Raw genomic sequence first — 288,358 nt, 5'->3', positions numbered from 1 at the left:
GCGATATGTAGTGAGTTTTAGTATATTCGTAGAGTCATCATTTAAAGCTGTTTATTGAAACTTCGTTAGATTACTTTCTCGGGATAGTTTATCTTCAAGAATCTGCCAGTTCAATTCTTTCAACATCTCTGTGACACTCTCCCGTGGGCAAATAAACCTGTGACCATTCGTGCTGCTCTTCCCCGCATAAATTCAATATCCCCTGGCAGTCCTATTCGGCACCAGTCCCACATATTCGAGCAGTGTTCCAGGATGGTTTGCACGAGCAATTTCTTTGTAGACTTGTTGCATTTCCCTAGTATTCTACCAATAAAACGAAGTCCACTATCTGCTTTACTCGTGACTGGCCCTATAGGTCGCTGTATTTCATGTCCCTCCTATGTCTCACACACAGGTATCTGTATGAGTTTACCCACGGCCGTCTCACGAGGTACATTCGCAAAGTGGCTCACATGCATTGAACTCATGTTTTGTAGTTAGGCATAATCGATCCCGAGATATCAGTAGCGCACATGTTAGCTGACCATTCTAATTGGTTCGTAATAGAATGTCAGTTGCAGGTATTCTGTCCTGGATCTTATGGGCGCTGAACAGCGAGGTCATCACCGCGTAATTTGTGCATGTGGTAGCATAGTGCCTTGGCTGTGCAAGAGAAGTATATTCTGTAGCATTTATGTGTGAGTGATGTAGTGAACGGTAAGTGGACATTTGTGTTTGTGTTTCTATCGTGCACAGAAGGTAGGTATCAGATATATTATATAATGGTAAGACAGAGATTTAGGAACCAGGTTTTAAATTGTAAGACATTTCCAGGGGCAGATGTGGACTCTGACCACAATCTATTGGTTATGAACTGTAGATTAAAACTGAAGAAACTGCAAAAAGGTGGGAATTTAAGGAGATATGGCCTGGATAAACTGACTAAACCAGAGGTTTTACAGAGTTTCAGGGAGAGCACAAGGGAACAATTGACAGGGATAGGGGAAAGAAATACAGTAGAAGAAGAATGGGTAGCTCTGAGGGATGAAGTAATGAAGGCAGCAGAGGATCAACTAGGTAAGAAGACGAGGGCTAGTAGAAATCCTTGGGTAACAGAAGAGATACTGAATTTAATTGATGAAAGGAGAAAACACAAAAATGCAGTAAATGAAGCAGACAAAAAGGAATACAAACGTCTCAAAAAAGAGATCGACAGGAAGTGCAAAATGGCTAAGCAGGGATGGCTAGAGGACAAATGTAAGGATGTAGAGGCTTATCTTACTAGGGGTAAGATAGATACTGCCTGTAGGAAAATTAAAGATACCTTTGGAGAAAAAAGAACCACTTGTAAGAATATCAAGAGCTCAGATGGAAACCCAGTTCTAAGCAAAGAAGGGAAAGTAGAGAGGTGGAAGGAGTATATAGAGGGTCTATACAAGGGCGATGTACTTGAGGACAATATTATGGAAATGGAAGGGAATGTACATGAAGATGAAATGGGAGACACAATACTGCGCAAAGAGTTTGACAGAGCCCTGAAAGACCTGAGTCGAAACAAGGCCACGGGAGAAGACAACATTCCATTAGAACTACTGACGGCCTTGGGAGAGCCAGTCCTGACAAAACTCTACCATCTGGTGAGTAAGATGTATGAGACAGGCGAAATACACTCGGACTTCAAGAAGAATATAATAATTCCAATCCCAAAGAAAGCGGGTGTTGACAGATGAGCAAATTACCGAACTATCAGTTTAATATGTCACAGCTGCGAAATACTAACACGAATTCTTTACAGACGAATGGAAAAACTGGTAGAAGCCGACCTCGGGGAAGATCAGTTTGGATTCCGTAGAAATGTTGAAACACGTGAGGCAATACTGACCTTACGACGTATCTTAGAAGAAAGATTAAGGAAAGGCAAACCTACATTTCAGCATTTGTATATTTAGAGAAAGCTTTTGACAGTGTTGACTGGAATACTCTCTTTCAAATTCTAAAGGTGGCAGGGGTAAAATACAGGGAGCGAAAGGCTATTCACAATTTGTACAGAAAGCAGATGGCAGTTATAAGACTCGTGGGGCATGAAAGGGAAGCAGTGGTTGGGAAGGGAGTGAGACAGGGTTGTAGCCTATCCCCGATGTTATTCAATCTGCATATTGAGCAAGCAGTAAAGGAAACAAAAGAAAAATTCGGAGTAGGTATTAAAATCGATGGAGAAGAAATAAAAACTTTGAGGTTCGCCGATGACATTGTAATTCTGTCAGAGACAGCAAAGGACTTGGAAGAGCAGTTGAAAGGGATGGACAGTGTCTTGAAAGGAGGATATAAGATGAACATCAACAAAAGCAAAACGAAGATAATGGAATGTAGTCAAATTAAGTCGGGTGGTGCTGAGGGAATCAGATTAGGAAATGAGACACTTAAAGTAGCAAAGGAGTTTTGCTATTTGGGGAGCAAAATAACTGATGATGGTCGAAGTAGAGAGGATATAAAATGTAGACTGGCAATGGCAACGAAAGCGTTTCTGAAGAAGGAAATTTGTTAACACCGAGTATAGATTTAAGTGTCAGGAAGTCGTTTCTGAAAGTATTTGTATGGAGTGTAGCCATGTATGGAAATGAAATATGGACGATAAATAGTTTGGACAAGAAGAGAATACAAGCTTTCAAAATATTGTGCTACAGAAGAATGCTGAAGATTAGATGGGCAGATCACATAAGTAATGAGGAGGTATTGAATAGAATTCAGGAGAAGATCAGCTTGTGGCACAACTTGACTAGAAGAAGGGATCGGTTGTTAGGACATGTTCTGAGACATCGAGGGATCACCAATTTAGTGTTGGAGGGCAGCGTGGAGGGTAAAAATCGTAGAGGGAGACCAAGAGATGAGTACACTAAGCAGATTCAGAAGGATGTAGGTTGCACTAAGTACTGGGAGATGAAGAAGCTTGCACAGGATAGGGTAGCATGGAGAGCTGCCTCAAAACAGTCTCAGGACTGAAGACCGCAACAACAACAACATCGTGCACAGTGAGAATCGATGCAAACAAGGTGTTAGAAGTTTTACACCAGATTGAACTATTGTCTCCATCACTTGAAGTACATGAAAAGAGACACTGCAATCACTAACTTCTGTTTGATCAAGAAATTTGAAGATCCCACTATCACTGAAATCCTGTAGAATTAAAAACCGGTACAAATACCTTCCCAGGACATTATGTATGTCGAACCAATTTATGAGCCTGTTACTGACTATGTTCGTTTCAGTTATGTCAGGAAAGTATTCGAAGAAAAAAATAAAGGCTGATCATTGAAAAGAATTTCGCATCACTTCCATCACTTCAGAAGGGTCGATGACAGAAATATCTATCTCATTGTAAGAGATATTATGAACGACAAGGGATAACGTTCAGTCTATTTTCCAAGAGGCAGTGGTTAACTATACGGCTGTGCAAGATGTCGATATAATGCCGTGGGACGACAGACCGCTTGGACTGGTGGATTTCAAAGCTGGATCTACTTGCATGTGCAATTTTAAGGCAGTTCACAAGATTGTAAGACGCAAAGTTACGCAGTATGTAACGTAGAAACATGCTCAAGAGCAAGATGAGATAGAGAATTCTGCGACTTCATTTAGTACTGAATTCACGAACACTATCGTTGCTAATTATTTAGCAGCTGAAATTCTAAATACCGACCAATCTGGATTTATTTATGACATTTACAGAGATAGTACACTGTCTAGCATGAGTGAACAAGACACGATTGGCGGGATGCAATTAGCGTCTGGAATATCACATTTGTATACAGTTCAGCCAGTTATTTCCATGGAAGGTAGACTTCTTTCTCCACTACACACTGTCGTCCGTGCACCAAGTTGTTCATTTGATACCCTTGTGCAAAAGAAAATAAACCTACCTTCAAAGTACATACAACGCGTAAAAATCAGGCGAAGTGGACAAACATATTCTTGACCAATGACGGGAAACTTACTCTCCCACAACGCTGGAACAAAATGTTGTCTGGTTCTGGATTAATTTTCGCTCCATCAAAATGATCTACTCGTAACTGCAGATAAACACATACAGGTAACAACCATTCCACTTGGAGTAACATCCCTTGTTCTACCTTCGGATGCATAATTTTTTCGTCAGTGGTGAAAAAGTTCGCTAAACGTCACTATGATTGAGTTTTACTCGACAACATTGATACTGAACTCCACAGTCGTAATGCTGTTATCAGCCTCCATGCACTCATCCATAATCAGTTCAGTGCCCCCCATATTCAACAACATGATTAAGCATACTTCGAAGAAAGCTTTTATTTCCAGTTCAGCTTTTGATGCTCCTACAATGTTATCTAGAATACGGAAGATTCAAGTTGCACAGCACCCAAATGCATCATTTATCCATTGTGCTTATTAAAGTTTACATCTGTGTTTAACAGATTTCTACACCAGCATCCACAAACATGCTAAACAATAGGTGTGTACAGGTCACTAACATGCGCGTTATACGCGCAAATAAAGTTGACCACCAGCTGTAGCGAACCGTATGTATTCGGTACTGAGTAACGAATACTTTGGCTGACTCGAAGTACCGAATCGTTACTCATAAATACATTTCGTTACTCGTTACCGTACTCCGCGTTCGGCTCGTATCGCTCAGTTCTGCGCGGCCTTTTGCGGAAGATTTAAGGACGTACGCCCGTCGGCGCAATAGTTACTATTTAGAGAATTGGGCAAATTTAGTTTCAGTGATATTGTTTTTGGAATTGGAATATTCTTGTTAATATTTATTGTGAGGCGATTAATTTGTAGAGACATTCTTGACGAATTTGACGTGCGTGGGTCTATGATTTAGATGGTTACTGTTATAAAATATTTTTGATCTTACTTCTTGGTCTGTGTTTGCAGATTAATCCTCGATGATCTGCAGGTCCACCGTCTTTAACGCAAACACAATTTTTTTTAAAAAAATTTACCAGCGAATGTTTCAGTTTAATGGTTACTATTTGTTTTTTGGTCTCGTTATAACTGGGGTCCTACTTTGAAATAAAGCTCAATACATTTTTTTAGTTTATTTAGTTGATTGAATCATTGACATTATTTTCATTTCGCTGATCAGCTATTTTAAATACATACGTTGTATCTTGCATTTGTAAGAAATTGTTTTTAGCTTCCACATTAAATAATTTAAAACTTACTATTTATTTAATATCATAACTAAACCCACTTCAAACGTATTCAGGTATAATAAATACATCATAGTACCAAGATCATGGGCCGTAATAATAAAGTGAAGCAAATGCTTTTCCTTCAAATTTCGAAGCTAAAGCTTCGGAATTTATGAATAAAATGTGAAGCAAGATCTTTTTCTTGTGAGAACAAAAAGAACAATGAAAGCTTTTGCTTTCCCCTTGAGCTCTTGCATCGGTATTAGATGAACTGCAAGAATAAAGAGAAGCTCTGACTTCATTATGGAAGCAATTGCTTGTAAAACTTGAAGGCTGGTCAGTAACAGGCTCATGTTTGCAGAGTGCCGATATGGCTCAAATAGCAGCACGTTTACGCCGCGAAAAATCCTACAGACCACGTCGATGTCCACCTGGAGAGCATTATAAAACTCTGTATCGTTTCAACGAAGAAAATGTTAAGTGGATTGCAAAGCATTTTCTGACAGAGGCAGGGGAAAGAAGAGGTGGAGCACTATCGTCGGAACAGAAGATGAAGATTTTCCTTTGGTACGTAGCTGATCCAGGATTTCAGTCTAGACTAGCAGAAGAAATTGGAATTCATCAAACTACAGTGAGTAAAACAGTGAGTAGTGTTTCTAAAAAGATAATGGAAAAAGCTGATTTGTGGATCAAGTTTCCGTCATCAACACATGATATTACTGTGGCTAAAAATTAGTGGCTACAAAAATGTAAATTTCCAAGCGCTATTGGTGTAATTGACTGTACACATGTGCGAATTCCAAAACGTATGCAATTTGGCGACGAATATATCAACAGATAGGGTTTTGCTAGTATAAATGTGCAGGCTACATGCAATGTGAAAGAACAGTTCACTAGTGTTGAGGCTAGCTGGCCCGGGTCATTACATGACAATCGAATATGGAGAAATTCAAGTGTCTGGAAAGTGCTGAGTGAATGTAAGAACTCTGTTCTTTTGGGTGATGAAGGGTATGGCCTAGAGCCGTGGCTGATGACCCCCTTTCGTAATCCAACTGAGGACAGTCACAAGTCTTTCAATAACCTTTTAAAAAAAGATAGAGTTGTGATAGAGCGTTGCTTTGGTCAGTTGAAGAGGCGGTTTCCTGTTTTGCAGTATATGTGTAGAGCTGCCTTACCAATTGTTCCAACAATAATAGGTTGCTGCTTTATGCTGCATAATGTTGCGAAACATCTACAAGATGAAGACTTTAAAGACAAGGCACAGGATTTACATGAAGATGACGATAATGAGGAGGAGGAGCCTTTAACTGAAGCGGATATTCTTCGGGGAGGACGTCAAAGAAGACAAGAAATTGCAGCTCTAATACAAAATGCAGGATTTTGAATTTTTTATTTATGAAAAGATACAAAACTACTGATCGTCTACAACAAAAGGAATAACACAGTCTACAGAACGGTATATACATTAAAACTATTTTCATTTTCCTCCTGTTGCAAATTGTTTACATTATTCATCTTTATATTAAGAAAGTTCATTAACATAGCTTCTTTTTCCATTTGCAGTCGAGTGAGCTTCAGTTGCTCCAGCAGCACCAGCCTATGTAATTCTGTGCTACTGAGCATCTTCGTCCGTCTGTTTCTGGCAATGCTCCTTTCTTCAAAGGTGGTGGCCTGGCATATCGACTTGCTCTAGGCGAAGAGGATGGTGGGCCAGCACGAGGTGTAACATCTGTGCCTAGAAACACATATGTATGGCAGAGATGTATACAAGGGTAGAACTTAATGCGTGTTTGCATTTTTATGAAGATTTACTTTACAAAGATAACAGTGGAAACTTTCCTTCGCAAAAGGGTTACGAAATATTGGTGGCCCAAGTTAACTCTAGCCATGACACGTAATGAAACTGAATAGCAAACATATCATATTACTGCTAGCGCCACTAATAATAGTTATAGTAGTAGTAGCACTTACGATACAGTAATAAGAAAATTTCGCTACTCTCGCGAAAAACAAATTTCCACTAGTATCTTTATAAGTAGCAATAATTAATTTTGTTTGACTAACAAAAGCAGAACTCAATCTTACCAGATGACTTCGAGTGCTCTACTGGCTCTACTGGCGATAGTGTAGATATGGACGGTGCAACCCATAGTGTCACTGCTCCTGAAAGTTAACGATTTGGGGGAAAAAAAACTCATTTTAACATTTACTGACTGTGTGTAATTTTTTAACCGAATGAAAATAAATAAATATTAACATCACAAGAGCTTATAATTTATCTTACCTGGTATCTGGTTCATTGAAGGATTCCCATCTCCTTGTAGCAAGCTGTAAAACTTTTTCTCCCAAACATTTAAAACAATCGGTTTATTTCCTGTTCTGTTCTTATCCGTTATCCTTTTTAGTCTCGTTTTCACGTTACTAACTTTCTTTAGCAACTGTTTTCTGTCAGTTTTAATGCCGATATTAGTTTCAAATGAATAACATTTAGGATAGCTTCTTCTTTCTTTCTTTTTGCTTCTGGAAGTTGTGACTTCTCTAATAAGTCAGGATGATTTTCTAAAGCTGTGACTAAAAACAACATCATACTTTCTGCACTTACAGAGCTTTCATTTGAATCGGACGAGGACATCTTCAGTCGATCAGTGACAGTACTCAGTGCAAAAAAAATGAAGAGAAATGCAGTCGCACGGCAAAGGAAACAGTGATGAAGCCTGCTTTTGCTCAACAATGGTTCACTGACAATGGTTACGAAGCAGGCGGCTAGGAGCTTTCGCTACTGTGTTAGAAGTAAAAGGTAGAGAGGAAAAGCAAAAGGTTATTCTTACAGTCAGAAGCTAATGCTTCTGCTCTTACCTTTTGCTTCCAAGTGAATACTCTTACTTCTAATTTTTGCTCCAAGCTTGTGCTTCAGTTTTATTCATATGGCCCCATGTATTCGGTACTGAGTAACGTTTACTTCGGCGACACGAAGTACCGAATCGTTGCTCATAATTTCGTTACTCGTTACCGTGCCGTGCTTTGCGCTCGGTTCTACTCGGCCGTTTTCGGATGATATGTTCGCGCATCGGTGCAGTAGATGCTATTTCGCTTTGTTGTACAAGCTTTGTTGAGTAAATTTAGCTTCATTTGAAATATTGTTTTTGGAATAGTCTCTGTTAATATTTATTGTGAGGTGAGTAATTTATATACGCATTATTGACGAATTTTAAATGATTTAGATGTTTATTATTTGTTACTTCATTTCAGAGGCGGATGTGGCTGTAGTGTGGGTCAAGGTTATTTAAAAGGGAGGTTGGCCCCGAAGCTAAATCGCCTGTGATTGGCTGCCGCAGTGACGTCACTGTAGGAGCAAAGAGAGGCAGCGGCTAGCGCAGCAAGCGACTCTTACTAAGAACAAGCAATTACTTATAACAGCGATAAGTTCTCAGGAAATTATTTAAAACAGTTGATTTACCTGTTTAGATGTTTGCAGTGGAAGAAGAGTGCCACTGTCTTGATTTCTGCTTCTGTGCTGCTGCTGCTTTCTGCATTTTATGCTTCGTATTGAGGAACCGCATACGAATGAAAAGTCGTGTTCTGACATACAGTTTTATAACTTGTGAAGAAAATTCCGGATATTTAGTTTGGACAGCAGTGCATATTGTTTTCACTATATTTTTTTCCTTGGAAATAGTATCCAATCCATTAAATTCACTAAAAATTAGTTCAAACTGAGACACCTTATGTAGCCACTCATCTGTTGGAACTGTAAGCCCAACGCGAGATAGAAATTCAATCCAACCATAATTTTCATTTATTGGAGGACTTAAAATATCAGCAGGCGGCGTTCCCAGTGTCTTGTCACAGTTCTTTGCACGATATGCAATGTAGCCAGCCAGGTAACGGAATCCTTCTGCAGAGCAGTCACATCCCTCTTTGACAGCAGATTCTTCTGGTGCAGGTTGAAGAGGAAAGTTAATATCTCGTAGCTCTTTTTCACCATCTATCATTTGCAGTGCTTCGCTCATGTGAGGTAAAATTCCTGTGAACAGATGTGACATCAAAAATCCGTCACACTCATCTGCCTCTACTGATGTGTCACTGGACAGAGGAATGTCATGACCATTGTGTCCCATCAGTAATAGCCGTAATCGATATTTTACTTCTGTTGGAGAAGGGTTCAAATGAAAATGACCAATTCCTCTGATCTGTGAGAAAAAATTTTCCAGTGCATCCTGGTTCAATCTTGCAGTTAAAATATATGTCATTTGTAGTGGCTGAAGGTCTGAAAACAGTGCAAATAATGACCAACAGTTGTCATAATGCCTTTCTGGAATGGGAGTAAGTGATTTGCATTGCCTACGCGCATTTTTTCGGCACACGTATACAGTTCTCTCAATATTCTTTCTTGAACATCCTCATGTATCCCATAACCACATGATAACGCATTCTTATTGTACCTCCGAGCATTCAGAATGTCAAATGCGTCGTTCGCTAACTGAAAAAAAATTGCTGCTTCCTATTCTTCAGGCATCATGTACTTTATGGCTTTAGCTGTGGTACTCGAGAAAAGTTGCATTGCCAAATAAACCCTTTGACGCTCTCTCCCCTTGACACTCAGATGAAGCTGTGACAGTTTAGGACACAATTTCATTTCACTCCTATCTAATGCGAGCAGTCTTTCTACAATGGATTTATTAACAACTTTCCCACATGGAAGCTTTAGTCCGTCATCCTGAAAGTGGTTCCTCATTAATTTAAACAAATGCGGAACATCTGAAAACACCCAGATTCGTTTCTTTCATACTGCGGATTGGAAAAGCAGGAATTTGTTTCTGTCACATTAAAATCTTTCCACACACATCGATTTTTTGTTCCAAGGTCGCACACTACCGCAACAACATCGTAACCAACATCTTGTACAGAGCAGATAATACTGTTTAACCGATCACATGTTATCTGCGTGTCAAAAGCATAGTAAATGGGTTGCTTCCATCTAGGAAACAAACCACGTACGATAACAAATAGCACGTTACTGTGTGGCCCTACAACACCATCTTCAACAGTATCGTAAGTAATATTGCTATCTACATTCATTTCGTCGAATGATAGCACACACACACGTTCAGTTTTTGTCAATACATATGAGTGGGCTTTCATTAGTTGCAAAACATCTGTCAGCACATCAGGAAAGCATCTGAAAGAGCGTGACGTCCATCTCTTAAGTGTTGATAGTCCTGGAAGTGGGAAACCGACCTGATTTCTTCAAAACAAATAACACTTCCTAGACAAGGTGCGAAGTGTAACCGCTTTACAAACATCTTCCCTTTGCCATTTTGCTCGTTTCTTTCCACTCAACAAGCAGTTTATCTGTGTTTTTGAAACAATTTGCCTAATATTTGAGTCACTTTCGCCTGCACTTGCTTCTTTTTACACTTTTGTTGATATTTTATTTTATCACCACAAGCTTTCACTTTGAGTTTCAAACACTTCTCACTACACCTGAGGTTTGCACACATAGCTGTCAGTCTGTGGTTCCTGTATTCCAATTCTTCTATACGTTTACAGAGTTCGCTGATCTGTTTACTATCAGTGTCACAGTCATCTGTCGCTGTTGACTGGTATATTTTTCTTTTTTTCGGAGACACAGTAGCCAGGTGCTCAATTGCATTTTTCATTGTCTTTCTTGCCTGCAACCTGTCTGCCCTATTCGGAGAAACTGTGTCATCAGGGCCTGAATTTCCACTAACACTGGGAACACTTTCTGGTATATTTACACTCTGCACTGCGTCTGGTTTAAGTGTTTTCTTCCGCGGTAGATTGAGAAGTTCTGCTCGCAAGTCACGTAGATAATCATCGGATGTGAAATGCAACAAACGAACAGTTGACGTCGCAACAATGAAGCGAGCTTTTCGGTGGCACTTCATTATCCAGGCCTTCTGCACTTTAGCGTCTTTTGGGAACGAATGATAAATTATATCCGTGCCTTTTGCCTTTCGGCTGTACGACAGACACCCTGTTACAGAACACCCGGGCATTTTAACGCAAAACTTTTACAAAGCACCGCAAGAACACCAGAAACTAAAGCAAAACAACAACACCGATAAAATAGCTCTTTTGGCGCCTCGACACAACGTGCTCCTATGCTGACGTCATGCGCAGAACGACGAAATATTCGCCGATCTGCGCAAGCCATTGGCCCCCCCCCCCCCTCCGAGTGTGGGTAGCCGCGAGTTAAGTCATGGGTGAGGGAGTGTTGACACACCACGGAATCGGAGCTGCCAACCTAGAAGCTAGGAAGTGCGTCTATACCATGTAACTGCAATGGTATAATGGATTCATGAATGCGCATTATACAGATTGTCATTTTCAAATGCGATAGTTTTACACTAATGTCGATATTATTTTAATTGTTAATGTCGCAAAACACAGCACAACAGTCCCGCGGCTCGCAAATGTAGTCATACAACTAAGATCGGTCACACTGGCGGCAATGAGAAACAGGCGACAGTCGTCACGAAATATTCCGATTGTTTCTGAAATTCCATGAGCCAATTTCGGGCCAAGCCTTCAAGATAGAATGCAGGAGCAGTACTTGGCGTTCTTATTCGTTTCCTGACTCTTGTGTCAATCAGGACGATTGTTTAACCGTTCTGTATTGTTCTTTTCAGTGCAATTTACAATGGACAAGAAAAGAAGCAAACTGTGGAACTTTTTCACCGAAGGTACCGAAGATAAGGCAAAATGTGATCTTTGCCATACCTTATATTGCGTGAAAGGAGCCCTACATAAAAAACCCTTATAAAAAACATCGATCATCATACGAGACAATAATTATAATTTAACCAAATGAACTAGAGCTCACCAGATCCCATGAAGGTCGAGAATTTTCTTCTGAAATGCAAGTACCGTCTACATCAGCATCTGAAGTCGCTTCATTAAAACCTCGACCTCGACAGCAACAAACAACTATTGCCACCTTTATCAAAAACCTCTTAAGTGTTGCAAGAGAAAAAAAATTACTGAGTTAGTTTTCAATATGCTACTCAAAGATTTGCAAACTTTTTCTGTGACTGAAAATGCTGGTTTCAAAGCTTTAACTGAGTACTTGGAGCCCGGCTATAAATTACCATCAAGGTACATACTAAGCACAACATTACTGGATGCTCAATATGTAAGAGTGAAAAATAAACTAAAAGACGAACTGGGAAATGCGTCTCACATTTCCATCACGACCGATGGTTGGACTTCTCGGGCAACGACGTCCTATCTAGCAGTTACAGTACACTACATCGTAAACTGGGAACTGAAGTCTGCATTATTAGGATGTTTTGAATGACCTGAGCAACATACAGCTGACTATATTAAAATGAAATTATGTTATTTATTATGTAAGTGGGAAGTACAAGGCAAAATATATGTGTGTGTTACAGATAATGCCGCTAACATGAAATCAGCAATTTGGTTGGCGGGCTATGAACATCTGCCTTGTGTCGCACATACACTTAATTTAATAGTGCGTTCTGGACTTAAGAGCATTGAAACCATTATACAAAAGTCTTTAAAACTGAAAATGGACGTTGCAACTAGGTGGAACAGCACACTGGTTATGCTGGAAAGGATTTCTATTCTACAAGAACTCCTTGAAGAGGTGCTTGGACTTCTTCACAATCCTGTTGAAAGTCTCCTTGAAACTGAATGGTTAGCTCTACTAGAAGTTATCAAAATTTTAAAGCCTTTTAAACAGTTTACAGAAGAAATGACCTCGCAAACGCAAGCGTCTATTTCAAAGGTGCTAACAGCCACCGATCCAATATTTAAGAGGCTTGCTTTTAAAGACGAATCTGCTTACGAGTTCGCCAAAAACTTATTAGAAACTGAATTGGAAACAAATATTCATTCAAGAACACCACTTAAAGCAGAGTTGCCCGAGTCTGTATCGGTCATTCCTTTTGGCAAAGAGGATTCAATGTGGAAAGAATTTGATGCTAACGCAACATCAAGTTCTACGACATCAGGTGTTACCAGTATAATTTCAATGAGGCAATATTTGGAAGAAAAGTTATTAAGTAGGCATGAGTGTCCTTTAAAATGGTGGCAGGCGCGAACACTTCTCTGTCCTGAGCTGTCATGCTTAGCACAAAAATATTTATCTGTCATGGCTACTTCAGTACCGTCAGAAAGAGCATTCTCGAAGTCAGGCCAAATATTGTCTGATAGGCGGAGTTCCCTGAAGCCGAAACCCATGGAAAAAAAATTATTTTTAAATTTGAACCAAAGGTTTCTGTAAGACATTTCTCTGTACATTTTCTGTCTGTTGTATAGGCTACATATTATGTTGATTATTCCACCGTTATTTTTTTGCTAGTGCATTTGCAACAAATTGTCTTTAGCTGTCACATTAAATAATTCTAGATTTAGTGGTTTTTGTTTTTATTCAGTTGTTAAACCCGCCTCCAAGTGATTCAAGTACAAAAAGATACACCAAAGTACCAAAATGCAATCGTATGAATGCGACTGGATTCCATACGAGTTATACGGTACCGTCGGTAACGAAAGTAACGAGTAACGATACGTTTGTAACGAGTATTGTTGTCTGTAGTAACAAATACATAAGGATACACATTTTCTCGTTACTTTCACAGCTCTCCAGGCGCCGTGGCTGATGTGAGCGACCTTAAATGCATTTCTCATTTACAGTCGTTCCGGCAGCCACCGCGCCAAGTGTCAACTTTGATTACCGCCATTGACCACGGTAAATGATTACCGCTGTGGGCAGCTACAATTGGTTTCAATATCGGTGAGACACTTCTCGAATGTAGTGGTTTACCGATTCCAGCTGTGACTCACTGATATTATACACATAGAATACCATGTTTCTTCATTTTGTGCAGCGCACACTTATATATTTCTGACCATTTCAAGCAAATCGCCAATATTTGTACCACTTCGAAATCCTATCAAGGTCTGAATATTTGTGCTCCTTCGTTCAGACTTCACTTCCTTGTAGATAACTGTATCATTTGTGAGAAACTCAAGAACAAAGTTACAGTATACCGAATATGTTTAGAAACATTGTTTTGTAAGTGACACTTCTCATTAAAGGATGCCGTGATACACGTCATATCTGGGTCATCTTCTCTTCCGTTTCCACACTGCGGTACAACGCTACGTGTACATCAATAACGATATAACCACAACTGTCACCTGCAATTATTACTTTATGTTTACCCATTATCATAATTAAAGATTTTTATAATAACGGTTATTGTCTCATTGACGTTTTCCTCCTGTCCTAAAAAAACAGAGGGCTGAAGAAAACTCCTAAAAAAAGAATCGCTGCAGTAAGTGGAATATCTCTGACGGGAAACGTTAATGTTTGGTTATCAGTATCTTAGGGAGGTGCCGGGGAGGTGTGGTGTAGGATTAGGAAGTTGTTAAATATTTTAAATGGATAGTCAGGGCAGAAAAGTTATTGTTTGCGATAATGGAACAGGGGTACGTATGTATGCTATTTTGTTGGGCATCGTTTTTATCGTAATATGCTTCTTCGTAAGTGACAACTGTCATCTCATGAGTTTACAAAAGTTGTACTACATCAGTAAACATTTGTTATGCGGTGGGATCCCTTATGTTTGTTTTATTTGTGTTGGAATATGTATTGTTTATGTGGCAAAATAATTGTATCAGACTTACAAGTAGTTTCTCAGTCTACATCCTCGTTTATATTTTCAGAAGCCTTTATTCCTTGTTCGTATGTAAGAACTTCAGAGGAAAACATAAAACTAGTTCTTTGTTACGAAAGTTTTATTGTATTTTGTGGGACATAACCACACCTTTTAAACAGTGGTTGGATCAGTCTTGTTGTCAAATGTATTATCAGGCTGTTACACTTCGCCTGATTTTTGCCTACTTTCTGGACATACAAGCTCTGTCTCCGCCAGTTTACAAATTTTGAAATTTTGTTGTGTTTCATTTGTAGACCTACTGTTTTGATTTCACTGTTTTCCTTTCACTGATTTCTAACTAATGGGTATGTGGAGTATGTTGTGGCTACTCTTTTGCATGTGTAGAAGAAGGGGAAGTAATGGATGCGACTCAGTTTGACCTGATTAATACCTTGCTTCTTTTCTTTGCAGTTCGTTAAATGCGGGTACGCAGGCTCGAATTTTCCTGCTCATATATTCCCATCAATGGTTGGAAGGCCAATTATCAGAGCTGTAAATAAGATTGGTGACATAGAAGTGAAGGTGAGTAAGAATTTTTGACAATATGTGATACTGACATTGTGGTGTGTAGTTAATACTACAACAATGTTTTCCCAATGACGATCAGTTATATTGAATACAACCGTGATTTCATAAACCCGGCGATACCTTAACATATGACACAGATAATTCATGTAAAACATGGACTAATCAACTTGATATTTACATTTCACTTGCAGTCATTTGTTTCTGTTAAGCACTGTCATTTTTTATAGGTCCCTCGTTATTGTTGAGAGCACTGAAACAATTTGCAATAGACATATCAACAAAAACTTGTTTGATATTGGAACATACATTCGTACATACGCATCTCGATATATTGTAAATACTACTGTAGGGTTTAGATAGTTGTGTCATTGTGAGTCACCTGCATTGTGAAAATGGTTCTTCAGATATTAATCAAAGAAAGTATTCTATTTTCTATATTTGTTTATGCAACGTTAAGGGATGCACCTTAGATATTAGCATTGATACCACACTTATGTATTAACCTATACTGTATTAGAAACCACTCTTTAATATTTATGGCAGACAAATTTTTTATGAGTAAAAGTAACTTCAACATGTGCCATACAAAGCGGAGCTAATCATCTGATGATTACAGAGGGTCAGAATCAAACTGCCTGACGTTTTATGTTTGTGGTAATAATGCAGCCTTATTTGTTCTTTAACACTGTAGGAAAAGGTAGATTTCTACTTACTGTAAAGAAGACCCAGACAGGCATGATTAAAAGACACACAGAGCTGTTGGCCGTAGCCTGTTGGCCATTCCTACATTGATGATATTCCTATGTGGATTTCCATAATTTGTTCTTTTTAACCTAAGATAACAGCATATATCAAATGATAATGTGTAGGCTAAAATCGTTTCATTGAGTAGTAGTAAGCTATTCCAAAGTTTGCATCTCAATTAGTTGTTCACGTAATGTGATGGTTTGTTTATGGACACAGATTTGTGTGGTTTGATAAACAAGTGCAAAATTTAATGAAAGAGAACAGAATCAAGCAAGTTCTGTGAAAATCATAAGAAGATGGCTATGATACCCGTAAGACACTTCAATGAATTGGCTCCAGTATGTTAAAACCATATGTAGACCTTGAGTATAAAAGTGATATTTTCTGAAGTTGGTTAGTAAATTTTGACACTAGTCTGTGGCTGCAATTGTTCACCGGCATTTGTTAATCACTGCTGATGATTTATGTAATTTTAAAAGGATTTGTTAATCAAGACTGCTTGTTTTACTTGTTGCTATAACTCTTTTAGTGCCACTTTTACAGACGGATGATAAAATGAGAAAATCTTGTGTCACATATCAAATTGTAAGCCTCCTTAGCTGTTTTTTTCTCTATTACAGGAAGATGTTTATGTCAAAGTAAGGCGCTCATCATTGCTGTAAGCTCACAAAAGCATATTGCATAAATTTGTGGGTTAATTCCTAGTAACTCATTAATTCTGTCATGCATGGGCATCTTAATACAGTTTGTGGGTTTGATTTATAGTAGTGGCGTTGATTTAACACACACATGTTGTATTGTAAACTTTGAATGTAGCATATTAATCAGAAGGAAAGTACAGGGCTCTTAACATTTGTTGCAGTATCTTGCCCTGTATTTATTATTGGTTTGCTGGAATTGGGTTATTAGTTATGTTGTTGATACATATTAACATCATAATACATTTTAAAGATGTAAATGTGTGTAAGTGATATGACCATATTGTTCAAATGTACAAAAACAAAACAAAAAAACTGTACTATAAAAGGAAATCCATGACGGGTTTGCCCCAACAAGCACAATGAAGGCCACAATCAACTCCTATTATGGAATTCTAGATTTTAAGGCATCCTCGGAATTGTGCCTTTTTGTGAAATACTAGCAGTGGGACAGAGTATGTGCCCATTCATTCATTCACATTGTGACACAGAGCCTTCAGGTACGTGAAACGTAAAGTTAGAAGAGAGAGGCATAGCAAATCCTTTGCAACACACAGATGGGAATTGGGATAAGGGAAATGCTTGTAACTATTGTTGGCTTTGACCAGTGACATAGGAAATGTGCAACAAACGTCTTAAACGTGGTAACTGGAACGTGATACCAGTAGCGATTTTGTCAAACGTGCTAAACTTAAATCAGTCTGTCACTGCAGTCTGGTGTTTTGCATTCACATTGATTGGTTTTGCCACCTAACACTTAAAATATGAAAACACGCTCCAAAAGGTGATGTCACAACAGTCATTAATGCAATATTATTTGTCAAAGCTGACGAACAATATTGAATTTCCCTCCTGACCTTGAAATTGGATACATAAGCACCTGGAATGACTAATATTGCTAAACCAAATGGCATCTGTACTTAATGATTGATTCAGTTTGAAAAAAAAAAGATAAAAAGCATTATCTGATGACTTTACTTATAGAGTTATGTAGTTTCCCCAAATAACTTAGTGTGGACACTGAAGTGGTTGTTCCAACAATGCTGCTGGCGATATCTTTGATGTTGTTTATAAAGCAAAGAACAGTTTGGAGGCAGACAACCAAATATTGAGACATGAAAATCCGTTTTAACACTAAAAGTAACAACTACACTTTGCTTATGCTGATAAATTTGCACTCATAACAGTGATACATTAGGTGCATTAAAAAAAATTGTTTTTTTGTGAATTTTATTTATATCAAAACACACTGTGCAACACAGTTAAATGGTCGCTTCCTCGAAACCCCCGTAATTGTCTCCTGTTGCAACATAGAAAAAGTTTGACATCTGTTTCAAAGATGGCTACAACCTTTTGCGGTAGTAATGCAAAAGCATGGTGCCGTGGAGCTTCACCCTGAGTCTCGGTGACACTCTACACAGCAAAGTGTCAACACATGCAGAAAAAAGGTCAGAGCTCGGAAGTTCATGTGATGTGTAAGATAGTATAATTTCACCGCCATTCTGCCACACTAAGGGAAAGCCATCATACTCTCTTGTCCACATTTCACCCCTTCTTGTGATGCTTCTGCGATGGAGGTCAGACTTGTGATGCCCAGCATTGAAAACACAGTTTTCTTATGTGTGGTGAAGGAAAACGTTTCCAGTGCACTGCCACTCAGAATTGACATGCAGAGGCCTCAGGAGGGTGTTATAAAGGACATCAGTGAAATCACCCTTTTCTGTGGGACATTGATTACTACACATGTCATGGTCGAAAATGACAGTTTGCAGTGCAGTGAGCCACAGGGTGACATTCTTGGCAACTTTTGACACTGCTTTTCTTCGTCTCTTAGCGGAGGATGCTTTCAGACTCATGATGTCTTTCAATTGTTTTAGTGTTATTAACCACAGATATAAATATTTACCGTAAGTATCCTTACTCATTGTAAACTTTAATTTCCTAATTGTAAGTTTTAACATCATCAATATTGATTGTAGTTGTCATTGACAGTTGTTGTTCATATTTGCCACCAGTTTGAAGTGCTATGTCTCTGTACATCTTTATTATGCATTTTTGATGTAGGGCTATACACATTTTTAAAAAATAATCGTTTGTCACATTGTAAGTCGTGCTGCTTTTCTTGATTAGCTATCAAATTTTCTTGTCAGTTGTCTGAAGATGTATGTTTGCAGCTCAGCATTGCTTTGCAGTAATGTGAATTATTAAAATGAGGTTGTCCACTTTCACAAATAAGATTTGGTCATTTGGATGTCACTTAGGTATGCTATCATAGAAACTGTGAAATTTGTACTTACCATTACTGCACAGCCCCATGTTGTAATTCTTTCTCAGTGATAGTAATCTGTGAATGACTCTTTGATTGAAAATCAGCCAAACCGAGAAACATTTCGTAAGTGATTGTTGAGAAATAATTTTTTTGCGGTTTATTTTGAGTTTTGTGTAATCTATATCTTGTCTAATCTTACATGCTATGATCTGTTCCTGACAGATTTTCTGAAAACAGATATTGCTTTATTTCTAATATTGTGGTCACAATATCAGCAATTTGTCTTTTGTACTGCACACACGAAATCATTCATTTACACCCATTTAATTCTTATGACAGTTTGTAATCTTTTTATTTACTGCTGCATAGGAGTTTGCTCATGTACCCGTAAGTATGTAATACTGTCATCATACCCTTGGAATGTAGATGTGTGCTTTGTTGTGCAAAATTACTTATAGGTGAATATCAAGTTAATTAATTTAACTATAACTTATAATACCACATTTGCCTTTGTAAGAGTCATTTACTGTTTCTGGCTGCCTCTTTTTTTTTTCCTCTGCTTTCCTTTTCTGATGTAGCGGGTGATCAAAAAGTCAGTATAAATTTGAAAACTTAATAAACCACGGAATAATGTAGATAGAGAGATGAAAATTGACACACATGCTTGGAATGACATGGGGTTTTATTAGAACCAAAAAAAAAAAAAAAAAGTTCGCGGCATGTTGACGTTACCTGAAGAGGCAGCTTTTAGTGAAGCTGTATTATCAGATTGGGGAATGTGCTAGTGCAGCGTTATGATCCTATCACCATAGGAAGGGGATTCAAACGGGTAAAGGTCCATTACAATTGCAGCTGCGGCGAGAATGATTTCGAAGTTCGAAGCCACGGGTTGTTTAGATGATAGACCCTGTAGTGGCCAACCGAGCACAAGACGTAATGCTGCTGAGACAGTTCAGGAAGAAATGGAGACTGTAGCGGGTTCGTCTATGCACGGGGAAGTCAGCGCTCATGCAGTTGCACGTCGCACCGGCATTCCATACACTACTGTTTTTTTGGTTTGCACTTAGGTGTACCCTCCAATGCTATCTGTACAAAATCCATCGGCATCATGAACTGTTACCTGGCGATTTAGTGAAGCAGAGGGCATTTGCGGTGTGGGCGTTTCAAAAGATGGCGGAAGATGACGATTGGTTGAGTGACTTGTTGTGGACCGACGAAGCTCATTTCATGCTCCGAGGGTCTGTCAGCGCCCACAACTGCAGAATTTGGGCTACCGAAAATCCTAGAACTGTCGTGGAAACTCCATTGCACGACGAGAAAGTCACGGTATGGGTTGGATTTACCACATCTACCGTTATCGGGCCTTTTTTCTTCGAGGAAATGTGTGGTTCTGGTTTTGTAACTGCTACCGTGACGGGTGATAGGTACGCTGGTATGTTACAGAATCGCATCATCCCCAGCCTGGCTGATAAACACCTGCTGGAACGTACGATGCTTATGCAGGATGGCACTCCACCCCATAATGCTATACGCGTGAAGGATGTCTTGCGCACGTTGTTTGGTGATGATTGTGTGCTCAGCCACCACTTTTGTCATGCTTGGCCTCCCAGGTCCTCAGACCTCAGTCCGTGCGATTATTGGCTTTGGGGTTACCTGAAGTTGCAAGTGTATCGTGATCGACCGACATCTCTAGGGATGCTGAAAGACAACATCCGACGCCAGTGCCTCACCATAACTCGGGACATGCTTTACAGTGCTGTCCACAACATTAGTCCTAGACTACAGCTATTGTTGAGGAATGATGGTGGACATATTGAGCATTTCCAGTAAAGAACATCATCTTTCCTTTGTCTTACTTTGTTAAGCTAGTTATTGCTTTCTGATCAGATGAAGTGCCATGTCGGACATTTTTTGAACTTTTGTATTTTTTTGGTTCTAATAAAACACCATGTCATTCTAAGCATGTGTGTCAATTTGTACCTCTCTATCTACATTATTCCATGATTTATTCAGTTTTCAAATTTATAGTGACTTTTTGATCACCTGGTATAATGATGTCAGATTTTAGATGTTATCTTACATTACTTTTAGTTGCCATACTTACATTTCTGGTTCCATTGGAGTAGCCTGATACAAAACAAAGGTGAACATGTACAAAACCACTGTTCGTGTGAAGAAGTTGGAATCTACCTGACTGCAGCTCCTACTCCTTGTGACATCTATTGTATTTGCCTGAAAATATATGATTGGAAGTTAACTTTGTCATCCATTTACAGCACCAGATTTGTAAATATAAACACAAAGCTTTGTCTAGGTTTCTACTTGAATTGGGGTGCTTGTTTCCAAGCACAGACATTGTTTGAAATACTGAAATATTTCATGCCCTTTTCTCAGTTTTTACTGAATTACTTCCTATTTCCTGAACCATTAGCAGAATGCAAATTTTCTGGTAATTGTAGCCACAAATGACAGCAAAGTAACTAGAGCTAGGCTCCTTGTCAGTATTTACTTCCTTGGAGCTATCTTCAGCAAAAAGAGACATGACACTGTATTTTTGCGAAAACAGGCAGTCACAATGAAAGAGCACATTCCAAGTATTCTGAAGAAGATGGTGCAGAAAGTGGAGACTACGTCCCACCTACCTCCCTACCTCGCCTGCCCATCCCCCACGCCCCCCCCCCCCCCCCCCTCCCCTGCAAACCATAAATCTCAAATTTGTTAGATATTCTGAAACACTTAAGCTGTTTCAAGCAATACTAGCATAAGAACAATGCAAACAGCTTTTGTCAAAGATTATATTAACATAACGATGCAGATGTGACACTCTTAGATTTGTACCTATAATGAACAGATGGTGTCAAAATTACAGTGAAGCGGCTGTTCCATGTGCTATCAAGACAAATGTGGAGAGTATTGGCTTGAAGCAATTACAGGGTACATGCAAGTATTTCATGCTGTGGTGTGAATTAATTTTTAGAACTCATTCTGGTTTCAATGCGCGAAATAACTGTACAGTGATCCAGAGTTGATACATCTGCTTTCCTCATAATTTTTACTGTCATGTCAATAAAATTTACTGAAATGGTGTTCATTCTGTTACTACGTATTTCCACTCCTTTCGTCACCAACAGTTGTGTGCGCTTGGTGCCTAAAGTGTTCATAGACTAATTGTCCATATGCTCATTTCCGTTCAGAGAGACATTAAAGTACTAAGTTACAAAGTGTTTTTCAGATTTTGTTACATTTATTGCTCACTAAATTGACGTTCTGTGTCCTCCCTTCCTTTTCCCATCTCAATCATTTAAGTTATTACACTCTGTGCCCTTACATTCCACCTTTCCTTTTCTCAGACCTGATTTCTCATCACTCCTATACTGTAACTTACTTTACTCCGCTTATTCCATTGGTGATATCTCATCACCCCGGTGTATCTGAGATTCGAAAGATTCTGATATATTTTTGTGCGATATGGAGAAGGTCAAGTGTGAAATGGAATACACGGCAGTAAATTTTTCTCATGCAAATGTAAACTGTTATATTAGTTTAATGACATTGTAAAACAAAAGTATGTTGACTCTGTTATATCGTGGAGTAATTGGGAAAGAGGGTTCTTATGTTTGACAGACATGAGATGCTGTTGCTTCTTAGAAGGTAGGCTTTTGCCTACTTTTATGTCTTTGCAGATGAAAACCAGTATACCATATACATAATGCAGATCATTTTAGCAAAAAAAAAAAAAAAAAAATGTAATATTTGAACAGGCTTGCAAGGTATGAGACACATCCAAGCAATTCTGAAAATAATGGGTTGGGGGTGGGTGCTTATGAAATGTGTAGATGCTATATTTCCTACTTTATCAGACAGAAATATGAAGAAATTTTATTATTCATTAGTAATAAATGCCTTATTTTGATTTTTGTTGCTTTTTGCCATATTTGATTTTTCATCTGCATGTGTCAGTAACTGTACTATTGTCACATATGTAAAAACTACATCACATCTATATTGTAGAAAGTAAGATGAAGTATGCTATTATACACACTCTGCATGGGCATTCCAGTTTTTGTAGTACAGTATTACTGAATAGCTCTGGAGATGGGGTTGTATACTGCATATCAATTTAGAAAACTGTGCTGTGCATGTAGTTTGAACATATATTTTCTGACTAAAGTCTTAATTTTTCATCTTAGTAATCACTGAGAGCATGTATTCTCTCTCCTGTATTGTACATTTGCTTCATTTTGCCTAATAATTGATGTTATTTAATGAACAGGACTTAATGGTCGGAGATGAAGCAAGCAAACTCCGATCCATGCTGGAAGTAAATTATCCAATGGAAAATGGAATTGTAAGGTATGTTTTTAAACTGTATGACTTGTTCAACTTTGGGATTTTTGTTGTACAAGAACATCAAGAATAAAGGACATATAATTCCGCTGGAACCTGGAGCATTCTGTGAGTGGTTGTTACGCTAACATAGCATTTGAAAAACAGGGTTTGTCAGCTTTTGTCCTTTGTATTGTTGCACTCCTTTGTGACCAAACAAAAGGAAGGTTTTTCCTCAATTGTCATTCAAAAATGGTTTACAGAATAATATATATAACTTGAATGTATAAATGTGGTAGTCTAAGCCACATTTCCAGTGTGTTTGCAAAGGAAACTTTACGGTCAGTATGTATCACCAGTTTTCAGTTATAATTAAGCTGCATAAGTTTCTAAAATCATTCAAAAAGTAATGGTACCGTAACAAACGGTGGTAAGATAGGTGCTAGGAATTGGTTGGAGAGGCAGGACAGCAGATAGTCCGGGGAACAAATTGGGTTGAAGATGTAATTATGACTTTAATGAAAAGAAAATGGGAATGGATAAAACACATATGCAAATAATTTGATGGTTAATGAGCCAAGGAATTTTTTTCTGTGGATACCAAGAACTAAGAAGAGGTACAAAAGAAAACCACATGGAAGATGCGTATAGTTGAAGACCATAAGGCGTGAAATTTGTAGAGGGCATCTTTATCCAGCAGTGGATGTCAAATACTTGAGTGTTAATGGAAGTGTCTAAAGAAAACATAGTAAGATCATGATGATCCCACCTGGTCATCTACATGTATACTTCACCGATCACTGTACTGTATGTGGCAGAGGAAACATCACAGATTGAGAAAGGAAAAAATGGTAGCCTATATGGTTCTGTATGTGCCCTAATCTCTCTCATCTTATCCTCGTGATCCATATGCTAGAACGTGACAGTTGCAGAAGAATGGTCGCAAAGGCTTTAGAGAGAGGTTCTCTAAATTTACCCACCAATTCACGGAAGTCATCACCATTTTTCAAAGGATTCATATTTTAGTTCCCTAACCATTTCTCTTACACTTTATTAGGAGCTAAAGCAACCAATGTATGTAAACACCTCTTAGAGGAGTCAGACATTTTAACTACATTTTGACAGTACATATATTCCAATGAAATTGGTTGCCAATAAACTATTCAGATTCTAATAACAATGCCCATAATGCATGACAAATACACTGAGGTGGCAAAAGTCAGGGGATATCTCCTAATATTGTATCGGACATCCTTTTGCCCGATGTAGTGCAGCAACTCAATGTGGTGTGGACCGAACAAGTTGTTGAAAGTCCCCTGCACTATAGTGGCCCATAATTGCGTAAGTGTTGCCCGTCCATGATTTTGTGCATGAATTGATCTCTCACTTATGTCCCGTAAATATTTGATGGAACTCGTGTTGGGAAATCTGGGTGGCCAAATCATTCACTCGAATAGTCCAGCATTTTCTTAAAATCAGTTACGAACAATTGTGGTCCAGTACAAGGCACATTGTCTTCCATAAAAATTCCATCATTGAATGGCTGCAAATGGTGTCCAAGGAGCTGAACATAACAATTTCCAGTCAATGATGGTTCAGTTGGACCAGAGGACGCAGTCCATTCTGTGTAAACGCAGCTCACACCATTATGGAGCCACCACCAGCTTGCACATTGTGCTGTTAACAAACTGTTCCCCGTCATTGTGGTTCTCATTTGACGGTGGTCCACATTTTGCTGGACTGTCCCAAAATAGCCACCCTGTGCCGGACTTCTAATCTCCCTCGTGTTACGAGCTGATGCCTCACCAGCTGACTTAGTTTTATATGTTTTATTCGTGAAGGGGGCTTTTACCACTCCCTTTAAGGGATGGCCACTTAACCTTATCGGCGCATTGAGGAGTTGACAGAACACTCTGTTGCCTCCTCTGCCCAGACTGGACTGTGGCTGTCTGGGTTTGGTGTTCCAGCCTGGTGGTCACCCTACCTATTCTTTTGCTCTTCTTCCCCCCCCTTGTGTGGTTTGTTAAACTCGTTCATCTTTCGTCTCTCTGTACTTATCTTGCCTTGTTCCTGATGCTAGTTTTTCCTAGGCAATTTCTGAGTGGGGTAACTCTGGCAAGTGGTGGGGGCTGGGATTGTATATCCCCTCATTGCACACTGCTATCAGGGGCTTCTGGCTGCACTCTACATGGGGCTCCTTGCCTGCCTTTGTTCTTCTGTCCCCCTTTCTTTGTTTTGTCCCTTATCTCACGTTCTTTGACCTTTCATAAATGTGGGGGTTCTTCCCCTGGGTTTTACGCAGTAGGCTGTGTCTTAAACATTAGGCTGTGACTTATCTACAGTCATGTAGACCTGTCTGTTAGAGGAAAAAGAACTGATGGCCTTGTAGTTTGGTCATATTAATGATCCAACCAACGACGGGTCCCTGGCATTATGGGGTCTGCACCACTTTTGAACCCTACCACCTGCTCTTACCAACTGAAATTGGGACTCACCTGACCAGGCCATGGTTTTCCAGTCATCTAAGGTCCAACCAATATGGTCGCGACCCCAGAGTACAGGCAATGAAGTGCTGTTAGCAAAGGCACTTGCTTTGGTAGTCTGGTGCCATAGCCCATTAATGCCAAATTTTGCCGCATTGTCCTAACAAATACATTTGTCGTATGGCCAACATTGATTTCTGTGATTATTTCATGCAGTGTTGCTTGAGTGTTAGCATTTAACAAGCTAATAATATTAAGTTGTATCTTCCTCTATGAATAGATGATGAATGCAGTTAGCCGCTAACTTTGTGTAATGTCTTGTCTGTATAGACGTGTATCTGTTGTCTTTAAGACCCTTTCACCTTCACACATAAATCTATACAGTAATGTAAGGGCCTCCCGCGTCTTGGCTGATCCGTGATACGACAGGCGAAAAGTTATACTAATGGAGGATTATTAATATTATCTCTATTTTCATTCGCTCTCTCTCTTTCTCTCCTTTATCTATCTACAGTTTTTATTGTAATATTTTATTACGTGAAATCAGCCAAATAGGATCTTTGGTGGAGTCCTTCGTCTTGGTAATCAGCGGCTGGCTTGCTGTAAAAGATCTTTACATTTATTATTACTGTTAAACACTGTATTCAGTCGGGAGAATCAATCGTGTGGACAATTTGTTCCTTTTACAAAAGATTGCGAATTCCAGATGTGTACGAAGCCTTTTTGGACGATTTAACACAGACTCAGTGATTGCAGGCTCTCTTTGACACAGCTGCAACTTCCCCACTAATTACAGGGCCAACGTGATCATCAAATGGTTCAGAAAAAAACTCATTTGTTCATTCACTCCGGAACAAAAAGTCACAAACCTTATTTATGAAGGAAACTGTGTATTAAATCCATCTCCATTACATGTCCAGATCTCCAGTGATTCCACGTCTTAATTATTTTCCGTTTACACTCTCTTTCTACTCAAACAAACCGCTAGTGGCACACAAGTTAATTCGCTCGATTTAGCGAGAAGAAAATCAGAATATGTATCTCTCAGAAATACGTCAATCCCTCAATCCCCCACTCCAGAAGCTGTCCTAGTTACCACTCTAACAACCATGGAGAATGCATATATGCATTCTGTTATTTCAAAGAATAAACGCGCTAGAAGATATTTTGGCGTCGTCTAGCTGTCGCCGCATATGTTACGAGAAAATCAGATCAGATACTTTTCCAAAGTGAATGAATGTGGATGGTTTGATTGACAATGATTAATTGGTGCGTGGTAGAGGGTATTTTCTGTGGGGACGTTACAATGCCCCTCGCAGCGAGCGAAGTTTGTGAGCCTAATTTTGATTTAACGAACACACTTCGCGAGCTATCTATTAGTGTGGGTAACCCGGAAGTGATGAGTGTCAGTCCTCCGACTGAAAAAGATTAATTATGTTTAAGACAGACGAAGAAAATAAACATTGGAAACAGAAGAAATGAAGAGACAGGTACCGCAGCTGTATTGCTTTTACGTGCATCAAGGTGTTATGTTTGCTGTGCACAACCAAGGAAGATGATCTTTCATGAGACTGTTATCAGGGTCATACCTGTAGGAGGATATAAGGAAGGATTAGGATGGTATCTTTCTAGAGCTGTGCTGACTATAGTTGGATATGAATAGGTATGAAAGAGTAAGAGTGTGTCCAGAGATAATCATTGCACCCCACAGCCTTGCTACTTCATCCTGGGGGACCACTTTCATGTATGTTTAGTGGATGACATTAGGTTCCAGCTTGAACAAATCAAAATAAATCCACTATGACTCTGCTCTTGTTGTGCTAGCATTGTCCATCAGGAAAACAGTCCTTTATTTAACATTAACCTAATTATTGATAGTAAAGTAAGGTTCTGACCAGCAGTTGAGTTCCTGTAAGGGTGCTGACTGTGGTACTTTCTCACTGTGAAAACTTTCTAGTGTCAGGCCTGGTGGTCTCGCAGGCTAGAAGTACGGAAAACATTTGCTTGCGGCTTGAAGAAGATAAATAGAAAAAAGTTTCCTAGCAGGGCACCTTTTAAGAGACTAAAAAGAAGTTACTTTGGATTTAGGATGCCATCTTCTGCGGTTGTGGTGTTTCTGTGGAAAGACAACAGAATTGTGTGCTAGATTTCCAGTTACCATAACAGAGGTAGTATTTATGACCAGAAAACAGAATTGTGGCACTAACATCAACATTCACTGCACTTCTCTAATAAAAGACTGCAGTTGTAATGTGAGAGGTATGAATCATGCTGACAGACTTTGATCTGCGTATGGGCTGGGAAGAAGATCCAGAAAGTTTTCGTAAGTGTTTATGAAATGAAATGTGTGGTGAGCTATATGGAAGATTCCACTTCTGGAGTTTAGAAGTAACATTACTTAGGGATTGATGAATCGCACGAATACAAAGCTTGTTAGTCCCAGAGCTACAAGGCAAGTTCTGTCAGAAAGCAATAAAAGGAATAAATGAGTCCCAAAAGATGTACAACTAGGAAAGAAAGGTGTACATTTTCTCACTTTTGCAGCAAATGGGGGAAGATGTGAAGTACGTAATGCAATAAAGCTACAGTCTAGACCAAATTCAAAATGTTTACTTTGTAGTGTGTCCCTCTGCTACCATAAAAATAAAGATGTTTTTGCTAAATTCCATTTACCAGCTATGCAATTACCTTCCTAATGTTCAATTCTAACACATTTTGATTTATTACTTTTAAAAAGTGATCTAATGGGAACTGTTGGTCAGTAAACCACTGGAGGTCCAGACAGTACTCAAAAGTCTCATTTTTGTAAAATGGTGACAAAAATAAAATTAGAATCTGAAAAAGTTCACTGTTGTTTTGTTACTATTTACTGATGTGATCAATAAAAAACTGGAAAATTTAGGTATTTTTGATAATTCAGAGAACAAAAATTTAAATGTCTTCTCTACATTTAATCTTATGTCACACAGTTTAAAGTACAGTATTTTACCATCAATCAAAAATACTTTCTCACCATATTGAGACACAAACTGTCATAATTTTACTTTGATACTCTGCTTCACTTTACACATTTTTTTCTTAACTTTACCCCACGAACTTCAGACTTTGACAAGACTGAATAACACAATGAGACATTTGTCTGAAGTCCAGGGCCCAGAATTGCTTTAAAAAAACTAACTACTCAAAGATTAACAATAGGCTACACAAACTCTCTGTTATTTTAGGGTAAGTCCATATTGTGAATCGAAACAAAATAGGGGAAGAAAGTAGAAATTTGCTGTTTTCCATAAAACAAAGTGAGATGCATAATTTTGAGTAATGTAATGTGGAAGAAAGAAATTGCATGAGAAATGTTCTTTATTTTTGAAAGATTGAAAAAACAATGAAAATACTAATCAAAGTATGCTATATCTAAGAGAAGTGACTATATATGCATAAATATGATTCAACAAATTACAGTAGTTCATTTAGTTTTCTCATAACAAGTGTTTATATTTATTTAGCGAACATGTCAGTCTTACTGAAAATTATGTACCCTATAATAAAAATGCTTGATATTAATGTGTACAACAGCTGCTTAGCAGACACACAAAAACCCGTGCAGCAGTTCCAGGGGATGGCATTTGATAAAACTTTGCAGGTGGTCATGCATGCATGACTGTATGACTAAACCAGCGATGGGGTTAAAATTGTACATGTAGAGAGATGCTACATGTCTCATTGAACACAAGAACAGTTACACAAAGAACAAGTCTAATATATGGAACAAACCCCGCGTGTAATCAATGGTGAACAGCAAGCAGAAATCAATCAATATAGCAAATTGTAACAAGCCCATAGCCCATGGGCACAGTAGTAGTCCTTGGAAAGTGGCCAGATTGTAGCAAATAAATACTTAGCACATATACACATGAATTCACTGGAGCTTGCTGCACTTGCCTTCTATAGCTGCATCCACACCGGCTGCACCACGCTTAGGTGTACCGCTCAAAATGGAGGATAGAGGTACGGCACAGTCGGGCACATCTGGTATGTACACAAACCGTGCCGCGCTACACAACAGGGAAGAAGTTCCACACAGTGGCATTATATCCAAGGAAATGGTTCACTTGTGTGCGGCTATGTTTGGTCAGCATTAGTCATTTTCCATTTTTATGACACGGGCACACTGCAACATTGCTGTGCACCTAGGAGCACTCTATTCAATTCTGCGTGATTCTGCCCTGGTGTGCACTGTTCTGTGTTGTTCTGCACCATGCATTTGTGTGCAGCATGAAGCTGTGCAGCGTGTCATGGCTATATGCAGTCCTGGAGACTGCAGTTTTACACCATCTTGACTCGACTCTGTTTGGTGGTAGGGGATGTCCGTTGCATAGAAAAACGCCCTTAGTGCAAGCACACAAGAATGAGTGCCACCGATGGTTTGATCTGGCAAACCTTGTCATTTTAATCAAATGGAGTCATTGACTGATACCACAGGATGTACCATATTTTATGGATGCGTGGAGTGAGCTTTGCACACAGATCACCCTCACATGTGACCATATGGCAAATGGCAAGTGATGGGTTGGTAGTAGGAATGACGCAAGTGACATATTGTCCAGGTTGAGAGGTCAGTAGTTTTGAGTTAAGGGATGGAGTTGTGGTTGTGGAAATAGTATTACTCAGTTTGGGCCAGACTGGAAGGCATAAATGTATAAATTTCTCTTTTTTTTTGCTGCAGCACACATAACAAGGATTCTTTTTCATATATTTATTCTCACTGGTGGACACAGCAGCATTTCCACTTATTCATAGAAGATCAAATACACCTTAATTGTTTTCATCATTTTAAATCATTTGTTAATAGAAATGTCTCCTAGGCTATATATATTACTGAGAGGTACCAGGATAGAGCGTATAAAGTCTGTATGTACTACATTGTTGTTGTCGTCGTCATCTTTCAAAGACTACATTTTTACCAACTGAGAGTTTCAGACATTATTTAAGATTCCCCATAACAGCTACAATCCAAACAGCATCCTTCCCGTTTTTATCAAGTCTTAAGAGTTATTTACTTACTTACCTTGCTTGACTAGTAATCTGTGTAGAAAAGAAAATTTTCATATTGTTTTTATTTATTTTAATTACTTTAATTATAATTGGTCTTTTCTCATTTTCTATCTGTCTTTCAAAATTGTTGTTGAATTTCCTGTAGTAAGTACCATACTTTATCGTAACTTAAGACAAAAGTTTTCATTGGTAATGTAAAATCAGTGAAATATTTTAAGTGAATCCCAAGAAATTGAAAACATAAAATTTGCAAAAGTAATAAATAAAGCAAGCTCTTCAATTTCTTGTATTATTTCTAATATCACTATTTTTATTCAACAGAGAATATGATCTTGTGCTGATTCATGGGGGTTTCTTCCTATAAGTTTCAAATTTTCCTTTCCAGCAACCATGTTTGTGTTGCTATGCATCAATATATTTACACTCCTTGCAGTTGTGTAGCAGTTCAACTCTGTTTTTAGCAGCATATGGTTGTGGATTAATGCATAACTCAGTAAAATTAAAGATGATAAAATAACAGCAGTGTAGAAGTCTTGAGGCTGAAAACTTAGCACAGTGAACAAAAAATGGCACTTGTTAATAGTTTGTCTCATGTTCATTTGCACTATAAACCAAAATGGTGTGGAATGAGTCATAAATTGACTCATAAATATGTCTACATGCTGATTTCTTTTTAATGCAGACATGAGTTAGTAATTCCTGCCCACCATCGGTTACACATTACAATAATAGAAATTCTTCTACAGAAAAAACAAGTTGTCTAAGAGAAACCTCTTCACTTTGAACATCTTTGATTAAGGACAGCAAGTGAGACTTGCAGAGCTGACAATATATTCTTTGATTGGCCTGTAGTGCCCAAATGATTTCAAGCAGTTACGTCTACTGCTGCTGGCGTAAAAACAAAGAAACATAACAAAATTTTAAAAAAGTTATTGGCGATATTTTGAAATCCAAATTATAGCTGTCAGTATTTTGTATTAGAATTGTAATACTCAGAGTATTTTATATGAGAAAATATTGCTTTCTACAGCTAAGAAATATGTTGTTTTACTTGGTCAATACTGAGGCTTCCAATAACTAGTTACGTAAGAAGAGCTGCAAGGCTGCAAAGTTTGTGGTTTCATAGCATCATGAAAATATTTTTCTTGTTTACAGGAACTGGGAAGATATGTGCCATGTATGGGATTATACATTTGGCGAAGAGAAAATGAACATAAACCCAAAAGAATGCAAGATTCTTCTGACTGAACCTCCAATGAACCCAACCAAGAACAGAGAAAAAATGATAGAGGTATTGCTTTGAATGATTATTTGTCCTTAAATAATAATGGTCTATTTACTTTTTAGTATGTATTTAGCTTTCATGTTTGATGTATCATGATGACTTTTTCATAAACTTCCTTACCCTTTCACCTGGTGACTTAACACCATTCTTCCTTGACATATGACGTGGGGCAGTGTTAAGATATTGGACTTGTATTCTTAAGGACAACAAACAGTTCAGATAGTATCAAATTTTAGGCTTCCAGTCATTTCCCTAAGTCACAAGTTCTCTCTCCCATGTTCCCCCAACCTAAGCTTTTGTTCTTTTGTGAACTTAGATAAAATACAATACAGTATATGCAATTCTGTAGTGCAGAAGAGCTGACCACACCATTAGCAATATGCACGAGGGCAACTAATAAATGGAGCTGGATATTATAAATAGATGTTCATATTGATAAAAACGTGTACTCGGAGCCATATGTTGTGTATAAGTTTGTACTTTTTCCTATGTTGGTATTTCGGTTGTTGGGGGTTTATGTGTTGTCATTTTTTATTTGAGTTAACATATTGTCATTTAGAGATAGTCTGGGGAACTGTATAGGCTAGAAAATAGTGCCAAGTGGAGAAAGCAGAACATTTCTGACATATTGTTCTGTTTGAGTTCAGTAAAGAGATTATAGCAGCAGAGGTAGCCGGAAACATTTTTGCCTGTATTGGGATAATACCATCGGACAGAGCATGGCAAGAAAATTGTTTACTGATTTTAAGGAGGATTGTTTTGACATTAGTGACTCTCCACATTCAGGAAGACCTTTGGGGTTTGATGAAGACTACAAATTAATCCACAATGATCCACATCACTGTACTAGAGAACTGGCAAATGTGATGAACTCTGATCATTCCACCATCATGCAACATTTGCATATACATTGGGTGTATGGGTACCGAATGCTCTAAGCCAAAATCACAGAAACCAGCAGGTTGCCCTATGTGTATCTCTGTTTGCTTGTCATCAATTACTCCTGGACAACACTGACCATTTATAGCCTGTATCATTGCTGCTGATGAGAAATGGTGTCTTTATGGTAACATAAGGAAAACAAAGAAACGATTGAGCCCAGACAAAGCAGCCACTTTCTGTACAAAGACCTGTGTGCATCCACAAGAAATGCATCTGGTATGCTGTGAATTGCTTTTCCCAACTGTAACATAACTGCTAACATTTATTGTCAACAACTGACACATGTTGCAGACACAGTCCAATAACATTGACTAGGAAGACTGTGTGAAGTGATGCTACTCCATGAACCCAGATTCTTCTAGACTGAGAAAAAACGTATTCAAGAGTTGGATTGGGAAGTCATTCCGCACTCACATTTCACTTGATCTTGCGCACTCAGTTTTTCAGATTTTTTGCTCTCTATCAAACAACCTTCAAGGAACTTCCTTTCCAGATGAAAATGCACTCCAAATGCGACTTGACGAGTTCTTTGCCTCAAAACCACGTGATTTCAACAGCTGCTGAAAAGAATAGTTACCCCAGCATTGGTAGACTGTTTTAAAATATGAAGAAAAATGTTATTTATCATAAAGCTTCTGTTCTGTGTGTGTGCCGTAGTTATTAAACCTAGGGGAAAACACTAAGGGGCATATGCAACAATCCAGTAGATTTTCTAAAATGTATGAACTGTGCTGCAGGCGTGCAATCATTGTGTGCCAACTTTTGTTAATTTTCATGCATGTATGATTTACGGCAAACAAAATTAACCATTCCATGCAACACACTGTACACATGCAGAATCAACTGTATTGCAAACGTGTAAAGCCGCCTGTTTTGTAGAATATGAGTGTATGTACCTTTTAGGCCACTTCATAGATGTGCAAATGTTCTGTGTAGCAGATAGATCAACAAGTTAGAGTCAAGTGGTTTGTGCTTGGTTCACAACACCGTACTAATCACATGCACGTGCACATAGTCTGCAATTACATTTCATGCTTTGTGTCCTCAGTGTCTGAATAAAACCATCTCTTTATCAATTGGCATGGCTTGAAAACTGAGAAGATTTTATTCAGTTCACACTTTGTTTTCAGCTGATAATAGGTAATTGATGTCAGGAAACTTAAGTTACACTGTGTGCTTCATCTACATCTACATCCATACTCCGCAAGCCACCTAACGGTGTGTGACGGATGGTACCTTGAATACCTCTATCGGTTCTCCCTTCTATTCAAGTCTCATATTGTTCGTGGAAAGAAGGATTGTTGGTATGCGTCTGTCTGGGCTCTAATCTCTCTGATTTTATCCTCATGGTCTCTTCGCGAGATATACGTAGGAGGGAGGAATATACTGCTTGACTCCTCGGTGAAGGTATGTTCTCGAAACTTCAACAAAAGCCTGTACTGAGCTACTGAGCATCTCTCGTGCAGAGTCTTCCACTGGAGTTTATCTGTCATTTCCGTAATGCGTTCGCGATTACTAAATGATCCTGTAACGAAGCGCACTGCTCTCTGTTGGATCTTCTCCATCTCTTCTATCAACCCTATCTGGTACAGATCCCACACTGCTGAGCAGTATTCAAGCAGTGGGCGAACAAGCGTACTGTAACCTACTTCCTTTGTTTTCGGATTGCATTTCTTTAGGATTCTTCCAATGAATCTCAGTCTGGCATCTGCTTTACCGACGATCAACTTTATATGATCATTCCATTTTAAATCACTCCTAATGCCTACTCCCAGATAATTTATGGAATTAACTGCTTCCAGTTGGTGACCTGCTATACTGTAGCTAAATGGTATGGGATCTTTCTTTCTATGCATTCGCAGCACATTACACTTGTCTACACTGAGATTCAATTGCCATTCCCTGCACCGTGCGTCAATTCGCTGCAGATCCTCCTGCATTTCAGTACAATTTTCCATTGTTACAACCTCTCAATATACCACAGCATCATCCACAAAAAGCCTCAGTGAACTTCAGATGTCATCCACAAGGTCATTTATGTATATTGTGAATAGCAACGGTCCTACGACACTCCCCTGTGGCACACCTGAAATCGCTCGTACTTCGGAAGACTTCTCTCCATTGAGAATGACATGCTGCATTCTGTTATCTAGGAACTCTTCAATCCAATCACACAATTGGTCTGATAGTCCATATGCTCTTACTTTGTTCATTAAACGACTGTGGGGAACTGCATCGAACGCCTTGCGGAAGTCAAGAAACACGGCATCTACCTGGGAATCCATGCCTATGGCCCTCTTGAGTCTCGTGGACGAATAGCGCGAGCTGGGTTTCACACAATCATCTTTTTCGAAACCCATGCTGATTCCTACAGAGTAGATTTCTAGTCTCCAAAAAAGTCATTATACTCGACCATAATATGTGTTCCAAAATTCTACAACTGATCGACGTTAGAGATATAGGTCTATAGTTCTGCACATCTGTTCGACGTCCCTTCTTGAAAATGGTGATGATCTGTGCCCTTTTCCAATTCTTTGGAACACTACGCTCTTCTAGAGACCTACGGTACACCGCTGCAAGAAGGGGGGCAAGTTCCTTCGCGTACTCTGTGTAAAATCGAACTGGTATCCCATCAGGTCTAGCGGCCTTCCCTCTTTTGAGCGATTTTAATTGTTTCTCTATCCCTCTGTCATCTATTTCGATAGCTACCATTTTGTCATCTGTGCGACAATCTAGAGAAGGAACTACAGTGCAGTCTTCCTCTGTGAAACAGCTTTGGAAAAAGACATTTAGTATTTCGGCCTTTAGTCTGTCATCCTCTGTTTCAATACCATTTTGGTCACAGAGTGTCAGGACATTTTGTTTTGATCCACCTACCACTTTGACACAAGACCAAAATTTCTTAGGATTTTCTGCCAAGTCAGTACATAGAACTTTACTTTCGAATTCATTGTATGCCTCTCACATAGCCCTCCTCACACTACATTTCGCTTCGCGTAATTTTTGTTTGTCTGCAATGCTTTGGCTATGTTTATGTTTATGTTTGCTGTGAAGTTCCCTTTGCTTCTGCAGCAGTTTTCTAACTCGGTTGTTGTACCACGGTGGCTCTTTTCCATCTCTTACGATCTTGCTTGGCACATACTCATCTAACACGTTGTACGATGGTTTTGAACTTTGTCCACTGGTCCTCAACACTATCTGTACTTGAGTCAAAACTTTTGTGTTAAGCCATCAGGTACTCTGAATTCAGCTTTTTGTCGCTTTTGCTAAACAGAAAAATTTTCCTACCTTTTTTAATATTTCTATTTGCAGCTGAAATCATCGATGCAGTAACCGCTTTATGATCGCTGATTTCCTGTTCCGCATTAACTGTTTCAAATAGTTCGGGTCTGTTTGTCACCAGAAGGTCTAATATGTTATTGCCACGGGTCGGTTCTCTGTCTAACTGCTCAAGGTAGTTTTCAGAAAAAGCACTTTAAAAAACTTCACTGGATTCTTTGTCCCTGCCACCCGTTATGAACGTTTGAGTCTCCCAGTCTATATCCGGCAAATTAAAATCACCACCCAGAACTATAACATGGTGGGGAAATCTACTCGAAATATTTTCCGAATTATCCTTCAGGTGCTCAGCTACAACAGCTGCTGAGCCAGGGGGCCTATAGAGACATCCAATTACCATGTCTGAGCCTGCTTTAACCATGACCTTCACCCAAATTATTTCACATTTCGGATCTCCGTAAATTTCCTTCGATACTATTGCACTTCTTATCGCTATAAACACGCCTCGCCCTTCACTGTCCAGCCTGTCTCTGCGGTATACATTCCAATACGAGTTTAGAATTTCAATGTGGCAGCATATAGCTCTAGAGTTGTTACCACAAAACTGCATGGATTGTGTTACAAATTGCTGCCTGTGCTGTCTCCCTGATATTTTCATATGAAGTATTCACTTCCAGGTGAAGAGCCTGCTCAAATGGGGTAGCATTAAATCAGGTGCTTATTTTGATGAGCCTGACTTGTTTGTCAGTTGCAAACACTTCATCCATTAGAATTTCATTACTGTTTACATCTGGTTTCAGCCAACTTTCTGTTCCTAGTACTATTTGTGGATTGTGACCGTTTATTAATGAGAGCAGTTCTGGGACCTTTCTATAGACGCTCCTGCAGTTTACTATTAGCACATTAATATTGTTTTTCTCTGTTGCATTTTGCCTACTCCTATCTTGCCACGTCTCAGGAGGCGTCTTGTCGGGCTTAGGGAGGGAATTCTTTAACCTAAAAAACCCACATGTGCACTCCACACTTACTCCACTACCCTTGCAGCCGCTTCCTGCATGTAGTTCACGCCTAACCTATTCAGGGGGACCCTACATTTCGCCACCCGATAGCGGAGGTCGAGAAATTTGCACCCCAGATCTCCGCAGAATCGTCTGAGCCTCTGGTTTAAGCCTTCTGTCAGTTTCCATCACCAGAGCAGAAAAATTGACTACATTACCTTGTGATGACTTGGCTGATGGTATTATACATTAGGCAGTATTGATTTTATGCATGTGAAAGTTTTGGCTTTGTCTTTAAAGTTTTTAAGATCCTATACAAAATATTTCATTTCAGACAGGTTAGTTGAAGGTAAATTGAACCACTCCATTTTTTTGGACATTGAATGCCAGAGAAAGTGATGAACTTCATGCTTGTTTGCATGTCTCCAAGGGAATAATTTAGTATGTCCTATGGAAGGGTACCAGGAAACAGTAGTTCAGAAGATGGAACACTTACTTATTATGCTGTCACAGGTACAACTTGGTCGCCACACAGTGTTACTAGATATTAACGAACTAGGGGAACAAATCTACTCAAAACCAGTTTTTTCATAATTTTTCATGGATGAATTGTGAAAATAAATTGTTCAGGAGATAAACTTGTGTAGCAGAGAGTAAATCATTGAAAGTCGGTGAATTTTACAATTTGTGAAAAGCAGGAGCTCCACGGAATCTACACTGTCAGTCCTCTTGCAGTTTTGGATAATATGGAAGACCTTACAAGTGGTCTTAGTAAAGGAAACAAGCATTAAAAGAAAATTTATTCTGTTCTCCATCTCAGCATAATAAAGCAATCTGATACTCAGAGCCTGGCGTATAAGAAACTTTACGAACTGCAGTAAATACGAGATGTGATTGGAAAGTTTTAAGAATGGGCTTGTAATTGTAAAATGGTGGTACTTACATCCTACTGTGATGCATCTCCTCCAAAATAGTCCCCTTGTGACTGAACACGCTGATTCCATAGGAAACAGGTTGAAGTCCACAGGGGCCAAATCAGGGAAATATGGCTGTTGTCAAAGCACAGGAATTTTGAATTTGGTCAAAAATTCAACGATGGAGAAGACATGATGAGCCAGAGCATTGTCACGATGTAGCACCCAACTCCTGACTTTCCACAATGCAGGCTTTTCTTCCGCACCATTTTGCACAAACGCTCAAGGACACATTTGTAGTATTCCTTGTTAATTGTCTGTCCTTTGGGGTAAATTCATGATGCACAATACTGGTAAAATTACAAAAAAAAAAAAAAAAAAAAGAAAATCACCAACATTGTCTTCACCTTCGACCAACTTTGCAGTGCTTTTTTCGGTCGTGGTGAACCTGGAGTTTTCCACTCCAAAGACTGCACTTTGGTTTCAGGATCATATCCATATATCCACGATTCGTCATCTGTAATTACCCTATTTAACAAATCTGGGTCATCAGTAGGCCGATTAATCAGTTCTTGGCACGCTTCACGTTGGTATTGTCTACTTGACAACACTTCTGGAATGAATTTTGCGGGCACTCGATGCATGTTCCGATCTTCAGTTAAAATTGACTGAACTGCATAGAAACTTAATTAAAGTTCATCAGCCATCTCCCTAATTGTAAGTCTACGATCAGAGCCCACTAAGTCGTGAATTTTCACAACATTTTAATTCGTTTTTGAGGTGGGAGTACAGCCGGACCGTGGTTCATCTTCAAATCATTTGCGGCCATTTTTAAATCTGTTCAACCAGACAAAACCAATTTCACTGGCTCATACAGTTATCTCCAAAAGCTGTTTTTAATAGTTCGTAAATCTCAGAAGCTGATTTCCTGGTTTTAAAACAAAATTTCACACAAACTCATTGCTCTGTTTTTACATCCATTTTCACGCAGACAGAATATGGCAACAAACCCTAACAGACCTGCACTGAACCAGCTGCCACAATGAACTGAATAAAGGAAATGCCATTTCCTGTCAGAGGACATTCGAGGACAAGGCAATGACTCACTCCCCACCCTCCGTGTACATGCCCACCAAACCAGTAAGCAGTAGCAAATCCATTCTTAAAACTTTCCAATCAAACCTTGCACATCATTATTACCAAACAAATAAACCAGTTTATCATTACACATCCCAGTTGCAGGTTGCCTGCCTAAGGCTTACAAAAATTTGTTTTTCAGTATTTCATGTAATTATTGACAGCATTTAAAAATTTAAAATACTGCCATGATCTACACATTAAGATGCATAATCTTACGTTAAAGCTTAAGCAAGTATTACAGTTAGAAACAGTGTATATGTTTCAGCTCCCTATGCACAAATTACCTGACTATATGCATTCGGTATTTCAGAATGAGAACACTAAACATCTTCCAACAACTATTTCATGTAATTTCTAACCTTTCCTAAAAGTTCTCTTGCTTTCATGCTTAACGCCAAATATCTAAGACTCATTTGTGAAGTTATTAGTCTTAGCTTTCTTATACGTGGAAGTTCAGTTCTGTAAAGAAATAAGGTTTGTTAGTGAATACCTGAATGACAGGTCTTCAACACTTCTTGTGGATGAAGTGAAGTGTTTGCAACTGACAAACAAGTCAGGCTCATCAAAATAAGCACCTGATTTAATGCTACCCTATTTGAGCAGGCTCTTCACCTGGAAGTGAATACTTCATACAAAAATATCAGGGAGACAGCACAGGCAGCAATTTGTAACGCAATTCATGCAGTTTTATGGTGACAACTCTAGAGCTATATGCTGCCACATTGAAATTCTAAACTCATATTGGAATGTATACCGCAGAGACAGGCTGGACAGTGAAGGGGGAGGCGTGTTCATAGCGATAAAAAGTACAATACTATCGAAGGAAATCGACGGAGATCTGAAATGTGAAACAATTTGGGTGAGGGTCACAGTTAAAGCAGGCTCAAACATAGTAATTGGATGTCTCCATAGGCCCCCTGGCTCAGCAGCTGTTGTGGCAGAGCACCTGAAGGAAAATTTGGAAAATATTTCGAGTAGATTTCCCGACCATGTTATAGTTCTGGGTGGAGGTTTTAATTTGCCGGATATAGACTGGGAGACTCAAATGTTTATAACGGGTGGCAAGGACAAAGAATCCAGTGAAATCTTTTTAAGTGCATTATCTGAAAAATACCTTGAGCAGTTAAACAGAGAACCGACTCATGTCGATAACATATGAGACCTTCTGGTGACAAACAGACCCAAACTATTTGAAACAGTTAACGCAGAACATGGACTTAGTGATCATAAAGTGGTTACTGCATTGATGATTTCAGCCATAAATAGAAATATTAAAAACGGCAGGAAGATTTTTCTGTTCAGCAAAAGCGACAAAAAGCAGATTTCAGAGTACTTGACGGCTCAACACAGAAGTTTTGTCTCAAGTACAGATAGTGTTGAGGATCAGTGGGCAAGAACAACCGAGTTAGAAAACTGCTGCAGAAGCAAAGGGAACTTCACAGCAAACATAAACATAAACATAGCCAAACCCCTGCAGACAAACAAAAATTACACCAAGCGAAATGTAATGTGAGGAGGGCTATGCAAGAGGCTTTCAATGAATTCGAAAGTGAAGTTCTATGTACTGACTTGGCAGAAAATCCTAAGAAATTTTGGTCTTATGTCAAAGCGGTAGGTGGATCAAAACAAAATGTCCTGATACTCTGTGACCAAAATGGTACTGAAACAGAGGATGACAGACTAAAGGCCGAAATACTAAATGTCTTTTTCCAAAGCTGTTTCACAGAGGAAGACTGCTCTGTAGTTCCTTCTCTAGATTGTCGCACAGATGACAAAATGGTAGATATCGAAATAGACGACAGAGGATAGAGAAACAATTAAAATCGCTCAAAAGAGGAAAGGCCGCTGGACCTGATAGGATACCAGTTCGATTTTACACAGAGTACACGAAGGAACCTGCCTCCCTTCTTTCAGCGGTGTACCGTAGGTCTCTAGACGAGCGTAGTGTTCCAAAGAATTGGAAAAGAGCACAGGTCATCCCCGTTTTTAAGAAGGGATGTCGAAAAGAACGGCAGAACTATAGACCTATATCTCTAACGTCGATCAGTTGTAGAATTTTGGAACACGTATTATGTTCGAGTATAATGACTGTTCTGAAGACTAGTAATCTACTCTGTAGGAATTAGCATTGGTTTTGAAAAAGAGGATCGTGTGAAACCCAGCTCGCACTACTCGTCCACGAGACTCAGAGGGCCATAGACACGGATTCCCAGGTAGATGCCGTGTTTCTTGACTTCCGCAAGGCGTTCGATACAGTTCCCCACAGTCGTTTAATGAACAAAGTAAGAGCATATGGACTATCAGACCAATTGTGTGATTGGATTGAAGAGTTCCTAGATAACAGAATGCAGCATGTCATTCTCAATGGAGAGAAGTCTTCCGAAGTAAGAGTGATTTCAGATGTGTCGCAGGGGAGTGTCGTAGGACCGTTGCTATTCACATTATAAATAAATGACCTTATGGATAACATCGGAAATTCACTGAGACTTTTTGTGGATGATGCTGTGGTATATCGAGAGGTTGTAACAATGGAAAATTGTACTGAAATGCAGGAGGATTTGCAACGAATTGACGCATGGTGCAGGGAATGGCAATTGAATCTCAATGTAGACAAGTGTAATGTGCTGCAAATACATAGAAAGAAAGATCCTTTATCATTTAGTTATAATATAGCAGGACAGTAACTGGAAGCAGCTAATTCCATAAATTATCTGGGAGTAGGCATTAGGAGTGATTTAAAATGGAATGATCACATAAAGTTGATTGTCGGTCAAGCAGATGCCAGACTGAGATTCATTGGAAGAGTCCTAAGGAAATGCAATCCGAAAACAAAGGAAGTAGGTTACAGTACACTTGTTCGCCCACTGCTTGAATACTGCTCACCAGTGTGGGATCTGTACCAGATAGGGTTGATAGAGGAGATAGAGAAGATCCAACGGAGAACAGTGCGCTTCGTTACAGGATCATTTGGTAATCGTGAAAGCGTTACGTAGATGATAGATAAACTCCAGTGGAAGACTTTACAGGAGAGACGGTCAGTAGCTAGGTACGGGCTTTTGTTGAAGTTTCGGGAACATACTTTCAGCGAGGAGTCGAGCAGTATATTACTCCCTCCTACGTATATCACGCGAAGAGACCATGAAGATAAAATCAGAGAGATTAGAGCCCACACAGAGGCATACCGACAATCTTTCTTTGCACGAACAATACGAGACTGGAATAGAAGGGAGAACCGATAGAGGTACTCAAGGTACCCTCCGCCACACACCGTCAGGTGGCTTGCGGAGTATGGATGTAGATGTAGTGGTGAAACAGCACATTCTTCTTTGCCAAATGGGGCCACATTTTCTTCAATTTGTCATCAAAACTAGTTATATCTGTGTATTATTCTCCTGTGGTTGTTTTATCTTTATTTAAAAATGATGTATGAGGTACTGCACTTACTGAAACATAGTTTTCATAACTTTTCCGGCCTTTTGAACAGTCTTATCTTTAAATCAAACAATGGAGAATCCAGGACGGAATGAAATAATACTAGAGAAGGAAATTTGCTACTCGCCTTATAGCGGAGATGCCGAGTTGCGATAGGCACAAGAAAAAGATGCACACAATCATAGCTTTCGGCCATTAAGGCCTTCATCAACAATAGACTCACATACACATGTTGGTTGTCATACCTACATAGAATGCAGCACGGGGCTGCAGCTCAGCTTGTAAGTCACGTGAATGGTTTCATAGGGAGCCCTGCCTTTGTGGGATAGGTGATATTAGTGACCGGACTGGAGTAGGTGGTGATAGGAGGATGTGTGGGACTGGTCTTGCATCTAGGTATATTACAGGGGTATGAGCCATGATGTAGGGGATTGAGAGCAGGGGTTGTGTAAGGATGGACGAGTATATTGTGTAGTTTTGGTGGATGGTGGAATACTACTGTAGGAGGTGTGGGAAGGATAGTGGGCAGGACATTTCTCATTTCTCCAGTATGGTCACTAAATCCCCTGTCCCATCAAAGGCAGGGCTACCTGTGAAACCAGTCATGATTTACAAGCTGAGCCGCAAACACTGTGCTGCATTCTGTGTAGGCATGACAACCAACAAGCTGTCTGTCCGCATGAATGGCCACTGAAAAACTGTGGCCAAGAAACAAGTGGACCACCCTGTTGCTGAACATGCTGCCAATCATGATATCCCTCACTTCAATGACTGTTTCACAGCCTGTGCCATATGGATCCTCCCCACCAACACGTTTTTTTGAATTTCGCAATTGGGAACTTCTCCTGCAATACATCCTGTGTTTCCGTAACCCTACTGGCCTCAACCTTCATTAGTCACTGTCTTCACCCATCCAGCCCCCTCCCTGTTCTCATTCCAGCACTACACAGCCGTCATTTCACTGCCACACCCAGTCTTTTTATTTCTCTCCTTTCTGCTACTCCCCCCCCCCCCTTCCCCCCCCCCCCCCCAACCTTCTCTGCTGCCTTTCATCTAAACTGCAGCACTTCAGTGTCTGCTACCCCCACCATACTATCCCCACCCCCTCCCTGCCCCAGCCTCCTCCTTACCCCCACCCAGTTGCCATTCCCATCATGCACTGGTGCTGCTGCTCGCAGTGTGGTTTCAGTTGCCTGAGACTGCAGACATGGGTACGAGTTGTGTTTGCGTGAGTGTATGTGTATGTGTATCTATTGTTGACAAAGGCCTTAACGCCCAGAAGCTATAATTGTGTGTAATTGTGTGAATCTTTTTGTGGAGCCTATCACAACTCAGCTTCTTTAAATCAGATTCACTGAACGCGTTGTTTCTCCTTGATTCGTTTCTGGAGTAGTGTGATGAAACCAGCTCTCATAGCCAGTGACAGTTCATTCCAAAAAGTCCTCTAGGCCATGCTCAGATAAGCCCAAACACAGCTGTGAAGCTGAAAATCTCGTACACTGTTTGCCCACTGTCAGTATACAATAATCACTGGGTGTGCCTTTTTTTTTTTTTTTCAGTTTAAATTCTTCATTTTTACACTTATCATTGGTGCAGTATCCCTAGGTACGCAAAACTGAATATGTTGACACTTTTTTTTTTATTATTATTATTTTTTTTTTTTTTTTTTTTTTAAATTGAGGGCGAGACCATTCGCAATAAACCAGGTGATGATAGTTTTAAGAACATTGTTAACCTATTCTTCTGTTGCTGTTTATATACTTGGATTGATTAGAATTGGAGTGTCATCTGCAAAAAGAACTAATTCTACGTCTTGTATATGGATGGAAGATCATTTACATATATGAATGGACCGCGGATTGAAATAATCAGAATAGTGTCCCTGGAGCACATTGTCCGTAATACTAGGTACAACTTTCTGCACTATTTTGGTTAGATATAACATTATCCATTGGTTGGGTAAACCATCAAACCCATAAAACTACAGGAGAATATAGTGATTCACACAATCAGCTTTGACATGATGACTTGCTTGCTGCAAGCCCATCCTGGCCAAGCTCTTAATCTGGTCTATCCACATAATGGTGGGTGTTCTCTAGGTCTTCGGTCATTGACTTTTCTTTCCATCATTGTTCTCCTCATTACCTCGTCTTCTGACAATGTGACATTCAAATGTTTGTTTCCAGTTCATGCTCATCTGTTACAGTTATCAGAGTTTCATCTGCACACTTGAAATAGGTAATTCTTCTGCCACCTTCAATGGTGTCATCATACCAGTCTTCAAGAACATCCCTCATAATGTGCTCACTGTGTGCATTGAACAATGGTGGAGAGAGAAGGAACCATAACCCCCTGCTGGCATTAGTAGGAAAGGTGCCTGAGAAGGTGTTCTTGATTACTACTGTCATTGTGTTCGAAAAGTACAGTTGCTGGATCAGGTATACCAGGTTTCTCTGTGTACCCATCTTGAGGGCACAGTCCATAGCTTTGACCATTTCACCTTGTTGAAAACTTACTTGTAATCCACGAAGCACATAAACATCTTGATGTTATGTTTCCTTGCCTTCTGTAAGGTCTACCGGATATTTAGGATCAGCTCACTGATCCTCATGCCTGGAATAAACCCAGTTTGCTCATCTGTTATTTGTGGAAGAAAGTTGTTCAGCCCCTCTTTCAGTATAGTGAGTATTATTTTACTGGCATTGGAGGTAAAGGCTATCATTTGATAGTTTGCACACTCAAGTGGGAACATTACTTGACCAGTGGTATGAAAATAGGGCACCACCAGTCTGGCCATTTTCCAGACATCCAAATTTTTTTTACGTAGACTGTGCAAGATGTCCACACCAAAGTAACCATGTTTTTTTAGGATATCAGCACTAGTTTCACACTAGCCTGGTGACCCCTGCTTCTGCAACATTTTCAGTACATATTTCACTCCTTTTCTAAGGATCACTGGTTCAGTATCTGTTCTGTTCCCTTAATATTGGATGAGAGTCCTCAGTGAACAACTTGAAGCAACATTCACTCCATACTTTGTCATTGCCTTCTGTGTCTGTGATGACATTCCCTTGGTCGTCATTAACAATCTGTTTGCTGGATGAAAACTCATGTGCCAAGTATTTCACCATGTCATATAGTTCTGAGCTGTGGTTGTAACACAGGTGGCTTTAGCTCTGTGCAAATTTTCTTAATACGGTCATTCTTGTATTTCCTGCAAGTGTGTTTAATTTCATTATTCAGTTTTTTCATTAGTCATTCTCATTGTTCTGGATATGTGACTGACAGTCAGATGTTTTGTCACCTTTCAATCAAAGCCAAAGTTTCGTTAGAGATCCAGTGTTGTCGCTTCACTGTGGTGCTCATCTTTGGGATATTGCTTACTGCGCCTGTGACCCATTTTCCTATCCTCATCCATGTTACATCACAATTTATCTGTAGGCCAGGTGGTTCAATACTTGGAATTATTACTTGGAAAATAATTGGGTCAGGTGCTGTTAGCCGTTTTGTCATTAATTTAGCCACATAGATACCGCAGAAAATACCAACTGGCACTGTTTTGTGATTTAATGCTTGTAAAATTTGGTGAGTGAATGTGTAAATGACATTATCAGTAGCGCAACTATTCTGAAATTCAAACTGTGATTTGCTGGGGATATTAGTGTTGCTCAGATGAGTTGTTGTTGTGGTCGTCAGTTCAGAGACTGGTTTGATGTAACTCTCCATGCTGCTATATCCTGTGCAAGTCTCTTCATCTCCGAATAACTACTGCAACCTACATCCTTCTGTATCTGCTTAGTGTATTCCTCTCTTGGTCTAACTCTACAATTTTTGCCCCCTCCCCTCCCCCCCCCCCCAACCCACACACACACACACACACACACACACACACACACACACACACACACACACACACACACACACACTTCCATCCAGTACTGAATTGGTGTCCCTTGATGCCTCAGAATGTGTCCTACCAACCAACCCCTTCTTCTGTCAAGTTGTGCCACAAATTCCTCTTCTCCCCAATTCTATTCAGTATACCCTCATTAGTTACATCATCCACCCATCTAATCTTCAGCATTCTTTTGTAACACCACATTTCAAAAGCTTCTATTCTCTTCTTGTCTAAACTGTTTATTGTCCATGTCTCACTTCTATACATGGCTACTCTCCATAGAAATACTCTCTGAAAAGACTTCCCGACTCTTACATCTATACTCAATGTTAACAAATTTGCCCTCTTCAGAAACGCTTTCTTTGCCATAGCCAGTCTACATTTTATATCCTCCCTACTCTGACCATCATCAGTTATTTTGCTCCCCAAATAACAAAACTCATTTACTACTTTTCAGTGTCTCATTTCCTAAAGTAATTCCCTCAGCATCACCCGACTTCATTCGACTACATTCCATTACCCTTGTTCTACTTTTGTTGATGTTCATCTTATACCGTCCTTTCAAGACACTGTCCATTCCATTCAACTGCTCTTCGAGATCCTTTGCTGTCTCTGACAGAATTGCAATATCATCGGCAAACCTAAAAGTTTTTATTTCTTCTCCATGGATTTTAATTCGTTCTCCAAATTTTCCTTTTGTTTCCCTTACTGCTTCCTCTATATAGATTGAATAACATCTGGGGTGGGCTACAACCCTGTCTCACTCCCTTCTCAACCACTACTTCCCTTTCATGCACCTCAGCTCTTATGATTGCCATTTGGTTTCTGTACAAATTGTAAATAGCCTTCCACTTCCTGTATTTTACCCCTGCCACCTTCAGAATTTGAAAAAAGTATTCCAGTCAGCATTGTCAAAAGCTTTGTCAAAGCCAACAAATGCTAAAAATGTAGGTTTGCCTTTCCTTAATTCATCTTCTAAGATAAGCCGTAGGGTCATTATGGCCTCGTGTGTTCCAACATTTCTACAGAATCCAAACTGATTTTCCCCCTAGGTGAGCTTCTACAAGTTTTTCCATTTGTCTGTAAACAATTCATGTTTGTATTTTGCAGCTGTGACTTATTAAACTGATAGTTCGGTAATTTTCACATCTGTCAACACCTGCTTGCTTTGGGATTGGAATTATTATATTCTTCTTGAAGTCTGAAGGTATTTCGCTTGTCTCTTACATCTTGCTCACCAGATGGAAGAGTTTTGTCATGGCTGGCTCTCCCAAGCTATCAGTAGTTCCAATGAAATGTTGTCTTCTCTCAGGGCCTTGTTTAGACTTATGTTTTTCAGTGCTCTGTCAAATTCGTCATGCAGTGTCATATCTCCCATTTAACCTTCATCTATGTCCTCTTCTATTTCCATTGTCCTCTAGCCATCCCTGCTTGGTGTAATCTTACCCTCCCACACATCACCATTAAATTTCTCTTAGTCTCTTCATTATTTTCAAAAGCTTCAAGAGGCATAAGAGACACAAGCAAAAAGACTTTTTACTTATCTTCATTTTCTGTTCTTGTTGTTGGCTGCAGTTCTTGCGTCTAGGGGTGCATTCTTGCAGCTGAAATTTGGACCTACTGGGTCCCAGATGACTAAATAACTTTGAAGTACTATCTGTTGCAATGATTTTCTTTTATTTTACCCCATTCTTCTATATCATACTGACTTCACAATCTCCATTTTCATACAACCATCAATTAGATTGTTGTAGACAAAATTAAAAAAAAAAAAAAAAGTGCTTTTCCATCAGATGCATGCCCTCTACTACTTACATTGTGCGGTACTCACAATATTCCAAAGAGTTTATGAAGGGAAAGAGTTAGCATACTTTCTTGACAAAAGGAGAACCATCACAAAGTTATATCATTATTTTATAAATGAATCCAGAAATAAATTCAATAATTAGCATTAGATTGTGCAGTTGATAATACGAATTTGAAGTACGCCAGGTATCTCGTAATTTCATAAATTTCTACTAGAAGAATAATTTTAGCTGTATCGATTATAACTACTTAATGTCTTTTTATGCATTTTAGCCTGAAATATAAACATCATATACAAAACCAAATTAAATTCTTTCAGGGAAACAGCCGAGAATGTTTTGAGACGTTGGTCTTCCTTTTCACGTGCTTCATTTCCTGCATTTTTATATTTTCTTCTTTCATCAATTGAATTTAATATTTGTTCTGTTACCCATGGATTTCTGCTATCTCTCATCTTTTGATCTACTTGATCCTCCCACCACTATTCATCTCTCAAAGCTACCCATTCTTCTTCTACTGTACCTCTTTCCCCTGTTCTTGTCAATTGTTCCCTAATGTTCTCTCTGAAACTCTGTACAGCCTCAGGTTCTTTCTGTTTATCCAGGTTCCACCTCCTTAAATTCCTACCTTTTTGCAGTTTCTTCAGTTTTAATCTACAGTTCGTAACCAATAAATTGTGGTCAGAGTTCACATCTGCCCCTGGAAATGTCTTAAAATTTAAAACATGGTTTCTAAATCTGTCTTACCATTATATAACCAATCTGAAACCTTCCTGTGTCTCCAGGCGTCCTCCACATATACAACCTTTGTTCATGGTTCTTAAAGAAGTGTTACCTATGATAAGTTATGCTCTGTGCAAATACATGTATTCATTTATGAATCAGGCAGCTTCCTTGTACATTCCTACCACCAGTCTATATTCACCTACTACTTTTCCTTCTCTTCCTTATCCTGCTATCGAATTCCAGTCCTAATGACTATTAAGTTTTTGTCTCCCTTAACTATCTGAATAATTTCTTTTATGACATCGTACATTTCTTCAATGTCTTCTTCATCTGCGGAGCTAGTAGACACACAAACTTGTATTATTGTGGCAAGCTGGGGCTTCATGTCTATCTTAGCTACAATAATGGGTTCGCTATACTGTTCATAGTAGCTTATCCGTAATCCTGTTTTTCTTTTCTCTTACTTGAATTTGTGTTTGATTGAAGTGCGCTTTCAAGCACTGTTTTTCACAAATGCAGTCCAAAAACATTATAATATTCTAATAAGAATTGTGGAAGGGTTTTTTTTTCATTTTTTTTTGTGCTAACAAATAGCTACATAATTCAAAATAATGAAATCAAAAGACAGATCACACAATAAAGTGTTACAAATTTGTATATGATGGTGATGCATACCAATAAAACACTTGTTATAATATGTGTAGTAGTTATCAGAGTGTTTGTTGACAAGCTTATGTCCAGTGGCATTCAGAGCTTCATTACTTTACTAACATTAAGAGAAAATAATAATAATCCCTTCACAAAAGACATTACAGCACAATTGTTGTAAACAATGTCACACATAACCAAGCATATTCAGCTCGCTCACTCTGTTACTATTTCTTGTTGCACTGGCTGTTAAGTTCTCCCTCCTGCATTTACATATAAATCAAACGCTTTGGGAAACTTCAGTTTAATGTATTTATTATTACTCTTTGAGGCATTTTGAATTACGTTTCTTTATCAAAATAATTTGATAGATCCTCATTTAAGTCATTGCAGTTACACTCCCTTCATTTCTCTTTTTATTTGTAAAATTCTACCATGATCTAAATGTATAACAATTTCAAATGTAAATAACCTGAAACAAATATAATCTCTCTCATCTACCGTATTTACTCGAATCTAAGCCGCACTTTTTTTCCGGTTTTTGTAATCCAAAAAACCGCCTGCGGCTTAGAATCGAGTGCAAAGTAAGCGGAAGTTCTGAAAAACGTTAGTAGCTGCCGCCACAACTAACTTCTGCCATCAAATATATGTAGCGCTACACAGGCATGCTTTGCAGGCACAAAGATAAACACTGGCGCCAAAACCTTTGTGTCAGTAAATAAATTTAAAAAAAGGTGGAAGACGTGCTTTTTTTCTTGGCCCCGAGCTTCGACCACTGCATTTTTATACATTAGCCAACGAAGTAAATACAAATTCCGTTTTGTTGATCTTCGAATGTAGCAGCATTTCAATGTACTATGAAAATCCGACTGGCAAGACTGTTTGGGATGTTTGTCAATATGGCCAACTCTACGTTCTGAATTTTTTCCTACCTGTGAGAAGAGGTGGTTGCTAATAGGAACTTTTATGAATTGTGAATCACATGCAGTATTCTCTTCACCATAAGAATAATACGAATATAAACATTTTGCCATGTATTCTTTCGTGTTTGCTGCTATCTCATTTAAATCCTGTCTGCCTAATAAACTACGAAACTAGAGCAAGACAATGACAAACGCGGAAGAATATACATATCATGTTTATATTCGTATTATTTTTATGCTTAATAGTGATACAGTCAGAAATGAAGCACAGAAATTGACTAGATTTTTAAATCTAAGATGACTCTAATTTCTGTGCAGAATGTAATGTACAGAAGAGGCGTATGCAAAGGTTTTCAAACGGAGAAAAATTTTCATTAAACACTTGTTCAGAACATCTTCTATCATATGCAGTCTATTATTTGGTTCTTGTTGACCATTATCAAAGAAAGCAGCAGTGTAAGTAACAACAAATACCAGTCTCTTGCCAGTGTCTCACTAATGAGACGTTTTTTCTCTCTCTCTCTCTCTCTCTCTCTCTCTCTCTCTCTTTTTCTAAATTTATAAGCGGCGGTAGCGTGCACAGAAGCAAGCCATTCCGCGAGCGGTGACAGGCCGTAAACACTCACTATCAGAATGCGACAAACAATGCATAACACAGTATAGTAATGCGTTTTCAGCTAAGAGTGACGTAAACACCTATAAGAAAGAGAACGGCACTTATCAGATCAAAGAAAAATAAGCAATGAATTCAAACCTGACGAAGCACTTGAAAAAGGAAGGGTACCCCTATAAATACGGACGGAGCGCCTGCTGCATAGCAATGGAAACCTGGTAAAGCTTAACTGCTAAGCTTACGACTCGAACCAAACTACTGTAGCTGTATCGTCATTCATTCGACCTAAATTCTGTCTGATATTACAATGGACCAACTTTGTTGCGATTTGGAGGTGCGGCCTAAAACTTTTCTCTCCCTTTGAATTTCGAGTCTCATTTTTTAGGTGTGGCTTAGATTCGAGTGCGGCTTAGATTCGAGTAAATACGGTAATTTAAAGGTTTGTAAGGATTATGTACATATAACTTGCATTCAGAGATTTTAGAATTTCCCATAGATTTTCTCACTTTTTATGAAAATAAGATTGCATATTGCTGAATTTAACATGAAAAAATGTTTTATGAAATATGTTTCAATTTTCAGGTAATGTTTGAGAAATATCAGTTTGCTGGAGCATACATAGCCATACAAGCTGTACTCACATTGTATGCACAAGGGCTTCTAAGTGGTGTTGTGGTGGATTCTGGTGATGGTGTAACACATATTTGTCCAGTTTATGAAGAATTTGCCCTACCACATCTTACAAGAAGATTAGACATTGCAGGAAGAGATATCACTAGATACTTGATAAAGGTAACTTCTTTCTCTAAATTTTGTTATTTAATTTTGAGACTTGCTTAAGTAATTGCTTTCTTGAGTTACTGTATGTAAAGTAAATGTCTTTTGTCTTTTTGTTCAGCTGTTGCTACTGCGTGGATATGCCTTCAACCATTCTGCCGATTTTGAGACCGTGAGGATAATGAAGGAGAAGCTGTGTTACATTGGCTACAACATTGAAACGGAACAAAAATTGGCCCTTGAAACAACAGTACTAGTTGAACCCTATACGGTAAGAAAGGCTCTTGCTTTTTCAACAAAAATATTGTTCTTTATATTGTTAAACTGGAGATATTACCTATCACTTAATGATGTGTTTATACATATGACATTTTGAAACAGGTTTTTAAAAGTACGGAGTCCCAGCTTTGGGGAGATTACCCACATTAAACGTCAAACCACAATGGTGGGTTGTCGTAATAAAATTGAGTACACCCAACCTTGTGGTCCTTAGTGGTTGCCAGAAGGTTTCATAGGAATGAGAGTATGTTTATTAAAAAAATTGGGTAAACTTTTAGTGGTTTTCAGATGTTTCTTCACATGCTACAGGTATAGGATCAAATCTACATCTGATTATCCCATTTTCAGCAAAGATCTCCTGTAACTTAGCAGTATAGATGCCTTCTTTAATAATGACAGTTATTTTACCTTCACCAGCACCCACTATAATGTAATTAATTTCCACCAGTTTTTTTGTTAATACTACATCAGTAATATTCTCACAAAAGTTATTCTCTGATTACTTATATTGTCAGGTGTCTCCATACTGTTCTGAACAGTTTTATTAAGAGCAACAGCTGTCTCATTCTCAGCAGTGGATACAGACACTCCATATATAACTGATACTGAATGTGCTAACAGCGAATCAGTGTGACATCTTTATATGAAAATTATACCGTTTCTGTAAAGAGTTATAATGTTTCTGGTATAAAGAAAATGTAATTAGAGTTTAATTTCTCCTTCAAGAGTGTGAGCAATAATTTTAGATTAACATAAGTTAATTTTTTAAAAATCTACTCACCAAGAGGTGGCAAGAGAACACAAGTATAAAAAAGTATTACAGTTTGCAAGCTTTTGGAGCTCCTTTTTCTGGCAAAAGGGTTTAAGAGGAGTAAGAAGGGCGAAGAAAAAGAATTGGTGAGTTTTAGGAAAACGGGTAGAGTACAGAAATATCACCCAGAATCCCAGGTCAGGCAAGACTTACCGAATGGGATGAGGAGGAGAGACTGATTTTTGGGGACTGCACCGAATGAGATTTGAGAACCTGAGAACGTATAGGTGAAAGATAGTGTAATACGTAAACAGAAGTTATTGCTAAACATCGTGCATGTGTTAATAAAAGCAGTAAGCTAAGTGCATTTTATGTGATGGAGGTGGGATGGGGACAGCGAAGAATATAAAAGTCAGAAAATGAAAGATGTAGAAAATTTAAAGGGCATGAAGAAAGGAATAGTACTGTGAATAAATGCTTAGACCGAAGAAATTAATGTAAATTAAGGTGAGGTGGATGAAGAGATCCAAGGACATTCCAAGAATTTCCTACATCCAGTATTGCACCACAACCCTTCCTCAAGACACTACAAAATGGCCCTAACCTGTCCTTTGCAGAACTCCAAGCTCTTCATTCCCTAAAAGTTAATAACTCCATCAGTATTTTCCCAGTGGGCAAGGGATCTACCACTGTGGTAATTAACCAATGGGAATATCTAAGTGAAGGTCTGTACCAGCTTTCTGACACCTCTGCATACAGCATCTGCTATCAAGTTCCCATCCCTGTGATTTAAACTGACCTGCAGTCCCTCCTTAAAACCTCGGTCCACAGAACTTCCTACCCCACCCAGACTACACACCTTTTACCTTCATGTTAAGGTCCAGTCCCCCTGGTCGTCCCGTAGTTGATGGCTTCAAAGCATCCACCAAATGTATGTTGCCTTAGTTGATCAATACCCACAACCGATAGTACAAAGACTTCTCTCCTACATTAAAGATGCCACCTCTTCTTAGATCATCAAAAATCTGTGCCTGTTGCACTCCCACCACACACCTTGCTTGTCACCATTGATACCACCTCCTTCTGTACCAACATGTCCCACGTACATTGTCTGTCTGTTGTTGAACATTTCCTCAGTCAGTACCCATCTGATTCCATACTTATGACATCTTTCCTGCTTACCTTAATCACCTTTGCACCTACCAACAACTGCTTCACCTTTGAGAGGCGCGCGCGCACACACACACAAACAGATCAAGGTGCAGCCATAGGATGGCTCCATCATGGATCACTTGGAGGGGGCTTTCATGAGATCCATAAGCCTTCAGCCCCTGGTTTGGTTTAGATACAATGAATACGGGATGGGAGGAGCTATCTGGGTGGTGGGGCTAAGGAGGAGCCAGGGAAGGGGAAGGATAAGAGGGCACGAGTGGGAGACCGTGAAGTGTTTCTTGTGGGAGCATACAGGGATGTGGTGGGGATGGTGGACGGCACCACCAACACAATATCTTCGTCCACCCCTATTCCTCCTCATACCCCATGCTTCAAGTCCATGTAATAGACCTAGATGCAAGACCTGCCCCATACATCCTCACACCACCAACTTCTTGTCTGGTCACAAGCATCACCTATCCCATCAAAGGCAGGGTTACCTGTGAAAGCAGTCATGTGATGTATAAGCTAAACTGTAACCACTGTGCTGCATTCTGTGTGGGCTTGACAACAAAGAAGCTGTCTGCCAAGAGACAGCTGGACCCTGCAGTTGCTGCGCACTGTTCTTCACTTCAGTGAATGCTTCATAGCTTGCACCATCGGGATCCTTCCTACCAACACTAGCTTTTCTGAACTGAGCAGGTGGAAACTCTCCCTGCAATATACCCAACTTTCCTGTAACATCCCTGTCCTCAATCTTCATTAGTCACTGTCTTTCATCCACATATCCCCTTCCCTGCTACCAATACATGACTGCACATCCTTCTATTCCGACACACCCACAATAATTTACTTCTCTACTCCCCCTGTCAGACCTACCAACTGTCACAGTCCAGATCATGAAGAAGTCATCATTGAATCTGAACCAGACCACGGTAGTGGAATCTTTGTCAGCAGGTAGGATTATAAAGTTGGGATAAGTTTTAGGTGGTTGATTGTGGTTCTTTCTGCAGATGTAAGGTTAGCTTGCATGTTACGGAATACGAGGAATGATGGTTAGGCAGTGATTGACGTTGAGAAATTCTGAAATGTTAATGGTATGGGGACAGTGAGGGTGTATCACAATTGAATGGAGGAGTGAACTGCCGGAGCCAGGGTTATGCATTGGTTTTGGGTTGAGTCCAATTGGTAGGGTTGGTGACGAAAAATTATTTCCCCTGTAGGGACCAGGAGAAGGAGAGAAGGTCTTCAACAAGCTCAGGAGTTGGGAGTAGAAGGAAAGGCCTTAGTTGATTATGAGGTGCAGCCAGAAAGTAAGTTTCCCAGTGGTGCTTCCTTTAAAGTAGACATATTTAACTGGGAAAATAGCATATGCACAAAAGATCTATGACGTGACAACCAAATGGCGACCGGACAGGTCCTGCCTGGTGCCAGTACTATGGCAGCAGTGCTCTGAAATGACATCTCTTATTCACCCTCCCACCGCCAACAAAATAAGGTCCTTAATGCACAAAACATAGTGCCCATTAAAATTCGTCAGAATGGGCAGAACATCATGAGCAAACAGATGGTGCATTGCTGGTGTAGGCTTTTTTCCATAGGTCATCAAAGTGTCCCTGACGAAGAGTGCAGTGGGCAACCGTCCCTCATCAATGGTCACCTGGTTGAGCTGATGCGGCAGTGCATCCTGGGGGACTGTTGCATCATGATTATGTAGCTCAGCATCCATTTTCTGCAGATATCATGATCCTTGTTGCATGAAATTGTCACTAAGCACTTACTGTTCAAGAAATTGTGTGCCAGGTAGAAGCCAAAAACCTTATGCCCAAGCACAAATTGAAATTTTTTGGAGCAGCACAAACATTTCTGCAACAGTATCATGATGACAGCAATGAGTTCCTCGATGGGATCATCACAGGTGATGAGATGTGGATTTCTTACTTGACCCTGGAAAGTGAGCAGCAGTCAATGCATTGGTGCCACAGTGGATCTCCAGTTAAGACGAAATTCAAACAGACTGTGACTGTTCAGTAAGTGACGTGCACAGTGTTCAGGGATAGGAAGGGCATTCTGCTCATTGACTTCATGCCCAGAGGTGAAACAGTGATGCTAACTGTTACTGTGAAACGATGCAGAAACAACGATGTGCTATTCAGAACAAGAGGTGTGGAATGCTTATTGCAAGTGTTGTGCTGCTCCATGACAATGCTCATTCCCATACAGCTGGGAGCTGTTTGATTATCCAGCATACAGTCTTACTTGTGCTCCCAGCAGTTCCTACCTTTCCTTGCACCTCAAGGAATTCCTCTCCTCCGGCCAGCATTTTGACGACAACAAAGAGCTAAAGACAACTGTCACATGCTGGTTCCATTCACAAGCGGCAGACTTCTGTGACACAAGAATACAAAAGTTGATCCCACGATAAGAAAAGTATGCCAATTCTTTTGGTGACTGTGTCGAAAAATAGCTCAAACATTGCTGTACCTGTTGCCAGTAAAGCTTTTCGTGTAACTATTTTTTTTTTTTTTTTTTTAAAAAGAAGAAGACCGGGAAATTTACTTTGTGGATCTGCTTCACATAATGTATGGAAGTCACAATTTTTCAGCAGTGATGCCTATAACACTTTTCATGAATTGGTGCGCACTTTTGCTAGAAGACAGCTGCCAGGCTCTTTGATCTGCATACATTGGTTCTGTTTCTACAGACAGTACTAAATTCTGAGTTCATTAATCTACTCAGACAGACTTGTGAATGTTACTCAACCACTGTAGAGGTAACTAGGAAGATACGCCAGATTTTTTGAAAATAATTTTCCCTGGATTTTCTATTATTCCTACTGCATCATTTTGGCCACTTTGGCCTTTTCTGAAACTGATTGCCTGATTGGTTTTTCACTGGTGTCTAAGGATGTTGATGTTTTCAGTAAAGGTAAAAAAATAAAATAAAAAATCTCCAAAAAATTGTCAGCATTGTTAAATTTCATATTCCAGGATCAGTTAATTAATATACTTATTAACTCTTGTTTCAGTTACCTGATGGCAGAGTTATTAAGGTTGGTGGTGAGAGATTTGAAGCACCCGAGGCTTTATTCCAGCCTCATCTAATCAATGTTGAAGGGCAAGGTAAGATGTTGCATAATAAATTTTTATTTTTGGTACATGCACAACATGATCAGCAACATGTTTATGGCAAACAAAGCCACCACAGTTGTTAAATGTGTTGATTGTACACGACGCAAGTATCTCTGCACAGAATGGTTTTTGTAGTTCTTAAGATAATGAGAAAGAATCTGGGGTAGGGCCATTCTTAAGTGCTGTTATGCATTTACAACGCATATAAGCACTCGTCAGTGACCACTGTTTAGTGCAAATGTGCCCAGAGTGATGATGATGATGATGATGATGATGATGATGATGATGATGACACCTAGATCATTAAAATAATAAAACCTTATCAACCTCATGATATACTGGGTGACCAAGAACAGGATGTGTTTGAAATGGCTAATATGATGCCACTTGTGTAGATAGTGGGGGAACCTGGGTCTAGAAGAGAGCGAAGATGCTGGAAACCATCGAGATGGTGAGACATGCATCGATTGGGAGCTCAGAGCGATCTACATGACACATACGCGAGTTAAGCCATGAGTTGGTGTGCACTGTTTTTGAGAAAAATTAACATTTCATCCATACAATACGGTTATTGTTCAGCAGCTGAAGGTAACAGATTATGAGCAATGAGAGAAACTCTCCCTTCAAAGTGCTGCTTGAAGACAATGGAAATGCGATAATCGTCGTGAGTGATAAGCTCATTGTCATTCGAGTGGGAAGGTTAACGAGCAAAATTTGTACTACTGGGGCTCTGGGAATCCACATATCAGTCACAGAATACCACTCCATGCAGCTCGTGTAAGGGTGTGGTGTGAAATTAGCAATTTTGACATCATTGGCCCCTTTTCTCTCCTCTCTCTCTCTCTCTCTCTCTCTCTCTCTCTCTCTCTCTCTCTCTCTCTCTCTCCTTTTTCTTATGTTGCTACTGTGACAGTCAACACATTGAACATTACATTCACTTGCTTAACACTCTTGCATTCTCATCTGTGATGGTAACATCTACACAAGAACAACTTTTATCTTAAACAAGATAGTGCCACCCCACAAACTTCACATCTATTTGTGGATGTAGTTCATTGCATGTTTCAGGCGGAGGGAGTCATTTTGCATTTTGGTGATTTCCCGTGGTCTCTGGCATCCCCTGATTTAAGCACTTGTGACTTATTTTTGTCAGGACACCTAAAATCCCATGTATATTCCCATAAACCCTGCACCTTGACTGATTTGTAGGAGACAAGTGGCAGCAATTGACCGTGAAATGTTGGATTGTGCTTACACTGGTTTTCAGCATAGTCTTCAAACCTGCGTTCGAGAAAGGGGATACCACCTACCAGGCATTATCTTTCATTCATAATATGTGTTTCAGATGGCATGTAATTACAAAGATGTTGTTGTAATAGTTTCACTTTTGCTTCACAAATTACATTCACTTAAACTCGTAATTCACAAGCCACCATATGGTGTGTGATGGAGAGTACTGTGTACAACTAATTGTCATTTCCTTTCCTGTTCCCCTTGCAAATAATGAGGGGAAAATGACTGACTGTATGCCTCCGCATGAGCCCTAAGTTCTCTTATCTTCGTGGTCATGCAAAATGTACATTTTCTCAATTATGTTCATCAAAAAGAACATCACCTTACCTCCAGGGATATCCATTTGAGTTCCCAAAATGTCCCCGTAATACCTAAATGTTATTAAAACCTACCAGTAACCAATTTAACAACCTGCCTCTGAATTTCTTCATTGTCTTCCTTTAATCTGACCTGGTGGGGATCTGAAACACCCGAGCAGTACTCAAGAATGGGTCACACAAGTGTTTATATGCGATCTCCTTTACAGATGGACCACAATTTCCTAAAATACTCCCAATAAACCAATGTCGACCATTCACCTTCCCTACTACTGTCCTTATAAACTCACTGCATTTCTTATTGCTTTGCAATGCTATGCACAGATATTTAAATGACATGATTTTGTCAAGCAGGACACTTCTAATACTGTATCTGAACATTACGGATTCCTTTTCCCCACTCGTCTGCATTAACTAAACATTTCTCGGCGTTGAGTTAGCTGCCATTTATCACACCTTCTAGAAATTGTGTCTGTCATCTTGTATCCTCCTATAGTCACTCAGTCACCCTTCCTGCATACATTGTCATCAGCAAACAGCTGCAGATTGCTGCCCACTCTGTTGCCAGATTATTTATGTATATAGAGGAATAATAGCAGCCCTATCACATTTCCCTGGGGCACTCCTGATGATAATCTTGTCTCTGATGAACACTCGCCATTGAGGACAACATACTGGGTTGTATTATGTAAGAAGTCTTTGAGCCACACTCATGTTTGGCGTACTACTACATATGCTTGGACCTTCACTAACAGTCTTCATTGGGGTGCCATGTCAAACTCTTTTCGTGCTAGAATATGGAACCATGCCCTTCACCCATGGTTCGCAGGATATCATTTGAGAAAACAGCAAGGTGAGTTTCACATGAGCTATGTTTCCTAACTCGTGCTACTTTGTGGATAAAAGTTTTGCATCTTAAGGAAATTTTTAATATTTGAGTAGAAAAAATGTTCAAGAGTTCTTTGGCAAACATATGTTAAGGATGGTGGTCTGTAATTTTACAAGGCCAGTCTTTTACCCTTCTTACAACAGGAGTCGTCTGCACTTTTTTCCCTGTTGCTTCAGACTTTGCACTGGGCAAGAGATTCACGATAAATGCAAACTAAGTAAGGGGCCAATGCTGTAGAGTACTCCTTGTAAAAATGAATTGGGGATATCATCCGCACCTAGTGACGATTTTCTTTTCAATGCCTAGGATGCCTATTAGTATGTCCTCCATACAAGACTATGTGCAACAGTCAAACAGTTGTACGTTTGTAAGTGTCTCCCGCATGAAAGATTTCTTAAACAAAAAAATTAAAACTTTTACTATCTCCTTTTGCGACACCAGACTGGTCAAGAGTGACCGGATAGAAGCCTTCGACCCGCTGAGCAACTTTATGTACGACCAGAATTTTCTTGGGTTCTCTGCCAGATCATATTACTAGAATATGATGGTGGTAGTTCTATGCTTCGCCCATCAACCTTTTCACAGGCGCACTATCTCTACAAACGTTTGCATATTGTCATTTGTGCATTCTCCTTTGAAGCAAGAGTGTTGCGGTGTTTGCTTCCTCTGCAGTATTCAAATTTTGCTGTTGAACCACAGTGGATCTTTTATGTCTTTAATCCACTTACTTGGCACACATGTACGATTTATAATCTTTTTAAACTTAGTCCATAATTCTTCTATGTCCTCCATACTGGAACTAAGTGATGTCTATTGCATAAGTGGGATGCTAACAGCTGCTTATCTGCTGTTCCTAGCAGAAACACTGTCCTAGCCTTCTTGATAGATTTATTAACTTTAGCAACCTTCATTGGTGTGTCATCATGATAAGTAATCCCAGTCTCTATACTTGCACCTTTGTTTGTGGTTACAAGGTTGAAAATATTTCTGTTGCTTGTAGGTTATCTAATCATCTATTAAAGACAGTTTCTGGAAAACATGTTCAAAAATACTTTGGAGGACTGCCTGTGTGTATCCGCTGCAGTAAATCTGTAGACGTCCCTGTCTATACTTGGCAGGTTAACGTGCATGATATGGGTATTTCCACACTATGGAGCTTAAGAGTTTCTTTGAATGACTCTAAGTCACAATGGAATCAGGTGGACAGTAAAGCTATCCAACAACTCCGTGATTCCACCAAGGCCTGTTATACGAGTCCCAATAGCTTCACAGTCACACTCAAATTTGACCCCAATAGAGAGAATGTTTTTGTCGACTGCAGTGAACACTCCTCCTCCGGTGGCGTCTAATCTGTCTTTCCAATCTGTGTTCCATGACTCAGTAAGTATCTCTGAGCTTTCTATTTCGTGTTTCAACCAGCTCCCTGCCCCAAAAATTGAGTGTGATAAATTCTTGGAGGGCTGTAAATTCTGGAACTTCATTACAATGCTTCAACAATTTTCTGATAAACTTTTGGTAATCAAAGTGTCATTACTCTGAACACGGTCTGGTTCTGCTATCTGCATGTCTCGTGAGTGTTCATCGCAGTACCTCAGTCTACCACCTAGCCTTAAAAAAATCTCTGTTTGCTCCAGAAGTACTCTGCTACCTGAGTAGCTGCTTCCTTCGTGTAGCGTATTCCTGATCTGTCAAGGAGAGTCCTAAAATTCTCCACCAGAGATCTGTAGCCTTTGGTTGAGAGCCTCCAATCGGCCTCAAATTAAAGGACCTAGAACAACTCTGGAAACCGTGCTGAAAATTGCAAGCTCTGCTCCACGATTCCACTAGCTACTCATATGAATTGAGCATGGTGTCAATGTGAGCCGCAGCTGCACCCTGCACGCTCAATAGCCACAGGTAAGGCTTTCACATCTCGGATTAGGTCCCCATGGCAGACCTACAGAGTGGCTTTCTTTCTGACTCTGGGCTCTGGATGCTATTTTCTTAAGGGGCTTTATAATGTGAATAATGTTGAAGCTCCTGGTAACTAGCAAGCCCCTCCCCCACCTGCCTGCTGGGACCTTGTTGAAGGAGCCATCTGCCCACTCACAAGGTGACTGGACAAGGTCAGAAGGGCAGATTCCACATTGACCCTTTGCCTTGAGCAGTGCAAACACATTACCACCCAACATTTGTGCTGTGGTGTGGGCAGATCCACCACGTTGGGTACACTGGGAGGTTCCTCGGCAGCAGAGCCCATGGGCAAAACAAGCCACACCTGAGGTGTCCCATGCAACACACCAGATCCTCCACCAAAGCTACTGTCTGAGGCAGCAGCTTGAAGACAGTGACTGTAGCCAAAAGTGCATCCAGCTGTTCACAAGCTGTGGCCAGCTCTTCCTGTGTTCAAATGCAGCGTGCACACATCCTACCTGTTCTAGCACAGCCAAAGAAGTAAATTATAGAAGCTCTGAGAGAATCCTAAATATGCTACTTGCTACCATCCTGACTTGTTACCAATGGAGGCTGACTTCTAATGAGTTGTGCTGCTGGCCATTAAAAAGAAGTGACAACTGCACGGATCTATGCTTCACAGTTACAAAAACGTGAGATTACATGTCTTGATAGGCCGGCCAGAGTGGCCGAGCGGTTAAAGGCGCTACAGTCTGGAACCGCACGACCGCTACGGTCGCAGGTTCGAATCCTGCCTCGGGCATGGATGTGTGTGATGTCCTTAGGTTAGTTAGGTTTAAGTAGTTCTAAGTTCTAGGGGACTTATGACCACAGCAGTTGAGTCCCATAGTGCTCAGAGCCATTTGAACCATTTGTCTTGATAGAAAAACACGCATGGAATTTAAGAGTTAAAGTATGAAGAAAACACATAAGATGATAAACACATAACTTGCTGGTCTACTGGTGCTTAACAGGCAAGAACTGGAACCTGACTGCTTAATGTTATTTTAAAAATGCCCAACTCCTCTGTCACTCAGTAGATGCTGTTGAAGCAAGATAACCCTTAGTGAGTAGCCCTGCAACCTCTAGTTGTATTGGACTTGCCAGGTATGCAGGGCTACGTATGGGTTGTCCAGAAAGCAACTCACTAACTGTGAACAGTGAACACCACAGATGTTGTTGTCCCCCCCCCCCCCCCCCCCCAGCCACCCACATAACAGGCAATGACATCAAACTACAAGATATGTATGATGATACAAAGTAAGGGGGGGGGGGGGGGGGGTGCTGTTGAGCACCCTGATTCCATCATCATCAGTCAGTCGGATGGATGCACATTTTGGAAGCAACATTACACATCTGGTTAGTAAGAATTCATAGATATTTCATCAAAAGCATCAGAAACTCAATAAAATAGTAACAAGTGTGGGTCGTCTCGAGAATGTTTTTTTTTACTACCAAGAGAGAACAGGCATTATTCGAAAAAGGTGCTACCATTTCATGTCGCTGAAGACTTATAAGTATTGCAGGACTTTCAAGCAATAATGTAGTAGTTGGTAAGTGACATGTATACTGTGGAAATGCCTTTTCATCAAACCAAACAGATCATTAATGGTAAACTATTGGATAATTCCTGATACCAAAAGAACTGCACAACCACCTCTCTACCAGCTCTGACAGACTAGTAATGATTTACGAAAAAAGCATTAAAAGAAGAGTGGAAAAGAAAAGTTGCAATAGATATGGAAAATATTATGAAGAGAGTAAGAAGTGAGCTGAACTGTGTTCACCTCCAGTACATTGTCACTGTGCGTACAATTAATAACAGGTTTCTTGTGTAGAGCTCCCATCCTGTGAGCTCGCCACATTGTTGTGCAAGTGATGCGCATCTTACAGGAAATGTAACCAACTTGCACATGAAAATGGAACTGTGTTGTCAGCAACACATTGCTACTCACCATAAAGATGACACATAGAGCTCCGGACAGGCACAACAAAAAGACTATTCCACATTGAGCTTTTGGCCAAAGACCTGGTTAAAATACATTCCCACTTGCTGTTCCTGAAATGCCTAAACCATGAAATCCACCCTCCCCTCCCAACAGCCTAAGCATAAAAATACTTTTCTCTGGATCCCACCCCTCCTTTCAGAATGACCTGCACCATTTCAGATTCTGCCAGTCCCTGGCCCTCACAAACCTGGTACGGCAGAATACATCTCCATGCCACATACATCCCAGAAGCACCTCTGATCCCTTGCAAGATGCTGCTACACACAATCCCTACTACATACATCACATTTCTGACATTCAATCTCCAGCACCTGGAAGGGAATTCCAGATACCACCTCCGTAAGTTATCCAACCTGCCGACATGGTACTGCTGTCTTAGGACACCACTCTCCAACCCCTATCCTACTCACAGTGTTCCTCCTTGGCAACCCCTCATAGCACCCAAACCCTGCCTAGCTGACCTTATAAACTTGTCACATCTCCCAAACTCCTTGCCAATATTCTACTAAAATACAATATTGCATTGCCTGTGTTAAAGGACACTTTTCACTCCTCACCTATTCCCTTAACAAAAACACTACGAGCTGTTGCTGTTCGGATAGTGGCCCATGTTGACATCACAGTGTGCTCTGTGTACTTACCAGCACATGAGCCTCTTGATAGTGGGGCCCTCACTCATCTTCTTGATGAACTACCCCGACCCTTTCTCCGTTTGGAGGACTTCAATGCACACAGTGCACTATGGGGCTCTTAACACCACATACCCCAAGGGTTGGGTACTTGAGGATATGCTACACACAACAGATCTTATACTGCTGAACATGGGTCAAACCACACATTTGAGCACTGCTTCAGGTTCATATGCAGCCATAGACCTCTCCTTCTGCTCGCCTGCTCTTGGGGACACTGCTCAGTGGGCAGTGGACGACGACCTTCATGGTAGTAACTATTTCCCAATCTGGATCCCTCTGTCTGATGGAGCAGATCCTGAAATAAAGCCACCAAGATGGTTATTCAAGAAGGCTAACTAGATGCTTTACAGGCAGTTAGCTGTTTTCGAGCAATGTGACGGCATCCAGTTTTGGGTGGATCACAGTACAGCTGTGATTCACCATGCAGCTGGATCATCCATCCCAAAGTCTATGGAAGTGCCTAGGAGGCGACCTGTCCCTTGGTGGAATGATGAGTGTCGTCTTGCAATTAGGAACAGGAGGGCAGCAATGCACAGATTCAATTGATGCCCTACAGATGAGAATCTTGCAAACTTTCAAATGGGGCATGCAAAGGCAAGGAGAATAATTCGGGAGAGTAAACAGAGTTCTTAGCAAGAGTTCCTGAACTCCATCAGTAGGTCCACACCTGCATGTAAAGTATGGGAAGCCATGAGGAGGATCTCAAGGCACAACTCTTGACCGCCGATAGCAGCTGTACGAATACAGAGGTCTCTTGTAACATCGACAGTGGATATAGCTTAGACAATGGCTGAATCTCATAAATCCATTACAGCCGATTCCAGCCAGGCTCCCACCTTCCGTCAATATCGGGAGGCACAGGAGAAGGCTGATATTGATTTCCGTTCCACCAACATGGAAGAGTACAACCAGCCTTTCTGTGGAAGCTGGATACTGCATTGTCAGTGTCTTGTGATATGACCCATGGAAACAACCTGATAACCTACAGTATGGACCCCAAGACCTATGACTGACACATTTAAGGATGTTTAAGGCCTTGAGACATCTCAGTTTCAGTTGGACCAATGGTCGAAGGAAGTCCTCCTTCAGCTCTTCAATAAAATTTGGATAACTGGCGACTTTCCCAACTTGTCGAAGGAATCTATTTTAATCCCAATTTTAAAACCAGCAAAGGATCGGACAGACCCTGGTAGTTACCATAGTATTAGCCTGACAAGCTGCGTAGGAAAGACACCGGAGCGTATGGTCAATTGGTGCCTAGTGTGGGTTCTGGAAACTAGGTTCCTACTCAGTCCCTCCCAGTGTGGGTTCAGGAGGTATCGCTCCACTCTCGATAACCTGATCCTGCTCGAAGCTGCAATTCAACAAGCTTTCCTTTGTAAACAACACTTTATCGGTGTTTTCTTCGATTTGGAAAAGGCCTACAACACTACCTGGAGGCATAATATTTTGTCGCAGCTCCATCAGTGGGGATTCCGTGGACGTCTACCAACCTTCATAGGGTCCTTTCTCTCGGACAGATATTTTAGATACAGGGTTGGGAATGTCTTGTCTGCCCATTTTAAGCAGGAGAATGGTGTCCCTCAAGGGAGTGTCTTAAGTGTCACGGCTTTCACCATAGCAACAAATAGTATTACAACCACAGTGCGACATCCAGTACTATGTTCCTTATTTGTGAACGACTTCTCCATCTTCTGTGCATCCTCCAGCCTCACCACGGCTACTCGACAATTGCAACTGACGAATGGTCTCGCACCACAGGTTTTAAATTCTCATTAGAGAAAACAGTTTGCGTTGCTGTCTGTTTAATTTGTCCGTTTTAAAACTGGGGGACACTGATCTCACTTTTAAAGAAAAGGTGAAGTATCTGGGTCTTATCTTTTATGAGAAGTTAACATGGTTACCACATATTAAAGAACTGAGACTGAGATATCTCAAGGCGTTAAACATCCTTAAATGTGTCAGTCATAGGTCTTGGGGAGCCGACAAATCATGTTTGCTCCAACTTTATAAGGCCTTTGTGCGACTCCAACTTGAATACGGATGCCAGATTTATGGGACAGCAAAGCCTTCATACCTTAAAATGCTGGATACAGTTCACCATGAGGGTATTAGGCTATCAACAGGAGCCTATCGCACGAGCCCTGTTGTTTGTTAGTGTGCTGTTAGTTTGTGTGCTGAGGCTGGTGAGCCTCCACTGTCTATTCGACGTCTTCTTCTCGTGGTACGCCGAGCATATAGGGCATTGTCCATTCTTAATTCGCTAGCATCCAGTTATGTTGTTCAGCCGCCACTGGAACGGCTGTTCGATCGTCAACCACAAGCGACACGGCCATTTGGGATCTGTGCAAGGGAGAGCCTTGAATTACTACAGGTGGTGAGCATTAAGGTCCAAAGTCAGGGGTTGAGTAGGGCATCCCCCTGGCAACTACCAAGGCCTAGATTTCACTTAGAATTGACTGCTTACAAGAAGCATTGTACCCCAGACCATGTTTTCAAAAATAAATTTAATGAAATTTTACATAGCCACCCAGATTTTATTACCGTCTACACGAATGGTTCTAAGCAAGGAGATGTTTTCGGTTGTTCTGTCGTGTTCCCCGACACTGTCCTCAGGATAGGGTTCCCAGAGCAGTTTTCAGTTTATTTTGTGGAATTGTTTGCTATCCTTAGGGCAATGGAGCAGATGAGACGGCGCCATGACAAAAAATTTATCATCTGCCCCGATTCTCAAAGTGCCCTTCTCACTGTTGGACAGATGTACCCAGCAGATCGGATGGTGCGTTGGTGGGAGTCCCAGTGGCTGGTAGTGAGGAACAATAAACTACATTCTATCAAGACTTAAGTGTGACCATGGATCACCTCCTCCTGCTCGCAATGGTGTGAAGAAGTAGCACTTACTCGGCTTAGAGTGAGACATTATCCACTGACACATGGCTTCCTCTTATGTTGGGAGGAGCCCCCAGTATGTCAGTGCGACATCTGTTAACTGAGTGTGTTTTATATGACTATCTGAGGGTTGAACTGGGTCTCCCACAGGATCTTCCCTGTATTTTAACCGATAATGGGGCGAGTGTCGTTCGTGCCTTAAAATTTTGTGGGGTGTCCAGAATTCTTCCCAAAATACTTGGTGTGAGATCTTAATGTATCACAGAGTGACTGGATCACATATTACTTCTAAGTCGTCATCCAGTCTCATCATCATCAAGAAAGATACAGTGTTCCTTTGGATATGCTTGCATTTTCAAAGGAACAGCCGTTATGAAATGCATTCATAGTTGCAAATATGAACAGCTGTCAGCTGTGTGTACTCCACTAAAATCCAGAGTTGAAACAATCCGGAAACACTGTTGTTAACCTTTCCACCAAAATCCTAAGCCCCCTCAGAAGTTTGTCCTATCCAAAGGCCTTACCTTCAGTCCTATGTTGGGCTTGTGAAGACCTACTCTCCTTCTGTTGATACCTGCAATGTAAACATTTCCTTGCCACCTATTCCTCCAACCAAAGCCAATCTAATCTCAACACTCAATCTTGCCTCTCCCAGTTTGTACCGTCATCCAACTATAATCATCCCCACTCTCATCTAACCACACCCTGGTCACCTTCCAGGAATTCCTTACCTCAAACTTGGCCTCATGTTGTTTTTCCAGCTCCCTTCTTAAGAACACCATCCTTTCAGCATAGCAGTGTACAGTTTCAAAACAGGCCCTGACCTTATCATCCTACTTCCAGACCAATCTGAACTGGAGCAACTGAACCATATCCTTCACCAGGGCTTTGATTATGTCATAGTACCCTGAACTGAGGGACGTCCTACCCGGAATCCTTCCCACCCTTCCTAAAGTGGTCCGTCACCCACCAAACCTACACATCATCTTAGTCCATCCGTATGCCAGTCGCACTCCCAACCTGTTGCCACAAGGATCATATCCTTGTGGAAAATCTAAATGCAAGACCTGCCCAATCCACCTAGCCAGCACTTCCTATTCCAGTCCTGTCACCGGCTTATCCTATCCCATCAGAGGGTGGGCAACCAGTGAAAGCACCTGTACTATATGCCAGGTCTGTTGCAACCACTGCACAGCTTTTTATATTGGTATGACTACCAACCAGCTGTCCATCAGTTTCCTTGGCCACCCCCAAACTGTGACCAAGAGCGAAGTGGACCAGTCTGGGGCACAGCCTGCAGCTGAACATAACATACTGGATTTCAAGGGCTGCTTCACAATCCAGGCTATCTGGATACTTCACTCCAACACCAGCTTCTTGGAACTGTGCAGATGAGAGTTACCCTTAAAACACATTTTGTGTGCCCAAAATTATCCTGTCCTCACCCTCCAGTAATGTACTGTCCCCACACCCTCCACTCTACAGTTGCCACCCCCTTGCCCTATCTCCTCCTCCCTATTCATGTCCCCTCACCCTCAGCATGCGCCCATCTCTGCCAACAAACCCACCGATTTTCCCCCGTTTCTGTTCCTCTCCTTTTCGCTCTCCTTCCCGTACCCCTCCTTCTTCTCCTCCCACCACCACAGCCTCCCAATGTTGCACCTGACACTCTTGTCTTGCTGCTAACTAGTCCCTGCATGCTTTGCCAGACAGATTTTCCAACCTGTACTTTCCATTGTTCGAACTGTGTTTTTAGTCTTGCAAGTGTGTGCACAATCTGGACAAATAAGCAGCTCGGAGTAGATATAATGCTATAGTTCAACAGAACATGTAGTCGTCCTAATGGAAAAGCCACGTGTAACACTATTATGCTGGGAATTGTGCATATGGTATAATGTTACCCCTTTTACAGTATTTGACCGTAATAAATGAATGTGGGCCCTTTCTGTTCCAAGTTCATTGATTGGTTTGTCTAGTGGTTTTGTGGTCGCCAGCCTATCTAGGCAAAGAAATGGTTAAGTCTCACAAGGGGAAGGCCTCAGACACAGCCAACCGATGCAGCTCAAATTTGGCTCCTCCCTTGTGTACAACCTAAAACGAAGGGCTCCAAGATATTTTGACTCAACACCCTCCTGTTTTTGAGAAAGTCACCCCTAAAAATTATAAAGTGCCATCAACTCAAAATAGGTGGGATTGATAAATAATTGTAAATAGAGCATTTTTCATCATTAGGTATGAGGTCCACAAATGTGTACGTTTCCAGAAATCGAGGAAAGAAACTCTTACAATTGCCCCATATGTATCCACATGGTAAACACTTTTTGCCGAGAGTGCCGATAAGGCAACGGCCGAGGTAACTGGCTGGCAAGGGGATAACCCAGGATCAAATCTCGAGGAAACCTAGCGGATGTTATTCTTCTCATTTGTATTTTTCCTTATCTCAATTGATAGGGGTAGGAACGTTATTAAGGTAAGTAAATCAATAAGGAATGATGAAAAGGTAGGCAAATAAATTTCTCAAACCTCTTGAGATAGTAAACAAGTAAAATGTTACTCCTGGTCACTTTACAATGGCTCTTCCAGTCACTGTTACGTGTCCTCACTTTTTCTCAAACAACTATATGGATGGTACTTGTCATATAAACATTAGAAACAAACATTCTCACGGCACCAAGAACATCTAATGAATGCAATCTTTCGACAGATACACTGTTCCTTCCAAAGGGAAGGTGGAAAACAAACTTTGTTTACATTTAAAAAGATGTCTTTTTCGGGAATTAATTGTGATGCGTACCATGCATATGATATCATTGCCTGAAAAAGTGGTGCTGAAAGCTCCTTATGAATTATGCTGTGAGTTGTTATTGCATCCATTCGTTTGTGCAATTCCCACTGGGTTTCCAGAAGCACACTGCAGTTCTGAAGCCTCAAAATAAAGTTTTAACCTGGCAGTACAAATAAACATGACAAGGATGGCATACAGCTGTGCAGTTTGGGGGTATTACTTTTACCGTGCACGTCGGGTGACCCTCTTCATCTGTGAACATGGTGTCATACATTAGAGTATTAGTTTGTCCACCGTAGGAATCCAATATTAGCCAAAACTTGTTACCAGCAACGTATGGTTTTAAAACACTCTCAAGAAATGTTCTGTAAATCGCATTTGCCAATTTCCCAGGTTTGGAGCAAGTAGCGTTAACATTTTTCAACGAGTCGGTTAAGCAATTGAGCTCTTCTGTAACCCGAGGATCAAATGTAACATTAGTTTCCTGTAAACACAGGAAAACCTTAGGCAACAGTTTTCCAGAGGCTGTGATGGCATATTGCGCCAAGTATGAATGTATTAGTTTTTTTACTACCAACTGCGACAAGGGTTCATTTTTTTCTCCTTTATGCGGTAACGTGCGTCGAATGTTCACCCAATATTCACGTGCTGTTTGATCGGTGTTCATCATGTAATCACGATTAAAACTGGTAACAGGTGATGCCCGAGATAATGACAGAGCAAACGTAAAACCTTTATTGGTCTTATATGGAAGCACTGCAGTTGCAGCCCACTTCTGGAGTATTCTCGTTGTTACATTCTCATTATGACAACAAGACTCGACAAATCCGTCTTACTTCCACTTATTTATCACCTGGTATGTGTAGTATCTTGTCACTCCTTTAACAATATCATTTACCCACAATTTTAGGTTGTTCTTCCTTTTCAGGGCTGATGTTGCTCCACTCTTTTGCAGTGTTTCTAGATTCCAATTTGGATGATTCCTGGCTAGCACTACCGCCTTTATTTTTACTTCAAGAGGTATAGTGCCAAAGTTCACTTGTTTAGTAACCGGTTTGCAATACTCATTGGGTATAGATGAAGCACAGGTTGCCTGCGACGTGGACATTTTCAAAGTGTTATGACCATTTTGTGATTCACTATTTGTGATTTATTCCACTGAATCACCTTCTGCTTCACCTTCATGGTATAGTTCCTCAGTACCAACAAAAGTCATTTCATTCATCAGCTAAAAAAATCACTCGACAATGGCCACTCCTATCAATCTGGAATGCTGAGAAAACTGCTGCTTCTGGTAATACGACGGTCTCGCAACGCTTTCACACACCAAAACACAGCGTCGGTAACTTCTCACTTGCCATCGTCTGTGACAGCCTCCCAACTATATATTTCTACAGTGGTCGAAGGGTGTACATCCTCCATTATTCAGATTATGCAACTGAAAAAATGAAAACCGTACAGTTTCGTCAAGATTCGATCCCATTTTATGTGCTTCCCAGCCAGTTAACTTAGCCGTTGTGCTATCCCCCCCTCCCGTTCTTGTTGATCCCTTCCTTCAGTTTTTTTATTACAGAGACCGGCTAGCTCTCTGACCGAACGCTCTGAGCTACCGTGTCGGCATTATTGGCACGCTCAGTGAAAAGCGTTTACCAAGTGGGTACATAAGCGGCAATTGCAAAAGTTTCTTTCCTGGATTTCTGGAAAAGTGTGTGTTTGCGGACCCCAGTTATCTATCGATCCCGCCAATTTTGAGTCGATTGCTCATCATGACCTTCAGGGTTGATTTTCACAAAAATGGGAGGGTGTTAGCCAAAATATCTTAGTCCTTCATTTTAGGTTGTAGACAAGCGACCTGTGAAATTTGAAATGAATCAGTTGGCCTTGTCTGAGCCCTTTCACTTCAAAGAGGAGCAGAAGAAGTAAATTTGACCTACTTTCCTGCTGTTCACTAAAATATTGTCACAAGTAAATATAAATTTGAGGATATGGTTCTAAGAAAGACACATGAATCTTCTAGCTACTACAACCCCATATATAGCTATATAGTTTTGATCTAAAAAGCCACAAATTTTTAATTTTTTTGTTACTATGTGCTAAAAAAAATTGACGAGGTGGGGGGGGGGGGGGGGACACCTCTATGTTTGCATTTTGTGTAACCAACAAATTAAATACTTAAATATTCTAATAGCATAATACACACATTGAGAAGGATGTAGGTTGCAGTAGGTACTGGGAGATGAAGAGGCTTGCACTGGATAGAGTAGCATGGAGAGCTGCATCAAACCAGTCTCAGGACTGAAAACCACAACAACAATACACACATTTAAATTTATTAAGATACTTTGTTTACATGTCTCTTAATGAATGATCCGTCAAAAGCCAAAGGTAAGCAGGGTGTGGTCACACTATATTGTTATTCGGTAATTTTACGCAACCCTACTTCAGTGTTACTGAACCACATAAGCAATTTTCTTTTCATGACTCTTTGTACTTTACTGAATTTTATTTATAAATGAAAGAATTGTATCTGAACTTCACTCAAAACGTGACTCTCTTTCACTTTACTTACTGCCACAAAGAAAAGATATTAAGAAAATTAAAATTGTTTAATTTGTCTGAAGGTATCTACTTCAGTACACAAGCAAAACTTCCCATGTTATGTAAGTTATACAGTACTTCTACATTTTACTGTAAAAGTTACTTCACAACTATTATTTTCAGACATTTATTCAAAGACAAAAATCAATGCTTGTAGATACTGAATGAAGCACTTCAAATGTTTTTATGACAGGTTTATATGGAATAATCAAACACCAGGAAAGAACTCTTTATAGGCGAATGATTACAGGGTCAACTAAATTTTATGTTTAACGCAATAATTATTCAAAAAAAGTTAATTTTCAATTAATGGTTCACACTTCTCTAATTCTAATTATACAGATCGTAACCTGTTGACTGTAGGTGATAAGTGTGGCAGATAGTGATGGTGGCTACACTACTCTTTGTACAGCGTAAAGGTTTCTTGAATATGGGCTAATTAATTCTTCTTTGTGTCATTTTAATATCCATAACATAGCCCAACTATTGTACCAAAGCTGTAACAATTTAGCAGTTGTCATTGAAGGCTGTTGTGCAAAAATTTCCGGGCAAGACAGTGCCTTCTCCGTCTGAGTGTTGCTTCTTTCACTGCTGGCTACAGACTGTGTGTTCTCGTTCCCACTCGCTGTACAGGTAGTGCACCAAAAACCCATGCTAACTTTTATACTCTAACAGGAACTTATGTACAATACAAAAGCAGTTCAGCTTTGTTTTACGTAACACACATCAAACAGGGTGCAGCACTTAAATCCGGACTAATTTCAATTTGAATTTCCTGCCCTGTCGTAGTTCAGCCGGATATCGCAATTGGTATTCTTGAAAACCATAGGCATCGGATGGAGTACAACCAAAGAGCCACGATTATCAAAAGTCTTCACGCTGGGCATTCGCCCACTGAAATAGTTCGATGTTTGGGTACCCGAGATCAACTGTTTACGAGACAGTGGCCAAAAGTAATGCTTTGAAGAAGTCTAGGAAAGGTTCCACTGACCCGCCAAGGAAACCTCATTCAAGGAAACATATGTCACGAACTGTGGCAGTCATCGAAAAGGATCGGACACTGATTTCGGATGACATGGGCAATTGTTGAGGAAATGACATCAGTATCGAATGTCAGTGAGCAAACGATATGTCGGATGGCAGAGGAGGACCTATTACAAGCCATGTAGTCCAAAACTGGTTCTCGGATAACATTGACATGTTCTGGTCAAAGGAGTTATGACCCCCGAGTAGCCCGGATTTGAACCCGCTCAACTACTATGTTTGAAGCATAGCTGGAAGAGTTACAGTAAGAGAAGGCACCCTAATGTTGCTTCTCTATGCACCGCTATTGAGGCATCATTTGTGAATATGGACAGTGCTGTTTCACAGAATGCGTGCAATCAGTTCAGGACAAGATTGAAGGCGATCATTGTGGCTGGGGGGAGGGGGTTACGTTGAACAATGTTACTCTTGAAAGATACCACTACTTATATGTAAAAGAAATTTCATTTTCATTTGTACTTTGGTTTAATAAATTTGCTTTTAAAAACAGTTTCATGTTTCTGGATTTAAGCAATGCACCCCACACACATTGTCGCCAAGTGTGTACCATTTTATACAAATGACAACTTGCACAAATATATAAAATTACACACTCAAACATTTTCATTTTGTTAATCTATGACAAAATGTTAGTTAGTAAATTATACGTTTCACTTTTTTTTTTTTTTTTTACATAATTTACAAACATACATTAACAAAGTACTCTAACATCATATATATCATACTTTTCAAATATTCTTTGCATATTGCAGAAATATTATGACAAATTTTAAATGCAAAAAGTTTTTATAAATTTAGATGACTGAATAATAGTGTTATATAGAGACTGTCGCATTTTCTTTAAGTAAAAGACAAATCCAGGAGATGAATGTACATGCATTAAGACCTACATATGCGACAGTGGACTTGACAGTCAAATCGGTTTTCTCCTCCATACCACCAACATTGGTTGCAAGTAAATTTTCACCATAGATTGAAGTTCATCACTTGAGGCTGGCTGGCAGTGCCTAATTATGTCTTGGCAATATCGAAATCACTATCTCCACTGGTAATGTAATAGGCAGTTGAAAGAAAGGGAAAAAAACTGCTACAGGGGAAGATTTAAAGCTCTCAGATCAGACTGCGCTGCTTTTGAGTAGTGATCCAGATGGTGCTCCAAGCAGTGATATGGTGGGTATTGAAGTCTGCTAGAAGGAGCCAGCAACTCCACTAAATGACCTCCAAAAATGTCACAGTGTCCCCACCTAGATAGAAGACATTACAAAAATACCGTCTCGCCAGTAACTTGGCTTCTGCTTTACTTGGGAATTTAACTGGATTTGAGGTAAATATGAGAAATTTAGATTTCTAGCCCAGGGAAGAATTGTGTACTTGTGTTTACAAGAACATGCCTTTAAATTCACTGATACTCCTGCACTGTGGTCCTATAGCCTCCACAGGGAGTATGATCTTAGTGGGAAGAGACCTAGAAGACATGGGGCAGAGCACTCCTTGCCACTTTTGTGGAATCATCTTCTGATATTGAGCTTTCATCACACTCCCCTCCTCCATGCTTAGTGGGAAGTAGTCAATGATTTGCTTTCCAGCAACCATTTCCTGACTTGGATACACCTAAGAGAGAGCAGTAGCCTTGAAAGTGTACGTCAATGTGGGCACTCAGAAAGACAAGCTGAATGTCGTACAATCCGGTAACTTTATTTGAATAAATAAAGAGCAAAAGAGCAGACACAGTTCATGTGCCAGCTAACTGCTGAGTAGTTTGTTAATGCTCTCTGAACCAGCAAATCACCACTGACAATACTGAGGGCTACCAACACTACCAGTGACAAAGTTTTCAAATTGCCCTGTCTCATTGTGGGAGCAGAATTCAGCACTGCCTATGGCACAAGACTTACAAAATGTCCTGCTCATCTTGTAACTTATTTCCACAAGTTGGTTTAGGTGTTACCTAGGAGGAGTTTCCTTCAGAAGGCACGTGGTACTACGTATGGGATCCTCTTCTTATCAAATGATGATACTGAATTGTGACGTCTTTTCAGATAGTTTTATTAAACAAGAGAATGATTTCCCTCAAGGTAATGTTGGAAGTGTGGAACTATGAACTGTACATTGGCCACAGAAAGGGGCCCTGTTCGGTACTTCTTATTTTTCAATGTTTTGCTCTTCATGTAGCTTCCAATCAACCACATGGCAGTTTCAGTTAGCAACTAAATAAAAATTTGTGTGAGTTCTTTTTAACCATTCATGAAATTTTTATTTTCCAGAAATTAGAATCAAGGGGGCTGTTTTTTAAATTTTAACTATTAAATGAGAAAGAATACTTTTGATGTAAGTTGGCCTCTGTCGAAATGGTGGGGTATGGGAAGAATCAGCAGTAGTAGTGAGGGTTCCATTGGCAGTGGCTGCATCTGATACACTAGTGCATAAATCTCTCGTTTATCTCTTCTGACGTAAATTTAAGTGGATCACACTAGCTCATATGTGTATGAAGTACTCATTTTGCATCTATTGTACTCTGAAACTGCAGTGCCAGGCTGTGTATGATGGAAATAGTGATACCCAAGTCTGAAACATAATGAGGAGTGGTTAATAGTTGCCCCCAAGAGTGCATCATCTGTGTGTGGATGAACATATCTTAGATGAGTCCTGTCAAAGGATTTTTATTTTCCCAGTGATAAGCTTATGTTGTTTGTCCTATCTTGGAGATACGAAACCACAATACCTCGAAGCACTCAGTACATTAAAACTTGTCTCAGTACTTGGGCCATAGGCAAAATTTTGCAGCTACATCTTTATAGAACTTTCGTACGGATTTGGTTTTGTGATTATGGATCTACTGTCCATTCTGCTTGAAGACCTCAATGCAGTACACCATGTAGTAATCTTGTTGGATACAGTGGCGTTTATATCCAGCCTCATCCCCATCAGTGAGGATCTCCTCTTTATGTAACATGAGTACAAAATTTATTGTATTCTTCATTCACTTGCACCTCATGTCTTCGCTAAGCCGCCTGTAGAACAGTTTCTCAGTAACTGTTCGTAGGGAATGATGCCTTTTGAGACTGATGCACACACAAAAATGGAAACTACTACTGTAGGTAAACACAAAAGCACATCACTATATAAGAGATTAAAGTATTTACCACATAAAGGTATTGAGTCTCAGGCAGGCACAATGAAAAGTCCGCTAAACATTTGAGCTTTTGGACAAAGTCATTCTTGGAGATTATAAAACACACACATTCACAAAGCACAGCTCCCCCCCCCCCCCCCTCCCCCCCAATCTCTCTCTCTCTCTCTCTCTCTCTCTCTCTCTCTCTCTCTCTCTCTCTCTGTGCCACTGTCTCTGATCACTGAGGCCCAATTACAGACTGCAGTTGTGTCAGATGTGAGCAGCAATCTTTCGTGGGTGATGTGGGGGAATGAGGGTGCCACAGAGTTTAGAGACTTGGAGGGGATGGGAGGGTGGAAAAGGAAGTGAAAGGGGAGGGAGGGGAGTCATTCCATGTGCACATGCATGAACGTTTGCTTGTGGTAACTATTTTTTTCCAGAATGAATCTTTCACTCTGCAGCATAGTGTGCACTGTTTCTTAGTCTAGTTTACAATTTTAATCAGCTAGAAAGTTTCAGAATTATTTACTGTGGATCGCTGTTAATCACATCTCAGTGTTTTGGATGTATACTAAGACCATTAGTTGTTTAGCACACATAAATGCTATTATCATCAAATTCTTCAGCATTGATGGTATATGTCATGGGTACAACAAGTTCACTTCCTCCTTCATCAGTAGCAGCTCCAATGAATGTATTGCCATGTATGAAACAAATCAGAATAGGAATCTCACATCGTAGAACTGTGTTAAAACATTTGTGTTAATACATAAGAAAGGTAACTGGACTATATATACAACTTTTCTTTTACAGGAATTGCTGAGTTGGTTTTTAATACAATCCAGGCTGCCGACATTGATATGCGCACAGAATTATACAAACACATAGTGTTATCTGGTGGGTCAACCATGTACCCAGGTTTACCAAGCAGACTGGAAAGGGAAATCAAGCAGCTGTACCTTGAACGAGTTCTTAAGAATGACATTGACAAATTATCTGTAAGTTACTTCTAATTAATTTTGTAATTGTACAACCATAAGCATAACACTAGACTATAGAAATAAATACATGAAAGTATGCACAGAACATCTGTAGAGTTGGGAAGTTGGAAAGAGGTACTGGTAGCTTTTAGCTGTGGGTTGTGCCTAGGTAGTTCGGTGTGTGCAACACTTGGTTTTAACATGTCACTGTTTGTGGTAATAGAAAGCAGAGTAATGAAAAATCTGGATAGCTTGTGCATTTGTGGACCTAGAGAAGATCTTTGGTAATGTAAGGTGGTTTAACATTCATTATCATTGGAAGATTAATACAGAAATCCACAGATGATGTAAAACAGCTACAATAAAAGTGTAAGGTCAAGAAAGAAAACTTCTTATTAAGAAGGGTTAGATATGGTGTTCCAGCTTATCACCACTATTGTTCAACTTGTTAATCAAAGAAGCAATAAAGAAATAAAGTTGAAGGGAACAAGTACCAATGCTGACTTCTGTAGATGACATGGACTTTCTAGCCATATGTAAGGAAGGCCTGCTGAAAGGAATATACATAGCACAGATTATGGCCTAAGGTTAAAGAAAACAAAGGTAAAGGTGGGGGAAGAGTTGTAGAAATCAGAACTTCAGCTAGCTTAACATTAAAATTGGAAACGACATAGTGGCAGAGGAAGTGAAAGAATTTCGTGTCTGAAGCAAGGTTACACAGAATGACTAAAGCATCAAGCATGTCGGAAGAAGTTTGGCACAGGTAAAGAAAGCTTTACTCAGTAAGAATGCTGCTGATATCAGATATTGATATAAAACTGAGAAAATAATTCCTGAAAACTATACACCTGGAGCTCAGTATTGTATTTATGGGAAATGTGGAGACAAAGAAACTGGAAGGTTTTGCATTTTGAGAACGGAAGAACTATATATGAAAAACATCTGGGAGAGAAAGGGCAAATTAGCAGGACATCTACTACGAAGTTCAAGCACCTAAAGGAGATGGAGAAGGGAAAAATAATGGGAAGTAACATGACTATAATAATCAAAATAGATTACAAACTATGTTTGGTGTTGTAGTTACATAGAGATGAAAAGATAAGCACAAGGTGGGACAAGATGGGGGACGTCTTCAAACCAGTCATAAGACTGATGATTGAGAACTTCGCTACCATGGTTTCTTTCACTGCAGAATAAGGTTTTGTAGTAATTTTGTGTTGTGCAGAATTACAGTATATCAAAAAATGAGAGATGAAGATTGATGTAAAAGCTGTAATTGCAAGAAAAAGTGTAGAATTGTGCACTGAAATCATAATAAAACTTAATCCTTTACAATTTGTTTGTTCTTCAAAATGCAACAGGGGAGAGGAGGAAAGGGGGCAGTTACTGAGAGCTGTCAGGACACTGATTTACATGTCTATCTGGCTGTCCTGATTTAGATTGTCAAGGTCCTTGAATTACTTCAGGCGTAATTTGACAAGTTTCCTGCATGATGATCACCACTCCTCCTCTTCCTTACTATGTCCAACTGGACTGATGTTTTGTGTTTAATGTCACTGTTAAAATATGTCTTCAGTTACCAGCCTACTACATATGTATAATATTAATTCATTTGTGTGGCAGTGTCTGAAAACTTGAAACTAATGTACAGATCCCATTGTTTCAGAAATTCAAAATACGCATAGAAGACCCTCCTCGGCGAAAGGACATGGTATTCATTGGTGGAGCTGTTTTAGCAGATGTTATGAAAGATCGAGATACGTTCTGGATGACCAATGAAGAATATCAGGAGAAAGGTGTTGGTGTACTAAAGAAACTAGGTGCTAGATCCAGCTAGAACGGCCAGAATTTATGGGATGTTATTGCAATTGGCATGACTTTCATTGCCTTTGAGGCATTTTATAAAAGCAAGTTGCATTTATAGTAGCAGGATTCCGGCTTGGAAGTTGTGCAAACTTTACTTGCTGGAGAGTCCATTGTGTCATTAAAAATGCACATCACAATCCAGTAAAATGTTTTATGTACTTTTTTCTGTTTAAAATGGTCATTCAGTGTCTTTACAAATCATATTGTTAAAATGCATACTTACTCTAATTCATTGCACCTTTTTTCAGAAGTATTAGTACAATGTGTGTTGGCAGAAATAGTGAGCATTAAGGCACCCAATTAATGTGGTAAGATCAAGATCACAGTAAATTAATTTTTAATTTATTAAAGTTTTCAAGAAAGAGGGACCTCAATTGAGTCCTCAGCCAAGCAAAATGTGAACTTTTAACTATTTATAGATGGAAAATAATTGTACCTCATTTATTGTTGAATATTTTAAATGTCATAGTGATGAAGTACAGCCACACTCTTCCAAAGGAGCATAAAGAATGGCCTACAGTGTTCCTAAGCAACTAAATTACAAATAGGTTGTGTATACAATTGCTGTTGTACAACATGTATATCTAGAGCAGACATTTTTAAATCTGATAAAGAACACCAGTATTTTAAAAACGACATAACGTAGAATATAAGAACCTTAAGTTTGTTTTGTAATGTGTTAAATGAGAATACTGTTATTGGAGCACGTGTGTGCGTATATATGTCTACATGAAGGACAAAAGTTTTGTTAATACAAGAGTTTGTATTCTAAAGAAGTTAGTATTTATTTAGAAATAAATTTCTTATTTTGTCATGTAACTTTAATATGTAAAATGTTTTAAAAATCTTGTATATAAATATATGTTTTGATTTTTCTTACTTTCTGTTTTTAAAACAGAAATAGAATTCCTTGAGCAATAATTAGTGGTATTGACAGGAAATTTATATGTATTAGTAAGTTGACACATTTCTCTACAGAATTTATAATTTGGAAAATTCAGTGATTAGTACTGAACTTTTAAATTTGATAGATTCATCTTGACCTCTTGACATGTTAATTTACTTAGACTTGTTCATGGAATATCATTAGCAGAACATGCCTTAATGAAAGTCTCTAAGAGTCTGTGATCTAGAGAAATACTGTCGAGTGTGTTAACATTTGCAGTTTTGGATTTAATGTATCATTAAAGCCAAATCAAAAACAGCCTGTTATGTTACCACAGGTGAATTTGAGTTTTCTGGCGTAGTATGTCATATTTCCTACATAGTGTGGTTAGCGGAGAAAAAATTTAGCTTTAAAAACATGCCTTCTGCCAAGAATAAAATGTAACAAAGGTACCAGGGAAATGTAAAATATTGAGATTGTTACAGTTTTCAACCCTGAATTTATCTTCTTTGGATATTTTCTCAGTTTCTTCTTCAAAAACGGGAAGTAACAATTGTTGTGATATTTTCTCAGGTGAACAAAGTAAATTATTTGCTAACAGTTTTCCATCAGAGACAGAGTGAATTTCAACAAAATAAGATTTGTAATATACACTTCTTGACACCTGTAATAATATTGAAATAAGTGATTAGGTAAAATGGATGTGACTATCACATTTTTATGTCTTCAAATTATTGATTTGGTATGACTTGCAGTTTTCCCTTCTTCATCAAAGGTTTTCCTCAACAACAGTAAAATGCATTAAGGACAGTTTAAGATTGATGCTCGAAAGTACCCTGTTGAAGGCAAAACTTGATATTTGTAATGTGAAGAATTAATTGATAAGATTAAGCAAAGGACTGTAATGTTTCAAATGGTTTTTTTTATATTTATAATTCACTGTGTTTACGGATTTTAGATCAGACTGCTAATTTCCATCAGTTAGGCAGCATATGGTTAGTGCATGTACTATGTGAGTGACAATACAAAGGATGTAACATTTATTTTAGATCAAAGTAAGACATGTATATTAATGGAGACGAGAATCATCTATTCACTTGCTGCTGAAATATTGATAATCATTGCAGGGTTGACTAACATTTTGACAAAAATGTGGATTCTGAAGCTTAATTTTTTAATTCTTCACCTGGGAAAATACAAAGATAAGGAACAGAAAAGGAAAATAGAATTCACCAATTATCATTTCTGTGCTATTGAGCTGTGAAATTTTAAACCAAAAATAGAGAAAAAATATTAAAGCATGCCGTTCCACGTGAACACTAATTTCATGACTGGATACATGAGATTCTATAAGAGATGTGAAGGTATTCAGCCACTGCCCACAAAGTAACATCATTTTCTAAACATTCCAGACGTTACCTAAATAATGTGCTATTGAAGTGGCAGTCTTTTGTGTATATCATGAGAGAGATTTAACAATAAAAACAATCAATTATTGATAAAATTATTTAATTAGGTAGATAAAAAATCTACTCACTAAGGGGCGACAGAACAAACACATAAAATACTGTTGTGATTGGCAAGCTTTCGGAGCCAGTGGTGGCTCTTTCAGGCATAAGGGTTAAAGGGGAAGGAAGAAGGGTGAAGGAAAAGGACTGGAGAGGTCTAGGAAAAGGGTTAGATTTTGGGAAAGTCTCCCTTCACGTGTGGTTCTGGGTGATTTCCTCATAATCTGCACCTTTTCTGAGACCTCTCCAGTCCTTTTCCTTTACCCTTTCTCCTTCCCCTTCAACCCTTCTGCCTGAAGAAGGAGCCACTGGCAGCGAAAGCTTGCCAATCACAACAGTCTTTTATGTGTGTGTTTTGCTGCCACTTTGTGAGGAGATTTTTTTGTATCCAATTAATTCCATGAGAGAGATTGAATTTTCTGTAATCTCTATGTACAGTTTCCTTGTATAAGGCAGTAATTCATTAGCTGCTTTAGTCTAGCTGTGTGCAAGTGTAAACATACATCTGTTGAAGCCTCATGTGGATTATGTCCTTTCAAATGCGTAAGTAGCACTAACATAATGGGGGATTAGGAATTGTAATGGTCATATGAGGTCAGATGTTTGTACAGCAAGTTGCAGTATTTATTGGAATACTGGGAGAGAGCAGTTTGTTTGCGATGAAATGTTACTGTTGGACAGTTGAAACGTGTAGAAATAAATGTGGAGGGTCTCATTTTTGTTTGCTAATAATGAGTCACAGGTATAGTGACAACTTGACTGTGAGGAGTAAGAGGCATCAAGCCCACAGACAACTCAATATAAAACACTGTTCCTAATGACACCATTCCTTCCATCCAGATTGAACTGTGAACAGCTCTTGAAACTCTAGGCCTCTCACAAGGAGCCCCAATTGCTTCCGTAGAATTCCTGACCCATGTACCCCCAAGTAGACAAAAATGGCCATCTCAGCTATACTGTTGTAGCTGTCTTCAGAGTCCCCACTGAACACAACCCATTCTAACTAGATGAGCTCCTTCAAGCCATGACATAACCTACCATTCTGTGTAACTCCTTGAAAGCCCAAAAACCATTCTCATCACCGTTCCACCTGGAATGCCTTTTGCCACTAGTGATGCAACCTCACTCAGTATGCACTCACATGCTCCCTCCCTCACACACACACACACACACACACACACACACACACACTTATCGATGTCATTTTTGTAATCTGAACTCACAATGAGCAACTACTGCATTTCCTGCAGCAGCTTAACTCCTTTGCCCGCTTCAGATTTGTCACATTCTTTTCCAAATATGAAGCCATCTTCCTCGACATTTACCTCTGCCTCTCTGAAGATCAAATGCAACCCCCCACCCTTCCTTTGTAAAACCAACCGATAAACAATAATAGCTCTACTTTGACAGCTGCCACCCCATCACACCATAAGCTCCCTTCCCTCTAGCGAAAGAGTCTTGACAGCTGGCAGTGCTGTTGTCAGCTCTCACTTGCAAAATGCAAAAGGCTTTTAGTGGTACCAAAGCTACATATCTTGTCGACCATGTGTTTGCCAGCTAGCAGTGTTCACCTCTTTATTCGCACAATTCTACGAGACAAATTCGAAATTCATGGAACAGTGTGCGATGTGCATAAAGGTCGATTAGGGCGACCTCGTACAGCTACAAGTGATGATTCCACAACTGTTCGCCTCAAAAATCTTCACGGCAAGCGGAACGTGAGAGTAATGTAAATGCTAGTAGTGTGCTACGATTCTGAAGAAAGGCAAGTTTAGTGTGTACATTCCAAGGCTGGTGCAACAGCTAAGTGACGATCCAGATCGAAGGTTAGAATTTTGAGAATGGGTTCAGGAGATGGGGTGAGACATGAACTGGCATTTACGGGTAGCATAATTTGGTCGGATGAAGCCCAATTCACTCAATGGAACTGTCAATAGGCACAATTTTGTGTATTGGGCTGAAGATAATCCTCACATTACAGTCGAAAAGGCTGTGAATTTGCCTGGTGTAAATGTGTGGTATGGTTTGTCTGCAAGGGTACTCACTGGGCCTTTCCGCTTTGAAGGTACTGTTACTGGAGAAACGTACCCAACAATGCTTGCTGACTCCATATTCCCTGCCATTCGTGCATTATACGGTAATTATGAGTTTTATTTCCAACAAGACGGCGCCCCGCCGCACTATCATAGGGATGTACGAGCATACCTGGATCACAATGTGCCAGGCCAGGGGATAGGACGCAGGGGACCAATCAAGTTTCCTGCACGCTCTCCAGACCTCACGCCGCTGGATTTCTTCTTATGGGGAACAGTAAAAGATGAGGTGTACAAACGTAAACCATGCAACCAGGACACACTTTGGAATGAGATTCAGGCGATGTGCGCAGAAATCTCATTGGACACTTTGGTACGATGTACGGAATCAGTGGTGACTCGTACTCAGAAATGTATTGATGCTGAAGGCCACCAGTTTGAACATTAATCACATTTGCAAAGTACATTTATTTTTCCAATTGGACTTTAAGCTTTCCATTTACAGAAATTTAACATTGTAGAACGGGAAATAAATTTTCTATGACGCTTCAAAGTGTGTGTACATTTTTTTGATGCACCCTGTATAATTGACTTATTAGCAGAGAACCGCTACCACAAAGTTATAGGTCTTCCACTGTATCTGGGCTCAAATTAAAGCACACACTGCAGAGTGAAATAAAACGTCTACACTACAAGGTGCTGGTGAGAAGACTGTCATGCAAGTAAAAACACACAAATGGAATGAGTTTGCAACCACATGCGAGTGAAGTCTACAGGTAGAACAAAGAAGGCATAAGAGAAGAAACAATAATAAATATATAAGTTATTCAACAGATATTGAGAACAGCAACACTGAAGATGATACAGAGTCACCATGGCCACAGAATGTCATTCTGATCGCCATAACTAAGGTGCTTTGACTCTCTCACAAGAAAATTAAAGATAAGGTATTCATCCATTACTACATATGTAAGTATAATGCACGAATGGCAGGGAATATGGAGTCAGCAAGCATTGTTGGGTACGTTTCTCCAGTAACAGTACCTTCAAAGTGGAAAGGCCCAGTGAGTACCCTTGCAGACAAACCATACCACACATTTACACCAGGCAAATTCACAGCCTTTTCGACTGTAATTTGAGGATTATCTTCAGCCCAATACACAAAATTGTGCCTATTGACAGTTCCATTGAGTTTGAATTGGGCTTCATCCGACCAAATTATGCTACCCATAAATGCCAGTTCATGTCTCACCCCATCTCCTGAACCCATTCTCAAAATTCTAACCTTCGATCTGGATCGTCACTTAGCTGTTGCACCAGTCTTGGAATGTACACACGAAACTTGCTTTTCTTCAGAATCGTAGCACACTACTAGCATTTACATTACTCTCACGTTCCGCTTGCCGTGAAGATTTTTGAGGCGAACAGTTGTGGAATCATCACTTGTAGCTGTACGAGGTCACCCTAATCGACCTTTATGCACATCGCACACTGTTCCATGAATTTCGAATTTGTCTCGTAGACGTGTAATTGTTAACCTTGAATGTGGTTCTGTACCATACTCGTTTCTCCACTGTCTTCGAACCACAGCTACATTCTCAAACTTCCAGTACCACTTAATTATCTGCTTCCGCACTTCAAAGCTCAAACGCATGTCCGCCTTGTTGCAGTTACTTCCTTGCCGCTGCTGCCACCTGTTGAAGAAACATAACATTACTGTCTCACAGATATTTAACCTTGTAGAACGGGAAATAAATTGTCTATGACAGTTCAAAGTGTGTATACATTTTTTTGACGCACTCTGTATATTGTTTCTGTGGTTTGTATTTGATGAAGAACTTTTGGAGTTAATGACTTTCTCTTTAAAGCCTATATTATTTTCCTTCAATGAGTCCAAAATTTTGTCCTTCCTTGTGGAAGTAGTAGCCTTATTTAACTGAATGGGATGCTGTGGCTCATTGTCCACGATGAGAGCAATACACAGACAGAAATTTGGCTGCAACTGAGTAACAAAGCAATCTATAAATATATCTGCATTCATCTCTTAGTGGTAGGTTTTTTATCGAACAAATCAACAAAACGCTCTACACCAAACCATTCATACCGCCAGCAGCTCAAAAAGAAAATAACATCTCCCTGCCAAGTTTCAGTTAATAACTGTCTTCCTGAGAATCTTTTTCATCTGAAGCTAATTTTCCTTAAAATAATGGAAAGGCCTGTCATACTGTCTGAGGACATTTTGCTTTCTGGAAATAACATAATCAACAATTCAAATGTCAGGTACTCTCTTATGTTGCAATACAAACACATACTAAGTGGAATCCAAAATTTTCGGGACTGGTGCTGCCATCTGGAAAGAAGGAGTAGTAGAAATTTGCACCGCTAGGTGGCAAGAGCTGCATATCTGATGAGTCAGTGTGCAGAGTGGCATTCAGCTGGGAGGTCGTGTTGAATGTCCACAGTGATTTCCGTAATACTCTGTGTTTGGTGTGTGGCGATTTTATGATGGATCTGCGAACAGAACAGCACATGTGTATCAAATTCTGTGCGAATCTCTGGAAAAGTGATACGGAGACCCTTGCAGTGATTCAGCAAGTGTTTGGGGGACAGAGCATGAACCGTACGCGTGTGTTTGAGTGGCATGCTCAGTTAAGGACCAGCCGTACAGACGTCGAAGATGATGCTCACACTGGAAGGTCCATTAGCCACACAACACCAGACATTGTTGCCAAACTTCAACAATTGCTTTGTGCGGATCGACGTCAAACCATTCAAGACCTTGTGGATGAGGTGGGTATTGGTTATGGGACACGTTAACAAATGTTGACTGATGAATTGGGCATGCATCATGTTGCCGCAAAATTTGTGCCAAGGATCTTGACTGCCAATCAGAAGGCACAGTGTGTTGAAGTGTGCATGGACCTTTGTCACACCGCATCTGATGATGCAACCTTCTTGTCACAGGTCACCGGCAACGAGAGCTGGATTTATGGTTATGACCCAGAGACAAAGCAACATTTGTCCCAGTGGAAGAGCCTGGGCTCTCCAAGACCCAAAAAAGCGAGACAGGTGAAGAACAAAGTGAAGAGCATGATCATTGTTTTCTTTGATACCGAGGGAATTGTGCACAAAGAATTCGTCCCACCCAACCAAACAGTGAGTTCCGCATACTATTGTGATGTTTTTTGACGGCTCTGTGAAAACATGCGGCGACGACGCAGAGACGGCAGAGAGGCGACTATAGATAGTCAACCATACAATTCTGTGCTTACATGCTGTCTAATTGTATTTTCATCCAAACAGTTATTTGCCACATGGATTGATCTACTCTTCGCCTTTCTGTATTTTTTAGCTACAGAGCTTACAGATGAATCTCCTATCTTCTCAATTGTCACTATCTTGTCTGATGCTTTAGCGATTCATACATTTACCACTGTTAGTTAGCTCATTAACTCTTATCAAATGACTGGCATTGCCCCTTTCAAAGTTAACACACAATCTGTATATGAACTTGTGTGCTTCACTTTTTGGTGGTTGCAGTCCACTACTGTGTGTTGCAAGAAGCCATTATCACAACTGAGAAGCTTTATTATTATTTTTTCAGGACTTGATAAATGCAACAGATAGTTTCCCTGTTTTCACCTAGATATATACACTGGTGTCCAAAATTAAACGGAAATGCAAGGTTGCATTTATTTTGCCACAAAGCAGTATAACTAGGTGATTGTAAAGTAGAAACAATATAAAGAATACAGAACATAATCAGCTGCAACATGTGTAACGGTAGACAGTAATGGTCTTCATTTTTTGCCCAACTTGACGGACTTCCACACATTCTGACAACTGATTAATGTGCTCAGTATGGGGTGTGACAACCTCTGGCACCAATACAGGTGAATGATGTCATATGGAGAGTGGTTCGTGGATGCTGACGTGATGCAACCTGTGTACCTAGTGCATCCCGGACATGCTCTATTGGATTTAAATCGAGAGAGCGAGCAGGCCATGCCATGCATAAATGTTCTCCATTTCCAAAAACGCTTCAACCGCCTGTGCTATATGAAGTCAAGCATTATCGTCCATCAGTACAGTCTGGGCCACAGCGCCACGCAACAAGCAAACATGAGATCCCAAGATTTGCTCACAGTACCTGACAGCAGTTAAATCTTGCTGATTGACCCTAGAGGTTTTCAAGTGGTCAACATAATCCCTGCTCACACCAAAGGGATCATCCTCAATATCAGTATCTTTCGACAATGGTTGGGTCCTGATGTGAATCCATTGAGAATCACTCTCCAGACCAAATCGGGACTCATCTGTGAAAATTCAATCATTCGACCGTCCAAGTGGCATGTTGACGGCTCCACTCCAGACATTCCCTTCTGTGAAGAGTACGTCAGAGGTGAACGGACAGCAGGTCTCCAACAATAAGGCCACTTTGCAGTACTATGGCAGTACCATCATACCCTTACGGCCAAATAACGGTCCACTCTTTCTGATATCACATACAGTTGGCCATGTCCTGATCTCCAGGTTAACAGTTTTGGTCTAGATAAACTGTTGCCTCATCTGAGAAACGGAACAGTTCACATTAAGCCACTGAACCACATCAGTTTGCAACTCCCCTGTTTCCATTCTTTCTATTGCCCTCCACAGCAGAGCATCTGTAGGCATCTTCTCTGTGCCATACTGCACTATCTGTGAATGTGTACACGGTGATTATGGATGTGGGACTGCCCTGCAAACTCCTGGCCTGCTTCATCGGTGCCCTGCCATCATTGCTGTCATGATTGTTCATTGATCAGAATGCCATCATCTACACAGAACACTATCGTAACGACATCTGTTCACAGTTTGTATGGTTATATCGTGAATTACGCACAGGAAGGGGAAATAGCAGTTTGTTGCTTTAATTTTGGACACTAATGTATGTTTGAGCGTTTGAACATGTAGATGACTGCTAGATCTCATGGACACTAATAAAGCATTGTAATTAAATAAGTTAAAATATAATTCTTTTAACACCATATTAAGGTGTTTTTTTTTCCGCCAAAAGTCGATAAATGCCCATAGTTGCCGGTATCAGTTATGTTGCCTTCTTTAAATCCGTGTATTTTTTGCGCAAATAATTTTTTTATGTGCTGTAGGGTTTATTATATGCCTCCATTGTTGTAAAATGCATATATTATTATTATGTTGTTGTTGTTGTTGTTGTCTTCAGTCCTGAGACTGGTTTGATGCAGCTCTCCATGCTACTCAATCCTGTGCAAGCTTCTTCATCTCCCAGTACGTACTGCAGCCTACATCCTTCTGAATCTGCTTAGTGTATTCATCTCTTGGTCCCACTCTACGATTGTTCCCCTCCACGCTGCCCTCCAATACTATATTAGTGATCCCTTGATGCCTTAGGACGTGTCCTACCAACCGATCCCTTCTTCTAGTCAAGTTGTGCCACAAACTTCTCTTCTCCTCAATCCTATTCAATACTTCCTCATTAGTTACGTGATCTACCCATCTAATCTTCACCATTCTTCTGTAGCATCACATTTCGAAACCTTCTATTCTCTTCTTGTCCAAACTATTTATTGTCCATGTTTCACTTCCATACATGGCTACACTCCCTACATATACTTTCAGAAACAACTTCCTGACACTTAAATCTATACTCGATGTTAACAAATTTCTCTTCTTCAGAAACTCTTACCTTGCCATTGTCAGTCTACATTTTATATCCTCTCTACTTCGACCATCATCAGTTATTTTGCTCCCCAAATAGCAAAACTCCTATACTACTTTAAGTGTCTCATTTCCTAATCTAATTCCCTCAGCATCACCCGACTTAATTTGACTACATTCCATTATCCTCGTTTTGCTTTTGTTGATGTTCATCTTAGATCGAGAGCTGCATCAAACCAGTCTCAGGACTGAAGACCACAACAACAACATCATCTTAGATCCTCCCTTCAAGACACTGTCCATTCCGTTCAACTGCTCTTCCAAGTCCTTTGCTGTCTCTGACAGAATTACAATGTCATCGGCGAACCTTAAAGTTTTTATTTCTTCTCCGTGGATTTTAATACCTACTGCGAATTTTTCTTTTGTTTCCTTTACTGCTTGCTCAATATACAGATTGAATAACATCGGGGAGAGACTACAACCCTGTCTCACTCACTTCCCAACCACTGCTTCCCTTTCATGTCCCTCGACTCTTATAACTGCCATCTGGTTTCTGTACAAATTGTAAATAGCCTTTCGCTCCCTATATTTTACCCCTGCCACCTTCAGAATTCGAAAGAGAGTATTCCAATCAACATTGTCAAAAGCTTTCTCCAAGTCTACAAATGCTACAAACGTAGGTTTGCCTTTTCTTAATCTATTTTCTAAGATAAGTCGTAGGGTCAGTATTGCCTCACGTGTTCCAACATTTCTACGGAATCCAAACTGATCTTCCCCGAGGTCGACTTCTACCAGTTTTTCCATTCGTTGTAAAGAATTCACGTTAGTATTTTGCATTTGTGACTTATTAAACTGATAGTTCGGTAATTTTCACATCTGTCAACACCTGCTTTCTTTGGGATTGGAATTATTATATTCTTCTTGAATTTTGAGGGTATTTTGCCTGTCTCATACATTTTGCTCACAAGATGGTAGAGTTTTCTCAGGACTGGCTCTCCCAAGGCTGTCAGTAGTTCTAATGGAATGTTGTCTACTCCTGGGGCCTTGTTTCGACTTAGGTCTTTCAGTGCTCTATCAAACTCTTCACGCAGTATCATATCTCCCATTTCATCTTCATCTACATCCCTCTTCCATTTCCATAATATTGTCCTCAAGTACATCGCACTTCTGTAGACCCTCTATATACTCCTTCCACCTTTCTGCTTTCCCTTCTTTGCTTAGAACTGGGCTTCCATCTGAGCTCTTGATATTCATACAAGTGGTTCTCTTTTCTCCGGGCGCCTCTTTAATTTTCGTGTAGGCAGTATCTATCTTACCCCTAGTGAGGTATGCCTCTACATCCTTACATTTGTCCTCTAGCCATCCCTGCTTAGCCGTTTTGCATTTCCTGTCGATCTCTTTTTTGAGACATTTGTATTCCTTTTCTCCTGCTTCATGTACTACATTTTTGTATTTTGTCCTTTCATAAATTAAATTCAATATATCTTCTGTCACCCAAGGATTTCTACTAGCCCTCGTCTTTTTACCTACTTGATCCTCTGCTGCCTTCACTACCTCATCCCTCAAAGCTACACATTCTTCTTCTACTGTATTTCTTTCCCCCGTTCCTGTCAATTGTTCCCTTATGCTCTCCCTGAAACTCTGTACAACCTCTGGTTTAGCCAGTTTATCCAGGTCCCATCTCCTTAAATTCCCACCTTTTTGCAGTTTCTTAAGTTTTAATCTACAGTCCTTATCCAATACATTGTGGTCAGAGTCCACATCTGCCCCTGGAAATGTCTTACAATTTAAAACCTGGTTCTTAAATCTCTTACCATTATATAATCTATCTGAAACCTATCAGTATCTCCAGGCTTCTTCCATGTATACAACCTTCTTCTTGGCCACAATAAAGCGTTCACTATGTTGTTTGTAGTAGCTTACCTGAATTCCTATTTTTTATTCATTATTAAACCTACTCCTGCATTACCCCTATTTGATTTTGTATTTATAACCCTGTATTCACCTGACCAAAAGTCTTCTTCTTCCTGCCACCAAACTTCACTAATTCCCACTATATCTAACTTTAACCTATCCATTTCCCTTTTAAATTTTCTAATCTACCTGCTCGATTAAGGGATCTGACATTCCACACTCCGATCCGTAGAACGCCAGTTTTCTTTCTCCTGATAACGACATCCTCTTGAGTAGTCCCCGCCTGGAGATCCGAATGGGGGACTATTCTACCTCCGGAATATTTTACCCAAGAGGACACCATCATCATTTAACCATACAGTAAAGCTGCATGCCCTCGGTAAAAATTATGGCTGTAGTTTCCCTTGCTTTCAGCCGTTCGCTGTACCAGCACAGCAAGGCCATGTTGGTTAGTGTTACAAGGCCAGATCAGTCAATCATCCAGACTGTTGCCCCTGCAACTACTGAAAAGGTTACTGCCCCTCTTGAGGAACCATACGTTTGTCTGGCCTCTCAACAGATACCCCTCAGTTGTGGTTGCACCTACGGCACAGCCATCTGTATCGCTGAGGCACGCAAGCCTCCCCACCAACGGCAAGGTCTATGGTTATTATAGATAGTATTTTTAATTATAGTTTTTGACTTTATTGAGAACACAAACAATAATAATAGAAATACAGTGGTATAATACAATAATAGCAATGATAATTATTTTAACATAATCGTTTAGTTAATATCATTGTTATCAGTACACGAAGTATGAAATGAAGAACACAAAAAGTACTGCATGCTACAATCATTTTATTGCTGTTAAGTTTTCCCTCTTACATCTATACATTATTCGTCTGAGCCATCTGTATAAAACTCCTGTATCGTCTGGAATTTCAAAATACTTTAGTAAGGCAGACACATCTTTCTTCTTTTCTTTGCTTACAATATTTTGTTTTGGTAAAAGGATGGGTGTTGGATGGCACAGTTTCTTTTGTCTCAGGATGTCAACTTGTACTTTGTCTCTTAGAGTATGTATCATTTACAGATACATTAACAATTTTCTTTTCTTCCATGTATGAGGTGATACTCTGGCTGTTTATTGTGGATGCTAGTTTGGATTTTAGTGCTTTCTGAGCACTGTCTCTTAGATTTTTAACAGTCCACTCTGTGTTTAGAACTTTCAGAGTACCATTACCTTCTAAAAGATCATAATATTCTTTAGTAGACAAGATACCTTTTTTTTCTGTAAGACTTCTCAATTTTATCAAACACTCGGTCTGATCAGGGAAGAAGTGACAAATAATATTGAATTTCGTGCTGTTCTTTTCCAAGAACACAATAAGCATCACCACCATACAGCTGTTTTTATTTTGGGTGCTGGAAGAATCTGAGAATGGATGTATAGTATTGGTGTCGTCTTTTTTTTTTCTTACCATCTACATGGATACTCTGCAAATCACATTTAAGTGTCTGGCATCAACAAAATATTTTTGCATTCGCAGGAGGAAGTTGGTGATTGAAATTTCATGAAAAGATTCTGCCGCAATGAAAATCGCATTTGTTTTAACAAAGTCCACTCCAAATCCTATTTCATTTCAGTGACTCTCCCTTCCCTATTTCGCAATAATACAAAATGTGATGCCCTTCTTTAAACTTTCTGAAAGTACTGTGTCAATCCTATATGGTAAGGATCCCAGACCACACAGCAATATTCTAAAAGAGGGCAGACAAGTGTAGCGCATGCAGTCTCTCTGGTAGATATGTTACATTTTCCAAGTGTGCTGCCAATAAAACGCAGTGTTTTGTTAGCCTTCCCCACAACATTTTTTACATGTTCCTTCCAATTTAAGCGGTTCGTAATTATAATTCCGAGGTATTTAGATGAATGTATAGCCCTTGGACTAGTGATTTATCATGTAACCGAAGTTTAATGGATTCCTTTTAGCATTTATGTGGATCACCTCACACTTTTCATTATTTATGGTCAATTGCCAATTTTTACACCATACAGACATCTTCCATAAATTGTTTTGCCATTGGTTTGGATCTTATTATAACTTTATGAGATGATAAACTACAGCATCATCTGCAAACAACCTAAGAGGGCTGCTCAAATTGTCTCCTAAATCGTTTATATAGATAAGGAACAGCAGAGAGCATGTGACAATACCTTGGGGAATGCCAGAATTGCTTCTGTTTTACTCAATGACTTTCCATCAGTTACTAAGAACTGTGACCCCTCTGACAGGAAATCACAAATCTAACCATATAACTGAGACGATATTCCATAAGCATGCAATTTTACTACAAGCCGCTTGTGTGGTACAGTGTCAAAAGCCATCCAGAAATATGGAATCAATTTGAAATCCCTTGTCAGTAACACTCGACACTTCATGCGATTAAAGAGTTAGTCGTGTTTCACAATGGCATTTTCTAAATCTGTATTGACTGTGTGTCAATAGACCATTCTCTTGGAGGTAATTCATAATCTATGTCAGAAAGTAAGTCCAGCAAAGCTGAAACAACTTGACTGCATCCTCTTGAAGATCCTGTCTCCACCCAGGTGTAGAAAATTATGCTTTCCCTTCTTTGCTCTTTAGTATGGATCATGATGCACAGATTGTGTAACCATATTTGTCTAGCATCGAAAACCTCACTATAGGCTGGTTTTGCTGCATGTCAAAACAAATCTATATTTGAAGAGAATTCAGGATTTCAGCCAGTCATCATAAACTTCATTACACGGTATTTCAGCTGGACCGCTGACAGTCATCCTCAGTTGAGCCATTGAAGAATGACTAAGACTTCCTCTGCTCCGCCTTTGACTAAGACTTCCTCTGCTCCGCCTTATGTACCGTGCTGATAGTATTGCCGCACAGGCATCAGTCACAGTGACAGAAGAACCACACCACCCAGCAGCAACGCTCTTGCTGTTGGAACGGCAAGGATCAGCTGTCTTGGGCATTGCCACTTGTAGCAGTTATCAGAGTACTCTGGTGTCTTCGTCTGGAGCAAATCTTGAAGCTGATGGGATTCCAAGCATTATCCAGGTAGTAGCTGCCGTGACATTTCATTAGATTTTCCGCGATGCGTATTTCAACAAATTATTTTAGAAAGGAGTCCCAATAAGATGTTGCTGTGGCCAAGATTAATGTTTTCTCATACTCCACTGAATGCCCATTGGAGATACAATGTTCTGCAACTGCAGACTTGCTGGGTTGCAGAAGGCAAGCGCAGTGTTTATGTTCTGTGCAACATTCTTCCACCATGCATGCTGTTTGTCCAATATAGGCAAGGTATTTTGTAAGTTCCCGCCTTCCGCAATAATAAATTATCCTTCACTGATCCCAGCAGGTCCGAAGTTTTGGATGGTGGGCGGAAAATCACTTTCACCTCAGAGCGATTAAGGATTCTTGCTATTTTGAAAGAAATATTTCCAACGGAGGGAAGAAAAGCTAGGGACTTTGCTGACGCGTTCTCCTCTTTTCCCACTTCCTGGTTCTTGGTTTTAGCTGAGCATGCCCTGTTAATTTGCTGGGTCAAATATCCCTTGTCTGTGAACACTGTCCTTAAATGTTCCTAGCTCTGTAGCTAAACTACCTGCATCTGACACACTATAGGCCCTGTTTACAAGGGTTTTAAGCACACACATGGTTTGGGATGGGTGATGGCAATTTGAGGAATGAAAATACAACTCAGTGTGAATGGGCATATGGTAAACAGAATGTCCCACAGAGCCATCACTCTCCTGTCTGACCAAAAAATCCAGGAATGGGAGACAAAAAGTTAAGATTATGTAAAAACTACGTTAACTTATCATCTCAGTGGGGCCACATTATGGAAGTATCATCCACATAACTCAAAAAAACCGCTGGTTTAGAAACTACTGATTCCAGTGCTCTTTCCCCCATAAATAAAAGTTAGCCAGTATGGGAGACAAGGGGCTGCCCATGGCAGTGCTGTCTGTAGAATTTGGACAATGCGACACTGTCTGTTTTTGTTAAAGGACTCAATTTTGTACCTACACCAAGTCAGTACCTCTGATGAGTTTCGTGAGCAATGTTGAAGAAGCTATATGATGCCATCCACAACGTGCAGTCGTGGGCTCTAGCCCACGGTTTCAAGTTTTTGGCCGCAAAATTGTGTGTTATGCACTTCTGTCAACGTCATCCCGTTCATCCAGAACCAGAACTTTACCTTACTGACGATCCACTCACTGTAGTGGAGACATATCAATTCTTAGCACTGGTTTTCGATGCCCGATTGACTTGGCTTCCTCACCTTCATCAGCTTAAGCAGAAGTGCTGGCAGCACCTCAATACCCTCCACTGCCAACTGGGGTGCAGATCGCCCAACGCTGCTGCAACTCTACAGACCCCTTGTTCAATCCCGCCTTGACTATGGGAGTTTGGTTTATTGTTCGGTGGTGCCCTCAGCATTGCGTTTACTTGACCCAGTGCACCACTGTGGCATTCGCTTAGCAACAGGAGGCTTTAGAACGAGACTGGTGACCAACATCCTGGTGGAGGCTGGAGTCTCTCCAGTGCAGGTTAGGCGTGCACATCTCCTGGCTAGTTATGTTGCACACATTCGTAGTTCTCCTGCACATCTGAATTACCGTCTCCTTTTCCAACCCATGGCGGTTTATCTCCCGCATTGGTGGCCCAGGTCAGGGCTACCAAAGTCCTATCTTTTACCACCTATATTTGAGGTCCATTCACATACATGTCCATGGTGTGCACCTAGGCCGCAGCTTCGCCTGGACCTTTCACATGGCCCTAAGGACTCAGTTAACTCCACGGATCTCTGCTGCCACTTCCTCTCGATTCTTGACATGTACTGAGGCCATGAAGTGGTTTACACTGATGGCTTGATGGCTGATGATCATGTCGGCTTCGTGTACGTCCACGGAGGACACATTGAACAGCATTCCTTGCCCGATGGGTGCAGTGTTTTCACTGCCGAACTGGTGGCAATATCTTGTGCTCTTGAGGACATCCGTTCATGCCCTGAGGAGTTGTTTCTTCTACATACTGATTCCTTGAGCAGCCTACAGGACATCAACCAATACTACCCTCGTCATTCTTTGCTAGCAACCATCCAGGAGTCCATCTAGGCCCTGGAATGGTCCAGTTGTTCAGTGGTGTTTGTCTGGACCCCAGGTCATGTCAGAATCCCAGGCAATGAACTTACTGAAAGGCTGGCCAAACAGGCTGTGTGGAAACCGCTTATGGAGATCGGCTTCTCTGCAACTGACTTGCGTTCAGTACTATGCCGCAAGGTTTGGCGGCTTTGGGAGACGGAATGGCATAACCTCAGTACGCAGTACAAACTGGCTAAGCTTATAGGTGACAGTGTAGTGGGTGGTGGTGGTGGTGGTGGTGGTGGTGGTGGTGGTGGTGGTGTTGGTGTCACCCATGGAAAAATTCCTGTAGTAGTTGGTGTTAGAGCTGCACCTTTTTTAGATTGAAGTCAGCTGATAGGTATACCCGCTTAAAGGAAGTTCCTGTAACTAAGGGCTCACCTTCTGAGGATGTAATGTTTCCAAGTAGAGAAGGAATTAGCGTATTTCATCAAAGTATAAGAGGTATTAGAGATGAAGTTAGTGAACTGCTTATAGATGTTGACTATGAAATTATTGGTATATCAGAGCATCACTTAAATAATTTGACAACTCGGAGGCTTCCTTTACCAGGCTACAGATTAGCTGGCTGTTTCTCAAGGAGTTCCTTGTGGGGTGGGGGAGTGGCTCTGTACGTAAAAAACAATATTCCATTTGAGTCCACAGACGTATCACGACACTGCACTGAGCAGATATTTGAATGTTGTGCAGCGCTAGTTGAATTTAGTGGAACTAAACTTCTAATTGTTGTTGTTAATATGTTCTCTAACGTCAACTTCAGAGCATTTCTGCTCGAGCTAGAGAGGGTTTTTGATTCACTTTGTAGGAATTACCAGAAACTAGTTATATGTGGTGACTTCAATATAAATTTGGTATATGATGGTGCAAGAAAAATGATGTTGGTAAATCTCCTAAATTCATATGATCTGATGCAAACTGTGTTTTTTCAAACTAGGGTGCAGGGGAACAGTAGCACAGCCATAGACAATATTTTTATTCATTCTTCATTACTAGATGGGCATTCTGTTAGTAAAAGCGTGAATGACGTTTCAGACCATGATGCACAAATTTCAACACTAAAAGGCTTTTGTACTCAAAGCAATGTCATAGTTAATTACAAACTATGTAGGAAAATTAATCCAATAGCAATAGAGAGTTTTTTAAACCTTGTCAAGGAACAAGAGTGACAGGATGTTTATAGTGCCAATAACATAGATGATAAATACAATGCTTTCCTTAAAACATTTCTCATTCTCTTCGAGATACTAGCAGTAATGGGCAGCCCGGGTGAGCATTGCTGGTGAATTAAATAAAAATTTAGTTCCTACAGGAAATCATATAACTTTCTTGGCAAGTGCCTTTCCGAGATCGATGTCTAAAATACTCCTCTGTGATACAGACAAGAGGGAGATTGAGTCAATAATTAAATCACTGAAGACTAAGGACTCTCATGGTTATGATGGAGTGTCTAGCAGAATATTAAAGTACTGTGCTGCACATGTTAGCCCTGTATATAGCCATATTTGTAATTTTTCCTTTAGGAATGGTCAGTTTCCTGAGCGATTAAAGTACTCAGTAGTAAAGCCGCTTTATAAAAAGGGAGAAAGGGATAATGTAGATAATTTTAACCAATTTCTGTGCCATCAGTGTTTGCAAAAGTTATTCAAAAGGCTATGTATGTAAGGATAATTGATCATTTTATATCACACGATTTGCTATCAAATGCACAGTTCAGCTTTAGAACTCGTTTAAAAACTGAAAATGCTGTATTCTCTTGTCTCTGTGAGGTACTGGATGAGTTGAACAAAAGGTTTCGAACGCTTGGCATATTTTTATTATTTAACTAAGGCGTTTGATTGTGTTGATTAGAAAATATTGCTCCAGAAGTTGGACCATTATGGAATAGGGGGAGTAGCTCACAATTGGTTCACCTCTTACTTTAGCAACAGGCAGCAAAAGGTCATTATTCACAATGTTGATAATGGCTGTGATGTGGGGACTGAGTGGGGTACTGTCAAGTGGGGGTTGCCCCAGGGATCAGTGTTGGGGCCAACTCCCGTTCCTTATTTATATAAATGATATGCCCTCTATTATTATGGGTAACTCTAAAATATTTATGTTTGCTGATGACACTAGCTTGGTAGTAAAGGGTGTTGGGTGCAACATTGGCTTGGTTTCAAATAGTGCAGTACATGACCTCACTTCATGGCTTGTAGAAAATAAAGAACCGCTAAATCACAGTAAGACTCAATTTTTACAGTTTCTAACACACAATTCAACAAAACAAGATGTTTTAATTTCACAGAACGGGCATATGTTAACTGAAACCGAACAGTTCAAATTTCTAGGTGTTCAGATAGATAGTAAGCTGCCGTGGAAAGCTCCAATTCTTCTCCCTATGCTCATGATTCTGTCATTGATTATGTCCACTCCATAGACTTCCTCTTTTAGATCTTTATCCACAATAATCCCTAATCTGTTTCTGGACTCTTTGTCTGCACTGCTATAGAACAACTTGTATCCTTCTGCCAATAGTTTGGCTTTGTCACCCTTCCACCTGGTCTCTTGTAAGCACAGGATATTTACCTTCCTTCTTTGCACCATGTCTACAATCTCTCAACTCTTTCCCTTCAGGACAGGGATTTTCATGTGCCTTGTGATGACTGGATGTTTGTGTTGTCCTCATCATTTCATCATCATTCCTGAAAGTGGCAAGATTACTGAGTAAAGATTGGGAATTTGTACGGGCACTGATAACTGCGCAGTTAAGTGCCCCACAAACCAATAATGATCAACATCTTCTTCATCTTTCCCTTCAATGTTTCAATGTTTAAAGTTCCAACTCTAATTTTTCACTTCATTTCTTCTTTTGCACCCTCTTTGTTTGTTGGATTCTTCACAAAACATCTCACCCGGAGATCCAATTGGGAGATTATTACTGTGGAACATTTACTGTGAGAAGTATCCATCAATAACAATAAAATATTAACATTAAATGTGTTCACCACAGCTAACCACCTCCCCATTACAGTATATATCAAGTCTGATAGCTTGTGGTTGGTATAACTTTCTTTTAATTTTTGTGGTATCTCTCGAAACAGTTCTTGCCCGCTCTCAGGTGCAAAGGTACCGTGCACACTAAACACATCCACACAATTTGGACATGGGTTTTTCTTGAACTGCAAACTGCACATCTAATGGAGAACTGTTCCATTTTAGTCTCCACATGCATAATGAATGCATTTGTTACAAGACAGTCTACAAAGTGAAAGAACAATATCATCCTCCATTTCTTGCTTTTTCTGCCTGCAGCATAGGCTGACTTCAGTCACTCAAAATTGTCCACATAGTTCATACTGAAATTGTAATCTTTCAGCACAAGGGGGGCAAGTCTTTATCCTGTCACTTCACAGTATACACATCTGATGGTGCATGACATGTAGAAATCATGTTGACTGCCCTGTTATCCTTCAATCTATCAATAATTACTTCAACCACTTCAACGTTGCTAATTCTGTAATCATATTCTCCTCTCCCAAGTTCCTTTTTCTCCTTGAATTTTGCAATTTTCTTCCTCTTGGGATTTATTGTTCCATAAGTGTGCAGACCATTGAAATTTAGGTTCTTGAACAGATTATATGATGTAAAATAATTGTCAATAATTGTCCATAAAAATAAAACGATTCATTGCATTAGGTTACTGGTTAAATTCTGAATCACTTTCCACTGGATGTGACGTGAGCTATCAATCATGACGGTTCACCCCCCCCCCCCCTCCCAAAACAGGGACCCCACCCCAAAAGGTGGAGGAGAGCAGGGCTCACAAAGGAGACTTAATTAATACTATCTATCTAAACCTGATTATATTCTAACCTCAACTCATTTCCACTCTTTTTATTACAGAGCCTAAGCATGACCATTTTCCTGTATAAATATCAAATTTCAAATTGTAGGATGATTTATCAAATAACTTCCACTTTTTGTACTCTCTCTTTATAGGTTTGCCTGTCACTTACTGTTTCAGAGATGATCTGCCTTTGAGTTTAACCACTGGTTCATCAATAGCAAGATTCTGAAGCAGTTTATAGCAGTCTTTGAATTCCCTGTTCAAATGATCTAGCAATGGATGTAGTTTGCATGATGATGTTGTTGTTGTTGTTGTTGGTGTTGTCATCATCGTTGTCGTCTTCAGTCCATAGATTGGTTTGATGCAGTTCTCCATGCTACTCTATGCCGTGCAATCCTCTTCATCTCCGAATGACTACTGCAACCTACATTCTTCTGAATCTGCTTAATGTATTCATCTCTTTGTCTCCACAGTTCCCTCCAATACTAAATTGCTGATCCCCTGATGTCTCAGAATATGTCCTACTAATCGATCCCTTCTTCTAGTCAAGTTGTCCCACAGATTCCTCTTCTCTCCAGTTCTATTCAGTACCTCCACATTAGTTATGTGATCTACCCATCTAATCTTCAGCATTCTTCTGTAGCACCACATTTCGAAAGCTTCTATTCTCTTCTTGTCTGAACGTGGCTCAACTCCATACAAATACTTTTGGAAAAAGACTTCTTGAAACTTAAATCTATACTTGATGTTAACAAATTTCTCTTCTTCAGAAAGAATTTCCTTGCCGTCACCAGTCTGTACTTCGAAGATCATCAGTTATTTTACTCCACAAATAGCAAAATTCACTTACTGCTTTAAGTGTGTCATTTCCTAATCTAATTCCCTCAGCATCACCTGATTTAATTTGACTACATTCCATTATCCTTATTTTGCTTTTGTTGACGTTCATCTTATATACTCCTTTCAATACACTGTCCATTCCATTTAGCTGCTCTTCCAGGACCCTTACTGTCTCTTACAGAATTTCAACGTTGTCAGCAAACCTCAGAGTTTTTATTTCCTCTCCATGGATTTGAATTCCTACTCCGAATTTTTCTTTTGTTACCTTTACTGCTTGATCAATATACAGACTGAATAACATCGGTGAAAGGTTACAACACTTTCTCACTCCCTTCTCAATCACTGCTTCCGTTTCATGCCCCTCGACTCCTATAACTGCCATCTGGTTTCTGTACAAATTGTAAATAGCTTTTGCTCCCTATATTTTACTCCTGCCACCTTCAGAATCTGAAAGAGAGCATTCCAGTCAACGTTCTCAAAAGCTTTTTCTAAGTCAACAAATGATAGAAATTTAGATTTGTCTTTCCTTAACCTATCTTCTAGGAGAAGTCGTAGGGTCAGTATTGCCTTGCCTGTTCCTACATTTCTATGAAATCCAAATTGATCTACCAGTTTTTCCATTCGTTTCCAAAGAATTCATGTTCCTATTTTGCAACCATGACATATTAAACTGATAGTTCAGTAGTTTTCATATGTCAACACCTGCTTCCTTTGGGACTGAAATTATTATATTCTTCTTGAAGTCTGGAGGTATTTCAACTGTCTCTTACATCTTGCTCACAAGATGGAAGAGTTTCGTCATGGCTGGCTCTCCCAACGCTACAAGTAGTGCTAATGGAATGTTGTCTACTCCCAGGGCCTTGTTAGACTTAGGTCTTCTAGCACTCTGTCAACTTCTTCACGCAGTATCATATCTCCCATTTCATCTTCATCTACATCCTGTTCCATTCCCATAATATTCCTCTCAAATACATCATCCTTGTACAGACCCTCTATATCTATATACTCCTTCCACCTTTCTGCTTTCCCTTTTTGCTTAGGATTGGTTTTCCATCAGAGCTCTTGATATTCATATAGGTTGTTCTCTATTCTCCAAAGGTCTCTTTAATTTTACTGTAGGCAGTATCTATCTTACCCCTACCTCTACATCCGTACATTTGTCCTGTAGCCATCCCTGCTTAGTCATTTTGCACTTCCTGTCGATCTCATTTTTGAGACATTTGTATTCCTTTTTGTCTGCTTCATTTACTGCATTTTTGTATTTTCTCCTTCCATCAACTAAATTCAATATATCTTCTGTTACCCAAGGATTTCTACTAGCCCTCGTCTTTTTACCTACTTGATCCTCTGCTGCCTTCACTATTTCATCTCTCAGAGCTACCCATTCTTCTTCTAATGTATTTCTTTCCACCATTCTTGTCAACTGTTCAATAATGCTCCCTCTCAAACTCTCTGCAACCTCTGATTCTTTCAGTTTATCCAGGTCCCATCTCGTTAAATTAAACCTTTTTGCAGTTTCTTCAGTTGTAATCGACAGTAAATAACCAATAAATTGTTGTCAGAGTCGACATCTGTGACTGGAAAGTCTTGCAATTCTAAACATGGTTCCTAAATCTCTGTCGTACCATTATATAATCTATCTGAAACCTTCTAGTGTCTCCAGGGCTCTTCCACATATACAACCTTCTGTCATGAGTCTCAAACCAAGAGTTAGCTATGATTAAGTTATGCTCTGTGCAAAATACTGCCAAGCAGCTTCCTCTCTCATTCTTCACCCCCCCCCCCCCCCCCCAGTCCATATTCATCTTTTCCTTCTCTTCCTTTTCCTACAATAGACACCCCATGTTTATTAAATTTTCGTCTCCCCTAACTATCTGAATAATTTCTTTTATCACAACATACATTTCTTCAATCTCTTCATCATATGCGAAGCTAGTTGGCAAATGAACTTGTACTACTATGGTAGGTGTGGGTTTTGTGTCTATCTTGGCTGCAGTAATGTTTGCTATGCTGTTCGAAGTAGCTTATCTATGTTCCTATTTTTGTATTTATTATTAAACCTACTCCTGCATTACCCTTACTTGGTTTTGTATTTATAAACCTATATTCACCTGGTCAAAAGTTTTGTTCCTCCTGCCACCAACCAAACTTCACTAATTCCCACTGTATCTAACTTTAACCTGTCCATTTACATTTTTAAATTTTCTAACCTACCCGCCCAATTAAGGATGTGACATTCCACGCTCCGATCCGTAGAACGCAAGTTTTGTTTCTCCCGATAACATTGTCCTCCTGGGTAGTCCCCACTCGGAGATCCGAATGGGGGACTATTTTACCCAAGAGGACACCATCATCATTTAACCGTACAGTAAAGTTGCATGCCCTCAGGAAAAATTATGGCTGTACTTTCCCCTTGCTTTCAACCGTTTGCAGTACCAGCACAGCAAGGCTGTTTTGGTTGATGTTACAGGGCCAGATCAGTCAGTCATCCAGACTGTTGCGCCTGGAACTACTGAAAAGGCTGCTGCCCTGCTCCTGTCCTCCATAAATTAAAGTGAAGGAAATATGCTTTGTAAGCTACATTCATTGGATAAATCGTAACTCAGGGCCAGTATACACCCAGACAATGAATGTGGATTATCTCCCAAAACCACCCTCAGATTGGCCTGCCCTCCTGTCTCCAGTTTGTCACAACCATGTCATCCGAAGTGCAGAATTCGTGATCTGGAACAGTTGGTAGGTCCAAATCCCTGGCTTGGGCATATTTTTGACCTTGAAATTTCAAACTTCTTTGTTTTCTCCTCCTGCATAAAATGTTATTTTCTCTTTTCGACTAATGCCTCGGCCCGATAAATTAAGAATAGGTATACATACTTAAAGTATAGTACGGCTGTGTTCTACGAAGCAGACTACAATAGCTCTGCCACGGAAAACAAAATGTGTAATCAGCAAGGCAACAACATTTCTCTGTGTTCACAGACAAACAGCGAACTACTCTTGTGATTCCATTGATGCAACAAAAAGAGCGGGCGTTTTTGTGGGAATTGTGGCCACTGTGTTTGGCCGGTCGCTTCCTGGAGGTTGATAAAAAGCTGCACGAGGAACAGTTTCACGCTAAATTGGTCACACAATGAACATGCCAGTTCTGGGGGTACCCAAAGTTATGTTGTACTGTTGTAGTATGTAGTTAGTCCCAAAAATCAGTCGATATTGCTCATATCAGATCGGTCTGACGGAGGAGATAGAGAAGATCCAAAGAAGAGCGGCGCGTTTCGTCACAGGGTTATTTGGTAACCGTGATAGCGTTACGGAGATGTTTAATAAACTCAAGTGGCAGACTCTGCAAGAGAGGCGCTCTGCATCGCGGTGTAGCTTGCTCGCCAGGTTTCGAGTGTGTGCGTTTCTGGATGAGGTATCGAATATATTGCTTCCCCCTACTTATACCTCCCGAGGAGATCACGAATGTTAAATTAGAGAGATTAGAGCGCGCACGGAGGCTTTCAGACACTCGTTCTTCCCGCGAACCATACGCGACTGGAACAGGAAAGGGAGGTAATGACAGTGGCACGTAAAGTGCCCTCCGCCACACACCGTTGGGTGGCTTGCGGAGTATCAATGTAGATGTAGATCAGTCGTCTGAGACTGGGTTTGGAAGATGTATCTGTGAGTATAGATGGTGTAACTTTCGAACATTAAGTTGTTCTGATAAATATAACCGTTTGCCATAATGTGATTTGCAGCCTCTCGGTGACTGTATAAACTAAGTTGACGTACGGTACTTTAAACAAGTTTTTTCACTATGAGAGCTGAAGGGCGAGCGGTTTAATTGTTACAAACCATTCAACAGCCAAGATATCATTTTTAGTTTAAGACAGTCTGTTTCAACAGACTATGCTGTCATCTCCAGGTCTTAAAATCTTTTTGTTGTAAAACATGTTCATTTTTCGCTGAAATCATGCAAAGATGTCAAGTGCATAAAAACCTTTTATAATGTGCTATTTTTATCCACTTGACGTCTTGTATGATGTAAAATTTACATGTTTTTCAACATAAGGATTTTAAGAGCTGAAAATGACTGCACAGTCTGTTGAAATGGATTGTCTTAAATAAAAAACATATTTTATGCGATCTTGGCTGTTGCATGGTTTTTTAACAATCCTTCAGTTTGTTTGGTTCAGTGTTATGTTTTCCTCTGGTCTGCACATACTTTTATATCACTGGTTTAAAGAAAAATGGAGAGTGAAAATAATTTCGTCGCAATAAACATTAACAATGCGAAAATTCTGTCGTTACCTGTATAAAATTTCAACTTAAGGCCACGTGAGTTCCTTCTAAACCGGCAGGAATTGTGCCAAGATATTCTGCAGTTTCACGTGTTAAAGGTGAGTATTATATTTGTACTCTGGCAACAGTAGAACCTTTACAGAGAAAGTGACTCGTTACGAAGCTGAGTTTTATTCCTATGTTAGCCACGATTAACATTAATTACTTAGTTTGGTTTTAGTCCGTGCTGCTCCAAACCCATATAACTCGTGCCTTTTTTTCATTTCCGAGTTCTTGTTTCAGCAAACGAATTCGGTAAGCTCAGAGCTCCCTAAAAGTGCCTCTCCCCTCCCGTTTCGCCGATGTCCAGTGCTGTCCTGTAATGTGCACCTACATCGGTCGGCATTCCTATTGGTATTGGTCCGACGTCAGTGGTTTGTGTAGTGCGCTGTTTCTTTGAAGACATGCCATAGGACTTTCTCACAATTCATATGTGTTAACAGAAGATTTGACACTGTGGACTTTGACCAAAGCGTTATTAACATACAACATTACGATAGGTGGAGACGAAGCATCTCTCCGGCCAGCGAGTATGTTTTATACAATGCGTTAAACCTCAAAATTCGAGCATCGGTGGTTCAGTGGTAGAATGCTCGCCTGCCACGCGGGCGGCCCGGGTTCGATTCCCGGCCGATGCATCATTTTGCTTTTCCCGCGATTATGCAATTATCTCTGCTTAGCAACGTAAACAGAGATCGCAGTTTGATTCGCATTGTGAAATAATTTAAAAATATAGTTGTATTACAGACAGTTACACTTTGAGCGGTGTCCATTATCGTTCATAGCCTTCTGACAAGCAATTACACAAAAGTTTCGCTTATCTGGAACCAGAATATCGGCTTTTCCGGCCGTCCTGAGCGGACGCGCTGTGGCGCTTCTGTTTGGATTTCATGACTCTGCGTAACAGTGTTGTGTAAAATTGTGATTGTGGTGATGCAGCATTTTAGTTTCCTTGTATTCGCGAACTGTTAACTGCTGACATGGCAACAATGTTTCCCAGAAAGCTTACCCTAAGATTTGGATTTGACAAAGCAACCCGTAATGTTCAGCCAAGTTCACTAGAAATTCATGACTGGATCGTTGACGTTATTGGCATTACTTCGGATCAGACGCACACTGCTTATTATGACTTGGAGCAATACTGCTTTTTTGTGAAGCTGCTTTCCCCGTTGGTGTTGGAACGGATTTTGCAGAAATTTGAAGGAAAAGCTGAATTCCGCCATCGCGATAATTCGGTGAGTACAGTTACTATTTCAAATGCTGATGTTGATTATAAACAAGTCAGAGTATTTAATTTGCCTCCTGAGGTAGAAAACTGCTACTTAAAAGACGCATTATCTAAATACGGTGACGTCAGACAAATTCGTAATGAACGATGGTCAAGCCAGCATAGATTGCAATGCTTTAGTGGCGTTCGTTCTGTCGATATGCATGTCAAACAAAACATTCCATCTCATATTTTGGTTTGTGGCTACAAAGCGCACGTTATATACAATGGACAGACTTTGACTTGTCATATATGTAATGAAAGTGGGCATCTCCGGCAGAACTGTCCAAAAAAGGTGTTTGTATTGCAGAATAATTTACAACAGCGTAAAAGGTTAACACTGGCTGATCTTGTGACTGAAAATCAGATGACGGGTGGTGAAGTTTCCAGCATTTCGGGGAATGTAGACGACAGGCCACAAAATACTCTTGAAGCATTTCCACCTTTACTCAGGAAAGACACTGTAGACAATCCGGCTGGAAAAAGTAGTATAGCCACTAACAAAAGACGTCGAACTTGTGACGGCAGTAGCACAGATGAAGAAGATATCAACCTATCGCTGAAAGCTGTAGGTGACATTCAGAAAACAGTACTGGAAACTGTTTCAGACAATATTGTCAGCATTGATTCGAACTCTGAGTCAAGTACATCAGTAGACAGATCGAATATGCTACCATCACCTGAACAGGTCGAAGTGACATCAGAGTCCCATTCTGTAGCGCTGGACGCGCCGGTAGATGGCAATGCGCTGCTCTTGGTGACACCACAACCCCGCGCTGCAGTACCCGTACGTCAATCAATGCAGACAGATTCACTCGCAGATGCAACTGAAAGCAAACATGACGAGGTAGCGAGTGATTGTCAACAACAGGCGACGTCACAGTCCAAATCCCAAGACGAAGAAGTGGAGTTTTACAACAATAACACACAAACAGTAAACGAAAGTGTTCATAGAAGTGATGGGGCATTGGAAGAGTGTTTGCAAACTGCTTCTGCGCCGCCTTTGGCAGACGAGATAGTGGCACACGACTGCCACTCAGATCCACCGACTACGGTCTCGGTGGAAAACTGTTCAGGGGGTGGGCGGAGCAGACATTCGGTGAAGGCTAGTGTCAATGCAAACCGCAAGAAAAGTAAAAAGAAAGGTTCTAATGCAAACCGTGACGGTGGTCTCCAGTCAGATTCTCAGGAAGTATCCGGCATGGAGTGGCATGAAATGATAGACTAGCGGGAAAAAGGTCACCCCCCTATGTTACAGTCATATACGATTACCACGTTAAACATTAATAGAATACAGTCGGATGTTAAAATAGCTGCTCTGAAACAGTTTCTGTATGAGTCAGCGACGGATATTGCTCTCCTACAGGAAGTGGTATTCCCACAATTAAATTTTTCCAATTACGTTGATTTTTACAATATTTCCACTGAAACGAATGTTGGCACGGCCATTTTAGTTAGAGAAGGCATCCCCGTACATGACGTTGATAAATTAGAATCGGGGCGAGGTATTGGAATAAATGTAGCAGGAGTTACTATAGTCAATTTATATGCTCCTTCTGGCACCAGTAATAGAGCTGCAAGAGCCACATTCTTTAATGAAAGCGTAATTTATTTACTGAGGAAAAACCCCCTCCAACTTATAATAGGGGGAGATTTTAATTGTGTATTGAGTCGAAAGGATCAAACCCCTAACTTCAATTACTCACCTGACTTGAGACGTCTTGTTGTTGATTTAAAATTAAAAGATGCGTGGGAAATAAAATACCCAACAATGGTGAACTTCACTCATATTGTTACGAATTCCTGTAGTAGAATTGACAGAATTTACGTATCGGAAAATTTATCAGATAAAGTACTGAAAACAGAAACTGTTCCCGTTAGTTTTTCCGATCACAGTGCGTTGCTGACCTGCGTAAATTTAACACCACAACCTACCCGAAGAGTAAGAAGCCAGTGGAATCTAAATATATCGTTATTATCAGAAGAAGACTTAGAAGATGCCCTAACCAGAGCTTGGGAAATGTGTCTCCGTTCACTGAACAACTTTCCAAGTGTGATAGAATGGTGGACCCAACGAGCGAAACCGAAGCTAAGGAAAGTTTTAATATCTTTTAGTATAGATATGGCCAGAGAAAGGAAACAGACTGTAGAATTCTACTACAGCGTGCTCAGGGACCTCTACGATCAGACAGATGCAATTCCTACAAGATTAAAAGACATCAAGAAAATAAAAGCAAAGTTAATAAGTCTGAAACGTAAGGAACTGGAGGGACTTAAAATAAAATCCAAAGCAAAGTCAGTCACTGAAGATGAGACTGCTGCATTGTACCACCTTGTCAGACACGCCAAAAATAGAAGAAGAAGTTTCATGGATGAACTTCAAATAGATGATGGTACCATAATCACCACCCAGAAGGAAATAATTAAAGAGATCTCAGCGTATTATGAACGTATGTATGCGTCAGGGGAAACAAACGAAGAAGAATACGATGACCTCTTTGGGACATATCTTCCACGAATATCGCGAGATGGTGATGAGAACATTTCTTCGGACATCACCAAGGAAGATGTATTAGAAATCGTGTGCAGCTCCCCTGCTAAAAAATCTCCAGGACCTGACGGACTGCCCATTGAATTCTATAAACGATTTTGGACCCTAATAGGAGAAAAGTTCACCGAAATTGTCAATGAAGTCTTACAAGGAAAGCCAGTGCCTGCAGAGTTCAAACAATGCAAAATCGTGTTGATCCCGAAGAACAGAGGCTGCAAAAAAATAAACAACCTACGGCCGATTTCGCTTTTAAATTCAGATTATAAAATTATAGCTCGAGTAATTAACAAGCGCTTTACACCATGCACTGCTGACATCATAGGCCAACAGCAGACTTGTGCTTTTAGAAGAACGATTTTACAAACTGCGGCTTTGTATCGCGATGTCATTGCGCTAGCGCAGGCAAGTAACATAAAATGTGGACTGCTTTTCATAGACTTCCATAAGGCATTTGATCAAATTAATCACAAATACCTGATAGAGATAATGCGCCGAATGGACTTCCTGCCAAAAACCATCGACATCATCAAGAACATGGCAATGGGTGTTACTGCACAAATCTCCGTTAACTGTCAACTGACAAAAAAAATTGAAATAAAAAGGGGTGTTACCCAAGGAAGCCCCTTATCCATGCTCCTGTTCGTTATATCGCTGGAACCTTTCTTGAGACAGCTACAGCACAGGCTGACAGGCATTACCATTCAAGGAACAAAGACCGTGGTAGGTGCTTACGCGGACGATGTAGGCGTAATCATCAGAGACCAAACAGATGTGACACAACTAGAGATGATACTTGCAAAATATTGTTCCGCATCAGGTGCGAGGGTAAATGAAAATAAAAGTAAATTTCTAAATATAAAGCGGCTTGCTAACTTACGCATTGAGTGGGCGAACCATGTTAATGAACACAAAGCTCTTGGAATGGCATTGACAACGTCCCTTATAAAAATGATAGCAATAAATTGGCGGGAGGTGGCAAGAAAAATCAAGGGAGCTTTGATTGAAAACTGTCAACGTAGCATAGACCAGTTCCAGAGAATACTGTTTATCAACACGTATATTTTATCCAAGGCCACTACATAGCACAGGTTCTCCCCATTCCATCAATGGTGGCGAAGACGATCATGTCCACTTTAGCAAAGTTCTTGTGGAAAGGGGAATTGTTTCGAGTGCCGGTGAAGACAGCAGTTTTGGATCCAAGCAATGGAGGAATGGGTCTAACCGACATCAAGTCTAAAGCGATGGCATTGTATGTCAAACGAACATGGAGCATAATGTGTAATGATCCAGGGTGCATTACAGCAAAACTATACGATATTGTCAGGCCAGAAAGTGTGGAGCCGCCGATAAATATACAAAAAATAAGTTTTAAGCTGAAACACATTAGGGAGTATTATCTTGAACTAAGTTATCTCAGCAAAAAGATTATAAACTCCAAAAACGTTACAGCAAAGGCGATTTTAGCTGAAAGGCGGAAACATGAAAGGAAAAATAACATAGAAACCAAATATGCTAGAATAGCATGGAATGTGGTCTGGAAAAACATCAGTAGTGATGTTCTTTCGTCTGACGTGAGAACAGCGTGGTACAAGGTAGTCAACAACATCATCAGCACTAATGAGCGCCTCTTTGCCGTCGGTTTAAGTGACACAAACCTCTGCAGCAAATGCAACCTCGTTGATAGTGTGCCTCATCGTTACACTTGTGGAGATCGGATTATCAACTGGAGGTGGACCAGGGAGAAAATTGCTCAAATAACAAGAACTTCAGCAAACAATGTACCGACTAACATTTTCTTCAGACCAGAGGAAAGTTACTACCCTCAGGCAAAAAATAACGCTGTGATTTGGTTAATGGGGAAATATACAAGTTATGTTTTTAACAATATTGGGAGCGATGAACATATTGAATACAAGATGTATATGGAAAATGAATTCGAGAAAATACTCAAATATCAGAATCACAATAAGAAATATGGTAACATGCTCCGAATTGTCTTCAACCGAATGGGCATAGGTTAGGAACTGGATTCCTAGTAGAGAGGGAATGGATTGGGTCACGTTCCCGACCCTAACCTCACCTGCAAGTCACACATGAAAAATAAATCAGCAGTACAGCAGATACAAGAATACGGCGAGAAACATCTGGTGTCTGATATAAAGGAAGATCATGAACTCCCTATAGATGCGTTTAGAAGGCTGGAACTGACAAAAATAACAAGGCAGTGAAATATTTTGCGATGTCGCTGTTCGGGACTTCTCTTCTGTCCATGTAATTTACCCTGGAAAAAACACATATCAAGGATTTACTGAATGATTAATTTGGGCCTGGGAAATGATGATGAGGAACCGGCTGCAGAAGAAGAAAATGTGCGTGCTGAACTGCCACCAGTTGAAGGTGACAGTGAAGGTGCTAAATTGTGCTACTACTAAAGACTCATTTTTTGAATCTGTAATTCATGACTGCAATTATCTGTCACCTTATTTATGTCATTTCATTGTAGCCTTTTTTGTTACTGTTTCTAGTGAATGAATAAAAAAAAAAAAAAAAAAAAAATTCCCGGCCGATGCAAGTATGTTGCTTTTGTTCGCAGTCACCTAACACATTAGGGACCTTCACCTACTCCTTATAGTTGGTGAGGAGAAAACATGACATTATATTGCTACTGAGTTTTGAATGCAGTACAACAGAAACAGCAAATTTGTTTTATATTTCTTGACAAAATGCAAAGCCGTTCTGGAAACAATATCAAGAGAGCTGTTGAGCAGAGGAGAATCGAAACCAACTTATTACCTTTAATAATGTGCTGTTATGTGCTTTCCCTGTAGTACCCAATTGCTTTTTAAAGACTTAATACGACGTCTTGCCATGCAATGTCAAGAATTCTGGTAAGTTGACATACCTGAACATCCTGTATTTGTTCATCTCTAATTCTCCATTATTACACACCTTATAGAGGTCGGAAAAATCATGACGTACAGCTTCATCTGGACTTTTCTTTGCTCTTCTTCGCACCACAGGATTTACACTTGTAAGTCAGTCAAGTGAGTTTTGTGGATCATAGGAAGCCATTTGATTGAATTGCTTCATTAATCTATTCCTTCCAATAAATGGAACATTCTGAAAACATCTCAATCGTAATCACTTGCAAACGTCATCTGTAACGTGACTCATAGCCCCTAACCTTTTTGAAGAATCAGAAATACATACAGAACTTTTCCTAGTACTAATATTCTGCAGGGGACTGGAACGTTCATCTTCATTCTCCGATAAACTGTATGTGGTCCCTTCATTTCTCTTAAGAAATAACTTCCTGCACTGTCTCGATAACTGTAACACATGAGTGTTTGTGCTCAACTTACGGAGGAAAAAAGTAAATCCTGTTCCAGCCTACTATGGATGAACAATGTGACAGCGTTTTATATCGGTTTCTGCGTTATTACTGGACAATGTAGCATTTCGGACTTCGTTTACAATGTGTGTGACTGGCAGCCATTGTTGGGAGGCCAGTAATATGAAGCTACAACATCATAAAATGAAACATAAAAGGAAAAGAAAAAGAAAAAAACTCTGAGTAGAAAGTGGATTTCGATCGTTCCTCCTCTGCATCGGGTGGACCTTGTTCGTTTCTTCTCAGGTACATCAAAACACAGTTTTCGAAACTCTGGTCGTTTTCATCAGAAGAAAGAACCTTACCACATTAAAGTACTTCCATTTCGCTCAATAAGATGGTATTATGGACTAAATATTAAATTTTTATGGGCTTTGTACGTTATTCCTGTGCACCCTTCATATAGACATATTTCTTATTATGCACACTTATATTTTGACAAGTACAGTGTACCAAATTAGATCTCCTGTGTGATAGGTGAACGAATAAATAAAAGCAGTAGTTGCATGCATCCTGGTATTGTTATTGATTTATCACAAAGCTTGGTGTAGGCTTATCTACTTTGATTTTACTTTTCAATTTCTTTTTAAGGCTTTCATCAGCTTATGCTTGAAAAAGTGACACAGATAGGTCCTGACAAGAAATGTTCTGGAAAATGTCGCAGACAGACTACTGTTAAAAATATACAATAACTAAACAAACACTGCCTTGTTTTACCCTTGTTTCACAATTTATTATTAATGTTATTGCACAACCTACATTCCAGGTTATACACCCATTTTCAGGTACATTACTGAGTTCCAAAGATGATGTTGTTTGTTGTTATGGTCTTCAGTCCAGAGACTGGTTTGATGCAGTTCTCTATACTACTTTATCCTGTGCAGGCTTCTTCATCTCCCAGTACCTGCTGCAACCTACATCCTTCTGATCTGCTTAGTGTATTCATCTCTTGGTCTCCTCTAAAATTTTTACCCACCATGCTGCCCTCCAATACTAAACTGGTGATCCCTTGATGCCTCAGAACATGTCCTACCAACCGATCCCTTCTTCTAGTCAAGTTGTGCCACAAACTTCTCTTCTCCTCAATCCTATTCAATACTTCCTCATTAGTTACGTGATCTACCCACCTTATCTTCAGCATTCTTCTGTAGCACCACATTTCGAAAGCTTCTATTCTCTTCTTGTCCAAACTATTTATCGTCCATGTTTCACTTCCATACATGGGTAAACTCCATACAAATACTTTCAGAAATAACTTCCTGACACGTAAATCTACACTCGATGTTAACAAATTTTTCTTCTTCAGAAACGCTTTCCTTGCCATCGCCAGTCTACATTTTATATCCTTTCTACTTCAACCATCATTAGTTATTTTGCTCCCCAAATAGCAAAACTCCTTTACTACTTTAAGTGTCTCATTTCCTAATCTAATTCCCTCAGCATCACCCGACTTAATTCGACTACATTTCATCATCGTTGTTTTGCTTTTGTTGATGTTCATCTTATATCCTCCTTTCAAGACACTATCCATTCCGTTCAATTGCTCTTCCAAGTCCTTTGCAGTCTCTGACAGAATTACAATGTCATCAACGAACCTCAAAGTTTTTATTTCTTCTCCATGGATTTTAATACCTACCCCGAATTTTTCTTTTGTTTCCTTCACTGCTTGCTCAATATACAGATTGAAGAACATTGGGGAGAGGCTACAACCCTGTCTCACTCCCTTCCCAACCACTGCTTCCCTTTCTTGCCCCTCGACTCCTATAACTGCCATCTGCTTTCTGTATAAATTGTGAGTAGCCTTTCGCTCCCTGTATTTTAACCCTGCCACCTTCAGAATTTGAAAGAGAGTATTCCAGTCAACATTGTCAAAAGCTTTCTGTAAGTCTACAAATGCTAGAAACGTAGGATTGCCTTTCCTTAATGTATCTTCTAAAATTTCGATCCGTAGAAGCCAGTTTTTCTTTCTCCTGATAACGCTGTCCTCCTGAGTAGTCCCCATGTGGAGATCCGATTTGGGTACTATTTTACCTCCGGAATATTTTACCCAAGAGGACGCCATCATCATTTAACCATACAGTAAAGCTGCATGCCCTCAGGAAAAATTATGGCTGTAGTTTCCCCTAGCTTTCAGCCGTTTGCAGTACCAGCACAACAAGGCCGTTTTGGTTAGTGTTACAAGGCTAGATCAGTCAATCATCCAGACTGTTGCCCCTGCAACTACTGAAAAGGCTGCTGTCCCCCTTCAGGAACCATATGTTTGTCTGGCCTCTCAACAGATACACCTCCGTTGTGGTTGTACCTATGGTATGGCAATCTGTATTGCTGAGGCACACAAGCCTCCCCACCAATGGCAAGGCCCATGGTTCATGGGGGGGGGGGGGGGTCGGTCCCCAAAGATAATTCATAGGTAAACATGATGACAAGGCAAAGATAATCTCAATTTCTTATCTATCGATCCATAACTTAATGTACACTTACATCAATGACCATTTTTCAACAAATTACATTCATTATTACACATTCACCACTTATACTATAACGACCAGACTGAAGTTGTGCATCAGCTAAGATATTTTTAACTACGATGGACTGGGATCCAAAGTTTTGCTTTTATCCTGGGGCTGTGATCTCATCAAAAAGACGTGTATAACTGAAATGGGTTTGCTCATTTAGAAATAGGTGTGGGGATATACACATCTGTTTTTTAATTTCTAATTGATCGAGTTTGTGCCCCTTTTGCTCTCTGTAGGACTTGTACGTCTATTTGTATTTGTGATTATTGTTCAAGCAATGTTCTGCAAAGGGTGAATCAGGCTTCTGCAATCTCCAGCTTCTGTGGTGTTCCATAACCCTGGTACAGATTGATCTCCCTGTCTGTCCAATGTAGCAAGTCTGACACTTACGGCATGTGATTTTATAAACCACAATTTTTGTGATAGCTGGTTGTTTGTCTTTTGCATTGAACAGGGAACTACCTGTTTGAAGTACACAGAAAAACACAAAGAAACCATTTCCCTTCAAGATGTTACTTATGCTATTTGACGTTTTCCCTATAAAAGGTAATCTGCACCATTTCTTTTCCTGTTTCTACAGGCGCGGCTCGTGGTTTCTATACTGGGGAAGGCTGCGGCATTTATCGATCGGAGCCAATATAAAATGGTTCAAATGCCTCTGAGCACTGTGCGACTTAACTTCTGAGGTCATCAGTCGCCTAGAACTTAGAACTACTTAGACCTAACTAACCTAAGGACATCACACACATCCATGCCCAAGGCAGGATTCGAACCTGCGACCGTAGCGGTCGCTCGGCTCCAGACTGTAGTGCCTAGAACCGCACGGCCACTCCGGCCGGCCGGAGCCAATATAGACCTCTGGTTACGTTACAGATTAGTCTGACATAAACAACTAAGAATTCAGGGGGAGGGAGGTGGGCAGATCACTCTCTATCCATAATTTTACGTACTGTGTCTTCTATAATAAGGTATTAAATATCGTTAGAAGCTAACTTCGAGTTAAAATCTTTGGTTAGTGTTTTTATACGTCATCATTACATTTTCTGACACTTTGCAGCAAATCATATGAAAAGACGCGTTTTGGAGAGATCTTTAATGCGATGAATTTGCGGCTGCTTAATATTTTTGGTGTTTTCAGTTCTAAATTTAAGGCGTTTATTGTAGTTTACCTCCAAAGCTCGAAGTTCAATGTTTTTCGCTGGAATTATGTTTTTTCACCTATGCGTGAAAATTCTTTAAGTCAGTGATACCAGTTTCAGTCCAGGCACTATCAGTACTATTTGTACGAAGACAGGTGAAACAGAAAATGCATTTTTCACTTCACAACCACACAACCACTCAGCTGCATCGTACATTGCTCTATTAAAACTGCGTTTGTATCCTTGCCTAGATTTGCACTGTTTCTGTTCTTGATTGATCGTTAGATCGGGTCTGGGTGCACCAAGTACTTTCACTTGCATCCTATGGCCGTGTTCTAAGTTTTTACGTATTAAATTGCACACTGAATTCATATTGCGCTGGTTTCACACTCGCGGTATGTCGCAGATATTAACAAGCAAGTAAAACTCACTAAAATCTTGCAAAATACACTCCGAAAAAGAAACTTGCTAATATCACACGATATCAACAAAAGCAGTCGGCATCAGCAAGCAAGGAAAGTAGTCACGGGACAAATTTCGCGCGCTTTGTTCTCTAATCACTTATGAAACTCTCGCTAGATGACAGTACTGCTGTTACGGTTAGAGAGCCTGTAGTTACGGTAGTCTAGTGCACTCTGGCGGGATATTTGCAAACTTATTCTAAATGTGGATAAAATAGCCAATGGTAGAAACAAAACAACTATGTAAAACATTATCAAAACAATAATACTAAACGTCGATTAATGACGCATCGAAGCGTAGTAGAGATGTGCAGAGACAGAGATTGGATAGCGAAGTTTCGGCCACTCTACATTGCTTTATTACATAGATAGTGGAACGTGAAAAAACGTGTAGTGGTTGGTATGACACCCTTAGGCTGCAAGCTCTGAGCCTTTGGGTCGCCCATAAAGAGCAGTACTATGTAGAAGCCACGCCCCCAAACCGCTACTACATGCAGCTTACGGACGTTCCAAGGCGCAGTTTTATGTTGTGTGAATACAATTAATGTGCCGCAATATTTATACAGTCTTGCACTGGAATACATGTGAACAAGCTATGCACATCAAAAGGGACTAATTTTGCATTTGTTGGAACCTTAACATCTATCAATTTGTTAAACTAATCTAAACTGTTCTTAATGCTATATTTCCTTTTGTAGTTCAGCATTTTCATCAAGATGATGTTGATTCTCCTGACAGTTTTGTATACTCGAGCATATTTTGCAGATACAACTGAACAGATTGGCACTTCTGGTATGTGCAGCTTCTGTAAATGCAAAATTAGTGGTAATCACTAAGGGTGAGGTCCGGACTGTATGGTGGGTTGTCCAGACTTGTGCAGTAAAGTGACCAGGGCTTGTCAGTGATTCTGACTGCCACACACAGCCTTGCATTGTCGTGGGGGATAACCACATTGTCCACATCGAGAATACCTCCACACTTCTACCTGAAGGCAGCCCACAGTAGTGACAGTGTAGGACAGACAGAGTAGAAGAGTAGCTGTCAGTATTGATGGTTGCTCCTAGTGGCATGAAATCCAGCAGGAGCGGTCCACAGCAATCCCAGAAGACTGTGGCCTGCTCAAATGCTCATTGTCATGTAAGTTTTCATAGCCTTTTGGGAACACACAACACCACTACTACATAGTTCTCAAAGCAACACTTTTTCCCCACTCATGGGCTCCATTTCCCCGTGGATTTCTATGAGCATTGATCCGTTGCTCCATCGAAAAAGGAGCACACTTATAAAACTATACCCCAACAGAACAAATAGACCTATTATAGGAAAAGCTACATATAACACTGTTTCACAGGGAATTCTGCATACAGTATACATGTCATAAACATGCTGACTTTCCACAAGTGTCATATAAAGTTTTACAGGATTTGACTGTGATATATGACTAGTGGATATGGAAATCAGACTATTAGTTCCTTTTCCTAAAAGTTTTCTAGCTTTAGAAAAAACACAGTAAAATGGAATAATACTGAATCTAGGATCTTTCTGTATTAAGTTAATTAAGTGTCTAATGTATTTACAGTCGCCAGCCTGTCTAGGCAAAGGAATGGTTAAGTTTCAGAAAAGCAGTAGTAAATTTGGCCTATTTTCCTACTGTTCCCTAACATAATTTCACAAATAGATATAATATTTCAGAATTTGGTATCTTTTAGGCACCACACCCACATACATATATAGTGCTGATTTTTAATCATTGCTGTGTGCTAAAAAAATTTTGGTCAAGGGAGACTTCTATGCTTGCATTTTGTATAAACAACAATTTACATACCTAAAAGTCCTAATAGTATAATACACACATTTGAATTTAGTAAGATACTTTGTTTATATCTATCTCTTAATAAATGATCTGTCAGAAACCAAACGTAGGGTGTGGTCACTCTGTATTGTCATTCAGGCTTTATATGCAACATTACTTCAGTGTTACTGTATCACATTAGCAATTTTACTTTTATAATTCTTTGTAATTTACTGAATTTCATTTATAACTGAAAGAACTTTATCTTCACTTTACTCAAAGCTAAACTTGCAAAATCTCAGTATTTATCCATGACAAGTTCATCTTTTTAACAAAGCTTATTTACACAATTCCTCTTTACTTATTAACACAAAGAGAGTAGAACATTAAAATCGCCAATTTCGTGTAAGTTTCTTGAAGCATGAACTGCTTAATTCTTCCATAACATAGTCCAACAATTTGTACTTATGTACTAATAATTCAGCAGTCGTCATCCAAGGCTATTGTGCCATAATTTACAGGCAAGGCATTACCTGTTGTGTCTGAATGTTGCCTCTTTCACTGATGCCTACTGACTGTCTCGTCTCGTTCCCACTCACTCTACAGGTAGTGCATCAAAAACCCAAGCGACCTTTTACACTTCCCAAAATATCTTCCATACAGTCAAAAGCACACCATCTTTAACATAACACACACCCCACACATTGTCCCTAAGCATGCACCATGTTATACAAATGACAACTTCCATAAATGTATAAAATTACGTATACTAACATTTTCATTTCATTAATCCATAACAAAATATTACTTAGCAAATTATACATTTCACATATTTATTTACATAATTTACAAACATACATTAGCAAAGTCCTGTAACGTCACATATACCACGCTTTGCATAAGTCTTTACATATCACGGTTAATTATGAAAATTTGAAAGGCAAAATTTTTATAATTAGATGACTGATTAAACAATAGTGTAATATTTGTCCCTGTTTTAATTGTGTGTCCTAACAGGTAAGCATAATTGAAATATACAAGAAAAGGTCTGTTCATCAGTTCATCTATCTTCAAGCATTGTCATCATGAAAATATTTTCTAAGTCTTAAACAAATTGTGCAGACATTATTCACTGGAATTCCATTACAAAATATATCATAAAATCGCATATTACTTAGGAAACACTTTTACATAAATTATACAAAATTTTTATGTATTATTGAAAAAGCTTTCTGCCCCCAGTATGGGTACTGTGGCAGTTCCTCTAAACCATATTGCATAAATTTCACTTTTTGGGCGCCTCTTAATAAAATTATAAGCAGTCCATTTTCCACTTTACTTAATTACACTCTGTATAACTTCGCTTGTTGGCTGCCTTTCTACCTTGTAATATTTGATACTCAAGTACCTCAGAACCTGAAACTTGACAGGTATTAGCATAGGTATAACAATATTGCATACAACATACAGATTTGCCATTATTAATAGTTGTTGGAGTTTTTACACTTACAATTTTCTTACTACGTATTTCTTTATATCAACTATGTTTCTGACACCTAGTTGTTTTCTGGATTTAGAATTTACCAGGAAATATGCATTTGGGTGTGGTATTCCTATAATTGGTGGTGGTATCCCTATAATTTCAAAAGGACCATAATAAAAGTATTTAAATTTGGATATTTCATGGTTTACCTCACTGGATTTTTTGTGAGCTTTCATGTAGTCTAATTCACCAGTATTAAATTTTGTGGATTTTAATTTTTCATTGCTCATTCTAACCAAATCTGTCCCTTTGCTGGGTGGTTATTCTAATGTTTCCCCTGTTAAACTTGTACTTTTTGAACCTAGCATAATTTCTTCAGGAGCGAAGCCAGTGGATTCATTTTGTAATAAATTCATGTTTATTTGAAATTTTGGGATAAATTTTCCCCAAGTTCTATGGTTTTGGTGACAATAAGTCCTACATAGTCTTCCTAACTCTCGCATATGGCATTCCATGGGATTACTGGATAGGTTTAGATTAGATTAGATTTACTTTCATTCCAATTGATCCGTAGTGAGGAGGTCCTCCAGGATGTGGAACATGTCAGAAAAACAACAATACATGACAAATATTTAAACTAAAACAAATAAGCTAATGTACCATTCCACAGGTCCCAAGTGGAATGATCATCATTTTTTAATGAACACTAAGAGTCATTTTACAAATACTATTGCACTGAATTTAAAATAAAAAAGTTTTTTATTTATTTATAAGGTAAGAAACATGTAATACAACTACTGTAATACTTATTTACAATGAACACATTTCTGCACTGAAATGGTGCAGAAGTTAGATTATACTTACACACACACACACACACACACACACACACACACACACACACACACACACACACACACACACACACACAAATTTTCAGTGAACACATTACTGCACTGAAATTGTGCAGAAGATATTTTGTACTTATATACAAATCAGTTGGTTTTCCTCAGAAATTCATCAATGGAGTAGAAGGAGTTGGCCACCAATAAATGCTTTAGGCTTCTCTTAAACTGAATTTCATTGGTTGTTAAGCTTTTTATGGCTGCTGGCAAGTTATTGAAAATGTGTGTTCCTGAATAATGCACACCTTTTTGTACAAGACTAAGTGACTTTAAATCCTTGTGAAGATTATTCTTATTTCTAGTATTGATTCCATGAATTGAGCTATTGGTTTGAAAAAGTGATATATTTTTAATGACAAATTTCATTAAGGAATAAATATATTGGGAAGCTGTAGTTAGTATCCCTAGTTCCCTAAACAGGCTTCTGCAGGATGTTCTTGAGTTCACACCACATATAATTCTTACTGCACGTTTTTGTGCCCGGAAAACTTTAGCTTGGCTTGATGAATTACCCCAGAAAATAATTCCATATGACATTATGGAATGAAAGTAAGCATAGTATGCCAGCTTTTTCATTTTTATATCCCCTATGTCTGACAAAATTCGCATTGCAAACAGAGATTTGTTAAGACGCTTCAGCAGTTCTGTGGTGTGCTCCTCCCAGTTGAATTTATTATCAAGCTGTAATCCCAAGAATTTAACACCGTCCACTTCTTCTATCTTCTTGTCATCATATGTTAGACATATACTCTTGGGACACCCCTTACAAGTTCTGAACTGCATGTAGTGTGTTTTTTCAAAGTTTAGTGACAAAGAATTGGCTAGGAACCAGTGATTCATGTCTACAAATATTTTATTGGCTGATCTTTCTAAGACTACACTTGATTTGCTATTTATTGCAATGTTTGTATCATCAGCAAACAAAACAAACTTGGCATCTGGTAATGTTACTGATGAAAGGTCATTGATATACACAAGAAAAAGTAAGGGCCCCAAAATGGAACCTTGTGGGACCCCACATCTAATTAGTTCCCAGTTGGATGATGCCTGATAGCTTGATACATGTCTCTTTCCTAATAACACCCTTTGTTTCCTGCCAGAGATATAAGATTTGAACCATTTTGCAGCATTTCCTGTTACACTATAATATTCTAGTTTACTTAAAAGGATATTGTGATTTACACAGTCAAATGCCTTTGACAGATCACAAAATATACCAGTTGCCTGCAATTTTTTGTCTAATGAATTAAGTACATTTTCACTGTAAGTGTAGATAGCCTTCTCAATATCAGAACCTTTTAGAAATCCAAACTGTGACTTTGACAGTATGTTATTTGAGATAAGATGGTTATAAAGACGACTGTACATTACTTTTTCGAAAATTTTTGAGAATGCTGGCAACAGTGAAATTGGACGGAAATTTGATGCTATTTCTTTATCTCCCTTCTTAAACAGTGGCTTAACTTCAGCATATTTCAGCCATTCGGGAAATATTCCACTGATAAACGACTGGTTACACAGATAGCTTAATATGTTACTTAGCTCAGAATCACATTCTTTAATTAACTTTGTTGATATTTCATCATACCCACTAGATGTTTTTGATTTTAAAGATTTTATGATGGACATTATTTCTGTTGGGGTAGTGAGGGTCAAATTCATATTATGGAAGTTACTTGAAATGTCTGGTCTAAGGTAATCCATAGCAGCATCTACCGAACCTGACAACCCCATCTTTTCAGTAACAGTTATAAAATGTTTGTTAAAAAGTTCTGCAACACTATACACATCTGTCACCAATGCATCATTTACTCTTAATGCTATTTGTTCCTCTTCATGTCTGGTTCTACCGGTCTCCTCCTTCACTATATCCCATATTGTCTTTATTTTGTTATCTGATATGACTATCTTTTCCTTGTAATATATTTGCTTTGACATCCGTATTACAGTCTTTAATATTTTGCAGTATTTCTTATAATGTGCTATAGCATCAACATTGGAAATGTTTCGGATTGACAGATACAGTTTTCTTTTTGTTTTACAAGATACCCCTATTCCTCGAGTAATCCATGGCTTCTTTGTAGACTTTGCTCTAACCTTGGTAAGTTTTGGGGGAAAGCAGTGTTCAAATAAGGTAAGCACTTTATTAGCAAAAATGTTATATTTTTCATTCATGCCATGAGCACTGTAAACATCAGTCCAGTGAATGTCTCTGAGGAGTGTCCTAAAATAATCAATTTTTGGCTTACTGATTACCCTCTTGAGCTCAGATTTAACAGATTTTATATCTTGTTCAGTATTAACATTTAACAGAAGGAACTGCATGTCATGGTCTGAGAGGCCATTGACTATTGGTTTTGTAATATAATTTTGTTCATTTGACTTTTCTATAAAGATATTATCAATGGCTGTTTGTGAGTAAGTGGTTATCCTAGTGGGGAACTTTACTGTGGGAATTAAGTTGAATGATAGTGTTACTAACTCAAATAGGTTCTTATTGGGAGAGTCTTTAAGGAAATCTACATTGAAAGGTGGTAGGCTGAAATGTGTGTCACTTGTACTCGCCTTTATTCCATACGTTATAACCAAAATTTAGCAATAAACTGTGGCCCATTGTCAGACAGTACTGTTTTTGATACTGTTCTTTCATTAAAGTACTCTAATATTTTATTGAATAGTTCCTTAGCTGTAGCTTTTTTGAGAGGCTGAAGTTTAATAAATTACAAAAAAACGTCTAAAATTATTAGTCTGTATGTGAAATTTTCAGTAGTTTTCGGTAGATGCCCATGCAGTTCTACAGACAGTGACTCTTAGTTATCTTCGGGTTTGAGGCTATGCATAAGTCCTTGGTTAGCACTGTTTGTTACTTTAGCTCTTTGACAAACATCACAAGATTTTAATTGTTCTATAACCATCTTCATTCATAATGCTAATTATTTCATTTGTACAGTTAATTATTACTTTTTGCTTCCGCAGCCAATGTATACCTATAATTACTTGGGTGCTAAGTCTACTCGCTTACTTTCTGCCTCAGCTGATTGCCGTCCCACTTCAGTGACTGGCTATGTGACGTCACTTTCAGTGTGCACTGCTATAGAAGTTACTCTTCCTATGGTTGCCCGCCACAGCTGCTTTTCAGCACACAAATTGCTCCTGGTCCTAGCTGAATGTGATTCACGCTCTGTACCTCCTGACGCAGCAGTGCTACTGCTGCCCAGCGATGCAACCGTACAGTATAGCAGTGCATCAAAGCTTCTCTGTCTGTGTGGAGAATTCTTCCTGCATTTGGGCCTACTGTATCTTGTTCCCGCATCCATCCGACCCCTAATGTTCACGGTTATTAGTTTTCCTCCTCTCTACTGGAATAATTTCGCGACCTATTATCTCTTCCGCGATTGTTAGACGAAAATCTTCCTCTACCACTGCTTGTCTTAACAGTATTAACCTGATACCAGTTATTCTGCTTGCCATTGCTGTTCCTCCTATTGTGATTTCTCGCCAGTGGTCTTCGCCAACTACTTTTTCTAAAACTGAAGAGAAAGTTCGGCCGTTATTACCCACATACCTTTGGAAATCTTCTGGTAATTTTTTTCAGAGTGCCCATACAATTTTGGAATCACTCCTATGGTTCCTTAAGTGCACCAGCTTCCTTCACCATGACTCACAAAATTCTTTCATAGTCATTTGGCCTTTACCTTCCAACATTCTAACTATTATAAATGCACGTCAAAGATGGTTTTGTATTTGCTCGGACCAATATTTGTCTAAAAACTTTCGTTTAAGTTTACCGAAGGTCTTTGCGTCATTGGTTAGGTTAATCCCCCATCGTTTAGCATCTCCTGCTAAACCAGTAATCACAATGTTTACTTTTTCCAGATTTGTAAAGTTTTCAGGAAGTAACCTTTCACAGTTCTTTATAAAGTCCACACGGGATAATCCACTGTGTTTTCGATAAGGGTCGAATTTTTCTTCGCCATCGCCGGCCGCGGTGGTCTCGCGGTTCTAGGCGCTCAGTCCGGAACCGCGTGACTGCTACGGTCGCAGGTTCGAATCCTGCCTCGGGCATGGATGTGTGTGATGTCCTTAGGTTAGTTAGGTTTAAGTAGTTCTAAGTTCTAGGGGACTGATGACCTTAGAAGTTAAGTCCCATAGTGCTCAGAGCCATTTTTTTCTTCGCCATCAAGTACCTAGTTGTATGCTGTTGTGTCTACAACGTAAGTACTATTGCTCTTGATCTTGCTCTGTCACTAACTTTCTCCTGTATACTGGAAGTATTACTGCAACACTTCTCTTCGCAACGTTCTACTTTGTTCTCCAGAGTTTTCTTAGCCTCTTGAACAGTTATTCTCATCTGAGACAACTGTTCTTCGTTTACTTTAATCATTACTTTCTTTACCTGGGAAACCTTTTCCTTAACCTTTGATTCCACCATAGGTTCGACCTGTTCTTGTATTTTCTCAATTTCAATTTCAAATATGTCATTAATGTCAACAATTTATACCTGAATTATATTAATAGTTTCATTTAATTTTTAACATCTTTCTTTATATTAGTCAGTCCCTCAGTTAGGAATCCTATTTTGTCGTATACTTTTTTTAACTTGTGCTTATTTTTAACTTGTGCTTATTTTTTCCATTTGCTCATTCAGTTTGTTTCTGACTAGTTTTAGTTCGGTTTTCGAGTTTTTAGCTTATACTTTCAGTGTTTTTAGACTGTGCTTGCATTTGTACACTAAGAATTTTGGTATTTCTGTTTTGTGCTACTAGCTGTGTATTCATACTGTGCAGCAATGTGTACAAATCTATCGACAGTTGCCCATTTTCCTCAGTACTATTTACTACTCCTTTGTCTTCATCCTCTGAATCTATTTTTTCCTTCTTAATTTGAGATCGGCTTCACAGCATAAAAGTTTCATCCCCAAGATCCACATTCTCTAACTTTTTCTAATTGCAAACTGACTCCTCTGTGACCTGCTCACTATCACTGTTAACAGGAGTATCCTCACTTTTATCTTCCTGTTTTACTTTCCTATACTGCATATACTTTTCTTTGTCATTTTCTATAATTGTTTAACCACATATACTGCTATGTAGTATAAGTGTAAAGTTATTGAACCACGTGAAGCATACCTCATAGTGACGTCTCAAAATGCAAATATTGTTGCGAATATACTGTGTATTTATGACCATTGTGGACATTCTGTGCTTAAAGATTTTGAATTCGCTGTTTTCTCTAACCGTGTGCAAGTATTAATGAAGGGTTCCACAACCATTGCTTTAACCAAACCGTTTAGTACAGTACAGCGTGCTATGACTCGTCAAACCATTGCATGACTTACTTCTCATTATCACGGAAAGTGATGGGCTGCTGCAGGAGTGTCATATGAAAATAAGGCGATTTCACTCAAACTATAATCATATAGATGGCATAATTTATGTGAAAGGCCATGAAAAACTTTTGTGGCTGCATGAAATCTTTAAGTTGGAGTCAATATGGAATCTCAAGGAATATGGGAGCCCAACTATTCAGACTCAAGCAAATGTATGGCGACAACAACAGCAGCAGCAGTTATATGTATGCACCAGTAAATGTACAAATATTTCTAAAATGGATTATCAGTAAACAAATTTAAGAGACTCTTTGTATTTATTTATTCACACCATATTCCTCCATAACCCCACTTCCAGGCTTCAGGTAAGTATATAACATACATTGCCAATACTGCTCATGAGCTTCAGAGACTTAGTCAATATAACGCCAGAAGTGACAGCAGTCGATGGCTGCTTGCAGCGAGGGATCCATGTGAGCCTCTCTGTATATTAAAAAACTCCAGTCATTTAATATGTTAACTGATGCACACTCCTCATTCAGAAAATATACTTTCTTCTTCTCCATGTTCGACCACTCTGACTTGTCAATAAATGATATCATGTATTGATTCATTCACCACGTACATGGTAAGTATTTTAGGCCACTTACAGCAGCAGATGCCGACCACTTATGGCGAAAGCTCATAAGAAATATGCCTATGGCGCATTGCCTCCCAAGTTAGAAGCATCATGGGCATAAATACAATGTCAGCAGCAGATGTACACCATAGCCAGGGAAACGTAGGAGACACAGTCATATACATGTCAAGTCGAGATATGTATGATGGTGTTGTCTATAAATAACGTGTGTTGATCAATTCCCACACCATTTCAGTATGAGTGTTGATTATTGCATTAGTACAAAAGGTCAATCCGAGTTCGATAGTGGTGATGGCGCTGGTAACTGTGCTCCTTTGTCAGATATTAATTACTTGGTTCTGAACATAACGTCACTGCTCCTACAGATGTTTTTTATGCTTGCATGTAGTGTAATGTATGTTTTTTGTTTGTTCAACGTGAAATTGATAGAGACATAGTGGGAGATGTAAATACCGAATTGGAGTTTTATCTTTCATGTACAGAGAGGACGGCGCAACGAACGGAGACAGCATCTTCGCTGCCGGGACCAGAGAGAAAATTGCTGGCCACTATACGTCGCGGGTCGACAGCCAAAGAGCAACAGAAGATCCTGAAACCGAGTTGTTGCGTCGTGCTTCTAAAAATTAAATAATTCAGAATTTGTAACGTTTGTACAACAATGACGTCATAGAAAGTTTAATCATGTTGTAAATGTTCAGTTCTGTCTTGTCAAGGCTCAGGTTCACGTCTGTATGTAGGAAGATAATAAACTAGTGGATGCTACAAAAGTTTAAATACGTGTTTCGAGAATTTATTTATGAAGAATTATGTTAAGTAATTCATTTGACAAGATTATTAATTTTTGACAGCGTTCATCGCGAGTTTGAGTCTTGAAAGTTTATTCAATGTGGCTCTAATATCTATTAAAGCAGATAACCTGCATTAATATAATTTCTAAGGAGAAACAAACGACATCTACATTGAAAAGGTTTGCGCAAACCAATTGGCCTGAGTGACGTCATGCTGCGCATACGACTCAAATTATGATGTTTTAATTACAGTTTCGTTCAAGAACCATTCAGAGACAAATTTAAAAAAAGGATTTAAATAATTTTGAAGTGTGTTTAAACTGACGTAGGTGACGAACTCTGCACATGGTCATATGTCAAAAGAAAATCATTCATACAAAACTTGCGTCGTTACACTACACAGTATATCAAATGATGAAGGCGACAAGTGGATAAAGTTACTTGTCATCGGTGGACCCTAACGTAAGTATGAGAAATTATTGTAATTAATGAACAGATATGTATGTGTGTTCCATGCATGCATGCCTATGTGTGTGTGTGTGTGTGTGTGTGTGTGCGTGTGTGTGTGTACGGGACGGCAGCCAGTCAAGGAATATTTTAGGGAATTAGTTTAAAAAAATTATTTCACTGGCCCAGTGGAATTACTTGGTTCTGAACATAACATCACTGCTCTTCAGTGATCAGACCATGTCTCCCTCATAGTCGATTTACATGAAGATGGTTATAATCTTGATTCTATAATAGGCGACTGGGATTTGTGGTTCTCAACCCAAAGTTCCTAGAGTTTTCTCCTAGAGTAATTCACGCCGTGTCTACGTGACACAAGTCGCTTGCCTTTCAAAACCGAGGCAGTTCTGCCCACTTAAAGCTGCTGACAGGAGACGCCCTGAGACCTCTGCTGAAACTGCTAGCAAATTCACGCCATTGGTTTTAGCCAATATTGTGCACGGGATACCCATCATGTGGGTGGACGCTGGAGTCTTCTGTGGTGCCGAACACAATTGCTTCTCTCTCTTGTAATCCAGACCTCCAGGAGAATAGAGGCTCTGCTTTTCACGACCGGCCATCAGCCTAAGTTAACATGAACCGCTTTCTCTTCCATTGTCCATTTTAATTAATTGTTCGACCTCCTAGACTGGCCTAAAACTGCTAACTTCCGACCCTAGGCGCGCCCTTTGTACTCTGTATATTGAAATATATCCTCTTTATTGTACTTAATTTCCTGGTTTGTCATTTAACACCAGCCCTGGATGCTCACTATCAAATCCTGACCGTTCGACCCCTGCACATTGCCGCTACGAGGCATATTTAACAACCTTCTTCCCCCTTCCCTGCCATTTTATACGTTAACATTGGTGTCAGAAGTTTCTCTCCCCATCCCCAAACCACGTACTCGTTTACAACTAGTGTCAGGAGTGGGATGTAACAATTAATTCCCCCCTCCCCGGCACATAACCTTTCACAGTGTGTGTGTGTGTGTGTGTGTGTGTGTGTGTGTAGATATGATTGTTAACACTACTTTTTTCTTTCAGGAGTATTGGCACCTTATAGCGTGGGACTTACCACACTGTGGTTTTATCTGAATATTATGTGCCTATCATCATCACCACAGTCCAGACCATCAAAGAGTGACTGCTGCCTGTGACCACATCGGCTCAGCTTGTACCGCCAAACCGGCGGTCTTTGTCTGTGACCTCAGCAGCCAAGCCCACGCCGTCAAACTCATGGGCACCATTTTCAGCGCCATCACCAACACTAAATGTGCAGTCCCATTACTCGGACCTGGAGCATCATATTGCAATCAATCATCATGATGAAGTTCAGGGTCTAGCAGCATAAGCAGCAGTCCAACAGCCCACCTTGTTAACGAACACCAGGTAAATTGTGCAGCTGCACTGAAGTACTCCATACTTGCTGCTGCTTTTGGGGATAGAATCTGTACCTCTGCAATACTGTATATACAGATTATCTTTTCACCGCTGTACATATGAAAGCCACATGGAAAAAATCCATTGTAGTATTAGTGTGAAAAAATGTATCTCTACAATACTATATACATAAATAACATTTTCACTTGTGATCTATAAATCATCTTTTTCTTTCGTTTAACCAATATACGAGGGTTGCACAGAAAGTAACGTACCACATTTTTTTCTTCAACAATTCTTTACTGAACATAATGAGAATTACACATACGAAAGAATGGTGTTTTATCCACACACCCTATTTTTTCACGTAATCTCCATCCTGTTCTCTGGCCTTCCTCCAGCTCGAAACAAGGTCATGTATGCCATGTCGGTACCAATCCTTGTCCAGGTGTCGGATCCAGTGCTTCACTGTGTGAATCACCTCCTCATCATCCTCAAAATGTCTTCCATGAGCGGAATCCTCTAATGCCCAAACAAGTGAAAGTCTGGGCTGTAGGGTGGATGGAGTCACATTGTCCAACCCTGTCGTAATGTACATCACCTATAGAAGCCTTTATGAAACTGCCCTGCACTACTGTATCTGTCGAAAGTGACGGAAATTTGGCGCTCTCACTCAGGAGACTTCAAATAATGCATACATAACGTTTCGCATTCGTTGCATTGCTTTCGGCTGAGAAAAAAATGCAGTGCGTTACTTTCTGGACAACATATGTTCATTTTAACTGACGACATTGAAATATCTCGAAAACTACACATTCGATCGAAAAAGTTATAGTTCCAATTTGTTTGTCTCAGAGGGGGCCATCCAATGCTGCCACACTCGACCCTCCATCCCACCCCATGCGTGAGCTGTTGGGGGCAATTTTGAAACCTTCAATAGGAACCCCCATTTCTTATTGCAGATTACGATTCTACAACAAAAATCAGCAAACGTTTTATCTGAAGCTTTTTCTTCATTTCGCTGCAGATGGCGCTGTAATTCGAGGAATATAATAGGTACACAATCTTAATTCACGAGATATTACTCCATGGCCCTTGAATATGCATTGGCACGTGGAAACCCACCTCCATGCTGTGACGGCAGGACAAGCCAGTACATATTTCATAATTTCTTATTGGAAACCCCATTCGCAACATTGTATTCTTCCAACATATCAAACAGGGGACTATTCGACGCGCCGCTGTGGCCCTGGCTCAAGACAAAGACTACTTTACCTTTCCAATTAGAGTAAGTGTTCGAATGTAGTTTCGCTAACTTCAATACACTTAGTGATCTGCTTTTCAAATGACCATACACAGGACAGATACATACCTGCAGGAATGTTAGAACAGGCGTTTCTGATGTGGTCGATTGTGACTTCACAGCTTGTTGACACTTGGTGGTACACCTTGTCTTTTAAATATCTCCACAGAAAGAAATCCGGTGACGTCAAATCTGGCGATCTAGCGGGCCGACTAATAGGGCCACCTCTGCCGACCCACCGACCAGTGTAAACATGGTCTAGTACCTCCTGTGCTTCAACTGCATAATGTGCTGGACAACCGGCATGCTGAAACCATTCATATTGTCGAACGTCCAGGGCAACATCCTGTGGTAGTACCAGTAGGTCCTGTTCCAAAAACGTTCGATATTTGCATCCATTCAACGTGCCGTCGATAAGCTATGGACCAATGAATTTGTTCCCCATGGCGCCACACCATATGTTAACTGACCAAGGACATTGATGATCAACTTCCGTAACCAATGGGGATTGTCTACACTCCAGTAATGCATGTTATGCTGGTTAACACTGCCATGGTTTGTGAATGTAGACTCATCGGAAAATAGTACTTCAGCAAAAAACGTGGGGAGGGGGGGGGGGGGGGTAATTTGCATCTGTTGATGTGCCCATTCACAAGACACTACCCGCTTATGGAAATCGGCACTACAAAGTTCTGATGGAGTGACAAGTGGTATGGATGATACGATGATGCAATATTGTGAAAATGCTACCTGTGGACATATCGGAATTGCAGTGTAATTGCTGGGCACTTATTTGTGGGTTGTGGTGTGCTGCTACGAGAACAGCTGTTTCATTAACTTCTCCTGAAACACGTTTGCATAGATTTCTTTTGCCGGTCTACACACTACCATCAGACATGAAGACGTTCAAAACCTTGTAAAAGAGCGAACGAGAGGAAGCCTTCTCTGGAAAACTCTTGGCAGACAAGGCAATAGCAGTCTCAACATTTCTCCTGAATTCTCTTTAAGTCAGGATCATTTCAATGTTTTCTTCTGTGGTTCATCGTCCACATGCATGTCTGTTCTCCAAATGATAGGTAGGTGTGCAGGCAATAAACACTGCGCAAATATTTTATGTTTAAAGCCACTATCTGTTCTATGTCTGCACAATATGTGAGGTCTAGTTGTGGTGTACTGACTGACATGATACATTGTTGGCCATTGATGGTGGTGTATCGAGTAATCCTCTGTTCGATATGTTGGAGGAGTAGTATGTTGTGAATGAGGTTTACAATTAGAACTTATGAAACACTGGCCTGTCCTATCCTCATAGCATGGAGGTGGGGTTCCAAGTATCATTGGATATTCAAGAGCCATTAAGTAGGATATTCAAGTGCCACTGAGTAGCATGTCATAAATTAAGACTGCGTACCCATTTCTATTCCCCTGATTACAGTGCCATCAGTGGCGAAACAAAGAAAATGCTTCAGACAAAACATATGCAGATTTTGCAGTAGAATCGTAATAATCAATAAAAGATGGGGTTTCCCATTCAAGATTTCGAAGTTGCCCCCACCACCCACACATGGGATCGAGTGTGGTATTGTGTTGGATGTCCCTCTCTGAGACAAACAAATCGGAATTATAAGTTCTCGAGAAATTTCAATGTCTTCAGTCAAAATGAACACTCCATCTCTCTCTCTCTCTCTCTCTCTCTCTCTCTCTCTCTGAGGCTTCAGTATATATATATATATATATATATATATATATATATATATATATATATATATATATATTCACGGAAGCGCCAAAAAACTGTTATAGGCATGCATATTCAAATACAGAGATATGTAAACAGACAGAATATGTCGATATGTCGCTGTGGTCGGCAATGCTTATATAAGACAACAAGTGTCTGGTGCAGTTGTTAGATTGGTTGCTACTGCTACAATGGTAGGTAATCAAGATTGAACTGAGTTTGAACGTGATGTTATAGTCGGCGCATGAGAAAAGGAACACAGCCTCTTCGAGGTAGAGATGAAGCAGGGATTTTCCCATATGAACATTTCACGAGTGTACTGTGAATATCAAGAATCTAGTCAAACATTAGATCTCTGTCATCGCTGCGGCCAGGAAATGATCCTGCAAGAATGGGACCAACGATGACTGAAGATTTGCTGGCGTAAGAGGTCGCCAGCATACCAGTAGGCAAAGAGGTTGCAAGAAGATCGATAATAGGCGCTGAATCAAGTGCGCCTATCACGAGAGAGGCCAAAGACAGACTCGCAAGCAATGTGCCACAAACACCCTCTCGTCGCCAGTATTTAGATCGCCGCTACTAATTGGAGGATCCAGTCTGTCAATAGCTCAGAGTCCTAGTCAGTCACAGTCACAGAGTCAACACTATTCTAGTTGGCATCTGTCAGTTTACAGTACTGGCTACGAAAGTGTACTGTTTATAGCAGGGCTTGTACTTCACCAGCAGTGAGGCTATGTTGACTATTACAGAAGCACTTGAGCCACAACACATGGACCAGCTTAAAGACAAGTAAGTTTCTGTTCTAGTTAATAAAGAACCCTGTCAATACATGTGTGCAATTTGTGTTGTAGAGAAAGGGTACCAGCCACCAAATAACATCCTCTTCCTTGCTTCCCATAGTACAAGGCACTACAGTGTCGACGACGACACAAAAGAAGAGAATCGTTCAATGTGACAGATTTGCAGCCCTTCCACAAATTGCTGCAGATTTCAGTGCTGGGCCATCAACAAGCGTCAGCGTGCAAACCGTTCAACGAAACATCATCAATAGGGGCTTTTGCGGCCGAAGGCCCATTCCTGTGCCCTTTCTAACTGCACAACACAAAGCTTTATGCCTCACCTGGGCCTGTCAACACCGACATTGGAATGTTGATGTCTGGAAACATGTTGCTTGCATGGACGAGTGTCGTTTCAAATTTTATCGAGGGGATAGATGTGTACGGTTATGGAGACAACCTCAAGGACCTGTGGATAGTGCATGTCAGCAGGGGACTGTTCAAGCTGGTGGAGGCTCACTAATGGCGTGTCAACAAGGTGGCTGGCTCACCCTAGTTTTTTGTAAGTGGTGAGCCAGTCACATTTCTCTGTGCTTTTCTGTTAGTTCTTCCGTGTTTTGTTTCCTCTGAGTCTTAATTTATTGATTTGATTAGCTATATTCCATCCTAACTGGTTTTGGTGCACGTGAGAGTGCATGTGAGATAGAGTGACTATGTGGTGATTTAGAGTGCAAACACGCACAGCAATTTTGCTTCATTTCCCAATTAGTCTATTTTAATAATTGTATGGGCGCTGATGACCTCGCCATTGGGCGCCCATGCGATCCTAACACACACACACACACACACACACACACACACACACACACACACACACAGTGATGATGTGGGGTGTGTGATGTTGGAGTGATACGGGACCCCTGATACATCTCGATATTATGTAAGCATCCTGTCTGATCACCTCCATCCATTCATGTCCATTACGCATTCTGTCGGACTTGGGCAGTTCTAGCAGGACAATGCGACACCCCACACGCCCAGAATTGCTACAGAGCGGCTCCAGGAACATTCTTCTGCTGGCCACCAAAGTCCCCAGACATGAACATTATTGGGCATATCTGGGATTCCTTGCAATTTGCACCGAGCGAGGTGGTGCAGTGGTTAGACACTGGACTCGCATTCGGAAGGACGACGGTTCAATCCCGCGTCCGGCCATCCTGATTTAGGTTTTCCGTGATTTCCCTAAATCACTCCAGGCAAATGCCGGGATGGTTCCTCTGAAAGGGCACGGCCGACTTCCTTCCCCATCCTTCCCTAATCCGATGAGACCGATGACCACACTGTCTGGTCTCCTTCCCCAAACCAACCAACCAACCTTGCAATTTGCTGTTCAGAAGGGATCTCACCTCCTTGTGCTCTTACGGATTTATGGACAGCCCTGTAGGATTCATGGTGTCAGTTCCCTCCAGCACTACTTCAGACATTAGTCAAGTCCATGCCACGTCGTGTTGCATCACTTCTGCGTGCTCGCAGGGGCCTTACATGATATTAAGCAGGTGTACCAATTTCTTTGCCTCTTCAGTGTATACACACTATATCCACTGCAATTGCTAGTGTACAGACCAGATTATACAAATTCTGAAAACCTCAAGATTTTATGTAAATGGGCCGTTTCTCTGAGGTCAATTCAAGCATAGCTTCACTGTACATGTAAACTATTGAAACCTTATGACCAAGCATAAGAATGTCAGAAGGATTGTGAGGTGGGGTGCTATCCATCATTTTCTTCTCTATATAATCCCTCATGATGCAAAGATAATTCCACTCATACCATGAATATTGCACTTTAGCACCAATAGATTGAAGGTTTTCATTGTCTATAATTACTCCAAAGTTACTATCAGATGCTAGGAGTACACTCATGCATTTTGAATCACTAGCCATTTCATTGTATGTGTTGGCTATGAATAGTACTCTGGTGGAAGTTATCTGAGGCTCAACAAGTTGAGGAAGCTCTGATCATGTACAGATTAGCTGAAAGACAGCAGGTGTGATAAATCTGGAAGTTCATCTGAGGGATGCTGATGTGGTAGTGCAGATGTTCGTATGTTAAACAGTTGAGTGTCCTCATCCAGCACTTCTGCGCACTGTGCTGCTGGAATAAAACGAAACATAAGTATAAATGGATATATTAATGTATTATTAATAAAATATTGTTATTAATTGATGGATAATAGTTACTTTGAAATTTTTTCTGCTTTTTGGGCGATCTCAGCTGATGGCGCTTCATAACGATCTGTTCACTGTCATGTCCAGACATCATATAATGCATATTGGATGAGAGGAAATTGGTGGAGGGGAGGCGATGCTAGCAGAGGAAGGAGAGGGGAGTGGGGTGACCTAGCCACGTGTCGCCAAGTAACCTTCGATATGACACTCACAGTTGTAATGTGACACTGACCAAAAAGTGCTGATGGGTGCCATATACATATACATCCACTGCCCGCCTACTTTCACCCTGTAGCCCCAAAGAGCAAGCTACTAGCCATAACATACATTCTTACCCGTAGAGTTCCCCAACGGTTATGAGGGTTAAGGTCCAAGGTAACACACCCTGCAGCCCTTCATCCTACTGGGCCCTCGTTTGCCAGTAATCGACGAAAAAAATATTTCGAAATTCCGCGTTAGGCTCTCCAGTTTTTTAAAATAGTATTGTTAAACTGTTGTGATAGTATAACGGTTATTGTGCAATCTTCACTTGCACAAGATTCATGGTTCGAATCTGGTCAGGTGCTTGGAAACTTTTTATTTTTAAATCTTCATCGAAATGATTTTAATCTTTATTTTTATTCTGTTAACTGGAATAAACGTAACTTTTTAAAATGTTTATTCCTTTATCAAGTCAATTTAATCAGTGTATTAACTATTTCAGCTGCTCCAATTTCTTCTTCTTACCATTCTCTTCCAACTTGAGATCTTTGTGCTTGTGAATTTCATTATTTTTTTATATGTAATAGTATTTAAACATTTGAAGTTGCCATTTTATCAGTCAAAAAAGACGAAAATATCTATTTTTGTTAACTGCTATGGGGTCAAAAACATATTTTTCGTTACAAGATACACATCTTTTTTTGATGACAGTTGTCACATAGACATTTAAGACATAAATTCTTATTGTACTATGCACAAAATAACGGCAGATGAAGATCTAAGCGAAGGAAGGGGTTATAAGTAAAACGAAATTCCATCAAAATGAGAAATAAAAATAATGAACACAATAATATGGACGAGAATACAAGATGATAAAGGGGAAGAAATTAAATCGAAACCAATAAATAACAATAATTAAATTCACATGCACAAATATTCCAAGTGGAAAGAGAATGATAGAAAGAAAAAATTTGAACAAATGAAAGAGTGAGTATGCTGATTAAAATGAAGTAACAAAGGAACAGAAAAATAAAAAGTTACATTTGAACTAGCTAATTGAATAAAAATAACGATGAAAATCATTTGAATAGAAATTTAAAAGATTCGAAGTACCTAACGGAATTCGAACCTACGACCTTAAGCATGTGAGGATCGCAAAATAGCCATTACGCTACGGCAGTAGTCTGGCACTATTGTTTCAAAACTAGAGCATCATGCGAAATTCAGAAATGCTTTTTTTTGATTACTCGCAAACGAGGGCCCACCAGGGTGAATGGGTGCAGGTGACAATACGTTGGACCGTAACCTACATCACCGTATAAATGGTTTCAAAAAGTCATCTCAACTGTTGGGGAAGTCTTCTTGCTAGTGACTGTTTATGACTGTGAATACACGTATCATAGCGACAGCTGCTACTGATTTTCGCACAAAACAAAAGCGATACAAAGTGTGCTGACGCGATTGTCGATTGTAGAAATGATAAGTGCCACTCGCGGAAGATGTGTCGACGAGAAGACGTGACAGAAAGCAACTCTCATCTGTGGACGTGCCCATGGCCACGCAGTGAATGAAGTTGCCTGATTTGTTGGCGCATCAACGCGGACTCTCCAACGTGTCTGCCACGAACAATTTCCATCTCACTAACATGCAACACGGCGCAGGAACAGCGGTCGAGAAAACATCCTGACGGGGACTGGGGGACCAGTGTCACGCCTCTCCAGTGACTATCAGTATACGCTGGACAGGAATGTCAGCTGTTAGTGAATGCTTGTCCTTCTCTGTCAGTTTTTGAACCATCATTGTGAAGGGAACTCCACACAGTGAAAAACTGGAGTAAAGGACCTCGCGAAAGTTCAGCCCACATAGCGGAACGTGAAGCTGCACGTTTTCAATTGGCCACAGAACTGGACATTAGACGATTGGAAGGTGCGGCATATTCCTACGAGCTGCGACTTGGCCTCTTTCAAATAATGTAGGCCCCTGATTGGACCGACAGCTCTATGAGGCCTTTAACCTGCAGTGTGTGAATGGTATAGTTGAGGCCAGAGGTGGTTGGTTCTGTGATAGATGTTTTTCGTACCGTGGATTGTTGCCATTCAGTCTGATTACCTCGAACACCAACTGTGATCTTTATTTCAACATTATCGATACCAAGTTTTGCAATTACTCCTATATCATTTGATTAGCGTATGGTGCACGCTTGCATATTCCTAGATGGCAACGCCTGTTTTCACAGGGCTTGGACACGTGTGTTCCTGGTTGCACGAATGCACTGTGTCGCACCCGCTACATTACCCGGTAACAGTGCCATAAAACACGCCTGGAACTGTTTGAGACAGAATGTGAAATCTTACATTCCTGCAATCTGACAGCTTTGTAGGTCCTAAATACCAATGAGTGCCTCTAGCTGGATGTGGTGTACCTGAAGAAACTCGTGGAATCCCTCCCTCGACGAAGTGAGGCGATGCCACATGGTGTTAGCTACGAGTCTATTTGGTATCACTAACTTTTTGTCTGGTGGCCTTGAAAAACTACCAGTTTCCAACAGTGATTGACTGTGTTAATGGAAGTAACGATGGTGTCGCAAAAATCGGCACAGTTTGTATTATGAACAGCGAATTAGTTATTTGTGTGTTCCGTTGACCTCATTCACAAAGAAAATGAGTAACATCAAACTTTATTTCCGTAGCTGTTACAAGTGCTTATTGAACGAATTATCTGAAGTTCTTTAACTCCCAGACATTCAGTTTCGTCGTGATGCATTAATCGTATAGAAATCACTGAAGGGAAGCTTCAGTTTGAAGGTAGAGGCATTTCTGCTGCCTGCCAGATGGTTTTGTTCCTGGAGAAAACGTTATTGCTGCATATTTTACTTTATCTTGTAACGTTGCAAGTGAAGAACGTAATAGTGTTAGGATAATGGGCACGTTACGTCATAGCTGACGTGAGACAGGTAATATTGTTAGGTTCCAGAAATTGCACCCTGAAATTTCCATTCTTTTTGTTGAGATTTTGACCGATATACATAATATGACATATAGTATTATCACTTTATGAAATGACAGTCTTCCTGTAGATCCATTTCAAAGGCTGGACGATCGTGCATTGTATCAAAAAAGGAACACAGTTAAATCAAGTACAGTAAGGGAACAGAAACACTTTGAAAAATTAACTATTGAATTAACAACGCTTGACATCAACAACAAATCAGTTGTCTTGTTTATGTATTAATCACCCAGTGCTTCTGTGGACCCTTTTTCTAATGAACTAACAGGAGTTGTAGATACACTGAAGAGCCAAAGAAAGTGACATAGGCATGCGTATTCAAATACAGAGAGGTTTAAAAAGGCAGAATACGGCGAAGTTGTTAGATCGGTTACTGCTACTACAATGACAGGTTATCATGATTTAAGTGAGTTTGAACGTGGTGTTATAGTCGGCGCACGAGCGATGGGACATACCATCTCCGACGAAGCGATGAAGTGGGGATTTTCCCGTACGACAATTTGACGAGTGTTCCGTGAATATTAAGAATCCGATAAAACATCAAATCTCCGACATCGCTGAGGCCGGAAAAATATTCTGCAAGAACGGGACCAACGACGACTGAAGAGTATGGTTCAACGTGACAGAAGTGCAGCCCTTCCGCAAATTGCTGCAGATTTCAGTGCTGGGCCATCACCAAGTCTCATCGATATGGGCTTTCGCAGCCGAGGCCCACTCGTGTATTCTTGATGACTGCACGATACAAAGCTTAACGCCTCGCCAGGGCCTTCAACACCGACATTTGATTGTTGATGACTGGAAACATGTTGCCTAGTCTGACGAGTCTCACTTCAAATTGTATCGAGCGGATGGACGTGTACAGGTATGGAGACAGTCTAGTGAATTCATGGACGCTGCATGTCAGCAGGGGACTGTTCAAGCTGGGGAGGTTCTCACTGGTGTGGGGTGTGTGCAGTTGGAGTGATATGCGACCCCTGATACGTCTAGATGTGACTGACAGGCGACACGTACGTAAGCATCCTGCCTAATCGCCTACTTCCATTCATGTCCATTGCGCATTCCGATGGACTTGGGCAATTCCAGCAGGACAGTGCGATACCCCAAAGGTCCAGAATTGCTACAGAGTGGTTCCAGGAACGCTTTCCTGACTTTAAGCACTTCCGCTGGGCACCAATTTCCCCAGACATGAACATTATTGAGCATATCTGGGATGCCGTGAAATGTGCTATTCAGAAGAGATCTCCAACCCCTCGTACTTTCATGGATTTATGGACAGTACTGCAAGATTTATGGTGTCAGTTCCCTCCAGCACTACGTCAGACATTAGTCGAGTCCATGCCACGTCGTGTTACGACACTTCTGCGTGCTCACAGGGGCTCTACACGGTATTAGGCAGGTGTACCAGTTCCTTTGGCTCTTCAGTGCAAGGTCACAATTACAAGAGCCAATAACATATAGCTCTGGCGAAATGTTTATCTTCAGTTTCAGAACTTTACTAATTACATGCCTTGACGCCATTGTGTTCTAGATGACCGACGGTTAAGCTTTACCTCATAAACTGTTCGACGCCCAGTTCAGGAATTATGCTCATATTTCTCGATAATTTGTAGCTTATTGTACCCTCGAACGCTTATCAGGCTTCTTTTTCTTCGTTGGTCTCCTCAGTAGATAGTTGTTCATTTCGATGACTGACGCAGTCTCAGTTTATCGTGCGAGCTTGCCTTCAGGAATATCAATTGTGACATCAATATTTTAGGCGTATGTGAACTGTTTTGGCATTCCTGTTGAGAAATTCCATTTGAAATGATTTCAATTCGATAAGAATTTTTATAAGAGAATAAAGTAAAGTAAAGTAATCGTCGAAACATAAATCGAACTAAATATGTGAAATGTATCGTCCAATATTTGGGAAAAAAGAAAGCTTAACAATCTGCCACAATCTTTTTTAGTACGTATATGCACCTCCATAAACACATTGCAAATTGCATTATGTGCATATCAGTTATACTGAATTTTACAATTCTTTCCGGTGTGTGGAATCCATACGATATTTCACTGACTTCCACTTGAAATATCGTGGGCTATGGGGTTGGAGCGGCACTGAAATCAATGAAGACTATCAACTTTTATTTATTATAAAGTGAATACACTGCAGTTCCTTACTTCAGCTGTAAATAAGACGCTACGCGAGGCCACAACCTAAGCACACACGTCGCTGAAGTGCGTGTTGATCAGCTTCGGCCCCATACTGGACCTGTAAAGAACCTAAGCATTAGCGTTTACAATGACTAATATGTAGCAGCTTTTCACCTTAATAAAACAATAGAAACTGGAATGGATTTTAAACGTCAGAACTGATACTCACGACCACTTTGAAGTTCGAGCACATAGTTGCCATCAATGAAGTTCTGCACCACAGAATTAAACGACTCCATTTGGAAAAATTGAGCGACAAGGCTCAATGGTGTGACAATGAGCTCATATTTGTGATGTCGGCCATTCGAATCCCCATCATGACATCCAGATTCAGCTTTTCGTCGATTTCTCTGAATCTCTTTAGATAACTGCTAGAATCTTTCCTACAGGACACATCCGATTTCCTACCATATACTTTGCAATTTAGAAAGAACTGGCAGTGGGAAGGTGATCTTGAGAATATGATTAAATAATCAACGAAATGTTAAAAGTGTAGGAGTCCGGGTGTGGAATGTCAGAAGTCTGAATGTGGTAGTGAAGCTGGAAAGTCTAAAACTACAAATGCAATGGGTCAGTCCATACGCAGTGGGGGTTAGTGAAGTGAGATGGAGAGAAAATGAGGTCTTCTGGTCAGATGAATGATGGGTAATATTAACAGCAGCGTACAATCGTATATGCCGAAACTCGAGCAGTGCCGATCCCAAGTTTGGGGCCCTATCTTGCAAGTGATGACGAAGGAGGAAGAGGTGGAGTAACAGCTCGTAAATAAACCTGGGTCCATCTGGCTCCAGATGGTAGCACCCACTAAGGGCCCCTTTCTAGGGTTATTAGGTGAAACCTGGTCAACGGTCTCAAAGACGGTCGAGGAAACTTAGATTCCCAACGGCGGAGAGAGCGGAAGAACTACCTACAAGACTCCCAATCTTGGCTGTATTTTCTTGTGGCTCTCGGGCTACTCCCAAAATAACGTTCATCAATTACGGAAGTCTGTGATGTCAACCATTTTACCCCAGGTGGACGATCCACCATAAGTCATTACGTCAGCAGACATTCGGATTTTGGGGAGTCTGCAACATTGCACGAAGACAAGTCTTGGAACCTCAGCTAAATTTCAATATAAACAACCAACGTACTTAGCAACTTTTAATGTAAACTCACTGTCGAAGACTGAAAAACTAAAACAACTGACAGATGCGCTAAAGGACCACAACATACTCATAGCAGCCATTCCAGAAACGCGATACGCGGATACAGATACCTTCGACTCTAAAGCTTTTAGGATATACAAAGGGAAAGTGGGACTGAGAGTGATGAAAAATGTGCCACATCTTGGAACAGCCTTTATAGTCGTCAAAAAATCTTGAACTCAATAGTTAACTTTGATTCCGCATTGGAGAGACTCAAGTCTTACATTCACAAGTACAAACAAAATCTACACAATCATCAATGCCCAAACACCTATGAATGAAGATAATAAAAACAAAAACTAGAAGCCTTTTGGAATCAGCTAGATAATATGATTCAGAAAATTCAGGATAAAAAACATCATCGTTCTTCTTGGAGACTTTACTGCATGGATTGGTAAAGGAAAAAATATAAGAAAACTATTGGAGATTATCTTGCCCACAAAAGAACAAACCAGAATTGCACCAGGCTAATAGAACTTTGCCAAGCACACCACCTAATTCTTAAATCTACAGCTTTTAAAGAACTATCACGAATACAAAAGACATGAACACTCCCAAACCCCAACCTAGGAGAATTTAAAAATTGATCATGTGGCAAGAAAGAAATTTTCGCGCAAAGAAATCGTGAATGTTAGGGTAGTCATGGGTGTACCTAGAATTCGGAGCACTACCTCTCTAAAATTAAGTTCAAAGTCATCCCAAGCAGGAAAGAAAGCGTAAAACAAATCAAGGATCGAGAGTACAACACCGAAAAAATATTAAAATCAGATGAATTCACAAAAGCAACAGAACCGATTCAGACCCGAAGGTGGGTGGATATCAAGGGAAACAGTACTATGGCCGAATGGATAGCACCCAATGTAAAAAGCAAAAAACACCCTAGGTGGTCATTTGAATGTGATGCCCTCATTGAAACAAGTAAACAGACGTGGCAAAATTGGCAATCACAGAAAACAGAAGAACGCAGATTAAATTTCATTAGCGTTAGAACTGTTATATAAAAGTATAAAAAGGATTAAAAAGACTCATTAAAACAAAACCCTTCTCCAAACCGATGAAGAATTTACTAAAAACAACACAAGAAGCTTTTACAGAACGTTCAAATAAAGGTTATCAAAATACGAAGTGCCCACCCATCAATTTCGAGATGTAAATGGGACCATCGCTCACAATAAAACGGAAAATTGCAAGATACTAGTAGCCAACTTTGAGAAGCACCGGCCAGGGTGGCCGAGCGGTTCTGGGCGCTTCAGTCCGGAACCGCGCGACCGCTACGGTCGCAGGTTCGAATCCTGCCGCGGGCATGGATGTGTGTGATGTCCTTAGGTTAGTTAGGTTTAATTAGTTCTAAGTTCTAGGGGACTGATGACCTTAGATGTTAAGTCCCATAGTGCTCAGAGCCATTTGAACCATTGTTTTTGAGAAGCTCCTGAACTGTGAAACCATCCCTGAAAATTTTAAATCCATCCCAAGTAACAGCGAGAAGCCAGATACAGAACCACCAACGTCTGAAGAACTACAGAAGGTAACTTTAGAACAGAAAAACAAGAAAGTGTCTGTAGAAAACGAAATAATGACCGAACTATGGAAAGAAGCTGGCAAAAATGCAATTACATCTATTCAATGTATTTTCGATAAAATCTGGAAAGAAGAAGAGAGAGCCGCAGAATGAAGAATAGCTCTCATCCACCCTAACCACAAGAAAGGCTTAAAGATAGACCATAACAATTATAGAGGAACATCACTCCTGGATATACCGTACAAGATTATTTCTAAAGTCCTTTTGAACAGTGCAGAGCCGCAACTGGACCGACACATCATGCAATACCTGGGAGGTTTCAGCACAATTACTAAACTTATAAACATTATGTCATACCGAAAATCAAGGGCAAAGACATATTTAATCTCCTTCATTGATTTAAAAAAAAGCATATGATTCGATTAACAGAGAATCTCTATTAGCAGCACTGGAAGAAATGGGTTCGGATGAGAAAACAACTAATAGCAAGAAAGAGACGCTTACAAACACATTTGCGAAAGTTAAATTCATGGGTGAACTATCAGAACCCCTCGAAATAAAAACGTGGGTACGACAGCGGAATGGACACTCATCGTTGCTGTTCAGTTGTGCGCTTGAGAAAGTAATCAGAGAATGGAAAACAAATATAAAGAGTGGTATAAGATTGGGTAGCAAAAGGAGGAGTCTTAAGGTAAATCGCATAGCTTTTGCAGATGATATGGCCCTGTTTGCCGAAACAATGGAAGAATCACAGGCCTTGAACTAAAGAAACTAGCAGCTAAAATAGGTCTTCACATCTCCTTCAAAAAAACTGAGGTCATGACAAACATCGAGAACTCACGTTAACACCTCAAGCTCCAAGAACAAAAGATTTAAATAGTGAACGAATTTGAATGTCTCTGAGAGTGGATTATTTGGAATTCTGGGAAAAGCAAAGTAATGGAATCGAGAAAAAATAAACTTGAACTGGTTTTCCAACTAACAAAAGATCCATGCAACAAATAATCCCTTTCGTGGGGGTCCAAAATTACACATTGCAAGACAGTGATAAAGCTAGAAACATTGTACGTAGCAGAAACACTAAACATGAACTTCAAAGGCCTAATGGAGAAAAGGGAGGTAAAGGGAAGAAAAATTTTACGGAAAATCACACGACCAAAATTCCAAGATAATAAGATAGTTTACATCAAAAATTAAACTCTCTACCAGAAAATCGAACAAAACTTTCACATGCAGTGCGAGAAAGGAGGATAATTTTTTATGGGCATGTTGTTGTTGTTGTTGTGGTCTTCAGTCCTGAGACTGGTTTGATGCAGCTCTCCATGCTACTCTATCCTGTGCAAGCTTCTTCATCTCCCAGTACCTACTGCAACCTACATCCTTCTGAATCTGCTTAGTGTATTGATCTCTTGGTCTCCCTCTACGATTTTTACCCTCCACGCTGCCCTCCAATGCTAAATTTGTGATCCCTTAATGCCTCAAAACATGTCCTACCAACCGATCCCTTCTTCTACTCAAGTTGTGCCACAAACTTCTCTTCTCCCCAATCCTATTCAATACCTCCTCATTGGTTATGTGATCTACCCACCTTATCTTCAGCATTCTTCTGTAGCACCACATTTCGAAAGCTTCTATTCTCTTCTTGTCCAAACGAGTTATCGTCCATGTTTCACTTCCATACATGGCTACACTCCATACAAATACTTTCAGAAACGACTTCCTGACACTTAAATCTATAGTCGATGTTAACAAATTTCTGTTCTTCAGAAACGATTTCCTTGCCACTGCCAGTCTACATTTTATATCCTCTCTACTTCGACCATCATCAGTTATTTTGCTCCCTAAACAGCAAAACTCCTTTACTACTTTAAGTGTCTCATTTCCTAATCTAATTCCCTCAGCATCACCCGATTTAATTTGACTACATTCCTTTATCCTTGTTTTGTTTTTGTTGATGTTCATCTTATATCCTCCTTTCAAGACACTGTCCATTCCGTTCAACTGCTCTTCCAAGTCCTTTGCTGTCTCTGACAGAATTACAATGTCATCGGCGAACCTCAAAGTTTTTGCTTCTTCTCCATGAATTTTAATACCTACTCCTAATTTTTCTTTTGTTTCCTTTACTGCTTGCTCAATATACAGATTGAATAACATCGGGGAGAGGCTACAACCCTGTCTCACTCCTTTCCCAACCACTGCTTCCCTTTCATGCCCCTCGACTCTTATAACTGCCATCTGATTTCTGTACAAATTGTAAATAGCCTTTCGCTCCCTGTATTTTACCCCTGCCACCTTCAGAATTTGAAAGAGAGTATTCCAGTTAACATTGTCAAAAGCTTTCTGTAAGTCTACAAGTGCTAGAAACGTAGGTTTGCCTTTTCTTAATCTTTCTTCTAAGATAAGTCGTAAGGTTAGTATTGCCTCACGTGTTACAACATTTCTACGGAATCCAAACTCATCTTCCCCGAGGTCCGCTTCTACCAGTTTTTCCATTCGTCTGTAAAGAATTCGCGTTAGTATTTTGCAGCTGTGACTTATTAAACTGATAGTTCGGTAATTTTCACATCTGTCAACAACTGCTTTCTTTGGGATTGGAATTATTATATTCTTCTTGAAGTCTGAGGGTATTTCGCCTGTCTCATACATCTTGCTCAGCAGATGGTAGAGTTTGTCATGACTGGCTCTCCCAGGGCCATCAGTAGTTCTAATGGAATGTTGTCTACTCCGGGGGCCTTGTTTCGACTCAGGTCTTTCAGCGCTCTGTCAAACTCTTCCATTTCCATAATATTGTCCTCAAGTACATCCCCCTTGTATAAACCCTCTATATACTCCTTCCACCTTTCTGCCTTCCCTTCTTTGCTTAGAACTGGGTTGCCATCTGAGCTCTTGATATTCATACAAGTGGTTCTCTTCTCTCCAAAGGTCTCTTTAATTTTCCTGTAGGCAGTATCTATCTTACCCCTAGTGAGACAAGCCTCTAAATCCTCACATTTGTCCTCTAGCCATCCCTGCTTAGCCATTTTGCACTTCCTGTCGATCTCATTTTTGAGACGTTTGTATTCCTTTTTGCCTCCTTCGTTTACTGCATTTTTATATTATCTCCTTTCATCAATTAAATTCAATATTTCTTCTGTTACCCAAGGATTTCTATTAGCCCTCGTCTTTTTACCTACTTGATCGTCTGCTGCCTTCACTACCTCATCCCTCAGAGCTACCCATTCTTCTTCTACTGTATTTCTTTCCCCCATTCCTGTCAATTGTTTCCTTATGCTCTCCCTCAAACTCTCTACAACCTCTGGTTCTTTCAGTTTATCCAGGCCCATCTCCTTAAATTCCCACCTTTTTGCAGTTTCTTCAGTTTCAATCTGCAGTTCATAACCAATAGATTGTGGCCAGAATCCACATCTGCCCCTGGAAATGTCTTACAATTTAAAACCTGGTTCCTAAATCTCGGTCTTACCATTATATAATCTATCTGATACTTTTTAGTTTCTCCAGGATTCTTCCAGGTATACAACCTTCTTTTATGATTCTTGAACCAAGTGTTAGCTATGATTAAGTTATGCTCTGTGCAAAATTCTACAAGGCGGCTTCCTCTTTCATTTCTTCCCCCCAATCCATATTCACCTACTATGTTTCCTTCTCTCCCTTTTCATACTGACGAATTCCAGTCACCCATGACTATTAAATTTTCGTCTCCCTTCACTACCTGAATAATTTCTTTTATCTCGTCATACATTTCATCAATTTCTTCATCATCTGCAGAGCTAGTTGGCATATAAACTTGTACTACTGTAGTAGGCATGGGCTTTGTGTCTATCTTGGCCACAATAATGCGTCTTCTCAGAATAAACCCAAACAGATTAAGCAAACAAATCCTTGGCTTTTTCCGTAACTGCAAAACAACCCCAGATGGTTTAAATAAACCGAGAAAGACCTAGTAGAACTAAGGAGTTCAGAAAAAAACTAATCCATCAAATACCTGAATTAGTTACTAAAGATGAAAATATTAGGTTCCAAGACGAATCTACGCAAATACCCAAACATATGATTCTAGAAGAAGAGAGGAAAAGGAGATCAGAAAGAATGAATGAACTGAGCACTGGGAAAAGAACAACACACAAAAACTGACTGACCAAATCTACCTCAGAGAGTGTGAAACGAAAGAAGAGGAAAAAGTACAGGCAGAGAGTGAGTTGCTATAAACAACTCAGTGCTAGCATCTGATGGAATTACACATTCCTGGAGACATACTGAGTTTAAAAATTTATCTTCGATAAGAACAGAAGCTGAAGTAACGAATTAAAATTTGTTCGAAGACTTGAACTTGAACCCTGGTCTCTTGCCTGAGGTAAGCACAGGATTTCTTCGTTATGTACAAAGCTGTGGTGTTATTCCAATATCGGAGAGCATCAGCAATACTGACAACTTAAGAAAGAGAAAATTAAGATGGGTAGGGGCGTGTTTGTATAAAGCGTTTATTTTGCATTTTGTTTACGACCTTCCACTAAGGAAGGGATTCTATTTGTGTTTATCTGCTCTGCATAGTAACTAACAGTTCTTGATAAAACTTTACGTAGTTTTCGTGTTAGATTTCTTAGTGTTTTCTTGATCGTTTAGAACAGAAAGCGCCCTAAAACCGTCTTTTGTTTGTTTCGCGGCCGTTAGCCACTAGTCACTTGAATCAGCAGTTGTCTTGTGACAGCCAGAGCGAGAGCACCAGCAGCAGCGAGTACTGTTTGTATAAAGCGTTTTTGTACTTATTTGCTGCGCTTAGCTTTTAAATAGTTTTTCTGGGAAAACCTAGCGTAGTTTTCGCGTCTCGTATTTCAGTGAGTGTTTCTTGATTATCAGAGTAGCTCATCAGAAGATTATCTTGGGAATTTGTCACCGTATAGAGTAGGGTAAACATAGTCATGTGTAGGGACTGTGGTTGTTGTGAGCGGACGCAAGGAGATTTGGCCACTCTTCGGGGGCAGGTGGAGGCTTTGTCTGTTAGGCTCATCGAGCTCGAGGCGCAGGCGTCGGCTCGTAGTGGCGTTGGGGCAACTGTGGTGAGACCTATGCCTACTTCGGTGGCCTTGGAATCACATGGAACCCCTGATGTCGCTGCGTCTTCCGGCAGTGAGCATCTTACCGGTCAGCCATCACTCCAGGGTGAATGGCGGACAGTGGTGGGCTCGCGCGTGCCTGGCCGAAAGGCGAAGGTGGGATCTGGCCGCGTGGCAGCTGCCTTACCCCTTTCCAACAGGTACGGGGTGCTTCCTAGTGGTGATGACATCGTTTCCGAGCCAGCACAGGATGCCTCGCCTGTTGGGCCAGTGGCCGATTCTCCGGCAAGGTCCCGACAGTCACAGAGGGCGGGCCTATCAGTTATAGGGAGCTCCAACGTTAGGCGGGTTATGGAGCCCCTCAGGAAAATAGCGGGTAGGTCGGGGAAGAATGCCAGTGTGCACTCGGTGTGCTTGCCGGGGGGTCTCGTCCGTAATGTGGAGGAGGCCCTTCCGGCAGCTATTGAACGCACTGGGTGTGACCGGCTGCAGATAGTAGCACATGTCGGAACGAATGACGCCTGCCGCTTGGGTTCTGAGGCCATCCTTGGTTCCTTCCGGCGGCTGGCTGATTTGGTGAAGACAACCAGCATCGCACGCGGAGTGCAAGCTGAGCTTAATATCTGCAGCATAGTGCCCAGAGTCGATCGCGGTCCTCTGGTTTGGAGCCGTGTGGAGGGTCTAAACCAGAGGCTCAGACGACTCTGCGACTATAATGGTTGCAAGTTCATCGACCTCCGTTATTGGGTGGAGAACTGTAGGGCCCCCCTAGACAGGTCAGGCGTGCACTACACACCGGAAGCAGCTACTAGGGTAGCAGAGTACGTGTGGCGTGCACACGGGGTTTTTTTAGGTTAGAGGGACCCCCCCTTGGGCGAAACGATAAAATACCTGACGGCTTACCAGAGAGGACATTATCATCGTTGATAAAGAACGTCCGTCCTCAGAGACCAAAAACAGGAAAAGTTAACGTAATATTGGTAAACTGCAGGAGTATCCAGGGCAAGGTTCCTGAATTAGTATCTCTTATTGAAGGAAATAGTGCGCATATAGTATTAGGAACGGAAAGTTGGTTAAAACCGGAAGTGAACAGTAACGAAATCCTAGACACAGAATGGAATATATACCGCAAGGATAGGATAAACGCCAATGGTGGAGGAGTATTTATAGCAGTAAAGAATTCAATAATATCCAGTGAAGTTATTAGCGAATGCGAATGTGAAATAATCTGGGTTAAGTTAAGTATCAAAGGTGGGTCAGATATGATAGTCGGATGCTTCTATAGACCACCTGCATCAGAAACCGTAGTAGTTGAGCGCCTCAGAGAGAACCTGCAGAACGTCGTGAAGAAGTTTCGTGATCATACTATTGTAATAGGGGGAGACTTCAATCTACCAGGTATAGAATGGGATAGTCACACAATCAGAACTGGAGCCAGGGACAGAGACTCTTGTGACATTATCCTGACTGCCTTGTCCGAGAATTACTTCGAGCAGATAGTTAGAGAACCAACTCGTGAAGCTAACGTTTTAGACCTCATAGCGACAAATAGACCGGAACTTTTCGACTCCGTGAATGTAGAAGAGGGTATCAGTGATCATAAGTCAGTGGTTGCATCAATGACTACAAGTGTAATAAGAAATGCCAAGAAAGGAAGGAAAATATATTTGCTTAACAAGAGTGATAGGGCACAAATCGCAGAATATCTGAGTGACCACCATCAAACGTTCATTTCTGAGGAAGAGGATGTGGAACAAAAATGGAAAAAATTCAGAAACATCGTCCAGTACGCCTTAGATAAGTTCGTACCGACTAAGGTCCAAAGCAAGGGGAAAGATCCACCGTGGTATAACAATCATGTACGAAAGGTACTACGGAAACAAAGAAAGCTTCATCATAGGTTTAAGAGTAGTCGAATCATAGCTGATAAGGAAAAGCTGAACGAAGCGAAAAAGAGCGTAAAGAGAGCAATGAGAGAAGCATTCAACGAATTCGAACATAAAACATTGGCAAACAATCTAAACAAGAACCCTAAAAAGTTTTGGTCATATGTAAAATCGGTAAGCGGATCTAAATCCCCTATTCAGTCACTCGTTGACCACGATGGCACCGAAACAGAGGACGATCGAAGAAAGGCAGAAATACTGAATTCAGTGTTCCGAAACTGTTTCACTGCGGAAAATCGTAACACGGTCCCTGACTTCAGCCGTCGCACGGACGCCAAAATGGAAAATATTGAAATAAACGATATCGGAATTGAAAAACAACTGCTATCACTTAGTAGCGGAAAAGCATCCGGACCAGACGAGATACCCTTAAGATTCTACAGTGATTATGCTAAAGCACTTGCCCCCTTTCTATCAGCAATTTATCGTAGATCGCTGGAAGAACGTAAAGTACCTAGCGACTGGAAGAAAGCGCAGGTCGTTCCCATTTTCAAGAAGGGTCATAAATCAGATGCGAATAATTATAGGCCTATTTCGCTTACGTCAATCTGTTGTAGAATAATGGAACATGTTTTGTGTTCTCGTATTATGACGTTCTTAGATAATACAAATCTCCTTCATCATAACCAACATGGATTCCGCAAACAGAGATCATGTGAAACTCAGCTCGCCCTATTTGCCCAAGAAATTCACAGTGCCGTAGACACTGGCGAACAGATTGATGCCGTATTCCTGGACTTCAGGAAGGCATTTGATACGGTTCCGCACTTACGTTTAGTGAAAAAAATACGAGCTTACGGAATATCGGACCAGGTTTGTGATTGGATTCAGGATTTCCTAGAAGAAAGAACACAACATGTCATTCTTAACGGTTCAAAATCTGCAGATGTAGAGGTAATTTCGGGAGTACCGCAGGGAAGCGTGATAGGACCTTTATTGTTTACAATATACATAAATGACTTAGTTGACAACATCGGTAGCTCCGTGAGGCTATTTGCAGATGACACGGTTGTCTACAAGAAAGTAGCAACATCAGAAGACTCGTACGTACTCCAGGAGGACCTGCAGAGGATTAATGCATGGTGCGACAGCTGGCAGCTTTCCCTAAACGTAGATAAATGTAATATAATGCGCATACATAGGGGCAGAAATCCATTCCAGTACGATTATGCCATAGGTGGTAAATCATTGGAAGCGGTAACGACCGTAAAATACTTAGGAGTTACTATCCGGAGCGATCTGAAGTGGAATGATCACATAAAACAAATAGTGGGAAAAGCAGGCTCCAGGTTGAGATTCATAGGAAGAATTCTAAGAAAATGTGACTCATCGACGAAAGAAGTAGCTTACAAAACGCTTGTTCGTCCGATTCTTGAGTATTGCTCATCAGTATGGGACCCTTACCAGGTTGGATTAATAGAAGAGATAGACATGATCCAGCGAAAAGCAGCGCGATTCGTCATGGGGACATTTAGTCAGCGCGAGAGCGTTACGGAGATGCTGAACAAGCTCCAGTGGCAGACACTTCAAGAAAGGCGTTACGCAATACGGAGAGGTTTATTATCGAAATTACGAGAGAGCACATTCCGGGAAGAGATGGGCAACATATTACTACCGCCCACATATATCTCGCGTAATGATCACAACGAAAAGATCCGAGAAATTAGAGCAAATACGGAGACTTACAAGCAGTCGTTCTTCCCACGCACAATTCGTGAATGGAACAGGGAAGGGGGGATCAGATAGTGGTACAATAAGTACCCTCCGCCACACACCGTAAGGTGGCTCGCGGAGTATAGATGTAGAACGTAGAACGTGAATTGAAGCTGGGTGACTGGAAAGCAATAGGAGCCATAGGAATGTAACAGAGATTTGCAGGAGAATGTAGGCTCGGTTGTAGGAACGAGGACGTTAAAGACTAATTGAATTCTACGATAGATTCGAGATATTAATATCGAACACACTGTTCAGAAACCACAACACAGGTGAATGTTCTTGGAAAATACTCAGACACATGGAAGATTTCAGCTGGATTACTTCCATGATGAGACAGCTTTCCCGTATTAGATGTTGGTCTTCAAGGTGTACCCAGGAGCAGATTTAGTCTTACGACACAACTTAGTTATGATAAAGAGTAGACTGGAATTTATGAGAATCATCCAGAAGATCCAATGACGAAAGAAGCGGAATACTGAACAAGCGAGGAATGATGAGATACGTTTGTTGTACCTTAAGGCTGCAGATATTTCGATAGTAAATGCCACAATAAGCTGTTCAGTTGTAGAGGAATTGGCATCTCTAGAAGTGGAAATCACATAACTGTTATCGACCGATAAAGGTACAAGGAAGATAATGCAAAGAAACCGCGAGTGACTGAAGAAATACTGTAATAGATCGACGAAAGAAAGGAAGAGCATAAACGCGCAGCAAATGACACGAATACAGCAATGAAGTAAACACGAAGTGCATGGATGCCAGGAAGAAGGGGATGCAAGAGAGATGGAAAGAATTTGGCATCGAAAAACTGATTCAGCATGTAGAAAGGCAAAAATACACGCAGAAGGAACTAAAAGCTAATGCCTCAGCACTGCAGGAGGAATTACACGGTGAAACGCAGCGGAGCAAGTGGACAGGTGGGAAGAGCACATAGAGGTTCCTGTGCAGAAGTGGACTTGTCTCACGACGTGACATAAGTAATGGGAGTCGATATGTAAAACATAAACACATCTTGAAACTTCCTGGCAGAATAAAACTGTGTGCCCGAACGAGACTCGAACACGGGACCTTTGCCTTTCGCGGGCAAGCGCTCTACCAACTTTTTTTTTTTTTTTTTTTTTTTTTTTTTTTTGTTCGTTATTGATCGTTGTGTTTGGTCGGTGCGGACGTCGCAAGACATCCTGTTTAAGTTCGGTGGTTGATCCTTCCACTCAGTTTTTTATTACAGAGGCCAACCGGCTCTCTGACCGAACACGCTGAGCTACCGTGCCGGCTAAAATTAAACTTTTCACTCGAGGGAAGACTTGAACCTAGGACCTCTCGTTCCGTAGCTGCTCTCGCTAACCACGGGACCACGGCGCTCCTGATACTTTACAGAAGCTCTCCTGCGAACCTTGCAGAACTAGCACTCCTGAAAGAAAGGATATTGCAGAGACATGGCTTAGCCACAGCCTGGGGGATGTTTCCAGAATGAGATTTTCACTCTGCAGCGGAGTGTGCGCTGATATGAAACTTCCTGGCAGATTAAAACTGTGTGCCCGGCCGAGACTCGAACTCGGGACCTTTGCGTTTCGCGGGCAAGCGCTCTACCAACTGAGCTACCGAAGCACGACTCACGGCCGGTACTCACAGCTTTACTTCTCCCAGTACCTCGTCTCCAACCTTCCAAACTTTACAGAAGCTCTCCTGCAAACCTTGCAGAACTAGCACTCCTGAAAGAAAGGATATCAGCGCACACTCCGCTGCAGAGTGAAAATCTCATTCTGGAAACATCCCCCACGCTGTGGCTAAGCCATGTCTCTGCAATATCCTTTCTTTCAGGAGTGCTAGTTCTGCAAGGTTCGCAGGAGAGCTTCTGTAAAGTTTGGAATGTTGGAGACGAGGTACTGGCAGAAGTAAAGCTGTGAGTACCGTGCGTGAGTCGTGCTTCGGTAGCTCAGTTGGTAGAGCGCTTGCCCGCGAAACGCAAAGGTCCCGAGTTCGAGTCTCGGTCGAGCACACAGTTTTAATCTGCCAGGAAGTTTCATATCAGCGCACACTCCGCTGCAGAGTGAAAATCTCATTCTGATAAACACGTCTTCTCTTTCACCTGTGGCCTAGGGGAGCATCATTGACTACTAATCGAAACGTTCTCTATCCCGGGTTCAAACCCGGTCGCTGCTTAAATTTCGATTAAGAATGATCAGCGACGTCGGCCGAAGACTTCCGGCATAAGAAGTCATCTTCGCTCAGCCGATGACCTTGTCAAGGAAGATGGAGTAGCAGACAGAGTTTCAGGACACTCCCTTGCCCATTTGATGGGAAAATGCCCACAAAAGGCGGAACAGTCAGCAATGATGAACGATATGAAGATTCTAGGCACTGGAAACCACTGAGTTAAAGATACATAATATATATCTGCAGGGCATGTGGGATGTAACTACAAAAATGTCACGATGATCACTCCATTGGTGAAAGATTCCAGACTAGTCCCCCATTCGGCTCTCTGTGAGGGTACTCCAAGGGCTAGGATTTCTGGACAGGCGAATATAGGGTAATATCAGCAGCAGCAGGAAACAGTGTAACGGTATTAGGATGCGATATAAGTAGAAAAGTAGGGCATGAAGCTGTTCAGTGATAGGGTTGTTCTCGTCAGTTTCGACAGCAAACCAATGTTGACAACGGTAGTTCAGATATAAATGCCGGCGTCGCTTTCGGAAAATGAGTATATGGAAGAAGTGCAATTATGAGAATATTTAACTGGTAAGTCAGTATGTAAAGGGAGACTGAAAACTAATAATCGTGGGGGACTGAAATCCGGTTGTAGGTGAAGGAATACAAGAAAAGGTTACGGGAGAATATAGGATAGGCAGTAAGCATCAGGGAGGAGAAAGACTTTTTGAGTTCTGTAATAAATTTCTGAAGGTAATAGTGAATACCTTGTTCAAGAATCACAAGAGGAGGAAGAAAACTTGGAAAAGACCCAGATACGCTGGAAGTTTCAGCTGAATTACTTCATGGTCGGACACAGATTCCCAAATCAGATATTGGATTGTAAATCATATCGAGGAGCAGATACAGACTCAGATCATAATTTAGTAACGATGAAGAATCGACTGAGGTTTAGGAGAATCGTACGGAGGAGTCTGAGTGGAAGGAAATGGTACACTAAAGTACTCATGAGTGATGAGACGGCGTTTGAAGTTCGCTAAGGATGCGGGTACTGCGATGGGGAACAGTACACTAGGCAGTTCAGTTGAAGAGGAGTGGACATCTCTAAAAATGGGCATCACAGATGTTGCAGTCAGACATAGGCACAAGAAAGGTAACTAAGATGGGACCTTGGGTAACAGAAGAACTAAGTCGATTGACTGACGAAAAATAAAACTATAAAAAAGTTCAGGGAAAGACAGGAATCCATACAATACAAAAATGGATGTACGTATTTATGTACATTCCACATACCCTCCAAAAACACTAGACCGATTTCAACCAAACTTGGCACACATATCACTTACTGTCTGGAGATAACCACTGTAGGGTTTAGGAACACCTACTTATCAAAGAAGTAAGGGTGAAAAAGGAATGTAGCCTACGACGCGCGAATATCTATTCTTTGTTCACTCACTTTTTCAGAATAAGGGCAATTTGCGACTTCCAAGAAACTTCACACACAATTTCAAATTTTTCCAAAACCTATTGTCGCTGACAACCCCCACAAAATTATGAAAGAAACAAGTTTATGGCTTGCTGCATTTTCCCTGTTCACGCTGTAAAACTGCATGACGTTTCAATTTTAGTACTTCTTTATTACTAACTCTATTCGAAACACATTTCCTTGATAGTATCTGTTGAGCGTACCTACAAAAATATATCATTGCAGGACACACTTGAGGAGATACGACGTCAAATACAAAGATGTGTAACAAACTGCCGCATCATGCATGATATTTTAATTTATTATTTTTATATAACATTGTTGGAGAACAGCGATCTTCTTTGTCATAAAATTATTTACAAACGGTCTTGATCGCAGCCGATGTCAAATTCTGACTGGTTTCAGCATTTTAATTAAGGGCCATCATCAGAATTTACACTGTAACAACAAAAGTAAAAGAGCTGCATTACATAGAGAATTCAATTATGTAAAAGTATACACTGAAAGGGTAAATCATTACCGAGCTGGATGACGACGATGGCGCCTGACCTGTTGCTTAGCCACCAGCATCTGTTACAGTGACCGAGGCGTCCACAGCGGGTCAGGCGCCATCGCCTGCGTCCAGCTGGGTAATGATTTATCGTTTCAGTGAATACTTTTACATCATTGACTTCTCTGCGTAATATAGCTCTTTTACTTTTGTTATTACAGTTCAAACTCTAATGATGGCTGTTAATTAAAAGGGTGAAATCGGTCATAAGTTAACATCGTCTGCGATCAAGACTGTTTTTAAATCATTTTATTTTAATTTACTACTTCTATCCTACTAACTCTATTCGCAACACATTCTGCCGACCGGACCCACATATGTGCTGAATGTGCTTACAAAAATACACTGACAGAAACAAATTGCAAGACCAAGGAGGAGTTGTGCGACATAAACGAAAGTTGGCAGACATATGTCTACAGATTTCGGGTCAGTAGCAAAGAAGTGGCATTAGTAGCGTCACTACGAGGATAAAATCAGGTTTAGTTCAAGTACACGTCATAACGGTCGTGAGCGTTAGTTACCTGTGATTTATGATGTAACCTGCAGATGACTACTAAGAGACTGGAGAAATGGGCACAAAGAAGTGGTCGTAAGTCATCGCCAGAAAATAAACTGTGTGTTTTGCTTATTAACCGTTCCTGTCCCCTTTTCATATCCCAGAACTGAAACTGAGGGATACCATTTTAAATTTTAACGAGTCGTGAGGTATGTGGGCACCAATTTCTACCAGACGTTTACTTACCTGCCACACTTGAGGGACTTTTCCTCTCGATCCATCAAAGCCCTTAAAAGTTTAAAGCGTGGAGCACACAGAGTTTGGGGAGGAGGTCAAGCATGTCTGTTCCAGTGTTATATAGCGTTTGTTTGGTTCTAAAAAGACTTTGATCTCCATGGGACTTAACATCTGAGGTAATCAGTCCCCGAGAACTTAGAACTACTTAAACCTAACTAACCTAAGGACAGCACACATATCCATGCCCGAGGCAGGATTCGAACCTGCGACCGTAGCGGTCGCGCGGATCCAGACTGAAGCGTCTAGAACCGCTTGGCCACTCAGGCCGGCGTTTTGTTCTAGCTTCATTATGGACGTGTGACGTTCACACCCACTAGGTCCACTGTGGGGGCATCAGACTGGCTACAGGTGCATTTAGACCCCCTGCACCAAGGTGGCGAGCCGCCACTTCTAATCTGACGGTGACTGTTTACGGTAACCTGCCTCTGTGGCCGAAGTCGGGAGTCTGCCTTTGGCAGGGCAGCGGTTCGGACGTCCTGCTTACGTCCCTGCCGCGTTAGGACGCGCGTGGTGTTGCTGTGATCTACAGCCATCACCGCACAGCTTACTTCTACCGACGAACCGTGACATATTCATGACGAAAGTCGACGCTGAAGTTCAGTTTTACGGCCGAGTGTGCGCGACTGAAAGCGTTGGAAATCGAACAGTTTTTACGAGATGACGTTCACGTCGATCATCACGAAGTAATAGGGATTCACCTCTCCACGTGCAACTGGTGGATGACGCAGCTTGTGAAAGCATTCTCTAAAAAACGATCGACCTTCAATTCAGACTTTCGGATTGACACACTGGCTCTGTGAAAGTGGAACAATCAGGTGCCAGAGGACGGTCCTAGTGTTGGAGTTGCCATTTGAGGTACTAGCAGAAATGGTAATCGTCGCATTGAGACCCTATGGCACTGTGATAAGCCATACAGCGAAAAAATGGGCACACTTTACTACTTACAAAAGTTCTGAATGGGGCATGCCAGGTGCGCATAGACCTTACTAAACACTTCCTGTCCCATTTGTACAATGACAGATGCCGTGACATCTTAAGCTACGACGGCCAGCCAAAGACCTGTTCGAGATTCGAACAAGAGGGACATCTCAGATCAAGCTGTATGCAACGTAACATTACGCGATACCGACGGGAGATGAGAAGATGTCGCCCAATGTAACGGCGCTCCAGTTGACGTATGTGGTGGCTCTACCAACTGATAATTGACTGTCGACTGAGCAGGCTCCGATGCAGCGGCGGCAGCGCACTACGAACGGGCATTTTGTACTACCAGGGCAACCTCTGTCTTTGGTTTTGCAATGCGGAGGGGAACAGCCATGCAGGAGAGATGGCCGTCGCAGATTTGTCGGTGAGAACCGACGCTTTTGTACATGATGGAAATGACACCCAGTCGCTCCAAAGCGAAGGAAGAAACGTCGACTGGCTCCATCCAATACCTCCATGAGGATGTCAACTGAAGACGAAGATCTCGACGGTGGCGACCATGCCCAGCAGGAAGATGTGATCGTCGGATCCTCTGACGTGATTTGATCAGCAGCGAATTCGAAGGAAACCTCTCACAGTGCCATGCTTCTCGATGATGGACAGCAAAGGGTTTCAGCATCTGACCCTATCTTGGATGTACTGCAAACTTCAGCTGCCCTGTTAATTCCAGGGGTGATCACTGCACAAGCCTGACTGCATGGGCCGACAATATCGAGGACATGACGTCTGCAGCAGCAGCTAAAGCAGTTGCAATTGCTTCACATCACGAGAATTAAACTGCAGTGCACATGGGAGGGGATCCATTCTTGATGGTGGGGCCTTCTTCTGTTCTTCCACCTCTCCCAACTGGCGCCAACAATACAGCCTCCCTGTGCCAGGCCTACTGGATTGGCACCATCCAACTCAATATCATCAGTTCTGAGGTCAAGATGTAGAAGTTTCGTGACTTGTTCTGCGTGTCAGATCTCGATGACGCACTCCTCCAGGAAGTGTGCCTCGACCAGTTCCTGTCCATTTACGGATACAACGTTTTTAAGGCGCCATGATGCACTGATAATGGCAGTGGTGTGACCATTCTTGTGAAGGGAGTCGTCATGACTGATTGTGTGGCCTACCTTCCGTCAGCACAAAGATTTGCTATCACATATCAGAACGTCATGATTGTGAATTTACGTGTTCTCTCTAGTACAGATTAGAGACCATACAAGATTTTAGGCAGAGGAGGTTGCACCCTCATTCGAGGGACACTACGACCATATCATCCTTGGGGGTAACTTGAATTGTGTCCAGTCGTCACAGGATCAAATACCACACTTTAGCACATGCGGAGAACTGCAACGCCTGGTGCAAGACCTTTGCCTTGTCAACACCTTGCAGAGTTCCCACAGCAACAGACAGAAGAATATGTTTTCCTGAGAGTTACAGCAGCGACGCTTGATGCTGACATATGGCTGGCATTCTACATGGATCATGATACCTACCTGCACCTCTGCATCACCTCCCTCCCACGACAGAGGTTGTGGCGGAGCAGGAGCACATGAAAGATGAATGTAGCGCTCCTTGAGGATCCAGAACGTCGCCAGAGGATGGTGGAGACCAGAAGGAACTGTGAGAGGCAGCATCTGACCTTTCCTTCCATGATCCTGTGCTGGCTTGATTGCACAAAACCTGCACTGCGGCATGTAATGACGAACTATGTTTGAGAGGCTATGTGTTCGCAACAGACACCATGGAATATCATTTTACGCCACTGCTGGAGAAATACGACTAACTGCCGCCGCCAGGATGTCAGGCTGAGGTCTGGCGACTGCAAGTAAAGATCACAATGTTTACATGACATTGTCACGATGGCACACTTGATCATGTGTGTAGTCAGGACCACATCGAGGGAGAACTGCTGACCTTGTACCACATATTCTGCGAACATCACAGATGTCGAATGGTATTGACCCCTACTCTGAATATGCTGGATGGCCAGCTCCTGATGGGCCATTAGGATATCGCCAACGCCTTGTCAGATCATTACCGGCAGTTCTATGCCACAGGAGATCAGGATGTTATGGCGATAGATGACGTCTTCTACTTGCTGTCTTCGACCCTCGATGGAAATGCAGTGGCGACCCTCGTGTACTCCATAACGGCAGAGGACGCCACCAACGCCCCCAGCAAAGGAGCGACCAACAAATCTCTGGGCCGAGACGGTCTCCCAACAGAGCTTTATGATACATTCCATGATGTTATGATGCCCCCCATGGGTTATGATACACCAGGAACTGATGAACCCTGCAGTGCAGATGCCACCTGCCTTTGTTGATGGCATCCTTATATCGATCCCCAAGCTGTCTGCTGAAAGGGGAGTTGACCATTATCGGCCTCTTATGGTGCTCAACAGCAATTTCAAGACATTTGGGAGAATTCTGGCTGCCCACATTCAGTGTCCTGCACTAAGTGTCTCCAAGATGACAGCAACATACAGATAGCACTCAGTGATTACCACAGTGTCGTCACACTGGCAGAGGCGTGTCACATGCACAGAGCTGTAGCGTCAGTGGAGATTGACCATGCTTTCAATAAGGTATGCCACAGTTATCTTGAGAAGGTGCTGCGGCAGCTGGCCTTTCCCCAGTCTTTCATACACATCATCATGCGCCTTCTTTGTAATGCGACTTCACAGGTTATGATCGATGGACATATTGCAGGCAAGTTCACTATCACCTGTTCTGTGAGGCAAGGTTGCTCCCTGTCGGTGGATATGTATGCCATTGCTGTGGAGCCACTGTTACATAGACCATGATGTCAGCCACACAGACTTACGTTGAGAGACCATACCTTTGTCTGCCACATGTACACGGATGATCCAGTGTTGTTAGTACATACCCTAGATGATGTCCAAACATTACTGGACTGAAGTGCCCATTAGTGTGCCATAGCCGGAAGCTGCTTGAACTTGGAGAAGTATGGAGCAATGATCATTGGCAGTGGCTTGCCTGAAGGGAGCTTTGCCACATTCCCACTCTGGTGTATGATCAAATGTTTGGGAGGTTATCTTTACACATGACAGTCGACGGATGGCACACCTTACCTATACTTGCCTCCTACAACACTGTAGCGACTTGCTGCGATCTTTGAACGTGGTCCAGTGGGTATCTTGGGTATGACGTTTTGTCTGTATACTAACATAAATGCAGTCATATAGATCATAGGTTTGACCATATTGTATCTTTACCGAGATGATGACAAACACTTTCTCAATTTTTGGACCTCCCTATCAGAACGATTCACTCATCTATGACACCACCTGCATTACCCCTAATACTTTGCTAATTATCTGGGTAGTGTCTTCTTGGACCCTACCCACAGTTGGACAGTTGGGGTGTGTCGGGTATGAGAAGTTAACCTTATGTGCATGTTAATTTTACGGAACGAGCGGGAAAAAGTGACAGAACCTTATGAACCCTTTCTTCCTGAAGACATGCCTGGTCCTAATGGTGGATTAAAAGGTTCCATTGATATGCTGATCGATGGTGACCACAGGTGTAGTGTCTAACATTGGTTCCACTGGAAGGGCGGCCTTCACGTTCTATTTAAGCTTAAATTTTTTTGCTGTGGATTGATTACTGTTTTACTCCCAGAAGGACGTTATTATAAGAATAAAGATGTTTTGTTTAATCTGCCTTCCTGGGAGGGAAGGGAGTGGTTCAGGGACAGGAAGGGGCATGAAGGCCAGGCCTCAGGTAGTGATCCCACCGCACCCTGCCTGTATTGGCTTGAGGCTGACAGCTCTACTTCCTCAAAAAAAGAAAAGTCTCGTTTGGTGATGACACTTGACCCAAGGGTACGTCAGTTCGATTCCCAGTGGTAGAAAAAATTTTCACTGCCAGTATTTTGCCAGCAAGAGGAGGAAAGGTGATGGCATAAAGTTCCTGACACCAGAATTTCCGTCAATGTCCTGATTTAAATACCATATCTCATCACAGTGTCTAATGAAATGCAGGCATGTGACGCTTTTGATGATGGGCTGTCCGTTGGATTGGGGTGTTAAGCTTGGCGGCCCCATTTGTGCTACTCGCAAAGAGCAGGCTAGAGCTGGCACCAGGTTTCAGCCTCTCTCTTCCCTCATCCTCATCATCATACAACACAAACATTACACAACACTACACACAACACATACATGTAGTTCAAATGGTCCAAATGGGTCTGAACACTATGGGACTTAACTTCTGAGGTCATCAGCCCCTAGAACTTATAACTACTTAACCGTAACTAACCTAAGGACATCACACACATCCATGCCCGAGGCAGGATATCGAACCTGCGACCGTAGAGGTCGCGCCGTTCCAGACTGAAATGCCTAGAACCGCTCGGCCACACCGGTCGGCTATACATGTAATAATATAGATATTGTAATAGAGCATGTTGTAAATAAAAAGAAAACAGAAAGCTAGTCACAGTGCAACAAGTGTACAAAACGTATTTCATACTCTAGATGCTGGTGCACCATACTGATCCTCTCCCAGACATTAAGTGGCTTTTCGGTAGTCGTCCACGAGCTGCGAGAACATATGGGACTTGAATAAAGAGTTGTATTTTAAAAACGAGTGCGGCAAATATTAAAGATTTTCACCACGGTGGAGTAATTCACCACCCTAGCATGTTCAGGACCATTATTGATTTTAAATTTGGCTGATGTTTAAACGTAAAGCTACAGATGTAAGCTTTGAGATACGTTTGCTATCTTTTAAATGAACACTGCTGTTTTAATTTTTTTTATTGAGGTGGATCTAAAAAGGGAGAATCCCTTGGCTGCTCCGTAGTTTTCTCTACTTGTGTCTTCAGAGTCTGCCTAGCAGATGCATTCACAGTCCATCATGCTGACCTATGTACTGTTCAGATGGCCCTGGATCAGATGAGATGATACAAAGGAAACATGTTTCCGATCTGATCTAATCCCCTTTGTGATCTATATGCTCTTTAAAATATGTATGTGGGTGAAAAGGTTCCGCAAATATAAACAAAATGCACTTCTTTTGTGGCAACTTTTTGGATAGATGGTGGTGTCCTGCTAGGTACCTGGGCACATGGGAATAAAGAGCAACCAGCAAGCGGATATAGCGCTGATGAAAGTCTGTAAGGGGTGACAGCTGAACAAAGCACCATTCCCCTAATGTCTATGAACTCGCTGTTGAGCCAGAAGATCAGGTGTGAATGGACGGGAGAGTGGTCCAAGAGGAGGCACACCAAATTGTGGCCTGAGGGGTCAACTATCCACCTGTGGGGCCCCTGGCGCCCCTCCCGCCAGCCAAATGGCCAAAGTGGTAGCCTGCTCACTTGTCCTCATATCACACGTAGCTCTTTGTACACGGGGTTTGCTCCACAGTGGGTTTACACCCAGTTGTGAAATTTGGTGAACTGTCCAGACTCCAACCTAAGCTGTTAGGTTGGATGCTTACTGTATTTCAGAGCGATGTTTCATCCCCTATTAGTCCAGTGATCAGTCAGACAGAATTTCAGCTGCACCATTTTAAACCTTTCATTGTGTCTTTCCTATTTTAACTGCTTGCTTTAGAAACCATGATTTCATTCCATGTAGCCTATACATATATGTATGTGTGTGTGTGTGTGTGTGTGTCCTAATTCAAATGTTGGATTTTTATAATTTTCTTTTAGTGACACTGATCTCCCCAAGATCGTTGTAAGGGCACTAGGGATGGTAATGTCATGCACCCAACATTGTTTGTCACTGTCATCACTACACATATATGTCATATTAACTGACTTAAAACCGCCAGACGACGAACGTTTTAAATCACTGACATGCACAGTGGAAATGAACTATAACAGATTGTGACTCTTAACTGGCAACTTGAAGTTTCAGTTGATACTAATAACAGTAACAGAAAAGCTAAAAATGTTCACTGTGACTCCTTAACCTTTCATCATGTGCAAAATAATCTCAATAGTAAGCAATGCTGGGACACAGTGAGGTGGGGGTTACTCTACCAGGGAATCCACCAGCTCATCCACAGGTGGGAAAAATGTGTCTTTTTATCTTCCTTTAGAAGGTATCAAACTAACATTATCCCCAACAATCACATCTGTGACCATTTACTAAATGAAACACCAGAGCCAGCATTAAAGATGTAGTGTAATAATTGCTAAAATCCTGCTTCCTTCCAGAGTCTGTAGTAATTTTGTTCATATTATAAGGAAAATTTTATAAGAATGTAAGCTTTCCTAACAGTTGTCATAATGTTAACAGTTCTTATGTACTGTTAGTTAGTTACGTGTTCCGTTGATCAATCGCATGGTAACCATTATGATGTGAAACATGTCAAGTGCTTAAGAAATCCACACATGAATCAAGAAACTTTTTAAGCTTAAAATTTTTGTTACCTACGCCATTCCCTTAAATGGCATAAAATGCTTAAATTGTACCTATTGATTTATTTATTCCTATTCAAGAATTCATCTATGGGATAGAAGGAGTTGTAATGGAGATACGATTTCAATTTATTTTTGAAACTATTGCTGTTGTCTGTCAGATATTTTAATTCATCTGGTAATTTATCGAAAAATTTTAAAGCAGCACATTTTACCCCTTTCTGTGCCAAAGATAGGTTAAGTAGAGTATAGTGTAAGTCTTTCTTTCCTCTGGTATTATAATCATGAATTCCACTGTTGTTTTTAAACTGGCCGATGTTGCTGAGAACAAATTTCATTAGTGAGTACATGTACTGTGAGGATGTTGTAAGAATTCCTAACGTTTTAAACAGATGCCTACGAGATGTGCAAATATGGGCAGTGAATACTTTTTACCTACGTGTTGAGTTACTCTAAGATATTATTTTGTATGACATCGGAGAGTGAAAGTATGCAGAGTATGTTAGCTTACTAATTTCTATATCCTCAAAATTGGCAATTATTCTGATTGCAAAAATTACTAAACCTGGTCACTTTAGAAGATCCTATTAAGATTTTCATCTATATGTACACACAGAAACTTAGTATGCTCTACCCTGGGTACTGACTTCTGTTGATGTGTTATATTTATTGAAGGAACTGTACTCCCTGCATCAGAAAGAAATGGATGTACTGCGTTTTTTCAAAGTTCAGAGCAAACTCATTCACAGAAAACCAATTAACAACTTTCCAAAGACATTGTTTGCATAATTTTCTATTGGAGTTTTTTTACTTTATTAATAATGATATTTGCATCATCAACAAACATTGTCTGTTTAGCTTCTTGTTTCAGATACGAAGGGACGTCATTCACATGTACCAAGAACAGAAGGGGACCTATGATCGAACCCTGTGGAACACCTAATGTAATTTCACCCAAGTTAGATGAAGTGGGAAACTTCCTTAAATCGCTAATTGCATATAAAATAAGCTTTTTGCTTCCTGTTCTGTAGATATAACTTAAACCATTTATATGCTGTTCCATTTATACCATAGAATTGTAATTTCTGCAACATAATGTCATGGTTACACAATCAAATGCTTTGGAGAAGTCACACAAAATTCCTTTCGGTGATATTTTATTATTTAAAGACTGTATTATGTGGGCAGTGAAATTGTTTATTGCTGTGTCAGAGGAACAGCATTTTTGAAATCTGAACAGTGATTTACTAAGTACCCAATTACTGTTGAGGTTGCTAACCACTCTTGAGTACATTACTTTTGTGACGATTTTTGAAAATGCTGTACGCAAGGGTACTGGATGGTGATTATTGACGTCTGTGGTGTCCCTGTTCTACAGAGAGGCTTGACAATGGCATATTTTAACCTGTCTGGGAAAATACTTTGAGTTAGTGATGCATTATGACATCTGAATCAAAATAGCAGGTGTAACTGCTCCACATTGTTTCAATATCTTGTTAGAGATGTCATTTACTCAAGAAGAACACTTATTTTTCAAAATTTAATGATTTTCCTTATTTCACAAGAGGCTTTTAAATGAAAATTAACCTGACTAAGATTTCTCAAAACTGATTTTTCCATGTACTGCTTGACTATTGTCACTAATTTTTTCACCTGCACTTAAGAAATGGTTGTTAAATAGATTAGCTACTTATGTACTGTTGGTTAAGATGGTCTCATTCTCTGTAATAGTATTACACATATCAAAGAAGTTTTGCATCATCCCAGTACCCAGAACTCCTGAAGATAGACATTGACTGTGAATATTGTATCACAGACACAGTCCTTTTGACTGTTCAGAGATGTCACTAAACCTGTCCAAAGATATAAATAACCATACAGGAGCAGTGCCTATTAGACGGAGGGGGTCCGACAGCTGATCAGTTCCAGTCACTCTACCTGGAGGGAGGTACACGGCTCATGTTGTCTGTAGTTCAACCATCCCTAGACGGTCAATACCGCGGTTCAATCGCGTCCGCATTGTTACTTTGTGACAGGAAGGGCTCTCAACAAGGGAAGTGTCCAGGTGCCTTGGAGTGAACCGAAGCGATGTTGTTCGGACATGGAGGAGATATAGAGAGACAAGGACAGTCGATAACAGCCTCGCTCAGGTCTCCCAAGGGCTACTACTGCAGTGAATGACCGCTACCTACGGATTATGGTTCGGAGGAAACCTGACAGTAATGCCATCATGTTGAATAATGCTTTTCGTGCAGCCAGACGACGTCGTGTTACGACTCAAATTGTGCGCAATAGGCTGCATGATGCGTAACTTCACTCCTGACGTCCATGGCGAGGTGCATCTTCGCAACCAGGACACCATGCTGCAAGGTACGGATGGGCCCAATGTCATGCCAAATGCATCGCTCAGGATTGGAATCACGTTCTCTTCACTGATCGCACCTGCCTTCAACTAGACAATCGTCAGAGACGTGTTTGGAGGCAATCCGGCCAGGCGGAACGCTTTAGACGCACTGTCCAGCGAGTACAGCAAACTGGAGGTTCCCTGCTGTTTTGGGGTGGCATTATGTGGGGCCGACGTACGTCACTGGTGGTCATGGAAGGCGCCGTAATGGCTGTACGATACGTGAATGCCATCCTTCGACCGATAGTGCAACCATATCGGCAGCTTATTGGAGAGACATTTGCGCCCCCATCGTGCACATCTTGTGAATGACTTTCATCAGGATAACATCTCTCGACTAGAGTCACCAGCATGTTCTCCAGACATGAACCCTATGGAACACACCTGGGATAGATTGAAAAGGACTGTTTATGGACGACGTGACCTACCAACCACTCTGAGGGATCTACGTCTAATCGGCTTTGAGGACTGGGACAATCTGGACCAACAGTGCGTTGATGAACTTGTGGATAGTATGCCATGATGAATAAAGGCATGCATCAATGCAAGAGGATGTGCTACTGGGTATTAGAGGTATTGGTGTGTACAGCAATCTGGACCACCACCTCTGAAGGTCTCGCTGTACAACATGCAATGTGTGGTTTTCATGAGCAATAAAAAGGGCGGAAATGATGTTTATGTTGATCTCTGTTCCAGTTTTCTGACCAGGTTCTGGAACTGTCGAAACTGAGGTGTTGCAAAATTTTTGTTGTTCTGTGTACTATCTACCCCAGTAGTTACTTTTCCTGTCTCCCTTCTAACAACATTCCATATTGATTTTATTTTATTGCCCAAGTTGTTTATTTCATCTCTGACATACACATTTCTTGATTTTCTGACTACTTTTCTCAGTATGTTACAACAATTTTTATAGTGTAAAATTACTTCTGGGTCTTTAACCATTCTTGCTGTCTCATACAATTTTCTTTATCTTTCTAAAGACACTTTAATATCTACAGTAATCCAAGGTTTCTTTGAAATTTGTTTGGTGTTACATCTAGCAATTTTTTTGGGTAACAGTGTTCGAAAAGGGATATAAATTTATCAAAAAATATGTTGTATTTATCATTTGCATTTGTCTTATTATGAACATCTCCCAAATTAACGTTTCTTAAACTTTCTCTGAAGTGCTCTATAGGTACCGTTTGAGCAACCGTACACTTTTATTTAATAATTTCTGAAATGTAACCCCTGCTATATTATGTAAGTTAATCAATTGTGTATCATGATCTGATAAACAATTTATCATAGGGCAAGTGTTAGTTTTACATCCTCTTGCTGTACAAATACATTATATATTAGAGTGCTACTGTCTTGGGCTACATGTGTAGCGAAATTAATCACTGATTCTAAGTTGTATGTCATTAATAACACTTCTAGTTCACTTTTCCTAGAAGAATTGCTCACAAGGTTTTCATTGAAATCTTCACAGAACAATAACTTCTCCTTTGTGTGTGACAGACAGCATGATAGGGAGTAAAACTTTTTTATGAATAGGATTATTTACTGTGCTGTCTGTCAGACATCAGCAAGCAGTTAATAGTCTGTGGTGACTACAATGTAGATTTTCTAAAGGATTCTGATAGGAAAAGTGATCTGGAATGGAGCCTACAATTAGCTCTCAGTAGTTAACTTTCCACCATGGTGGATGAATACAGCAGGTCCCTAATTGATATTGTTTTCTTTGAGGAGGTACAAAGCAAGAAAATAGCTGCTTACGCAGTAACAAATGCTCTCTCTGATTATAGTGCACAGCTAGTCACGATAAATGACGTAGTGCCATACAGTGTGGATACACCTCAGTGGAAGTCAGTTAGAATCATTAATGACTATAGGGCAAATATTTTTAAGAATAGTTTACAAGAAACAAACTAGGATCAAATTTATAAAGAACCAAATGCCAATGTAAAACTTAATCTAGTCCATGATAAATTCATGTCAGCTTTCTGCATAAGCTAATCAGAAGGGACATTAAACAGCCATGTGAAAAACCATGGGTCACTAAGGGGATTAAAGTATTTTGTGAGAGGAAAAGGGAAGTGTATCTTTTGGCAAGAAAAAGTAGAGACCCTGCAGAAATTACACACTACAAAAACTACTCAGAATTACCAAGAAAGGTTATTAAAAAATCAAGAAACATGCACATAATGTCAGAAATCAGTACATCTGACGACAGAGTTAAGGCAATGTGGTAGACAGTGAAGCAAGAGGCGGGACAACCAACCACAGAAGAGGATAACATTACTACCGAACTGAATGGAAAGGTTTTAAATGACAAGTCACAGGTAGAAAATGTATTTAATAATCATTTCTTAAACATAGTAGAAAGCATAGGGACCAACAGTTCAAGAGAAAGATCACAGAGATATGATGAAGAAGTAACTCTCATAAAATTACATCATATGAATGTACCACCAACTTCTACTTCAGAAATTAAGAGGATCGTACATTCTCTCAATAATAAAAGCTCTTCTGGGTTTGATGGTGTTTCCAATAGAGTACTAAAGATTTGTTCTCATATAATAAGTCCAGTATTGTCTGAAATATGTAATGCATCACTAACTCAAGGCATTTTTCAAGAGAGACTAAAATATGCCATTGTTAAACCCCTCTTTAAGAAAGGCGATAAGAGAGACATCAGTAACTACTGATCTATTTCACTGCTGAAATAGTATCTTACCTTAGCAACAATATTATCCTCAGCAAATAACAGTTTGGTTTTCAGAAGGGTTGCTGTACTAAAAATTTCATTTACATGTTCACACACCAGATGCTACAAGCATTAAAGAACAAAATAGCACTGGTAGGTATTTTCTATGACCTATCCAAGGCATTTGATTGTGTGGATCATAGTATACTCCCAGAAAAACCGAAGTTTTATGGAATTGATGGTGTAGCCAACAAATGGATCACGTCATATCTAACCAAAAGAATGCAGAAAGTAGTGCTTAGTAGTAATTCAACCAACAGAATCCAGGGATATAATTCTGACTGTGGAGAAATCACGTATGGGATTCCCCAAGGCTCAATCTTAGGTCCACTACTGTTTCTCATATATGCAAATAATCTACTGTCTAATGTAGAACAAGCAGAATTAGTTCTTTTTGCAGATGACACCAGTATTGTAATCACTCCCAGTACACTTACAGAAATGGAAGAAATGGTGAACAGAGTTCTCAGAAGTATCATTGACTGGTTTTCTGTGAATGGTCTCACCTTGAATTTCAGAAAGACACATCATATGCAGTTCTGCATCTCTACGGATACTGCACCATTGATAAGTATAACACATGGTGATGAAATGATACTTGGTGGAAACTTCAAAATTCTTAGGTGTCTATACTGATGAGAATTTAAATTGAAAAAACACATTCTGGAACTCCTAAAACAACTAAGTTTAACCACATTTGCCCTTAGAATCATAGCAAATTTCGGGGAGAGAGACATCAGTAAGTTGGCATATGTTTCTTATTTTCATTCAGAAATGTCATGTGGAATAATATTCTAGGGTAACTCATCTTTACGAAAGAAGGTCTTCATTGACCAAAGACATGCTGTAAGAATAATATGTGGTGCTCACCCATGATCATCTTGTAGACATCTGTTTAAGGAATTAGGCATTCTGACTACTGCTTCACAGTATATTTATTCCCTCATGAAATTTGTTGGAAATAATCCACTACAGTTCAAAAGGAACAATGAGGTACATAAGTACATACGAGAAGAAAAAATGACGTTTATTACTCAACATTAAGGTTGTCTTTAGCGCTGAAAGGGGTACACACTGCGGCAACGAAAGTTTTTGACCACCTACCCACTGGAATAAAATGTCCAACAGACAGCAAGGCAAAATTTGAAAATAAATTGAAAAAGCTTCTCCTTGACAACTCCTTCTATTCTGTAGAAGAATATCTATGTTTCTAATGTTTAAGAGGTGGTAGGTAGGAATTGCTAACTCAGTCTATATATCTTGTTTTCATTTTTGGGGAACAAATTACCTGGTGCTGTTTAGAGTACAAATAGATGTACAAATTAATTTGCAATGTAAAATGACTCGTGCCACATCATGACGATTTATCGTGCAAAATGATGTGTGGAACATGTAAGTAACTAACGAACTTGCTCCCAGTCTCCTAAAGACGACCTGTACACTGTTGCTAATATCAACACTACATTAGCTAGCTGTAGTTCACATGCACGAACTTCAAAGTGCTGATCAACACAAAATTTGCTTACTTCTACAGTTTTTGTTTATGCCCTTCTTTTCTGTAAATGGCACCTCCTCCTTTATCCATGCTAGATCTACATGTGTGAGGTACTAAATTATACCCATTTATACTGTCACTTTCCATCCCCACAATTACATGGTGTTCAGACGGATAAAGTGCATCAGTCTCATTCTTATTTTTGATATCGTATACACACATGAACAGCTCATCTGCTTTATTTTTTATTCCCCTTGATATTTTGATGAAGAAAATTGATAGTATCCTTAGCTTTATCCCTACTTACGGTACATGAGGCTTCTTTTATTCTATTTTTCTTGATTGTTGTCTGTGTGAACTTTGACTTTAACCTGTCTCCATGGTTCCATTAACTACAGGGATCATGCCTTGTATGACTGTGGTCTCCTTTACAGTATCTGCTAATAGAGAAGCTAACTAATCTTTTTCCTTCCTGTTTAGGTGCAGGCCATGTGTAGTGTATCCCCATCTACCAATAGGAACAACACTTGTGTGAGATTTTGCCAATGTTTGAAGCATCCTGTTCAGCCTATTGTTAACATGCCTTACAGTATTGTTTACACAGGGCAAATCATGGCGCTGGAAGACCTCCTAAAACCCAACATTTGTGTAACCAGTTTCTGCTCCTATTTTATCTAGGTCACTCCTAATACTATATCTTGAATTCATAGCAAGGCTGTTTCCTGCTCCCCCAACTGTAATTATTTGATCTTCCCTCTCAACGTCCCTGTATAGCTGACCTAAGTTTTCTGTCACCAGTTTAAGGCTAGCACTTGGTTTTACAAAACTTGTGACCTGGTACCCTGCACCTAATTTCTCCTGAAGCTGCTGGCCGACACCCATCCCATAAGTGCTACATAAAAGCAGAATTCATGTTTTGCTATTCTGATTTGTTCCTGACCTGTCTTTTTTTAAAGCTAATATTCTGCTTCAACCTACATCCAACTACAGTACATCAACTGTTACAGCATAGTTCTTGTATAATATTCACCATCAGTGTTCCTGGGTGTATGCTGCATACAGTGATTGGAATAAGACCTCAGGAAGAAGGCCAAAATGACGCATGAAGAGCTTCAGAAATAATGGTTTGGTAGAAATACACAAAAACTTTTGATGTCAGTCGATTGTATGGCATGGTCACTCAGACTGGATTTTGTTACTACATCTCACGTAATAAATGATGTTGTGAAAAATCTGTTGCACAATTGAGAATGCATCATCAGCAATAACAAAAAGTTTGATTATATTGGTGGTACATACCTGCTAAAGTTGGAATGTATCCCAGAGCTGCAGAAAGAAAAGTAATGTAAATATATAAAGTCAACAAATTCTATATTTAGTAAATGTAAATGTACAAAAGTAAATGAGAGAAGTGCATAACAATAGTATTGTTCTAAGGTTTTTCAGCAATAACAATCGCATGTGTGCAATAAATACATAGCTAACTTGTGAAACAAAAAAGAAAACTTTCTACTGATAGTTTAAAAAATTAATTTCAGACAGATTTCAATTAACAATGTTCTTAATATCTAATTTCTTTATCAGTCTTAAAACAAAAAGTCTTAAAATGGAAATTAGATAACATTAACAACAAATACTCATCATAGTGCCTGAGTGCACAATCAAAACAAGTTTATAGATATTAAGTAAATATAGACAAATTATATTTATAATGAACTATAAGGTTTGATGTGGCTGTATATCTGAGTGTGTTAGCATCAGTCTACAAATTCAGAGTTCAAAGGGAGACTGTGGTAATCTATTCCAACAGAAATACCTATTATAGAAATGTGGCATTCAAACCAGCCACCAGGATAAGGGCATCATAACTTAAATGAGTGAGTCACATATGATAGAAAATTGTACTTGAGAAATCTATTCTACAAAAATCAGTCGAGTGTAAAACCTCTACTTGGGAACTGATATTCTACTACTGGGATGTGAGTTTACAGAAAGCGGAGACTATGTAGGAAAACCTGTTATGAATATTTAGCTTCCACTTATAACACATCAAATTTAATTATGTTTACAGTGTTACACACAAACAGTTTTATGATCTGCTTCAAACCTCATCGGAGTGAATCATTGTGGAAGGAATTTCTTAGTATTATCTGCATTATTAACATAAAGGCACAAATAAGTGACATCTACTGGATTACATTTTCAAGTGGTTTTTTTGGCTACACCACTTAAAGTGAACTTGAGAATGGTGGTTTCTAAAGAACACTGGCCAGTTTCTTTCCCTGTTTTGTCCAGTCAAAACGATTTACTCACATTCAGTACAATTGAAGTTGGTCGCATATTATTGTGAAGGGAGTCTTAGTTTTACTTCTTTAGAGTTCAACACTCACAAAGTGCATATCTTGATTTTCTTTTTATGTTAGATTTTCAGGGTCATCCAAAGTAACCATAAGTACTGCAAGACATCTTTTGCAAATCGTGTGAGATTTAGAAAAATAAGTGACACAGGATGACACCTTAGTTTTAAATTGTCAAACTTAATTTCTTTTTTCCCCCTGAGTTAAACTAAGTTTCAGCTGTATAAAGATTAGGTTACAATTATCAACTGAACTCTATTTTTCATTTATTCTAACTGTAAGAAATACATAGAAACAGGTTAATTTTTTGTTTTTAATGATATGTAACAATTATGTATGACATAAAAATGTAATAGTTTCCTCTGTAAATACTCTAAACATAATAATATTTTTATCTTCTAAGTACATATATATAAGTCACTCATCATTTTATCTGTGTTTGTGAGATTCAGTTGTCACCTGCCAGTGCTCTAAGAAGGCAACAGATTGTTCCTTATCTAAAACATAATATTAAGAAGAACATTAGGAAAATATTTCCTAATTATAATTTTAGAAAATTAAATTATTCCAGAGCAGAGTACTCAAGATGTTAACAATTTGATGATTTAAGCATAAATGGGGTACAATGTACACAATCTGCAAATGAAGTAATGTATTGTGTTGAAAATGAGATAGTTTCATAAGTAGCGACACAATGGACCCTCAGGGACAAAACCTGTCACAGTGTGTGCAGCTCTTCTGTGTATATGACATCACTTTTCCAGATGGTTGAATCTAAGATAGCAGTGCAGGAAATTGAAAAATCGAAGACAGGGCAAATACTGAAATATCCAAGATGATGGAACAAGCTCACTTCCCCAAATTTTAAAGCAGAGGGAAATTTAAGAATCTCGCTTGTGATAGTGAGAAATTCAGAAAGCCCAGATGTGTGCGTGCTGCCCTTTTTTGTACACGTTCAAAATATTCACATGACATTAATGTTGCCTATACATGTAGGGGAAGTTTTTTGGAACAGTTTTTCCCGTGACTGCTCCACAATCCAATTAATAACCTATATATCAAATTAGACTACCAAATCAATTCAAATTTCTAGCGACAAATGAAGGTATGCATGACACTGAAACAAACTCCAGCGATTGTGAATCTAATAAAATTTTCGTTATTGCAGGTTTATTCTGTGACAGATATGTGTAATGTTTTTCTGTAAGGTGGGCCTGCTAGCTGGCTGTGGGAATACGAGGACCACAATGAGAGAATAGCTCGTGGTTCGCAAAATTGTTTTCTGTTAAAAGGGAGAATGCAGCCAGTCACACACTGGGCAGTGGCTGCAGTATGTGATAGGTGCTCGACGCCTTGGCTGGTCACAGCAGGGGCAGCCGGGAGAAATCGGCCTTTTGTAAACTTCCGTTGTGTGAAGGATCTTCTAAAAGAGATAGAGGTTTATGGGGAGCTTGGGAAAAAATGAAGCTGTCAGAGAAGTTTAAATGGTTCAGATGGCTCTGAGCGCTATGGGACTTAACATCTGAGGTCATCAGTCCCCTAGACTTAGAACTATTTAAACCTATCTAACCTAAGGACAGCAACACATCCATGCCCGAGGCACCATTCCAACCTGCGACCGTAGCAGCAGCGCGGTTCCGGACTGAAGTGGTCAGAGAAGTATCCATTGCTTCCAAGGAAGGCCAGCAGTAACTGATGTTGAACTTTTTTTAAGTAGGTCCATCGTTCTTTCAACAAAATTATTCTTCTAGCGGGTATGAAAACTTGCAGGAGCGTATGTCCAGCCACTGTCATTGGCTGCAACGTGCAATCACCCTCATGGTGAGAAAGAATTTCTGGGTTCTGCCTCACCCTAAGTGAGACATGTGTATGACTGGTTAACTACAGCAGATTCTTTAGGAGAAGTGAGATTGTTGATTTTTTTTTTTTTTTAATTTTTCATCCGTCGAAACTCAGGAAGTCTACAACGATTGGCGAACGAGAATCTTGTGCTGGCAGAACCAGCAAGTTTATGAGAAGAAGAGTAGATACACACTTTTTCTTAGAACTGCAGGGAGAATCTTTCGTCTTGAATCATCAGAGGGGGTGATGTTTTTGCTTTAGAACTGTAGAGAGCGAGGACTTCGTCCGAGAACTGAGCGCAGACGCCGAGTCTGAACTTATAACTCAAAGTTACCACTGCAGCCATCTACTGCACCTGAGTTTAAGAACGATGGTAAGCATGAGCCACATTGGTGTACGTCGTGAAAAAGTGACCACAAAGTCGTTCATTTTCAGTTAGAGTTTTGTCACTTTGAATTAATTCTAGAAGTCAGCTAGTTGAGCCCAGCATGCGCTTTGACAAGGGAACTGGTGCTTATATCTATTTTTCTGTGCCTTTTCTTTGATGTATCAAATAATGCAGGAACCATTGATGTGGACATGGCTAACTGTATCATTTCAGTTTCCACTCCATCCACCTGTGTCAGGATATTATCGTATATTTTTAGCAGTTCATTAGAAGCTTTTTGCAATTTATAATTAGCTAAACTGTCTGCTCAGTGGTTGAAATCAAGTTAATGCTTATAGTAATAAACAGAATTTTATGGTGACCTTTATATTCATCCCACGTTTTGATGAAACCCCTACTCATTATACCTATCTAAGCTATACTTCCCGTATTTCATGTTTAATTGGGCCACCGCTGTTTAAATTCAGATGTTCAATAATTTCTGCTGTCTTACTTTTCCTTAACATTTCACGAGATGTTATGTGGAGTGATTTGTTGACTGTATAGGTCACTGGGTCCAGATCTTGTCAATGTGTCAGGGGTTAGCTAAATGCTCAAACATAGTCTCACAGCAGGAGCCAACATACGAAGTCATAAATCTTGGAGGATTCTTCTTACCAGTGTTGCATATTACCGATGTTGCATGGTTGCAGATACATCTATCCAATGTTGTATGACAGAGGGTGCTTCATAGCACAAATGTGACACACAGACATACACACACACACACACACGCACACACGCACCCACACACACACACACACACACACACACACACACACACGAACACACACACACACACACATTCATATCAGTTTTCCACTAATAGCTCAATATTTTATCAGACATTAAAACGAATCAGCCAAGTGTAGCCCATTATTTTCCCAACCATTAAAGCGAAACAGTCAATCAATGAGTACCCCACTTGTCAACGACTACATCTGATAGTTTAGTTCCCTTGGTGCAAACATAATTTATCTCTCAAATTATACCTCACAATGTTATTCTCACATCTAAATGGTCTGTAACATTTATAAAAGTACGTAGAGGTATTGACATTAGTGGTGTAATTTACAGGTTAAGATGCACTTGGTGTTTAGAATATGCCTGCGGACGCTAAAAGTGTCACAATGCAATTTTCATGTCCAACTTTACCGTTACAATTACATTGTATTATGATAAAGCAACATGTACTCTACAGTTTCACTTTCATCCTCACAGACAGCATTTTACTCCAAAAAACAACTACTGTGCCCTCAGCTGCCTTCTCAAAAATGATTCCTCATCATGAAAACATCGCTGTTTCGTAGCGCAAACTGATCAATGCTGTAGCAGAGTTTCTCAACATATTCTAACAGAATTTGCGTATAGAACTTTACGTTTACTTTTTTGCTGTCAAATGTTTGATAAACATAGCAGTTATATGCTCTGCAAACGACTTTTCTGTTGTTAGGTGCACAATGTCGAGAGCAACACTTTTGGAGATCTCCAGTGAGAATGTTTGTAGCTTACAGAAAAGTTGAGTGTTTAACATCATTCAATTCTCAGTTTAAGTGTTAAATGTTCGAACTATTTTTGAAGTTTGCTCTTAACGCGTTTCACTTTATGAAACCTGTCAGAGTCCAAGGGCCGGGGCACAATATACGCAGAGGTCTGCATCCTGCCTCTTCGCTGGATTTCCTGTTTTCAATACGGCTGTTGTGAGCGATACAAACACAAACAAATATGTGTTAAACTTCCAGGTGTCACAAGCAGATGGTAGATTTGTTCCGTATTTTAACGTTTTCTGAGAAAAAAGATTTGCTGTTCAACTGTTTACGCATCAAAAATCAGTAATCAATATTTGTTTTGTCGTATTTGAAAGTATAAGTAATCTGGGCGAGCTATGTACTATCTAGTATATGTCGAGTACTTGACAAAGTTCTGTGTGTCACCTTTACAGACACTGAGCCGTTGAATACGTGATGATCTAGTCACGCACACAACGTTTTTATAAATATAGAAATGGCTACACACAGTGTAGCGTGAAAGATACCGTAAGTATAATAGTAACACATGAATCGGAATATATACATGTCATGTTGCCTGCATTAATTTCTACAGCACATTCACAACATATACACAGTGCTACTGACAGCCACCACGTATAATCGGTTACTTTGATCGACAATTGGAGAGCGGTTAATACCTATGAAGTCACGTAACGAAATTATAGCTTCCAATCCGTTGAGCAGTGTGCTCAGACGAAAAAATATTCCAGTGTTAGTGGTGTACTGCTTCACACAGTCTTGTCGATTAAATAACTTGGTGCAGTGCTGTAAAGCGAGCAAGGCGAATCGTGAACCTCGGAGGACTCAAGGAATGTGTCACTAGGCCACGATTGTTCGGGAGCAATTGTAAATCGTACTGCTGGATTTGTTAACGCTACCGACGACCTATACAAGAGTATTACGGTAACGGGAATCCCTGGAGGGCAGAAGAAGCAAAATGCTATTGAGAAGCAACATTTGCGATAGACTGGTGAACGATGCTGCTGCCTGGAACGTACGTCTTGCGTATGAACCCCAAAGAAAAGAGAAATTAACACATGTGGGACGTCCCCTGTTTCCCTCCGCCTGTTTTCCTCTGCTTATCTAATGCTCACTTGGTGCTTACCTCTTTGTTTTCAACAACGTAGTTCGTTACCTCAAGTGGCCACTTAAGATAAATGTCTCATTTGTCTTTTCTGGTATTTTGGTGCCACTATATCTAGACATCATGGCATCATAACAACACAGAGCCAAATTATAAGAAATATTCATTCTCTTACATTCTCTTAGTCATGTAACAATTGTAGAATTCTGTAAGTCATTCACTCTTTAATTACACAGTGAATATTTCACTCTATTTGTTTATCTTTTGTATAACTTTTAGTTCATTTTGCACGTATATTTTCAATATAAGAACTTGTCTGCAGCTAGCAAGATTCACATAAACGCATTAACTCTACTTGTAAGTATTTGCTCTTTAACACAATGCATATCACGCCAAAGATCATAATGCTGTAAAGTGATTTTATTTGTCATATTCATATCCTTTGCAACTACATCCAGTGTTTACCTATTGTGAATAAGTGTAAAACCAAGAACAGCTAAATGCTGTGTATATTTGTGTATACTAGCTGATAGTATACATTATGTGTACTAATTTATTATGGGTATCAAGATGCAGTGGACTGTAAGTACTCAAAACATCACAAACTTTCCGTTTTATAGACGTTCCGTCATTGAAATAAATTTCCGTCAATTTCGCCAGTACCATCACCACAGCGTCTGCTCACACTTGTTCAACGAAATAATATTCTTGTAAAACCTGCATCTGATGATTAGCTTGCAGTGGGCCAGAATCTGGTTAATGGCCCAATAAATCGTTGCCGTTGTTGTTGTGATCTTCAGTCCAGAGACTGGTTTGATGCAGCTCTCCATGCTACTCTATCCTGCACAAGCTTCTTCATTCAGGTACCTACTGCACCCTACATCCCTCTGAATCTGCTTAGTGTGTTCATTTCTTGGTCTCCCTTACGATTTTTACCCTCCACGCTGCCCACCAATACTAAATTGGTAGTCCCTTGGTGCCTCAGAACATGTCCTACCAACCAATCCTTTCTTCTGGACAAGTTGTGCCACAAATTTCACTTCTCCCCAATTCTATTCAGTACCTCCTCATTAGTTACATGGTCTACCCATCTAAATCGCATAAAAAAAAAAAAAAGGTAATTAATTGAAACCCTCAGCTGCCGACAAGTGTTGTTGATATACCTCGATGGGGACAGCTGAAAGTGTGTGTCCCGACCGGGACTCGAACACGGGATCTCCTTACATGGCAGACGCTTTATCCATCTTTTTTTTTTTAATTAATTTTGTTCGATGTTCGTTGCGCTTGGTCTGGGCGGACGTCACTAGACATCCGTTCAAGTTGATCGTTGATTCTTCGACTCAGTTTTTTTTATTCCAGAGAGCACGCAGCCCTCTGACCGAACACGCTGAGCTACCGTGCCTGCTTGAGCCACCGAGGACACGGATGAATAGCGCGACTGCCGGGACTTATCCCTTGCACGCTTCCCGTGAGACCCACCTTCCCAACTGTCCACAATCTACATACGTAATGTTCCCAATAGATATCTGCCCATCCAATCAATACTCGCGCCAACTAAGGTGATGGTTCCCTACCTGGGTAGCATGTATCGAAGATAGTAACTGTTCCCGAAAGAACAGATAACATTGATGACCGTGCAGCTTCTCTAGAATAAACGATAATTAATTGAAACCCTCAGTTGCCGATAGGTGTAGTCGCGCTATTCATCTGTGTCCTCGGTGGCTCAGATGGATTGCCGGCACGGTAGCTCAGCGTGTTCGGTCAGAGGGCTGCGTGCTCTCTGTAATAAAAAAAACTGAGTCAAGGAATCAAGGATCAACTTGAACGGATGTCTTGTGACGTCCGCCCAGACCAAACGCAACGAACTACATCGAACAAAATTAAATAAAAAAAAAAAGATGGATAAAGCGTCTGCCATGTAAGCTGGAGATCCGGGTTCGAGTCCCGCCCGGGGCACACATTTTCAGCTGTCCCCATCGAGGTATATCAACAACACCTGTCGGCAGTTGAGGGTTTCAATTAATTATCATTTATTCTAGAGAAGCTGCATGGTCATCAATGGTATCTGTTCTTTCGGGAACAGTTACTATCTTCACATAAAAATAACAAAGCTGCTAGTTATGTATTCAAACCAAAATAAATCGCCAAAAATCCGGAAAGTTTCCAGTCTCACCATTCCAGTCGGGCGTTTAAAGAATTATAAAGCTTAACGTTATAGTGAATATAAATGAAGGATTTTACGGAGGAATGCTCACGAAATTACCCAAGAAGATGGCAAAGAAATATGCCACGATAAATGTTGACAGTTTCCTTGGGTTCACTGCTCGATCCTAAAAATCAACATGTCTCGATATTCCGGTGATCCATCTGTCCCCCATCTTCAGGAGTGCGCTGTTGCTTTTGAGTCCCGTTGAAAACTGGTAGTCTTCCTGTACAGGCCTGCGGACCGTACACGGCGCATGCGCCGCCAGTTCTCAAAGACTGTGCTAGTGGCGCCGCTCTTAGTAGACCACCAGTGACAACGATATATCGCACTCAGAGACTGTTTTCGAACTCTCGGCCGAAAAGCGTTCTTTTTTGATGCCGAATAGTACAGGGTTCCATGTCCTGCTAAGAGGAAAACGGTTGTATGTGTTAATCGTATGGTCTGCCTACCCAGTTTCAGTTGCCTCTTTTAAACCTTACTTCAACGATCAATGACTACTGCTTTCAGTGGTCTGTTATTGCCGATATGTACATAACAAATGGTAGTGTGTACTGGACGTCTAGTTATCTTCCTTATTCACATCCAAATTTGCAAACATTTCATTTCGTACTGAATTGAAGCATGTAGAAATATTAGAGAAAAACGATGAAAATATTTCTGTTAATGTGTACAACATTCGGTATTATGAGCACGAATGCATGGTTGTAGGAAGGGTGGACGAAAACACAAGAAACGATCTCAAAGTGATTCCACTGGATGTGTTGAAATACCACAATAATGAAAAACATGAGAATCTGTCAATGCTGCCTGCCAAAAACGCATAATGACCCGTTTCTGTTATATAAGCACCCTTCGAGGTTAGGAACCAGTGATATTGCTGCTCATCGCCATTCAACTGTAGTAAGTGATCGCTTTTTGTGCTATTTTCAGTGTCAGGAGCAGTTGGCTGCACATTTATTTTATTGATCACAACTGGGTCAACAGTACCAAGCACAAAGCAGAAAAAGAGTAAATAAAAGTCGAATTGTACGAAAAACGATTAAAGCTACCGTTTGTTAACAGCCAGATATCGAATGCTTGGTGTAACCGGGTGTTAGTAACGAAATTCATGTACACAGACCACATCGTACGGCATTCTATGTACACTGAAGTTACAGCACAGAATATTCAAAACTTCATCGTCACTGAGGTTCTGTCCGTACAGAACACTTTAGTAAACAGCTATGTCTGATAACTGAGTCCTTAAAAATACTTGTTGCAAAACAAGCAGGTGTCAACTAGATCCAAAGAGGAAGAAGCGATTTGAACAACATAAATTTGTCACATTTGTAAGGAACACTTGAAACAAAATGATGTGAAAAATAAATATCACTGCACATTTCGCGGATGATACCTGTAATTTAAATTACAGATCTACATTTACGGTGCACGTTGTGTTTCACAGTCTGACGAATTACAAAGGTCTTTTTACAGTAATGAACTTATGTGCTTGAGTGGAAGGAACTGACTATAATGAAACGGCAATAATAAATCCAGGCGACAAACATGTAAAAGTATATGCGATTGCAGTCTTTCTCGGCGTATTCCACTGATGAATTCTTCTCGGGTTATCAGCTGAGTGGTGGAGTCGTCTTGTCGCAACGTTTCAATGAGTTTCGTACCCATCATCTTCTGGCGAAATTTTCGTACACATCATCTTCGCCAGAAGAAACTCATTGAAACGTTGCGACAAGACGAAGCCACCACTCGGCTGATAACTCGAGAAGAATTCATCATGTAAAAGTACACAACACCACTAAATCTATCACAGTGACGTGATTTCTTTAACTCTCTGGGGTGCTCTCTAGAAAAACGTGTCCCATGTTTAAATCATGACGAGTTGAAGATAACAGGAAAGTATTTCCCAACAGCAAGTAGCTTGTTTTGACCAGTAAGAAAAGTGTGTTTTCATACGATTATGTAACTGAAGATCCTTTGTGTTGGAGAAACAGATACAGCCAAATAAAGCGTTCAAAAGTTTGGCGAGCGATGAAACAACAGCCAAAGAACGATAATACGAAACAGCATGCACAGTGAAGATCGTATTAGATTGCAAAGAATTAGGAAATTATACGACTTGTATTTGAAAACCGAAGCCTTGCTTTTCGCTGTTGTTTTTAAAAATTTCCACACACTCTTTCTTAAAAATATACGAACTGGACCCAGCCCATTATATGATTTCACCTGGCCTAGCATGGGACACTTTGCTGGAAAATACTAATGTAAAACTATAACTTATTTCGGACACAGACAGTTTCAATCTGCTGAGCATGGTGTCGGAGGTGGTATAGTTTACTCATCACATGGACATGCAGTTTGCAAAAAATATGTTCACTGCTGATTGTAAAGAAAGTGATGGTAATGAGTCATATATCATACAGCTCAATCTTAATAGTCTCCACAGATGGGCTGCGCTGTAACAGCTATTACACTTATATTTTGTACAGATATCTGTGTACGGTCCTAATGTAATGACTATACCAGATGATTCAGATATAGGTGACAGTTAGACCGTCAGAGAGAGCGCATCGCTAGTTCCTGCTACTACTAAGACGAGTACACCGTTCGCTTTTTACATATTTTTACGAGCTTCAAACAGGAGCGACTTATTTTCAATTATCTGTGTAGTTACTAGTTAATTTTCGTAGTTTCTTGCGTGCTCGAGTGCTTACTAGGCACAACCTTTTACTTCAATAACAGTGTAGTGTACAGTACCGCTGTTGCTATCGACCGTTGTATCGACTCTTGTATCGTGCAGGCTTTTGTTTGTTTGGATAGAACAGCTCAGAGTCGGTTAGACCGTCAGCGAGAGCGGACCGCTAGTTCCTGCTACTAATAAGGCAAGTACACTGCTCGATTTTTACATATTTTTACGAGCTTCAAACAGGAGGAGTGCAGTAATAGATAGGAACTGTGATTGTTGTGTACAGATGCGAGCTGAGCTGGCGACCCTTCACTCACAGCTTCAGGCTGCGTTGGCTTCCGTCACACAGCTTGAGGCTGCTGCCAAGGGGCGTCACTGTGGGGGATCGGACGCGGGGATGCGAGGGACGTCGAGCACGTCCCACGTGTCCTCCGATCGGTCCACAGCTGTGACCTCCCCGGGTACTGCCTGCACTGAGGTTGTCCCCTCACCTGTGGTCGAGTGGGAGATCATTCCAAAGTCTGGCAGGCAGCGAAAAACTTTCCGTGGGACCGATCGTAGGGCCTCCCCAGTTCGTTTGACGAATAGGTTTCGGGCGTTATCTGTGGCTGACGATGTCTCTGAGCCGTATGCAGTCGTCCACCCCGTTCCAGAGGAAGCTTCTCGGCCCGCAAGGTCTGGGCATTCACAGATGGTGAGTTTGCTGGTAGTTGGGAGCTCCAACGTTAGGCGCGTAATGGGGTCCCTTAGGAACATGGCTGCCAAGCAGGGGAAGGAAGCCAGTGTGCACTCCGTATGCATTCCGGGGGGAGTCATTCCGGATGTGGAAAGGGTGCTTCCGGATGCCATGAAGAGTACAGGGTGCAGCCAACTGCAGGTGGTGGCTCATGTCGGTACCAATGACGTGTGTCGCTTTGGATCGGAGGAGGCCCTTCCGGCAGCTATTGAACGCACTGGGTGTGACCGGCTGCAGATAGTAGCACATGTCGGAACGAATGACGCCTGCCGCTTGGGTTCTGAGGCCATCCTTGGTTCCTTCCGGCGGCTGGCTGATTTGGTGAAGACAACCAGCATCGCACGCGGAGTGCAAGCTGAGCTTAATATCTGCAGCATAGTGCCCAGAGTCGATCGCGGTCCTCTGGTTTGGAGCCGTGTGGAGGGTCTAAACCAGAGGCTCAGACGACTCTGCGACTATAATGGTTGCAAATTCATCGACCTCCGTTATTGGGTGGAGAACTGTAGGGCGCCCCTAGACAGGTCAGGCGTGCACTACACACTGGAAGCAGCTACTAGGGTAGCAGAGTACGTGTGGCGTGCACACGGGGGTTTTTTAGGTTAGAGGGACCCCCCCTTGGGCGAAACGATAAAATACCTGACGGCTTACCAGAGAGGACATTATCATCGTTGATAAAGAACGTCCGTCCTCAGAGACCAAAAACAGGAAAAGTTAACGTAATATTGGTAAACTGCAGGAGTATCCAGGGCAAGGTTCCTGAATTAGTATATCTTATTGAAGGAAATAGTGCGCATATAGTATTAGGAACGGAAAGTTGGTTAAAACCGGAAGTGAACAGTAACGAAATCCTAGACACAGAATGGAATATATACCGCAAGGATAGGATAAATGCCAATGGTGGAGGAGTATTTATAGCAGTAAAGAATTCAATAATATCCAGTGAAGTTATTAGCGAATGCGAATGTGAAATAATCTGGGTTAAGCTAAGTATCAAAGGTGGGTCAGATATGATAGTCGGATGCATCTATAGACCACCTGCATCAGCAACCGTAGTAGTTGAGCGCCTCAGAGAGAACTTGCAGAACGTCGTGAAGAAGTTTCGTGATCATACTATTGTAATAGGGGGAGACTTCAATCTACCAGGTATAGAATGGGATAGTCACACAATCAGAACTGGAGCCAGGGACAGAGACTCTTGTGACATTATCCTGACTGCCTTGTCCGAGAATTACTTCGAGCAGATAGTTAGAGAACCAACTCGCGAAGCTAACGTTTTAGACCTCATAGCAACAAATAGACCGGAACTTTTCGACTCCGTGAATGTAGAAGAGGGTATCAGTGATCATAAGTCAGTGGTTGCATCAATGACTACAAGTGTAATAAGAAATGCCAAGAAAGGAAGGAAAATATATTTGCTTAACAAGAGTGATAGGGCACAAATCGCAGAATATCTGAGTGACCACCATCAAACGTTCATTTTTGAGGAAGAGGATGTGGAACAAAAATGGAAAAAATTCAGAAACATCGTCCAGTACGCCTTAGATAAGTTCGTACCGACTAAGGTCCAAAGCGAGGGGAAAGATCCACCGTGGTATAACAATCATGTACGAAAGGTACTACGGAAACAAAGAAAGCTTCATCATAGGTTTAAGAGTAGTCGAATCATAGCTGATAAGGAAAAGCTGAACGAAGCGAAAAAGAGCGTAAAGAGAGCAATGAGAGAAGCATTCAACGAATTCGAACATAAAACATTGGCAAACAATCTAAACAAGAACCCTAAAAAGTTTTGGTCATATGTAAAATCGGTAAGCGGATCTAAATCCCCTATTCAGTCACTCGTTGACCACGATGGCACCGAAACAGAGGACGACCGAAGAAAGGCAGAAATACTGAATTCAGTGTTCCGAAACTGTTTCACTGCGGAAAATCGTAACACGGTCCCTGACTTCAGCCGTCACACGGACGTCAAAATGGAAAATATTGAAATAAACGATATCGGAATTGAAAAACAACTGCTATCACTTAGTAGCGGAAAAGCATTCGGACCAGACGAGATACCCTTAAGATTCTACAGTGATTATGCTAAAGCACTTGCCCCCTTTCTATCAGCAATTTATCGTAGATCGCTGGAAGAACGTAAAGTACCTAGCGACTGGAAGAAAGCGCAGGTCGTTCCCATTTTCAAGAAGGGTCATAAATCAGATGCGAATAATTATAGGCCTATTTCGCTTACGTCAATCTGTTGTAGAATAATGGAACATGTTTTGTGTTCTCGTATTATGACGTTCTTAGATAATACAAATCTCCTTCATCATAACCAACATGGATTCCGCAAACAGAGATCATGTGAAACTCAGCTCGCCCTATTTGCCCAAGAAATTCACAGTGCCGTAGACACTGGCGAGCAGATTGATGCCGTATTCCTGGACTTCAGGAAGGCATTTGATACGGTTCCGCACTTACGTTTAGTGAAAAAAATACGAGCTTACGGAATATCGGACCAGGTTTGTGATTGGATTCAGGATTTCCTAGAAGAAAGAACACAACATGTCATTCTTAACGGTTCAAAATCTGCAGATGTAGAGGTAATTTCGGGAGTACCGCAGGGAAGCGTGATAAGACCTTTATTGTTTACAATATACATAAATGACTTAGTTGACAACATCGGTAGCTCCGTGAGGCTATTTGCAGATGACACGGTTGTCTACAAGAAAGTAGCAACATCAGAAGACTCGTACGTACTCCAGGAGGACCTGCAGAGGATTAATGCATGGTGCGACAGCTGGCAGCTTTCCCTAAACGTAGATAAATGTAATATAATGCGCATACATAGGGGCAGAAATCCATTCCAGTACGATTATGCCATAGGTGGTAAATCATTGGAAGCGGTAACGACCGTAAAATACTTAGGAGTTACTATCCGGAGCGATCTGAAGTGGAATGATCACATAAAACAAATAGTGGGAAAAGCAGGCTCCAGGTTGAGATTCATAGGAAGAATTCTAAGAAAATGTGACTCATCGACGAAAGAAGTAGCTTACAAAACGCTTGTTCGTCCGATTCTTGAGTATTGCTCATCAGTATGGGACCCTTACCAGGTTGGATTAATAGAAGAGATAGACATGATCCAGCGAAAAGCAGCGCGATTCGTCATGGGGACATTTAGTCAGCGCGAGAGCGTTACGGAGATGCTGAACAAGCTCCAGTGGCGAACACTTCAAGAAAGGCGTTACGCAATACGGAGAGGTTTATTATCGAAATTACGAGAGAGCACATTCCGGGAAGAGATGGGCAACATATTACTACCGCCCACATATATCTCGCGTAATGATCACAACGAAAAGATCCGAGAAATTAGAGCAAATACGGAGACTTACAAGCAGTCGTTCTTCCCACGCACAATTCGTGAATGGAACAGGGAAGGGGGGATCGGATAGTGGTACAATAAGTACCCTCCGCCACACACCGTAAGGTGGCTCGCAGAGTATAGATGTAGATGTAGATGTAGATTCTGTCTGGTTTCGGGCGGCTAGCGGAAATGGTAAAGACTGGCAGTCTTGCTTCCGAGATTAAGGCGGAGCTCACCATCATCAGCATCGTCGTTAGAACCGACTGTGGTCCTTTGGTGCAGAGCCGAGTGGAGGGTCTGAATCAGAGGCTCAGGCAGTTCTGTAACCGTGTAGGCTGCAGATTCCTAGACTTGCGCCATCGGGTGCTGGGTTTCCGGTTTCCGCTTAATAGGTCAGGAGTCCACTACACACAGGAGGCGGCTACACGGGTAGCGGGGGCTGTGTGGAGGGGACTGGGCGGTTTTTTAGGTTAGAGGGTCTTAGGGAACCACAGAAGGTGCGTCCGTCAGAAAGTGGGCACGTAAAACACAGTAAGGTAGTTGTAGAAACGATTGGTATTGTAGTTGTAAATTGTCGTAGCTGTGTTGGGAAGGAACCAGAGCTCCAAGCCCTAATAAAAAGCACTGAAGCTCAAATAGCTGTAGGTACAGAGAGCTGGATAAATCCGGAAATAAGTTCAGCCGAATTTTTTTCAAACGATCTAACAGTGTTCAGAAAGGATAGATTAAATACAGTTGGTGGTGGAGTATTTATTGCTGTCAGAGGTAGTTTGCCTTGTAGCGAAATTGAAGTAGATAGTTCATGTGAAATAGTATGGGTAGAGGTTATACCTGACAATCGGACTAAGCTATTAATTGGATCGTTTGCCGACCCTCAGACTCAGAAGAGATAGTTGCTGAACAGTTCAAAGAAAACTTGAGTCTCATTTCAAATAAGTACCCCATTCATCCAATTATAGTCGGTGGTAACTTCAATCTACCCTCGATATGCTGGAAAAATTGTACGTTTAAAGCCGGCGGCAGGCATAAAACATCATCCGAAATTGTACTGAATGCTTTCTCAGAAAATTATTTTGAACAGTTAGTTCATGAGCCCACTCGAAGCGTAAATGGTTGTGAAAGCATACTTGACCTTTTAGCAATAAATAATCCTGGACAAATGGTGAGTGTTGTGACGAATACAACAGGGATTAGCGACCACAAGGCAGTTGCTGCTAGACTGAATACCGTAACACCTACAACCATCAAAAAGAAACGCAAAGTATATCTATTTAGAAAAGCTGATAAAAATGCTCTTAACGCATTTTTAAGAGACAGTCTTCACTGCTTCCGATCTGAACATGTAAGTGTAGAAAAGTTGTGGAACGTTTTCAAAGAGATAGTATCAACAGCAATTGAGAGATATATACCACATAAATTAATAAGTGATGGCACTGATCCCCCATGGTACACAAACGGGTCAGATCGTTGTTGCAGAGGCAACGAAAAAAGTATGCCAAATTTAAAAGAACGCGAAATCCTCAAGATTGGCAAAGTTTTACAGAAGTTCGAAATATGGCGCGTACTTCAATGCGAGATGCATTTAATAACTTCCACAACGAAATTCTGTTTCGGAATCTGGCAGAAAACCGAAAGAGATTCTGGTCATACATAAAACACACCAGTGGCAAGACGGAATCAATACCTTCACTGAGCGATGACAACGGTAAAGTCATTGATGACAGTACTACTGAAGCAGAGTTATTAAACACTGTTTTCCGAAACTCCTTCACGAAAGAAGACGATGTAAACATTCCTTAATTCCAATCAAGAACAACTGCCGAGATGAGAAACACAGAAGTAGGTATCCTCGGTGTAACAAAGCAGCTTAAATCACTTAATAAAGGCAAGGCCTCCGGTCCAGATTGTATACCAGTCAGGTTCCTCTCAGAGTATGCTGATAAAATAGCTCCATATTTGACAATTAAATACAACCACTCACTCACAGAAAGATACGTACCCAAAGACTGGAAAATTGCTCAAGTCACAACAATACCCAAAAAGGGAAGTAGGAGTAAGCCGCTGAATTACAGGCCTATATCACTATCCTCGATTTGCAGTAGGGTTTTAGAACATATACTGTATTCGAACATTATGAAGTACCTCGAAGAAAACGATTTATTGACATATAGTCAGCACGGATTCAGAAAATATCGTGCTTGTGAAACACAACTAGCTCTTTATACTCATGAAGTAATAAGTGCTATCGATAGGGGATGTCAAATTGATTCCATATTTTTAGATTTCCAGAAGGCTTCCGATAGCGTTCCTCACAAGCGTCTTCTGATCAAACTGCGTGCTTACGGAGTATCGCCTCAGTTGTGCGACTGGATCCGTGATTTCCTGTCAGAAAGGTCACAGTTCGTAGTAATAGACGGAAAGTCATCGAGTAAAACAGAAGTAATATCCGGCGTTCCCCAAGGAAGTGTTATAGGCCCTCTTTTGTTCCTGATCTATATTAATGACATAGGAGACAATCTGAGTAGCCGTCTTAGATTGTTTGCAGATGATGCTGTCATTTACCGTCTTGTAAAGTCATCAGATGAGCAAAACGAATTTCAAAATGATTTAGATAAAATATCTGTATGCTGCGAAAAGTGGCAATTGACCCTGAACAAAGAAAAGTGTGAAGTTATTCACATGAGTACTAAAAGAAATCAGCTAAATTTCGATTACGCGATAAGTCACACAAATCTGAGGGCTGTAAATTCAACTAAATACTTAGGGATTACAATTACAAATAACCTAAATTGGAACGATCACATAGATAATATTGTGGGTAGAGCAAGCCAAAGACTGCGATTCATTGGCAGAACACTTAGAAGGTGCAACAGGTCTACCAAAGAGACTGCTTACACCACACTTGTCCACCCTATTCTGGAGTATTGCTGTGCGGTGTGGGATCCGCATCAGGTGGCACTGACGGATGACATCGAAAAAGTACAAAGAATGGCAGCTCGTTTTGTATTGTCGCGAAATAGGGGAGATAGTGTTACAGACATGATACGTGAATTGGAGTGGCAATCATTAAAACAAAGGTGTTTTTCGTTGCGACGGGATCTTCTCATGAAATTTCTATCACCAGTTTTCTCCTCCGATTGCGAAAACATTCTGTTGGCACCCACCTACATAGGGAGAAATGATCACCACGATAAAATAAGAGAAATCAGGGCTCGCACGGAAAAATGTAAGTGCTCGTTTTTCCCGCGTGCCGTTCGAGAGTGGAACGATAGAGAGACAGCATGAAGGTGGTTCATTGAACCCTCTGCCAGGCACTTTATTGTGAATAGCAGAGTAATCACGTAGATGTAGATGTAGGTTACTGTTTATAAGAAGATCTTGAATATCTAGATAATTTATGGGAACATCGTTCTGATCTATAATTACGTCCAGAGAAAAATATATCACCACCTAACATCAACAGGCCAGGAGTTTCAAAGAAGATGATTTCCACATTGTAATCAAGAAAATTAATGTGGTTTACTATAGAAATTTGGTCCGCAGCTCGTGGTCGTGTGGATAGCGTTGCTACCTCTGGATCATGGGGTCCCGCATTCGATTCCCAGCCAGGTTGGAGATTTTCTCTGCCCGGGGACTGGGCGTTTGTGTTGTCCTCATCATTTCATCATCGTCCTCATCGTTCGTGACAGTGGCTAGATTGGACTGTAAAAAAAATTGGACTGTGAAAAAGATGGGACACGGGCACTGATCACCACGCAGTTGAGCGCCCTACGAACCAAACATCATCTTCATCACTACAGAAATTTATTTTACTAAAATCCACCAATTATTGTCATTCTGTCAAGCTCCAACGATGAAACCATGTGCTGATATTAATGTTGAGGAGCGTATGAATGCAAAAACGATTTCAAAGACGATTTATTCGAATTTATGAATAACAGGGTTTTTAGAAAGCTATGCACAATATGGTAAAAATGTGTGACTTGAAGATTGTAACAGTTTGTGAAGACAGATGTGAAGTTGCTGCTTTGATTGCAAAACCGAATTTCAAGTGCAGTATTATATTTAATAAAAACTTGGTTGCTCTTGAATTAAGAAGACTTAACATTGTTTCTGATGAACCTGTCGCTATGTGAATGACTATTTTATATATTTCTAAGGTACATCTTCAATAAATTTTAGCTAAAATTGTTAAAAAGATTTACAGAGACACAGATAGCGCAATATATATATTAAGTACCTCAACTACTCACGATTTTATTACATGTGGTGTACATATTTAGCATGACACTTTGGTTTACCATAATAGTAGCATTTATAACATCGCACACGTAAGTAAGAAGAAAGTGGATTTAATGAAAGATCAGTTATCATCGGAGATTATTACCAAATTCAAAGGACTGAGGGAAAAAACGTACAGTCTCGAAGCTGAGACACAACACACAAAGTGTAGGGCCAAAGACGCTCAACGCTCATCACAAAAAGAACTAAGCATTGATGATTACTAGGACTCTGCTGATTTTTGCAGACTATCTGTACAGTTAATTTCAACCTTCTGCATTCTTCCAGTTAAATATGAATTAAACCATTTGTGCACTGTCCCACTCATACCACAATACTTAAGCTTATCTAGAAGAATTTCATGTTTCATATTTCTACAACAGATTGACGTCAACGATACAGGCGTACAATTGTGTGCGTCTTTCTACGACCCATCTTGAAAATCAGGAATGACCATCCATAAATTTCTTTTTCAGTACACGCTGGCAATATCCAGGCAGCCTACGTGCAACGATCTTCATTGTAGTCAAGGTGAGTATTATCAATGGACGCACAACCATGCAATTTCTTCAGCGTAAGGGATGACATCGCTTTCCTCAGTGAATGTGAAGAAGATCTACAAGATCTACAGGTAGGAACAGTTTTTCATGTTCAGTAATTACATAGCAGCACACAAACAACCAAGGTTATTTAAAAGGGAGGTTGGGCCCAAAGCTAAATCGGCTGTGATTGGCTGGCGCAGTGACGTCACTGTAGGAGCAAAGCGAGGCAGTGGCTAGCGCATCAAGCGACTCTTACTAAGGACAAGCAACTACTTATAACAGCAATAAGTTCTCAGGAAATCATTTAAAACAGTTGACTTACCTGTTTAGATGTTTGCAGTAGGAGAAGAGTGCCACTGTCTCGATTTCTGCTTCTGTGCTGCTGCCGCTTTCTGCATTTTATGCTTCGTATTAAGGAACCGCATAAGAATGAAAAGTCGTGTTCTGACATACAGTTTTATAGCGTGTGACGAAAATTTCGGATATTTAGTTTGGACAGCAGTGCATATTATTTTCACTATATGTTTTTTCCTTGGAAATACTATCCAATCCACTAAATTCATTAAAAATTAGTTCAAACTGAGACACCTGTCGTAGCCACTCATCTGTTGGAACTGTAAGCCCACCGCGAGATAGAAATTCAATCCAACCATAATTTTCATTTGTTGGAGGACTCAAAAATATCAGCAGACGGCGTTCCCAGTGTCTTGTCACAGTTCTTTGCACGATATGCAATGTAGCCAGCCAGGTAACGGAATCCTTCTGCAAAGCAGTCACATCCCTCTTTGACAGCAGATTCTTCTGGTGCAGGTTGAAGAGGAAAGTTAATATCTCGTATCTCTTTTTCACCATCTCTCATTTGCAGTGCTTCGCTCATGTCAGGCAAAATTCCTGTGAACAGATGTGACGTCAAAAATCCGCCACACTCATGTGCCTCTACTGATGTGTCACTTGACAGAGGAATGTCATGAGCATTGTGTCCCAGCAGTAACAGCCGTAATCGACATTTTACTTCTGTTGGAGAAGGGTTCAAATGGAAATGACCAATTCCTCTGATCTGTGAGAAAAATTTTTCCAGTGCATCCTGGTTCAATCTTGCAGTTAAAATATATGTTATTTGTAGTTGCTGAAGACCTGAAAACTGTCCAAATAATGACCGAACAGTTGTCATAATGCCGTTCTGGAATGGGAGCAAGTGATTTGCATTTCCTACGCGCATTTTTTCGGCACACATATGCAGTTCTCTCAATATTCTTTCTTTAACATCATTATGTATCCCATAACCACATGATAACGCATTCTTATTGTACCTCCGAGCATTCAGAATGTCAAATGCGTCGTTTGCTAACTGAAAAAAAAATTTGCTGCTTCCTGTTCTTCAGGCATTAGGTACTTCATGGCTTTAGCTGTGACACTCGAAAAAAGTTGCATTGACAAATAACCCTTTGACGCTCTCTCCCCTTGACACTGAGATGAAGCTGTGACAGTTTAGGACACAACTTCATTTCACTCCTATCTAATGCGAGCAGTCTTTCTACAATAGATTTATTAACAATTTTCCCACTTGGAAGCTTTAGCTCGTCATCCAGAAAGTGGTTCCTCATTAATTTAAGCAAATGCGGAACATCTGAAAACAACCAGATTCGTTTATTTTCATACTGCGGATTGGAAAAGCATGAATTTGTTTCTGTCACATTAAAATCTTTCCACACAGATCGATTTTTTGTTCCAAGGTCGCACACTACCGCAACAACATCGTAACCAACATCTCGTACAGAGCAGATAATACTGTTTAACCGATCACAAGTTATTTGTGTGTCAAAAGCATAGTAAATGGGTTGCTTCCATCTCTTCAACAGGACCATAAGTAATATTGCTATCTATATTCATTTCGTCGAATGATAGCACACACACACGTTCAGTTTTTGTCAATACAGATGAGTGGGCTTTCATTAGTTTGCAAAACATCTGTCAGCACATCAGGAAAGCATCTGAAAGAGCGTGACGTCCATCTCTTAAGTGTTGATAGTCCTGGAAGTGGGAAACCGACCTGATTTCTTCAAAACAAATAACACTTCCTAGACACAGTACGAAGTGTAACCGCTTTACAAACATCTTCCCTTTGCCATTTTGCTCGTTTCTTTCCACTCAACAAGCAGTTTATCTGTGTTTTTGAAACAATTTGCCTAATATTTGAGTCACTTTCTCCTGCACTTGCTTCTTTTTACACTTTTGTTGATATTTTATTTTATCACCACAAGCTTTCACTTTGAGTTTCAAACACTTCTCACTACACCTGAGGTTTGCACACATAGCTGTCAGTCTGTGGTTCCTGTATTCTAATTCTTCTATACGTTTACAGAGTTCGCTGATCTGTTTACTATCAGAATCACAGTCATCTGTCGCTGTTGACTGATATATTTTTCTTTTTTTCGGAGACACACTAGCCAGGTGCTCAATCGCATTTTTCATTGTCTTTCTTGCCTGCAACCTGTCTGCCCTATTCGGAGAAACTGTGTCATCAGGGCCTGAATTTCCACTAACACTGGGAACACTTCCTGTTATATTTACACTCGGCACTGCGTCTGGTTTATTTACACTCTGCACTGCGTCTGGTTTAAGTGTTTTCTTCGGCGGTAGATTGAGAAGTTCTGATCATAAGTCACGTAGATAATCATCGAATGTGAAATGCAACGACCAGACATTTGACGTCGCAACATTGAACCGATCTTTTCGGTGGCACTTCATAATCCAGGCCCTCTGCACTTTTGGGAACGAATGGTAAACTATATCCGTGCCTTTTGTCTTCCGGCTGTACGACCGACACCCTGTTACAGCACACCCAGGCATTTTAACGCAACACTTTTACAAAGCACCGCATCAAAGCCTAGAATTAGTGGTGGGCAGGAAATCGCGTATCTGTTAGAAATCGCAGTGACTGAGAAGTCACAGATATCACAGTAGCAACTTTACAGAATCTAACTGCGATTTCAGTCACAGTTAGCAGTCGCAAGTAGTATTTCACATTCAAAGACGTGGGCCATCTATTGGTCGAATTTAGCACTGCTTTCTGCGATTTCAGTGACAAGTCGCAACTAAGAGTCGCAAGTAGCAACTAAAAAGCGCGGTTAACAGTGGCATCTGTTGGCCGAAGTTCGTACTACGTCCATCTCTGCGGTACGCTATGGAGTCTAACTGCGATTTCCGTGACAAGTCGCAACTAAGAGTCGCAAGTAGCAACTAAAAAGCGCGGTTAACAGTGGCATCTGTTGGCCAAAGTTCGTACTACGTCCATCTCTGCGGTACGCTATGGAGTCTAACTGCGATTTCCGTGACAAGTCGCAACTAAGAGTCGCAAGTAGCAACTAGAAAGCGCGGTTAACAGTGCCATCTGTGGGTCAAAGTTCGTACTACGCCCATCTCTGCGGTACGCTATGGAGTCTAACTGCGATTTCCGTGACAAGTCGCAACTAAGAGTCGCAAGTAGCAACTAAAAAGCGCAGTTAGCACTGCCATCTGTTGAGCAAAGTTCATACTACGCTATTCGCTACCGAGTCAAACTGCGATTTCTGTGACAAATCGCAACTAAGAGTCGCAAGTAGCAACTAAAAAGCGCAGTTAACATACTTTTCCTAGTGGCATCTGTTGACCGACGTACGTACTTCGTTATGAGAGCCTTGTGCCTCACGAGATCGATGTGCTGCGTGTGCATATGAAGGGCTTATTTCAATAGTGGTAAAAGTCCATTTTTGTTAATTTTGAGATATAGAGTCGTAAAGTTAAATGAGTGCAGTTGAGATACCAGAAATATTCAAGCATATGGCTTCTTGCTAGAGATGAACCTTTTGTTTATATTTGTTTGGATCACTAATTTCAGAAGCATTATAGACAGAAAAGTGTAGGTAATGGACTTGTACCACTATTGAAATAAGCCCTTCATATTATATGACGACATGCACATTCAGCATCAGTTATGGTTGGTCAAATACTGCTGTGACTCTGAATGTATTATATTAATAAGAAGCAACATTGCCTTTTTCTCCTGAAAATATCAAGTAACGTAACAAATGTGTTTGATTCTGCTTCCAATATGACAGTTTTGGTTAATACTCCACATGCCTACAGGACTTTGCAATGTTAACACAGCAGAACTCAGACATCTGTATAAGTGCAGAGAAATGAAAACAGTCATATGAATGCCTCACTTTTGTTCCGACACAGTTCAAGACTCGGGAGAAAAGTTTTACACCTGGTGTTCTACATGGCAACTTCACACACAAGAACTTTTTGCCGACACTACTACCACCTACATAAGTAAGCTTTTCCTGTGTCACTTTCAAGTAATGCACTTAAGCTATTCCCGATTTAACTGGAAGATCTGTACTTCCCCCTTTCATATCAACAGCCTCAAAATGCATATTGTAGACTTTGGGATATGTTACATGTCAGTGTCACACCAAGATTGTGGAGAAAGGGGGGGGGGGGGGGCGGCACGTCGGTATCCAACAAGTGTTTACCAATAAATAAGTGGCGGAAAATTACGGGTATAGGACAGCTTAACATGTGGAAAATGAGATTTTTATTATTCACTCAATGTATTTAACATTTATTATTCCTTTAAAATCGCACAACAACTTCAATAAAACACTTTAATCAGTCACACACTTATTTCACAATTATTTCACTTTTAAACTGCAAATCCTCTAAGAGCTGTCTTGAATCTTCACGAGTCTCTCTCAACAGCCTTGATGTGGATAGATATGTACAGCAACCAGTAATCAGTCAGAACTGCGTCTGCAAAAACACAAGGATTATTAAACAATTTTTGCTGTCACTAATTACTAGCAATATAATTAACAGAGTAGATTGCTAATATTTGCTATATCACATTCGCAAGAACGATCTCACTGAAGTAATTAAGTCCATCAAAACGCTTAGAAACTAACCTCTCGTCTGACGAAAACGGTCTAAAGACTGGCAATTACTTCAGATCTATTGACAATGATACTGAGAATTATCACTTTACTGAGTGACTGAAATGTAGTTCAGGTACCTTTGAACATAACAATATGTTAGAATTCATTTTCTAAACACGAACTATTACGGTACTGTGCGGCTACTTACATATTAATTACACTATTAATATTTTCACAGTTGTTTCTTTAATACAAAATTAAAGCCAACGGAAGAATAAACGTAAAACATACTTACCAATGACAGGTTTGTTGAGATGCAATTTTCTGTGTGGACAGATGTAACTTTTTCATACGGTGGTACGTCGCAGAAATCGCAGGAGTCACAGAAATCGCAGAAGTAGCAGAAGTCACAGAAGTCGCAGAAGTAGCAGAAGTCGCAGAAATCGCGGAAGTAGCAGAAATAGCAGTGGCGGAGGGATACGCGACTTAGGTTCCTTAACTGCGACTCTTAACTGCGACAAATCACAGTTAAGAATAACAGATACTGAAAAGTAGCATTCACAGAAATCACTGATATCGGAAAATCGCAGTTTAGCCCATCACTACCTAGAATTAAAGCAGCACAACAACACCGGTAAAACGGCTCTTTTGGCGCCTCGACGCAACGTGCTCCTATGCTGAAGTCGTGCGCAGAGCGACGAAATTTTGAAATCACTACCTCCAGCCTTAAGTAGTAATAATTGAATATTCTGGCTGCGAGAATTATATTTTTAAGTGTTATTTGTGTATATGTGTTAGTTATAAGATTATTTTGTGTCAGTTGGTGCTTGTCAGTGATTTATACACTCCTGGAAATGGAAAAAAGAACACATTGACACCGGTGTGTCAGACCCACCATACTTGCTCCGGACACTGCGAGAGGGCTGTACAAGCAATGATCACACGCACGGCACAGCGGACACACCAGGAACCGCGGTGTTGGCCGTCGAATGGCGCTAGCTGCGCAGCATTTGTGCACCGCCGCCGTCAGTGTCAGCCAGTTTGCCGTGGCATACGGAGCTCCATCGCAGTCTTTAACACTGGTAGCATGCCGCGACAGCGTGGACGTGAACCGTATGTGCAGTTCACGGACTTTGAGCGAGGGCGTATAGTGGGCATGCGGGAGGCCGGGTGGACGTACCGCCGAATTGCTCAACACGTGGGGCGTGAGGTCTCCACAGTACATCGATGTTGTCGCCAGTGGTCGGCGGAAGGTGCACGTGCCCGTCGACCTGGGACCGGACCGCAGCGACGCACGGATGCACGCCAAGACCGTAGGATCCTACGCAGTGCCGTAGGGGACCGCACCGCCACTTCCCAGCAAATTAGGGACACTGTTGCTCCTGGGGTATCGGCGAGGACCATTCGCAACCGTCTCCATGAAGCTGGGCTACGGTCCCGCACACCGTTAGGCCGTCTTCCGCTCACGCTCCAACATCGTGCAGCCCGCCTCCAGTGGTGTCGCGACAGGCGTGAATGGAGGGACGAATGGAGACGTGTCGTCTTCAGCGATGAGAGTCGCTTCTGCCTTGGTGCCAATGATGGTCGTATGCGTGTTTGGCGCCGTGCAGGTGAGCGCCACAATCAGGACTGCATACGACCGAGGCACACAGGGCCAACACCCGGCATCATGGTGTGGGGAGCGATCTCCTACACTTGCCGTACACCACTGGTGATCGTCGAGGGGACACTGAATAGTGCACGGTACATCCAAACCGTCATCGAACCCATCGTTCTATCATTCCTAGACCGGCAAGGGAACTTGCTGTTCCAACAGGACAATGCACGTCCGCATGTATCCCGTGCCACCCAACGTGCTCTAGAAGGTGTAAGTCAACTACCATGGCCAGCAAGATCTCCGGATCTGTCCCCCATTGAGCATGTTTGGGACTGGATGAAGCGTCGCCTCACGCGGTCTGCACGTCCAGCACGAACGCTGGTCCAACTGAGGCGCCAGGTGGAAATGGCATGGCAAGCCGTTCCACAGGACTACATCCAGCATCTCTACGATCGCCTCCATGGGAGAATAGCAGCCTGCATTGCTGCGAAAGGTGGATATACACTGTACTAGTGCCGACATTGTGCATGCTCTGTGGCCTGTGTCTATGTGCCTGTGGTTCTGTCAGTGTGATCATGTGATGTATCTGACCCCAGGAATGTGTCAATAAAGTTCCCCCTTCCTGGGACAATGAATTCACGGTGTTCTTATTTCAATTTCCAGGAGTGTATATTTGTTGTGCTGTATTGGCGTTAGAATGGTAAAACCCCCCCGAGGGCATGCAGCTTTACTGTATGATTAAATGATGATGGCGTCCTCTTGGGTAAAATATTCCGGAGGTAAAATAGTCCCCCATTCGGATCTTCGGGCGGGGACTACTCAAGAGGATGTCGTTATCAGGAGAAAGAAAACTGGCGTTCTACGGATCGGAGCGTGGAATGTCAGATCCCTCAATCGGGCAGGTAGGTTAGAAAATTTAAAAAGGGAAGTGGGTAGGTTAAAGTTAGATATAGTGGGAATTAGTGAAGTTCGGTGGCAGGAGGAACAAGACTTCTGGTCAGGTGACTACAGGGTTATAAACACAAAATCAAATAGGGGTAATGCAGGAGTAGGTTTAATAATGAATAGGAAAATACTGTAGGAATGCGGGTAAGCTACTACAAACAGCATAGTGAACGCATTATTGTGGCCAAGATAGATACGAAGCCCACGCCTACTACAGTAGTACAAGTTTATATGCCAACTAGCTCTGCAGATGACGAAGAAATTGAAGAAATGTATGATGAAATAAAAGAAATTATTCAGATTGTGAAGGGAAACGAAAATTTAATAGTCTGACTGTAATTCGAATGTAGGAAAAGGGAGAGATGGAAACGTAGTAGGTGAATATGGATTGGGGCTAAGAAATGAAAGAGGAAGCCGCCTGGTAGAATTTTGCACAGAGCACAACATAATCATAACTAACACTTGGTTTAAGAATCATGACAGAAGGTTGTATACATGGAAGAACCCTGGAGATACTAAAAGGTATCAGATAGATTATATAATGGTAAGACAGAGATTTAGGAACCAGGTTTTAAATTGTAAGACATTTCCAGGGGCAGATGTGGACTCTGACCACAATCTATTGGTTATGACCTGTAAATTAAAACTGAAGAAACTGCAAAAAGGTGGGAATTTAAGGAGATGGGACCTGGATAAACTGAAAGAACCAGGGGTTGTACAGAGTTTCAGGGAGAGCATAAGGGAACAATTGACAGGAATGGGGGAAAGAAATACAGTAGAAGAAGAATGGGTAGCTTTGAGGGACGAAGTAGCGAAGGCAGCAGAGGATCAAGTAGGTAAAAAGACGAGGGCTAGTAGAAATCCTTGGGTAACAGAAGAAATATTGAATTTAATTGATGAAAGGAGAAAGTATAAAAATGCAGTAAATGAAGCAGGCAAAAAGGAATACAAACGTCTCAAAAATGAGATCGACAGGAAGTGCAAAATTGCTAAGCAGGGATGGCTAGAGGACAAATGTAAGGATGTAGAGGCCTATCTCACTAGGGGTAAGATAGATACTGCCTACAGGAAAATTAAAGAGACCTTTGGAGATAAGAGAACCACTTGTATGAATATCAAGAGCTCAGATGGAAACCCAGTTATAAGCAAAGAAGGGAAAGCAGAAAGGTGGAAGGAGTATGTAGAGGGTCTATACAAGGGCGATGTACTTGAGGACAATATTATGGAAATGGAAGAGGATGTAGATGAAGATGAAATGGGAGATATGATACTGCGTGAAGAGTTTGACAGAGCACTGAAAGACCTGAGTCGAAACAAGGCCCCCGGAGTAGACAACATTCCATTGGAACTACTGACGGCCTTGGGAGAGCCAGTCCTGACAAAACTCTACCATCTGATGAGCAAGATGTACGAAACAGGCGAAATACCCTCAGACTTCAAGAAGAATATAATAATTCCAATCCCAAAGAAAAAAGGTGTTGACACATGTGAAAATTACCGAACTATCAGTTTAATAAGTCACAGCTGCAAAATACTAACACGAATTCTTTACAGACGAATGGAAAAACTAGCAGAAGCCAACCTCGAGGAAGATCAGTTTGGATTCCATAGAAACACTGGAACACGTGAGGCAATACTGACCCTACGACTTATCTTAGAAGAAAGATTAAGGAAAGGCAAACCTACGTTTCTAGCATTTGTAGACTTAGAGAAAGCTTTTGACAATGTTGGCTGGAATATTCTCTTTCAAATTCTAAAGGTGGCAGGGGTAAAATACAGGGAGCGAAAGGCAATTTACAATTTGTACAGAAACCAGATGGCAGTTATAAGAGTCGAGGGGCATGAAAGGGAAGCAGTGGTTGGGAAAGGAGTGAGACAGGGTTGTAGCCTCTCCCCGATGTTATTCAGTCTGTATATTGAGCAAGCAGTAAAGGAAACAAAAGAAAAATTCGGAGTAGGTATTAAAATCCATGGAGAAGAAAAAAAAACTTTGAGGTTTGCCGATGACATTGTAATTCTGCCAGAGACAGCAAAGGACTTGGAAGAGCAGTTGAACGGAATGGACAATTTCTTGAAAGGAGGATATAAGATGAACATCAACAAAAGCAAAACGAGGATAATGGAATGTAGTCAAAATAAATCGGGTGATGCTGAGGGGATTAGATTAGGAAATGAGACACTTAAAGTAGTAAAGGAGTTTTGCTATTTAGGGAGTAAAATAACTGATGATGGTCGAAGTAGAGAGAATATAAAATGTAGGCTGGCAATGGCAAGGAAAGCGTTTCTGAAGAAGAGAAATTTGTTAACCTCCAGTATTGATTTAAGTGTCAGGAAGTCATTTCTGAAAGTATTCGTATGGAGTGTAGCCATGTATGGAAGTGAAACATGGACGATAAATAGTTTGTACAAGAAGAGAATAGAAGCTTTCGAAATGTGGTGCTTCAGAAGAATGCTGAAGGTTAGATGGGTAGATCACATAACTAATAAAGAAGTATTGAATAGGATTGGGGAGAAGAGAAATTTGTGGCACAACTTGACCAGAAGAAGGGATCGGTTGGTAGGACATGTTCTGAGGCATCAAGGGATCACCAATTTAGTATTGGAGGGCAGTGTGAAGGGTAAAAATCAAAGAGGGAGACCAAGAGATGAATACACTAAGCAGATTCAGAAGGATGTAGGTTGCAGTAGGTACTGGGAGATGAAAAAGCTTGCACAGGATAGAGTAGCATGGAGAGCTGCATCAAACCAGTCTCAGGACTGAAGACCGCAACAACTACAACAACAAATGGTAAAACAAAAGAAACAAAACAAAGCGAATGAGCATACTGACGCAGAGATGACATCAGAGTCTGAGGTAGAACAATCTACCCATATTTCTGTCGGATTATCAGAAAATTTAATTATGAATGATAATTTAGTAAAACTGAGGAGCTGCCAAAACAAACTGACACTCCTGCATTCAACCAGTTAGGAATTAATAACAATATTTGTTCTGGGCAAGGGGCAGAAGTTAGCAATGCTCAAGCTATGTCGATACAGGGTATGCTAACAGCATTTTTTGAAAAGTTTACTATTAAAGAGCAGGAGCGTGAAAGACAACGTCAGCAGGAAAAGGAAAAACGCAGACAGGAAAAGCTTATAGAAAAACAGTAACAGGAGCTCAGGGACCAAGAAAAGGAAAAGAAATATGGAAAATATAAACAATATTTTTCTAGGAAGAGATAAAGAAATTGTCCGTAGGATAAACCAAGTTTTGGTCGATCGTGATAATGCTATTACTACCCATTTTAAGCAGGAGATCGATGCAGTAAAACCACTATTGAACCCTTAATAAACATTCCAGTTCAAGTCAGTAGTCTTCAAACTGAAGTAGAGAGATTAGAGAACCAATTCAAAGCCTTGGCTACCGCTGTGGAAACAATGCAGGAAGACATTCCCTCGGAAATCCAAAGGCAAGTCCGAACAGAAGTAGCCAGGGTGCTGAGCTCTGAAAATCAAAACTTTGAAAATCTGACAGTATGCAGTAATGACAACACCGGTACTGACAGGCAAAAGATCGGAGATAATCTAACGGCGAATTTTAATGCAGCACAAGGAAGACCAAATTTTGGTAATCAACCTATATTACCACAGCAATATGTGACACCAAGGAACAATAATAGTGGAATAGAAAGTACTTGTAATAAAGTAACCACACCACCTGTGAATGATAGCAATTCCATGCACTTAACTACTTTGATGCATGAAGAAAGCCTGATTAAGCATAGACAGCTTCAAATATTTAACGAGGAAAGCAAGAAAAACATACATCCAGTAGTTTTCATTCGAGACTTCAAAAGCGTTCTTCCAAAATCATGGTCGGAAGAACAGAAAATGCAGTTTGTGGTTTCACATATTTCTGGTGATGCGTCGCTCTGTGCATTAAATACAGCAGAAATTTGCAAGACTTTCCACGACTTTGAGAAGGCGTTCCTTAATCAATTCTGGTCAGCGTCTACTCAAGAGCGACTCCGTAAAGTTGTTTACAATGCTGAAATGTACAATCCGAAGTCAGGTTCCTTAAGAAAGTACTTTGAAAAATATATTAACATGACCCGGTACTGGGATGAGCCAGTAACCACCAGAGACTTATTGCGAGTGTTAAAAGCTAGATTACCCACACATATTCTAGAGAAAAATTATTTAATGTTACAGACACCGATCTGAAAGAATTTCTGTCTGTAATTGATTCTCTGGATCTAGTGCAAGAAGACGCCAGAAAAAATTCTGACGTTATCAGCAATGATAATAGTCCTAATATAAAAAATTCATGGAATGGAAATAATGGAAATAGCGGCGAAGGTAGTCCAAAGAAAAATAAAAATAAAGCTTATAGGAACGGAAAATACAATAATAATAATAGTAGTAGGAATCCATACAACCAAAATTTTGGTAATCCTAATAATAATAACAGTAATTATCAAAAGGCCGAAGAACACCAACAATCGAATGGTAATCAGAGGCAGTACCACAATGAAAACCTAAACAATAACAATAGCATCCGAAAGAGACGAAATGACAACAGGTCAGACAGTCCATATAAAGACAAGCCTAAAAATATGCGAGGTGACAGTGAATATTGGCGACAGCCAGAGCCAAGTCATTGGCAGCCGCAGCAAAATTCTATCAATTCAGGTCAGCCAATAAATTATGTACAGGCTATACCTATACCAAGCAATCAATATCCACCGTGGTGGGATCCAAGCAGGCCTCCTCCGACTGAAAACTCACAAAATGTGAGAATAGTGGAGGTACCTTCGGAAGCAAAACAAAACACTCAGAAGCCAACAAACTAATTTCGGTCCCTGAAGGCCTTCGCCAGGTGACCGAGGCCAACAATGAAAGCAATAGGTCGACGGAACAAAAAATAAACATGATACGGTATCAGGATGGCAACAGGATCGAAGATGAGCTATATCAGGAACCTGCTGTCTCTGATAAGCCACAAAGGGAAAATATCCAAGCAAGTGTCACCGGAGCTGTAAATGGTGTAACAACTACTATTCTGCTTGACACAGATGCGAATGTATCAGCTATGAACATGCAGTTTTTCAAGAAGGTATCGGAGATAAGAAGATTGCTGATTTTGCTGGTTGCAAATTGTAAGGTTATAGGGGCACTGGAAAAAAAGGCACAGAGTATAAAATACCAGACACAGGTGGAAGTTTCCTTGGGAAATGATCGCTTATTATGCACGTTCCTACTAATGGATAACTTGTCCATACCGGTGCTTCTGGGTCTTGAGTTCCTTCGGGAAAGGGAAGCTGTAATTGATCTCGCCCGTGGGGCATGTGCTCTTAAGTACCAACAGCGACCCATAACATTAACGCTGGATCGGGAGTTAGGTGCGAACCTTCTGCCGATGAGAAAAATGAATCTTTCTGTCAGCAAACAGAAGTTGTTAGTGTTGGATCATAAGCACCCACAGATGTGTCACAAAACTCGAAATAACGATGCACCCAGCAACGTGAGTGACATCGTCACAACAATAGAAGAGAAAGTACAGGAGGCAACGTGCATTAACCCTTTCAGATCTGATGGTCACAATTGTGTACATAAAGTATGTTCACTAATATTTCACTGACAAGAAATGTCAGGTGCATCCAAACCCTTTGTGCACATTTGTGTTTGTTTCTTTTATCCATGCTCCAGCAGCTGCTGCTCTCTTGTGAGCAGTCTGTGAACTACATAGTAAAATATACTCTCTGGTGTTGTCTCTCTGTGGGAAGCCATTACTCGTTGATTTTATTGGTATAATAGTCACATTGTGGGTTTTGTTTATGAATGTTTAGTGTGGTTTCCTTCTTTTGGAAACATTAGACATACTTTCAGTGGAATTTTCAGCAATTTCATTCAGTTCATATTTGTGTTATGTATCAGGTAAGTTTAATGTACACAGTTGTGAACAGCAGATCCTTAATGGTGTAAAATAGGAAACAAAACCTAAAATGTATCTCAGCTGTATTTGCATGGCTATGGTAGTTATGCGGGGTATTTTTCATTAATTTCAGTGCCAGCAGCAAGGAGGAGAATAACTGACCTGTACATATGATTTTATTTGATATTGCTAGCTTTGGACTTACAAATATGGATAAGGAATACCTTTCTGTGGAGAAAGATAGGGACTTGTTTATGGATATAATTGAAATTGGTAACGTTTCTGACATTAGTCTGAGTGGAGATGAGGATTACAGTGTACCACCTATTGAAAGGCAAGCTGACAAATAGTGAAACGTGTTGGATCAGATAAAGTGGGCTGAATGATGTGTGTAGAGACACCATATCTTAAGATGATGGAGAGGTGGTGGATGATGCAATGCGCTTTTATGCAATGAAAACAACCCAGAATTGAATAACCTGCGTGACAACGTAATTGTCACACCTAAAGAATCCATAAAATGCAAACGCAAACCTCTAAGTACCATTGCAGAAACATACAAAGATCCAAATTTTGAAGAATCTGTCTTGGGTTCTCCAATACAATACTTCAAAATATATATACCAGATGATCTGTTCACTAGCTTGGCAGCACATACTTATATTTATGCATTACAACAAGGCAAATCATCATTCAAGCAGACAACGCCTCAAGAACTAGAGGTGCTATTTGGTTTACATATATTGAGTGGCGCTTTGAAATTTCCCAGATTATGAGTGTATTAGGATATAAGTCTGAAGGTAAATGTGTTTTGGGAAAACATGTCACGAGACAGATTTTTAGAATGAGGATCAAATTTAGATTTGGTGAACAATCTGGAGAAGACACCTGAAAATAAAGGTTAATTTTACAGTCAGGCCAATTCACACAGCCATTCGAAAATTCTGCAGTGAACTTCCTATAGAAGAGAATGTTTGTGTGGATGAAGGAATTATTCCTTTCACTGGGGATTTTTGTGCAAAGCGGTATGTCAAGGGGAAACCAAGTCCAAGGGGAATCAAAGTCTTCATGTTGTGTGGAAAGAGCGGAATAGTGCAAGATTTCCTTTTGTATCAAGGTGTTTCAACTGAACTAAATACCGCATTGTGCAAAAAATTTGGATTAGGTCCTGCTGTTTTAGGATCTTCTCACTAGTGCTGATGACGTTACCATGTGTAAGTGGTTAGACAATAGGCCAGTTGTACTGTGTTCAAACTTTGTTGGTAAAGGCTCAGTGGGTGAAATTGAGTGTTGGGACAAAAAAACACTGTAAATAAGTGAAATTAGAAAGACGTGAAATAATGAGGAGATATAATCATGCAGTGGGTGGTGTGGATCTATTTGATCAAATGATAAGCTACTACAGAGTTTTCATCAGATCTCAATAATGGCCTTTGCATATGTATTTTCGTGCTGTTGACTTTGCCATCGTGCAAAGTTGGTTGGAATACAGATGAGATCAGACAACCTGTCTATCCCAAAAAAGAAGCAAATGGACCTTCTTTTCTTTCGTATCAGGGTAGCAGGATTGACACTGTGCCAGAAGAAAGTGACTGAAAAGAAGAGGCGGCATCCGTGTGATGAAGGACTGACTTCAGGTTTGGAGAGTCATACCAAGAGAAAGAGGAGAATTACGACCAGCTACAAAGAAACAGTTTGATTCCATTGACCATTTGCCTTCGCATGATGTAGAAGCTCCAGGTCGCTGCAAATTTCCAAAATGTACAGGGCATTCTAGAATTCGGTGCAGAAAATGTAAAGTACATTTGTCTCCAAAAGGACAAAAATTGTTTTTTGCAGTTCCATACTAAATCTTAAAATCAATGTGTTGACCATTGTTGTTTAAATAAGAACTGTAATTCGGAAATATTTTTATTGTTTCTTCTGTTTTAAAGTGAAATAAAGAGGGCATACTTGATCTGTAGTGTTAACCACCTTAATGTATGACAAGGAAGCTCAAGACCTGATGAACACAATTGTGTACTCTAAATATCTTGAAAATTAGAGATAATATGAACTTTTTTCTTAGAAAAATGTTGCCAGGAAACTCACCTCAATGTAAAAATGATGTCAGGTATTATTTTATAAGTAAATAAAAAATCAGGTCTGAAAGGGCTAATGCTTCAGAGGCTAGACAATTAACAGAATTATTATCCGGATACCTCAAAGTAGTCACTGAACGCCCTGGAATCATAAAAGATTACCAGTATAATATGAAAGTATATCCGCACAAGACCTATTGCAGAGCATCTTACTCGGTCTCCTGGACTAGGAAAAACGAAGTGAAGATACAATGGACCAATCAGAAGTGCAAGTGCACTATCCTATAACTGTAAATATAATGTTTATGGTAAAATAATTATCAGTAATAATATTATAATATTATGTATGTATTACTTTATAAGGTTTCCTGTCAAGTATTACACTGCAATATTCTTGAATTATTTGAACAAGGAGTAGAGAATCCCCATAATAAATGTATTTCTTACTCTAAAATGGATCAATATCTTGATAAACACTTGATTGTTATTGCATTAAATGTGAGGAATTTTACCTTTCTATACGTAGCATAGAAACGATTAAAATGCTTAAATAATATATTTGTTCGTAGAATGGATATAACAAAAATATTTTCATAAGATTCAGTCATGTAGTCCCACACACGTAGCGTATGTTGGTGGTGTGTGAGCTGTGTGACTGAAAAAAAAACTAAATAAATAAAAAATAAAATAAACTGCTTTCACCACTTGTGAAGCGAAATCTGAATGTGTACTGATTTACGTACACGGATTCATTACGAAGTCATTTAAAATGCTCTTATGAGCAACATTCCGGTTAGATAAACCGAACATGGACATCTGTCCTAAAAACATGGTAAATAACAATCCCAATAAAAAAATTAGAAATATATAAATATATGTATCTGTAATAAAAATGGAAATGTACTGTTATCTGGACAGTTCAGTAATGATCTCATGGTCAAGATAATGTAGCACATTCTGAAAGTTTTATATTGTCTCATGTTTATGTGACAGCGTAAAATTTTAAATTTTGTTATTCAGTCATGGTAATATGAACTTATGTGCAAGTGTACCAGACCTCATAACTTGAAAAGTGTCATTTACATATAGATTGTCTGTTAAGTACTGTGGAAAACTACAGACAGCAATCAGAACAGTGAAACATGTTTCGCAGGAACTAGTGGACGCGTGAAGAACTGTGATTTATATTCTGAATAATGATGAACAGTGATAAAAACTGTGATCACGTAACCTTATGAACGCTCTTGGAGTGTCAAAGTTAGCAGCAACGCTATGAACGTTGAGTACTGTTGACTGTATTAATAATTAACTTGAACTGATGACCTTTAGTAGTTTGATACGAAGCGTCTTCGCGTGCCAAATTTAATGTGACAGACAGTACAGCCAGCCGCGCGGCTAAACAATAATGCAGCTTTGGCCACGCAGCGCGTCGCGAAAATATTTACATTCCGCTTAAGTAAACGAAGCACACTACGGCCACTTATATGATTAACGGTGCAGTGTTCAAAATGTGCATATTGTGGTAAACTTACACGTGAATCACTACATTGTGTTGAACAGTGTCAAAATACAGAACATACTCCAAAAACAGTCTAATTCCATCCGTGTGAATGCGAGTGAAATGGACACTAATAAACTTTTCCACAGAATGAGAATAGTAATTATCTTGTCACTGATGCTTATATTTCGACATTTCATGTACCCGTCTTAAACTGAGGGACGTGGGAAAGGAGAAACAAGAACTGCTGCAGCGCGACTAGTAGCCAGCAGCAGATCCAAACCACGATGCAGCCGACGCCCCAACAACTCGGACGGGGGCGGTCCAGCAGCAGCCACTACCTGTCTGCGGTCCAACGGCTCGACACGGGGGCGGTCTTACGACGTCAGCGGGAAATTCTTATGACATTCGATAAATGAGTGACTTTGGAAATTTTATGATATACCACCATGAGAAAACATTCATTATCTCATATGCTTACAACAGAGTCATAAATTTGCGTTTTCCAGCATATTTTATGACAATCATGCCAAGCCTAACTGTTAAAAATAGGTGTCTGTATTTTCTTGAAGCCCCTTGGACGGTTTTATTCCCGGTTTTCCGAGTCCAGTGAACCCAAATGGGGGGGGGGGGGGGGGGGTTAGTTAATCCGGGAAGTATCCGCAGCAATTTCCGAGATAATACAGTCCCTGAAGTCATTTAAAGTACTCGATTCAACTATAATTTTATCATGTCTAAAACAACATTGAAACTAAACATTTGCATCTTGAGAGTAGCAAATCTATGTGGATTACGTGGACTGATAAAAAATACACAATAGATAAATTAATTTTTTTTCTCAGCCCGAGGGGCATTGTAACATCCACGAGATAAATTTTAGCTACAGAGGGACGAGAGGAAATTATGCCTGTACAGTTATAAACATTATCTATTCGACATATGAAAAAAACAGTGAAAACGATCATAAATATTAATTATTTATATAATATTCTATGATGTAATTGGACATATCGATGTGTATCATACAAAGACAATGATAATTGTAAATTCCTTTTATGATCTGCGTTTGTCTTCCTTTGTTTTTACCTTTTGTTGTTTGGCTTTTGTAGGTTGCGGACGCATATCAAACTGAGGTCTGGTAAGAAATTGTAATTATTTGTTTATTATTACTTGAGAATGGAGATCATTATTATTATAAATATGAGTGAATAATTATTTGTAACTTTAATTCCTCTCTCAGTAAGCATTATCTGTGTTAATTATTTATTTCCACTGCAACGAGCGCAGCCATTGATGATAGCGACTTGTATCGCGTTTTTGTCTGTGTTTTCGTTAGAAACAAATCAAATGTTTGCTTGATGAAGTCTAAATAGTGCACAATACGAAAGTAGAGTTTATAGAGTTTAATAAGTATTTCAAATACTTACTTATTTGGTCTAACAATAGAAAGTATGTATCAATTGTCTGCCGCCATCATAACAATTATCTCAGCTGCAAATTCAAATTACGAAACTCTGCAGATATAAATGCCGAACGTAATACAAATGTGTAAAAATAAATGTGCACCGGTGGTCCCGAACTCATTTTAATGAAAATGATTCGAATCATATTGGTTCTTTAAAAACAGTGCTCATAGCACGATCCTTACAAGAAACTTTTCTAGCTGATGTATGGAGCCGAAATTAATTACGCACGAGTTGCGAAGAATATTGTTTCAGGTAACATACGTCAGTGTTGTGAGCGGCTGATATTCGGTGGTTTTAATGATCATTTTGCTGAAGATAACTAGAATCTGTTGTATGAACTGTGATTTAGTGACACTTACACAACTTACCGACAACACTTTAACACGACGTTAACTTGGAGTTCTTTAGCAACTTGACCAAATCTTCAGCCGGGAGAAAAATTATTTAGTAATTACTCAATGTAATAAAATAAGATTATCATTTTCATTTACAAATTAGTTAAATACCAAACCACTGAAATAACACAGCGAACGCCACACTGTTGCAATTACCATGACGCGAAGTTTTTTGTCGTCTTCTATGTGCTTGGAATGTGCGAACATAAATTTGTTCAAATCATCAGATATACCATTCATGTACATGCAGTTGACTGCGGGATACTGCACCCAACTTCGAGGAGGAAGCATCAACCGTGTCGCGCACTGTTTGTCCGTGAGACAACGCCGAGACAAGCTTGAGATTCGGTCCGATGCAGTGGTGGGCGGGAATCGCAGTTGACTGCGGGATACTGCACCCAATTTCGAGGGGGAAGCATCAACCGTGTCGCGCACTGTTTGTCCGTGAGACGGCGCCGAGACAAGCTTGAGATTCGGTCCGAGGCAGTGGTGGGCGGGAATTGTGCGCCGCCAGCTCCTCTTCACTTCTCGTCTAAATGACTATGATGAAAACTTTTACCTGCAGGAATCTTACCTGCTATCTCCATCTCTGCAACGACAATGAAGCCTTTGGTTGCGGAATTTAATAACTGTACTGAAACAATTATTACTGAACAAGTGTTACTCAAAATTCAAATACTCACCTCGGAAAACTCCGACTTCGTAGATATCGACGATCATCTGGGCACAAACTTGTCTTTTGCCGTCCTTCACACCCTTCATGTACAACTTGAACTTCCCGTAAGGTAAGGCAGGGAATTTTTTTAGGGTGATCGGTCGTGTCCAGAGTCGCTTCATGTAGTAGGTGCCCTGTCAACAGACGTAGCGAAGTAATTACACAACACAGATATTGTGATTGAACTAAAATTTCGGCGAAGAGCATTATTGTTTTTCGGAGTATTAACTGGGTATCAGATGTAGAAGTCTCAGCCAGGAAGAGAAGAACTAATCGAAAGTATACGATTATCACTCTCTCGTTCTCTTTCTGTCGGTTTTTTCAGCTCCTCTCACATCTTAAACGCGCGTACTGTGTTTTTGCCATCATATGTTGGCACGCATAAATTAAGGAAATAACGAAGGGTGTTGAAATTCACCGTCCAATAGTTTGCTTAGCGGTGGGTGAACATCCTGATACACAGCAACCGGTGGCAATGATAAAGACGGAAACAAGAAACCCGAAATCTTAAGGCTTTCGCCTAAAACGTGTGAAATTAAGAAATATAATCACAGTGGCAAAAAAATAGACGCAATTTCCACAAAGATACGACACTGTTATTGCGTCACAACGCTCCCAGTCTTGATATAGAACTCGATGTGGCGATAAAGAGAGTCCACATTTTCTGCGGGTTTAAGACTAAGTGATTTAAGGCGAAACGACAGGGTGACGGACGAAAATATTACTCAAATTCAGATTTTTTTTCCGTGGTGCAACGTAGTAGACAACTGGGGTTTACTGCAAAGAATAAAGCATACGAAGAAGTTTTTATTGGTATTTTTTGTAACTGAAAAATATTAACATCTTCACCATTTAATTGGGATTTTCCCCAAATAGCTCTGAAAGGAGGTAGATCGACGGTTGTCGTAGTAACTCCGTTGTAGTTATCTGAAACATGAAATTAACGTATCACCCTGACTCTTACAGATGTAATTTTAGTTCATCGTAGGGATTCGCAGAACAATTTTTTTTTGAGAAATTATAGATATTTGAAAAAAATGACCATTTTTGGACCTCTCTTGTTTGGCCGAAAAGAATACTAAATATAAACATAAAAAAATCGGCTACGATGAACTGAAGAGAATTCATTTTGCTTCAAGGGAGACCAAAAGTCATCAAAACGGATGAAAATTGTAGCGTGGGCGATGACAACCATGCCGACAAACCTGGTTTCGAGAAAAACGCATTTAAAGTTGACGAGTATTTATCATATTAAAAAAAGGGACAAAGCCTGAAAATTATGGAATATCATCGATGCCTGGTCCATAATAACTTTCGCCCCGGCTAGTGGATGGCCGCTTTGTGCTACTTTGAACTGATAAGGCCTCATTTTCGTCCTCAAAGCCCTTTCCATCGCTGTGCGCATCGCCGCTGGTATCTCTATCTTCACATAACCGTCGCATTTCATCGCCGATTTTGGTTAGAAGGGCATTTGCCAGGTGCATTAATGCAGTCTGGCCTACATTGAATAGACATGTGGCCTAATTTGAAGCAATGTTGACCATTTCGCTTCGGCCGGGTGTTGTTTTTGGAGCTTATCTCCAAATGAGATTACTGAAGCTTTCGTTCACTTTTTCAGTAAAATCGCCCAAACAACGCTCCAGCAAATCGAGTTTACTCAAACCGGCAAAAACAGGGGTGATGGCAACGATGACTTGTGGCAACCGGTTCTGTGACACCGAGGCGCGCCGTGCACGCGCGGCTTCAAACGCTCACAGAATCGTACTTTTCGGAGTTCGCACATAATACTTTGGGGAATAGTTCTTCAATGTATATATATTCGAATCCCGCAATAAAAAATTTCGAGGTTTTTTTTCCGACCGTCACCCTGTCCGTCCCCCTTAACGGGCGACATGTGAAAGGGTTTCTGAGTCTTCATCACATCAGGAACGAATGCATGCTGTCCTGTGAACACGGTTCCGTATATTCAAGGAAGACCAAAGTACAGCCAGAACAGAAATGAAATCCTGGACGGGGCCTGCTGCCATTTACACAAACACCGAATATTCAAGATGATACATGTATTACAGACACGCATAACAAATTTCGAGACCCTTCCAGAAATGATAAGCACTAAATGGCAAATAACTGCGGATCGTCGAGACTGAACAGCACATCAATCATGCAGCACAGCCCGCGACTCTGCTCCATCTCCTCTAGAAACAGTGACCTGGCTCTCAGGAATTCCCACTGGAGCCGAATGCAAAACCCCGAGTCTGGACCCCGTCAGCAGTCCTCTAAATGGCAGCACGCACAGCCCTTGGTGTCAGTGTCGTGTCGGCGTATCCTCTCATCCTGAGTTTCGAAGGCAGCCCCTCTTGTCGAAGCTCCGAGGTCGTTAAGCACGTATTAAATTTCCTTCAAACGAGAAGTCCCACCGTCAACATACGCCTCAGGATTGTAGTGTGGTTTCATACGGTTTATATAAAAGACGCATCTGTGATTTTGTCTACTTCACGACGGTCCTAATCCTCGATTTCGTATAACGTAAAGTGGGCATGTCATTTTGAGTTTCGTATGTTATCGATGTGCACGTCAGAGAGAGAGAGAGAGAGAGAGAGAGTTGTGTTGCTGTTACGCAATCCTTGGTCTTGTCGTGCACACATTCCTTGACTCTGCGCAGTCTGATTACATTCTTAGTTGAAGTGTGGTAGGTGACGGACGTATTCAATACTGCTGTGCTGACTTGTAATTGTATCTATTAGATGCCAAAGATTGGTTGTAAAGGACAGCAAGGATGAATAAATGTATGTATTAGAAAGCGAGGAGAATGTAAATTTTTTATAATGTAATTTATTTATTTATGACGAGAAGCTTGAGGTGAGACTGCAGTACTCCGCAACACATGATGAACAATTTGGTGGGAACGGGAAGAAAATACGGCATGGAAATCAAAATCGAAAAATCAAAAGTGATGCGCATACCAAACGTGAGGAACACTTGAAGATAACTGTTGACCATAGAGAACTGGAAAATGTGAATCAGTTCAAGTACCTGGGAAGTTTTATCACAAAGGATGCCCACTGCACCAACGAAATCCGAGCAAGAATCGCCATGGCCAAAGCTGCTTTCAACAAGAAGAGGACTCTCCTGACCAGCAAGTTGAGTTTGGCATGGAGGAAAAAACTGATAAAGTGCTACATTTGGAGTATTGCACTGTATGCAGCAGAGACATGGGCCATGAGAAAAAAGGAGAAAAGATACCTAGAGAGCTTTGAAATGTGGTGCTGGAGGAGAATGGAAAAGATCAGGTGGACAGATCGCATAAAAAATGACGATGTACTGCGAAGAGTAGGAGAGATGAGAAGTATTCTGCGTACAATTCTTCAGAGAAAGGCCAACTGGATTGGACATGTACTTTGACACGAGGGACTCATACATGATGTCATCGAAGGGAAACTCAGAGGAAACGCAGGACGAGGAAGAAGAAGAATTCAACATCTGGACGACATGAAAGATGGAAGGAGATACAACAGACTAAAGGAAGAAACTTAAGACAGGGAACACTGGAATCAGAAATTCTCTCTACGAAGACATGGACCTGCCACTAGGCAGAATACTACATAACAGTAATAATAGTTAACTATGTTCACTTGCTCAGAGCTGAGAGAAAGACCACCCCACTTCCATGAGTCATGCATTAACATATTAACTGATTAAGATGTTCGGTTTATATAGAAATTCTCTTTTAATATTTCACCCTTTTTAAATCATTGCTCACTTTGTTAAGCATAGTATTATTCAGACCTGTGTTACGTGTGAACATCACGCGAAAGTTTACTCCGTCGTTTTGACTATATACTTCTTTCTAAAATCATTGTCTTGGAATATCATTTCATAGGAATAGTTACTCTTCCCATCCCACTGTTTATCATTACGCATTATCATATCTTACAGTTTGAATATAGTTTGGAAATTTTATTTAGAAACAGAAATCTAGCTTAGCCGCTGCCTGCTTGCTGTTTGCTTTTGTGTTCTCGAGAAATTTGCAACAACGTTGTCAAGACGCGAGGTAAGTGGAAGTTTTGATTTGGACCAGATAATTGTCTTACTTCAGTTATGCATTTAATGTTGTTGTTGTTGTGGTCTTCAGTCCTGAGACTGGTTTGATGCAGCTCTCAATGCTACTCTATCAAGTGCAAGCTTCTTCATCTCCCAGTACCTACTGCAGCCTACATCCTTCTGAATCTGCTTAGTGTATTCATCTCTTGGTCTCCCTCTACGACTTTTACCCTCCAAGCTGCCCTCCAGTGCTACATTTATGATCCCTTGATGCCTCAGAACATGTCCTACCAACTAATCCCTTCTTCTAGTCAAGTTGTGCCACAAACTTCTCTTCTCCCAAATCCTATTCAATACCTCCTCATTAGTTATGTGATCTTCCCATCTAATCTTCAGCATTCTTCTGTAGCACCACATTTCGAAAGCTTCTTTTCTCTTCTTGTCCAAACTATTTATCGTCCATGTTTCACTTCCATACATGGCTACACTCCGTACAAATACTTTCAGAGACGACTTCCTGACACTTAAACCTATACTCGATGTTAACAAATTTCTCTTCTTCAGAAATGATTTCCTTGCCATTGCCAGTCTACATTTTATATCCTCTCTACTTCAACCATCATCAGTTATTTAGCTCCCCAAATAGCAAAACTCCTTTACTACTTTAAGTGTCTCATTTCCTAATCTAATTCTCTCAGCATCACCCGACTTAATTAAACTACATTCCATTATCCTTGTTTTGCTTTTGTTGATGTTCATCTTATATCCTCCTTTCAAGACACTGTTCATTCCGTTCAATTGCTCTTCCAAATCCTTTGCTGTCTCTGACAGAATTACAATGTCATCGGCGAACCTCAAAGTTTTTGCTTCTTCTCCATGAATTTTAACACCTACTCCGAATTTTTCTTTTGTTTCCTTTACTGCTTGCTCAATATACAGATTGAATAACATCGGGGAGAGGCTACAACCCTGTCTCACTCCCTTCCCAACCACTGCTTCCCTTTCATGCCCCTCGACTCTTATAACTGCCATCTGGTTTCTGTACAAATTGTAAATAGCCTTTCGCTCCCTGTATTTTACCTCTGCCTCCTTCAGAATTTGAAAGCGAGTATTCCAGTTAACATTGTCAAAAGCTTTCTCTAGGTCTACAAATGCTAGAAACGTAGGTTTGCCTTTTCTTAATCTTTCTTCTAAGATAAGTCGTAAGGTTAGTATTGCCTCACGTGTTCCAACATTTCTACGGAATCCAAACTGATCTTCCCCGAGATCGGCTTCTACTAGTTTTTCCGTTCGTCTGTAAAGAATTCGCGTTAGTATTCTGCAGCCGTGAATTATTATACTGATAGTTCGGTAATTTTCACATGTGTCAACTCCTGCTTTCTTTGGGATTGGAATTATTCTATTCTTCTTGAAGTCTGAGGGTATTTCGCCTGTCTTATACATCTTGCTCACCAGATGGTAGAGTTTTATCAGGACTGGCTCTCCCGAGGCTGTCAAAAGTTCTAATGGAATGTTGTCTACTCCCGGAGCTTTGTTTCGACTCAGGTCTTTCAGTGCTCTGTCAAACTCTTCACGCAGTACCATATCTCCCATTTCATCTTCATCTACATCCTCTCCCATTTCCATAATATTGTCCTAAAGTACATCGACCTTGTATAGACTCTCTATATACTCCTTCTACCTTTCTGCTTTCGCTTCTTTGCTTAGAACTGGCTTTCCATCTGAGCTCTTGATATTCATACAAGTGGTTCTCTTTTTTCCGAAGGTCTCTTTAATTTTCCTGTAGGCAGTATCTATCTTATCCCTAGTGAGATAAGCCTCTACATCCTTACATTTGTCCTCTAGCCATCCCTGCTTAATAGGTTTGCACTTCCTGTGATCTCATTTTTGAGATGTTTTTATCCCTTTTTGCCTGCTTCATTTACTGCATTTTTATATTTTCTCCTTTCATCAATTAAATTCAATATTTCTTCTGTTACCCAAGGATTTCTACTAGCCCTTGTCTTTTTACCTACTTGATCCTCTGCTGCCTTCACCACTTCATCCCTCAAAGCTACCCATTCTTCTTCTACTGTATTTCGTCCCCCCATTCTTGTCAATTGTTCCCTTGTGCTCTCCCTGAAACTCTGTACAACCTCTGGTTTAGTCAGTTTATCCAGATCCCATATCCTGAAATTCGCACCTTTTTGCAGTTTCTTTAGTTTTATTCTACAGTTCATAACCAACAGATTGTGGTCAGAGTCCACATCTGCCCCTGGAAATGTCTTACAATTTAAAACCTGGTTCCTAAATCTCTGTCTTACCATTATATAATCTATCTGAAACCTATCGGTATCTCCAGGCTTCTTCTATGCATACAATCTTCTTTTATGATTCTTGAACCAAGTGTTAGCTATGATTAGGTTGTGCCCTGTGCAAAATTCTACCAGGCGGCTTCCTCTTTCGTTTCTTACCCCCAATCCATATTCACCTACTACGTTTCCTTCTCTCCCTTTTCCTACTGACGAATTCCAGTCATCCATGACTATTAAATTTTCGTCTCCCTTTACTGTCTGAATAATTTCTTTTATTTCATCATACATTTCTTCAATTTCTTCGTCATCTGCAGAGCTAGTAGGCATATAAACTTGTACTACTGTGGTACGCGTGGGCTTCGTGTCTATCTTGGCCACAATAATGCGTTCACTATGCTGTTTGCAGCAGCTTACCCGCATTCCTATTTTCCTATTCATTATTAAACCTACTCCTACATTATCCCTATTTGATATTGATGTTTATAACCCGGTAGTCACCTGACCAGAAGTCTTGTTCCTCCTGCCACCGAACTTCACTAATTCCCACTATATCTAACTTTAACCTATCCACTTCCCTTTTTAAATTTTCTAACCTACCTGCCCGATTGAGGGATCTGACATTCCACGCTCCGATCCGTAGAACGCCAGTTTTCTTTCTCCTGATAACGACATCCTCTTGAGTAGTCCCCGCCCGGATATCCGAATGGGGGACTATTTTACCTCCGGAATATTTTACCCAAGATGACGCCATCATCATTTAGCTATACAGTAAAGCTGCATGCCCTCGGGGAAAATTACGGTCGTAGTTTCCCCTTGCTTTCAGCCGTTCGCAGTACCAGTGCAGCAAGGCCGTTTTGGTTAGTGTTATAAGGCCAAATGAGTCAATCATCCAGCCTGTTGCCCCTACAGCTACTGAAAAGGCTGCTGCCCCTCTTCAGGAACCACACGTTTGTCTGGCCTCTCAACAGATACTCCTCCGTTGTGGTTGCACCTACGGTACGGCTATCTGTATCACTGAGACTCTCAAGCCTCCCCACCAACGGCAAGGTCCATGGTTCATGGGGTAGGACGCATTTAATGCGAGGGCAATCCCAAAAGTAAGGTATTTTATTTTTAATAAGTACATAGACTGAACCTCTTCTTTCACCTAGTCGCTGGAGCTGATTCGCTTTCGGGCCAAAAGTTCTTTCAACTTAGGGAACAGGTGATGGTCACTGGGGGCCAAGTCAGGACTATAGGGTGGGTGGGTGATTATGTTCCACTGAAACTGTTGCAGGAGAGCAACTGTTTGCCGAGCGAAGTGTGGGCGAGCGTTGTCATGGAATTGTGTAAGCCCTTGCTCAACATTCCTCTTCTCTGGTTCTGAATTCCACGTTTCAGTTTTTTCAGAGTCTCACAGTACCTGTCAGCGTTAATTGTGGTCCCAGTGGGCATAAAAGCGACCAACGATACCCCTTTCCGATTCCGAATAACGCTTGTCATGACTTAACCGGCAGACTGTGCTTGTTTGAATTTCCGCGGCTTTGGCGAAGAAGGATGCCACCACTGGCGTGATTGTTGCTTGGTCTCAGGTGTAAAGTGGTATGCCCAGGTTTCGTCCCCCGTGACAACTGAGTCCAGAAAGTTGTCCTGTTAGGTTGCAAGGCGGTGAAGAAACGCGCGGGAAGCATCAACTCGTTGCCGCATGTGGTCATCAGTCAGATGCGTGACACCCATCTTGCGCACACCTTCCGGTAGTTCGATGTTTCCGTTAAAATTCTGTGAGCGGTGCTTCGGGAAACTCGGGAACCAACGTGCAGAGATCATCCAGGGTGATCCGCCGATCTTCACGCATGCTTTGCTCAACCTTCAACACTGTCTCCTCAGAAACTGACGATCTCCCGTTCCTTTGTTCGTCGTTAATTTCGGTCCGACCAGCTGCAAACTCTCTACACCACTTACGAACATTTTTGACATCTATGCACGACTCACCCTACACTTCCGTCAGTTGGCGATGGATTTCCATTGGCGCAGTGCCCTTTGCGTTCAAAAACGGAATAACTGCGCGCAATTCGCACTTGGCGGTAATATCCAACGGGAGCTCCATTCTCAACGGCTGCCAAGTCAAGACTGAGCGCCTCAGCGCGGCGTGCGCATGTTTACACACAGCGCGTGAAGCACTCTTCGTAACAGTGTGACCACCTGCCACACAAACAGAATTCTGTACTTTTGGGATTACCCTCGTAAAACAAGTTGCACTGCGATCAGATACAGTTCAGTTCAGTTCACCGAGCGAGGTGGCGCAGTGGTTAGCACACTGGACTCGCATTCGGGAGGACGACGGTTCAATCCCGTCTCCAGCCATCCTGATTTAGGTTTTCCGTGATTTCGCTAAATCGTTTCAGGCAAATGCCGCGATGGTTCCTTTGAAGGGGCACGGCCGATTTCCTTCCCAATCCTTCCCTAACCCGAGCTTGCGCTCCGTCTCTAATGACCTCGTTGTCGACGGGACGTTACACACTAACCACCACCATCACAGTTCAGTTCAAATTAGGTTCTGTTTAGTCAAAGGTTAGCACACGAGTTTAAGTTGGATAACAGTTTTTGGGGACATTGTTTTGGTAATACTTAGACTTTTGGAGTGAGAGGTAAATTTGGGCTAAATTTCATTCAGAAACAAACAAGTTCGGGAGTAACAATATGACGTCTGACAAACGAAGAGGGAGACGGATGCGGTCTAAACTAGAAGCCGGCCGATGTGGGCGGCGGTTCTAGGCGCTTCAGTCTGGAACCGCGCGATAGCTACGGTCGCAGGTTCGAATCCTGCCTCGGGCATGGATGTGTGTGATGTCCTTAGGTCAGTTAGGTTTAAGTAGTTCTAAGTTCTAGGGGACCTATGACCTAATATGTTGAGTCCCATAGTACTCAAGAGCCATTTGAAACGTTTTTGAGCCTAAATTCTGTGGTGGACTATGAACACAGGCTAGGGCTTAGCCTGTGGTTTCTGCGACGTGTTGTACGAGATCCCGGCTTCCCCTCCATTGTGTTGTTTACCGACAAGTGCACCTTCCACCGGGATGGCCTTTACAACATTTGAAACATTCATTACCGGGCAAGGGGAAATACTCACGTTATGTACGTCCACGGACACCAGAAACGATTTTCGCTCAACATTTAGGCAGGCATTGTGGGTGACCATCTGATTGGGCCGGTCCGTCTACCTCCTCGACTTACCGGGGTAAATTACCTTCACTTAATGCAATAAACTCTACCCGGCCTGCTGGAAGATGTTCCCCTGGACATACGGCTACACATGTTGCAGCATGATGGGGCGCCAGCACATAACAGTCGTGCTGTGCGCGGATATAAATCAACTCTTCGACGGCCGTATAAATGGCAGAGGTGCTCCTAGGACATGGCCTCCGCGATCACCTGACCTCAAGCCACCGGACGTTTTCCTGTGAGGATTCTCCAAGGTTCTAGTTCAACCATCCGGACGCGAACCACCTAGAAACGAAGAGGAATTAATGGATTGCATTCAGCATACCGCCAATCACATCAGGGCAATGCCAGGAAGCCCGCATCTCGTGGTCGTGCGGTAGCGTTCTCGCTCCCCACGCCCGGGTTCCCGGGTTCGATTCCCGGCGGGGTCAGGGATTTTCTCTGCCTCGTGATGGCTGGGTGTTGTGTGATGTCCTTAGGTTAGTTAGGTTTAAGTAGTTCTAAGTTCTAGGGGACTTATGACCACAGCAGTTGAGTCCCATAGTGCTCAGAGCCATTTGAACCAATGCCAGGAATCTTTGAAAGAGTTCGGGAAAACGCCGTTCGAGGTTACCATGCTTGTGTCGCATCAGAGGATCGCCAGTTCGAGCACCTGTTTTAAGTAAACAATGTCCTAGCTACAAAGAAGGCCCTTTTCAGTGCCGACACAATTTGTAAAAGACTTGCTAAACGCGAACTAACAGCTGTTGATGGGTTTGTTCCCGGTACGTCTTATCATGAAACTACAATGGACGTGTCGGGACCCTGGCGGATCCGGAGTGGAAGGTTGGTGGGCTTCGATACGTCGCGATCTCCGGCAGGCAAAGCATTCGCTGTCATGCGTTGTCCAGAGCATCCGGCAACAGGGCAATTCCGCTACCAATCGGAGCGCGTGGCACCAAGTTTCAAAAAATTGGTTCAAATGGCTGTAAGCACTATGGGACTTAACTTCTGAGGTCATCACTCCCCTGGAACGTAGAACTACTTAAACCTAACTAACCTAAGGACACCACACACGTCCATGCCCAAGGCAGGATTCGAACCTGCGACCGTACACAACATTAGTAAATTCGGTTCCTACTGGCATCAGCTATCCAGGTTTAAAATTTCATGACACAACTTTTCTCCACCTTGTATAGATAGCGGTACTATCGCGTACACAAAGCATAAAAAGGCAGTGCATTGGTGGAACAGTCATTTGTTCTCAGATGATTCATCTGAAAAAGTGTATGACGTCATTATGGCTGCACTACGGGAATTAAAGGAAGTTGAACGCGGAATGGTAGTTGGAGCTAGACGCACGGGACATTCCATTTCGGAAATCGTTGGAGAATTCAGTTTTCAGAGATCCACAGTGACAAGAATCTGCCGAGAATACGAAATTTCAGGCCTTACCTATTACCAAGGACAATGCAGTGGCCGACAGACTTCACTTGCAGAAATCAATGCGGGACATACGACGAACGTATCCATAGGACGGTGCGGCGAAATTTGGCGTTAGTGGGCTATGGCAGCAGACGATCGACGCGAGTGCCTTTACTAAAACCACACACTGCCTGCAGCGCCTCTCCTGGGCTCGTGATCACGTCAGTTGGACGCTATATGATTGGAAAGCCAGCTGCAGCTGTTCAGACCATAACAGATTCAGTGAGGCCATGTTTCATTTACGATCTACTTAATGCTTCCTAAGAAAACTTATTGTAAACAGATCAGTTAATATAAGCATTTAAAGATCTTTCTTATGTCTGTGTTTTTAGTAATGAAATCGTAGAAGCCTCTCATGTACAAATTAGTTGCGCTTCTTCCCTTGTGTATTTTCACTGTGTAATGAACCTTAAGTTTCTGGTGCTGAATACAGAAAGTATATGTTAGTTTGCCAGAACAATTTATGTTTATATCTGTGTTGCTCATGACACTGCTCCTCCAAAACTTGCTGCTTGATGCTTTTTTGCGTTCTGTCCGCAAATAAAACAGGAGGCAAGGGGTGGAACAAATGAGGAAGCCTATGCGAAGTTATGATTAAATCAAGCGGTTGATATGTTGAGTTCGCCGCAAATAGAGAACCAATAGAAACATTTTGAGCAGAATCGGACCATGTGGATATGGTATAGCTTGACAGTAACAAAACCTTTTAGCAAGAACGGTCTGTTAAAATTTTTACCTATACAAATTAAGGCGCACAGTAGTAACATCGAGGTTCAAAATAGTAGAGTTTAGAAGCAACTCAAGACATGGGCAAACTGCATGAGTGGTCTTGACAATCAAATGAAAGTACAGGCAAGTAACCTCATTAATCAACATAAGGCACAAGCTGATGCCATTAAGACAAAGAGGTAAAGTCAGTAAACACAATTAAAAAGTAGACGTAAAAGTCGGCTTTTTTAATAATAAAACTGAGAAACTCAAAATAGAAATTGTGAACATAAACGTCAGTGTTGTCACTATGCAGGGAGAGATTAATGATGTATGAGAGATTCGATTCAGAAATCGTACAGATACAAGAAACTCTGGAACTTCTAGTCATAACGAAAGTGGATGAAAAAGTTTTTATGTCTGAAATTGTTGACGAATGTAGGAATGGAATATCACATTTGTGAAAAACAGTATCAGATTCTGAAAAATATTTGGGTAAAAGGGTAACTAATTGCGAACAAAAGTGTGATCCAAGCAGATCGTAAATTCAGGGCAAAATTAGAGTTAACCCCAGTGAGGTGTCTGATAGAGTGTATTACAGTAAAGTATTAGATGGTGAGGAATGCTATGATCCTGCCAAAATAATGGTTGGCATCCGCTGGACTTCCTAAAAAACTGCGAAAGAATTTTTCCTGAAGACCAGGAAAATGTAAATGTGGTAATTAGCGCATTAGTGCGGCAGACTATTGGAACTGAAATACATATTTCTGTGTTTATCTGCAAAACACTTAAGCCAAGAAGATATTCCCTAAAACTGCGAGTGTTGTAAAACGTAACTATGGCAAAATATGGGGTCTAAATTTGCACAAAGATCAGATTACACTTACTGATGCCAAACTAAAATTTACCGAAGAATACTGGCCAGAGTAAAAACAGAATTGTTTGGGGCGAGAATTTATTATAACAAGAAAGTATGGCAAAGAGGCAGAAACTCCATGAAAGGTTTCTGCGAATCCTTGAGAAGCAGACTCACATAAGGAGAAGGCGATTCGAATCCGAAATTATTTAAGAGGCTATGTAAAAAGCTGCTGGAGTATACGAAGATATATGTGGGCACAATCATAAATAACCTTTCTGCATTCCTGGAAAGAGTTGAGGATGAAGATAACTACCGAAGAAATCGTGATTGTCGTCATAACAGTAACAACAATAACCAAAATGACAATAAAAAGAATGACGGCGACAAATATCGCATTAAAATGGGTCAACGGGGAAGATACAGAGGTGGAAGTATTCAGCCTCTTGAAGTGGAGGCATTACCACGATAGCAACGGCCCTAAAAAGTAAAGAGTGCGCATCTTGCGGGCCGAACTAACGAGGACAGCTTCTCATGCCCCAAACGCTGCAAAACATCAGAAATCAACGTTATAAGTTCCGGGCACAGCACATGCGCTAATAAGCCTAAACATTATTACCACTGATTCTTGAGTTTCTCCCGGCGTATTTGATAATCAAAATATCCACGGGTGTACTGCTGGTCTACAGTGTCCAACGGGCACAATATTTCGGCAATCATACATGTCGCCATCATCAGGTGAACTGACGGACTGAGCTCCTGTGAACGTGCCAGCACAGAGATTCGTACGCTATGGCTGCTCAGAGGGAAGTGGGTTCGGTCGCGGCGGCGGCCGATTTAAATACCCTCCGCCCGCGGGGCGCTCTCTTCGCTGTCCGCGCCCCGCGCCACGGTCGCGCGGTGGAACAGATTGCGACGGCGTCTGAGATGACGTCGGAGTGATGGCTCTGTCCGCCGTGGTCGTCATAACTATACGTTTGCTCGATTTACTCTTGATTAACCCAATCGCTGGTTCCCAAGCCTTGCTAAGTGGATGAGTCAGTTATCATGGTGAGTTTTGACGTCGTTTCCTTGTTTGCGAGGGTACCCCTGCGAGAGTCACTAGAATTGATTAGTCAGAAGTTTGACGAGAAGACCACTGAACTTTTTAGGCATGTCTTGACTTCCACGTATTTTCTTTTTAATGGAGAATACTACGAACAAACGGAGGGAGTCGCCATGGGTAGCCCACTCTCACCGGTGGTAGCGAATTGGTACATAGAGAACTTCGAGGAGGAAGCCCTGTTGTCATCCGAATGGAAACGTGCTTGCTTTTTCGGTTACGTGGACGAAACGTTCGTCATCTGGCCACATGGTATGGATTAACTCCTTGACTTCCTTACACACCTAAACTCCATACACCCCAACATCAAATTCACTATGGAGACTGAAACGGAGGGTAAATTACCTTTCCTTGACGTCTTGGTCAAGAGAAGGGCCGACGACACCCTAGGTCATGGGGTGTGTCGGAAGACAACGCACACTGATCTGTATTTGCACGCAGACAGCTGCCACCACCCTTCACAGAGGAATGGGGTACCTAAAACTCTAGTACATAGGGCTCGCACTATCTCTGACACAGAGAGTCTACCCCAGGAATTGGAACATCTGAGAACTGTATTTCGAAAAAATGGGTACTCAGAGTGGCAGATTCAACGTACTCTCCGCCCAACCACTACAGCACAACGTGTGGAGATGGATGAAATCACGAGGGAGGAGGTAGGCACTGCGTTTATTCCATATACAGGCGCACTCTCGGGGAAAATCGCCCGCATTTTGAATAAACACCGGGGCGGAACTGTGTTTTGTCCTCCGAATAAAACTCGTGCACTGGTGGGGAGCGCCAAAGGTGACCTCGGTTTCAGGAAGGCCGGCGTGTACCAGATTCCGTGTCAATGTGGCAAGTCGTATATTGGTCAGACGATGCGTACCGTCGAGGATCGATGCCGTGAACACCATAGGCACACCCGACTGATGTATCCGAGCAAGTCGGCGGTCGCTGAACATTGTTTGTCGGAAAATCACGCTATGGAGTATGAACGCACGAGGATTCTGGTACAGACGTCGAGATACTGGGACAGCGTTGTTAGAGAGGCCATCGAAATTCGCACCAATGACGACCTCATAAACCGTGACTTCGGCTATAATCTTAGCAAGGCTTGGGAACCAGCGATTGGGTTAATCAAGAGTAAGTCGAGCAAACTTATAGTTGTGACGACCACGGCGGACAGAGCCATGACTCCGACGTCATCTCAGACGCCGTCGCAATCTGTTCGACCGCGCGACCGTGGCGCGGGGCGCGGCCAGCGGAGGGAGCGCGCCGCGGGCGGAGGGTATTTAAATCGGCCGTCGCCGCAACCGAACCCAGTTCCCTCTGAGCAGCCATAGCGTACGGATCTCCGTGCCGGCACGTTCACAGGAGCTCAGTCCATCAGTTCTCCTGATGATGGCGACATGTATGATCGCCGAAATATTGTGCCCGTTGGATACTGTAGACCGGCAGTACACCCGAGGATATTTTGATTGTTATTACCATTGCCCATCGCAACGTTTGATGCCATCTGGTGGCGTTGTGGGCATGTGAAGCGGTAACAAAACCATGTACATGGAGCAGACAAAGACGGGGGATCATCCTAGACACGATATGGGCTGCAAATGGGGAAATCGACTGAGACAAGCGACTCTAACAAAGGGCAGACTATTATTACGCAGAGCCTGTGAACGAGTATCTCGGAAACGGCGAAGCTGGTCGAATATTCACATGCTGTTGTCGTGAGCGTCTACAGAAAGAGGTAAAAGGACAGTGAAACAACCACTAGGCGCTAAATAGTTGAACGTCCACGACCCTTCACAGGACTTGGGGTTCGGAGGCTTATCTGCTCTGTAAGGAAAGTAGATGGTGACTTGTGGTATCTCTGAAGAAAGAGCAGATTGCTGGTGCATACGCAAATGTTTCAGAGCACACCGTTCGTCGTACAGCGTTGAACATGGAGCTTCCCAATAGATCACCCCTACGTGTTCATATGGCGTCAAATACAACTGCAGTGGGCACGGGACGATCGGAATTCGACCGTTGATCAGTGTTGGCTCTCCGGATGAATCTGATTTTCGCTACAGTAAGTTGATGGTCGTCTCAACAAACGCCGTCATCGAGGTGAACGGCAGCTCGAAACATGGAGCGCGCCACGATCGCAGGCTGGTGGGGGCAGTATTGTGCTATGGGAGACATTATCCTACGCTTGCATGGGTCCTGTGGTGGTAATCGGAGCCATGCCAACAGCTATAAACCACCTGCATCCCTTCATGGTTGATGTCTTCATCAATGGCGATGTCATCTTTCAGCAGTATAATTGTCTGTGTTTTAGAGAAAGAACCATTGCTACAGTGGTTTGAGGAGCATTATACTGAACTCACGTTGATGTCTCAGCGACTATATTCCCCTGATGAAAATCCTATGGAACGCAACTGGTTCGCTATCGGGTGCCATTACCGAATTACGCGACTTGTGCGTATACATCTGATGTCACGTACCTCCACAAACCTACCAACAAACTGTCGGATCCCTGATTCACAGAATCAGTGATGTACTTCGTTCCAAAGACGTACTAACAAGCTACACTGAAGAGCCAAAGAAACTGGTACACCTGCCTAACATCGTGTAGGGCCCCCGCGAGCACGCAGAAATGCCGTAACACGACGTGGCATGGATTAGACTAATGTCTGAAGTAGTGCTGGAGGGAATTGACAACATGAATCCAGCAGGGATGTCCACAAGTCCGTAAGAGTACGAGGGGGTGGAGATCTCTTCTGAGCATGCACGTTGCAAGGCATCCCAGATATTCTCAATAATGTTCATGTCTGGTGAGTTTTGGTGGCCATCGGAAGTTTTTAGACTCAGAAGAGTGTTCCTGGAGCCACTCTGTAGCAACTCTGGACGTGTGTGGTGTCGCATTGCCTCGCTGGAATTACCCAAGTCCGTCGGAATGCACAATGGACATGATTCGATTTCACAAGTAATTATGTGACCAGAAGCTTAAAGAGCAGCGGAGGAGGGCTAGATGGTTTTCCCAGGCAGTAGGAAGAGAGTTGAAGTAAAAAGCGCCATGCAGGGTTCGTGAGCAGCAAATATTAAAGAGGGGACAGGTACTGAGACAAAGAGTGCTACGAAAAGTAGCCGAGACAGCGAATAATATAGAGATTGAGACTAGGGCAAAAGTATGGTTACGAACAGGAGAAGAGTGGAGGAGGGAGAAATAATGAGCTTTGCAGATCAAGCAATCCTGCCTACCGAAACGCCAGTTGGTCGAACTGTTGTCAGTAGGCAAGGAGAGGTTGAGTCAGACGATTGGTAGCGAATTATCGAAGTCCAAGGTCGTTACACAATGTGCGAAGTGTAAATTGACCTCATTGGAGCAGATTAAGATGTCAGTTCAGACGAAGAGTCAGCTGTGAAAGAAAAAGAACTAATAACGTCAAGACACAGAGTGTTTAGGACCAGACAATGGGTTAGATGAAGAAATTAATATTTGTCTAAGGAAAGTGTTTCTGTTAGAACCGAAGAGTGAGCCAGAGCGGTCATATTCTGGTGGTGGTGGTGGTGGTTAGTGTTTAACGTCCCGTCGACAACGAGGTCATTAGAGACGGAGCGCAAGCTCGGGTTAGGGAAGGATTGGGAAGGAAATCGGCCGTGCCCTTTCAAAGGAACCATCTCGGCATTCGCCTGAAACGATTTAGGGAAATCACGGAAAACCTAAATCAGGATGGCCGGAGACGGGATTGAACCGTCGTCCTCCCGAATGCGAGTCCAGTGGTCATATTCTGAGGGTAGTTCGAAAGTAAGATATGTTGAGACAACGACAATAAATGAAGGTGTGACGAAATATCGTACCACGCCGCAAGATGAAATAATATCAAAACAAAACTTAGAAATGAACACAGAAACAAGGAACCACCGGATGCTTTCTAATTTTGAATACAGAATGTATATTTTAAGGGAGAGACTGTTTGCTCTGAGAACAATCTAGTTTTACACCTGTGTTGCTGATGACACACCGCTTGCTAGACTGTGCTGCTGTTTCGTGTCTCATTTGTAAAACTAGGTTTAGTGCGAAGTAAAGCCTAACTTAGTGGTTGAATTCTTAATGAATTATAAAAACACTTGATACCAGTCTGCCTAATTAGTATAGCGACCGTTTTCCTTCATGTAATTACATTTTGCTTTATAACTATTAGAACCTTGGTTCGATTCCCGATAGTCATAGTAGCTGGTAGTGTTATACCTTTTCTTTTGGATCTTTTAAGTAGTAGATATAAGACTTATTGGCAATATGGGTTTTCTATCACGAAATATTCCAATTTATTTATCGTTTTATATATAGAGGATAATTTTTTCCGCCGATTACAAACTCTAGCGACTGATCGATGAGAGGATACGGACCAAAAAACGTCTAATGAGCTTACGTCCGTAAGTGAAATGATTCCATGCCAGAGACCATTTATTCAATCATACATTGTTGTATGAAAGCCCGCATCTCGTGGTCGTGCGGTAGCGTTCTCGCTTCCCACGCTCGGGTTCCCGGGTTCGATTCCCGGCGGGGTCAGGGATTTTCTCTGCCCCGTGATGACTGGGTGTTGTGTGATGTCCTTAGGTTAGTTAGGTTTAAGTAGTTCTAAGTTCTAGGGGACTGATGACCATAGATGTTAAGTCCCATAGTGCTCAGAGCCATTTTTGTATGAAAGGGAAGTAGTGGTTGGGAAGGGAGTGAGGCAGGGCTGCAGCCTATCCCCGATGTTATTCAATCTGTATATTGAGCAAGCAATAAGGGAAACAAAAGAAAAGTTCGGAGTAGGAATTAAAATGCATGGAGAAGAAATAAAAACTTTGAGGTTCGCCGATGACATTGTAATTCTGTCAGAGACAGCAAAGGACTTGGAAGAGCAGTTGAACGGAATGGACAGTGTCTTGAAAGGAGGATATAAGATGAACATCAACAAAAGCAAAACTAGGATAATGGAATGTAGTCTAATTAAGTCGGGTGATGCTGAGGGAATTAGATTAGGAAATGAGACATTTAAAGTAGTAAAGGAGTTTTGCCATTTGGGGAGCAAAATAACTGATGATGGTCGAAGTAGAGAGGATATAAAATGTAGACTGGCAATGGCAAGGAAAGCGTTTCTGAAGAAGAAAAATTTGTTAACATCGAGTGTAGATTTAAGTGTCAGGAAGTCGTTTCTGAAAGTATTTGTATGGAGAGTAGCCATGTATGGAAGTGAAACGTGGACGATAAATAGTTTAGACAAGAAGAGAATATAAGCTTTCGAAATGTGGTGCTACAGAAGAATGCTGAAGATTAGATCGGTAGATCACATAACTAATGAGGAGGTATTGAATAGGATTGGGGAGAAGAGAAATTTGTGGCACAACTTGACTGGAAGAAGGGATCGGTTGGTAGGACATGTTCTGAGGCATCGAGGGATCACCAATTTAGTACTGGAGGGCAGCGTGGAGGGTAAAAATCGTAGAGGGAGACCAAGAGATGAATACACTAAGCAGATTCAGAAGGATGTAGGCTGCAGTAGATACTGGGAGATGAAGAAGCTTGCACAGGATAGAGTAGCATGGAGAGCTGCATCAAACCAGTCTCAGGACTGAAGACCACAACAACAACAACATTGTTGTAGAGACTGTGGTGTTTACACATGCTGAACCATGCAGCCACAGTTACAGTACGAGCTGGAAACGGTTTCCAAGTGCCTCAACGCATGTGTGTACGCGCTGTACAGTGTTCTGTCTCACACGTTCACATCGGCTAGGCTGCATCCGAACAGTGTCAAAGGTAGCATGAATACGCTGCCCCACTGCCTCCAGATTTGGAATGGGCTCTGCATACACGAAACTTTTGACATGTCCCCATAACCAGAAATCGCACCGTTTGAGATCCTGTGATCGAGCAGACAGTGCAACCGGGCACCCTCGTCCCATCCATCGACCAGGAAAGATACGACTGAGATGCGTCCGGACGTTAACGGCGAAGTGAGCTGGAGCACCATCATGTAGCAGCCACATAACCCTTCGAATCATCAACGGCACTTCTTCCAGCAGCGGAGACAAAGTCACCAGCAAGAAACACCGATAGTGCCGGCCTATTAGGCAAGACTGGTCCCAAAATACGGTCGCCAGTTCTCTCGACCCATACATTCTGGCTGCACCGATGCTGATGATTCACTGTCGCTATACCATGGGGGTCCTGCATACTATCCCACAGATGACTGTTATGAGTGTTGAAGACACCACTCCTTGTAAAGCTGGCCTCATCTGCGAATACTGTAGAATGGATGACACAGATCCCTGAATCATGGTTGCCTGGTGAAGAAACCAGTGGCAAAACAGTTCCCACTGTGGAAAGTCTGTACCGCGCGACTGCTACGGTCGCAGGTTCGAATCCTGCCTCGGGCATGGATGTGTGTGATGTCCTTAGGTTAGCTAGGTTTAAGTAGTTCTAAGTTCTAGGGGACTGATGACCACAGAAGTTAAGTCCCATAGTGCTCAGAGCCATTTGAACCATTTTTTGGAAAGTCTGTCGCTAGTAAGCCCTGCCCACGCTGTAAGTGATTAGGGTAGTAACAATTGTCAGGAAGAATGTTCCGCACGGTCGTCTGACTTACCCTGTACTGGCGGGCCAACTGCCTGGTACGGACACAGCTGTTGCCTTCCACAGTATTAATCACATTTTCCTCGAAGTCTGGTGTCCTAACACTTCGGGTCCGTCTTTTAGGATTTCCTGCTTCCAGAAACAACTGTCTCAGACAAGCTGCGAACACTGCTGAGTGCTATGGTTGTTGTCAGCGGGGATAGGTCTCCTGGTACAACCTTGCTGTTTCATATCGCGCCTATAGGTCGTGTTCCTGATCGAAAATCGGTTGTAATGTGGGTGGACATATTTGTGGATCCTGGTGGTGTACAGGAAAAGAAACCAGGACCTTCAACAACTACCAGGACACCAGCAAGCGTGAGGCTGACGATTCTGAACTCCGTGAAGCGATGCATGCAGCTGCTCTTGCTGTTCCTGATCGCACAGCGAGACGAAATATTCATGGAGACTTGAAAATTCGTGCATACAAACTAAGAATGGTGCACACTCTTAATGAACGCGATCTTGTTTAACAAAAAAATGCTTATGAAGCCTTGGTCGAAAACTTGCCTCATGGCACCTTCGTCTTCCCCAGCGACGAGGCACATTTTCATTTGGCTGGATGCTTGAATAGAAAGAACATGCGATACTGGAGTGGAACGAGCTCCCAAGAACTTTATGAGCAGCCCATGCGTACAGAACTTGTGACAATTTGGTGTGCATTATAAAAAACAGGCATTATTATTGGACCACGGTTTCAGGAAGAGAGTGATACAGCAGTTACGACAAATTTTGAGCGTCATGACCAGATGATTCAGGAGGTTTCTCTTCCATAACTTGAAGAAATGGGTGTGAAGGATGACAGATTCCAACAAGACGGCGCCGCAGGTCACACAACAGGAATGTCGCCACATTTAGCCCGCTGCGACTTTTCCTTATGAGGCCATGTTATTCCTTGGTGTATAGCAATCGGCCACGGACCCTGGGTGAGCTGCGGAACAATATTCGTGCCAATGTTGCCAACACAGAGGCATGCTGGACAAAGTGGACGGAAACTTCGATTTAGACTCTCTAAATGCATTGAGCAGAGCGCGCCGGCCACCTTCAGAGTATGTAGAGAAATGTAAAGAAAAGAGGATTATTCCAACATCTCCAATACTTTTCTTTTTTGATTTTTTAAAGTAAGGACGTTCCCGTGCCATATCCCATCCTACGAGGGTCGTTCAGTAAGTAATGCAACACGTTTTTTTCTGAAAGTGGATTGATATTATTCAAGATTCCAGTACACAATATTATGACCCACTCTTTTGGTAACTAAACCCTATTTTTCAACATAATCTCCGTTTAATGTGGCGGCATTACGCCACCTTACTGGGAGGGCCTGTATGCCTGCATGTCTCTACTGATAGACGTGGGAGCCAACATCTTGCTTCCTCACCAACCTCGCAGACGTAGACAAGTGTGAGACCTTGCGTTCTCGTAGAGAAGGAAAACTCCGTTTGAATTTTTGTGGCCAGGAAACCCTGCAGGAGTCACAAATGTATGCGGCTGCCCGGCACGCGGGAGTCCTGAAAGTTTCGCATGATCTTACTGCGGTAAAGAGAGACGCCTAGCGCCGGCCGCGGTGGCCGTGCGGTTCTGGCGCTGCAGTCCGGAACCGCGAGACCGCTACGGTCGCAGGTTCGAATCCCGCCTCGGGCATGGGTGTGTGTGATGTCCTTAGGTTAGTTAGGTTTAAGTAGTTCTCAGTTCTAGGGGACTTATGACCTAAGATATTGAATCCCATAGTGCTCAGAGCTATTTTAGAGACGCCTAGCCCAACGACTCACCGTGCTTTTGATGAATTCTTCTCGGGTTATAAGCCGAGTGGTGGCGTCGTCTTAACGCAACGTTTCCCAGTACCAGTGGAATACGCCGAGAAAGACTGAAATCGCATATATCACCGTGCTTTTGTTCACCACCAGCCCTCTATAGACCTAGCGCCTATGAATACCTGCGATGCTCTGGTTTTCCGCCAAGAGAAACTCAATGACATCTGTATGTTTGGAACGCACCTCATTTACAGACGCCATTTTGAAGGTTACGTATAGCGCTGCCACTTATCGAAACTTCACGAGACCATACGAGCTGAGGGTAGAATATTCCATGATGTCCCACAACAAATTCTGCAATTTTTCGACCGAAATTGGCCGAGGAAAAAAAAAAAAGATCCATTAGTTACTGAACGCCCTCGTACAAGCTGTGTTTTCAATTGAAACAATCAGTGATTTATACACGATTTCTCTTAATTTGTTTATGCTCCTTGCCATTACTAAACTGATAGCATTCATTTAACGAATGTATTCAACAGTCCGTGTGATCATGGACTTCATGAATGACACAGCAGACGCAGTGTTGCACTGAAAGTTGCTTACACGGTCAATACTCCTTTATTGAGCACAAGATTACTAGTAGGTACTTTGCACGAATCTTTCAGGTTGCAGGAGGTAAGTTTGTATCGGGATTTTCGAAGCAGGTTACGACAAACGAGTATCCACTCAGCGTCATTCTGTTATTCAACATTCTAAATCCTAGTGTGAGAAAGTACTGAAAGCAGTCGCGAACCAAGCATGTCCTTAACACATGCTTCGTCTACAAGATGGGTATACATTTTGTAAGTCAAACGATGGATTCAGTGACAGGAAACTGTTTTGTTAAAGTGCAGTTAAATATTCAATAGAGCACTTTGATTAACCGTTGTGCAAAGTAAGTCATTCCTGTGTTCATTTATTCTTAACAGGAAGTCAGATAACTTTAAATTAAATATTTTGTTTGCCAATATTCACACATTGTAAGTGAACAATTTAATTAGAGCAGTTTACTGTAGACAGTACTATACACTACAAATCACTTGGTATGATGGACAACCGCTGCTGGAATGATACATTTCAAAGGATTAAAACCGAAACAGCTGCATCAGAGTAGTTTATTAGTCACGACTACTGGCATGACAGTATAGTCACATCTGCAGGTAACAGACTGTTCACATTCCAACGCAAAATGTCCTTAAAATCTCCTTAAGGGTAAATAACAGAAGCCTCAGTCTTGCTGCACAAGACTGTTGTCACAAAGTACACAACCTTCTAGAATAAAACGACCAGTGGTATTGTAGAAAGACATAACCCAGAGTTACGTGGTACGTCTTCTCAGGAAAAGCGGCCATCTCGGAGGCATTTCTATCTGCAGTTGATTTGGGTACACCAACAAGAGACTAACTGCACATTTATTACTTTTGAAGTTTGTTTAACGTAAACAGTCACGTCTCAGAAATAACGGAACCCTTCATAAATAGAATAGCAGAAGAAGAAATGACTTACAATACCCATCATTTATTCATATTGTACCACGGAAAGGAATGGGGTGTTTGAGCTCCTACCAAGTAATGTAAAGAATTTGATAGGAAATAGAATTAACATCAAACTTTGTCTGAAACCATATCTACTTCATTTGTTAAAAAAAATCCTTGTGTGTGTGTGTGTGTGTGTGTGTGTGTGTGTGTGCGTGCGTGTGTGTCTGTATGTCTGTGTTGTGTTAGGTTGAGGGAGATAGAGAATACAAAAAAAGTGTATTAACACAATTTGACAATCGTGTAAACGGTCAGCACATTGTCGAGTTTCTCGCTGAGAACATGCATTACAATTACAAAAGTGACTCCATCCACATCACAGCGACAGGTCAAAATTACAATGCACAGAGCATGAAAGTAATTAAACTAACCTCTGATTTCATTCAAGAAAGGACACACAAACTTCAGCTGGTACAAGTAGGTTGTAATTGATAATGGTTTTTTCCTGGTGATATTTCTTCTCTAGTTGAAACTGACATTTTTCTTACACATTAGCTAGTGCCTCCATCTTGACTCTTAGGATGTGTCGTAAGAGCCATATTGGAGTTGAAATCAATTTTCACAAGAGGTGTTTAACGCCGGAAAGACTGTTATCCTCCTCACAACCCGTCGAAGTGATTCATTTTGAAGATTTTTTTTCTTATTGCCGTCTTTTAAAGTCATCGTACAGTTTCACAAAGCATCATGTTAAATAAAACAATGTGAAGCGTTTATACATGTCCCAGAACCAGTAGCAGACTTCTAAGCAAAATTTTAAAAAAATAATTTGCATGCCATTTTTTATTCATGCTTCTGAAAAGACACTCCGCCCATGGTACTGATTGAATACTTGCCGGAGCCACAGGCTTCTTTGTGATCCCCATCGGGAACCAGATAGACTCCATGACGGCCGGGAAGTTGGTCACCAAGTAGTCAAATGGTCTGGTGAAGGTCAAGTTGTAAAATCTACCCCATCCACCAGTACTGCCCCACTTGTAAACGATGATCTCCATCTGCAACGATATCATAGAAAATAATCAGAGAACTGTTAACGAAAACCCGAATGCGAGTCCAGTGAAATGAGATCAAGTACAAAAATTTTAAGGTCTTTCAAAACAACGCCGGATTACGTACAGCGAAAAAGGAAATAGTAGGTTTAAAGATATTGTTGTATCAATCAATAAGCGAAAAGAAACGATTTCCATTTCGACTATACTTTCTTCAGCCAAGACACAGAAATGTGTCCCCTATTGTGCGGCTTCAGTTGTCTGCAGGCATTCATCAGAAAAGAGAAATATGATCGATAATTCTCAGATATCTAAAATAAATTGGAAGGAAAACTTATTTCACTCTGTAAAGGAATACTTCTCAATAATTCGAAGCCTTTCGTCAACTGACTTGAACAGTCGTTAACTGCCTGAAGAGAAAAATCTGTTGACATCGTATGGCGTTAGAAAATGACTAGTCGGCTGTTTCAGCACGCCGCGCGGGATTAGCCGAGCGGTCTCAGGCGCTGCAGTCATGGACTGTGCGGTTGGTCCCGGCGGAGGTTCGAGTCTTCCCTCGGGCATGGGTGTGTGTGTTTGTCCTTAGGATAATTTAGGTTAACTAGTGTGTAAATTTAGGGACTGATGACGTTAGCAGTTAAATCCCATAAGATTTCACACTTTCACACACATTTGAACATTTTTTTTTTCAGCATGGTAAATACCAACGAGACAGGGGAACAGTCTGCTTCTTCAAGTTATATTACGACTCACAAATTGGGTCCAAGATATGAGACAACTGGTACACAGAAAGAAGCTAAAACAGGCCCTTTATTTAAGTGAAATACAATAGATAAACTAAATATAGGCAATATTGTACTAAAGTTAGGCACTATTGTAATTAGGCAATATTGTGCTATAACAATAAATATACTAATTTTGAGAATCGCTTCGAAAAAAACTTTCCTTTGGGACGGAAAGTGTTCTCCAACCGAAATCTTTAAGTTACGTTAAAATACAGTATGTTATTCATGTAACATTAATAATATTTGTCATTTAATTTTAAATGTCTTTTCTCATTTTCTTTATATCTTATTTTTAGGTTCTTGCAAATACATAGGATTTCATTATTAGAGGAGTTTAATCTCGTCTTGGAAATGCGTACACTTCAGTGGCTAGAGGTTGCATTGTGAAATTACTTTGTAACCACTAGCGTTGACTGATGTTAAGTACAACATTGTCAACGTTTCTGTTATATTATCCTACCACTTGCTGCCAGGATTAGGAAGGATATTATCTGTTGATGAAGATTAATCGTTTAAGTACACTTTTGTAAATGTAGCTTGTGACTGTGTAACTAAATACATTATATTTTCAATTTCACATAGATACATACTGTCTATTTTCCCAATGTATGATGAGATAAAAGAAATTATTCAGATAATGAAAAGAGACGAAAATTTAATAGACATGGGGGACTGGAATTCGATAGTAGGAAAAGGAAGAGAAGGAAAAGTAATAGTTGAATATGGAATGGGGATAAAGAATGAAAGAGGAAACCGCCTAGTACAATTTTGCACACACCATAACTTAATCATAGCTAACACTTGGTTTAAGAATTATGAAAGAGGTTGTATACGTGGAAGAGGCCTGGAGACACTAGTAGGGTTAAGATAGATTATACAATGGTAAGACAGAGATTTAGGAACCAGGTTTTAAATTGTAAGACATTTCCAGGGGCAGATGTGAACTCTGACCACAACTATTGGTTATGAACTGTAGATTAAAACTGAAGAGACTGCAAAAAGGTGGGAATTTAAGGAGATGGGACGTAGATAAACTGAAAGAACCCGAGGTTGTAGAGTGTTTCAGAGAGAGCGTAAGGGACGATTGACAGGAACAGGGGAAAGAAATACAGTAGAAGAAGAATGGGTAGCTTTGAGAGATGAAATAGTGAAGGCAGCACAGGATCAAGTAGGTAAAAAGACGAGGGCTAGTAGAAATCCTTGGGTAACAGAAGAGATATTGAATTTAATTGATGAAAGGAGAAGATATAAAAATGCAGTAAATAAAGCAGGTAAAAAGGAATACAAACGTCTCAAAAATGAGATCGACAGGAATTGCAAAATGGATAAGCAGGGATGGCTAGAGGACAAATGTAAGGATGTAGAGGCTTATCTCACTAGGGGTAAGATAGATACTGCCTGCAGGAAAATTAAAGAGACCTTTGGAGAGAAGAGAACCACTTGTATGAATATCAAGAGCTCAGATGGCAAACCAGTTCTAAGCAAAGAAGGGAAGGCAGAAAGGTGGAAGGAGTATATAGAGGGTTTATACAAGGGAGATGTACTTGAGGACAATATTATGGAAATGGAAGAGGATGTAGATGAAGAAGAAATGGGAGATAAGATACTGCGTGAAGATTTTGACAGAGCACTGAAAGACCTGAGTCGAAACAATGCCCCGGGAGTAGACAACATTCCATTAGAACTACTGATGGCCTTGGGAGAGCCAGTCATGACAAAACTCTACCATCTGGTGAGCAAGATGTATGAGGCGAAATACCCTCAGACTTCAGGAAGAATATAATAATACCAATTCCAAAGAAAGCAGGAGTCGACAGGTGTGAAAATTACCGAACTATCAGCTTAATAAATCACGGCTGCAAAATACTGACACGAATTCTTTACAGACGAATGGAAAATCTGGCAGAAGTCGTCCTTGGGGAAGATCAGTTCGGATTCCGTAGAAATGTTGGAACACGTAAGGCAATACTTACCCTGTGACTGATCTCAGGAGATAGATCAAGGAAAGGTAAACCTATGTTTCTTGTATCAGCAGACTTAGAGAAAGCATTTGACAGTGTTGACTAGAATACTCTCTTTCAAATTCTGAAGGTAACAGGGGTCAAATACAGGGAGCGAAAGGCTTTTTACAATTTGCGCAGAAACCAGATGGCAGTGATAAGAGTCGAGGGACATGAAAGGGAAGCAGTGGTTGGAAGTGGAGTGAGACAGGGTTGTAGCCTCTCCCCTATGTTATTCAATCTGTATATTGAGCAAGCAGTAAAGGATCAAAAGAAAAATTTGGAGTAGGAATTAAAATCTATGGAGAAGAAATAAAAACTTAGAGGTTTGCCGATGGCATCGTAAGTCTGCCAGAGACAGCAGAGGACCTGGAAGAGCAGTTGAGCGGAATTGACAGTGTCTTGAAAAGAGGATATAAGATGAACAACAACGAAAGCAAAACGAGGATAATGGAATGCAGTCTAATTAAATCAGGTGATTCTGAGAGATTAGGAAATGAGACACTTAAAGTAGTAGAGATCTTTTGCTATTTGGGGGGCAAAATAACTGATGATGGTCGAAGTAGAGAGGATATAAAATGTAGACTGGCAATGGCAAGGAAAGCGTTTATGAAGAAGAGAAATTTGTTAACATCGAGTATAAATTTAAATGTCGGGAAATATTTTCTAAAAGTATTTGTATGGAGTGTAGTCATGTTCAAACGAGAAGAAAAAGAAGCTTTCGAAATATGGTGCTACAGAAGAATGCTTAAGAGTAGATGGATAGATCACGTAACTAATGAGGTGCTGAAGAGAATTGGGGAGAAGAGGAATTTGTGGCACAACTTGACCAGAAGAAGGGATCGGTTGGTAGGAGATGTTCTGAGGCACAAGCGATCATCAATTTAGTATTGGAGGGCACAATGGAGGGTAGAAACCGTAGAGGGAGACCAAGAGATGAATACACTAAACAGATTCAGAAGGATGTAGGGTGCAATAGTTACTCGGAGATGAAGAAGCTTGCACACGGTAGAGTAGCATGGAGAGCTGCATCAAACCAGTCGCTGGACTGAAGACCGCAACAACAACATCTTTCCAACACTTATTTTAAAAATATTTCTCGAATTTTTCAGTTCGTTTTCGTCAATTCCTCTTGTAGAACTCTACTTCTACTTCTTTGTGTCAAGCTACACGTAAGTAAGCGTGGGCACATGTGAGCAGGAGCGCAGCACACATGCACACCCGCCATTCCTCAGACAGTGGCGAGTGTAGCTGACGGCACTGCTGCGGAGGCTTGCGTAGGATGACGTCATCATGCATCTCCCCTCCCCATAGCCAAGTCCCTTTCCTGAAAACAGGCCCATCAAAGAGCTTCTGCGCCAACAGGTAGATATTTAGAACTTCAGATCTTAGCCCAGATAACACCGTCCAATCACATTTTTCAACACCTGCTGAAGTCACTCCATTTTCCTGGAAACAGGCTAAGCAGAGAGCTTCTAAGGCGAAAAAAACACACTGTGGAATACCAATCACAGCCCAGGTTTTACCAGACATTAAAACGAAATAGTTAATCAGTATGTAGCCCAGACCCGCCATCTTGTCAGCATTCAGAAGACCAACGCAGCTTCGTTACCAGAAAAAGCGAACAGTTTCATCAGCATTTGCAGCAAGGTAGCCAGATGTGTGTCAACACATACAGTTGCGAACCGATTATTAGCACGCACACCTCTAGCCCGTCTTCCACTCACGGCACAGTATAGGCGTGTACGGCTCGACTGATACCGTCAGAGTATCACTTGAAAGATGGCATGACGCTCCGTGGTCTTTAGCGATGAAAGCAGATTCTGGCTGCACGCAAGTGACGGTCGTCTGAAAGTATGCTGTAGACCTGGTGCGCACTGTCTCGTAGAGTTCATTCGTACGAGACGTACTGACCCCACCCCAGACCTTATGGTGTGGGATGCAATAAGCTACAACTCTCGTTCACCTTTGGTGTTTCTGGAGGGAACGCTAACCAGCGCTCAGTACGTGCAGAATGTTGTTAGACCCGTTCCTTTGCCGTTCTTGCAACAGAATGGCGATGTGTTGTTCCAACAGGATAATGCTCGCCCACGCAAACCTGTGAAACTCAACGTGCTCTGCAAGACGTGCAGCACCTTCCCTGGCCAACGCGATCTCCGCACTTGTCTCCAATCGAGCACGTGTGGGATATGACGGAACGAGAAGTAACTCGTGAGCCTCGTCAACCAACAACTTTACAAAACCATGTAAACAGGTCCATCAGGCGTGGAATAACGTACCCCCAGGATATTATTCGCCATCTGTAAGATCAACTGGATGCCAGAACCAGCGCCTGCATTGCCGCCCGTGGAAGCTACATCACTTTCTAGTAAAGGTGTTTCACCATGGGCCGATACCTGGTGCCCCTGAACCGTTTGTGCTATAGATCACTAATAAAAATGTAATCATTTCACACTCCATAAGCAACAATAAATCTTGAGATAACTGAAAAACTACAAAAGGGTGTACTAATTTTTTTCTGACGTTGTATAACTGACGTTGCTGACTGGATAATAAAACTTTTTTATTAGTTTTGACCAAGACTCTGCTTGATGTGTTCCGCTGGTGCTACAAAAACGAACCTTTGAGGAGTGCTGTGGCGACATTAGATTATGGTGCCAACGCTCTCTGAAAAAGTTTCCTTTGCTTTTCATAAACAACTAAATAATACCAGGGATCTCAGATCGATTCCATATTCCTAGATTTCCAGAAGGCTTTTGATACCATTCCTCACAATCGACTATTAATCAAATTGCGTGCATATGGAGTATCGTCTTAGTTGTGTGACTGGATTCGTGATTTTCTCTCAGAGAGGTCGCAGTTCGTAGTGATGACGGTAAATCATCGAGTAGAACAGAAGTGATATCTGGCGTTCCGCACGGTAGTGTCATAGGCCCTCTGCTGTTCCTCATTTACATAAATGATCTAAGTGATAATCTGAGCAGCCCCCTGAGATTGTTTGCAGATGACGCTGTAATTTACCGTCTAGTAAAATGATCAGATGATCAATTCCAATTACAAAATGATCTAGAGAGTATTTCTGCATGGTGCGAAAAGTGGCAATCGGCACTACACAAAGAAAAGTGCGAGGTCATCCACATGGGTACCAAAAGAAATCCGATAAATTTAGGGTATACGATAAATCGCACAAATCTAAGGGATGTCAATTCGACAAAATACCTAGGAATTACAATTACGAGCAACTTAAATTGGGAAGACCACATAGATAATATTGTGGGGAAGGCGAAACAAACATAATTTAAAAGAATTTTTGATGGCCAACTCCTTCTATTCCATCCATGAATTTCTCAACAAGTGCAGTGGACCATTTTAATGAAAATTTATTATTCTTTAATTTTTGACGATACTTGGTTAAGTCCGTAAATAGTGGAAGTTTAATTTTAAATATTGTACATAATTCGACTGTTCTTAACTGAGGATCATTGAAATGAATAATTTACTTTAATTTTTCACAATACTTGGTTGTAATAGCCAAGTAATCAGCTACTGTGTGAATGATGGATTTAATGAAAGCAGATGTAAGTATTAAACCTGTAAATACTATAAGTTTAATTTTAATTCATGTACATAATTTTACTGTTTATTGACTGAGGATCATTAAAATTAATGAAACTCAAGTTTTTCTAATTAAATTTTTGTAATGTGTTTATCTGACATGTTCCACACCCAGGAGGATCCCCTCTTTTGTGGGTCTATGAAATGAATAATTAATCTAATCTAATCTAAAACACTGCGCTTTGTTGGCAGATCACTTAGAAGATGCGACAAACCCACTACAGAGATAGCCTACATTACACTTGTCCGTCCTCTGCTGGAATATTGCTGCGCGGTATGGGATCCTTACCAGGTAGGATTGACGGAGGACATGGAAAAAGTGCAAAGAAGGGCCGCTCGTTTCGTGTTATCACGCAATAGGGACGAGAGTGTCACTGATATGATACGCGAGTTGGGGTGGCAGTCACTGAAACAAAGGTGGTTTTCTTTGCGGCGAGATCTATTTACGAAATTTCAATCACCAACTTTCTCTTCCGAATGCGAAAATATTTTGTTGACACCCACCTACGTAGGGAGAAATGATCATCATAATAAGATAAGACAAATCAGAGCTCGAGCGGAAACATTGAGGTGTTGCTTATTCCCACGCGCCATTAGAGAGTGGAATGGTAGAGAAGTAGTATGAAAATGGTTCGATGAACCCTCTGCCAGGCACTTAAGTGTGAATTGCAGAGTAACCATGTAGATGTAGACCAACGTATATGTCTAGCCACAGACGCTGCAATCTCCGGCACCCTGTCACAACAAACCATATTAAAATGATGCGATTTCGAGGTAACTCTAATGCAGCACATCACGCAAACTACATACTTGTGTAATCCGGAAGTACAACTACGAGAAGCACCAAATGTGACATGTTAGCTTCATAAAACTTGAAATCAACATGGAAGTTGCTCGATTTGCTTCTCTGAAATACGTTCCACGTCCTCTTAGGTGTATTACTATGCTAGACAAGGTTACACATACAGGAAAGTTCGATCTCTGTCGCAGACGAAAATTTGATCTACGCACAAAAAAAAAAAAAAAAAAAAAAAAAACCTACCCAATTTCCTGTCTGTTGAACTGCGTGGCTGTGGATTATATTATTTGAATAAACGTAGCAACCAGCCACTTTTTATGTATTTTTATTTTAGCTAATAGGCATTTCGGGCTTTCACCCATCTTCAGAAGGTATAATACATATTTAAGTCTTCAGTCAGTGTATAGTTAAGACACCGACAGCAAACTGGATGCTGCAGCTGCCTCTCTACTCTGCTTCCTGTTATTCCGATTCTCGCCGTTACGGATGGGACACAAGCACTTTTTCACTCCTATTTTACACAAAATGAGCCCAGTATGCGCCATGTATCGTCCTAAGACTGAAAAGGGTGTAAATTTTTAACACCAAGACGGTATGTCACACATATGCGGGTGACATTAGTTTCACTGTGTACGATAATCACGAGATACAGATGGCCAAATGCATTATCAAAGACAGTTGTCACGCTGTAGGGGCAAATATTAACTTCCAGAAATCACGACCACTGGAACTAGGTCGAGGGATTGAAAATATCAGCCGAACTCAAAGACGTAAGCACCGATAACTGGACACACAAGCTTTACGTACGTCGAGCGACAATTAAAGAACATAAAGCGAGGACGCTAGGCAGCCATCGAATGGCGGATTTCGTTATTGTGTGTATTGAACTGGGGACCTAGAAACGACGGAGAGGCTTCGTCCCGCAGTAGCCCTCAGTGACCCGCCCCTCCGCCGCTCCACACCGAACCCAGGGTTATTGTGCGGTTCGGCCCCCAGTGGAGCCCCCATGGGAACGTCTCATACCAGGCGAGTGTAACGCCAAATGTTTGCGTGGTAGAGTGTTATGGTGTACGCGTACGCGGAGACAGCGTTTGCGCAGTTATCGCCAAGATAGTGTAACTGAGGCGAAATAAGGGGAACTAGCATGCATTCGCCGCGGCAGATGGAAAACCGCCTTAAAAACCATTCACAGGCTGGCCGGCACACCGGATCTCGACACTAATCCGCCGGGCGGTTTCGTGCCGGGGACCGGCACGCGTTCCCGCTCGGGAAGCAGCGCGTTAGACCGCGCGGCTAGCCGGGCGGGATACGGATTTCGTTAACATGTATGTCATTAGGAGTATCAATTATTACCTAGCAGCTGTCTTACCAAAACAAACAACAATTGCTTAGGAAATCGGCAGTATGGCGTGTTGGTACGTCTGGTGAGCTAATATTTTCAAGACTCCTTTTAACAGGGCCACTTTAAACCGGATCGGAGGGCGCTTAGAGATCATAGACGTCATCCCACGAGTAACAGCTCCTTTTCTAAAGGAAAGTCGTAAAATGCTGCATAAAAACTACAGTGTCATAAAAATGCTTGTTTACATTGTTAGAACCAGCGGCCAGCCTGCCCCAATCAACGAAACTGTATTATGTGGGACGATATTTCTTGGAACTTGGTTATTTGCAAGAAGTACGAAATCGACCTACCACGAACCACCATTCCCATTAGGGAAAAATTAAAATCCGTTTAACTCCAAGCCCGTTGTGTCTACAATGTGAATGCGTTGGTTCTCTATCGAACAGGTTTAGTGCACAGAGATGAGACCGAACTTGGAAATGGACAAGGAAGAAAGCGGCAACCATAATCAGAACCACAGAATCGCAAGTAAACATCGATCATAATATCAAAGCTGACTTGATATGGCATCCCAACCGAAGACTGATAGCGTGACTTGGATGCTGGGACAGTGGGTTTATTACCCGATATCAAAGGGAGACTTTTAACTGGTAGATTTTATCCAATTTTTAGAGACAGAACACTTTCAGTTGTCATGAAAACCTACAGATAAGGAGTGGATGACCGAGCGAGGTGGCGCAGTGGTTAGCACACTGGACTCGCATTCGGGAGGACGACGGTTCAATCCCGCGTCCGGCCATCCTGATTTAGGTTTTCCGTGATTTCCCTAAATCGCTCCAGGCAAATGCCGGGATGGTTCCTTTCAAAGGGCACGGCCGATTTCCTTCCCCATCCGCCCCTAATCCGATGAGACCGATGACCTCGCTGTCTGGTCTCCTCCCCCAAAAACCAACCAACCAACCAAGGAGTGGATGTAAAATTATCTCGCAAACACACCGCAGACTTAATATCGCTCTCCACTAGAGACTGATTTTTTTCGCAACACGCTTACTTATATTTGAGAGCCATATTGTGTTGACTATTACGATTATATTTTATTCAAAAATAAAAAAGATAAAAGAGAGGAAGACGGAGAAGGACAGAATTTGGTTTATTCAGGTAGAAGAAACTGCAAGGACAGTGTCGTAGTAAAAATCAGCTTCCAATACTTTGGCACTAGAGAACGGACACTTTTATGTTGCGTATTCGATCTAAGAAGAAGGGGTGACTCAAAATTTTATTTCTTTCAGTTTATTTCCTCATAAATGAAGAATTGAGATTATTTTCAATACTTATAGTAAAGGAAAACACTTTCGTTTTTCACTATAAGTAATACTATCCGAAAGAAGTAAATCATCATCATCATCATTTATTGCATTAACGGGCCTTTGAGGCCTACAGCAGAAGAACAATAGGGAAAAAACATTACAAACACATAAACCCAAATAAAAGAAACGGTCTGTAGCACCATCCTCCAAGGCCGCCGGTTCTACTTCTTGAAGGATCGTCGTCACTGCTTGCGACTCTCTCGGGCTTTTCCCGTGGGTTGAGAGTGGAGGACTCTCTCAGGAAGGGATCCATCCGCGCGTAAGATGTGGCCAAACCACTGAAGTCACCTTTGTCCCAATATTCGTCCAATGTGTGGCTTTCCAGACCTCTGGTACAGGTCTTCTTTCTTTCTTCTTTCCCATTTACTTTCCATGTTATTGTAGACGGGTCCATAGATCTTCCGAAGTACCTTTCTTTCAAACGCACATATTGAATCTTCTGTCGTTGCTCATGTCGCCCAAGTTTCACAGCTGTATAAAAAAACTGGCCTCACCAGTCTCTTGCGCAGATGGACTTCGTTCTTCTGAAATATCAGACCAGATTTAAAAAGATTGTTCAGACTAAATAAAACGAGATTAGCACTTGTTATGCGTTGATGTACTTCTTTCGTCACTTCACTTTTGTTGGTTAATATTGAGCCGAGGTACTTGAACTCTTCAACTCATTCGAAGCAATGGAAGGAGGGAGAACTCGAAGACGTGATACTCAAAGATATTTAGTTTTGTACTCGGAATCGGCAAGTATCAGCACACATTTGCTCCAGAGTGTCACCAAGGATCACAACATCGTCAGTAAATTCCAGAATTGTGATCGACACACTGGCCTCAGACTCAGAGTGGGCGAGTGTGATGGCTTTGGAGAGGGCAGTTTTAAGGTTGCCAAAAGCGTCAAGCATGGGTTTGGTCCACTCCAACTTCCGTTTCCTAGTGGTGTTTTTTCTGGAGAGAGCGTCGGTGAGGGTCACTTGGATGGAGGCAGCTTGAGAAATATGGCGGCGGTAAAAGTTTGCCATACCGAGAAAACGACAGGGTTGAGCATAAGCCTCAGGGAGGGGTAGATCAAGTATGGTTTCGACACGAGAACTCGTCGGTCGGAGGCTATCAGCAGAGACAGTATGGCCTAGGAAGGTAACTGATGTGGAACGCAGTTGAGATTTATCATGGTTGATCACCACGCCACCGAGCGAGGTGGCGCAGTGGTTAGACACTGGACTCGCATTCGGGAGGACGACGGTTCAATCCCGCGTCCGGCCATCCTGATTTAGGTTTTCCGTGATTTTCCTAAATCACTCCAGGCAAATGCCGGGATGGTTCCTCTGAAAGGGCACGGCCGACTTCCTTCCCCATCCTTCCCTAATCCGATGAGACCGATGACCACGCTGTCTGGTCTCCTTCCCCAAACCAACCAACCAGAATTGTGTCCGCTCCCACCATCTCCATTTCTCTGGCTCGGCAAGTGTCACGGCTTACTCTTCCCAAGCCAAATTTGAATAACATTGGCGCCTACGGATCTTCTTCTCTCAATCCGTTCTGGATATTGAAAGGTTGTGATAGTTGGTTGCCAAGCCGTACTTTAGAAGTTGACTGGGAGTAGCAAGCTGCAATTAGACGGATGTATTTCCGTTGGATGCCAAGTTCCTCTAACGTTTCGCATAATGTGACGCGGTCAATGCTGCCATAAGCTTGCCGAAAATCGTTGAAGATGAGATGTATTTCCCGACTGAACTGACAGAATTTTTCTATCAGCTGCCTCAAACCATGGACCTTGCCGTTGGTGGGGAGGCTTGCCTGCCTCAGCGATACAGATGGCCGTACCGTAGATGCAACCACAACGGAGGGGTGTCTGTTGAGAGGCCCGACAAACGTGTGGTTCCTGAAGAGGGGCAGCAGCCTTTTCAGTAGTTGTAGGGGCAACAGTCTGGATGATTGACTGATCTGGCCTTGCAACACTAACCAAAACGGCCTTGCTGTGCTGGTACTGCGAGCGGCTGAAAGCAAGGGGAAACTACAGCCGTAATTTTTCCCGAGGGCATGCAGCTTTACTGTATGGTTAATTGATGATGGCGTCCTCTTGGGTAAAATATTCCGGAGGTAAAATAGTCCCCCATTCGGATATCCGGGCGGGGACTACTCAAGAGGACGTCGTTATCAGGAGAAAGAAAACTGGCGTTCTACGGATCGGAGCGTGGAATGTCAGATCCCTTAATCGGGCAGGTAGGTCACAAAATTTAAAAAGGGAAATGGATAGGTTAAAGTTAGATATAGTGGGAATTAGTGAAGTTCGGTGGCAGGAGGAACAAGACTTTTGGTCAGGTGAATACAGGGTTATAAATACAAAATCAAATAGGGGTAATGCAGGAGTAGGGTTAAAAATGAATAAAAAAAATAAGAGTACGGGTAAGCTACTACCAACAGCACAGTAAACGCATTATTGTGGCCAAGATAGACACGAAGCCCACACCTACTACAGTAGTACAATTTTATATGCCAACTAGCTCTGCAGATGACGAAGAAATTGATGAAATGTATGATGAGATAAAAGACATTGTTCAGGTAGTGAAGGGAGACGAAAATTTAATAGTTATGGGTGACTGGAATTCGAGAGTAGGAAAAGGGAGAGAAGGAAACATAGAGGGTGAATATGGATTGGGGGAGAGAAATGAAAGAGGAAGCCGCCTGGTAGAATTTTGCACAGAGCATAACTTAATCATTGCTAGCACTTGGTTCAAGAATCATAAAAGAAGGTTGTATACATGGAAGAATCCTGGAGATACTAGAAGGTATCAGATAGATTATATAATGGTAAGACAGAGATTTAGGAACCAGGTTTTAAATTGTAAGACAGTTCCAGGGGCAGATGTGGACTCTGACCACAATCTATTGGTTATGAACTGTAGATTAAAAATGAAGAAACTGCAAAAAGGTGGGAATTCAAAGAGATGGGACCTGGATAAACTGACTAAACCAGAGGTTGTACAGAGTTTCAGGGAGAGCATAAGGGAACAATTGACAGGAATAGGGGAATACAGTAGAAGAAGAATGGGTAGCTCTGAGGGATGAAGTAGTGAAGGCAGCAGACGATCAAGCAGGTAAAAAGACGAGGGCAACAGAAGAAATTTTGAATTTAATTGATGAAAGGGTAAAATATAAAAACGCAGTAAATGAAGCAGACAAAAGGGAATACAAACGTCTCAAAAATGAGGTCGATAGGAAGTGCAAAATGGCTAAGCAGGCATGAGAGGACAAGTGTAAGGATGTAGAGGCTTATCTCAGTAGGGGTAGGATAGATACTGCCTACAGGGAAATTAAAGAGACATTTGGAGAAAAGAGAACCACTTGTATGAATATCAAGAGCTCAGATGGAAACCCAGTTCTAAGCAAAGAAGCGAAAGCAGAAAGGTGGAAGGAGTATATAGAGGGTCTATACAAGGGCGATGTACTTTACGACAATATTATGGAAATGGGAGAGGATGTAGATGAAGATGAAATGGGAGATATGATACTGCGTGAAGAGTTTGCCAGAGGACTGAAAGACCTAAGTCGAAACAAAGCTCCGGGAGTAGATAACATTCCATTAGAACTTTTGACAGCCTTGGGAGAGCCAGTTCTGATAAAACTCTACCATCTGGTCAGCAAGATGTATAAGACAGGCGAAATACCCTCAGACTTGAAGAAGAATATAATAATTCCAATCCCAAAGAAAGCAGGAGTTGACAGATGTGAAAATTACCGAACTATCAGCATAATAATTCACGGCTGCAAAATACTAACGCGAATTCTTTACAGACGAATGGAAAAAATAGTAGAAGCCGACCTCGGGGAAGATCAGTTTGGATTCCGTAGAAATATCGGAACACGTGAGGCAATACTGACCCCACCACTTATCTTAGAAGCTAGATTAAGGAAAGGTAAACCTACGTACCTAGCATTTGTAGACTTAGAGAAAGCTTTTGACAATGTTGACTGGAATACTCTTTCAAATTCTAAAGGTGGCAGGGGTAAAATACAGGGAGCGAAAGGCTATTTACAATTTGGACAGAAACCAGATGGCAGTTATAAGAGTCGAAGGGCATGAAAGGGAAGCAGCGGTTGGGAAGGGAGTGCGACAGGGTTGTAGCCTCTCCCCGATGTTATTCAATCTGTATATTGAGCAAGCAGTGAAGGAAACAAAAGAAAAATTCGGAGTAGGTATTAAAGTCCATGGAGAAGAAATAAAAACGTTGAGGTTCGTCGATGGCATTGTAATTCTGTCAGAGACAGCAAAGGACTTGGAGGAGTAGTTGAACGGAATGGACAGAGTCTTGAAAGGGGGGTGATGCTGAGGGAATTAGATTAGGAAATGAGACACTTAAAGTAGTAAAGGAGGTTTGCTATTTGGGGAGCAAAATAACTGGTGATGGTCGAAGTAGAGAGGATATAAAATGTAGACTGGCAATGGCAAAGAAAGCGTTTCTGCAGAAGAGAAATTTGTTAACATCGAGTATAGATTTAAGTGTCAGGAAGTCGTATCTGAAAGTATTTGTATGGAGTGTACCCATGTATGGAAGTGAATCGTGGACGATAAATAGTTTGGACAAGAAGAGGATAGAAGCTTTCGAAATGTGGTGCTACAGAAGAATCAGAAGAATGCTGATTAGATGGGTAGATCACATAACTAATGAGGAGGTATTGAATACAATTGGGGAGAAGAGGAGTTTGTGGCACAACTTGACAAGAAGAAGGGACCGGATGGTAGGACATGTTCTGAGGCATCAAGGTATCACAACTTCAGCATTGGAGGACTGCGTGGAGGGTAAAAATCGTAGAGGGAGACCAAGAGATGAATACACTAAGCAGATTCAGAAGGATGTAGCTTGCAGCAAGTACTGGGAGATGAAGAAGCTTGCACAGGATGGAGTAGCATGGAGAGCTGCATCAAACCAATCTCAGGACTGAAGACAACAACAACACCTCAAAGTAAATGTGTGGTCAATGGTAGACCGTACGTGGACGAACCCACATTGATATGTGCCTGCAATTCCTTCAGCCAGTGGTTTAAATCGGTTTACCAAACTTAGCATCCAATTTCAAGAAGTGAAATTCCGCGATAGTTGGATAGTGAAAGGTGGTGATAGTTGGTAGCCTTCTTGAAGATTGGATATATAACTGCTCCCTTCCATTCTTCAGGAAATATTTCTGCTGCCGAGATGATGGATATTAATCGTTTAAATGCATCCATCAGTGATTGTCCTCCCAAGCGGAGCATCTCAGCTGTGGTTCCACTACTTCCTGGGGGTTTGTTGTTCTTGAGTAGTTTTAGGACAACACTAATTTCTTCCTCTGTTGGTTCAGGGACTTGTACTCTATCAAAACGGGCTCCCGTCTAAGTTGTCACCGTCAATGGAATGTCCAGACTCAATAGGTTCTCAAAATGTATTTTAAACAGGTTTGGCCGCTCTTCGTGCGGTACCACTTCACCCGTCTCATTCGTTAGAACAAATGTACGTTGTCGGTAGACACCTCTGGCAAATCTTGAGGCCTGGAAAAACGAGGGTGATGACTTTGCTTCTTCTACTGTGAAGTTTTCTGCAATTTTATCTTGATAGCGTTGTCTCAGTTCTACATCTTCCAACTTATCCTTGTCACAGCGGGCTATCTTTTCAGGATTTCTTCGCCACTTGGTAGACAGTTTCAAACGTAGTTTCACTACCACCAAGAAATGATCGGAATTCGTATCTGCTCCGCGGAAGGATCGCACATGTTCGTCACTACCATGGTGTCCTCGGTCGATAGGAACATGGTCGATCTGATTCTTCGTGCTTCCATCTGGGGATACCCAGGTAACTTTACGTACTACTTTTCGGGTAAAGTATGTGCTTCTAATGGTCATTCTCCTTATCTAGGCGAAGTTTATTAGTTTTATACCGTTCGTGTTGCTCGTTTCGTGGACGAAGATGTCAGAAGATAGTTTCTTTCCTTTTCGAAATGACATCCAAGGAGCTCGCCAAATTCGGAAAAATTGGAGGTTGTAAGGTGGACTGTGATGGAGGGTTTGGAGGCTGAATAAGGAAGAAGAAGAAGAAGAAGAAGAAGAAGGTAGCCGAGTGACACGGGAACTGCAGATTTGAAATTACAATTTCCATGCCTGGTTTTCGTTCTGCATGCAGCGCAACTGAGCTAATCTTGTCATTTCAAACATTTCCTGAATTGTTTAACTTACTTTTGATCTTTACTTTCAAAGGCCTCTCCACTCTTCAGCAGTTGCCCTGTATTCTCATTCGCCGGGCCTTACCACCACGGTAGCCTTCCTCTGCCAGACCTCTCTTCCTCAACACTCCAATTACTCTCGGCTCTCCATGTTAATCTTGGCCTTCTTCCTTCATGGAGGCGACCATTCCAGGATTGCTTGTGGCTACCATCCACATCTGTACCATACTCCACAAGCCACCTAATGGTGCGTGGCAGAGGGTACTTTCGGAAACACTATCCGATCCCTCCAACATTGTTCCACTCGCGAACAATGCGTGGGAAGAAAGATTGTCGGTAAGCCTCTGTATTGACTCTAATTTCTCGAATTTTCTCTTCGTGGTCAATACGCGAGATGTATGTGTGGGGAAGTAATATGTTGTCCGACTTCTCCTGAAAAGTACTGCCCCGAAGTTTCAATAGTAAATCTCTCCATGAAGCACAACGCCTCTCTTGTAACGTCTGCCAGTGGAGTTTATTTAGTATCTCTGTAACGCTCTCTCGCCAGCTAAACGATCCCACGACGAAACGCGCCGCTCTTCTTTGGATCGTTTCTATCTGCTCTGTCAGTTCTACCTGATAGGGATCCCAGATAGATGAACAATACTCAAGAATCGGGAAACAAACGCTTTATAAGCCCCTTCTTTCGTGGATGAGCAACATTTCCTTAAGATTCTTCCGATAAACCTGAGTCCGGGGTCTGTTTTTCCTAATATGTTTTATATAGTCATTCCACTTAAGGTCGCTCTGGGTAGTTATGCCTAGATGTTTTATGGCAAACGCTGTCTCCAGCTGTTTGTCATCGTTTTTTTTAATTATTCTGTTTACACGTCAAGTTCCGTAGGACCAAATTCAGGAGCAAATCTGCAAAGTTATGGAACGTGTCAGTACATCAAATTTCAACATAAAAGTAATAACAGATAAAAATAAAATGTTTATGAACCCGAAAAAAGTCAGCCCATAAGTTTAAGAAAACGCAATCAACAATACAACGAGAATAAGCTTAATTTTTTCAGGAGCTCCTCAACAGAACAGAAGGAGTGACCCATGAGGAAACTCGTCAGTTTTGATTTGAAAGCGCGTGGATTACTACTAACATTTTGAATTCTTGAGGTAGATTATTGAAAATGGATGCAGCAGTATATTGCACACCTTTCTGCACAAGAGTTAAGGAAGTCTAATCCAAGGTAAGGTTTCATTTCTGCCGAGTATTAACTGAGTGAAAGCTGCTTACTCTTGGGAATAAGCTAATATTGTTAACAAGAAATGACAGTAGGGAATATATATATTGAGAGGCCAATGTCAAAATACCCAGACTCGTGAATAGGGGTCGCCAAGAGGTTCGTAAACTTGCTCCACTTATAGACCGAACCGCCCTTTTGTGAGCCAAAAATATGCTTATAGAATGGGAAGAGTTACCCCAAAATATAATACCATACGACTTAAGCGAATGAAAATAAGCGAAGTAGACTAATTTTCATGTCGAACGACCACTAACTTCAGATACCGTTCGAATAGTAAAAATAGCAGCATTAATTCTTTGAACAAGATTCTGAATGTAGGCTTTCCACGACAGTTTACTGTCTATCTGAACACCTAGAAATTTGAACACTTCAGTTTCATTAAAGATATGCCCATTCTGTGAAATTAAAATGCCAGGTTTTCCAGAATTGTGTATTATAAACTGTAAAAACTAAGTCATACTTTCATTTAGCATTAGTTTATTTTCAGTGTTACACACAACATCCTTTACTACCAAGCTAGCGGCATCAGCAAACAGAAATATTTTAGAGTTAGTTGTAATACTAGACCACATATCATTTATATAAATAAGGGAGTGGCCCCAACACTGATCCCTGGGGCAACCCCCACTTGACTGTACCCACTCAGACCATACAACACAGCCATTCTCAACATTGTGAATAATGACCTTTTGTTGTCTGTCGTTAAAGTAAGAAATGAACCAGTTGTGCGCTACTCCCTGTATCCTATAACAGTCCTACTTCTGGAGCAATATTTTGTGATCAATACAATCAAATGCCTTAGTTAAATCAAAAAATATGCCTAGCGTTCGAAACCTTTTGTTTAACCCATCCAGTACCTCACAGAGAAAAGAGAATATAGCATTTTCAATTGTTAAACGACTTCTAAAGCCAAATTGTACATTTGATAGAAAATCGTGTGTTATAAAATGATCAATTATCCTTAACACACAGCCTTTTCAATAACTTTAGCAAACACTGATGTCATAGAAATAGGTCTAAAATTGTCTGCATTATCCCTTTCTCCCTTTTATAAAGTGGCTTTACTACCGAGTACTTTAATCGCTCAGGAAACTGACCATTCCTAAAGGAAAAATTACAAATATGGCTAAATACAGGACTAACATGTGCAGCAAGTACTTTAATATTCTGCTAAGTACTCCTTCGTAACCATGAGAGTCCTTAGTGTTCAGTGATTTAATTATTGACTCAATCTCCCCCTTGTCTGTATCACAGAGGAGTATTTCAGACACTATTTTCAGAAAGAAATTTATATGATTCCCTGTAGAAACTAAATTTTTATTTAATTCACCAGAAACGCTCAGAAAATGATTGTTAAATACTGTAAATATATCCGTTTTATCAGTATGATGATGATGATGATGATGTTTGGTTTGTTGGGCGCTCAACTGCGTGGTTATCAGCGCCCGTACAATTATCCAATCTTTGCTCAGTCCAATTTCGCCACTTTCCTGGATGATGATGAAATGATGAGGACAACACAAACACCCAGTCATCTCGAGGCAGGTGAAAATCCCTGACCCCGCCGGGAATCGAACCCGGGACCCCGTGCTCGGGAAGCGAGAACGCTACCGCGAGACCACGAGCGGCGGACTTTTATCAGTAACAGAAATATTTTTACTACGAACTGACTTTACATCGTCGATCTTGTGCTGCTGACCAGACACTTCCTTCACAACTGACCATATGGTTTTAATTTTATCCTGTGAATTAGCTATTCTACTTGCATACCACATACTCTTTGCCTTCCTAATCACATTTTTAAGCATCTTACAATACTGTTTGTAATGGGCTACTGTAGCTTGATTGTGACTACTTCTAACATTTTGATATAATTCCCACTTTGTTCTACATGATATCCTTATCCGACTACTCAGTCACCTGGGCTGCCTATTAGTGCTAGTACCCTATTTAGAACGTTCTAATGGAAAGCAACTCTCAAAGAGCACGAGAAATGTATTAAGGAAAGCATTGTATTTGTCATCTATGTTATTGGCACTATGAACAGCCTGCCACTCTTGTTCCCTGCAAGGTTTAAAAAACTCTCTGTTTCTGTTGGATTGGCTTTCCTACATAGTTTGTAATTATATGTGACATTTGTTTGATTACGAAAGCCTTTTAGTGTTAAAATTTGTACATCATGGTCTGAAAGGCCATTCACTCTTTTACTAAGAGAATGCCCATCTAGCAATGAAGAATGAATAAAAGTATTGTCTATGGCTGTACTACTGTTCCCCTGCATCCAAGTTGAAAAAAAACACAGTCTGTATCAGATCATATCAATTTAGGAGATCTACCAACATCCTTTTCCTTGCATAATCATTACAATTTTGAAGTCACCACATGTAACTAATTTCTAGTACTTCCTGCAAAGTGAATCATGAACCCTCTCTAGCTTAAGAACAAATGCTCGTAAGTCAGATTTATTGGACCTATAAACAACAATAGTTTCACTAAATTCAAGTGGCCTTGTACAACATTCAAATATTTGTTCAGTGCAGTACCGTGATACGTTTATGGACTCAAATGGAATACTGTTTTTTACGTACATGGCCACTCACCCACCGCAAGGAACTCCTTGACGAACAGCCAGCTAATCTGTTTCCTGGTGAAGGGAGCCTCTGAATTGTCAAATGCATGTCTGGGGAGTTTGGTGGCAAGTGGAAGCGTTTATACTCAAAAGAGTGTTCCTGTAGCCACTCTGTAGCAATTCTGAACGTGTGGGGTGCCGCATTATCTTGCTGGAATTGCCCAAGTCCGTCGAATGGATGCAGGTGATCAGATAGGATGCTTACATACGTATCACCTGTCAGAGTCATAGCTGGGCGTATCAGGGGTCCTATATCACTCCAACTGCAGACGCCCGTCATCATTGCAGAGCCTCCACAAGCTTGAAGAGTCCCCTGCCCACATGCAGGGTCCATGGATTCATGAGGTTGTCTTCATACCCGTACACGTTCATCCGTTCGATAGAATTTGAAACGAGGCTCGTCCGACCAGGCAACATCTTTCCTGTCATCAACAGTCCAATGCCGGTGTTGATGGTCCCAGGCGAGGCTTAATGCTTTGTGTCGTGCGGTCATCAAGGGTACACGAGTGGGCTTTCGTATCCGAAAGCTCATATCGATAATGTTTCAATGAATGTTTCGCACGCTGACACTTGTTCATGGCCCAGCATTGAAATCTGTTGAAATTTTTGGAAGGATTTCACTGCCGTCACGTTGAACGATTCTCTTCAGTCGTCGTTGGTCCCGTTCTTGCAGGATCTTTTTCCGGCCGCAGCGATGTCGGAGATTTGATGTTTTCCCGGATTCCTGAGATTCACGGTACACTCGTGAAGTGGTCGTACGGGAAAATCCCCACTTCATCGCTACCTCAGAGATGCTGTGTCCGATCGCACGTACGCCGAATGTAGCACCACGTTCAAACTCACTTAAATCTTGATAACCTGCCTTTGTAACAGCAGTAACCGATCTAACAACTGTGCCAGACGCTTGTTGTCTTATATAGGTGTTACACATCTCTGTATTTGGATACGCGGGTCTATACCAGTTACTTTGTCGCTTCAGTGTATATAGGCCAGACAACACGACCTGTCCAGGATCGTTGTACAGAACACGAAAGATACACACGTCTTCAGCAGTAGCAGAACATAGTATTTCCATGTGACACTCGATGAAGTACAACAGAACTAACATTTTAACTCCAGCTTTTGGTTTTTGAGATTCGGTAATCAAAGAATCGATGGAAATATGTCTTGCCGATAATCTTAAAAATCGTGACAATGGCTTTCAGATGGATAAAAATTGGAATACTATAATTAAAATTATCCTGTCACAGCAGAATCTATGGGGTCATTCGATACTCAATGATTAGATTATCTCTCACTTCCAGCACCGGGGGCAGCACACACAACCCGGCTGTCCCGCGCGTGTCATCACCTGACGCAAGCCCCGAAAGACGCCAACACATTGTCCTAGCGCTAGATAAATATCGTGAATGCACCTGGGCTTTTCAGTAGTTGTCTGCTCACCTGAAGATGGCCGAAATGCGATAGAATGTTGATGGGACCCGGCTGCACACCTGAAAATCGTTAGAAGAAGAAATACGCCGGAAAAATTTCAGAAGTTACACTCTCTTCGTACTTCCTCTCCTTCCACAACGTGACTGAACAATTTATATTTGGGAGGGGGGGGGGGGGGGGGTTATTTCCACAATTTCATCACAATTTCTCCCAGGTCTCTTGTCTTTCCATTTCTTGCCTATTTCTGTATCTCTTTTACTCTTTCTCTTGTATAGGTTCTGTATTATCTTATGTACTGCATTTGTTGTAGACTTCTTACTCATTTTTTCTTACGTAAATTCTGAAAAGCGTTTTTTACACTGTCCAGTTGATACTGGTTATATTGTGGGTGCGGGATTGCTAGCTATTTTCATCTTCCTTACCATCCTCGATGGCTCTACCGATCTTCTGTATCCAAGCTAATATTCTATTTTCCCATGTACTCTTTCCGAAATGCAACTATCCCCCGTCCCTATCTGAAATTCCTTCCTCATGTCAACATCTTCTGAGGTCATTTTAGCTCGAATTTTTAACTTGCTGGACTTTATACTGTTACGTCCATACCCAGTCCCATTTAAAAAATTAGTACAAATGAGTTTACTATCTCAGATTAAATTTCACGTTAATATACTACCCAGTCTATATTAACCACTAAGGGGAATAAGCCGTTTGTGAATAATTCATCTTTGAAATTTCGTGAAATGAACTGTGTGGTCATGTTGCACCACATCTTCTTGAAAATTTACCGCTCCCTTATTCCTGAAAAGCTACGATGTTTATTCATTTTGATCATCTAAAATAATAGCTCTACTTGAGAGCAAACCGAAATGCTGTTAGTACTATTTGATTCAAAATAATTTGTTAATCTTGTGTTGGGTAGTGAAATGCGTTCTAAACTGGTAATTTGTGTTGGTGACATACACGTAACGAGCAATACCTGGAACGAGCATGTCAACACAATCGAAGAGGTAGCTAATAAGTTCAGGCAGGGAGGCATCACACTTAAGTTAGCTAAGTGTGAATTTGGTGTAAGAACTTTAAACTTTTTAGGGCATACAATTTGTGAAGAAGGAATATGATATGATTCAGACAAAATTAAGGCTACTGCTCAATTTCCTAAACCTAGAAATAAGAAAGAATTGGTCTATGAAATTTCTATCGCAAATGCATTAGGACTCGAGCTTTAAATGCACGTAGTTTACATCATCTTTTAAAGCAAAACACAATATGGGAATGGTCAACTGATGGCCAGTTAGCTTCTGATGAGATTAAGAAATTTTATGACATATGCATTGGATCTATTGAACTTCCGGAGATACCACATCCTAATGCTTATCTTTTTATTTACCCAAAATCAAGGAAAATATTTGGTTTGAGAAATATTGTTCAGTTGAAACCTTACATAACTTGCACCCTCAGGGGGATATACACCCTTTGTGCATCGTATGTGTGGCAAATGCAAGGTCCCTAGGTAATATGGTACTTGCTTCTACAGCTTTACACATCATACCACATTCTTCACACACAAATCTACACATTTTTCTTACTAGTTTGAGAGATATAGGCACTGAAAGGTTGAAATTTGTTAATTGAAGAACAGTGAAGTGATATTTGAGTTGATTGCTTATTTATTTGTACATCATGTGTGTGGGAAACGCAAAGTCCCCAGCAAATGTGGTATTTGCTTCTACAGTTTTACACACCAATAGCACTCTCCTTTTACACGAAATTCACAAATATTTCGTTATGATGCTTGATACTATGGACTGTCAGTAGAGCTATGGAGGACTGGGTAGTTAAGATTACCTTACACCTGTTACACAGTCGTTGGGAATATACCCATACACATGAATATAATGCTCCTGAGAGATACTTATGATGCTCATGCTTTGATAATGCTCATGATTGACACATGCTTATTATGCTTTTTCACTAATATGCCTTCAAGCTTTTCACATAAATGATTATGATACTTTTGAATGACTATTGTGATGCATATATTGACAATCATTACACATATGATACACTTTTGTATTGAATGTCTTACACTTTACATTTATAGGATGATGCTTTGAGAAGTAGGTGATGCACCATATTTATTATTCTGTAGATTTTGATGCAGTTGTGCTTTGTGGTCTGACTCTATGAAGTATTTAATGGGATTCTGTCATTCTATTGAAGTCTTATGTTGAAGATATGAACTTAATGGTTTTGTTTCTATGATTGACTCCATCACTCTGCTGTGTGTTTGGTAGTGTGTTCTCTGACTCGACCTTTATGCTTCTCATCTTTCTGCTTTGTCCTACTGTGACAACAGACAATTTACTTAATTGCCTTCTGCAGTGTCCTAGCATGACAACAGAAAATTTGCCTAATTATTCTCTGACTTGTCCTTTCAGATTTCTGTTTTGTCCTAGTTTGACAACAGATAATATACCTAATTGCAATACATTGTATTCTTTACTGGCATTCTTTATTAATATTTACTCATGGCTCCACAAACTTGCTCAATTACACATGACGTTTAACGCTGCTGGATTGCACACTTATATATACTTGGCTCTTCGCTATTTACTTGTATTTAATGATACTCTTGTCCTGCTTAAATTCTCCTTGTTTCTGGCTTCAATGTGGGAAGTTCTTGAAATTTCGAACATGTTGTGTATGGCTGATGACCTTGGGTGTTTGTTCACCAATCCTGTTCCATGCAGCAGAAATGTGATTTAGCGAGATGGGATTTTGAGTTGATGTTTGATGTGACATGCTTCAAATTAACTGATGATGACATCTGGAACGATTGTTCTGTATACTTATGTATGTGCTTTTGTCCTACTTGACTCCTGGTACTGGTATCTTGTTTTGTGATTTTGACTTTCGGATTTGTATCCTGTGCTATGAATTATGATTGTGAAAGTATCTTAAACTGGATCATGGTTGTTTTCTTGAGTAAACACAAGGCTGTTTAAGTTTCATTTCAATTTTCAGTTGCATGTTGGGACTAGTTCGTTTAATTTTCATGTACATTACCTTGTCTATACTACGCGTCCGCCCCAATAGCTGAGTGGTGAGCATGGTGGATTGCCGTCCTACAGGCCCAGGTTCGATTCCCGACTGGGTCGGAGATTTTCTCCGATCAGGGACTGAGTGTTGTGTTGTCTTCATCATCATTTCATCCCCATCTGGCGCATAGGTCGCCCAATGTGGCGTCGAATCTAATAAGACCTGCACCAAGGCGGCCAGACCTGCTCCGCAAGGGGCCTCCCAGCCAATGACGCCAAATGCTCATTTCCATCTATATTATGTTATACAGCCTATTATGCTAGTTTTTGTTATGCTATTGTTTGTTGCTGTATGGCAACACCAACATCTGGGTATCACCTCCATTGACGTGGCGGGTGGTATTCGGGGAAATATAAAGGGACCCTGTCTTCTGTTTTCCTTCATTCCTAACATGCCATAAGTTTTCTTCTATCTTTTATACAATATTATCCATGTGACGATCACCCAACCCATTTACCTCTTTTCCATATGCATATGTTTCTATCGCTGAAGCCCTGCTGAGTGTCTGTGTCATATGTTGGATTCAACCTGATATTTCAGGAATGGTCTGGTAAGCAAATCGACAACTTGATTTCCTTTCAGTTGTATATATTTATGTGATTCTTCTTGACCCATTTAGGCTAAGTGCTAATACTTTGTTTCATTTATTTGTGAATACCCACTGTGATGATTTCTTCTTGCTCAACTATGTAACTACTGATTAACTGCATGCTAATTGAATGACACACTTGGCCAAGATTAGATTAAGTAACTCACACTTTTGTACCATAATATATATGAACTTACTGGATTCGAAGTACTACATGGGAAATTTGGAATTCAAAGTTAAGTTTACTGCTTTTCTTCTAAAAATATGTATTTTGGAAGAAACTTCAAGGAGCTGTGATGCTTTGTATCACGTGATGCAGATTAAAGATGGCTATACATACGTTGAGACTGAACACATATAACACAAAGATGATAATTCTGATCCAAATACTTTATACTGTCATTACATATGATTTTTGATCTTACACTTCCAAATATTGTTGGCCTAGAGTCACACATGAGATGTTCGGTAGATTTAGGGTTAAGCAAGCATTTTGTCTCATGGGAATTTCCTGTTTGGACCCCTGTAAGGTCGATGCTGGTCTACCTGTTTGCTTTCATACAAGAATTGTCTGTTTCCTTTGAAATTCTATTTATACAGTAGGAGGAAAACTATCCAGTGTTAGGATATTAAGTGATGTACTATAGGGCGATTATGCTTATCTAAGTCAAGATCTTCATACTGTTACATGTATATTATTTCTGCTACATGTTTTGTCTTGTATTGTAGTCAAATGACCCATTTCAAGAACTACATTCTGTAGGGAAACATGAGTTAAATACAAAATCGGAATCATAAATGTACATTAGTGACACGAACTTTTATTTATTGTATGTGATATCGTTGATTAGAATGGAAACATATGGTGTGTGGTGTCAGGTACTGGGAAGACAATGTAGACGTTGAAGATCCCACCATAAGAAATACCCTACACAGGAAAATCAAATTTCGAAATGAATGTGTAAAATAAATCTTGTATTACTTAGACAGAAATGCTAAGTTTTCACACCTTGGGAGTGTCTTATATATCCTTTTAGGATGTTTTTCTGTAATTGATACCTCAAAAAATGGTTCAAATGGCTCTGAGCACTATGCGACTTAACTTCTGAGGTCATCAGTCGCCTAGAACTTAGAACTAATTAAACCTAACTAACCTAAGGACATCACACACATCCATGCCCGAGGTAGGATTCGAACCTGCGACCGTAGCGGTCGCTCGGCTCCAGACTGTAGCGGCTAGAACCGCATGGCCAATCCAGCCGGCTTGATACCTCATACCACTGTAAATTTTTATATTTCAAATTGTTTGGTTGTAAAGTGTTACACACTATTAACGCTATACCTTCATAAATGCATATGTTTCGAGTGTTACACATATTACCCTTGATTTCTCTTACATAATTGATGAATTTTGGTGCTTCACACCATCTGTATTGTACTATTTTTGGTATTTTCACTTATATTTCATAGTACATCTCTGGGTATTGGATCGTAATTCTTGTTCCTATTTCTCCACATTCCGCCTTTAGGATTGTAGAAAAGCGTTTCACTAACATTTGATTAGTAAAACGTCCCTGGGGAAGGGGGGAGCAGGGTACTGAAATGGGCCTACCACCTGTGGACTGTTGCTTGTCAATATTTTCTGAAGTTTTAGTCTTCAGTTACATATTTTAAAGTTTTTTGGTTAATATTTGCTTTAAAGTGACTTATTAGTGGTTTTACATTAATCTAAATACTTCTTTCTGTGTTATTAACTAGAGTGGTCCGCTATTAGTGAGTATGCTTACGTCGTTCATCCAAGTCTTACGCCTCAGTAGTGTGCTAATATTACGTGGCGTGCAGTTGCAGCTGTAGCGGTTATAAAGCTAATTACTGACAAAGTTGTAAATGCATTGTTATACATTTACTAAATTTAATAGTTTTCAGCGATGTTCCGTGCTATTTGTAGAGAAATAACGGTTTAATGAACTTTCGGAAACGTTCACTCACTGTGTTTTTTAGACTTTTCTGTCCGTTGAAGTCGTTTAGTAAATTTCGTGCTTCAGTTTTCATCTGACGTTTCTTATTGTTTCTGGTGAAATATTGCAATAAAATTAATTAAGTGTTGTACAAGGCCACTTGAATTTAGTGAAACTATTGTTGTTTATAGGTCCAATAAATCTGACTTACGAGCATTTCTTCTTGAGCTAGAGAGGGTTAATGAATCACTTTGTAGGAAGTACTAGAAATTTGTTTTATGTAGTAACTTCAATATTGTATATGATTATGTAAGAAAAAGGATGTTGGTAGATCTCCTAAATTCGTATGATCTGATACAGACTGTGTTTTTTTCCAACTAGGGTGCAGGGGAACAGTAATACAGCCATAGACAATACTTTTATTCATTCTTCATTACTAGATGGGCATTCTCTTTGTAAAAGGGTGAATGGCCTTTCAGACCATGATGTACAAATTTTAACACTAAAAGGCTTTCATAATCAAACAAATGTCACATATAATTACAAACTATGTAGGAAAGTTAATCCAACAGCAAAAGAGAGTTTTTTAAACCTCATCAGCTAACAAGAGTGGCAGGATGTTTATAGTGAAAATAACGCAGATGACAAGTATAATGCTTTCTTTAACACATTTCTCATGCCCTTGAGCATTACTTTCCATTATAACGTTCTAAACGGGTACTAACAGTAAAAGGCAGCCTGAGTGGCTGACTATACGGATAAGCATATCATTTACAACGAAGCAGGAACAATATCAAAATGTTAGAAGTAATCACAATCAAGATACAGTCGCCCATTGCAAACAGTATTGTAACATGTTTAAAAATGTTATTGGGAAGGCAAAGAGTATATGCTATGCAAATAGAATAGCTAATTCACAGGATAAAATTAAAACTGTATGGTCAGTTGTGAAGGAAGTGTCTGGTCAGCAGCACAAGTAGATGATATAATGTCAGTTCATAGTAAAAATATTTCTGTTATTAATAAATCAGATGTATCTACAGTATTTAAGAATAATTTTCTGTGCATTGCTGGTGAATTAAATAAAAATTTAGTTTCCACAGGGAATCATATAACTCTCCTTGTAAATGCCTTTCTGAGGTTGATGTCTGAAATACTCCTCTGTGATACAGACATGAGGGAGACGAGTCAGTAATTAAATTACTGAAGACTAAGGACTCTCATGGTAATGATGCAGTACTTAGCAGAATATTAAAGTACTGTGCTACACATGGTAGCCCTGTATTTAGCCATAATTGTAATTTTTCCTCTAGGAATTGTCAGTTTCCTGAGCGATTAAAGTACTCAGTAGTAAAGCCGCTTTATAAAAAGGGAGAGAGGGATAATGTAGATAATTTTAGACCTATTTCTATGCCATCAGTGTTTGCTAAAGTTATTGAAAATGCTGTGTGTGTAAGGATAATTTATCACTTTATATCACATAATTTGCTATCAAATGTACAGTTTGGCTTTAGAAGTTGTTTAACAATTGAAAATGCTATATTCTCTTTTCTCTATGAGGTATTGGATGTGTTAAACAAAAGGTTTCGAGCGCTAGGCAAATTTTTTGATTTAACTAAAGCATTTGATTGTATTGATCACAAAATATTGCTCCAGAAGTAGAACTGTTATAGGATACAGGGAGTAGCGCACAACAGGTTCATCTCTTACTTTAATGACAGACAACAAAAGGCCATTATTAACAGTGTTGAGAATGGCTGTGTTGTATGGTCTGAGTGGGGTACAGTCAAGTGGGGGTTGTCCCAAGGATCAGTGTTGGTGCCACTTCTGTTCCTTACTTATATAAATGATATGTGGTCTAGTATTACAACTAACTCTAAAATATTTCTGTTTGCCGATGACACTAGCTTGGTAGTAAAGGATGTTGTGTGCAACATTCGCTCAGTTTCAAGTAGTGCAGTTCATGACTTAAGTTCATGGCTTGTAGAAAATAACCTACTCTTAAATGACAGTAAGAATCAGTTTAACAATTTCTAACACACAATTCAACAAAGTCCATAATGTAAGTAGACATGCATTATTGCTATTGATGTACAGTTATAATTTTGTAGAAATCGGTGCACATACACTTGTTTCTTCCTCTGTATCAAATGCCACTGATGATGTGCTACAAATACGAAAACCAGTTTTGACAAATAAAACACTTCTAGTGCAGCTCATGGTGTACTGAAGATGTCTTTTAATAAAGTCCGTTCCCTCCTACCCCCGTGACGTATCTCTTACCTGGATAAGAAATCAGAAGTTCCGCATTAAGACAGCAAACGACTTCGAGAGGAACCAGACAAATATTGTAACTACTCCAAAAATTGCATCGGGAAAATAAAGTGAGCAATGTTGCCGAATTCGTCTTATTTAGAACTACGATAGAACTCTGAGAAATTACTACGCTTCCCAATTTTAAAAAAGGTAAACTCGAGACCGATTTCTCTTTAATTAATTAGCTACCAAAACACATTATATGCCGCTTAGTGAGTACTTCCACGCAATTCACCCGGTGAAAACGGTATTAGGACACTGTAAACGGCTCCGCAAACATCTGAGGTGCAAAGTGTAGTGGGACTGTTGATATTTTTAAAAATATCGCGAATCCGATATACTGATACCTAAATGAGCGTGATTATCCGCTCCCAATATCTCGAAGAAAGTACCGATATACCAGAGGAAGAAGTATCGACGTACCTGCCTATAAAAATACCGGCTGCACGTTGTAAATATACTGCCGGTTTTAGAACTGTATATTTAAGTACTGATTTATTATCAAATATTCTGTACATCAGCAAGGTAGCAGGCTGAATATTCCCCTTATAGCAAGAACTGAAAGAAGAATGATGCACGTTCACTCTTGGCGATAAGGACTTTGCTAATATTGGTAACTGCATGTAAGTGACACAATAAAAGGAGTCTGATGGGTCCATCATTCGGTTTAGTCACGTATCGGATTTGTCCGGAACACTTCATGTCGACTTGGCTGTTGTCTCATTTCTGCAAACGCCAGTGACCTAGCAATTGTAGCGTCAAAACTGCGTGGTAAAGCTAAACGTTTCAGTTTCTGCTGGTAGCGCCGAGCGTCGATTACGTCAACATTTCCCCTCACACGTCTCCGCCACCGCAACGACCACACTTGTCATATAGATTTTTGTTCATCATTTTCAGCAACTGTCTTTTTCTTAAGAATGCCGATGTGAAGAAATAGCACACTAGTTGCCTGAAAAATTGTTTTTTTAATGCAAAATGGTGTGCTGATTTTTGAAATTGTAAATACTGTTATTTCAGTCACACTGCCGCCCCGGAGTAGGCAATCAGAGTTCTTCTTCTGTGTCACATATAATGCTCCACACAGTCAAAGAGAAAGACTGGCAGTGATGAAAGCTCAAAAAACAGTAAGACTCCTTCACACAGAGAAAGTAAAATTACGTTCTGCTATAATTCGAAAAGAACAGTTTCAAATATTTACCGGAAAATTGTGAAAAAAATATGATATAAAATAAAAATATCGGCTGTCGATATTCCCCTATTGATATCGATGTATCGATATTTAATCAACAGCCTCGGAGCTTAACCGAATCGCCCCGCATATCGAAAACCGCGTGTGGTCGAGAGCTGAGCGACACAAGACAGAGAGCCGAGCTGCCGTCGGTGCTCACCACGCAGTCGTCCGCCAAGTAGTCGTAGTTGTAGACAAAGTCCCCGGAGTAGGCCGTCTCGTTCGCCGCCTCGTCGAAGATCAGCGAAATGTCTATCGTGATGGACGAATTATCAATTGTCTCGCCACATTTCAGGCCGTTTCCTCCACACATTTCCTCGAATGCGTTGCAACACGTCCCGGTAGTACCAATGATTAACAGTTTGGCCCTGTGGCACGAATTCATGGTGAACAAATCCTTCAGAGCCAAAGAAACCTATTAGCATCGCTTTGACGTTTGACTTGACATCACCAGCTTTCTTTGGTCTTTGAGACCCCAACCCATTGTGAAGATTGAACCTTGGTCTCAACAACATCACCGTAAATTCAAGTCTCATCACCAGTTACGAATCTCTTCAGGACATCTCGTTCTGATTTGCGCGATCCAAAAGGTCCTCACAGACTGCCAGCAAACCACCAGCCAAAAGCAAGAGGGTTGCCATCTGCCACAGCCTCCGGCAGACATTTATGGTCTAAAGGTGATCTTATAATAAGATCGAAACCTGTCACCACATTGAAAAATTTATGCGATCAAGACTGTTTCCCGTTTATTTATATGACTGAAGGATTACTTTTTCGGAACCCCGTTACCATCTCCGATTCCAACGCGTAAGTTTGAAATTTGGCTTAAAGCTGCCTATAGTCTTCCTCTGTAATTATGCAATCGCGACATCACCCTAGGGCTCGAAGACTCTTCATACAGCAAGCTGTCGACTCTTGTGAAATAAAGGCCAGACCTCAGAAGTTCATGTGGCGTGCAAAGTGGGTTAATGACGACACATTCGCACCGAATTTCACCACGATTCTGCCCAACCACACCGTGGACGTGGTACACGATAGGAGGGTCGTCACAACCCCTCTTACCCACAATTCACCCCATATTTTTATGTTTCTGCGATGGAGGTCACAATCGCGTCGCCCAGCGTTGAAATCACGTGGCTTTCTTGTGAGCGGCCGAGGGAAACATTTCAGACACACCGCCGCTTAGAATCGAAACGAAAAGACCTGAGGGGGTGGCATACAGGGCGTCAATGAAACCACCCCGTTTCCTTTGGACGTTTTTCCCCATATATTTTGCGGTTGGAAACGACAGGAAGATATTCTTGGCAAACTTTTGCACTGCTGACCACCTCACACGTTTCAACGCTTCTATGGACGTTGTGGGCTGCAAAGCAATTGAACCTGATCGTATCCTTTTGTAGTGGAGCGCTACCGCATTTTTCGCTCTTGTGTACAGGGTGGAGCCACATTCGACGAAATTTGGACATGACCCGAAGAAGCGAGGGATCCTTCTTCTTTTTCAGGTCTACTGTTCGCACCCTCCTGTGGCCTGATAATAGAGGAGTGAGACAGTGACTCATGAGAGGATAAAACGCCAATGGATCCCTCCAAAACCCCTCCCCTCTCCCCTTCCCCAGTGTGTTAAAACCGTCGGTGGCACCTTCTCACATTTACTCGGAGTTTTAAAAATGTACGAGGTTCGTAATTAGTAACGCCCCATATTTTTTTTAAAAAGCCATTAATATAATAGACAAACGTCATTGTTGGTGCTTCACATTTGCTGTTTGTTCCGTGCGCCAGTTAAGTTTCTAATAGTTCTGGCAGATGGCAGAGCCATAGTAGTACAGCGTCAAAATGGCACCTACATACGACTCACATTACAACCAGCGTGCTGTTATTGAATTCGTGTGTGCAGAAAAAGAAACAGTAGTGAACTTCCATGAGCGCTTGTGTGCAGTGTACGGCGATGCTGCAGGTGATAGGAGTACAGTTGGGTGATGGGTAAAGAAAGTTACAGCCTCAGGAAATGCAGAAAAGAGCTCCATGATCAGCCACGCTCGGGACGTCCTGTCACAGCAACTCCTCCAGACATGCTGAATCGTGTGGATGCCATTATTCGTGCCGACCGGCGCATCACAACTCGACAATTATTTCTACAGTTGTCGGTCAGCATTGGAAGCCCGTCTGCAATGATCGAGACTCTCGGATATTCAAACGGGTGCTCACGATGGTTTTCACGGATGCTCACAGCGGAACAAAGATTCAAAGAAAAGTCGTTTCATCTGAATTGTTGGAGCTTAAAGATTCTCTACGGGGAACACACTTAGAAGATGACGAGAGTGTCAGTCTTGCACTGAAAACATGGCTATGTCTACAGGACAAGAGCTTTTACCAGCAGGGAATACATGCTCTTCCACAACGTTGGCGTAAGGCCATAGAATATGATGGAGACTACATAGAAAAATAGGATGTGGACAAGACATGTTGATGTATATTGTGACCAAATTCTGTCTCTTAACAATAAATATGTTCTGAGAAAAATATGTGGAGTACTACTTATTGAACCACCCTCATACCTTTACAGAGAAAATCTGTGAAGTAGCCTGAGGCACTTGCAGGCAGGCAACCACGTGACGCGCCTCCAAGTCCAGTTGCCTGCCTGTAGGCCCTGGGAGTATTTCACAGGCTTTTCTCTGTAGAGACACATTTCTAAATATTCAATAAATGTTGGTTGGCGCCCTCGAGGGTTTTTCCGAAATTGTGGCTCTCGGCACTTTTGCCATTTTATTCTCATGTGTGTCAATGTCGCACTCCTCTATTGTTATACCACAGGAGCATACAAAACAGTAGAACTTAAAAAGTGTGAGGATCCTTTGCTTTTTCGGATCGTGTCCAAATTTCGTCGAGTGGTTTTGAACAGTGTCTAGTGGCTCCATTCTATACACGAGGGCGAAAGCTGCGGTGGCACTGTAGTCCAAAGAGATGCGATCAAGTTCTATGGCGACGCAACCCCACAGTTTCTGTACAAAACGTTTCAAACTTCCGAGGGTGGCAGCAGTGTCCAAGTTTGTCGAGACTATCTAGCTGTCGTTTTCTACCGCAAAATGCGTGGGAATCAACGTCCCAAGGAAAGAGGTGGTTTCATTGACGCCCTTTTATGCCACATCCTGAGGTCTTTTCGTTTCGATTCTGAGCGGCTCTGTGTCTGAATCGTTTTTCTCGGCCACTCATAATAAAATCGCACGATTTTTAACGCTGTGCGACGCGGTTCTGACCTCCACCGGAGAGGCATCAAAATAGGGGGTGAACTATGGGTAAGAGGGGCTCTAATGACCTTCCTATCGTGTGACACTTCCACGGGGGCGTTGGGCAGAATTATGGGGAAATCTTGTGTCAATGTGTGATCATTAACATCCTTTACACGTCACATGAAGTTCTGAGGTCTGGCGCTTTTTTCTCCACGTGTGTCGACAGGTTGCTGTCTGAAACGTCGTCGACCCCGGAAGTACCGACTTGACAGAAAATCCTAGGAAGTTCTGGTCTTACGTTAAATCAGTAAGTGGCTCGAAACAGCATATCCAGACACTCCGGGATGATGATGGCGTTGAAACAGAGGATGACACGCGTAAAGCTGAAATACTAAACACCTTTTTCCAAAGCTGTTTCACGGAGGAAGACCGCACTGCAGTTCCTTCTCTAAATCCTCGCACGAACGAAAAAATGGCTGACATCGAAATAAGTGTCCAAGGAATAGAAAAACAACTGGAATCACTCAACAGAGGAAAGTCCACTGGACCTGACGGGATACCAATTCGATTCTACACAGAGTACGCGAAAGAACTTGCGCCCCTTCTAACAGCCGTGTACCGCAAGTCTCTAGAGGGACGGAAGGTTCCAAATGATTGGAAAAGAGCACAGGTAGTCCCAGTCTTCAAGAAGGGTCGTCGAGCAGATGCGCAAAACTATAGATCCATATCTCTGACGTCGATCTGTTGTAGAACTTTAGTACATGTTTTTTGCTCGCGTATCATGTCGTTTCTGGAAACCCAGACTCTACTCTGTACGAATCAACATGGATTCTGGAAACAGCGATCGTGTGAGACCCAACTCGCTTTATTTGTTCATGATACCCAGAAAATATTATATACAGGCTCCCAGGTAGATGCTATTTTCCTTGACTTCTGGAAGGCGTTCGATACAGTTCCGCACTGTCGCCTGATAAACAAAGTAAGAGCCTACGGAATATCAGATCAGCTGTGTGGCTGGATTGAAGAGTTTTTAGCAAACAGAACACAGCATGTTGTTCTCAATGGAGAGATGTCTACAGACGCTAAAGTAACCTCTGGCGTGCCACAGGGGAGTGTTATGGAACCATTGCTTTTCACAATATATATAAATGACCTAGTAGATAGTGTCAGAAGTTCCATGCGGCTTTTTGCGGATGATGCTGTAGTATACAGAGAAGTTGCAGCATTATAAAATTGTAGCGAAATGCAGGAAAATCTGCAGCGGATAGGCACTTGGTGCAGGGAGTGGCAACTGACCCTTAACATTGACAAATGTAATGTATTGTGAATACATAGAAAGAAGGATCCTTTATTGTATGATTATATGATAGCGGAACAAACACTGGTAGCAGTTACTTCTGTAAAATATCTGGGAGTATGCGTGCGGAACGATTTGAAGTGGAAAGATCATATAAAATTAATTGTTGGTAAGGTGGGTGCCAGGTTGAGATTCATTGGGAGAGTCCTTAGAAAATGTACTCCATCAACAAAGGAGGTGGGTTACAAAACACTCGTTCGACCTATATTTGAGTATTGCTCATCAGTGTGGGATCCGTACCAGATCGGGTTGACGGAGGAGATAGAGAAGATCCAAAGAAGAGCGGCACGTTTCGTCACAGGGTTATTTGGTAACCGTGATAGCGTTACGGAGATGTTTAGCAAACTCAAGTGGCAGACTCTGCAAGAGAGGCGCTCTGCATCGCGGTGTAGCTTGCTCGCCAGGTTTCGAGAGGGTGCGTTTCTGGATGAGGTATCGAATATATTGCTTCCTCCTACTTATACCTCCCGCGGAGATCACGAATGTAAAATTAGAGAGATTCGAACGCGTACGGAGGCTTTTGGACAGTCGTTCTCCCCGCGAACCACACGCGACTGGAACAGAAAAGGGAGGTAATGACCGTGGCACGTAAAGTGCCCTCCGCCACACACCGTTGGGTGGCTTGCGGAGTATAAATGTAGATGTAGATGTAGATGTAGTGATGCAGCAGGGTGCGACGCTTTTGCTCCATTATAAGGAAGGCTATAGACACCTTTGAGCCACATTTCAAACTCGCGCGTTGCAGTCGGAGGCAGTTGCGGGGTTTCGTAAGAGTGATCCTTTAATTCCGTTGCGCAGTGTATTTCTGAACAAGTTTTCCAAAAATGGTCTTCAGCAGCTAGTTCTGCAGCCCACACGTAATGGAATTATTTTAGAGCTTGTAGTTACAGACAGGCCTGACCTTAACGACAGTGCCAGTATAGAGATTAGTGATACTGATGTCATCATAGATTTGATAATTACTAAAGTTCATAAAGAAGACTAGGGGAGTATGTATGCTGGAAACGGCAGATGAGCGGCTATTAGCTGCCTACTTAGACAGTGAATGGAAATCATTTATTTCGAATATAATGGATGCAGACAAACTACTGCAAAATTTAAAGTGATTGTAAATCGCGCTCTGTATCATTATGTGCCGAGAAATATATTAAGAACAGATACGAACCCAATCATGGTTCTATAACAAAATTCGGAAAATACTGACAAAGCAGAGATTGTTGCACTCTCGGTTCAGAAAAGGACATGCAAATGTCGAGAGGCGAAATTTAGAACACATTCTTGAATCCTTAAAAACATCGAAGCGCGAAGCGTACAAAATTTTCCGCCGTCTGACGTAAGCGAAAGATCTCCCCGAGAATTAGAGAAAATTCTGGACCCATGTACACCACGTTGCCCCCAGGACAGGACAGTTTCTAATAAAATCCCAAACAATGTCAAAAAGTATTCTGTAAATAAGGTGCAGTCTGGAGTTAGAGGCTCCATTATCAGACCATTGCGCTTGTCAATCGAGTATTTAGAATTTTTAATTTTTATGTGAAACGTTGCATGAAACTTAGAAGCTACCGAATGATAAGCATTTGAAGCTGACAGCATAACTATTCTACTGCCGCCACCGTACATTTCGTGTAAGGAACAGGGTGATAAGCCGTACAGAGTACACACAATCGTCTTTCCCTCGCTTCATTTATGAGACCAACAGGAAAGGAAGCGACTACTAGTGGGAGGAAGTAGCCTCCGCCATACACAATAAGGTGACTTCCGGAGTACTTATATAGATATAGGTCTACTTCTACATCTACATCGATAATCTGCAAATCACACTTGAGTGCCTGGCAGAGAGTTCATCGAACGACCTTCACAATAATTCTCTATTCGTCCACACTCTAACAGGGTGCGGAGAAAATGAGTACCTGTATCTTTCTTTCCGTGCGAGCTCTGATTTCCCCTTTTTATTCGGATGATCGTCCCCCCCCCCCCCCCCCCCTCCATGTAGCTCGGCGTCAACAAAATATTTTCGCATTCGGAGTAGAAAGTAGGTGATTGAAATTTCGTGAGAAGATCCAGCCGCAATGAGAAACGCTATTGTTTTAATGATGTCCACATCAAAATCTGTATCGTATCCGTGACTCTCTCTCCTCTGGTTCTCAATAATACAGAACGTGCTGCTTTCTTTGAACCTTTTAGAGGTACTCTGTTAATGGTATCTGGTAATGATCCCACACCGTGCATCAGTACTCCAAAACAGGACGGACAAGCGTAGTGTAGGCAGTCTCTTTAGTAGATCTGTTGCCTCTTCTAAGTGTACTGCCAAAAATCGCAGCCTTTGCTTCATCTTCCACCCAATATTTTCTATGTGTTCCTTCCAATTTAAGTTATTCGTAATTTTAACTCCTGGGTATTTATTTGAATTTACGACCTTTTGTTTTGATTGATTTATTGTGTAACCGAATTTTAACGAATTCCTTTTAGCACTCATGTGGATGACCTCATGCATTTCATTATTTAGGGTCAAACATCAATTTTCGCACCATATAGATATCTTCTCTAAATCGTTTTGCCATTCGTTTTGGTCTTATGATAACTTAACTAGACGATAAACGACAGGATCATCTCCAAACAACCTAAAACGGCTCCTCAGATTGTCTCCTAAATCGCTTATATAGATAAGAAAAAGCAGAGGGCCTATAACACTACCTTGGGGAACGCCAGAATTCACTTCTGGTTTACTCGATGACTTTCCGTCAATTACTACGAACTCCGACCTCTCTGACAGGAAATCACGAATTCAGTCGCATAACTGAAACAATACTCCATAAGCACGCAATTTGATTACAAGCAGCTTGTGAGGTACACTGTCAAAACACTTCTGCAAATCTAGAAATACGGAAGCACTTCGTGTGAGTAAAGATCTAGTTGTGTTTCACAAGAATGATGTTTTCTAAATCCGTGTTGACTGTGCGTCAATAGACCGTTCTCTGTGACGTAATTCATCATGTTCGAAGGTAATATTATGTTCCAAAATCGTGCTGTATATCTACGTTAATGATATGGGCCTGTAATACGAATTACTCCTAATATCTTTCTTGAATATTATCGTGACTTGTGCAACAGTCCAGTCTTTGAGTGCGGATCTTACGTCAAGCGAGCGGTTGTATATTATTGTTAAGATTGGAGCTATTGCTTCAGCATACTCTGAAAGGAACATAACTGGTACTAGTTTGGACCGGAAGATTTGCTCTTATTAAGTGATATAAGTTGCTTCACAACTCCGAGGATATCGATTTCTATGTTACTCTTGTTAGTAGCTATTCTTGATTCGAATTCTGGAATATTTACGTCGTCTTCTTTGGTGAAGGAATTTCGGAAGGCTATATTTAGTAACTTTGCTTTACCAGCACTGTCATCGATAGCATTTCCGTTGCTATCGCGCAGAGAAAGCATTTGTGTGTCTTGGCGGTAGCATACTTAACATGCGAACAGAATTTCGTTGGATTTTCTGCCAGGTTTCGAGACAAAGTTTGATTGTGGAAACTGTTGTAAACATCTCGCATTGAAGTCCTCGCTAAATTTCGTACTTCTGTAAAAGATCCTCAACCTTGTGGATTTTGCGTTCGTTTAAATTTGGCACGCTTTTCTCGTTGTTTCTGCAACAGTGTTGTGAACTATTTTGAGTACCAAGTCATTTGTTGTTATTTGGTATAAATCTCTCAATTGCTGTCGATACTATTTCTTTGAGTGCAAGCACATCTGGTCTACATTTACGTTGTTTACTTGGAGGGAGAGGAGGTTGTCTCTCAGGAAGCCGTCAAGGGAATTTTTATCTGCTATTTTGAATATGTACGTTTATAGTTTATTTTTGAAGGATATGGCAGGTACGGTATTCAGTCTCGCTACGACCACCTTCTGTTCACTAATCCTTCTATCTGCTTTGATGGTCTTTACTAGCTCAGGATTATTTGTTGCTAAGAAGTCAGTGTGTTTCCACAACCGCTTACTATTCGAATGGACTTACAAACTAATCGCTCGAAATAATTTCCAGAGAATGTGTTCAAGGCAATTTCAGTTGATATTTTAGGCATAGCTCCGGATTTAAACATGTATTTTCGTCAACACAGCGATGGTAAATTAAAGGCACCACCGACTATAATTGTATGAATCGGGCAAGTGTTTGAAATTAGATTCAAGATTTCTTTGAACCTTCCAGCAGTTCAATCATCTGAGTTGCAAAGTCGATATAAGGATCTAATTATTAACTTATTTCGGTTGCCAAGAATGACCTCTACCAATACTAACTCACAGAAACTATCTACTTCAGTTACTCTACAAGATAAATACTTCTAACAGCAACAAACACGCCACCGTCAACTGTGTTCAGCCTATTCTTTCTGAACACCGTTATGTCCTTCCCAAAAATTTCGGCTTCACTTATCTCCGGCTTTAGCCAGTTTTCAGTGCCTATAACGATTTAGCATCAGTACTTTCTATCAGCTCTTGGAACTCTGGTCCTTTCTCAACACAGCTACGACAATTTACAACTGTTATACCGCTGCTTCCTGGTAGATAACCCGTTGTCAGACGCAGTTATTCTGCATAAACGTTTTTTCATACCTATATCATGTACACAGCTGAGCAGTAATCGTAGGTTTTCTTACGTCGGGCAGCACTGCAGAGATATATGAGAAGATACTCACCTGCAGATGGAAAAAGATCTGCTGGATATTGCGTTGTGTAGCTTTCAAGGTTATGACAATGCCGCATAAATGTAGGCTTTTCATCGAGAGCACAACAACAAATATTCGAAAACTTAGTCCAAAAACTCTGTTCACTCCGTACACTAATCATTCCTTAGATCTTCGTGCAGTTCATGCGTCCTTATGTGATCTGTTTTGGAACTGTAGAAAAGTTATGTTATTTCTTTTCGTCTTCAACATGTACATGAGAATCACTTAGGAAATGAAAAAAAATAAAAAATAATGGCATAAGGTTTGAAATGAGTGATAATCGCTGGAATGCTGATCACAATGCAGTTTAAATCATAATAAAAAAACGTCGAAACCTTTGAAAGCATTCTGGAAGATATGCAAGATTAATGCAAGGCAAACCTTGATACTAGATATGCAGCAAGCATGATACTTACAGCTCTATGAGATTTTACCTTGTTCACCTACATCAACTTTTGGCACACGTTACTGGAGGAACTAAATTTAGTCCAACAATGTCTACAGTCTCCAAAAATGACTTTCAATTAAGGATTCGCTAAATTAATAGTCCCAGTTGAGATTTTAGTCACGGAACGAACTACAATTATACACAACGCTGTTACTTTTGGCGCTAAAAATGTAATGAAATGGACATTAACTTTGACCTATCGGGAAAGGAGGGCAAATAAAACAATACCGGGAGAACTAGCTCATGGCGTAAGATTATCGGACAGTAGACTAAGTAGTTCGTCGATCAGTGTTTGAATACGTAGATAGATCTATACAGTACAAAAACCGTAACAACGACAGACGGCCATGAAGGAAATCATGCAAATTTTCCAAACTTTCGGTAACAAAATTTGTTCTTGGAACTTCCGATGACGCTATAGCTGTAGCACTGGAGATTTCCGTGACTCGTTACCCAGTACAACACTAATGAACCAGTACTACATGACTATTTGTGTCTCAGTCGCATCATGCGAGAGAAATTTTTCTAAAGTGGATCTAATATAAAGTTATCTCCGCTCTACGTTGAATCAAGAACGACTAACCAGTCTGACCATTTATCGGCTGAAAGAAATGTTTGGAATGAAACTGATATCAATGAAGTTTTCGAGAATTACAGTGAAATAAAGGCACGAACATATGTACCATAATACAATTAACAATAACTAGTATTTCATACTAACAAGGAGAACTACCCAGTGGTGCGATCAATTTCGTTGAAACTATCTACGCAAAGATGTAGTTTAAGATCCGAGGTATCACACACTGCAGCCATTCACCCTGGTGGGCCCTCGTTTGCCAGTAACTGACGAAAGAAAATATCGGAATTTTGTGTGACACTTAATAACCTTAAAAAAATTTACGTTGTATGGTGTGATTGCGTGGTGTAACGCATAGAATAACAGCTCCATGTGCAGGATGTTGTCGGTTTGATTCTCGTCACATGTACAATTTTTTTATATTTTAAATCTTTATTGAAATTACGTTAACCATTATTTTTATTCAGTTAATTAGTTTAAACGTAATTTTTTATTTCTATTCCTTTGTCACTTCATTTTAATCACCGTATGAACTTTTTCATTTGTTTCATTTTTCCTTAGATCGCTCTTTTTTCAATTGGAATTTTTATGAATATGAATATAATTTTATTTATCTGTTATAATATTCAATTATTTGAATATTCCGATCTATTAGTTAAAAAACGAATAATCTATTTATATTTGTGCAGTGGTGCGAAAAATGTATTTCTGTTACCAGATGTCCAATTTCTTTTCCTTTTTTGCGTGTTAATCGTCATACAAGCATTTAAAACATAACCTAAATACCTATTGCACTACGGACAAAATAACGCAGATGAAAATGTAAGTGAAAGACGGGTTTATAAGTAAAACGAAATTCAAGCAAAATGGTTCTTCTGGCAACTTCCACCCCCCCCCCCCCCCCCACCACCCCCCACCCACCCACCCCCGGGAAAGCAGAGCTCAGGGCATATAGGGGTATTTACATGTCACCGGACGTTCAGCTCTCGTGTCTACTGAAGACGATGCTTGAACTTCTTCAGCCCCCAGTGCTGGCAGTAACGGTACGACTTCCTTTTGTAGTGCCGAGACAGTGGCGTCCGTGTCCAGTTGTGTGGAAGGTGACACTTCGTGTTCAGCGTATACATCCTCTTGGGTCGGTAACAAATGTTCAGATCTGACTCGTTCCAGCGATACCACTTAGGACTTCCCATTTTGGTCTATATGCATGGTATGTTCACACCGAGAGAGAACTCTGTAGGGCCCAGAATATGGGGGCTGCAGCGGCAACTTGACAGCGTCTGTCCTTAGCATTACGTGTGTACACGACAGTAAATCTTTGTGCACGAACGCAGTTACCGCCCCATGTCTCGAGACAGCGGACGGACGAAGTCTCCCGCACCGTTTGCAGTACATAAGGCAATTCGGTCTGTCGTGCCCCGGCTTGATCGGCGAAGAATTCTCCGAGCAGTCTTAATGGTTCACCATAAACCAATTCTGCAGTGGATCCTCCTAAATCTGCTTTTAATACTGTACGAAGGTCCAACAAAACCAGAGGCAAAGCTGACGAGCAAGAGGATGTACTCGCTGAACACGAAGTGCCACCTTCCACACTAATGGACGCGGACGACACTGTCTCGACACCACAAGCTGAAGTAGTACCGTCACTGCCAGCACTGAAGACTGAAGAAGCTCAAGCACCGTCTGCAGTACACACCAGAGCTTGAAGTCTGGAGAAATATAAATACCCCTACATTCCCGGAGGTCTCCTCTACCTTGGGAGGGGGGGGGGGGGGGGGGGAGGGGTTGCCAGAAGAACATCTGTGAACGCACAGTGAAACGCAACATTATTCTCTGGCGACGAGCCCACAGACAATCCGCTTTTTATTAGTATTCTTTGTATTAACTTAGATCTTTCAGTTGATTGGTGTTCGAGCTTTAGGAAATAGAAGGTTACTGCCTGACGTTGGTCTTATCGAATGTCATCAACATCTCTGGTGTCCACTGCAAAGGTCGTTTGCCGCTGGGTCCTTCCCGGCTGGTGCTGACGTCAAAGGTGCCTGGATGGCCGCCGCAATATGCAGATGTTGTCTGTAGAAATTAACTGCTCTAAGGAACCGGCGTAGTTGATAATAATCGACGGGGCGAGCCATCTCTTCGATAATGGCAATTTTATCTTGCAGTGGGCTGATGCCGGCTGTTGACAATGAGTATCCCAAGAATGGCACCTGACGTCGTCGAAGCAAACACTTTCATTCATCGACCGAAATACCATATGCATCAATGCGTTGGTAAACAGTCTTCAGATGCAATTCGTGCAACTTCTCGGACGCCTATAAGACCAGGATATCATCGAGATATGCTAAGCAGTACGATAAACAGTACTTCGTCGACAAACCGTTGCCAAGTTTGTGTCGCATTTTTCAAACCAAACGGAATACGGAGGTTTCGAATAAGCTGTATGGTGTCGTGACAGCCCGTCTTCGGTATATCAGCAGGCGCTACCTGCTTCCTGGCAATCAATGACACTAGAAATGGTCGCGCCTGCCAGCGTTTGCGTAAAATCTCTGATATGTGGTATCGGATAGCGATAGGAGTAGTATAGGTATTGAGTGCCCGGTAGTCTCCACATGATGTCCAGGTCCCGTCTTTCTTCTCTACTAGATGAAGTGGTGATGACCAAGGGCTGTCGCCGGCCGCGGTGGCCGAGCGGTGGTTCTAGGCGCTTCAGTCCGGAACCGCGTGACTGCTACGGTCGCATGTTCGAATCCTGCCTCAGGCATGGATGTGTGTGATGTCCTTAGGTTAGTTAGGTTTAAGTAGTTCTAAGTTCTAGGGGACTGATGCCTAAGATGTTAAGTCCCATAGTGCTCAGAGCCATTTGAACCATTTGAACCAAGGGCTGTCGGATCTACGGACGACTCCCGAGCGCAAGAGTTTTTCGAATACTGCCTTCGCTGAGGCAAAACGATCAGGAGCTAACTGGCGTGGGTGCTAAGATACTGGTTGACCGAGTGTAAACCTGATGTGATGGGACGTGTTGTGCTTAACTGTCTGTGCACATGGCACGGATTCACAATTTTCTACGTGTGGCGTCAATCCCTGTCTGTCATCGAACATGGGCAGAGAACCTTGTCCTCAGGTGCCTTTAATGCACTGCTTACCTCGACAGATGCTCGACGAGCCAACATCTACTTCAGCTGCATAATGAAACAAGAAATCCGGCTCCTGGAGTAGTCGGGCAGTAACCTTTTATTTCCTTAAGCTCGAACACCAATCAACTGAAAAATCTAAGTCAATACAAAGAATACTAACAAAATCCGAAGAGTCAAGCAGACTGTCAGTGCGCCCATCGCCACAGAATAATGCTTCGTTTCACTGTACATTCGCAGATGTTCTTCTGGCGACTCCCACCGATATAATGGACGGAATAGTCTGGACGAAAATGCGGAGGGATCCTGAGATTAAGGAGACCAAGTCATGTTAGTTGAGGCTGAACATTTGCCTTTCTTTCAGCTGGAGGAAACTGTATCAAAGTATCCCACAATAAATAATTACCAGAGCGTGCTGAAAGTATTTCCTCCGAATTTTGTATTCTTATCTCAGTATCGGTTGTGGTTTTACATGTCATGCACTTTACTATGTCGGCTTCGCCTCTTCGAGGACGCAAGTCGCAAACCTCCGACGCTAGACGGCTTCAAATGGCAACGTGTAACATGGCTGTGTGTAACATAACTACGCCACTGCGCGAGAAACAGCGTGCTATAATCGAGTTTCAAATTCGAAGAGTTCGTCCACACGTGGAGAACCCTCTCCTTCAGAATGACAAAGATAGACCACTCGCGAGGGCGGCGACATCTGCAACAATCTGACGCCTTGAATGTGCTGGATTGCAAATCTGCCTTCTTCATTGATAACACACACACGTTACGCCGAACAAACTGAAAATTTACTTTCAGTAGCTAACTTTATTGAAAACTGTCTTATTAGTTGATCAATAAAAAATCCCTAATTAAGTGACTTCGAGCTAAAGTCTTCACTTTTTTATGTAGTTGATATGACTGAACAGGGCCTTGAAGACCGCTCTCTCTTTTGTAGGTCTATTTCACTCCACATGACGCTTCCTGCTACAATCATACGCTATTTCATTTCTACGCGAAAGGCATCTATTTGCTTTATACAAGTTTTGGAACAAAGGTACTAACCTGGAGTCTATTCTTTCCCGTTCCGAAATAGCCCAGACGCGGCCATGTTGGATCTAAATTTTTCCTTGTATGTCTAAGACACTGAGACTCGAGACAGAGGAAGCTAATTAGCTCAAAACTGTCCTCAGCTGATCTAACTTCATCCACAAGGAAATACTTACGCAAATACAGATTTAGTAATGTTATGAATCTGTTCACCATTTACTCTGCGTTGCAAGAGCTGAAGCCTCATATAGTTTCGTGAATCTCCCTCTGCTGTTATTCATCAACTTCTTTGCATCTATAACTCACTTGACGTTTAGTCGTCATCAACAATTCTTTCTTTCGCTTACGCCATAGTCCTGCAGCGAACGCAGGGTCGGCGTGGTTACAACGCATTTGGCAATGCTAGCTGAGGGATGGCCGGATGCCCTTCCTGCCGCCACCTCGCACCCTCCAGGACGGAATCAGTGTACTGCATCTAGTGTAAAGCGTGAAATAGTGCGGACATGTTGCAAATGTCTGCGACGCGTGTAACTGCGGCGGAACTTGGGGACCAGCCTGGTGTTCACCTAGCAGGATGTGGAAAACCGCCTAAAAACCACATCCAGGCTGGCCGGCACACCGGCCCTCGTCGTTAATCTGCCGGGAGGATTCGACCCGGGGCCGGCGCGCCTACCCGAGTCCAGGAAGCAGCGCGTTAGCGCTCTCGGCTACCCTGGCGGGTCTAGTCGTCATCAACAATAAATAATATTAAAAACGTCTACATCTATCAAAATCTATGTGATTACTCTGCTATTCACAATAAAGTGCCTGGTAGAGGATTAAATGAACCACATTCAAGCTTTCTCTGTACCGTTCCACTCTCGAACGGTGCGCGGAATAAACGGGCACTGGTACTAAAAAGATTCTGTTGTAGCCGGTATAAGGGCAGGGGCGGGCCCCATGCGCCTCCCCCCACCCCTCCCTCATGTGTGTTTGCATAAGCTCCGGTAGTGGCGATCACCTAGAACTGTGCTGATGAGCCATAGGAGGGTGAGGTCGCGTAAAATTCCACAGGGAAACATGCAGTAGGTTCAGCGGTTGACGGAGAGAAGAGGCAGTGCGGATACTCACGCCGAGGGCGATGTTGGCGCTGGTGATGGCCGCCACCGCCGCCGCCACCAGCAGCCTCAGCAGCGCTGCGGGTCCCATGCTGGGCGCCACTGGACGATCACCCTCTACCTCGCCTCTCTAGCTCCGCCTCTCTACCCCTACCACCACCCCGATCTCTGCTCTGTCCTGCGCTGCCGTGGTCGCGATTCTGCGACCCAGCGCCGTCTGTCGTCCCTGGCTGTCCTGCTCTTTTGTAAACGCGCCGCCACACGTCACAAAGCACTCCCTCTCCACTGCGCGCTTGTTCACCGCCGATACCATCTCTCCGCCATCCCTCGTCCACCATACCTGTGCCAGCCGGTCCTCCTGGTCTTCCTGTTTTGCAGCACCTGTCAGCTGTAGGAGCATAATTCGCCGTACGAAGTCAGCATCGTTTGCTAGCGATGTGGCGTTCCCCATTTCATTTCCCGACGATCTTCTCTACTTTATTTTTCTAATTTGGGAAGTCGGGCTCGGCGACTACTCTACCTTGGCAGGTCAGATGAATACTTGGACTCCAAAAGCCTTACTACCGACACACGAGCCTGTCAAACTGAAATTGCGGCATCGCACTGTTCCTCTAGGAAGAATTTTTCCTTTTTTTGGTTAGGATTCCAATTTACCAGGTGTAGAAGTATGAAAGCGGAATTTGGACTCCAAAAGCATTACTATCGACACACGAGCCTGTCAAACTGAAATTACGGCATCGCACTGTTCCTTTAGGAAGAATCTTTCCTTTTCTGATTAGGATTCCAATTTTCCAGGTGCAGAAGTATGAAACCGGAATTTGGTTGCAATAATTATACGTCTGTTGTTTGAAACTGATAAACAATATTTTATTCAAAATAATCACCACCGCTATTTATAAGTTTCTCCCACTTCTCCGGCAGGCTATGAATGTCACGCCAAAAACACAGTTATTTTTTTCAAGCGAACCACTCGGCGAGCTGTTTTCGTACACTTTCATACTGTAATGCCACTTCATCGGACGAAAAATGAAAATAAAAAATTAGCTCCAAAATTCCCAAAGATTTCCCCAAAACAAGTCCCAAATTCCATGACAAATGAACAAGCGAACACTATTATTAGGATATTAACCAGTAATTGAATCAGGAATTTAATACTTAGTAATTTATTAACATACGAGAGAAAGATAGGATTCCAGTAAAATCAAACTCAAAATTCAAAATCATAGTAAATCGCATAATCATTATAATTAAAATTCGCAAAGTAGAACCAACGTTCCCAAAGAATACTCCTTGTGAGTACACTCTGAGATTCGTGGGTAATGGCTAAGGATAATTCAATCCATTGTCACTACGTTACGAGAGTTAGCCGAAGCAGGTCATACTTTGCAATGCTCGTATATGTAGGCGCAATTACATTGTTTTTTTCAGAATTGATTATTGCGATCTACTATGACGCAGTGAAACGATACTTTCACTTCAGAAATTACGTTATTTAGAATTCAGATAGAGGACTTGCATATATTAGACAGAAGTGACTTTTAATTAGATAACCTGAAGTTTACACTATTTAGGAAGTGAACACAGATAGACAATTTCATTCGTAATAACTAATGGATTATGGAACTTGGCGATAGTTTTGAAGCATGTAATTTATAATTCCCCCCAACACCTGGGAAAGTTTCTTCCTCACGGCTCCGTTAGGAAGTGACTAATATTGTGTAATAAACCAGCATATCGTGTCAATTCACGCATTTATTATTCAAGTTTTACAATATTATTTATAGAGATAACGTGCTGCGATATTATTTGACTGAAGCGCTCGGTGCTTATATAGAAACTCCTTGTCGTTAGGAATTAGTAACACTGTTACGACTGATTATAGATTTGAGATTACAACCGGTCTATAGGGAATTTGGTGTCGCTGGAACTAATTTGAACTTATCATTAACATTTAAATAGCAACTGATAAACCATCGATTATAAAAGATTTAATTACATTTGGTGAAGTAAATATCTGGCACAATTCGCGAGTTCAGTTCATCAATGCTCTGTTTGTAACGTCGATACCGATACATAAGAAAGAACAATCTCATTTCTCTACCGCTGAGTGTTAGCCAAGACCGAAGATCCGAAGGGCGTTACAATACGAATTGAAGGGTGTTTCAGCGAGAGCGTGTCCCAGTGATGCAAACAGATGATAATCGGACGGAGGCAAGTCTGGAGAATAAGCTGCATGCCCTAATATTTCACAACTGAACGCCTTAATCGTTTACCAGGCCCGTTTTGCTATGTGTGATGGAATGTTATCATGGTACAATATGACTGTGTGTTGCCTTTTTCCATATTCCGGTCGTTTTTCACGTAATGCTCGATCATTTGCTGTTGGTAGCGATCAGTGTTAACAGTCTCACCAGGTTTTAGCAGCTCATTATAGATGACACCCTTCTGTTCCCACCGAACGGAAAGCATTGTTTTCTTTCCAAAGCGATTTGGTCTTGCAGTGAACGCCGATGGTTTGCCTGGATTCGCCCATGATTTACGACGCTTAGGATTCTCAAAATATATCCATTTCTCATCACCTGTCACTATTCGATGGAGGAACGACTTTCTGTTGTATCTGGCGTGCAGCATTTCACAAGAGGTCTTTCGATTTGCTTTCTGTCTTTCATTCAGTTTACAATGTAACTTTTAATCCGTCTTGATTGCAAAATGTTTAGTCATATGACCGGTTTCGGTGACGCAGCATGTGAAAGTTGCTGTATTTGGACGGGTTACTACTGTAACCGAAATATCAGATCTGAAGATGGTTCTAGAGGAACCGAAACCGGTCATACGAGTAAACATTTTGCAATCAAGACGGATTAAAAGTTACATTGTCAAATCTCTAATTGCGGCTATCCTATCATATATTATGTCTGTTTTTGCAAAATTTCATTCAGTTCATGCAGAACCCATTTTCCCAGTTCCTGTAGCTTTCCCGTAGCTTCCAGCCGAAAAGAAACGGCTTTCGGCGTCACATTCAATTGTTCCGCGAGTTCCTGTTGAGTTTGAGTATCATCTTCACCCAATAAGACCAGCAATTCGCTGTCTTCGAAGTCTTTAGGTCTTTTCCCACCCTCGTCGTTTCTCACGTCAAAATCACCACTTTTGAATTTTTAGGACCATTCGAAGCACAGTGTTTTCCCAATAGTATGTTCGCCGAAAGCTTCGAGAAGCATTCGATGCGATTCTGCAGCAGTTTCCTTCAAATGACAACAGAAAACCAACGTTGTCCTCAAATCTTATTTCGCAGGCACAAAACTCGACACGTTTATGGGTTTGAAACAGATACCGATGTATGCAACTTAGGTTACTGCCTGTTGACATTGGTCGTCAGCCGTTACAGGAAGCAGATGGCGCTGCAGACGCGGTCTCACGGGTCCTACATTGACGACTAGCATCATCTATAGGGAAATTCCTGTTTCATACTTCCACACCTGGTAAAAAAAAGGCGTCCTGGTATGAAAAGAAATGGCAGACCAGACGTTGTTGTCAGACGGTATGGCGAACGACAGGCAGGCTGGTACCCCACCGCTGCCCAGGGCGCTGTTGGGGCTTAGTTCGAAGCAGTCAATGATATTCCAGGCCCAAAACGTGTCTGGAGACGCCCAGGACAATAGTGGGATACCAACTTGACTGTAGGCCACCATATGGCCCGCGAACCAGGAGTGATGGTCTGTAGTGCCTTTTCATATCATAGCAGGACCCTTTGGCTGTCATTCGTGGAACACTTGCAGCACAGCGGTATGTCTACGATATTCTAAGCCCTGTTTTGGTGCCCTTCATGGCAAGCCATCCCAGCCTTACATTTCAGCAAGATAATGTCCGCCCACACATGGAGAGAGTTTCTACTTCTTGTCTTCGTGCTTGCCAAATCTTACCTTGGCTACCAAGGTCGCCGGTTCTCTCCCCAATTGAGAAAGTTTGGAACATTATGGGCAAAGCCCTCCAACGATCTCGGGATTTTGACGATCTGATAGTATAATTGGACAGAATTTGGAACGATATCCCTCTGGAGGACATCCAACAACTCTGTTAATCAATGCCAAGCCGAATAACTGCTTCCATAAGGGCTGTGCAACAACGCGTTATTGACTTGCTCAATTGGTTCAAGCTTGATAAATCAACCATTTTTTAAAAATTGTCGTCATTTGTTTGTGTGCACTTCTACATTACATCTACCGATTTCACCGCTCGGTCTAAGGCGTCTTGTCAAACTTCGCGCGGCTCCCCCCGTCGGAGGTTCGAGTCCTTCCTCGGGCATTGGTCTGTGTGTCGTCCTTAGCGTAAGTTAGTTTAAGTTAGATTAAATAGTGTGTAAGCTCAGGGACCGATGATCTCAGCTGTTTGGTCCCATAATACCTTACCACAAATTTAAAAATTTTCTACCGATTTCCGTCCCACTCGGATAATTCCTTCGCGGTACTTTTTTTTTGTCTTAGTATGTATTTCTCCCATAAATGTAACTTTTGTTATTGCAACAGTAAATGTTTCACGAGTTAAATTTGGTGATTCAGACCTTATACCAAATTCTCGGATTATTTCAGCTATGCTTTCAGCGTCAGGTCACACAAATGGTGTCATAATAGGTTTCCCCCTACCAGCACGAGGGACACAACTTATCGATTGCTTCTCGACAAGAAACGTGTCCCAGTGGGGACAATGT

General features: G+C 41.0%; 2 protein-coding genes and 2 non-coding genes across 6 annotated transcripts; 2 read left to right on the top strand and 2 right to left on the bottom strand.

The window, feature by feature from the left end:
- Positions 1 to 14,500: 14,500 nt before the first annotated feature.
- LOC124595649 (actin-related protein 2-B) lies at positions 14,501 to 80,944 on the top strand. Of its 3 annotated transcripts, none has more exons than XM_047134488.1 (10): positions 14,501 to 14,633; positions 15,275 to 15,385; positions 19,475 to 19,492; positions 23,379 to 23,458; positions 32,122 to 32,257; positions 52,152 to 52,361; positions 52,468 to 52,617; positions 57,557 to 57,650; positions 78,033 to 78,217; positions 79,866 to 80,944. In XM_047134488.1, exons 1-10 carry the CDS (start codon positions 14,586 to 14,588, stop codon positions 80,034 to 80,036), a joined length of 1,203 nt encoding a protein of 400 aa, XP_046990444.1. In that variant the 5' UTR covers positions 14,501 to 14,585; the 3' UTR covers positions 80,037 to 80,944. The 3 variants fall into 3 exon arrangements, with proteins under 3 accessions (XP_046990444.1, XP_046990443.1, XP_046990445.1); XM_047134487.1 differs by lacking the exon at positions 19,475 to 19,492 and adding an exon at positions 16,759 to 16,776; XM_047134489.1 differs by lacking the exon at positions 19,475 to 19,492.
- Positions 80,945 to 106,811: 25,867 nt separating this feature from the next.
- Trnag-gcc lies at positions 106,812 to 106,882 on the top strand. The gene has a single exon. It is a non-coding gene; the product is annotated as a tRNA-Gly (tRNA).
- A 34,855-nt stretch (positions 106,883 to 141,737) lies between these two features.
- On the bottom strand, positions 141,738 to 283,744 carry LOC124593942. The gene is made up of 6 exons (XM_047132292.1): positions 283,663 to 283,744; positions 268,218 to 268,309; positions 237,275 to 237,433; positions 212,791 to 212,956; positions 173,535 to 173,561; positions 141,738 to 141,881 (listed from the first exon to the last, which is right to left on the bottom strand). Exons 1-6 carry the CDS (start codon positions 283,742 to 283,744, stop codon positions 141,859 to 141,861), a joined length of 549 nt encoding a protein of 182 aa, XP_046988248.1. The 3' UTR covers positions 141,738 to 141,858.
- Positions 154,777 to 154,851, bottom strand: Trnar-gcg. Its single transcript has one exon. It is a non-coding gene; the product is annotated as a tRNA-Arg (tRNA).
- Positions 283,745 to 288,358: the final 4,614 nt, after the last annotated feature.

The sequence above is a fragment of the Schistocerca americana genome, chromosome 2 (genome assembly GCF_021461395.2).
Source record: "Schistocerca americana isolate TAMUIC-IGC-003095 chromosome 2, iqSchAmer2.1, whole genome shotgun sequence".
NCBI lineage: Eukaryota > Metazoa > Arthropoda > Insecta > Orthoptera > Acrididae > Schistocerca > Schistocerca americana.
Note: the sequence above shows the minus strand (reverse complement) of the source record. Positions and strands in the feature narration are given on the sequence as shown.

Excerpts from the sequence above, each read along its gene's own strand:
- LOC124595649 (XM_047134488.1), top strand. The coding sequence starts at position 14,586 with ATGGATAGTCAGGGCAGAAAAGTTATTGTTTGCGATAATGGAACAGGG. Across the intron at positions 23,459-32,121 it reads ATGGAAAATGGAATTGTAAG|GAACTGGGAAGATATGTGCC; the intron begins GTATGTTTTTAA and ends TCTTGTTTACAG. Across the intron at positions 32,258-52,151 it reads ACAGAGAAAAAATGATAGAG|GTAATGTTTGAGAAATATCA; the intron begins GTATTGCTTTGA and ends TTCAATTTTCAG.
- LOC124593942 (XM_047132292.1), bottom strand. The coding sequence starts at position 283,744 with ATGGGACCCGCAGCGCTGCTGAGGCTGCTGGTGGCGGCGGCGGTGGCG. Across the intron at positions 237,434-268,217 it reads ACTTGGCGGACGACTGCGTG|ATGGAGATCATCGTTTACAA; the intron begins GTGAGCACCGAC and ends ATATCGTTGCAG. Across the intron at positions 212,957-237,274 it reads CAAAGAAGCCTGTGGCTCCG|GGCACCTACTACATGAAGCG; the intron begins GCAAGTATTCAA and ends GTCTGTTGACAG.